General features: G+C 33.4%; 5 protein-coding genes and 1 long non-coding RNA gene across 17 annotated transcripts; 4 read left to right on the forward strand and 2 right to left on the reverse strand.

The window, feature by feature from the left end:
• Positions 1 to 4,672: 4,672 nt before the first annotated feature.
• Tao (Serine/threonine-protein kinase Tao) lies at positions 4,673 to 41,289 on the forward strand. Of its 7 annotated transcripts, none has more exons than XM_076508284.1 (20): positions 4,673 to 5,044; positions 14,539 to 14,662; positions 17,416 to 17,530; positions 19,113 to 19,184; positions 20,083 to 20,184; positions 20,923 to 20,968; positions 22,542 to 22,691; positions 23,189 to 23,341; positions 26,071 to 26,164; positions 26,625 to 26,706; positions 27,792 to 27,965; positions 28,690 to 28,884; positions 29,142 to 29,318; positions 31,325 to 31,459; positions 32,188 to 32,316; positions 32,675 to 32,872; positions 38,898 to 39,137; positions 39,703 to 39,915; positions 40,210 to 40,392; positions 40,693 to 41,289. In XM_076508284.1, the coding sequence occupies exons 2-20, from the start codon at positions 14,646 to 14,648 to the stop codon at positions 40,933 to 40,935; spliced, it is 2,718 nt and encodes a 905-aa protein (XP_076364399.1). In that variant the 5' UTR covers positions 4,673 to 5,044; positions 14,539 to 14,645; the 3' UTR covers positions 40,936 to 41,289. The 7 variants fall into 7 exon arrangements, with proteins under 7 accessions (XP_076364399.1, XP_076364401.1, XP_076364400.1 ...); XM_076508286.1 differs by having other exon boundaries at positions 4,826 to 5,205; XM_076508285.1 differs by having other exon boundaries at positions 4,826 to 5,044; positions 14,504 to 14,662.
• Positions 41,290 to 41,445: 156 nt separating this feature from the next.
• On the forward strand, positions 41,446 to 113,102 carry LOC143253847 (rifampicin phosphotransferase-like). Of its 5 annotated transcripts, XM_076508282.1 has the most exons (42): positions 41,446 to 41,934; positions 42,752 to 42,806; positions 44,196 to 44,265; positions 58,147 to 58,313; positions 67,060 to 67,322; positions 68,318 to 68,380; positions 70,420 to 70,518; positions 71,390 to 71,505; positions 73,315 to 73,370; positions 74,355 to 74,398; positions 75,824 to 75,936; positions 76,151 to 76,301; positions 76,650 to 76,708; positions 78,163 to 78,293; positions 78,595 to 78,701; positions 78,989 to 79,027; positions 79,824 to 79,951; positions 82,311 to 82,381; positions 84,440 to 84,504; positions 86,071 to 86,218; positions 86,854 to 86,971; positions 88,107 to 88,207; positions 88,577 to 88,648; positions 89,692 to 89,798; positions 90,827 to 90,899; positions 91,658 to 91,765; positions 92,804 to 92,974; positions 94,030 to 94,164; positions 96,017 to 96,101; positions 96,406 to 96,494; positions 97,533 to 97,595; positions 97,843 to 97,935; positions 98,834 to 98,893; positions 99,152 to 99,252; positions 99,455 to 99,518; positions 100,074 to 100,237; positions 100,851 to 100,929; positions 101,899 to 101,944; positions 102,907 to 102,983; positions 103,213 to 103,315; positions 103,859 to 103,933; positions 110,808 to 113,102. In XM_076508282.1, the coding sequence occupies exons 5-42, from the start codon at positions 67,123 to 67,125 to the stop codon at positions 110,858 to 110,860; spliced, it is 3,627 nt and encodes a 1,208-aa protein (XP_076364397.1). In that variant the 5' UTR covers positions 41,446 to 41,934; positions 42,752 to 42,806; positions 44,196 to 44,265; positions 58,147 to 58,313; positions 67,060 to 67,122; the 3' UTR covers positions 110,861 to 113,102. The 5 variants fall into 5 exon arrangements, with proteins under 5 accessions (XP_076364397.1, XP_076364395.1, XP_076364396.1 ...); XM_076508280.1 differs by having other exon boundaries at positions 41,446 to 42,806; XM_076508281.1 differs by having other exon boundaries at positions 41,446 to 42,794.
• Positions 112,602 to 133,757, reverse strand: LOC143253851 (uncharacterized). Its single transcript, XR_013029869.1, has 4 exons — positions 133,536 to 133,757; positions 121,079 to 121,208; positions 115,760 to 120,540; positions 112,602 to 112,744 (listed from the first exon to the last, which is right to left on the reverse strand). It is a non-coding gene; the product is annotated as an uncharacterized LOC143253851 (long non-coding RNA).
• A 94-nt stretch (positions 133,758 to 133,851) lies between these two features.
• Positions 133,852 to 153,190, forward strand: LOC143251748 (scoloptoxin SSD14-like). Its single transcript, XM_076502992.1, has 11 exons — positions 133,852 to 134,075; positions 140,724 to 140,939; positions 143,175 to 143,320; positions 143,649 to 143,741; positions 144,217 to 144,409; positions 144,664 to 144,827; positions 146,639 to 146,925; positions 148,601 to 148,788; positions 150,031 to 150,271; positions 150,773 to 150,886; positions 152,599 to 153,190. Exons 1-11 carry the CDS (start codon positions 133,981 to 133,983, stop codon positions 152,743 to 152,745), a joined length of 1,884 nt encoding a protein of 627 aa, XP_076359107.1. The 5' UTR covers positions 133,852 to 133,980; the 3' UTR covers positions 152,746 to 153,190.
• Positions 153,191 to 155,034: 1,844 nt separating this feature from the next.
• On the reverse strand, positions 155,035 to 199,094 carry LOC143253850 (uncharacterized). 2 transcript variants are annotated; one of them, XM_076508291.1, is made up of 5 exons: positions 199,005 to 199,094; positions 185,668 to 185,817; positions 169,939 to 170,802; positions 163,143 to 164,260; positions 155,035 to 156,189 (listed from the first exon to the last, which is right to left on the reverse strand). In XM_076508291.1, the coding sequence occupies exons 3-5, from the start codon at positions 170,037 to 170,039 to the stop codon at positions 155,186 to 155,188; spliced, it is 2,223 nt and encodes a 740-aa protein (XP_076364406.1). In that variant the 5' UTR covers positions 170,040 to 170,802; positions 185,668 to 185,817; positions 199,005 to 199,094; the 3' UTR covers positions 155,035 to 155,185. The 2 variants fall into 2 exon arrangements, with proteins under 2 accessions (XP_076364406.1, XP_076364408.1); XM_076508293.1 differs by lacking the exons at positions 169,939 to 170,802; positions 185,668 to 185,817; positions 199,005 to 199,094 and adding an exon at positions 165,868 to 166,001.
• A 26,113-nt stretch (positions 199,095 to 225,207) lies between these two features.
• On the forward strand, positions 225,208 to 251,851 carry LOC143253852 (uncharacterized). Its single transcript, XM_076508294.1, has 5 exons — positions 225,208 to 225,368; positions 243,105 to 243,999; positions 247,555 to 247,735; positions 249,239 to 249,381; positions 250,123 to 251,851. The coding sequence occupies exons 2-5, from the start codon at positions 243,123 to 243,125 to the stop codon at positions 250,386 to 250,388; spliced, it is 1,467 nt and encodes a 488-aa protein (XP_076364409.1). The 5' UTR covers positions 225,208 to 225,368; positions 243,105 to 243,122; the 3' UTR covers positions 250,389 to 251,851.
• The last annotated feature ends 19,658 nt before the right edge of the window (positions 251,852 to 271,509 follow it).

Consider the following 271,509-nt stretch of genomic DNA (forward strand, 5'->3'; position numbering starts at 1 on the left):
TTCACGCAAAGCTAAACGAGGACTATTTGCGCTAGCCGTTCCTGATTTAGCAGTGTAAGATTAGAGGAAACGCAACAAGTCATCACCATCCACCGCCAACTCTTGGGGCACTCTTACCAACGAATAGTGGGACTAACCGTTACATTATAGCGTCCATACGGCTGAGAGGGGCGAGTATGTTTAGTGTGACGGGGATTAGAACCCTTAGATTACGAATCTAGTGCCCTAACCATCTGGAGATGCTGGACTGCAAGTTATTTGAAATGCTAAATAAGAGAATTAAGAATTATATCTCAAAACGCCTGGTACAGGTATTAAAACTTTGTTTAGATTGTTTCGAACCTCAAGCAATGTCAGAACTTTACTCATCACTCACGTTTGGAAACCAGTCTCATTATTATTCAAAAACGGAAACCAGAGTTACCAACATCTTTATCTCGGTATATATTTATCATACCAAACATTGTGAAAAAGGTAATTAAGGACTTATCTAGTATTCTGATCATGAAGAAAACATTAACATATACTCTCTTTCTGACCATAAATAACTGCCTAAAAGCGTGGTTTAGCATAACTTAGAATTGAGTACATCCTGTTCACTAGAATGTCTAAGTATGTGCAATCTGTATTAAAATATATATACTAAAAACCACTTTCCGTTCATAACGCCCGACACTGTTGGTAACACTCAAATTGATACAGTTGTTTCTCTCAAGCAAAAGTCTGGAGTTAAATTCCCAGTCAACTGGGATTTTTATAACTTTTTAAATTATTAAGTCATCATATTTAGAGTAAAATATTGCAATAATCAGAAAAGACAGTAATAATCTGACATCTTACATTAGGCAGTCACCACCCCACAACTGTTAGTAGGCAGTGAAGGGTGATAGAGATGTGAGACATTGTGGGTTTGAGCACCCACATCTCGCTCTCCTAATTTTATTTCTATTCCTTTTATTATTACTTAATTAGTCTTGATGTGCAACTGGCGAACAGAGAGTAAGACTAATAAATGGTGTATCCCTACCACAAAGTTGGTCCTACTTCTAAAGTTACCTCCAAACTTAGGTTACATTTTACATCCCACATTATAGCTTGTATCCTGGGGATCCTTTCGATTAGTGAAGCGTTTTTGATTTTTGTTTGGGCTTGTTTACAAAAATATTATATTTGCAAGAAGCGTTTTACTATTCGGGAAATATAGGTATACAATCGTACATTGAATCAGAGATAATATCATATTACATTATAAACTAGTAATTATATATGTTAGACTAACTGAAATATCTTTTCAATCCAAGAAATGATGGTATAATACTTGCTTATTGATGTTTTTTACCATGAGTAGGAAATTTTTCAAAATTTATCCAAAACAATTGTCAGAAATTTTCAACCAAATATTTATACCTTTATGCATTTGTCATCCACCGTAAAATTTATTGCCTTTGCCATAACAATAAATAAATCGTAGAATCAGACATTCGACCACACAGGAATATTTCTTCGCGAATCAGTTTCTTTCATGTTCAGTCAATAAGATTTTTTATTAAGAATAATATTTGAACATAACATAAAAATATAAATAAGCCATAATTCTAATTAAAGTCAACTTATGGAAATGACCATTTATACACATTAAATATTGTTTTCATGGTATAGTATAAAAAAGATGAATATTCTTTATACATACATTATTACTATAAAATTTGAAGAAAACACATTTAAATTTAATATTGAGAAAACAAATAATCAGCAGTTACTGTTATATGACGGGAACTCAGAATAAAACTGATTGATATACACTGTTGGCCAAAATCTTAAGGCCAATGAACATAAAGAAAAAATATGCATTTTGCGTTGTCAGATTCAACCACTTCTTTGAGTAGAGCTTCAAAAGGTGAAAATAAGAACAGGGAAAATAAAAATAAAAAACTTTTTTAGCATTTAATAGAGAAAAATGTGAACTCTATGAAATTAGCCTAAATACTAGCTGGTCAAAAGTTTAAGACCATACTGAAATGAAGCGTTAATTGGTAAACACGTAACGAAATTTAGTCATTTGTGTTCAAGTATTAGCGTTGTCAACAAATCCCCCGGACATCTCCTGTGTTACATTGAGTAAAAACATGGCAAAGGCTAAAAAGTTGACAGAGTTTGAACGTGGCAGAATTGTCGAGCTGCAAAAGCAAGGTCTCTCTCAAAGTGCCATCGCTGGTGAGATTGGGCGTAGTAAAATTGCTGTTGCAAAAATTTTAAAATACCCTGAGAGATACGGAACGAGAATTTCAAGTGGTCGGCCAAGAAAATTTCACCGGCGTTGAGTAGGAGTATTCGACGGGTTGTCCGTCAAGACACCAGTTGATCGTCGAACCAGATTAAGGCCCTTACGGACGCAGAATCCAGTACAAGAACAATAAGACGGCATCTACGAGAGAAAGGCTTTAAAAACCGTAAACGTCTTTAAAGGCCACGCCTCCTTCCACACCACAAAACAGCTCGGTTAAACTTTGCTGAGAAGCACCAAACATGGAACGTAGAAAAGTGGACAAAGGTTTTGTTCTCTGATGAGAAAACATTTAACCTCGATGGTCCAGATGGCTTCCAACGTTACTGGCACGATAAGAATATCCCACCGAAGATATTTTCTACACGATGCAGTGGAGGAGGTTCCATCATGATCTGGGGTGCTTTCTCATTCCATGAAACAATGGAGCTTTAGGTTATACAGGGGCGTCAAACAGCAGCTGGCTACATTGGCACGTTGTGTGGAAATGACTGGGTCTTTCAGCAGGACAACGCTGCAATCCACAATGCCCGCAGGACAAAGGAATTTTTCATGGCGAATAACGAGATTCTTTTGGACCATCCAGCGTGTTCGCCCGAACTTAACTCCACTGAAAATGTTTGGGGGTGGATGGCAAGGGAAGCTTATAAAAATGGACGTCAATTACAAACAGTGCATGATCTTCGTGAAGCCATCTTCACCACTTGGAATAATATTCCAGCTAACCTTCTGCAAATGCTCATATCGACCATGCCAAAGCGAATGTTTGCAGTTATTCGCAATGAGACTTCTTTATGGGTATTTCCTACTCTGTTTAGGACTTCTTTTTGGTATGGTCTTAAACTTTTGATCAGCTAGTATTTAGGCTAATTTCATAATGTTCACATTTTCCCTATTAAATGCTAAAAACGTTTTTTATTTTTATTTTCCCTTTTCTTATTTTCATCTTTCGAAGCTCTACTTAAATAAGTGATTGAGTCTAACAACACAAAATGCATATATTTTCTTTGTGTTCATTGGCCAGCAGTGTATTTTCATTTTATAAATTATACACTTTTTGTTGTTTTGTTGTATCTTAAGACGGCTGGTTTGGGTATTAAAACTTTATTTGAATACAAGTTTAACCTAAAGATGACCTAAGAAGGTCGAAACGTTGTTCTGTACTTTATTTTAATAAAAGTTTTAATACCCATACTAGCCATCTTGAGATATTTTTTTGTTATCATTAAGAAGTCAGGTCCGGCATGGCCAGGTGGTTATGGCACTCGACTCGTAATCCGAGTGTCCCGGGTTCCACCTCCCATCACAACAGATGTGCTCACCCTTTCAGTCGTGGGGGCGTTATAATGTGACAGTCAATTCCACTATTCGTTAGTAAAAAAGTAGCCCAAAAGTTGGCGGTGGATGGTGATGACTAGCTGCTTTTCCTCTAGTCTCACCCTTCTAAATTAGGGACGTCTAGCGCAGATAGCCCTCGAGTAGTTTTGCGTGAAATTTTAACTGAAAACATAGGTTTTACTCTAAATTTTCTTGGGCATGTAAAGAACGTATTTATTTATTGTATTTATATGTAAAACTAGATTGTATAATTTTTGTTTTTATTTTTGTAAGTGTTTGTATGATTTTGAAAACTAAGGTATCATTACGGATCACTCCAAAATGATTATAAAAGCTCAAAACTTATTCCTTAAAAGCTCCAACGACTTCGAAGTGTGACTTCATTTTCTCTAGAATATAAAAACATTAAAGTGTCAGAGATTTTGGGACGTTTTTGGATGTAGTTGTTGTTATTGTTGTGTTGCTTTACGCTATCTGGACTACCTGTGCTTTGTTCTCTATTGTGAACTAAACATCAAATTTTTAGCATTGTAAGTTTGGAAACTTTTGGAAGGGGCAAGATTTTGTTATTTTTTTTTTAATCAAGAGAATGAAATTTGGTTAAAAGAAAATTCTGTTGCTCTGATCGTAAGATTTGCTTAAAGCAAGCTACCCATAGATTAGAAATAGTAATTAATCCAGTGATAAATATATATAAGTTAACCTACCATTCTCACTGTGATTTTGGAAAGCTATAAAATATACTAACCTATAGGTGAAAGGTGTTGATTTATCGTTTAAATATCTTTGCTGTTAAAGTTATTTTCGGTTGTAATACATGTACTATCTGTGGTATTTAGACTGCTTATGGCATAAGATGCATGAAAAGTGAAATATGTTATTTATACTTTTTTAGTCATAATTGTGTGTTCTTAGATAAAATTACGCTTACTAAGCAGTAATTCGTATTGTACAATAAAACTTAATTTTACTACAGCAATTTAAAAAAATTAAAACGTTATACAAATCGTACCTCATAAAATACTTAATACAGTGATTGTTCACCACCTAGTGGAGGAATGTGTTGGTTTTGAAAAGAAAAGTATAGGACTTCAACTTATGTAATGGTATATTTTTAATGGACATTGATTATTCTAATATGTAAATATACCTTAGCATTTATGCATTATACTCACATACATAATAAACACCACTTATTTACTAATCATGGAACCGACAATATTTAAATGATTCAATTTTAATTCAAGTACGACCTCACGGTAACTGTCTATAAATCGGAAGTGCGCATGCTTATTGATACGCCATCTTGAAAACTACTAGTGCTAGACGAAAAGGGAGGGTTAAAAACTGTGTTTGTTAGTGTTAGCTACCAGTAGAAATTTATTTGATGTCCTGTTGGAATTTTACTATGAAATGAGAAATGTAAGTGTCCATTTTTGATTAGTTAATGTTTTTGTTTTTACGTATAATAAATTAATGGAAATATCAGTCTAATAAGATATAGGTTTAGGGAAGTTAAAAGTTGTACAATTTAAATTTTGCAATGAGGGTGAACTTGGCAATACTAGAAGTAGTAGAGCGAAGTAAGTAGTTTAAAAGTATAATATTTAATACTAATAGTATTAATGGGCGAAGGATAGTATCGTAGATTCTGTACCCCTTAAAGTTTCTGATATTGTAGGCTATGCTAATAAATGTAATAAGCTATTTATTTAAAATTTCTTTTATATTATACGACGTGAAGTATTATTACATATTAATACTATAAAATAGATGTGTTAGAACTTAGACGTAAGTTAATCATTTATGAAAGCATGATTACGGGTTAGGCTTATATTTTATATCAAATGCTCAACAGTAGCACTATGAATAATGAGAACTATAGTTTGTACTGTTTCAGTTTATATACGGTCATCTGTCAGTTGCTTCCAGTTCCAGCCAACCACAAGTTAGCACAAAATAAGACGTTCAATTGATAATCTATTTATTAGTGTTTTGTGATAGGGACTGAAAACGAAGAAAAGACTGTAACAGCATGCTCATAAGATCAAAATATACTATTTTTTTACATTTATTATATGTAATTTTGATTAATTTGTATGGAATGAATTCTGTTATTATAATTAGGAGTTTTAATGACACAAATGCTAGCTTAATAAAGTAACATGAAAGTCTGTAGCTCATATATCTGTTTAGTAAGTTATAAATCATGTTATATGAGATTTAAATGAGTAATTGTTTTAATATTAGTCTTTTAGTATATTTTCATGTTTAAAGATTCTTTAACCATGAAAAGTAGCAGTAGTGGAAAATTCTGGATTAAATGCCAGAAGTTTGTGAGATATAAAATATTCATTTTCAAATTCAGAGTTCAAAAGTGTCAGGATTCACAGAGGCCCCCTGTATTGACCAAGCTTCACTAATACCCCACTTACTTTTGTAGCCACATTAGTTAGGGCAATCTTTATAAGAAAACAAACTGCATTAGAACACCAGTCCATGGTTCCTAAGCACATTTCACCCATTAACTTGTGAGAAGGGGTGTGCAGTGATTTATCCTGATGTGCAAGTAAAAGCATAACAGGTGGATTTTATATATATAAAACAATAAATGTATAGAATGGCTAATGAAGGTATAATTAATTACTTGGTTATTAATCATATGTAAAATTAAGTACTTCCATTTAAAAGATAAGACATATGTGGCTACTTACTTTATTTATATGTTAATTCCATTTTAAAATGTCAATTCATTTTCATCTTTTCATTGGGCATTTGCACATTTATTTTATATTGGCTGTTTAGTTGGAATTCAATCTATGAATTTCCAAATCTAACTAGGCCTAGAGTTGAAAATATAGGACTGGAGGAATTTTTATGTCTCTTAATTGCTTTAGGCATAGTATTTAAACAGTCAACTCTGCTTGAGTTCCATGCCCCAAATTCACTGTTAAGTAATAAACATGGTCAGCAGATTTTGCGAGTTATGACAAGCAGTTAACCAAGATATCCTATCATATTGGTTTACATTGAATTTTTGAATGTGCTGCTTTGTTCTTCCAGTCAGGCTTAGAACTGGCATCAGTATACCATTTCTGATGATGCTTTCTTTATCATTAAACCTCTTTATACCAAACTTGTTCACTAATAAACTTTCAATAATACATTTGCAATTTTCCCTAATATATTCTGAATCCATATGTTTTAAATATTACACCCTGTGGATAGTGAGGGGGAGATCTGAGGTCAACAACTAAGAAAACCTTTCTAGACCCACATGATTTCTTTGTGTCCTCATTTTTACAGATAGCATTGTTTAAGGTTTCAAGATATTGGTACTTGCTGTTGCTTTCTACAAGTACTGTTAACCCTTCTACTACAGGTGGGTGTATTCTACCCAGCCTGTATTTCGGAAAGTAACCATAAAGTTATTATGTTACTTTATATTCATCAAATTTTATAGGTTATTAACAAATGTTAAAAGGTGTTCATACACAAAATACCAGACTTTCAAATTAAGTTTTAACATTTTTTAAATTAATTGATTGTATTATTTTTTAATATTACTATCTAACATGCAGAATAATTTTGACTTTAAGATTAATAGTACTTTTATGAATGAGAAAAGTGTTAAATTTCACATATGAAACCTTTGACACCTAATATACTCCAGATAATTATCAAACTTATTTCTTTAAAAAAATGTTATTTTCACTATTGTATCTTTTGTATGGGTTTGGTCAGTTTTAGTGACCTAATAGCCACCATGAAAAATATAGGACATTAAAATAAATTGTGCATTTTGTGTTCTAGAATTACTACAAAGTGTAACACCAAACCATCAATATTTAGTCTGATGGTTTAAATCTCATAACATTTAATATATGTGAACATATATTCTTTTTTATTGGACTTTCAGCAGTGTCTGACCAACATCATAGAAGTTGAATGACAAGGCATACATACACTGTTGTCACAGTATCCAGTGATATAAAACTGACCTTTACAAAGTGACCTGTCTTGACTGTGTTCTAGTGAACCAGTGTTTTGTAATATAGTCACATTTATAACACATCATATATGTATATACAGTATTACTATATACAAGCAAGTTCTTAACTTTCAGTTATTTTTCTTAAAATACAGAACAATAAATAAAGAAATATTGGAACCAATTATTTCTTCTAGTTATGAACTCTGTACTTGTTTGCTGCCTGTCATACTTTGTTACGAATTATCAAATTTCATATGTGGATGACATGAAACAGTTTTTTAAGGTTTTATATGTACATTTTAAATAACAAGAAATCATGGATAATTATATAATTACCACAGAATTCTACAATAATTTATCATTCTTAGTAGTTAACCTGTATTAAGGTAAAAAACATATGTTTTAAGCTCAATACTGTCTTATTTGAATTCTGCCATGAAAAGAAATGGTTTCTCCCATAAATACTTTGCAAGGGCTAAGACAACCATGTGTGGGACACATTGAACTTCCAATTGGTTATTCACACGTCATAGACAGAAGTATACATATTTCCAAAATTGGAAAGAGGTGGGCTGGGCCACTATGTTTGGTTCACTAAATCTATCAATATCTCAGTAAACAGAAAAGACAGGAGCTTCTAATTTTATATCCTAACTTGTTAATATCAGTAAATTGAGTATGCAGTTTGTACAAAAGTATCGACTTTGTATTTCATGATGACGAGAAATCAGCTTTAAGTAAAAATATGTTCTAAAGGTGGCTGGTATGGATATTAAAACTTTAATTGAAATAAAGTACAGAACAATATTTTGACCTTCTTAGATCATCTTCAGGTTAACCTTTAGAATACATTCAGACTGTAGTTGGACATCAGAAACACCTAATCTGAACCAATGCTGTATTCAGCATGCCTCATGACACAAAAATCTATATTTGGGTGTGTTTTTTTAACATTTAATTTAAGAAATAAATATATAATACTAAAATTTGAACTACAATTTACAATTTGATACCAAACTTATTGATATATATTTATTAAAATAAAAGTTCAATGAACTTTTTGAATATAAGCCTACAAACATGATGATACGACCTTGACTCATGACCATAGGAAGACCCATCTTTTGAAGGCTTAAACCTTGATGTTAATATTTAAACATCTTGTTTTGTTAGACAAGTAGATACCATTTTTAACTTTGTGAATTTGATTGTGTATCTGTTCTATTCATTTATATTTTTGTGTTATAATAATTTAACTGTGTATCTGTTGTTTTAAATAAGCAGATGTTAACTACACTTGGACACAAGTATTTATGACAACAATTGAATTACACATCTGCGTAATGAAAGAACTTTGTTTTTTGAAAAATTTTGTTGTCACTTGTTCAGTTGGACTTTAAATGTTGTTAAGTACTAGATTGTATGAGACTTGCATCTTGACCAATGTTTGTGTAGTAAAATATTAATGTTTTGTAGTTTAGATAGAAAATAAAGTTTATATTGCCATGTGTAAGGAATTTTTGTATTGCTAAAGGTTTCATAAATTATTATACGTTCACTCAGTGTTGAACTGTAATAATAAAAAATTGTTAAAATTGAAACTGAATGGTGGATATGAGAGAATAGTAGTAAATTACACACATCAGTTAATGTGTGGTGGCAATTTCTGTGACAAGAAACATATTGAATGTTTCTAAAATGTTTTATGTGGAACCAATAGAAATTAATATACAAAACTTAAAGCAGTTTATCTTTTTTTGAAGGTTTTCAGGTTTTAAGAAAATAAAACTTTACAATATACTTCTACATTGAAGGTAATTATTTACTTATAGCTTGCTATGTTCTTTTAAATATACTTTCAACAAGTTTTGGTAGTTTGAACTTGTGTTATTTTGGTCATGCATATGATTTTTTTTTTCATCAAAACTCCGGTCATGAGCTTGATGTTTTGATAGTTTCTTTTTGCTCATATCTGTACAAATGGTGGTTGTGGTAAGTAAATTAGGATTACATATTCTTGAATCATGAATGAGATATTGTGTATATGATTTGTTTTATCCACTCGTGATGTAATGAATGTTGTAGATATAATTAAGATCTCAGGTTAAGTGAATGAGCTGGTTTGGTCAAGTTAATCATAACGTTTCTGTTCTTGGTGATATACAGTAACAAACTCCTAGTGTTGGAATATCTTGTTAGATAAGAAGTAGATGTGTCTTAAATAGCAAAAATACTTTGATAGTGCATTGGATAATGTCAACAAATAAAGGTATGAATTTTGCATTGTAGTTCTTAGTAGACAAATCTAAATAATTCAGAGTAAAGATAAAAATGGCATGTTTACCAGTTAAGAGCAGTTCTGAACTATCAGAATGAGCAATCTTTAGGAGTTAAAAGCTAACTATTGGAATAGGAATTGTTGAACGTTACACACACTGTTGTCCTTTAATGTTTGTATTGTTGAACGATATGCACACATTATTTTTCTTTAATGTTGATGACATACACTGTGATTTTAAATGTTAATATTGTGAAACATTATGTGTACTGTGTGTTTCTAATTGTTAATATTGTTATGCATTACATAATCTGCATGTTTTTAAATGTTAATAATGGTACAGACTGTTTAACACAGCTGTCAGATGAATAAAAATGATAGTAAAAGAAGTGAGTGACGTAGTCCACTGAGATCGTTAATACAATACAAATAAGGGGTTGGATTTGTTTATAATCATAAGTTCAAAGTTATCCATTCCTTCTGATCATTGACAGAGTAAAATAATAATGGAGAATATTCATTATTTCAAGTTTTTTATAGAGTATAGTAATAAGTAAAATATTAGTTTTGTTAATTAATAAAATTCAAGAGAACTCATGGTCATTGGGTTTCTGAGGTCATTACTGCAATAATAATTAGTTTTCTTTATCATCATGAAGAAGAAAATGACCTAAGCCATTGAGGTCATCACTGTAAATCAGAAAGTGTCCTTATTTAATGTATTTTTAAGCCAAAGTTATTTATATTACTTTCTAAAAATATGATATTTTTGTTTATAAATTCACTTAAAATATTGTGGTATGTGAAATTTTAAAGTGGTATTTATTATATTCAGTAAGGAATAGACATTACTACTATTCTGTATCATAGAGATTAGAAAGAAGTGTTTATAATAGGTTGAAAAAATTTGTTCCATTGAGCCTTATGTGAGTGTAAGGAAAATGGGCACTTTTGTTAATTTCAGAATTTCAAAGGTTTTCATATTAACTGGAAATAAGTTTTTATTGGCATCTGGAGTTGTCTATATGGTGTCACAAGTTTTGAGGAATTGGAAAATCCAACTTTTGATTAAACTTGACAGATGAATTCAGGTACAACCCTTACAGATTGAATTTAAAAGTTTGATAAAGGATTGACCTTTGCAGGAATTTCAATTTACCTTCTTTATGAAGTGAATGAGGGCTAAATCAAAGATTGAGTTGGGTAGTAAAATATGTGGTGTCTTTAATGCCTTGCATAACACAAGCACCTTTACATCAGACAAATGGTTTAAAGATTATGGGTCAAAATATTAGAGGTAAAACTTAAGTAACTTTTGTGATACCCAATATTTCCAATCTTGTATCACAAAATGTTTCCAGTATCCCATAAGACCAAGCTGTGATTAATACACAACATTAGTTACCACACTCTTGGAGGTTTATTTACTTCTTTACTCTCTTTATAAAGTTTTAGCTGTCTAATCACTCCTTTCATGTTAGTTTCACTGAGTCATTGATGTTAATGACTATTGATAGTAGGTGGTAACATTCTTGTAACAAGATTATTTAGATTAACAAGATTCAGTATGCACACAATTTACAAACAGAGACAAATACTGCTAGAACATTATGTATTACTTGTGCTACTTCATTATTCTGTCTGAATTAATCACTTTAATGGAAACTAAACTTACATCAAACTTTCTTAGCTCTGCGAATTGTAGGAATTTACTAAAAACAGATAAACATGTTTAGAAGGCATTTTGTAAAGTATTAGTCTTAGGGGTTGCTATTGGTTGGAAGATTTGTTACTAGATAGTGAAAATTTTATGTGTGGGCTGCTACTGAGATTAAATTCAACCATCATTATATCTAAGATTTATTTCTCAATAATACAGTGCACTACAAGTATTTGTTATTTATATAAATTAAGTTTCACTGTCACCAAGATTTCAAGTTTTTGTAAATTTACATAACAGACTAGATGATGAAAATCATGTTTACACAAAAAATGGCCAATCAAACTCCAGAAAAAAATAAGCAGACAACAATTTTTTCAAATTCAGTAATTCACCATGTGCCTTTTTCAGGGTTTACATTATAACATGTGAAAAGAACACCTTCAGTAGTTAGTTTTTAACCTAAAAATGGTCGTGTCATATTGTGTGCATGTTAAAAAGGAAGACTTAAGCTGGAACATCAGGACTGATTTGTGTGTGTGTGATTCCTCTTTTTATAACACTTTGTCTTTAAATCTTAGATTACTGTGTTCTCTTATGTGTTTCTTTAATCTTGTTATGGTACAGACGTAAGAACACTTACATGTGGTACAAGAACTTTATATATCATTATTTAATCTTGTTATGGCACAGATGCAAGAACCCTTACGTGTTGTACGAGGAATTCATCAATCATTATTTAATCTTGCTATGGCACAGACACAAGAACCTTTACGTGTTGTACAAGGAATTCATAAATCACACAATTAATGATGGACTCTTAACTAATAAAAAACGTTCTGAATCTTAGTGGAAGAATTAAACACAGATTTTTAACTGAGTTTTTGGATAAAGTTAGTGACTTTGTAATTTCTTTTTGACTAGAGTGGACATTAAATAGAAGTCCAGAGATCTCTGGTTATTTTACCAAAGCTGAATAGATGTGTAGGTTCCTCACTGTTTGATTCCTTTCTATTTTTATTGAGTTCTGTTATCTCTTTCCCCACAAATCCAAGTAGTATTTTAATCATTATTAGTTTTGTTGTAAATTTATCTTGATGCTCTCTGTGAGATTTGTTTATGACCCCTAGTGGACAAATATTATTTTAAAGTATTTAAAGTATTGCCCAGTTGTGACATGACAGTGGTCCTCTCCCGTTAGAGTAACATAAGAGTGTTTCTCTCCCATTAGAGAAACAGTTGAGTGTGAGACTTAAAGAAATGAAAATTGGCAGCCACACTGTTTGCTAAACCTTTGATAAGAATGTTACAGCAGGTTATATTTTTGTTCAGCTTGGAGCACAGGGTATGTAAAACAAAATACAAGGCCTATCTACATAATGAATTAACATTTACTGTAAAATTACTATCAAAGATATAAATATAGCTGTCAGTTTGGACACCAATTTTGATTTTATTTGTTTAAGCTTTATTCTATACTTTTTTGGCTTGACCTTTTATTCAAACCTAAGGCAGGATTTTACAATTTTTTGTTTGCCAGGTTGCTATGGTGAATAGTATTTCTTTCCCATTTATTCTTGTGTAGAGCTATGCTAAATACAGGGTATTTGGAAAGTCACTGTGAACATATATTTATTAACAGACAAAACTGCACAGTGACTTTCCAAACACCCTGTAGAACAGTTCAGGATTCTTGGTAGTCCCGAACTATTTTCTAGTTCTTTGAGTTCTAAGTCAAACTCTGTTTTTCTAATATTTTAATGTTTTTATTCATGAATAAAGCACTGCATTTGTTCAACTAATTTCATGTAGTTTTGTTTTTCTTTCTCTCAATTCAATCGATCAGTGCATGTGTTTAGACTTGGACAGGACCAGAGGTAGTGTGTTCACACGATACTATGGAGTGGTTGTTAATATTGTGTGATTTTTTTTTTTTTAGCATGTGCTTACTACTGTGAGAGTAAATAAGTATACACTGGTGCTTTCATTGTCCATGCTGGTACAAAGAATGGTAAAAATTGTGGATAGCAGAAAAAGTGGATAAACGAGGCATCCTTTTATCTCATTAATTAATCCTGTACTTGTGAACTTTAATAAACTACAAGGTTTTGTGAGGAATGCTCAGAGCTAGTGTGTGTTTCTTTTTTACATAAATGTCCTTTCTCATTCAAAGTGATACAAAAGGTATTGGTCCATGATGAAAGGAGTAAAATAGAAAATTGTTTTATTAGAGAAGTTATACTTGATGTTTCATTTATGGAGAAGTGTTTAATTTGTATAAATCACTCACTGTTGTTGAGCTACATTTTTATTAATTCCTGGTTTTCAACATTACTTTTTCTTACAGAGATTCTAATATTGCTGTCAATGTCTTTGCCTAGTACTACCATTATAGGCCTAACTTCTTATACTATCATTAATTTTCTTTTTTTAATGTAATTTCTCATATCACTAAGCATGGCTTGGTTGTTGGTTTGTTGATCAGAAAGTCCAGGATTTAATTCCACATTTTGTCACTGAACACACTTTGCAGTTTTAGTTGTAGGCTTGGTTGAAAATAACCTAGTAGGAGACATGTTCTGACTGGTCACCTTTCTTCTGGTCAGTAACTCTAAATTATAGACTGCTGTGAACTCAGGTGTCTGTAACTGGGTTGTTTATTCCGTGTAATTTGCATGGCTTTACATGACATAAATACTAATTTTTTATATTCTTAAATCTTAGTGCTACTGTTTATTGCCTGATTTCTGATGTTATTAGAAATAGCCTTTTTTAAAAATATTACTGCTATATTTCAGGTTTTTAATATAAGTTATTGTTTCATAGTGTTTCTGTTATTTCTATGACTTCCAGTACTGTTTGTGATTGCATTGTTTCATACTACTTCTATTGATTTCTGACTTGTGAATGTTTTGTTTTATTTTAATAATTTTTATATCTCTGTTTCAGCTATTAACTTCAGAAATTCTCCTATTTTATATTAGGAGAATTGCTGTCTTCAGAGAGGACCATCTGACTGGATATCCCAACCAGCCATTCAACATTAGCTAAACTTTATTTATACTGTTTGCCAAAGACAGAACAGGCTACTATGCCTTCCATGCTGAGGTTTGTTCCTTAAGATGAAATGTGTCTTTATATCTGATTCTGGTTCATCTTGAAAGTACGTTTTTGTTTAGAAACAGTTTTTACTGGCTGAAAACAAGGCTTACTTGTTACTAATGCTTAATTATTTTTAAAATTATTTTGTACTTATTGAATGTGCCTAAGTTTGATGAAGTAGTTAGAGTTGTGGTATTGGAGAAGTTGTATACAAAACTTCCTTTGTAAAGAACATTTTCAATAATTGTACCTTCAGGGACATAAATTTTAATCTACTTAATAGCCGCATCCCTCGGGTAGAGCTATATAGAAGTTTCAACTGGAAAAAATTCTGTTAAGTGCAGCCCTGACAGGCAGACATTTTCTCAGATTCTATTATTATAAGTTTTCATATTGCTAGAAATTATACAAATTAGTAAACACAAGTATTTGTGTGCATGTGTGTGTTGGTAAGATTTGAAATATTTGTCTCTACAGTGTAAACCAAAGCTCTGTACATCAATAAATAAACTTGTAATGAAAGTGAAGCCCAAATGGTGGCACTGAAGGCTTATGTCACAAAGTACTTCTTATAACAGTGACTCAGTACTCCTAGCTACCTGCCTCATGTGGATCCAACCTCCTGGCAACCTTTCAAGGTTACAGGTGTTGTGATTGTTGACAGCAGACCTACTTTAATTCTTTTTCAAGACAATACATCTGTCGTACATATCGAGACATCTGTTTTTTCTATGAACATTAGTAGTTTTAAATTATAGGAAAAATGGAATAAGGTTATTTGGTTCAACTTTTTTGAGGTGTGATTATAACTTCAAGACTGTGTTAGTAGGTGTGTACTTGAATGGATGAAAACTGTTTTTTATATTTGTTTTGTTTTTCTAACTCTATTCAAATCAAAATTGTATAACTTAAGCAAACTCTAGGAACTACAGTTCACAACTTTTATATACAGATTTCAGCTGCTGTTGGTAGGTTTACCATTTCTGGATTAGAGGGGTGTTGGTGATATTCCTTGGATTTTTTTTTATATTCCTTTCCATGGTGTCTCAACAAAATCAGGTTAAATTTTTAAAAAATTGCAAAATTGTATGTAGTTTTTGCATAAGAAATGTGAATGTAAGTTCAGATGTTGTTGGTGGATGTAACTATGTGTAACGTTAGTTTTATTATGTGAAATTTTCCAAAGTTTTGTCAAGACAGATTTGTAAAAACAAACTAAAAATACTTCTTTTTTTCTCACATCTTCAAATTATTATTATTGATTAGAAAGTTCCATGTTATATATTTTGTTAGCTTTGATTCAATTGATATTAAATTCTTTGTTGATACTTTATTTTGTGGGTACAATCATCACTACTTCAGACTATAAATTGTAAAACATTGCACAATACTGAAACATGTATATTGGTGACCTAGGACCTGCCCTTTCAAAATATGAACAGGTTAGGCTAGTCTACAATTAGTTAACAAATGTTTTTGTTAACAGTATTTTTTACTGTGGACAGGTTTAACTGTTATGCATGTGAATGTAAGTTCAGATGTTGTTGGTGGATGTAATTGTGTGTTTGTTTAGTTTATGCCCACTTGAAAGGTGTGGTTAAATTTACTAGTGGCTCATTAGTTGATTATATTAAATTGATCAGTTATTCTTGCTTGAGCATAAGTTTTTTTGGTTTCTCTATTGGTTCTATTTTTAAGGATATTTTGGAGCTATCCTTTCTTTAATTTGTAAAACAAAACAAAAACAGTAGATCTGTAGTCAAGGTAAAAGAGGAATATAAGAAATAAAGCTATTGTTGTTTTTCTAGTTAAATAGTTTGTTTTCTATTCCTAAACTGTATGTTCTTGTTTTCTGAAATTAAAAATGACAAATATTATTTATCTTGAATATTACGTACATGTAGGAAAACCTCATTCATCAGTTTTGTCTACAATTTTGGTTCTACAGCCACGTGGAGTTTTCCAGAAATGTTCAAAATATTTAGCCCCACTGTCTCTTGTCTATCAGTAAAAGAATGTTAACTTTCTTTTACTTAGGGATAAAAGTGTGGAGAAGAGAGTTCATTGTGCCCACTTTTGCTGAGTTTATCAAAAATGTACAATTTACCATAAATTGGCTGTATTTTGACATTTGTTGGTGTTAAAGAAAAGCAACTCCAAAAATTAATAGATGCGTAAAGTCATGAGTGCATTAAGTATGGTAGTGATTATTGGATTGAGTGATTACAACACGAATACATAGTGACCATGGCCATCAGATTATTAATTATCTTTCACATTTTACACTATATACTAATCATAGCACTAGTGGCATGAAGCAGTGAATTCCTTCAGTATCTGTCAAGTTTTTTAATTGTAAATAAATGTTAGGTATATTTGTGAAAGTTGCTACATTGACAGTGAATGAAAAAGGAAATCGAGAAATAAAAACTGTCTTCCTTCACTTCATCTGGTCACTGCTGTTTCTGGCTTTATCCTTTACGTGATCCACACTTTCCAATCCTATGTAATCTAAGGAGATGTGTTTTAATGTATTGAGTTCAGTAATGCAGAGAGACTGTGGTAGTATTCTAAGACAATACTTGGTTTAATGTGTTGAGTTCAGTAACATTGAGAGACTGTGGTAGTATTCTCAGACAAGAACCTCGTTTAGCATATTGAGTTCAGTAACACAGAGAGAGACTGGTAGTATTCTCAGACAACACTTGGTTTAATGTGTTGAGTTCAGTAACACTGAGAGACCATGGTATTATTCTCAGGCCTGGAAGTTTGAAAGATCCTGAAATAGCTGAATTGTTTGATAAAGAAGACCCGGAAAAATTCTTCTGTGATTTAAGAGAAATAGGTCATGGAAGTTTTGGAGCTGTATATTATGTAAGTAGTTTTAGATTCATGTTATGCAGATAGTGGTATATTTGTTGTGTTTTACGTATGATTAAATGTCTAATGTAGTTTGTTTTAAATGGCACAGTTATACTAAAAGTTTATATTCAGAACTATTATCATAGAAAGGTTGTGTTAATATATTTTTTTGATAACTATACCTTGGCTGCTTCAGCTGTATGATAAACATGGTATAAGGCTTCATCCAGCTGTATTTAAACATATGAGAGAAGGAAACTGTAAGCGTTATTGCAGTAATTTTCTGCAGTAAACTGTCGCTAAACATCAAGCTTGTATCATGTGAACCATTATTTACAATACAAAAAGAAAGTATTACTTGGTTTGTAAAAGCTAACAAAGTTTGGGAAGAAAAAAATATATTGTTAGATTACCATTGAAGAGTAATTATATTAGTGGAGGCCTTGTGTGTTGGAAACAAATGTTAAACTAACTAAAACATAGTAATAGTTGATACATTTTGTGAAAAAGGAATAGTATTAACTTTGTGCACATGAAGTGGTTAGAGGGCACGTGTCACAAACTTATTTGCGAAGTTTCACTCAAACTTTTATTAAACAAACATGCCATTAAAATATTTTACAGTTCTAATTTTATGTGATAAAAGTTTTTAAATTACTTAATTTCAAAAGGAAATATTCAAATACATTTTCAGTCATGTGGTGTGTTTGCACTTGGTACTTCCTGTTTTAGGTTTTCTTCACACTTTCATATGATCTTCTAGTGTCTTACCAATGACAAACTTGTATATATATCAGCAAACCAAAATATAACTTTCTTGTCTCAGAAAGAAAATTTAAACACACATGTACCTCCTATCTCATTGTCTTTCAGAAATGTCAATAATTCTATGTGGACTATTTTATAACCAACAGAAATAGATCAGGTTGTTCCATATAGGATTCTTTAGGGATACTGGTACATTTAGATGAAGGCTGTTCTCTTTTACAATAAGAAGGATAATGACAATTATAATGAAGAACAATGTTTATTTATAACATAATGGGATGCAGGTAAGTGTTTCAGAATTCTGTGACTTCTATCTTGAGTAACTAAAGTAAAATAGTGAAACATGTTATTACTAAGTAAATAACTAAAATATGTTTCTACAATAACAGTAATTTAATCAAAACTACAATGTTGTAAAAACTAAATGAGTAACAAACAAAAATTACTGTACATGTTAAAAAAAATGTTTAATTTAAATGAAGACTGTATGCTGTTCAGTGTTGATGAAAGTTGTTTGAAATGGAGAGAATCTTTAATCAGTAATTCCAGATAACTATTGTCCTTGCAAGGGATATTGAAACATGTTTCAGTTTTGATTAAATTGTCACTGTGGCAATGTATTTTAATTACTTATTTAGAAATGATGTATTTCTGTTGTTCTGCTTTAGATACTGAAGATGGAATTTGTGGAGTTCTGAAATGTTTATCATCTGTTTTAAACTAATATTATTCTTTGTCTTATGTTCTCCTTCCATTGATATGAAAGTTGTCAAAATATTATCAGTAGAAGTATTTGTTTACAGGTTATTTATTTTGCTTTTCCCAGGCAAGAAATAATCTCACCTCGGAAGTGGTTGCAATAAAAAAGATGTCATTTACAGGAAAACAGTCAGCAGAGGTGAGTTAAATGCCAGTGAAACAGTCGACTGAGATGATTAGATGGAAAACGTTCTTTATCAGAATGGTATCTTGAAAAATTTAAGGTACCATTTTAAAACAGAATATCAAATTTCATTATCATTTTCAGTCATACATACTTAACATAACTGTTTGGTATCAACAAGGTGTGTAGTTTTCTTAATACCCTCCATAAAATAATTATACATTGCTTTTGTTGGTAAAAAGCAACTTTATTGTGAAAAACGCTACCTGTATGTGTTTCCTAAGTTTCTTATTTGTTTCTACAAACTCGTTACTATTTTAACAGTTTTGATGCACTTTCTTTTTAAACTTAAAGTATAATTATGGCATAACAGTAATGCTAGTTGCTTGCTAGTATAATTATATGGCAAAAAAGCAATGCTTTCAGTTATATTACTGTTTCTCTCATTCTTGTCAAGAGTTAGACCTTTTCTTTCTATCCCTGCTTCCTCTTTCATTAGTTATTGTTGATCATTTCTGATCTTTGATCTTACACACAGTTTTTTTCAATAAAGTTTGCTTGTACAATAACGGTTCTCTGGCAGTCATCATACAAATTACAATTATGGCACTGTAACTTGATCCATGATGTGAGATTTTTGTTTGGTCTTTATTGTTGTGAGATTGGTTTGTAATTTTGCTTCTAGACAAACTTCTAACTTTTTTCTTGCCATTTTATTAAAATATATTTGACTGTTTAATTGTGAATTCTTAATTTAGTTTAATGAGGGATAACTTAGGCATGTTAGTCCTGTTATGACCTATGTGTGTTTGAACTTATGGATGTTGTAACTTAGTCCTATTATAACCTATGTGTGTTTTGAACTTTGTTTATTTTACTAGTAAAGTGTTACTTTTTTCTTGTCATCATACAGAAATGGCAAGATATTATTAAAGAGGTGAAGTTTCTACGTCAAGTGAAGCACAAGAACACAATAGACTACAAGGGATGTTACTTGAAAGAACACACAGCATGGGTGAGAAAAAACTTGCACTTTTTTATAATACAGGGTCATTATACTGTTAGTTGTGTAATTATACACGCAAGTGTATATTGAACACTGATAACTATATTAATGAAATATTTCTGTCAAAATTAATGATTGTTGAAAAAATAGTGATTGCCCTCTTTCTGTATTGGTAATTTTTCAGTATATCTTTCTGAAATAATCTTTTGAAAACAATTGGAAAAAATTTATTTATATTGATGGGATCTTAATGTAAGTCTTGTACAACTGTTCCAGTTAAAATTGTCTTGAAAGAGGGTATTTTGCTGAGTTACAGAGACTTTCAGATATCACTGGTGTTTCATCAGTCTGACTTAAAGGTAATTGAAGACTTGCATTATTTGGTAACTGTTTCAGTTCAAATTGAATAATTATGTCACAGGCTTGTAAATAATTTTTTTAAAACTCTTCTGAAGTTTAAAACAAGTGTGAAATGTTTTAATTGGCAAAGGATGAGCAGGGTGTATTCTAGTTGTTATCATGCCTCAGACCATGGATCTCAGGTTCATCAGTTACAAAAACTTGCTTCAAACTTTGGGTGCCAACCAAATCTCCTTGTTTGGTTTGAGTAGCCCAAGAGTTGTTGTTAATGTAATGTTAGGGAGTACTGTTTGAAGATAGCTGTTTATGTTGCTATTGATGAGAATTGTAAAAATACTAAGTTTGCTTCTGTGTGTAATAAAATATTTTCTTTGTGATGGTTTTCAGCTTATCATGGAATATTGTTTAGGATCTGCATCAGACATTATTGAAGGTAAGTTACAATAAATGTATCCTGCTATATCAGAATAAATTTAGGGAAAGGCATTGAGTTTTAACAGTTTATAGGTGTGAAATATTCATATACATATTCTAAATTCATATCTAAAGGTGAAATTGTTTAAGGTTTAGAGGTGAAGTGGCTTTAGAAAAAATACTGCATAAGAAATGAACCTGAAGATAATCTAGAAAGGTCAAAACATTTTTCTCTGATTTAATAGTAAAAGTTTTAATACCCATACCAACTGTTCTGAGGTACATTTTTACTTCAAGTGGGTTTCTTGTCAACAAGTATAAGAAAGGAATTGTGATGATTATTGTATTATAAAGGAAAAAAATTAAGTTTATGTATTGTGTATTATGTAGTAAAGTGTGAGACATAACCGTTTCGATTGTGACATAACCGTTTTGATTGTGTCGTGTAGTTTCTCTGTGGTAAAGTGTGAGACATGACTGTAACCTGTAGTCTCTCCCATTTTCATGTAATACATAAAACTTATGGCTACTTTCAAAGTTTTGGGCTATTTATATTATGTAATTTTTTCTTTTTTTTTCTATTTTGTCTGAAGAGATACATGTATGTATTGTGTTCCCATAAAATATTTTTAGAACTTTTAGAGTTGTATAGATTTTATATTGAGATTAGGCCCTTGGGATTGTATATGAAATGACATAAAATGGTAAACATGTCTTACCAGTGGAGAAAAGCAAGATAACAAATACAGGTTTTTTTATGTACATTGTTTCTCTATTAAAGTTAACAAATGTGACATAAAATCTTCTTTTGATGTAGAAAATACAATGTAGGTATTTCTTGTTCTCAAATTATCAATGGATCAAGTAAGTAAAACCTAACCTGCCAAAATATGTTATTTTATTGTTGTCCAGTTTAAAGGAGTTTAGGATCAAATTTCTTCACAGTTCTACTTTGGAAACGTTAAATTAAATTTGGATCTCACATTCACCCACCTAAAAATACTTAGTTTCAGATCAGATTGTAATTTAGAATAATGTAAGTTGTGTTAAGTATGGGGTTAAAGGATGTACCAATTTTTGAGAATTCTGTTATGAGCTGAACATTTTATTTTCACTCTATTTGAGATCATATAATTCTTCCAATATGTACTTGTATCTATTACTCAAGATTTTTGAGCCTATTAACAGTTACTTATGACATGTTACTTAATTCAGTAACTTAGACAGTTTAAAAGTTACAATAAGTAGAAAATTCAGTGTTTAATGTAGTTTGTGTTTGGTGTTATTCCTGTTGGAATCTCTTCAGAATTATGTTAATTATAATAACACTTTTAATTATGAATGAGTGATATAATATTAAGTCTTATTTTAAGTATTTTTTATCCATTGTTTTATTCATTTCTTACTGGCACCTCTTATAGGGGTAAGTCATACAAAAATTTAACTGTTTAAAAATAATTGAAATAAGGCAAGGTTTAAAACTTACTTGATTTGTTATTTTATATAAAGCTTCTACAACTATGGACACAGATGTTGTTTGTCCTTCGAATATTACAGTGATGGTTTAACATTTGCTTTAAATCCTGGTTCAGTTCACAAGAAACCACTTAAAGAAGAAGAGATAGCTGCAATATGTCAAGATGCCCTTGAAGGCTTGGAATATCTGCATTCTATGGGGAGAATACATAGGGATGTGAAGGCAGGAAACATCTTACTGACTGAGGCAGGAACTGTAAAATTGGGTGAGATATTTTACTTGTATCTTTTGATAGAATCTCGTCTTACAGACAGAAATAAACAGGGCATTTTGAAACAAATGCAGCTAGTAAATGGTTAGAAAAGTGTACAGGTATGAATTTATTTATTATGTATGGTGTGTTATCCATCATACAACTGTTGACTGGTAAACTCGTTTTAGTATAAATCTTTATTGTTAATGTTAGTGTTAATCAGTATAGTGATTTAGTTGTATGTTAGTATTAACCAGTTCAGCCTCCTAGTATTTGAAATCAGGAATTAAGTATTTGTTAAAATGCATAGTATAGATATTTGAAAGAAAATGTTTTTGAAAACCTCTAGAACTTAAAAAAGAACTTCTTTATATCTTAAAGTTATTTAATTTTTATTTGTTCATTTTAATATTAAGTTTTCTAAAAAGGTTGCTCATAAAGCCAGTAAATTTCATTTACCCTAGAAATTGTTAACTTATACTGATAATAAAATAGTCAAATCCTTTCAGCTGATTTTGGTGCTGCTTCACTTGTGTGTCCAGCAAACTCTTTTGTGGGCACTCCTTACTGGATGGCACCAGAAGTTATCCTTGCTATGGACGAGGGGCAGTATGATGGGAAGGTGGACATCTGGTCACTTGGCATCACATGCATTGAACTTGGTAAGGAAACAGAATGTGTTGTAATATTACTTGTGTTAAATAATATTGTTCAGGTAAGAAATGCTGATGGTACATGTGTGAAAATGCTAAGTTTATCCAGTAATTCTTGTGTCTTGGCTTTATGAATCAGGGTGACAAAATCCAGGCACTAATCTCTTTCTTTTTTTTTTTTTTTTTTTTTTTTTCATACATGAAATATAAGCATTCTTCAGTAATAAGTAGAGCACAAATGCTTGAAGGTGTTTTTTTTTTCTTCTTCAAGCTGAACATGTGTTTATCATCACAGATTTAACTTGTACCACCCACTGACTATTGTACCAAATCTCTTCTTTGGGTTATTATTACCCTTTATAATTACTTTTCTAAGAGCATCTCATTGGCTACTCAAAATTATAATTCAATCACATAATGTACAAAACTAATGAACTGGTATTTTTTATTATTCTAACTACCCAGTAATCAAAGTACTGTTACTGTTAATTACAGTCATTATTGGTCATTTCAACTTGGTTCAGCTTAAATGACTAGTTTTATGACTCACAAAAATAATTAATGTTTATTACTTTTTATTTCTGTCCAAGTGATTAGAATAAGGTCTATGGTTAAAATATAAAATTAAATTTTGACTAATGGCCAGAATTAAAAAAACTGTTGTGGTAGCTTTGTACTACCATCCCATTGATGATAAGATAAAGCTATAAAAAATGTAACTTTTTTTTTTATATTTTGGCTGTTGTTTGAATACACTTTTTATTGAGTGTAATGTTCATTATATTTTTAATTTTAACATTTATTGTACAACTTGTCTTCATCCAGTCATCATTGTTAGTATGTTTATTTGGTATGCACAAAGCTACACTATTAGTTCTTGGTATTTTATGTATCGTGGATATTGAAACCTTACTTTGAGTGTTTCATATGTTTTGTTTTTAGTTATGTTGTGTAAATAATGGATAAGTGTGTTGTTCATTTGTTGTGATAATAATCAGTTATTTGAATATAATTTATAACGAGTCTGGTAATTGATCAATGAAATAATTTTCTCTCGTCCGTAACTCATAAACTCAAAGACACTTGTGTTGATACCTCTAAATGAGTAAAATTTTTTAAATATTTTATATAACATATTAGTTAATTTTGAACATGTTATTACCTTCCACGTGATCTACTCTAGAATTATATGTACCATTGTGTCTTTCTCTCATCAGTTAAAAAAGTGAATATATGTTGCCACTCTTCTTCACATATTAATAACAGGTACATTTTAAACAAGTCAAAAACAGTGAAACTAACAGATTAGAAAGTTAGATAACTTTATTAAATAAGAGAAACGTTGGATCACACTTTGTTGCCATTTTTGCCAGAAAACACATTCTTTATGATATGAATGTTAGCCTATTTTAAATATTTATGTATATTATCTTCAGTTGTTTTAGGTAAGTTGTAACGAATTAGGGAGTTGTGACACTTTATCTGTCTACTCAAAGATGTCAGTTTAGCAGAAAAAAAAACATTGTCACATCAGTGTTGTATTTTGAGTGTTAAGATAGATCTTTTTATAGCCCCATTTGTTTCTGTTTTCTGTAGAAATGTTGACTCTCATATTATTTCATATGAAAGTGTATAGGTTTTATTTTTAATGTAGAAACATTTACTCCTGAAAGTATTCAGTTTCCATTCATTACCATGTTACATAGAAATGTGGGTGTCCAGTTAACCCTTGTTAGTATTTTGAGTGGAAATGTAACCAGTGTTCAGTTTGTTAGTATTGTGTATAAACAGATGAGTCTATTTCCCTCCCCTTTACTCTTGTGTTTAGGTATACACAAGCACCAGTAATCTACCCCCTTGATATTATTTTGTGTGTTAACATGAGTACTCCTGGTTGCCCCCTTTCTCCTTCCCAGTGGTAAATTAAGAGTTTATAGGGAACACACCCAGTTTGTTCTCTGCAAAAAGACAGACACACTGGGATGTTATCTGTAGAACACAGACACACCAGGTCTATTCTCTGTGGAAACAAACTCTTCCTACAAATTGCTGGTGTGATGTTGAGTGAATCTTTAAGACAGTTATCCAAACACTTACAGGAGAATTACTCAAGAAGTAGACATTCAAAACATGTAGGTAAATTGTCCAGGTACCTTTCTGGTCAAGAAGTAGTCAACCATTTACTGTTTAGAATAACTTTTAACTACAATAAAACTGCTGTTATTTTGATAACACATTGAACAACCATACACACTGATATACATTTTCATCAAGTCATTTTTTCCTTGCTCCAGAAGGACAGAAATAATGAACCTGGTTTAGGAGAAAAAATAAGATCTGCGATATAATATAGCTCTGAAATACTGTACTAAATCCAGATATTCTTGAAAAGAAGTTGTGATTTTCACTGTTCCCCTGGTCAAATTTTGTTCATTGAAGACAAGTACTTTTTAAACTACAAACCATTTCAAGGAAGAGGTTTTCTGTGTAATCACTACATAGATCATTGAGCCTAAAATTAATTAATACGAGTCATCAACTTGGTTTTTTTTTACTGTATTTTTACTGCTGTGTTGATTTAGTATAAGCTATTGTGGATGGTCTTCAGAGAGTAATATTTTTAACATAACAGCTGAAAGAAAACCAGTGTGGCTTTTCATTTTTAGCAGACATATTGATTTAGTTTAAATTGTTGTAAGCTATCATCTTTACAGAGTTATGCTTTATTATGTTGATAGCTGAAAGAAAACCTCCTTATTTCAATATGAATGCCATGAGTGCCTTGTATCACATAGCACAGAATGATTCTCCTGTCCTCACTGGAGGTGACTGGTAAGTTTCGTCTTCACGTTTATAGAAACAACTATTGAGACCTCTCTCTAATCTGACTATGTAGTACTGATTTGTTTAACTCGAAGTCTTGTATTTGTACAGTCAAACAGGTGCATAAAATACGTTATAAATGTAGTCAAACAGGTGCATAAACTACATTTTTAAATGTAGTTGTACGTTTGGCCAATCAAAACACAATCACACTGATCTGTCATGTGAAGTCACAAATGTTTTCCTTCCAACAAATGATTAAACTGATAACAAGAAGGGATGTTCTGTTTTTTTTCTTAATAACATTTGATATTTAAGGACTGTGTACATTTGATAGTTATCTTGAAGTAGTGTACATTTCTACAAGTATGTTAATATTGAAGATTATTAAAAACTAAGTGTTTTAATGTGTATGAGTTATTGTATCGTTATACAGTTCCACTGACTTGATTGTACTTTCTTTTGAAAGGTCTGACATTTTTAGGCATTTTGTTGAACTTTGTCTGCAGAAGAACCCATCTGATAGGCTTGATGCTAGTGAACTACTACAGGTAAAAAGTGGTACTAGCAGTTTGTTTGTTAAGTTATTCTTAAGAATTAGAATAATTTATTACGTGTTAAAATTAACAAAATGAAACGTATTTGTATTTTTAACTCTTAATTTGTGGCCTCCAGTTTACTGATTGTAATATGTAACATTTTGGAAAGTTTTGATTTTACAGAAAAATATGTTAGAACTGCAGCTTTGGGTTAGAACTTCTGTCAGTTATGTGTTTTAACATTTTTGGACCATTCTTTTCAATTTTCTGGTCAAAAACTTGACAAACGTAGAACACTAATGAAACAGAGTACCAAAACTTGCAACTGTAGGTGTTTCTAGCACGATAAGTACAGTCAGTGTTGATGTGATGGGACATCTATTGAGAGAAGAGGAGGGCGAAGGAAGTTTCCATTAAAAAAAAATGAGTAGAAGTGAAAAGAAGAAAGCTGTGACCGTGTTAGACATCAAAGGTGTTGTTTTGTGTGTTTAACAAATCTCATTGAATGTTACCTGTACTAACTCGTTTTGTAAAGGTTTTCTTAACCACTGTCCATTACTGCTACTATTTAGTTACAGTAGTAATAGTTTACTGTTGATTTTTGACAAAGTCTACATACAAAATATTGGTCAACTCTCAGCAAAATAAGTCAACTTTAGTAGATAATTTGCAAGTTGTGTTGAGACCACTTTCAGTTTTTGTACTAGTTTTGGATTCTTTTGAACCCCAGTCTAAAGTGTGCAACAAATAACTGGAAGAATGTACTACTACTATGCCATATAGTGATGTGAATGTTATTCACCACACTTTAGGGACATCTGTGTAGTTTATTCCTGAATCCAGGTTTAATTGAACTTTGTAGAACAGAAGTTGGTTTTTAAATATTTTCTATTGGCACTCAACATTTTGTAATAGGTCAGTTGTTATTAAATATGTTTTTAAAATCAAATGACTGATAATCTGAACAAGATGGAAGTGTTAAGTAATTATATTTAAAGTAAAATCTAAATGAGAGTTTTTTGGCTTTAATTTCTGTAGTAATAATATTTTACATTATTTTATCAGGCAGATCTAATAGAACCATTTTGTTTCCACAGCATGTGTTTATAACTAGACCAAGAGCACACAGAGTTATACTTGACCTCATACAACGTACCAAAGCAGCAGTAAGAGAATTAGACAATCTAAATTATCGAAAAATGAAAAAGATTTTAATGGTGGATTCTCAAGAAAATGAAGTTTCAACAGTGGACGGAGAAGAAGATTCAACAGTAAGTCTACTTAACATGCTAATGTGGTAATACAAGTTACCCAGCAAGCATTCTAAACGTGCTAATGTGGTAATACAAGTTACCCAGCGAGCATTCTAAACGTGCTAATGTGGCAATACAAGTTACCCAGCGAGCATTCTAAACGTGCTAATGTGGCAATACAAGTTACATCAGTATCACAAAGTATAAATTAAGGAAAAGTACCACTATTTCAGATTTTTTTATTAATCATAAATTCAATTTATTTTCTTCTCTAGTCTTGTGCTACAAGTTACTTATTTTATACTTGTAACAGACCTGGTTGTTAGGGAGCTCAACTTGAATAAATATTAGGGATAGCAGTTTTTTTCAAGATAGTTTGTTTAAAATAAAGGTTAAACAAATATCATAAATGTTAAAATGGGTCAATAATTTAATGGAATGGGCATTGATACTGTGTTTTACTTATTTATATGACAAATAATTCGATTTTTAATTTTCTACTAGTAAATGGCAAATCTGAACAAGCAATTTGGAAATGGCAGAAATAAAACCATGTATAGACATTTAGTTAGGATTTATCAGCTTTCAACACCAGAAAAATGAATAACATTTTTAAAGTTTAGTGTATTAACTTGTAGAATCATATCTGTCAGTGTTTTGGCTTTATGTAAACTTTTCTATTGGTATTAAACTTTTCAAGGTATCTGTGTTTCCTTGGTAATAATGCTGATTGTTATTTCAGGATGATCAAGCTGGAGGAGACAGCAGTAAGAGTAACAGTATAGCTAGCACTCAGAGCCACCAGAGTGGTGGGGTTAGTGCTGGTAGTCAAGGTAGTAGCACCAGCAGTCTTCCACCAGTTTCTGATAATGATTCAGGCTACAACTATCCACCATCACTTCGAAGTCAGCGAGGGAATGTTCGGGTCAGTCCCTCGGTGAGAAGAACCTTATAAATAAAGCTAGTGATTTTATAGATAGTTATAGAGTTCTGAAAGTTTGCTATATTTTACTAAAATGATAACACTGTATTGTTGGTATTATGGCTATTACAAATTAAAGCATGATATTTTTGTTACAGTGTGAAGATTCCACACTGTGGTTATAGTTACTGTATTTTTGTTGCAATGTGGTTAAAGTTACTGTATTTTTGTTACAATGTGATGACTCTGTACTTCATGGTTCTGGTTTAAAGAATTCTTCCACAACAAGCCTGAATAGTACAGAAGTTGGAGCCAACAACTTTGCCACCATTAGAACAACTTCCATAGTCAGTCGTCAAATCAAAGAACATGAACAGGAGAACCAGATGCATGAGCAGATGTCTGGATATAAACGTATGAGAAGGTTACACCAGAAAGCTCTTATTCAGGTGTGGGTTTGTTGAAACTTTTAGAGTTGTAGTAATTTTACATGGAAAATGTATAAACTTTAAAATGTCTGTAATGTTGGAATTGTTTTAAACCATGCAACTTGAGTCCTTTTGACAGGTTTTTTTATCATTTTGTGTTAAGACCTCTGAAACCTCCATGTTCTTGTGACATCATGAGTGAACCTTTCTATTCAGTGTTTGTGGACACAAATAATTTTTTTATAACTTTATTTTATTTACTTTTTAGATGGAATTAAAATTCAGTGAGGTTGTAAGTGTATGCACTGTTTGTTTTATTTTACCCTATGACTACCAACTACTGTTTTTTTTATATATACAATGTTACTCATTATATTTTGTTAAGAAAATAGAACTAATGTGTGAAATTGCATGAAAATTGACAGGAACTTTCCTAAATGTATGTAGTTTCAGAAAAGTATTTACTATTGGTTTTTCTATTTTTGGTAATAAAAGTTCATTATTTAATACAGTTATTTGCACTTTGTCTCTGAATAACTAACCTGCAAAGTGTTTTTTTATTGTTAAGTATAAAAACACTGATTTTAACCTTTTATAGTTTTCATATTTTGTGCGCATAATCTTAACTTCCTAATGAATATTAAAAGCTTTTTTAAGGTAAATGTTTATACTTCATTTGCCACTTTCTCTACAATGTCACTAAATCTAGTTATAAATGTACAGTGCAATGAAATCTTTAAAATTAGGAAATAAAAATATGTACAAACCTTTTAATTTCTTTTCTGATATCTCTAATAACTTTGTGATTTAACATGTAGTTTCACATCTTTGTCTATTCACTTACTATTTATTTTTAACGTTCTTTACCTTTGATTTATTTATGTTGACACAAATCAAGAAGAGTCTTTTTGTAAGTTTAGCCCCTTCACAATAATATTTCTTGTACTCTTAGTTTCTCAAAGCTGTCTTAGCAATTCAAAGTATAGAATAATTTTGAAAATTATTAAACCTTTGAAATATAAATCTTTAAACACAGATAATAGATGATTAACTAAAGTATAAAACCTAAATGCAATCTCTCAAAATAATATGTACAAGGCGAGAGAAAATGTTAAAGTTCTGTGAACACTGCTGTTAGCAGTGAACTTAGCCTTATGTTAATTGTGTTGAAACCACATCTGTAGCATGTGATTTGTGTAAGGATAAATGACTTTGATAGGCAAAATCTGCTTTTATTGGATGCCATTGAACTTAAAAGATTGCTAACCACCTCAGCTTGAACTCGGGAAAGTCTGTAATGAGTGTCTTTTAAACTCAGTTTCAGGAAGTTGTATCATTGGTAAATGAACAATATGTAGATGTATTTTACTACCATTAAGAAATGTGTTTTTAACTGTTGTCGTGCCACCCTCTAGTCAGTGGTAAATCTACAGTTTTATAATGCTAAAATCAAGGGTTCAATTCCTCTCAGTGGGTTCAGCAGATAGACTGTCACTTTGCTGTAAGAAAACACAGAAACTGTTGTTGTTTCTTGGATAATAAATTCTAAAGTTCAGTTATTATTGTTGCTTTCACTTCAAGTTAAAACATGTTTTTAATTATTATTTTAGCAGTTCTCTTGACATAAAGGAATATAAACTTTGATTTATAATTAACATTATAACACTAATTAAAATGCATTGAAAGTAAAGTGGTTTAATTAAATTTTGAATATAATTCAGTAACTCTTTGTGACATATGCAGAACAGGATTTAAACAGGTACCAGGTTACATAGGGCTAATATACTTCAATACCAAAGTTTTGTTGAAATGGTCATTTTTAGCAGACATGACATTTGGTTAGAATACTTGTGTCAGTGAATGATAAAGCAGTTATTTAAATATTTTGTTGTTGCATCAAAGAGACTGGTGGTTACAACAAAACTGTGGTGTTAATGTGACCAGTAACTAAGTTTTGTCATTCACTAAGCTTCACGTTTTAGTGATGTTATTCTTTGTTGAGGGTAACAGTCTTGTGTTCTAATTAGCTTGAAGCTAAGTGCCGTCAGGAAATGGAAGAACACAAACAAAAACTAGATAAAGAATATGAAAACTTGCTTCAGCAGTTCAGTAAAGAATTAGAGAGAGTGCAAGTCAAACACCAACAAGAGTTGGAGCGAAAGGTCAGTCACTTGTAGCCATAAACCATAAGAGTAACATATCCTACATTTTTTTGAGGGTGAAAAATTCATTTTGAGCAAATAGAGTTATTGTATTTTTGGCTTTTTAGATGCTTTCCTTTTAAACCTCAGTTTCATTCCTTAATACATCTTCAACAAAGTTTTGTTACTGTTTATATTTCACAATTTTACTGTTTTCATAATGGAGATTTATAAAGCTCATTTAGGAGTAATTTTTATCTCATTGGAAAAATCTTTGTTTCATCTTCCATACAAGTAACTTGGTTATTGTAACAGAGCTTTGTTTTGATGTTTCTTTAAGTACTATCACAACTCATAAGTAAATTTACTTAACATATTTTTTCAGTTAATCTTTGGAATAGTTTGTTTCAGAAAAACTTTCTCTTACTAAAAACAATTGTAATAAAGTAATCTTAAGTGAATACAAGTTGACGCTCTACTTTTAACAATCACATGTAGGAGTGTTTTTTATCATTATTACTCATTTGAAATTTTCCAATTACAACTGGTTCTTAAAAAAAAAAGATGAAAGTCTTCAAGAGAAATGATATTCTTGTGTGTCAGGGGCACTGAGTGGCTGTTATATGTAGGTGACTTACTTCCCTCCCCAATTACTGTGATAAATATGGAGTAGTTATGTTAACTAGGATGATATTTATGATAATTTGCCTGTCTAAATTAGACCCCAACTTAAAAACGTAAACTTTCAGCTGAAACATAATCTTGCCAGCGAGAAAAGGCTTAGTCAAGCCATCACTAAACAACATGAAGATGAATTGAAACGGTACCAACAACAGCAGAAGAATGAATACAAGCAGCTGAAAGATAGAAAAAAGAAGGTAGGCTTGAGTAATGTATCAACATTACTATCTAACTGTCTTTTAGGGGAAAATGCAATTTGTATCATATTTCTCATTGTTTTGTACACCTAAAGATGTGTGTATTTTAATAACATCAACCTGGCTTCTGTTAATATAGCTGGAAACTACTGTTTTCAGCTGGCCATAACATGATGGTTTAATCTGGTAGAAGAAACTGTTTGTATTTTTTGTTTCATTTGGTCACATGATTATGCAACTGTTTTACTGTACCGAGTTGCGTATAAAAGTGAAATTATTAATTTAAAACATCCTCGCTTTAAGAAATATGTGCACTGTTCTTTGGCATGTTTAGTACTAAAATAAGACATGTCTGTAGGAGATGGGAGGGGAAACCCCGTCTAGACAACGAGATGATGCACTACGAAGTCAGAAAGAAGATGTGCTACATAGGCAGGCACTGGCAGTACAGAGACTACAAAGAGAACAAATGGAATACCATAAGTTGGAAATTCGAAAGTTTAGACGGAGGAAGCTCTTACAGTACCATCAATTAGAACAAAACCTGCTTCGAGAGGTAAGTTCAGTATCTGTACTTTCGTGCCAATGATTAATATATTTTTTTTTAATGCTGTTTTTGAAAGGGGTAAAACCTAGATATTCTTAAGTACTAAGGATCATTGTAAGATTAAAAGTTCAAGTCACTACGTATTTTGACATCTTTGCATATGATATTTTTACTACAATGTTGGGAGAAGATCAAAAATTAGGGGCTGGTCATAGGCTTTAACACTCCTACGAAAAGACGTTTCTAGTCCTGATTTCTCCAAGCCCATTCCCCTGGCTGTGGTTTTGCTAGATAGTAGATAGGGATAGTGGGAATCTCGTTAATCCATTCATTAATGGATTTAAATGGCAATTTCATTTAAATACAAAATTATTAGCCTAATATTAATAACCTTTCAAGTTGCTCTGGGGCATATTAGGCCCCACTTTTCATAGGAGTGTTAAGTATTGTAATATTTAGTAATGAAGGTGGTTCAGAAGTCTTATGTACTGTGTACCTAGCTCTCCAAAAGTAGGCTCAAGGTGTTTAGCACCAAATACTGTGATGTTTAAATAATTTTGAGAAACCTTTGGGTACTGTGCTTTGTTAAATATAAAGGTTTTAATGTAATCTTCTGAAATTAAAGGTATAGCATACATTTTATTGTGGAGGTGAGAATATGTTAAAGGTGTGTCATAAACTGTTGTATGTGATGCTATAGTAATGGTTTGAGAGCCATGTGCAGAGTGTCATAAACTGTCCAATGTGAGGCTGTACTAATGGTTTGAGAACCATGTGCAATCTATTTATGATTGCGTGTACACATTTTTAAAATGTTGTAACTTTAAAAGCAAGAATGTAAGAAATTTGGTTTTTAAAGTACATTTTGACCTCAGAATGCCACTGCATCCATTTATGAACAGATTGTGAAGTAAAACAGTTGTTTCCTTAGTGTTACAATCTCTGAAGTTAAGTACATTTAAAGATGGATGTTTGTAAAGATTAACCTTGTAGTGATAGGTTGGAAAGTGCATAACTTGGGATAAGAGTCCTATGTAGCCAGTCCATCAGTTTTTTAGGGCACTTTTCAGTGTGCCATGAAGCCAGTACTAGGAAACACTTGCATACAGTCAGCTCTCAAGTGAAAGAAGTTGTTCATGATATATTTTTTTAATAAATTGACAAACTATGGTTTATAAGTATAGTGAAGTTATTTGGGGGGGGATGCTTTACATTAACCCCTTTTAACTTTGTATTTGTGTATAAACCCTTTTATGCTGGGCTACAGGTAGTGCCCAAAGAAGACCAGACAAACGTTCTGTCAAACCATGTAGTATGTAACTCCCTCAAATGATTGCTTAATTATGTTTGTCAGTTGTTGGCCATCTTGTTATTGTATAACCTTAATGTCTTTTTGTAGTCAAGTATATCCTTGTTTCTCCAGTAGTGTTCTCCATTCTAGTTAGTGTAAGAACTTGAGAGATTAGAAAGTAAAATATAATAATATGTCAACCACACCATATCTGCTATATCTAAGTGTCTGAAAGGCTGTCTGTGTTGTTCGGTTTGATGATAACAGTTTATCCCTCCAGACGTGGATTCCTGTATGTGGTGAGACGACCTCCCAGGGAAGGTTCTGTTCTTTCATTTTACCGCCTCTGAAATGTAAACATCCACCCACATGTTTGACGTGTATGGTGATGCGTGAAGGGAAGGATATGATCCTGGTGGGTGGGTGGGATCAGTGGACACTGAAATTTCCCTCTCTTTATTATGGATACTCCAATTAAAAATCTTAATAAAATAGTGAAAAAACAGTCCATAGATAAACAACCATGCCTTGAAGATTCTGAGCAGTAATCTTCAACATCTGTAACACCTGTACCTTATTTTCGTATAATACATTCTCTTTCAGACAAACCTTTAGGGCAGATGTCTCCCTTTTTCATTCAGAAGGGACTAGAGGGACGTGCTGGCTCTCCAAAGTGAGTAAAGAAGCTTCACTCTGGTGACATATTGGTGGAAACATCCATATTTCAACACAGTGAACTCCTCTTGCATTTAAAGATGATTGGGGATATACATATTGAGGTTATGCCTCATACTACTTTGAATTCATCATGAGGAGTTATTGTTGAGAGAGATTTGAAGAATATCCAGGACTCGGAGATTCTTGTTGCCTTCTCCACCCAAGGAGTTTCTCCAGTGAGGCGCGCATCTCCACTCTCAAAGATGGAATTATGATGCTGACCTGTGTCCTCATTCTGACATTTACATCACCACGTCCACCTGCCATCATCAAGGCAGGTTATCTTAATTGCAGGGTACGGTCATATATTCCAAACCCTCTCGGATGTTTCCAGTGTCAGCAGTTCAGTCGCTCAAAGACATCATGTCGTGGTTCCTTGACGTGTGTTCGTCATGGTAGCAAGAACCATGATGCCTATGAGTATGAAACGGACCCTCATTGCATCAATTGCGATGGCTGTTACCCATCCTACTTTTGTTCTTGCCTTAAAGGGTTGGAAGAAGAAGGGGGTGCAGCATTTGAAAATGATTCAAAACATTACTTACCCTGAGGTTCGAAAGTTGCTGTCCACCACTTCATCTTGGACGTATGCTGCTGCACTTTGTTCCACTACTAATGTGGGAGTGCAGATAGACCTCTCTGTTCCTCCAAAAGAATTGTTCTCATACCAAATGAAAAGTCTTTTGACCTCCATGGTTAAAAAAGTTGATGAATCAACTTCAACACCCATCTCTGTCTCTAACATACATTCCAATAAACCCCAAGATTCACATCCTTTGGTACTGGGTATGAGCATTTCTTCAGGTACAGCTTCTTCTCCCACCCCAAGATGCAAAACTATCATTTGTTCACGTCCTCAGTCGCTGCAATCCTCTTCCAACAGCATAGACCAGCCCACTCAACCCAGGGCAGGATCCATGGAGGTTGACAGACTTCCCTCGAATAAAGACAATAAATAAAAAAGATGTGATCATAAACAGAAGGGCTCTTCACCCAATTTGCCTACACATAAATAAAAATGGCCACCTTGATACAATGCAACTGTTGAGGTTTACGTTCTAATCTGAATGACATTAAAGCACTAATTGCTTCCTACCATCTTGTATGTCTTTCTTTACAGGAAACATTTCTAAAACCTGCTGATACAGTCACCTTTTGGTGTTTTCCTTCTACAGAAATGACAGGCTGTGTGATGGATGAGTGCATGGAGGGGTGGCACTGTTGGTTGATTATCATGTGCCCACTCGATGCACCTTTAGAGGCTGTAGCCATCTGTGTTTCCTTGGGTCGTACCATCACTATTCGTTCTCTCTCCTTGTTGCCTGGAAAGACCTATGATCAATCAGACCTTGATGCTCTCATTGAACAGTTGCTGTCTCCCTTTTTAATCCTGGGGGACTTTAATGGACATCATCTTCTCTGGGGAAGTGCAGATATTGATAGGAGGGGTCGCTCTGTAGAACGTATGCTCTCTGATCACAACCTTTCTCTTTTCAATACTGGTTCTTCTACTTATTTTCATGCATCTAGTCTGTCCTTCACTATTCTCTCACTTTTTATAGAGGGTTAACAATAATCCACAAGGCAGTGATCATTTTCCTATAATTTTGAGAGAGACTGGCCATGGTTGATGCCACCTGACACACGTGCCCTGGTGGAAGCTAGATCAAGCAAACTGATCTTCTTTCACTGCTCTTGTAGAACTTGATCCTGCCATTACCAGACGACTGTGTGGCAGCAGTAACTGAATGTATTGTACAGGCGGCTGCTCAGTGTGTTTACTGAACAACTCCCTTTCACTGTTGCAAACAGGCTCTATGTCAACGACTTTTACGTCTCATGTCAGTCATCGAACATGAGGTATATTGAGTGGCAGCTACAGACTGCCCTCAATCATTTATTGAAGTGGACCACAGCAAATGGCTTTAACTTCTCTCTTTCTAAACCCATTTGCATGCACTTTTGCCACTAACTGGGTATTCATCCTGATCCTGAACTCCATATTGGTTAAGTTGTGTGCTGCCTGTGATCCCTGAAACAAAGTTCTTGGGGCTTATCTTTGACTTTAAGCTGACCTTTATACCACACATCAATCAGCTAGGGTCAAATGTAAAAGAGCACTGAACATCCTAAGTGTCCTCTCTTCCATTACTTGGGGAGTGGATCAATGTTCTGTACTAAAGATATATTGTGCTCTTCTTCAATCAAAACTAGACTATGGATCACTGGTCTATGGCTCCATCAGGACCTCGACCTTAAGGATACTGGACCTCGTTCATCATCAAAAACTTTGGCTCTGCACCTGGCCTTTCCACACTTCCCCAGTTCAGAATTTATAAACAGTCTCATGAACCTTCTTTCCTTCCTCAGTGGGCCATGCTCTTTCAGACCAGACGGTCTGCCATTGCTCCTTTTGGCCTTTGTATCCAGGTGCAGTTGGATGAATTGGGTCTGTCCTCGGATAACATTGCTGTATCCACTGGTTGGCCCATCCCACCATGGGTTCTTACAGTTTCCAGTTGTGACTTATCTTTTAGTCATCTGAGAAAAGTAGACACTCCTGATTGGAAATACTGTCTGCTATTTGCTGAACACCTTTCGAACCATCCTTGCATTCCTATTTATACAAATGGTTCGAAATCAGGTGACTGTGGGCTTTGCCATGGTTTGGTGGTTGTGCACAGAATCCCCTCTACAGCTTTTGTATTCACTGCTGAACTGTATGCCATTTTCATGCCATGGATCACATAGAAGCTAAGCAGTACTCAAACTGCACTATTTATACTGACTTGCTTAGTTCTTTACTGATCCTGGAATTACTTTACATTAGTTTACACCCTGTTCTCGCCGATGTTCAAAACCGACTGGCCCATCTCTCTTTAATATCTACTTCTATCCAGTTTTTTCGGATACCGGGCCACATTGATATTCACAGGAACGAGCTCGCCGACACCGCAGTTAAATCTTTCTGCTATGGTGCTATCACTGCTGTGTGCCTGTTCCATACATGGATTATGGTCCTGTATTCAAGGCTCGGCTCTGTGCCAGTTTGCAGTCGACTTGGAGTGAGCAACGTGAAAACAAGTTTTTCCAACTAAAATCCTCTGTCGGACTTTGGCCGTCTTGCTTCGTAAGGATCGGAAAGAGGAAGTTGTTCTAACTAGACTACACATTGGTCACAGATTTTTTAACTCATCATTTTCTTTTATCTGGGACTGATGTACCAATGTGTTGTCTGTGTGATACTCAGGTCACATTTACTGCCTTGCTATCATTATGACTCTCAATGAGGGCACCATTTTAAACATGTTTTGTTCCAAGGTTTATCCATAAAGTTGGACAGTGTCATTGACGATGGTGACACTGTTCACCATGGAAATGTTTTTAGATTTTTAAGGTCATTAATCTTATTAATGCTGTTTAAGGTTTTTAATTTATACATTATACCTTTTTTAATGATTTCCTTTTAAGAATTAAAGTACAACTAGTTCAGTATGAAATTAGAAAATAGCTGTAACATCAAATAACTTGAAACCAGGACTGGAAAGGCCAACTTCAGGTGACTAATGCTGATGTTAGTCATTCTGGTGAGTTATAATAATTAAAGTCCTTTACAGCTTGTATTACTGTAGTTTTTCTCTTACTGCTGTAAACTAGATATAACAATTTGATTTAACGATATTTATGTTTTTAATTCAAAAATTAAACTGGTTTGTTTTACCTTGATTTTCTTTTATGAATTTTAATAATTTTACTTTAATTTTAACTTTTTACCTGATATTTGGTGCATATAGCCTAGTTGCTTTGTGCCATAAAACACCAAACTAACCAACATTTTATCTCTTAAAACAAAATCATAGAGAGCTGCTTATTGCAGCTATAACTGATTTGACTGATCATTGTTAAAGTACATTCCAAATGGCTGAACAAGTTGTGACCAAGACTAAATTGTTTCTTTAAAACTGTCAAAGTAGGTTGTAATGTGCATGTATGTGTAAGTTTAAATGAACTGTTACTGTTGTTCAGGAGTTGAACAAACGGCAAAGTCAGTTGGAGCAGGCTCACACAATGCTTCTGTACCACCACGATGTGACCCAGGAATTAGCTTACAGACAACAACGTACTGTTCACCACCTTAAAGAAGAGCAAATCAGGAAGCAGCACCACACTGAATTAGCCAATCAGCAAGAATACAACAGTCGTAGAGAGCGAGAGCTGAGGAAGAAACATGCCATGGAAGTAAAGCAGCAACCAAAAAGTTTAAAGGTGTGGCTAAGTTAGTTACAAATACTTGTAAGGTGCTAAGTGTAGACTAAGATATGTAGGTTCCATATTGTAAGGTGCTAAGTGTAGACTGAGATATGTAGGTTCCATATTATGAACAAGTAAATAATGGATAGTGTGCTGATACTTTACCTATTAATAACTGATATCAAACCTTTGTTTAAAAAAAAAAAAAAAAAGGTGGTGGGGTGGTATTGTTAATGAAATCATCATGTTAAAGTTATTAGTGAAAGTTTCTTTCTTTAGAAACTCTTTGATTCCTGTGTTCAAACATATTTTCATCTTTGTTTTTTATGTTCAAAGTGTACTCATGTATGGTTTCTGTATTCAAATATACTTTTATCGTTGATTCTTGTGTTCACTTGTACACTTTATGTTCTAGTGATGAGTTTTAACTTGTGTATATTATATTTATAGTAAGGAGTTTCAAATTATGTACTTTGTTGAAATAAGATAATTCTAAACTTTTGAAGTTTCTTATTTTGTTAATAATCAGTGTTAAGTCATTAATGTTGTTGAAATTGGGTGCATGTAACCTTTTTAACAGCAAAAAGAGCTTCAGATTAGAAAACAGTTTCGTGAGACATGCAAGATACAGACCCGCCAGTACAAGGCATGGAAAAATCAAATACTGGCAACGACTCCTAAAGAGGAACAAAAGACGGTTATAAAGAAGTTGAAAGACGAACAGAGGAGAAAGTTGGCGATTCTGGGTGAACAGTATGAACAGAGTATTGCTGAAATGCTACAGAAGCAATCTGTAAGTTGTTATATACCTAAATAGTAAATAAACAAATGTATATATTGACAGGCTTTTCATAATGTATGGTTCTAGAAAGTATTTTCATAATGATTGGTTGAAACTGCAGTCTTTGAAATATCTGCATGGTAGGGGAAGTGTTTCTTATTTGTTTGAGTAAAACATGAGTGTGATAGTTTGTGTATTGGTACAGGATTAGCTACACAACTAAGGTTCATTAAAACTTCTATCAGCTCTAAAACAGACACATGTTTTAAATAGAGTGAAGTTCCAAAGTTTCTTTTTAAATTACAGATCCGTTTAGATGAGTCCCAAGAGATGGAGGCTCGACAGTTGAAGGAGCAATTAGAACAAGAAAGAGAGCTTCTTATTGCTTTCCAGAGTAAAATACGTATGCAAGCAGAGACTCAACGTAACCGGGAAAGACGAGAGTTAGAAGAAAGAGTGTCTATGAGGCGTGCTTTACTAGAACAAAAAGTAGGTGTTGATATTTGGATAGTAATTTGAATCATGTTATGCAGAGGTTAAGAACTTGTAGTGTGAATTGTGTTATACAGAGGTTGAGTAACTGTAGTTAAATGAATTTGGAACCTAACTACAATGTTGATGGTCCATGATGCCACATCCAGTCAGTCTGTCTGACAACTACAGTAGTTCTGCTACATAGTTTTAATTCCAGTATAGAAGGTTGTTGAGTACATTAGAAACTTCAGTAGCAAAGGTTATAGAGTAGGTTAGAAACAGTGAAGGAAAAATACTCAATGTTTTTTATTCCAGATGGAACAAGAAAAGCTTCAGTTCCAAGAGGAGCGGACAGAACGTCACCGTCTGCTACTGGAACGACAGGCACGTGAAATAGAAGCCTTCGATGAAGAGAGTGCCAAGTTAGGTTTCAATGCTCTGGAGATTGCCCGAGCATCACAAGAGCCGGTAGCAGATGATGAGTTGAGCATCAGTGGAAGTATGTTAAGTCTGGCCCACAGTAACAGTGCCAGTTCGTTTACTCACACCCAGCTCTGAGAGGTGGACGGAATGACCCCATTGACTACGCCATCCCTACACGATGTTGGTAGGGAGCCACATTTATTCTGCTTCCCAGACTTGTAAGAAAGCATCCACCAATGGCTGTCAGTGCCATGTTATCCCCTCCGTGAGAGAACCCCAAAGTCACAAGTTTACCAGCAGAAAGAAGCAAAGATGGCACCCTCTGTAAATTTGCCGTATTAGGTAGACTGTTGAAGACTTGTCACTTGGGGAAGACAGACAGTTATCATGTGTTCTTTGTGTGTAGCTCGATTGTACAATGATTTAAAGTATTGTATATCATGTACATCATGCCTGTTGTTGAATTTTTAATAAATCTCACCAGAACAAGCTCTGTGTATGTCTATACAAAATGTGCAACTTACTGGTGATTGTCTCTGCCGTCAGCTTGGAGGGGTCGGGTGATAAGCACCTGAGCATCTTGGGTAATAGGGATACAGCATTTCGTGGTTGTAGTTTAATTGTTACTCAGTTAAAGAACTGAACTTTCACCTTGAAGTTAATTATAATCACAGGTGTATTTAGATGTACTATTTAATTTATACCCTTACCAGCTCAGGACAAAAACAAAAAACTTTTACAGTTCTCTTTTTAATTAAACACAGAGTTTTTGTTCTGAAGACAGGTACAAAAATACTAAAGAAAGGAAGTGTTCAAACTTGTGAGTTTATTTTCTTGTTCCAAACAACAAATGTCACTCACTTAATGTTTTTGGTAATCTTATGTGTGTGTTTTTTTTAATTCCCCAAGTGACTTCAGTCCATTAGAATTGATTACCATGTATTTTAAGTGAAATGTTCTATTCAGTATAGAATGCCAACGAGTGGAATATTTTCCAGTTATTGTATATTTTGAAGAATTAAAAGGCAGATTGAGAAAACTGCTTACAAAACAAAAGATTTAGAAATTTTGCATAGAGTTGAATTTGTCTTTTTAGTGTTGCTGTGATAGTCGCAGGTCTTTGAAGCAGTCTTGGTACGTTATATGTAACGATTTATAACTTTCTTGGTGATACATCTTAGTTATAGAAAATGTTTTGTAGTATCTACCCCTTTCTCTCAAAGTTTTTGGTAAGATCAAAACTAGCCTTTAACTCAAGTTAATATTATTATTTTCTATGTTATTTTGTTTATAGAAGAAATTCATTCCCCAGAATATTTTCTCTAGTATTGAGACCTGGTCTTTGATACGTAGAATGCTTCAGTTTCAAATCAACCCTATCATCTCTTGTTGGCTCTCATATTTTATTTATCTCATAGACTGTAATCTGTATGCCCACCATTGAACCCAATTTTTCTTTTGTTCAAGTTTATAATTGCTACTCTGATTAGAGAGAACATGTGATTTAAATGGACTTATGGTGACATTGCATGTTTCTTAAGATAGCCTAACTTCTTTCCTCTGTTTTTATGTTGTTAGTGATTTTAAAAAAAGTTCTATTATAGATAATTTAATGACATTCAAACTTGAACAAAAACTAGGACTGTTGATGATAGATGTGTAAAAATGTTTAGTTTACTTCTAGACTCTTGCTGCCAAGTGGCAGATTTTAAATATAAAATGATTATTGATGAATTACAGTGAATATTAACAGCTAATAGCTTTTCTTAGTACTGATAAAATAGATGTGATTAGTGACTGTCTTGTATATGAACCAGGCAGAGAGAGAACCCTTACACCTATCTACAGACGTTTCTTAATGCCATTTCTTTTTAATAATAAATTAACTTTTCTGTTATTTCTAAACTATGAAACAAAAAGTGTTTAGAATATATTGTTTATTTTGGGCCAGATACCAGTGCTGGATTGAACATGGGCTGTTAGGTTCGAGTCAGGTACGTCTTAGTGTAAGTATATAATTCTTGTGATAGTGGTTTCATTCATCTCACCTTGCTGTCAGCAGATACCTGTGTTCATTCATTTGTGACTTACTGTTCCAGTACAGTGAACCCTTTTTTTATTTTTAATATATTTAATCAAATTCTCTTAACATTTCATTGTTTATCTTGCAGCTTTTTTGATGTCAAGTTCTTTTAATTCAGATACATATTCGATACTGCATACATAAGTATGTTGTATAGCAGCATTTATGTCAGTCTACATAGAGGCATAGTTATTTTGTTTTCTCGTAATTTTGTTTTTCAATTCCCACCAGAACAGTTTTAACATGTAAAGGTTTTAATCATTTGATTATATGGTGACGTTTTTGGGTATTTCTAAAGTGTTAGGATCATGTTCTTCACATTGTTTGATAAAAATAATAAGACGATGTGAAAACTGTTTTTAAGATCGGTGTAAAACTTTGTTTTTTGAAGATAAGTCTTGGTAGGAAGGTCATTAAATGACCCCCAATTTTTGTATGTGAACTGATATTATATTGAATAGTAATGGAGAAGAAATGGGGCTGCATTGTTGTTTATTTAAGTCTGTTGAACGGTAATGAACGTGTGTAAACTCTGGGGGTTCTTACAGATCAACGTACAAGACTTCGAAACAACCAGCCCACTAGGACAGTACTGTGCCTTAGTGTCATATAAAGTGTACTGTATTGTCATGGTTGAGATTTCAGGAAATAGATATATAGAAAGAGATACGTTGACCTCTGTGTATGTTTGTGCTGGAATTGAGACAGAACTTGTCTGTAAATAGCACCTTACATAGCCAAATTTTGGGTCTGTATAGCTCTGGTCACAAGCCGTAATTCAATAAAACACTAGATTCTAAAGAATTAAAAGTTGTGTTATTTCATAAACGACGTCAGTATTTGAACGTTACTGAAGTATTCATACGGTTCACTGGTTTAGGTAAACCCTCCATTTACCTTGGCTGTGCCAGTTTTTTAAGTACGCTAATATACGTAATGTTAGGGAACTACAAAGTTTCTAAGTAATTCACGCGTCGAAAAATCGCTCTACTGAATTACTAAGTAAAAACCAACTATTCAAAGCCTTGATTTTTATATATTATGTGGATATATACAAGTAATACGGTAAAAATGTTAACACATTTCTGGTATAACTATTCAAAAATGTTTAGCAACTTCTAACTATATTACCCGCCAATCTGGTCACATCAGCGAGGCTTGCCCAGAGATGGCTTGGAATGTCGTTACAAGATTTCTCTGGCTTACTTGACTATCTGCGTATCTCCTTTTGATATTTATATGAATATATATAAATTTCTTCTAAATGGTAAATATATCATGCATGTACTTAAATGTCTTTTCAACCCAACAGATGGTGCTAACTATTGATGGCTGAACAAATGAGAGACTAAAGATAAAGCGTGTGTAACAGAAGTAATGAAGCAAGTATTATTATTAACCACAGTCACAAATTTATAAACTTTAATCCCTACTTTGGCAGCTTTATATATTTATCTGTGTGCTAAAATTAATATTACATATTATAATTTGTAGTTTTAATTATTGTAAACGTTACGGCCATCGGGGCATCGCTATACTAAAAATTTATAAATGTGTCCATTTCATATACATAGGTCCGGCATGGCCAGGTGGTTAAGGCACTCGACTCGTAATCCGAGTGTCGTGGGTTCGAATCCCCGTCACAGAAATATGCTCGCCCTTTCAGCCGTCGGGGCATTATAATGTGACGGCGGGTGGTGATGACTAGCTGCCTTTCTTCTAGTCTTACACTACTAAATTAGGGATAGCTAGCGCAGATAACCCTCGTGTAGCATTGCGCGAAATTCAAAACCAAACCAATTCATGGACATACGAGAAAACTGAACAAAAATAGAAAACATATTTTAAGGGAAAGTAAGGAATTTAGTTTATTTGTAGAATTCGTTATAAAAAATATCCAAAACAAACTAGATGCTGCAATAATGTATACAATCTAGTGAAGTAATAATAATTAGATAGATTTTAAGATTTTCAATTCGCATTTTAGCTGGAAAATTAAAAGTTCTTCATTCAGCTAAACATAATTTAAGATTTATCCATCTAGAATACTTTTTAATTGCATCATTTATATTGTTTTGGGTATTTCTTATAGTAATTTTACAAAAATCGACAGTCCCTATTTGATATTAAAATTATAATATTTATTATAGATAGATTATTTTGTCCTGATACCTTCCTTCTACTACAGAGAACCAAGTTTTGTGTCGCTTGTAATACAGGAATAATTCCTTTGTTACGACAGTTTGCCACACCACTTTTCGATAAATGTACATCACCTGATTCCGGTGGGCAATTTGAAAACTGAAGAAAGATTGTATCTCTTTCACCAATAGTTTTACTATTGTTTGTAAAACTTTTTGTATTATGAAAACTTAAAGATAATTAAAACCCTCAATTACACCTTTTTTCTTTTTTCATTATTGGTTTTGCTATGTTTTTATGATTAAGGCTTAGAGAACTCGAATCCTCAGCTATAATTATTTTGCCGTTGATTGTTCTACCCACTGCAGTAACATAAACAGCAAAATCCAGTTCAAGCGAACAATAATATTGCTGTCAGTTCAGGTCTTGTCAGGCTCAAACTTCTTTCTCACCGTTTGATGTTTTAAAAGTCCATGGATACTAGCTTACCGATTCATGATGTATCCAACGGCCAGTACCATAAATTTGTTCAGTTATCAGAGAGCATCTCCATAATGTTCTAACAACATATTTAGATACACTGAAACGAGTTGTTATTCATCAGCCTCTTCTCCCCTCCAAACATTTCCACCGATCTGTCATTCCTCAGGGTCCTCAACAGCACCATAAATTGTTCGTCTACATTTGAGAATAATAACCAAAATCAGAGGCCGTCACCTGACAAGATGTACAGAAATATGGACGTACTGCTTTTGTGTGATGAAGAGAACGTAAAAACGAACGTTTGTTTTTGAATTTCGCACAAAGCTACTCGAGGGCTATCTGTGCTAGCTGTTCCTAATTTAGCAGTGTAAGACCAGAGGGAAGGCAGCTAGTAATCGCCACCCACCGCCAACTCATGAGCTACTCTTTCACCAACGAATAGTGGGATTGACCATCACATTATAATTCCCCCACGGCTGAAAGGACGAGCATGTTTGGCGCGACGGGGATGCGAACCCGCGACCCTCAGATTACGAGTCGCACGCCTTAACACGCTTGACCCTGCCAGGCCGAAAAATTTAATGTATAAAGCAGTATTACTGTGATCTTAATTGAAATGTTGTTTTGAATTGAGCACAAAGCTACACAATGGGCTATCTATGCTTTGCCCAACACGGGTATCGAAACCCGGTATTTAGCGTTGTAAGTCCCTAGACATGCCGGTGAGCCACTGGGGGGGGGCCAAAACGAACGAGCCACAGTTTAAACAGCAGAACAAGCTAATTCGCACTGTGGCATCTAATAGAGACCTCGATTTTGGAAACTACATTCAAATTCGTTAGAGAAAATAATAAACTTTCAACTCTACTTGTTTTAGTTTCCAAGTTTGTCGGTGAATATTTAGCTTTATAATCAAATGATAATCAGAACGAAAGTATTAAGTAGTGTATATAATGAAAAGAATAATTACTTAAATCCGTTGATAAAGAGAAAAGATTAGTTTTGCTTGAGCTAACTATAATCGTGATATCTTCTTAGGTTACTAAATCAAGTTTTACTCTCTTAATTTTATTGAACGGAAATAATTTATTTAAAAATATTGGCATAGCCTACGATATGATTAAGTTGTTTTCATACGATCTGACAAGGTATGGCCAGGGGATTAAGGCGCTTAACTCGAAATATGAGGGTCGCGGGTTCGAATCCCTGCAATACCAAACATTCTCGCCCTTTTCGCCGTGGGGGCGTTATAACGGACGGTCAATTTTCTCTATTCATTGGTAAACGAGTTGGCTGTTGGTGGAGATGACTAGCTGCCTTCCCTTTATTCTTACACTGTTAAATTAAGGACGGCTAGCACAGACAACCCTCCTGTAGCTTTGCACGAAATTCAAAAAAAAAAAAAAAGCATTGCACGACCTTTAGTAGCTCTTGTAAGAAATATGAATAATTTTAAAAGATTGAATTTGATTTTAACCACAGAAGGAAGATGGTTGTTTATCGATACTTTGTAACAGATGTAACGTGTATCTCAGCTATTGTATCATAGTTACTGGCTTGAACTTTAATTTGGAATTTCTATTAAAAGAACTTATCTCGCGGTTCGTCAACGATATTTGTTGAAGTTTGGAGATAGTGTTGAAGACTGAGTTTAATTTATAGATCAAACGAGGAAAGTTCTTAAATTATTAAATACAGTTCTTAATGTAAAGAATGTTTGTTTTAATATCTCGAAATAGATTCGATTTTTGGTTATTTTTGAATTTCCCACAAAACTACACGGGGGCTATCAGCGCCAGCAGTCCTTAATTTAGCATTGGAAGACTCAAGGGAAAGGCAGCTAGTCATCAACACCCATCGCCAACGCTTGGGCTATTATTGTACCAATGAACAGTTGAATTGATCGTAACATAATAACGCCCCCATGGCTGAAAGGGCGAGCATATTTGGTGTGACGGGGATTCGAATCCGCGATCCTCAGATTACAAGTCGAGCACCTTAACCACCGAGCAATAGAATCATAGTGTTCATCGAGACAGCTATAATGCCAGAAGTAAAAGGAAAGGTTGTTAATGTCCTAGCATGCGGTCATGACGTCTTTTATGACAACTGTAATGACCAGAACAAAAGTATTTACTGCTGTATATCGTATAAAATTGCTCTCTCTTTTTAGCGGTGATATTTAACGGTAATTTTATTTATTTAATTGATGGCGTGGCTCTATTTTATCAATTAATTATTCCTTTGGTTGTCCACCCCATGCGACTCAGCAGTAAGTGTGAGAATTTATGAAACTTAAAATCGATGATTGGAGTACAAATTGTCCACTGTCTAGCTTTGTACTTAAACAACAAACAATCTTTTTTTCCTCTCGGTTTCACACAAAATAATGATTTGATGAATGTTCACAGAGTTCCCAACCATTATATTATTAGAAGTGTATAGATGACACTTAGCCATCACATGAACTTTAAAGCATTTATTTACAAAGAATAACAGTATATTGTCATTTCACTGTCGAACATCAGCAAGATAAATTATATACTGAATACGTTTTAAAATGATAGTTTATTGAGTCGGAATTTCAAAACAACTGTAGAAATTGCTACAGAAACAGCAGTGCCGGAAATAAAACATCCGAGTTCCCTCAAAACGAGTTTCCACGATAAATGAGTCACGTTATACTACAGAAACTCTGTCGATGTTGAGCACTCGTAAATTATTGTCTGTTAATTGTAGTCCTATCGAAATGTTTGCAAAATATAATTTTTACAGGATCGTATAACCAGTAATTTGTTTTCCGAAAGGTAGGATGTTGCTTCTTATAAGTTTATGTTATTCATTTGTTTTAAGCAGATCTATAGAAAAAGTAAAGTTAACTTTAATCTACCTGGCCTAAGCCTCGTAGCTTTTTTTTATATAGTAATGATGCTATAAATACCAGCTACTAAATAATAGCCTAGCCTACTGCCCATTATTAAATTTTCGTTGATAACATATGTGTAATACGTAGCATAATATTTTAATCATAATTCTACACGTACGAATTATTTTACTTGACAATTCCCAATTAATGGCCACTGGCTTGTAAGTAATTTAATGCACAGAGTTGACGAAAAATGTATAACCCAACGAATGTTTAAAGTGAAATGTAAAGTGTAGAAATTTCCACAAGAGTAAACAATAACGTGTATGAATCCTCATATCACCCCCGGTTAAGTAAACCATTGGGGAACCTTCGCATAACTGCTTTAACTTTTTAACATTACTGTGGTTTCATTTGTAACAATTTCTAACGTAATAACAGGATAAATTGCTCCATAGTTCTGAATATTCGGTTTCCGTGGTGGTGATGATTTCTAATGTAAATTATTTAGAGAAATTGTTTCATAACGCTAGAAACCGAGTTTCGATACTTGTGGTGCGAAGAGCACAGTTAGCTCAAGCTTAAACTAACAAGCTGTTTGTTTGTTTGGGAATTTCGCACAAAGCTACTCGAGGGCTATCTGTGCTAGCCGTCCCTATTTTAGCAGTGTAAGACTAGAGGGAAGGCAGCTAGTTATCACCACCCACCGCCAACTCTTGGGCTACTCTTTTACCAACGAATAGTGGGATTGATTGTCATATTATAACGCCTCCAGAGCTGAAAGGGCGAGCATATTTGATGTGACGGGGGTTCGAACCCACGGATTGTAAGTCGAGTGCCCTAACTACCTGGCCATGACTAGAGAGAAAGCAGTTAGTCAACACTACCCACCGCCAATTTAACCACAAATAATGAGGTCGACCCTCACAACCGCTCCCACGTCTAAAGGGTCGACTATGTTCGGTGATAGAGATTCGAACTCATGATCATCCAATTGGGAGTCGAGTGCCTCAAATGGCAGGTATACCAGTTTTCCTTAAGACAAAACAAAAACAACTTAGTTAAGGTGTTTATAATAACTCGGACATTGTGAATTCTTCGATAAAATATTTGTTTGTTTCAGAGTAGTCATGCCCCCTAGTGGCGTGGCACAGCGGCATGTCTGCGGACTAGCACCTTTAGAAACCTGGTAACGATTCCTATGGGGAAGCAGAGCACAGATGGCCCATTGTATAGCTTTGTGCTTAATTCTAAACAGACTACTCACGTAAAACTACACTTGAGGCTATTCCAATTTGAATGGATAGACTAGAAAGAAGACAATCAACAGCACGTGGCCTGTTGTTTAACGTGTCAGAATCTAGCGTCATATCTCTCACCTAGTTACCACAAAAAAATAGCACTTTGATTTATTATATGCATTATAAGATTGGCAGTAAATTCTTACTGTTTGGTTATTCTACTAACTTCCTTCTCTCTTGTCAGTTGCTTCTAAAATAAGGTGTAGCCTAGAGAACACTCAAGTAGCCTCTGGTAAAGTTCAACAAAAAGCAACAACAGATTAACGCAACCCTAAATTAACCGAAAAGCGGGTTTGACTGTCGCATTTGTATAACGTCTTTAAATTGCAGGACGAGACTGGACACACCATTTGACTACGCGCGGACCTTTAAACATCACAAAACCACCAATGTATCCGTAAAGTTAAAAATGTACCGTTTCTATAACCACAGTATGTAACAGCTTTACATCTAACATTACATGGTTTGCTGACGTATAGAGAATACATGTATTTTAAACAAGAATTTAATGTGCTGTATATTTTCAGATATAAAGACTGACTTAAGTACGTTAGTAAATAGGAGCACGCGCTTGGGATGTGTCGTAATCATTTTAAGACCGACTAAAACTAATCGCAAACTGTACAGAATTTGGTGATCCTTAGGTAGACTTCACAGAGGATACAGTCTACCCAAGTTGGAAGATCAAATGATTATTTTTACGACAGGTGAACTATTAAACGTAAGACTGTCTTTCCAGACCACTGGATCGTCTGTGTGATCTGTACCCGTGATTGGTATCTGGTTGACCTATTGTAAAATTAAACTGTCTTTCCAGACCACTGGATCCTCTGTTGGATCTATACACGTGATTGGTGTCAGGTTGACCTGTTGTGAAAGTTAGACTGTCCTTCTAGACCACTGGATCCTCTGGTTGACCTGTTGTGAAAGTTAGACTGACCTTTCTGACCACTGGATCCTCTGTTGGATCTGTATTTGTGTAACGTGATTACCCGTACATTTCCTTCATATTATGAATTTAGTTACTTATACATTTGTTCTAGACTTGTATTCTAGACACGTGTTAGACAATAAGATGTTTATAACGAAGATAATGAAAAGAATGGAGCTATTCACTTACCAGATTAAATGATTAAGTGCACAGAAAAAGGGAAGAACATAAATTACGCTGATGTATTCTAACTTTTCCCATTTCTGATGTAATACAATATGGTAGAAAATAGTTCCATTGGCGACATCTGTGAGAGGATGGGGGTACCTGGCAATACCTTAAATATCACACTCCTGTTCATGCACCAGATACACTACATAGCCAAAAGTATGTGAATATGCAACCATCACACCCATATGTGGTTGTTGAACATCTCATTCCAAAACCATGGCCATTAATATGGAGTTGGTTCCCCCTTTGCTACTATAATAGCCTCCACTTTTGTGAGAAGGCTTTTCATTAGAATTTGGAACATGGCTGCGGGGATGCGCTCCTATTCAGCCACAAGAGCATTAGTGAGATCGGGCGAAAAGACCTGGCTTGCAGTCGGCGTTTTAATTCATCCCAAAGGTGTTTGATGAAGTTGAGGTGAGGGCTCTATGCAGGCCAGTGAAGTTCTTCCACACCAACCTCGGCAAACAATGTCTTTGTAGACTTTGTGCACAGGGGCATCGTCATGCTGAAACAAAAAAGGGCCTTCCCCAAACTGTTGCCACAAAGGTATAAGCACATAATTATCTAAAATATCACTGTATGCTGTAGCATTAAGATTTCCTTTCACTGGAACTAAACTAAACAAACTAGGTTTGGGAACCTAGCCCAAACCATGAAAAACAGCCCGAGATTATTATTCCTCCTCCACAAAACTTTACAGTTGACACTGTGTATTCAGGCAGGTAGCGTTCTCCTGGCATCCATCAAACTCTGTCAAACTGCCAGATAGTGAAGCATGATTCATCACTCTAGAGAACGCGTTTCCACTGTTCCATAGTCCAAAGGCAGTGTGCTTTACACTACTCCAGCCAACACTTGGCATTGCGCATGGCGATCTTAGGCTTGTGTGTGGCTGCTTGGCCATGGAAATCCATTTCACGAGGCTCCCGACGAACAGTTCTTGTACTGGCGTTGCTTGCAGAGGCAGTTTGGAACTGAGTAGTGAGTGTTGCAACTGTGGACAGACGATTTTTACGCGCTTCAGCACTCGGCGGTCCCGTTCTATGAGCTTATGCGGTCTACTGCTTCGTGGCTAAGCTGTTGTTGCTCCTAGACGTTTCCACTTCACAAGAACAGCACTTATAGTTGATCGGAGCAGCTCTAGCAGAGCGGAAGTTTGACGAACTGACTTGTTGGAAAGGTGGCATCCTATGACGGTGCCACGTTGAAAATCACTGAGCTCTTCAGTACGACCCATTCTACTGCCAATGTTTGTCTTTGGAGATTACAATACGCAAACGAAGTTGGCAGAGCTTAGTTTAGAAAGAGAGAAGTTTGAGGAATTCTCTTCCCAACAGGGGTAGTCAAGAACGTTATGGTTCCTCTTCATCTCCGCTCATGGAAGATTATTTACTTTTACGTGGAAATTTTCTTGTAATTTTATTTTACTTGTTTAAGGTGATGAAGTAGGATGGGGCATTGTAAAATGACAGGTGAGAAAGGGAGGCGAGACAAAGGCGGCACAAGAGAAGCAGGCCAGGCCTGAGCCCGTAGTCCAAAAAGCCAACGAGACATCAACTCAAACGGCACGATCCACAGGACAGGCGCCGAATGTTTTACCTGACCTGTGCCCGTGGAGATTGCATAGCTGTATGCTTGATTTTAGGCACCTGTTAACAATGGGTGTGGCTGAAATAGCCGAACCCACTAATGAGAAGGGGTGTCTAAATACTTTTGTCCATGTAGTGTAGCTGTTGACACGAAACTCACCTATTTTCTGTTTGGTCCTGTTACGTTTACAGCCAGTTAGAGTAATAAATTAGTACATTTGAAAGCTACCTATTGCTGGTCACCTTGATAATGTTTAGCTTGTTAAATCAAAATAAAAATTGAAAAAACTTTCTAAAATTATTCCTACTTCTGGTGCTTTCGAATTTATCTTCCTTGACCCCTTTCATTTAAAATAAAATGTTTCCCCTATCTGCTACCACCTCATAGAGCCCTAAAGTTGCCACTGTTTGTACCAGAAGATACTAGCTTTGTCCAAACTCTTCATCTGATTTTTCTTTTTTAATTTGGCTCGTCCTTTCATTTATCTTGAGTACTGGCTTGAGTGCAGCGTATGAATACAGCATACAAGTCAACGCTACTAAGCTATGTTACTATGTCTTGTTGAAATCTCTTTGTCTTACAAAAACTGGGTTAGTGAAACTGGATTGCATTTTTCTATATGTTGTTTCGTTTTCACACTCCCTTCTGAAACACTTGTATACCTCTCTCTCGCTTACGTCGTTTCTTTGTTTTTACAGACGTGACTCTGCGACTCATCAACAAAAGTTTAGTGCAGACATACTTGAACGAAAAATTTCAAAACGCCCAATTGTACAGGTGTACTTTTAAAACAATGACACTATATCTTCGTACACAAGAACGAAGCCAAAGTAATCAGTGTTGTATTTTGATGTCTTATCAGGGGTAGAAATAAGCATTAACCTAATATGTTATCACTATATATATATATATATATATATATATACATAGTCTACGTAGTGTGGTCATGACTTCTGAAGATTTTTGTCTTTTAATCTCTTCCAAATTGCATTTAACCCAGTTCAGTCCATTCTCATGCCACACCACATTTAAACCAAATAGTTTCCACTGCTACATTACGCAACATTTGAACCTTACCATGTTCGTTATCATATCATATTTAAACTATAACCATGTACATTCTCATACCACATTTAAGACAAATCATGTCCAATATCATTTCATATTGCCGTCAACACTGTTCATCTTCATGATATATCACATTACTTCATGTTGGAACTGTTCATCGTCATGTCACAATAAACCACATTACTTCGTGTTGGAACTGTTCATCGTCATGCCACAATAAACCACATTACTTCGTGTTGGAACTGTTCGTCATGCCACAATAAACCACATTACTTCGTGTTGGAACTGTTCGTCATGTCACAACAAACCACATTACTTCGTGTTGGAACTGTTCATCGTCATGCCACAATAAACCACATTACTTCGTGTTGGAACTGTTCGTCATGTCACAACAAACCACATTACTTCGTGTTGAAACTGTTCATCGTCATGTCACAACAAACCACATTACTTCGTGTTGAAACTGTTCATCGTCATGTCACAATAAACCACATTACTCCGCGTTGGAACTTTTCTTCGTCATGTCACAATAAACCACATTACTTCGCGTTGGAACTGTTCGTCGTCATGTCACAATAAACCACATTACTTCGTGTTGGAACTGTTCGTCGTCATGTCACAATAAACCACATTACTCCGTGTTGGAACTGTTCGTCGTCATGTCACAATAAACCACATTACTCCGCTTTGGAACTGTTCATCGTCATGTCACAATAAACCACATTACTCCGTGTTGGAACTGCTCATCGTCATGCCACAATAAACCACATTACTTCGCGTTGGAACTGTTCGTCGTCATGTCACAATAAACCACATTACTTCGCGTTGGAACTGTTCGTCGTCATGTTACAATAAACCACATTACTCCGTGTTGGAACTGTTCGTCGTCATGTCACAATAAACCACATTACTCCGCGTTGGAACTGTTCGTCGTCATGTCACAATAAACCACATTACTTCGCGTTGGAACTGTTCGTCGTCATGTCACAATAAACCACATTACTCCGCGTTGGAACTGTTCGTCGTCATGTCACAATAAACCACATTACTCCGTGTTGGAACTGTTCATCGTCATGTCACAATAAACCACATTACTCCGCGTTGGAACTGTTTGTCGTCATATATATTCTATAAAGACTGTTTATTAACGTGCAGTATTCTAGAAAGAAGTTTTAATATCGATGTATTACTAAGATGATATTTTATAATATTCAGGTCTTTATGGAAAGTTGTTACTCTGACAAAGAAGTTTTGAGTACTTGTGAATTATTTTCCCCGACTTGAGTGTGGAAATAATAATAAAACAAACACGTCCAATGGACACGTGTGGTACAAGCAATCAGCATGTTTCAAAGGTCATCATTCGTTTTGCATATAATGACCGTCACGAGTGTAGGTCTTTGACAATTGTTATAAACGTTTATCGATGCAGGACAAAAAGAGAAATTCACAGAAAACTGACCAGCGATACATAGGATCATGGTCAGTAGGTTGCTGCTTGTGTAGTTGTCTATATCCCTTCTTCGGATTTTTTACAGAACTTCTAAGAACAGAGATGATTGCCATTCTATCTATGCATATTATTCATTTATGTACGAATACTTTAATAACACCATACGCTATATATACATATATAGCGCGTGTGTGTATATATATATATATATCCGTCATGATCAACGCGCATGAGTACGAAACAGATAAACTGTTATAAATGTTAGAGGCTCTGGGAAGTGAGTTGTTGATCGGACTATCATGGCACTGTGGGTTGTAGCCTCGCTCTCTGGACTAGTGGCTTATGCTGTCAGCCATTTCTTGGTTCCTAGGGACGGAGGTATGTAAAATTTTATGTCTTCTGTTTTATACTGAACTCCACTCAGTACCAGTTTTATACAACATAGAGAATCAGTTTTAAACTAGACTCTACTCGCTATCGGTTTTATACTACACACAGAACCAGTTTTAAACTAGACTCTATTCGCTACCGGTTTTATACTACACACAGAACCAGTTTTAAACTAGACTCTATTCGCTACCGGTTTTATACTACACACAGAACCAGTTTTATACTAGACTATACACTACTAGTTTTATTATAAGACCTGTCATAACATTAGGTCCGTTCTTGATTTGTCTGAAACCAAAATTATACCTAATCTTACGTAAGAAGAACATTCGCAGCTTCCGTCTTACTTTAACTCTTCGGTTATGGAATTACATGATATACTGAGAAACTTCATAATTGCCAAACATCTGTGTAGGATTTTTTTCAGTTTGTACTCTTTGAGAGTTTTTTTTTTTTAGGTAAATTAAACGCATTACGCTTCGATCTTCATAACACATTAAAAAAATTCTTTTCGCTGATAATAATGCATACTTCTGTCACTTACAATCTGGGATCACGTAATAGTGTGTCGTACCGGTTAGGTAGTGCCCTCTAAAAAAACGTATTATTAAGTATTTCTCCTGATGGCGTAACAATCTTCAGATCGAACGAGAAAACTGTTGAAAGGATTAGCCCTGAAATAAGAAACCAAAATTCTGAGTGCTCAAAAGAGTACATGAAGAATGTGTAAGCATATCCCTACTGTTGACTTGAATCTATCAATTTGCAACATTATCTGGTGTTATACTGAAGACAATGAAAGAACAAAGGTGGTCATCGTGACGATCAGTTTCAGTTTTCAAGATATGAAACTGTGGCAGCGATGAAGTGCAAACTTTTAATCTTATCGTGCAAAGAACGTGATTTTTTTCGATTTCTTAGGGGGCGTTTCTGTCACTTGATGAACTTAGTACCTAGGACTAACGAGTCTGTTATTTTGTTAATCTGCAATTAAATTGAGAACGAAAATTATAATAACGCTTTCGTTTGTTGTTTTTTTACCTAATATAAGTTAATTACTTATTACAAATTTATGGAGCCCAGTTTGGTCGGAGAGTTAGGGGCACTGATCTCGCCGTTTGCGCGTTGTGAGTTAGAATCTCGCCACAGAACCTGGTTATATCATGACTGTGATTCCATTATTAGTTGATAAAGTGTAACCCAAGATTTGGCGGTGGGTGGTGTTCACTTCAAGATTAGGGATATCTAGCGTATATAACTTTTAATTAGCGTTGCGCGAAATTCAACAAATAAATAAAAATATCTAACTTCTTTAACTTTATGAACAGAATAAATTATTTTACTTGGGATGTTAGGTGTTTGTTTGTTTTAATATTGTTACGTAATTTTGTTTAGGATTCCATGAAGCGTCTACACTCTGCTAATTTGTTTGTTTTTTTAATCTCGCGCAAAACTACACGAGAACTATCACTACTCACTGTTAACTCTTGGGCTACTTTTTTACCAACGGAGTGGCCGTCACATTGTAACGTCCACATGGCTGAAAGGGCGAATATGTTTGGTGTGAGGTGGATTTGAACCCGCAACCCTCGGATTACGAAGCGAGCGCCTTAACGACCTGATCATGCCAGGCCTAAACTCTGTTAATTCAAAGATACAAAAACTAACTGTGCTGTTGTATTGTTGTTTTTACTGATGGTTTGATTGGTCAGATGAGATTCAAGTTTCTTCCCTCAGTCCAGAAGACAGATCGTATTCAACGTTTTATGCTTTCATTTAGTTTCTTCTCTTGTACCCCACCATCAGTAGTCAAACGTAACGCTGAATATCAGCTTGAGATGTCCGTAATGGGCTCAACACAGTTAACCTGTTGTAATTAAAGATAAAAAAACGAAACATTGTTTTTCGCTAATTAATATAGCAGAAATAAATTTCGTATCCGTAAGCAATCAACATTTGATTATTGTTTACGGTGGTCTTAATGATGTTTGCTTATGAAAATATTCAACCAATATTCTGTGTTATTAAAAGGCATAGTTTAAACCTAAAGTCGCTACTGTAGTTTTCAGGACTTTTGTCTCGCATGATGTTGGTTGATCCAACTCAGCTGATAAGTTCTGGTACTGAGCAAAAGGCGTTGTAGTTAGTAACTTGTGAGAGACAAAAGCTATATCTTTGGTCTTTAGCCATACTGGACGTATTCAAAATAACGTAGTAAAAAAAAATATATACTGTTGTTAACTTTGTCGTATACTAGTGGAACAGCCGTAAGTTTACGGACCTACAACGCTAAAGTCCGGGGTTTAATTCCCAGTTGAATATGGCTTTGCTCCGCAACAACCAATCGTGATGTTACAGTTTGTGCTTCACTAAAATTCAAATGTAACGAACACAAACACCAAGTATAAAACATCAACTAGTAAACAAACCATCATCAGACATCATGATATTTCTCAAGACGACAAACCTGTAACTATTCTATAGCTGAAATATTTCTGTTACAATGGGATGAAACTGATATTCATAGCTAGTCAGTCAGGAATAATTAATTTGCTGACTTGATATATAATTATTTCTACAATGAAAATATTTAGCGATTCTTACCCTCCACACAGCGACCACTGGTTTAGCGGTCTGATGTCTTAAAACTTAAAAAAAAAATCGTGTTCAGTACCCGTGGTGCACACAACACAGACAGCCAGTTGTTTAACTTTCTGCCTACCAACAGAATAAACTTGAAGTTCTATAGGTAAATATAAGCTTGAAATGTAATTAATATCCGATGTTTTTGGTGGGTTCCATTAGTTTTCCAGTGGTTAAAGGAACTTACGATCTACTACTGTCTCAAAGTTAAAGTCAGACGTCACCCTCTTCCACAACCTCCTGGTTACCATGAAACTTCCAACAGTGATATTCGAAAGTTAGGCATCTTGCCACTGCTTACAGATGAAGAACTTGAAAAACCAAGACAGGTGGGCTTTCTGTTATTAGGGTTAAGGTATTGTCTAAAAGTAACAACCATACGGAATTCTTTACCACCACCTGTTGGTTATCCTGAACTACCACTAAGTAATATTATAAAACAAATAATTCTATCAGTAATAACTTCCTAGAAAATCCAAGTCAGATGGGACTTGTGTTCGTTGTGTTTAGAGTTAAGTTATTATTTAAAGTAAGAGATATACATTGAAATAAAACTGAAAGATTGGATAATGAGTGATTAGACATCTGTACCTGATACTATAACTAATGAAATAGTTTTATTTTATCAACTCTCACAGTAGTTCGACCTATAAACGTTATACTTGTTGCCAGCCCGATATATTTAACTGTTAAGGGACAATAAATGTAACCTCACCATCATAATTGGTCATGGAGAAACATTTTTAGTTCACATATTGTATGATTGAGAGATTAATTTTTATTTGTGGCTAACAAATTTCAAACAAAAGATGGATGATCTAAGAAAGTCGAAACGTTGTTCTGTACTTCATGTTAAAGTGTTGATACACATACCAGCCGTCTTTAGAATACATTTTTATTTCGAGTTTCTCACCTCTGTTCTATTAACATAACACAACAAGGACCTATTGGACCCTCTCGACTATTGCATCATTCTTGACGTAGATTCTCTTAATATAATAAGGGACCCATCGTCTTTTACACAGGTTCTATTAACATAACACAACAAGGGACCTATTGGTCTATCTCTACTGTCTCATCGTTCTTGACATGGGTTCTTTTAACATAACAAGAGACCTATTGGTCCATAACTACTGACTTATCATCTTTGACACAGGTTTTCTTTACATAACACAACAAGGAATCTATTGGTCTGTATCTACTGGCTTATCGTCCTTGACACATGTTCTATTAACATAACATAACATAACATAACATAACATAACATAACATAACATAACATAACATAACATAACATAACATAACATAACATAACATAACATAACATAACATAACATAACATAACATAACATAACATAACATAACATAACATAACATAACAAGAGACCTATTGGTCCATTTCGATTGGCCAATCGTCGTTAATATAGGTTCTCTTTCTTCAATAATCTTCTCAGACTATTCTAATAATGTCCCCTCGGTGTGGATTCCTGTACGTGGTCAGTAGACCTCCCAGGGAAGGTTCTGTTCTTTCAGTTTACCTCCTCTGGGATCTAAACATCCACCAACGTGTTTGTCGTGCGTGATAACCCGTTCAGGGGAGGAGAGGATACTGGTGGTTGAGTGGTCTAACCCTAATGCACCACTTTGGCCTTGAATTCCTGTAGACGGGTGGCCTTAGGATGGCCTCCTTGGGTCAATCGGCTGGTCCACTCGGGCTAGGGTCAACCAAGTACCAGTGTTGGATGTTCTCAATAGGTGTTGTGGACATTATATCTGACGCTGGTGTTTGGGTATAGTGCTCACGAAACCATGGTGTTGCTGCAGTGCCCTTGTTTAACACTGTAGTGTGTCCCTTCGTAGGCTCCATGGTGGGTGGGATCAGTGGGAACCAAAATTTCCTTCTCTTTATTATGGATACTCCAATTAAAAATCATAATAAAATAGTGAAAAAACAGTCTGTAGGTAAACGACCATGTATTGAAGATTCTGAGCAGCAATCCTCACCACTTGTACCATCTGTTGTACCTCATTTTTTTATATTGCACTCACTTTCAGACAAACCTTTAGGGCAAATGTCTCCCTTTTTCATTCATAAGGGACTAGAGGGACTTGTTGGATCTCCAAAGTCAGTAAAAAAGCTTTACTCTGGTGACATATTGTTGGAAACATCCACATCTTAACACAGTGAACTCCTCTTGCATTCAAAGGCAATTGGGGATATACCTATTGAGGTTACACATCATGTTACTTTGAATTCATCACGAGGAGTTATTGTTGAGAGGGATTTGAAGAAAATTCCAGAGTCGGAGATTTTCGCTGGCTTCTCCACCCAAGGAGTGTCTGCAGTGAGGCGTATCTCCACTCGCAAAGATGGAATTATGGTGCCGACCAATACCCTCATTCTCACATGCACGTCACCACATCCGCCTGCCACCATCAAGGCAGGTTATCTTAATTGCAGAGTACGGCCATATATTCCAAACCCTCTCCAATGTTTCCAGTGTCAAAGATTCGGTCACTCGAAGACGTCGTGTTATGGTTCCTTGACGTGTGCTCGTTGCAGTGGCAAGATGACCATGAAGCCTACGAGTGTGAAATGGAATTTCATTGCATCAATTGCAATGGCTTTCACCCATCATACTTTCGTTCTTGCTCTTAGTGGTTGGAAGAAAAAGAGGTGCAGTGTTAGAAAACGATTCATAACATTACCCATCCTGAGGCTCGAAAATTGCTGTCACCACCTCATCTCGGACCTATGCTGCTGCACTTCATCTCACAACTACTGTCGGAGTGCAAACAGATATCTCTGTGCCTCCTAAGGAATCGTTCTCCATACAAATGAAAAGTATTTTGACCTCCATGGTTAAAAAAGTCGATGAATCAACTTCAACACCTATCTCTGTCCCTCATATACATTCCGCCAAATCCCAAGATCCACATTCTTTGGTTCCAGGTACAGATGCAAAACAATCCTTCGTTCACGTCCTCAGTCTCTGGAATTCCCTTCCAACATCAAAGACCTGCCCAAATAACCAAGGGCAGGATCCATGGAAGTCGATATACCTCCCTCGAATAAGGACAGCAATGGAAAACACGTGGTCGTAAACAGAAGGGTTCTCCACCCAGTTCGCCTACACGTAAATAAAAATGACCACCCTGATACAATGGAACTGTCGAGGTTTACGTTCTAAACTGGATGACATCAAAACACTGATTTCTTTCTACCATCCTGTTTGTTTTTCCTTACAGGAAACATTTCTGAAATCTGCCGATAAAGTTACTTTTTGGCGGTTTCATTTATATAGAAATAACAGGCTGTGTGATGGACGAGTGCATGGAGGGGTGGCACTGTTGGTTGATCAGCATGTGCCCACCCTGTCTTTGCCACTCGAAACACCCTTGGAGGCCATAGCTATCCATGTTTCCTTGGGTCATATCATCACTGTTTGTTCTCTCTACCTGTCACCTGGAAAGACATGTGATCAATCAGACCTGGATGCTTTCATTGAACAGTTGCCATCTCCCTTTTTCATCCTAGGTGACTTTAATGACATCATCCTCTTTGCAGAAGTGCTTATATTGATAGGAGTGGTCGCTCTGTAGAGCGTATGCTCTCTGATTACAACCTTTCTCTCTTCAGTACTAGTTCTTCTACTTATTTTCATATGCCTAGTCAGTCCTTTACTACCATTGATCTCTCAATTTGCTCCCCTTCATTATTTTCCAGTTTTTCATGGAGTGTTGACAATAATATACGAAGCAGTGATTATTTTTCTATAATCTTGAGAGAGACTGGCCGTGGTCGATGCCACCCTACCCGCGTGCCCAACAATCCTGGGCACAATCCTGTAGCTTTACTGGATCATGCAAAATGGCCCTCTTTCACTGCTTTTGCAGAACTTGATCCTGCCATTGTCTGTAAACCATCTGTGTGGCAGCAGTAACTGACTGTATTATACAGGCAGCTGCTCAATGTATTCCGAAAACCTTGAAATATTTTCCACTATATCCTCGTCCTTGATGGAATCCTGCCTGCCACGTGGCACGGAAGGCTCGAAAACGAGCCTGGGATTTTTTCTGTGGGTATCCCACACTCTCGAACCGCATTGCTTTCCAGCAGGCCCGTGCACATGCTCGATGAGTAAGACGTTAAAGACAAAAGGAATCCTGCTTTAAGTTCACAACCAGCATATCTTCTACCACCAGTTCCAAAGTCATATGGGACAAGATTCGAAAGATCATTGGGAATATAACTTTCTCCCCCTCTCGATCTTGTTCTCTGATGGCCAGGAAGTGGCAGATACCCAGAGCATTGCCGATACTCTAGGTGAAAGCTGTTGCCGGGTATCTAGCACTTCTGTTTTTATTTCCACCTTCTTAGCCATCAAGACTCGAGCAGAGCAATTACCACTTTTATTTCGAGCTGATTGTCTCTATGACTATAATTGTCCCTTTACACTGGTGGAACTCAAACTGGCCCTTCATCTGTCTGGCAGTACATCAGTTGGACCTGATGATATACACTGTGAGATGCTGCGCTATCTATCTTTTGCTTTTCTTGCTATTTTTCTGATTGTTTTTAACCGGATCTGGCAGGAGAATGTTTTTCCCTATGCCTGGTGCCAGGCTATTGTCCTATCTTTCTCTAAGCCTGGGAAGGATCCCAAGATTTCTTCAAACTACCGTCCAATTGCTTTGACGAGCAGTCTCTGTAAGACCTGAGAGAGGATGGTTAATGCTCGTCTTGTTTGGTTCCTCGAATCAAACAATCTCCTCTCGCCCACCAAGTGTGGGTTCAGACGACATTGCTCCACCGTGGACCACCTGATTCGACTTGAAACGTCAATCAGAGAAGCCTTTCTCAAATGACAACATCTTGTATCAATATTCTTTGACATTGAGAAGGCTTATGATACAACATGGTGGTATGGCATTTTGCGAGACCTCCATATATATTGGTTACATGGCCATTTGCCCATTTTTATTAAAAATGTTTAATGCACAGGAGATTCTGAGTTCGTGTAGGTTCGACACTTTCCCATTCTTTTCTACAGAAACTTGGAGTCCTTCAGGGCTGTGTTCTGAGTGTCACACTTTTCAGTATAAAAATTAATACCATCACTGAACAACTTCCTCTCACTGTTGCAAACGGGCTCTATGTCGACGACTTTCAGATCTCATGTCAGTCGTCGAACATGAGGTATATTTTGCGGCAGCTGCAGACTGCCCTCAATTGTTTACTGAAGAAGGCCACAGGAAACGGCTTTACCTTCTCTCTCTTTAAAACCATTTGCATGCACATTTGCCGCCAACGGGGTATTCACCGTGATACTGAACTTCGTATTGGTGAAGTTGTGCTGCCTGTGGTCTATGAGACTAAGTTCTTGGGGCTTATCTTTGACCATAAGCTGACCTTTATACCACACATCAAGCAGCTACGAGTCAAATGTACAAGAGCACTGAAGATCCTCCATGTCCTCTCTTCTACCACTTGGGGAGCGGATTGACGTTCTATGCTAAAGATATATTGTGCTTTTATTCGATCGAAACTCGACTATGGATCACTGGTCAATAACTCTGCCAGACCATCGGCCTTAAAGATGCTAGACTCTGTTTATCATCAAGGACTTTGGCTCTGCACTGGAGCCCTCTACACTTCCCCAGTTCAGAGCTTATACATAGAGTCTCACGAACCTTCTTTGCACCTCTGCCATTAGCAACTGTCTTTACTATATGCTTCGAAACTTCGTTCCTTGCCCAAGCATCCCACCTGGGGTTGTGTTTTCCTTCCTCAATGGGCCATGCTTTTTCAGACCAGACGGTCTGCCATTGCTCCTTTTGGCCTTCGTATCCAGGTGCAGTTGGATGAATTGGGTCTGTCGTCAGATAACATTGCTGTATTCACTGGTTGGCCCATCCCACCATGGCTTCTTACAGTCCCCAGTTGTGACTTATCTTTTATTCATCTGAGAAAAGTAGACACTCCTGATTGGAAATACTGTCTGCTATTTGCTGAACATCTTTCGAACCATCCTTGCATTCCTATTTATAAAGATGGTTCAAAATTAGGTGACTGTGTGGGTTCTGACATGGTTTGTTGTGGTTTGATGGTTGCACGCAGAATCCCCTCTACAGCTTCTGTGTTCACTGCTGAACTGTATGCCATTTCTCTTGCCCTGTATCACATAGAAGCTAAGCAGTACTCAAATTGCACGATTTATCCTGACTCTCTTAGTTCTTTACTGGCCCTGGAATTGCTTCACGTTAGTTCACACCCTGTTCTCGCCGATATTCAAAACCGATTGGCCCATCTCTCTTTAACATCTACTTCTGTCCAGTTTACTGGATACCGGACCACGTTGGTATTCGCAGGAACGAGCTCACCGACACTGCAGCTAAGTCTATCTGCTCTGGCATTATCACCGCTGTGCGTGCCTGACCCATACATGGACTATGGTCTTGTATTCAAGGCTCGGCTCAGTGCCAGCTGGCAGTCGACTTGGAGTGAGCAACGCGAAAATAAAACCCTATATTGGACTTACACATTGGTCCCAGTTTTTAACTCGTTTTCTTTTATCTGGAACTGATGCACCAGTGTGTAGTTCGTGTAACACTCAGATCACAATAAGCCACATTTTACTTTCTTGTCATCGTTACGATTCACAACAACGGTACCATATTCTGTCCCAAGGTTTGTCCATAGCGTTAGACAGTGTTATTGGTGATGGTGACACTGTCCACCTAGGTAATGTTTTTAGTTTTTAAAGGCCATTAATCTTTTTAATACCATTTAAGTTTTTTTATTTATACATTACACCTTTTTAATGTGGCTCCATTTTAAAAATCACAGTTCATCTAGTTCGTTTGAAATTATAAACTGGCTGTAACGTTAAATAACTCGGAACCAGGACTGCATAGACCAACTTCAGGTGACTGACGGTGGTTTTTGAACTTACCTGTTAGTCTTCCTGGCGGGTTATGATTATTACAGTTACGCTACAGAAAGTCCTTTACAAATTGAATTACTGTAGTTTTTCTCTTGACGTTGTAGACTAGATGTAAACATTGGTTTTATGCTATTTATGTTTTTTTTAAACTTTGTTTTGTTTTATATTAATTTTTTTTATGAGTTTTACTAAATTTAATTTTAACTTTTTACCGGACATTTGGCGCAGATAGCTTGGCTGCTTTGTGCCATAAAACATTAAATCAACCAATCAACCAACTAATCTAATAATGTTTTTGATCTTATCCTAAACATCGATAGGAATGAATTGGACTTGCTAACAACCTGTTTTTGAGTTTTAATGAAGATGAACGCGGTTGACAAAACACAAAATGTTTTATTTACAAGGTTCGAATGTTTCGTAATACACTTGCTCTATGTTTGACGAAATCTAAAGATCGTATCACAAAATATATCTATTGTTATATAAGTGATGCTTGAATGTTTGTGTAATTACAGAAATAAAAAAAACAAGACAGTTGCACGTTGCACAAATGCATCACTTATTTATGACCATCGTTTAGTCTGATGGTATCTTTATTGGCGTAATCAGAGTCGTGAATAATCGATGTACTTGTGAAACGTACAACTGTGTTGTTTTCTTCAGTTCTGTAATTATTACTAACTAAAACTATATTAACCAGTGGCTTACTAAGTAATTAAAAAAGTGGTAAACGGAAGGATAAAGCAATAAATTATTTACATTTAAAATAATTTTAGGTCTAAAGAGCTTTGTAAGTCGTTTAAAGTTAAACCGTCTTTAGCTATGAATAAATTTTAACGTAGAGTTCAAGGTCTGAAGGTCCTGTAGTAATGACAGAGAAATCGTTAAATGAGATATTGTGACCTATGGTTTCAGCATGTTAACAAATGGGTGAGTGACTGGGTTTAAGCAGTGGATGGTTGGTTCTGTTAGATATTGGTGAATGTTCACAGACTCTAGGCTTAAGTAGTGGTTTGTTTTGCCTTGAACGCAGTTTAGATGGTTGATCTATCTATATTGAAATAAGTTTTAAACGCGAGGCTTGGTCTGTATAATTGTCTGAACTGAATTTTAAGATATAAGTTTTTTTTTTAATTTGTAGGGGTTGTGAACCTATAAAAGGAAGGGTTTCTCTGTTTTGAATTTCGTGCAAAGCTACACGAGGGCTAGTTGCACTAGCTGTCCCTAATTTAGCAGTGTAAGACTAGAGGGAAGGCGGCTAGTCATCACTACCCACCGCCAACTCTTGGGCTACTCTTTTACTAACGAATAGTGGGATTGACCGTCACGTTATAATGCCCTCATGGCTGAAAGAGAGAGCATGTGTGGTGTGACGAGGATTCGAATTTGTGACCCTCGGATTATGAGTCGAGTGCCTTTACCATCTGGCCGTGCTTGGCCGTTTAAGTTAAACACAAATCAACAGAGTTAGCTGTCTGTGTTCTGCTCAACAAGGGTATCTAAGCTCGGATTGGAGCGTTGTAAGTCAATAGACATAACGCTATGCCTCGGGGGAGACATTAAAATTGGTGCACAGGCCAGTAAAGACTTTTATGATAAACAGAGGTAGAAAGATTTTTACCATCATTGGTAATCCTGATTTCTAAGAACAGTAGGTGAACTTGATATTGAGGTGTTTGGAATTAAGGTTAGAAAGGCTTGTTTGTTTTGAATTTTGCGCAAAAATACACTAGAGCTATCTGCGCTAGCCGTCCCTAATTTACCAGCGTAACACTAGAGGGGAGGCAGCTATCCTTCACCACCCACTGCCAACTCTTAGGCTACTATTGTACCAGTGAATAATGGGATTGATTGTTACATAATAATGCCCACATGTCTAAAAGGGCGTGGATGTTTGGTGTGACGGGGATTTGAATTTGAGATCCTCAAATTACAAGCCAAGTGCCCTGACAACCTGGCCATGCCGGACCGGTAAGAATGGAACATTGTCGAAACAGCGAGAATTATTGTATTTCGAAACGTTCAAGGCTTGTAAATAAATGTATTGAGTTTGTCAACCGTTTGCATCTTTAATATAAGAGTTTTCCATCTTAAATCTATTGCGAATTTGATTTCTTATCAATAGATAAGACCTGACGAGGTCTTCTTTGGAGCAGTTGACATAGAGAATCATAAACTGATCCTTAAGATGGCGTGTCACAAAAACCATCTGGCCGAAGTTTGGCTGATCCTTCATTTGCCAAACGGAGAAGTTCTGACTATTCCCAACTACCCAGACTGTCGAGTCCTCACTGTTCATCAGGGAAGTTACACAGCATCTGGACTTAAGATGACTTGCTTGTCTGCAATGAGAAAATGGAGAATAACCTTTAATGGATTATTGAGAAAGTAATGGTTGGAACTTTTTTTTTATCTAAATGGATGAAGATTTAACTATATCTGTATGTTTTAAATGGCTGAAACCAATTCCTTAACATTTTTGTTACCATTTTCTTATTTATTTCTTTTCTTACTTTAATATTTTACACCACAAGGATCTGAATATTGGACCATTTTTATTGTTGTTTAGTGTGACTGGCTTTCAGTTATTTCTGAAAATATTATACATGACATCAGTAAGTGGTTTGTGAGAGGCGGATCATATTAACTTATTATTCATACCTTACTTTACATGACTTCGTAATTATTTATGGAAGAATTTAGCTTTTGTGTCCAAACTTTATTTCACTGTATGGCTTTAAGCACGAAAATCAGGCGTTTTTATCTTTCAAACTATGTTATAGTTATGGACGCATCATTGTAAATTATAGGATTATAATAATCTAAAGAACTAAATATACGATATACGAGTTAAAGAATACAGGGGGTTTGAGGATAAACATTGACACTTTAATCAGTATTATTCAAACAGAAGTAATTAATGAAAAACTAAATGAAGTTTTAACACTTTACTCACATTAATTGAAAGAGAAAGGATAAAAATATTGTATAAGTAACTGAATAATTCATATTCCGTCAAAATCCACAAAAACATTTCTTTATTTCTTTTTGCCTATAAAATGAATTATATTCTAAATTGATGTTTATAAAATAACCTGAGCATTGGGATGTGGACCGTTTCTTTCCACTGTTTTGGGGCATAGCTCATGACCCATTCTCTTGGTGCGAAGGTACCTTTAACGTTCCTTCACCAGTTAACATCAGATTTGTTTCGACCAGTTTCGGACAAATATAGGGCAATTTCCTCTATTTATAAAAATATGTGGAGATATCCTATTCACACGTCATTTTATTATAATACATTATATATATTATGCTATACACTAAAGATGTTTTCGTGTGGTTATAGTGATTTCGGGAAACAGTTTATTTTTCATAAACAGGATGAATACATCACCACCAGAAGACGGAGATCACGACCTGGTTCATGTTAAGTTTTCCTTCATGTAAGTATGTAATGTATCAAACTAAACACGTTGCACTTACAACCAAGTCTGTTCTATAGTTGTAATGATACAGCCAACCAAGTCTGATCTGTGTATTGCGTATTGGTTTGGTTTTTGTTTAAAGTATTATTTTGGTCTATGTTTAAGGTATCGTTTTACCCTGTATTCAAAGTATTGTTTTGGTGTACGTTTAAGGTATTGTTTTACCCTGTATTCAAAGTATTGTTTTGGTGTATGTTTAAGGTATTGTTTTACCCTGTATTTAAAGTATTGTTTTGGTCTACGTTTAATGTATTGTTTTACCCTGTATTTAAAGTATTGTTTTGTTCTGTGCTTAAGGTATTGGTTTTTCTGTGTTTAATATATTATTTTGCTGGATGTTTAAAGTGGCAAGAAAAACTGCAGTATATGTACAACTTCTAACACTGTAAGTTAGGGTTAAGTAGACATACGTACTTCGCAGGTCTTCAAATAAAATCGCAGGTAGACAGAAATAATTAATTTTAGTTAACACTGTTGTCAATTAATTTGATATTTAAACGTACAACTTGAAGAAAGAAAGTTTCTTTGTCGAGAATTTATTTCCAAGTGGCACAGTGGCATGTCTGCAGACTTACAACGCTAAAAAACTGGTTCAGATAGCTGTGGTGGGCAGAGCACAGATAGCTCATTGTGTAGCTTTGTGCTTAATTCAAAACAACAGCAATATATTGTCGAATTTTTTGAAATGGCATTAAAAGCATGATTTTTTTGTAGTCATTAAAAGACCAGATTAAGGGAAGTACAGGCATTTTGCTTGAGTACAATAATTACGTAAACTGTGTTCTGGGAGGTCTCTAAAGTTATTTAACCTGTTCAGTGCTGTAGACGAGATAACTCGTCCAAGCCGATCGGTAACACAGTGCCATGGACGAGTTAATTCGTTCTCAATAATACCGAACTTCAACGCTAGATGTCAGCACCATACATGAATTTGACCTACTTACAAATTGTTTCACTTTCGACCCGAAATGGCGTCACAAAAAAAGTTACAAATGAAGAAGCATTAAAGTTGTATTTTGAACTTGGTTCGGAGTTTGAAGATAGCAGTGGCGATTCAGAAGATTCTTTGAAAAATACGGAAATACAAGGCTCAGATGTTAGTGAAGATAATGATAACTGGCCATCAACCAGCACTAGTAAACGGGCGATAACACCATGGAGTAAACGTAAAATTGCAAGTCGTGGTAAGAACAGTTCCAAGAAAAAGTGCCCTAATGACAATGATTGGAATGCTGAATCCTTTGCTGCTCCAGTTATAAACCACTTCTCACATATTTCTTCATTTTGTGTAGTACTATAAGTTTGGCATAGAGAAAAAAATAGTATTTGTTGCTTATTTCCTTTGTTTTAAAAATTACTCAATTTTGCTGAAAATACCCGGCATAGGAGCTGTCGTAGCAGCTGAAATACTTGGCAGTCAATAGGTTAATCTTTTTTTTTAAAGTTCACACACTTGTCATGAATCCTACAGTACACTAATGTATATTTTAAAACTTAATTTACTACGAATTGTTGAATCACAATAAATCCTTTGTACTGGTACGGGTGATATAGAGTTTGATTATAATTTACAACTACAAATGTAACTTGTATTATGATCTGCACCAGTTTTCACATAACACATGTGGATCAACATCTGTAACGAATCATTGAGACAGCTATTTCTCTCTGTCTATCTATATGTGTGTTTAAAAAAAAACATTTTGAAATATTAATCTATATTTAAACATGGAGTTATTTTGTATTTTTGGTCTATGTTTAAGGTATTGTTTAAATCTATGTTCAAGATGTTGTTTTGGGGTTATGTTTAAGGTATCGTCTTGCTCTATGTTTAAGATATTGTCCTGTTCAATGTTCAAGGTGTTGTTTTGGCCTATGTTTTAAGGTATTATTTTGCTCTATGTTTAAGGTATTGTTTTGCTCAGTATTTTAAGGTGTTGTTTTGTTCAGTGTTTTAAGATGTTGTTTCCTAACACAGAGAATGTTTCTACTTTTAGATGGACGAATATGTACGGAGTTTACGATTTTAGGCAAGAACTGCGATCACGTTTACTAGTTAGAAAGAAAAGCCTAAATCTATTATCAGCTGTACAAAGGTAACTGACAAGGAAGCTAGTGGTATTAGACTAGTAGTTCTAAAATTTACTAAATGTACGTGATTGATTGAGTATAATTTTAATGTGAAATATATTTTCATAATTATTGTGTAAAGTTATTTCTCTTCCTCTCCCCTTTCTCTATAGACACGTACGCGAGTGTGGGTTAGAGAATCAAACCTAACAGTCTAATTATTAAATGTAAGTTTAACACTCGTCAGGGAAATTTCAGTATCTATATACAACTCCTAACACTATAAGTTAGGGTTAACTAGACATACTAATTAGCTGATCTTCAAATAAAATGAAAGACTGAAATAGTCAATTTTAGTTAACTGTCATTAGTTAACTTGGTATTTAAACTTACAATTTGAAGTAAATTTCTTTGTTGAGAGAGAATTTTGAAAAAGGTGCTAAAATGAGATGTTTTTGTAGGCATTAAAAGACTACATCAAGGGTAGTACAGCCATTTCACGGGAGCGCAGTTATTAAATAAACTTTGTTCTGGGTGGTCTGTAAGGTTATCTGATCATTTTTTACACACTTGCCTTGAATCTCACAGTAAACTAATCTATACATTCAAAACTCGTCTTACTGTTTATTGTTGAAACACAAAGCATGCTTGGCACTGGTAGGGGTGATGCAGTGTTTGAATACAATTTATGACTACATATGTGACTTGTATTATAATCATGCACATGGTTTCATAAATCAGCTTTCACATATGTGGAACAGCTTTTTTCTATCCGTTTATCTAAATTGAGTTTACTTAATTAAATTACAAATCTCATAATAACCACTTCTCTCTTTGTAGGTATGTACACACCCTTATTCTTTGACACGTTTACTGTGTTATTTTTCGTTTTTCTAGTATTAACCAGTGTTTACAGTTTTATGAGCAGTGGGGTTATATGACTGGGACTCTGCACATTGAAGGTCAAGATGAAAAAGAAATGAATTTGTGGGGGTTCAAGTCAAAAAATATTGGTAAGATGATCACTTATATAATTCAAAGGTATTTTTTTATTTATTTTTATCAGTCATATATCAAATAAGAAATTCTACTTTCAGTTTCTTGCTTAACATTCATATTACACTAAATGTTCCCATTTTATGGTCATGAGTGCTGTATAGATCTGTGTTTAATGAGGTTCGTGCAAAATTCTTAAAATAATACGTAAGTGTTGCACATAAAGGAATTAAAAGACTCTATAGGGGATTTATTAATGCCATGAAAGTAATCTCAGAAAATATAAAAGAAAAGTGAACAAGTTGAACAATCATCAATAGTTTGTATGTTTTTCTGCTGCCATGCAGTTTATCAATTTACAATTATTGAGTATTATTCCAAATATCCTGGATCATTTCCCACAATTAAACCAAGTTGTTATTCACCTGTTGTTTCTCAGTCTTATGCAATTCATACAGCCTCAAGAATGTTCATGTCAGATCTTTGTGCAGACCAAGCCATAGTTATAAGTATTTTATCAGCTTCCTTCTTTTAAAATATGTTCTTACCACATTTCTTGTATCCTTGGGATTATTTCTTTCAGCAAGATAAATCCATGCCTGATGAATAGTTGTATTCCAGAATCTACCTGTACTTGTCAGCACTCGGGGTGCCATCAATTTGTATAAGTTATTGCATTTTGACTAAGATTCTGTTTCAGATTTGTACTGACCCCTTACCATCCTCCACTGTATATGTTGTACATTGACAATTATACTTTTATTTTCTTTAATAGCTGTCAAACAAAATGTCTTTAATTCTTGTTAAACAATTCAAAGTAGGTTTCATCTTTAAGGAGTACACATATCTATCTTTGGTAATTCTGCTGTTTGTTGTCTTATGTTCACTTCAACATATTAATTTGGTCACATCTTCTCAGCAGTGGGTTTTCAAACATTTACAGTTCCACTGAGATAACTTTGTGGTAATATATCTTACTGTTCTTGATTTAATATTGTTGGCCAAGTCTATAATGAGCCGTTGGATAGGAAACTTAACAACACTGCTGTTGAAGTTTCATTTTTCTTCCAAACCTATTTTCATTTTTAATATTGCAGTTTCAAGTATCTTCATCAAAGCCTTGCATACAACTCTCACTGAGACATGGAGTATCTTTAGAGTATCTTTGACAGGCCAGAAACTTTTGATTTATACATGGGAACTAGTATTGGATCCACACTATTACTGTTAATTGGCATTATATGCAACCTATACTTTCATAGGTAATCAATCACTGTGTAAGCTATCATCATATGACTGTACTCTGTAGCAATAAATATACATATGGTAAAGGTGTAGCATTCCTATAATATCTGCCTTTTATATCTTTTTGTCATCATTTCCATAATTATAGAATATGTATTTTCCAGTACAACTGCATTAGTTGTATAAATCTGTGTTTGATGAACTATGTACCTAATGCAAGCAGTACTTGAACATGTATGTAAACCTTTTTGATAGAGATATAATTTCTTATAGAAGAGTTTGTATGTATATAAAAATGTGTAAAAGAGAAATTTTCTTATCTGTAGTTATTTTACTACTAAATAATCTAATATTTTTTGTCGGGTAGATGTTCAATATGAGCAAAATGAAACATTTTCATATAATACTGAGAACCAAACATCTATTATATAGAAATATATTATATGCCACCCAAGTTATATGATTGAGGAAATGCATTCTGATACAATGGAGTTTTCATTTAATTTTTATCATGATTTTTAAATAAGGTAAAGATTGAAATAACAGTAATATCTTCTCTAAGTTTGTTAAGTTTGTTTCAGATAATAAAATTCCAAGTGACCTAGTTGAATATCTACAGATATATGGCTACTTGAAGGTAGGAAATAGAATATATTAAATCACTTAAAAATTTTGTTTAAAAATGTAAGAGATAAAAAAACTTGATATAGCTGGAGAGGACAGTTAATCCATGTTAAATAAATTAAATGTACTATTGCCTTTCCCCCTATTAGCAAACAAAGTATGGGGGACATTTCCTCCTGGCTGTCATGTATAAATGATACCTGTACATGGTAATGTCAACTTAAATTATATCAGATTTTGATGATGGATCTCAGAAAATTGTACAGTAATTATAATAAAGTAATTGTTATTAATTATAAATAAAATTTATTCTAACATTAATAGTTTCTGTTTACAAACACTAGATGGCTTGAGAGAAAAATAAACATAAAAAAAACCTTGATAAATTTTAGTAATATAGGTGAAAAAATCCCTGTAAATTTAGAGATTTACAGTTTCTCAATGACGAGATGGGTGTCAATGAATATATTTCACACAGTAACTCCTTGTTTCTAATGTTTTGCAATTAATTTATTTAAATGTAACAGAGTTTATAGTTTCTGAGAGCTACTGTACTGTGTACTTGTTTGTTACATTTAGTTATTATACATTAAAAATTAATTAAATTAATGTAATTTCTAATACATTTAGTGAGGATTTATTGTGAATTAATTAGTAAACACATAAAAGTAATTGAGGATTCAGAACAATGTAATTGCTCTGGAGAAAATTGAAAAGCTTGGTATCTTGTAGATTATTTTATTTCACTAACTATCATTTAATATACGTTATAAAATGTATTATTTTTCATGATATTAAAATTGTTCTATCTTATAATCTTTTTGTTTTTGAAGATTTTTATTTCATATATTTGATAAGTTTTACTGTTTCTGTTTGTGGGAAAGAATGATTAGAATAGCACAACAATGGTTAGAATATTTTACATCTTTTGGCCAATTGTCTGTAGTTTTGCAGTAAATTAAAAATATTACATGTTCAAATACTTACATTCTTCCAGGAAGGCTCATCATTCCATCTGGGTAAAAACGTGTTTGCCTCAAGGTTAGTGTTATAAAACAGGAGTACTATTTTGTGATTTCTAGAAATGATTTATTTGCATTATGAACCCTTGTTTCTTGTAGTAATCACAATTTGAGGACTTACATTTTCTGATATTTATTTTGATAAAATAAGAAGGACCAACCAAATCACAAATTGTTTGAGGCCTATTTTATGCTTGAATAATTAAACTTAGAGATATTTCAATATCAAAAGAAACCTGACCTGATTATCAACTGTGGTTAAACTGGGTGTGTGGTTTTTTGTTAACACTGTTGATCATAAACCATGGTTAAACAAGGTATGTGGTTCTGTGTTAACACTGTTGATCATAAACCGTGGTTAAACTAGGTGCGTGGTTTTGTGTTAACACTGTTGATCATAAACCGTGGTTAAACTAGGAGCGTGGTTTTGTGTTAACACTGTTGATCGTAAACCGTGGTTAAACTAGGAGCGTGGTTTTGTGTTAACACTGTTGATCGTAAACCGTGGTTAAACTAGGTGCGTGGTTTTGTGTTAACACTGTTGATCATAAACTGTGGTTAAACTAGGTGCGTGGTTTTGTGTTAACACTGTTGATCATAAACTGTGGTTAAACTAGGAGCGTGGTTTGTGTTAACACTGTTGATCGTAAACTGTGGTTAAACTAGGAGCGTGGTTTTGTGTTAACACTGTTGATCGTAAACTGTGGTTAAACTAGGTGCGTGGTTTTGTGTTAACACTGTTGATCATAAACTGTGGTTAAACTAGGAGCGTGGTTTTGTGTTAACACTGTTGATCGTAAACTGTGGTTAAACTAGGAGCGTGGTTTTGTGTTAACACTGTTGATCGTAAACTGTGGTTAAACTAGGAGCGTGGTTTTGTGTTAACACTGTTGATCGTAAACTGTGGTTAAACTAGGAGCGTGGTTTTGTGTTAACACTGTTGATCGTAAACTGTGGTTAAACTAGGTGCGTGGTTTTGTGTTAACACTGTTGATCATGAACCGTGGTTAAACTGGGTGCGTGGTTTTGTGTTAGAGCTGATCATAAACATTGGTGACTTTATGATTCATTATTTTTACTGATTCTTAAGTTGATAAAACGTATGATTCACTTTATATCTGATGCTCTAATGCATGATAATTCCAAAAATATGTCTTTTGATTTTCATTTTTTTCTATTGAGTTTTTTCATATTTCAGTTGCTTGAAAAAAGTTTTTGAAAGTGAAAAGGAAGCAAAGTGAACATTATCAGAGAAGTAGAATGAAATGTTCTACACTGAGAATAACTTAGTATCCTTCAATACTAAAGTCCAAAAAGATTCAGTTCCAAAATTAAGATTTGAAAATAAGTCTTGTATGCCTTGATATAATTGTGCTTATGTGAAAATGTACTTGATGTTTACGCCTCAAATATTTGTGTTTGTACAACAGTTTTCTTCTAACAGTTTCTCAACTCATGGGTACATAATGACATCTGCTGAACATTTGTTACCTGCTGATGCTAGCGCCCTCTCCAATTTTTCATTAGAAAACAACAAGACAATTGCCTTCACTGGTGGTAAGCTTCAAATGATACTCTAAACATACGTAAAGTATAACCACATAAACAATAGGTTCAATATCTTAGGGTGTACAAATCTTAAGAACTAAAGTTCATAGTGGTTTTGGAGTTACAAGCAATTCCATTTAGAATTTTAGATGCTTTGTGTTGTAAATTCCCAAATCTTTAATACATCAGGTTTTAGAAGCTAATATATTTTTGGGATTTCCAGGTAAGAAAGAGTACAAACTGAAGATCAGAAACTCTAATCAAAAGTTCGACATCTTTAACGGAGTAGAAGGAAGGTGGGCAGTTACTATCCACCTCATAAACTTAGAAATTAATGGAGAACCAGGCTGGGGTTTTGTTCTTCTCCATAACAAGTATGTTTTATATAAATTTAAGAATAAATTGTTTTAACATTAAAAAGACATAGAAAAATGTTATTTCTTTTAGATGCGGAGGATATTTAAACATGGACTTTACTTGCAGATATTGAAAGAGGTTCAATTTAATCAAGGGCAGATTCATTGTTTTCTATTTTTAAAACAAGTTCCATCATTTTAGATTAGTCAATATGATTTCCGCTGTTTAATCAGTTTTATGTCTTTTGTAATAGGAGTTTGAAGGTTTTATTCAGCATAAGAATTTTTATATTTATTATCTGTACATAAAAGTTTTAGTCCATTCTTAAATTAATATTAAATTGCTTTGTGGTTGTTTGTAAACAGGTTAAAAAGAACATTAAAACAAGTGGACATCCCACCTGAATTTCCTCTTGTAGACCAAGGTATAGAATGTTTTTATTGTATGTAGTAATGACATAAGTCATCAATAGCCATATTTATTGAAAGTTGTTTAATACTGAGAGCTGTTGGAGTGACATGTCAGTGCAAAGAGGAGTCATGACATAACAGAAGAAATGTTTAATATTTATTTGTTTAACAGCACATTCCAAACTATTTGGTATCCACTGTCATGATGAGTGTACTTCTATATGGTGGGCTATGTCACAATTTTTTCTGAATAAGAATCTACATACAGAGAGAAAACATGCAGTCACAGAACACAACATTTCAAAACGTGAAATATTCAATGTTCACCATGGCAATAGATAAAGTAAGACATCAGGGTATTTAGAAAAACAGTGGCTTTAAAAGCATCAGAACATTTGCAAAATGAAGGGTATGGTTATAAAAGAGAACCCTCTGACCCATTTTAATGAATGCATTTGTCTTATGCTACATTTTGCCTTGTACTAAAAAAGGATTTGAAGTTTAAAAAGGCACACAAACCAAAAGTCCACAAACTTCCAGCCACACTTTAAAACCAATGAATGTTTTCAAGAGAAATATACTCGAACAATTGCAATCACAGGAATCTCAACTAAATATATGCCCAACAAGTCCCCTTCTCCCATACCAGTGGCCTTTTTTGCCTTTAGTCAGCAAATGTTTGATTTTGGGAAGTTATGTTTGTATACAGTGAAGGGTGTATAAAGCAATTATAACAAAATATATAACCTGATTCCACTTTATTACACATAAATTTATTACAATGAAAATTATGATGTTCCGTAATCATAGACACCAGAGTGAGTAAAATAAATGATGTATGATATTGGATAATGGTCCACAATTGTGGACACCAGACTGAGCAAAATAGATGATTCATTTTGTATTATGATTAGTAATAGTCCGTAATCATAGATATGAGACTGAGTAAAATAGATGATGTATTATGATTAGTAATAGTTCATAATTGTATACACCAGACTGAGTTAAATAGATGATGGAAGGGGAGCCTGAAACATCATTTTTGTGATTGACAGTTGTGTAACATTTTTCAGAAGTTAAATATTTAAGTTTGAGTTGATGTGGCTAGCAATAACTTTGCTTGTCATGAGACAATGGTGATTTGTAGGACTTTGGTTGTACTGCTACTAAATGTTTTGGTATTGAAAAAATAAATTGCCCTAAATGGTGCCCCTGTGGGTCAGTAGTAAGTTCAAACAGGGTTTGATTCCCTGTAATGGACACAACAAATAGTTCAGTGTGGCATTACCCTAAATCAAACCAACAGATACCCTTATTTATTTGGGTTTGGAAAGAAAAACATTCACTAAGAAATTATAATATTTGTACTAATCTGATGTAGCAGTTTTTTCTTTAACTTTTTGAACAAGTTTCTCATTTCTTAGTTGAATGTTCCAGTAAACCTGATTTTTTTTGTTTTTAAATAAAGAGAGTGAAATTAGCATCCACAGCCCTCTGGTGGTGAGCTTAGAAAACCATCTATGTTGTAATTCTAAACTGGTTGGAGGAAAAGGAATGTCTTTAGCTCTGCTGACAAAATTAAGCAAGAAATCTCCAAAGGTTAGTTGCTTACCATTGAAATTAGTTAACAGTTGTATGTGTATATTCTGACTTACTCAAACTAAAATATTGTTATACTTGGAATTTAAGCATGGTCAAAGAATGTAGAGATACAGTTTCATTGATTCTACTGATTACTAACAAATGAAAACATTTATAAGTTTTATTGAAAGTAACAAGTAAAGAAATCTCCCAACATAATCATTGATACAAATGCATGGGGTGGATATACTACTAGATTTTAGTTACATACTATGCCTACTGTCATACACAAGTGTTCTTTCATTTTTATTACCTTCAGTTCAGTGTTCCCCTGGGCATAGTTGTTACCGTTGCTGCTTACCAGAGTCATCTTGCAGGACATGTTGAACTGCAGAAGGCTATTGAGAACCTCTTGATGATAAATAGGTAGTGCCTCGAGTCTGTATTCTTTCTTGTAAGAACCATTAATTCACTAACTACCACTAATTGTTGAGTGTTTAAAGTCGGTCTTCTTTCTTGGTATGAACCATTCTTTCACTAAGTGTAAGAAGTCTTGTTATACAAATATTATTTATATAAATAATTCATTATTTAATGAAGTTATGTGGTTAAAGTGATTTTTTTTTCTCATAGTCCCAGTTTATATGAAGTAATAACAACAGCAAACCTGTTTTCATCAGCTACTTTCTATTACTTGTTTTTTTTTTCTTCAGTGGAAAGGCAGAAGGAAGTTTAGAAAATGAATGTGTAAGGTAAGTGTGCAGAAGTAATAAACATCAAAGCAGTCAAACATATATATATATCACATTATATGTTAGTGCTTATGTTTTAATCATATAATGTATTACCCGTTTCAACTTTTGCTGTTGATTTTATTATAACATATCAATTTTTCATCAAGTGTTAATTTTTTCACTCTGAAACTGTTTATTAAACTTGTGTCTTACATAGCTGTGAAGAAGGTTAACAGTATCAGTTTCAGTCAGTTTACTTAGCCATGAAGGAGGTTAACAGTATCAGTTTCAGTCAGTTTACATAGTCGTGAAGGAGGTTAACAGTATCAGTTTCAGTCAGTTTACATAGCTCTGAAGGTGGTTAACAGTTTCAGTCAGTATACGTAGCTGTGAAGGAGGGTAACAGTATCAGTTTCAGTCAGTTTACATAGCTCTGAAGGTGGTTAACAGTTTCAGTCAGTATACGCAGCTGTGAAGGAGGGTAACAGTATCAGTTTCAGTCAGTTTACATAGCTCTGAAGGTGGTTAACAGTTTCAGTCAGTATACTCAGCTGTGAAGGAGGTTAACAGTAGCAGCTTCAGTCAATTTTCGTAGCTGTGAAGGAGGTTAACAGCATCAGTTTCAGTCAGTGTACATAGCTGTGAAGGAGGTTAACAGTAGCAGTTTCAGTCAGTTCATGTAGTTGTGAAGGAGGTTAATAACAGTTTCAGTCAGTTTACATAGCTGTGAAGGAGGTTAATAACAACAGTTTTTTCAGTTTACATAAAAATAACCATGTTTGATTATATATATATATATATATATATTATGTAGAGTTGCAGAGTTGGTTAAAAGTAGCAGTTTGAGTCAGATTCTAAGGGATACTGTCAAGGAGGAAATGTTGACAACTTTTGGTGATCAACTTGAGTCGTTAAAGTTTGCTATTCGTTCTTCAGCTGTTGGTAAGTTGTAGTTCACTCATACAGAAAGAGTTGGTACCATAATAAACTTATGATAAATTTAGTGCAAGTTTTCAAGCAGCTGTGACATTTATTACATGTAAATGAGTGTAGAATAAATGTGAATTAGCATTTAGCACAAAATGTATACTAATATGTTTACAATGTTTTAAAGTCATAATGTGGGTAAAAACACCATATAGGAATTACTCATGTTTGAAATATTTTCTCAGGTAAACAGTAAAATTTAGATTGTTTGGTTTCTTTTAAATTTCACACAAAGGTACTCAAGAGCTACATGCACTAACCATCCATTATTCTGTAGTGATAGACTAGAGGGAAGACAGCCACTTAAAACCATCCACTGTCAACTCTTGGGCTACTCTTTCAGCAATGAATAGTTAGATTGTCTATCACAGTATAATGTTCCCATGGCTAAGAGAGCAACTATGTTTGGTGTCACAGGGATTTGAGTGTGTGACATGCAGATTGCAAGCCAAGCACCCCAGGATTTAATTGTAAACCATAACTGCCAGGCCTAGTCAGACCTAGGGTTTAGTTGTAAACCATAACTGCCAGGCCTAGTCAGACTTAGGGTTTTGCTGTAAACCATAACTGTTAGGCCTAGCCAGACCTAGAGTTTAATTGTAAACTATAACTGCCAGCAGTGGTGGCGCCAAGGGGGGCTTGAGCCCCCCAATGAGCCAAGCTTCCCTCAGCCCCCAATATTGTTACTTACATATATTCCTAAAATTTGAAAAACACAATTGTCATTGTTGCTTAACAATTAACATCAAAGAGACATAGATCTGTAGAACTCAACGTCTTCATTAAGACGGAAGTATGTGTCATGCGTCCCGTAGCAACATACTGAATGCACTGAAACTCGTGCACTGTCAGACCTAGGTTTTTATTTGTAAACCATATTTTAAATTGGAAATCTCACTTTATCAAGAACAGTAGATAACAGTCTTGCATTTAGTTGTGATGTAAAGGAAATGGGAGGCATGTATAAAATTTGTTTGTTGAATTTCATTCCCTGAAGTGCAATAAAAAAATGAATCAGGTTGAATCACAAGTAGTGTTTCACGAAATCACTGACATCATTAAGTTTTCCAGACACTGGAATGAATGAATTTTGGAAACACCATGACACCCGTTTAGTTGGTCTTTATATAAATGTCATGTGTACAGACAATATCTGTACACCTTGTAGATTGTATACACTCCTGCTTAATTAATGTTTCCATAAATTTATCTAAAACTTTGTAATGTTAGGGTTAACTAGAGTTTCTCTTTAACACTAATTAATTTAAACATTTAAAAGTATTGTTGAATACATTGTAGCATTAGGGTTATCCAGAATTTCTCCTAATACTATTACATTTAAAAGTATTGTTAAATACATTGTAGCATTAGGGTTATCCAGAATTTCTCCTAATACTATTACATTTAAAAGTATTGTTAAATACATTGTAGCATTAGGGTTATCCAGAATTTCTCTTAACACTATTACATTTAAGAAGTATTGCTGAATACATTGTAATATTAGGGTTATTTAGAGTTACTCTTAATACTATTTTGGTTAAAACTACTGTTGAAGCATTGTAAGATTAGGGTTAACTGGGGTTTCTTTTAATACTGATGTGTTTAAAAGCATTTTTAATTGTCCATTTGGTTTTACCAACAATGTGTTTGTGATACAAGTTTTGATCTAAATAGTCTTTTCTCAACCAACTCCATTAACTGGTCTGTGTTTTTATGGTGGATGCATCGTTTGTTTAATAAATGTACTCGTAATCTTCTGATAATAGTTGCTGCAATGCAGATGAAAGTATTTGGAATTAAAAACAGTTTTTATTATAAAAAAATTCTGGTGTAATGTGTTTAACTCTATCTCAGTCTTTTTTCTGAAAATTAATTCTTCTTTCAGGAATGTTTGGTTAGTGTTCATGTACAAGCCGACATTTTGTTTAGTGTCTTATTACTTCTATTATTAGTGGAATAAATTGTTTAGAATTGTAACTTTTCTGTTTAATGAAACTAGTCTTTACATTATTAATTTTAGAGAAGAAAGTTTGGGGAAATAATGAAGTAGATATTATTTTCTTAACACTTGTATATAATGTTAAAATAATAAATACACAACATACAATATTAAAATTAATACACAATTAAAAACATTTCTAAAACGTGGACTGTACATGTTTTGATGTTTACCACATCGTCACCACAAGTGAATGTCAAACATGTATAATCCACATTTTAGAAATGTTTTCTTGTATTGATTTTAAAGTTGAGTTGCTTATTTGTTAATGAAATAATGAACTTTTAAAGAAGTAATAATACTAAACTGTTTCAGGGGAAGACAGTGAAGAAATGTCTGCTGCTGGGCAAATGGAAACTATATTAGGAGTGCAAGGTTTAAATCAGGTTTGTTCTTATTACTGAAGCATCAATAGTACATTTATAAATCTCATAGTAAAAGGTTCTTAATGAAGACGTTAGGGATAAGGTTTTGAATATAAAGTATACTTTAAATTAACAGTCTTTGTCAGTGTTATATTTACGAAATATTATGTTTCTTTTCAAATATTTTAAGTATTTCTATTGATATTGGAAAAGTTAGTTAGTTTGTTTAATTTTGTGCAAAGCTTCTAGCTATTTCTAAATTTGAAGTAGTAAATTAGAGGAATGGCAGATAGTAAACATTGCTTATCATCAACTTTTGGGATACTTTTTACTGACAAATAGTGTGAATGACTGTCACATTATAACACAACTACAGTTGAAACATCGACTGTTTTCAGTGATAAGGATTCAAACCCACAATCCTCAAATTGCAAGTCAAGTGTCCTAACTATGAGGACTTACAGAACTATTAGAAAAGATAGTAGTCAATTCTTAAAATTATTTGAGTATATATGTAAAAATATTGACTTGTATATCCACAAAACTAATGATTAACTTTTAACTTAAACAAACAGTAGGTATTTTCCTTGTATAAAAGCACATATATATTTATAAGTTGGTATAAAACCAATAGAAATGTTAAAAGTGAGAAAAGTAAAATATTTCGTAACTTCAAAAACTTGTGTGAAGACTTGGGCAGTGTGCAGGCGAGTTGCTTGGAGTTTGACTTAATCTGACTCACAGGTCACAGTTGCTAATGGAGCACACAAGTCACTAACTTGAGGAATTTATTTTTAGACTAAATAATAAAATCTGAGACTGTGGTTTAAACACAAACAACAATATATCAAAATACTTGACTACATCAAAATTTACTAAAGATATCTTAAATAGTTTCACTGTTTAAACTTTTAAATGTATCAATCTCAAGATGCAGGTAACTGTTCTTTAATTAGCTACTTACATGAAGCTTGAACAGGAAATATTGGACATCTTCAGTGTTGTTTTGTGCTTGGGATCAGACACCATATTCATAGAGCACTAGTTGTTTGGCTTCTTACTGTGAGACTGACTTGTAGCCACAAAACTTGGGACCTTGTATGGATTTCTGTAGTTTTCTTGCACTTTTCCAAATAGGGTACACATCCAAGTCGCAAGTAGATATGATTTTTTTTTTATTCCACGTAACTCTCATAATTAATACCAAAGCTAAACCATCAGCTGCTTATAATCAAAGACAGTAAATTGGTAGCCTCTCTGGAACTATTTCTCTTTGTCTTCTATTAATCGAAGTTCCATCCAGAATCTCTGATTTTCATACAATTTCTTTTATGGAAGTTGTATCTGGTCACTAATATTTTGTATAAACATTCTTATAATGTTCTCTCTGTTGCAGCAGTTTTGGTCTAAAGATAATGTAACCAGTTGGCTCTCCATACCACCTGAAATACATCTTAGTCTATACTTAACATATACATATCATTTCTTGTTCAAATATCATTGCATAACTTCTCATCTGCATTCATTAGAAGTGTCCAATTTTCTTCATATTACATGCATGTGTGTGTGTGTGTGTGTAGCATACATATAAAATATACTTTTCTCTTGCTCCTTTCTTGAAGACAGTGTAACTGTCTTCATAGTTCTTTAAATGTATATTACTTTTAACATATGTATATATTTGTATTAGGAAATAAATATTTTTCCTTTTTGTTTTCAGTATTATCATGGTGTCTCCTTGTGTCTTATTGGTTAATCTGAAGGCTTATTACACACAAAAAAATTGATTTTGAGACCTGCTGTGAACATAGTGCAGATAGCTCATTGTGTAGCTAGCTGTGTTGCTTGTTGAATATCATAGTGTTAAAGCTTTTTAAGTAATAAATATTTAATCACTTCTACCAGAAAATGACTGAAAAATTGCTCTAGTGTTTTACCATAAAATCAGTTCCTTAGTAACTTACTGTTAAAAATTGAGTAATTCCTTCAATAGTTTATGAGAAGAAGACTGAACAGTTTTCTAAAACTTAAAAGGGTGAATTAATGTTTTCATGTAATACAGTACTCTGAATGTTGTAGGTGTTTGAAGCTTTGACTCAGTGTTGGGCTTCACAGTTCACCTTCCAGGCTGTTCAATACAAAAGGTAGGTTTGTTCTTCTAAGATCGTAATTACTGGACTCAAGTGCTTACATTTCAACCTGGCCATTTAGATTCAAACTTTGATTAATTCTTACTGTGATCTGAAATTACGACAGGATTAACTAATGGGTTTTACTTATGTCTAATAAGTTCCACAGTACTATTGACTGGTTGTTATGAATTTCTGCAGTACAGAAAGTTATGGAAATGTTATGAAGAGAATCAGTTGAACATGAACACTAGGTTGCTCAAGTACGGGGGCTTTTCATGTATATTTGTGCAGAACAAGGACAAGAGTAAATGATGAAATATTTCAAGTCAATCAAAAGGGTCCCATATAAATGAATGTTCCAAATAATACATACAACAGAGATAAACTCCAAGTCATATGAACTTTTACATGTATCTGTGTCACCCTATCAATTGGCACAAACTTCTATGAAATAAATGTTTTAAAATTTATTACCTAAACAAAATAATCAATGCATTTTAATATAAGTATGAAGATTTAGTTTACTGTAAATATTATCCCAGTATTTCTTACTAAACATATATTCTAAATTAGTTATAGAATGGTGAAATTAGCAGTTATTTTAACTGTGAAATATGTAAACACTGTTTTTGTATGGGTGGCCTGGAGACAGGTGTTTGTGTCAGTGGCCTGATTATAGAAATAATTCTTCTTTATGCAGTTCAATGGTCGACTTATAGATAGGCTTAGCTTCTACATAGAAACAACACTTTGGATACAGTAATATAAGAAGGATGTCTTTATGTTAACTAAAACAGAGGTACTCATGACTTGTATGAACAGGTACCTTACATAGAAGTACTTACAACTTCTGTATACACACAGCCCACATTAAAACTCTTAAATCTGTCTTAAAGTGTTTTTCTTTCCTAGTTTTACTTAGTTAGAAGTGTTTTGAGTTAAATAAGTTGCTTTAATTATCCATAAAATTATTATTTTTTCACTTACTGTTTCAGCGTGTTGATCATTATGTGAGTATGAATGTTTTGTTAAATTCTATCAAAGCTTTGTATCATGTAAATGCATTAAAGCACATAGATAACAGTTACTAAAGTATCCATAACAATAAACACATAATATACATCAGAAAAAGACGAACATGTTAAAATCTATTAAGTTAAATGTTCATGTGTATATAGAAATATTGTTCATAGAAGATTAACTATTTGATGTTGATTAAACCATACATAAACACTGACAATATTATTATATCCTACTTTTTCAAGTAAGAAACACAATGACATTATGTTTAGATATTCTATTTTTTGAGTAGGAAATGTAATGAGGGTTTGTACTTTTATACAGATTACATTGCATTTAGATATCCTACCTGTTGAGTGAGAAATGTGATTAGGGTTTATATTCTCATAAAGATTACATTACATTTAGATATCATACATGTTCAGCAAGAAATGTGGTGAGCATTCATGAACCTAGACTAAAATTTAAAGTATTTATGAATGTTCTACTGTTTGAACAGAAAATTTTTATAGGTGTTAGAACAGTACAATAATCACTTATAAATGTATTGTTTTACAGACAGAATGGACAACCAGTAGACACAGAGATGGGAGTTGTAATCCAGGAAATGGTTCCTTCCAAAGCTGCAGGTGTTATGTTTACACATGACCCTGTCACTGGTAATCCAGCCCTCATCTGTATTACAGGAAATTATGGCCTGGGTGAGGTAGGCATAAGTGGTAGTTTGAAGATGAAAGAATCTTGGTTTTTAAAGTGTGTTCTGTAGCTCGTACAAACCAGTAAAAATTGGTTGAATTTATATAAAATATTATCTTAGTTTTTATTATATTTGAAACATTAAAAAGACGTTATGAAGGTTTTGTTGAAAAATAATTCAACAACTTTTACTGAGTTCACAAATATAGTTAATTGTTAAATTGTTCTACAGGTCTTACTTCAGAGGCTACCAGGTGAGTTTTATAAATGTATTAAAAACCACACAATAGCAACTATACTTACTGAGCCAATAATAATAGTGATATATTAATGAAAATAAATACCTTTATTAAATTATTTATTTAGATGTATTTTCTTATGTCAACATCAGTTGAAACCTATACTTCACTACATTATCTAAACTTCTCAACATGGTTACAGTCTGTAGTTGATACTTTACTAGATTATTTAAACTTCTCTATCTAGTTACAATCTGTAGTTTGTACTTCAATACATTATCTAAAATTCTCTACCTGGTTACAGTTTGTAGTTGATAGTTCAGAACATTATCTAAAATTCTCTACCTGGTTACAATCTGTAGTTTATACTTCAATACATTATCTAAAATTCTCTACCTTGTTTCAGTCTGTAGTTTCTGCAGCAGCCGAACCTGATACTTTTGTTGTGTTTCGAAGCTGCAACAAAGAGTTGAGCATACTCAAGAATGAGATTGGGGAGAAAAAACTTCAGATCCAAATGAAAGGTTAGCTTATTTCTCTGCAAGATTTCTTATTTCTGTAGTAAATTGTACTACTTACAAATATTTGTCAACTGAGTTTCGTCAATTTGTAGACATAAACAGAAAGTGTTAAAAATGTATTTATTAAAAGTTTAATTTGGTGATTTAAATATCTTATAAATGATTTGGTATACAAATGAGGATTTATCAATGGAAAATATTTTTCTTCATAGTATCTTTCAGCCACTCATTAGGTATTAGTAGTTAAACTGTGAATTAAGTAGAAAGAAACCTGGCCGATTCTTAATGGTACGTTAGGCTTAGAAACAAAATATAAAAAATTTATTTTCGTAAACACTCAGCGAAGATATATATATGTTTATGAGTAAATGAGTCTTTATATAAAATCAATTTTATATTTTTCATTTCTGATTCTTACGTCTGTTGCTCTCTACTTTGTGTTATATTATTTTTGCTTTCAGTTTTTTTTATTTGATTTTAAAACTGTTTTATTTTTTTACCTTTCATGTGTGACAGTTATAACTTTGGAAATTTCTTTTCTTTAATATCATATTTTATGTACCTGTCATGTTGGACTTTATTATATGTTAAGGTTTAATAATAATTTCACCTGTTCTTCTTGGATTAATGTGGATCAGTGCTCAGCACACAGGATCAAGCATCCATGGCATTATATATCATGCCCCTATTCTGCAAGAAAAATTAAAAATTCTACTCTGTACTTTGGGTGCATTACAAGAGAGAATAACAGTCACTTTTCACTATGTGGTTAGAGAAGTCCTGAAGTTAGAAATAATTGGTTTTCACTAATTGTTTTCCTCTAATCTGTCACTTACACATACATTTATAGTCTGTTGCTTAGTGAGTACAAACACAATAAAAAAAAATATTGTAAAGAATAATTTCAGCTTGCTAAGAGAGAGGCACCTGGTAGTAAAAGAAAGAATAACATCTTAGATTTCAGTTATATAGTACTTGTACATGTGTATTATTTTATTTTTTTATTTATATTCTGGAAGCTTCTCCTCACTGTACTTTGAAAAGTAGAATAAATAAATTGTGTTAAAAACTTCTTTAATCATCACTGATATAAGGAGTGCCATGTAGTTTTATGTTTTCTTCAACAATGCCCACACAGTTGGTGGTGGAACAGAAGAAAAAATTGTTCCACAGGATGAAGCTAATAAATGCTGTCTGTCAGAAAGTGAAGTTTTACAGTTAGGATACATTGGGGTCTTGGTAAGTACTAATATATTAGTTTTACAATATAATTTGTGCTACTTGAAAAGTAATCAGAACATCTGAGCTGCATGAAAACGTAATAGTTAACATATTTAGTGTCATAAGACAAATCAAAACATGAATCTATTCTTGATCATGAAAGAAGGAAAGCCATTTGTTTATTTTGAACCACAACTGTAATATCTTGATTAAACCATTAAATAAATAAATTAATTAATTTACTTTGGTGTAGCTACTCATGTTTCTTATATGAGAAAAGTAATAGTGTTATTTTAATTTGGTCTAGATGTTTAAAATATTTATTATTATTCACCATAGTTATTTATGTTTAATATTAGTGAATTTACATGTATTATTGTGAATCAGGTAGAAGAAGCATCAGGTGGACCTCGAGACATCGAATGGGCAACGAGCAACGGAAAATTTTACTTGTTACAGGTAGAAAACACTTTACTTACTTTATTACACAAGCTATGTAATTAATTATATCTGTAAAGTGCTTTATATAGTATTAAACCTATAAGTTATTACCTTTCAGAGTACTTTTATATTAATCTAGTAAGAAATCAGACTAAATGATCAAACATTCAACCTACTTAGATCAAAACTAAGAATCAACCCAGTAATGAGTGTAGATATAACTGTCTCTACTTATAAAGTTTAAAATCTAGTATTTGATCAGCTGAACCTGCAGAAGGCTTTACATAGAGATAAAATTTTCAAGTGAATAATTCTATAAGTAATATCAAGTTTACATGCTTATGGGGTGTTCGTTTTCCTACCACATCAAGATAACATGGAGGATCAAAAGTACTTCGTTATCAGTTTCTGAACTTCAATGAAAACATGTTCCAGTACTCAAATTATCCTTTGTTAACTGATTGCAGGGTATTACACTATTAAAACCAATATTATTGTAATGTCATTCATTAACTTGTTTTCCAAAGTTCTGAGTGAAGACAACAAAGCTGTATTTTATAATTAGTAATGGAACTTTTATTGTCTGTATGACTTGATGAATGTTTTGTTGAAGAGAGTTTTAAATAGCATGGTATCTAACTAATATTGTTATAAAACTAACAGTGTACATTATCTGGTTAACTGTATGTGTTACATATGTTGTTATAAGATCAACAATATGTAAAGTTAACTAACATTGTTATCAAACTAACAGTGTACCTTATCTGATTAACTTTAAGTATAATAGATAGACATTGTTTCGTAGGTTCTTTGATTATGTTGACCTATAATTAAATGTGTTGACATATAATTAAACATGTAATTTTCTAAACGATTTTCATGAGAATTTAGATAGTTCCTAATATATATATGAATTTTGTTTATGGGTAAGTAGTAAGACTAGATGAGAATTGTTAAAAATAAGTGTTGTACTAAAGTCAGTTTTATGTACATTTTTATTAGATGTGGTCTGTCATCAGAAATGTTGTACTAAATACAACTATCATGTGTATCTTTATTAGGCTCGACCAATAACTTCCTTTGACACAGAAACAGAATTTGAACTTACTCATGAGTTTGACACTGCTGTTTACTCTGTTTATGATTACTATACAACAGCCAACACTGGGTAAGTTAACAATGTAGAACTTGTAGTGTTTGTTTGTAAATTGATATTTTAACTATCTTGGGTTATATGGTATTGGATTCTGTATATCTAAGTACTTTTAAAAGGTATTAACCTTTCTTCCTAACTGGAAACTTGTATCTAGTTTGAAAATATGTATTTCTGAAGCTTAACAACTTCTGATCATGTATCTGTTCAAAGTTCTGAGCTAAACTCAGCTTGTAAGGTAAGGCTGTTATAAACAATAACAAAAGCTGATTAATTTATTTGAATATTTAAAGTGTCAATGTTGGTGTTCTTGACCAGATAATTCAACTTATAACTTATAATACTGTTTACTTGAAAATATTAAACATGTCTGTAAAAACAAACAGTGTGTAACCCAGAGTCTAGGAGATATTACAGGCATAAATTAAAGAAAGAAAAATTTATTTGTTACAGAATGAAATAATATGTATTATTTTATGTGAAATAAAATATTATTTAGATGTTTTTTTCTGATCAGAGAGTGCTTTATTAACATGTTCTGAATGTTAAGCAGATGTATTACAGATGTATTAATTTCCAGTCTAGATGTAATTTATGATAATTTTGAATTTTTTCTTTAATAGTTGGTGAATATTTGTGTTTTCATGATCTAAGAAAATAACTGTTTTTAATATATAAATTTTCTTTTTGAAACTTCGCTATTTTTCTGATGTTTGTTAGTTCAACTTTTATGTATAATGATACTTTGTTTTCTTTAGTATTTTTCTTTGGCACTAACATATATAAGTTGCAATTGGGTAAGGGCTATAGCTTCATTGTACTTGTTATGAAATAATGATTTTAGTATTTGATGGATTAATGTAGCACTTTATGCTTGTCTTTGTGATGGTTAATAATCCACAAAAACACATAAAACTTCTATTAACGAAGCATCTTAAGATATTTCCCACAACATCTCAAATGAAAACTGTATCTCTTAGTCTGCACTCTTCAACCAAGTAGTTTAACTTATATAAGAAAACAATCATCTTTGTTGTTTTCAGTGAAGTTTGCCCTGGTCCACTGACACCCCTGTCCATTTCTATTGTTACAACAATTTTGGACATCAGCATACAAGTAAGTCAAAGGTTGTTGTGGTCAGCAGATGTTTATAAAACTTTTAAAGTCCTCACACACTTAAGTAATAGTTTAACAAGCCACAACCAATGTTGGTTTGATAACTGTGAGAAAGTTTTCTCTAAAAATTCTGTTTTAAGAATGATGAGATTTAAAGGGCATCTTTCAAGACAATTAAAAACCATATCCATGTCCCTTAATGAGCCCAAAAGGATCCCATCTTTCCAATACATTCTATTTTGATCTTTAGGGTTCTTTTGGACAGTGTCACGTGACTTCATTGAAAAAATAAATGTATCATTTGGGATGATTACATGGACTTAACCTTAAAAAAAAAAAAAAGCTGATGTGATAATAGTTCCTTAAATATATAATTTACTCTGTATCTTGTGTATAGTTATCTAAAATACAATTTATGCATTGCTGATGACACATAAATAAACCCAAGTTAAAGTCATTTGTTATATTATTTCAAGAAGTGATTGTTGTGTTTTCTCAACAGTATTTTTTTGTTTATCTATTTAAATAATATTCAACATTTTCTTCTTTCTTTGTGTTCTATCTTAAATTTATAATTGTCCAAGAACATCCAGGCTAACCTATCTGTAAGCTCAAAAAGCCACCATAATACCAAAGTAGGTTTAATATATTTGAGCTTCTTGTATAGTATGGAAAGCACTCAGTAATTTTTAATTTCTTTTAGTTGTTTACAGTTTGAGTCAAATGTGTTGATTTTATTTTTTGTAAACTTCTTTCAGATGAACTTCTTAGCAAGAGAAACAGAAAAGAAGGAAGACCAGTACAATCCATTGAGAAAAATGGTTTTAGCCTTGTCACATCAATGTCTCATGATGAACATGATGAACGTGTGTCATATTAATTGTTAATCTACAGTTTTTAACAACAGATAAAATGGTTTTAGTCTTGTCACATAAATGTGTCATGATGAACATGAGTCATGTTAATTGTTAATCTACAATTTTTAACAACAGGTAAAATGGTTTTAGTCTTGTCACATCAATGTGTCATGATGAACGTGAGTCATGGTAATTGTTAATCTACAATTCTTAACAACAGATAAAACGGTTTTAGTCTTGTCACATCAATGTGTCATGATGAACATGAGTCATGTTAATTGTTAATCTACAATTTTTAACAACAGATAAAATGGTTTTAGTCTTGTCACATCAATGTGTCATGATGAACGTGAGTCATATTAATTGTTAATCTACAGTTTTTAACAACAGATAAAATGGTTTTAGTCTTGTCACATAAATGTGTCATGATGAACATGAGTCATGTTAATTGTTAATCTACACTTTAATCTACACTTTTTAACAACAGATATGTTTGATTTATAAAAGCACTTTTGTGGAATACATGTTTGAATTAAATACCATGGTTGTACTGAATCGTTCTTCATATTATTGATATATCTATCATATGAAAACTAGGGACACACTGAATGTTCATCTATATTCTCAATACATATGTCATATAAAAACTAAGGACATTGAATGTTCATCTATATTCTCAGTACATCTGTCATGTGAACACTGGGGACACACTGAATGTTCATCTATATTCTCAATACATGTGTCATATGAAAACTAAAGACACTAAATGTTAATCTATACTCTTAATGCATATGTCAATAGAAGACTGACTCATGGAGTGTAATCTGCCTATGACATAACAGCTATATATTGTTTACAATATTTATCTTGGTTACTTCAGGTATTTTTTTAAGTGCCATTATTAAGTTAGGAAGGTAAATTAACACATACAGTGGTAATGGAAAAGTTTATAAATACTCTTTATGTGTTAATAATTTTCTCTTCTTGACAGGTTTTATTTTTTCTAACTATAAGATAACTTTGTTGTTCATTGTTTTATTTTTTCAGTGTTTCCTCCGTAACAATGATGAAAAAGTTTCAGAAGTAACATCCTGTGCATTAGAAATTGGTGTATTTGGTCATGTTATAATTGATGAAAACATGCATCAACGGGGAATCCAAAGGTTTGGTGTGTGCTCAAGATGGTTTCGATTAAAGCGGTTGCTCTATGTTATGGTTGTAAGTGACACTTTCCTTCTATTGTCCACATGTTTTTATCAAGAACAAAATTATACTGTTCCATAAAGATCAAATTGTGGATTCAAATTGAATAAAACTTAAGAGTTAAGAACAGAAGATATAGTCAAAACTTGTCTACAAAGTTTAAGTGTTTCATTAAACAAACTTAATTGTATTTTCTATCTGAGAATGTTAATCCTTTAGGCACATATTGTTTCTCAGTTTTATCATTAGATATATCATGATCATTGCCACTTTTCATAAGTGCATCCATCTCTTCAAATCTGAAAACACTGAAATGATTTGTAGCCACTTTAGGTTCTTTTGCTCATAGGAAATTAAAGAATTTTCAACTGCAAATATTACATATGTTTTGAATGTACAGACATGGTGGAGATGAATCAATTGCTGAGATTGTCTTCTGTATAGATTACACTTTGTCTCTTAGTTTTGAGTGCTTGTTTTGCATTTCTAGCAGGACGTTGAAACCACATTACGTAGTCACAAGCAGTAATGACAATGCCTAAAGGGTTAATGAGATATTTATAATTGTGAGTAAAAACATTAAAATATGTAATGTATGTATAATACACTCACATGTAATTAAGATAGTGTTAAATATTGATAGATGAGATATTTATGAGTGAGCTAAAACTGCCTGTGTATATAACTAAGTAATTTCATAGTTTAGCTAGATGTTTGGATTGTGTTCCATAAGTTAACTTCTATTTCCTGGTTATTTTCCACAAATATTGATAGAATAAGTGGTTTTCTTAAATTAGCTTCTTTTCAATATCAGATTTATCTTTCCTCTCAAAATCGTGTAATTGCACTTGTTAGATACCATATTGTATAACTGTTTATTTCAAATGTATAAGTTATGTTTCTTTTCAACTATTTTTATTTATTAGTAAAGTATCAACTAAAAACAAAATAAGTGCCTCTCACTGTGAGTACCTTTATGACACATATAAACAGCTGCATTTGCAGTAGAAATTTTTTTTTTTTTTGCTGTAGCAAATGTTCTGTTTTAATCAGATAAGTTTATCTTACAGGATACACCAAAAGTAAGAAGAAAAATAACTATATTAGAAGAACACTTTTCAAAATATTCACTTAAGCCAGAAACGTTCTTTGATGCCAAAGAATTGTACCAGTATATTCTGTCCAGGGTTCCTGATATTGTAGAAGTAAGTATGAAATTGTATCAGCTTTATCTGTAGGATTCCCAATATTCTAGAAATAAGTATTAAATTGTACCAGTATATTCTGTCCAGGACTTCCAATATTCTTGAAGTATATATTCAATTGTACCAGTATATTCTGTTCAGGGCTTTCAATATTCTTGAAGTATATATTAAATTGTACCAGTATATTCTGTCCAGGGATTCCAATATTCTTGAAGTATATATTCAATTGTACCAGTATATTCTGTTCAGGGCTTTCAATATTCTTGAAGTATATATTCAATTGTACCAGTATATTCTGTTCAGGGCTTTCAATATTCTTGAAGTATATATTCAATTGTACCAGTATATTCTGTCCAGGGTTTCCAATATTCTTGAAGTATATATTCAATTGCACCAGTATATTCTGTCCAGGGTTTCCAATATTCTTGAAGTATATATTCAATTGCACCAGTATATTCTGTCCAGCATTCCTGATATTGTAGAAGTAAGTATGAAATTGTACCAGTATATTCTGTCCAGGGTTCCTGATATTGTAGAAGTAAGTATGAAATTGTATCAGCTTTATCTGTAGGATTCCCAATATTCTAGAAATAAGTATTAAATTGTACCAGTATATTCTGTCCAGGACTTCCAATATTCTTGAAGTATATATTAAATTGTACCAGTATATTCTGTTCAGGGCTTTCAATATTCTTGAAGTATATATTAAATTGTACCAGTATATTCTGTCCAGGGATTCCAATATTCTTGAAGTATATATTCAATTGTACCAGTATATTCTGTTCAGGGCTTTCAATATTCTTGAAGTATATATTCAATTGTACCAGTATATTCTGTTCAGGGCTTTCAATATTCTTGAAGTATATATTAAATTGTACCAGTATATTCTGTCCAGGGCTTCCAATATTCTTGAAGTATATATTCAATTGTACCAGTATATTCTGTCCAGGGTTTCCAATATTCTTGAAGTATATATTCAATTGTACCAGTATATTCTGTTCAGGGCTTTCAATATTCTTGAAGTATATATTAAATTGTACCAGTATATTCTGTCCAGGGCTTCCAATATTCTTGAAGTATATATTCAATTGTACCAGTATATTCTGTCCAGGGTTTCCAATATTCTTGAAGTATATATTCAATTGCACCAGTATATTCTGTCCAGGGTTTCCAATATTCTTGAAGTATATATTCAATTGCACCAGTATATTCTGTCCAGCATTCCTGATATTGTAGAAGTAAGTATGAAATTGTACCAGTATATTCTGTCCAGGGCTTCCAATATTCTTGAAGTATATATTCAATTGTACCAGTATATTCTGTCCAGGGTTCCTGATATTCTAGAAGTATTTATTATCATTTGGATACATTGGCTGAAAATAAAACTTTTTCGAAATCTATGATTAAATGCTCGACTGTTAAACAAACATCTGTACTCATTGCTACTAATATTGTTAATTATAATGTGTTGATGTTAATGTTCTAATTGAAATACTTGATAAGTTCATGTAATAAATCATATTTGACAAATCATAAATGGCAAGTGGGGGCGAGCATGATTAACAGGGGAGACTTATTTACTGTGTTAATCATAACCACTAAATTTATAACTAAAACAGCAGTCTCCTATAATAATTACACAAAAGTCTGTTCTACATTCACAGAGGTACTCTGGTGGTGGGTCAAAGGTAGGGAAGAATATGCCCCCCTATGTTTCACTACCTATCTAAGAAATCTATAAACTTCTTACAGTTAATAAGTGAGATAATATGAAAGGTTCTCTCTATTTGTGGTGGAGGTTTTTTTTTAGATAAGGTGCCTAAAGGTTCTTTTTTGAACAACTCTTTTTCAGCCGGCAAATTTGCACATGCAGACGACCACGTTGAACAGTTTTTACAATGTTACTTTGTTGATTGTTCTCCTTAGTAAACAGAAAGGTGAGTTGATTTTCATGTGGACAGAATAACCACATCAATATATTTTACAATTAACTGAGATTAATATTATTATATAAACATTAATGTGTACAATAAATCTCTGTACAAACAATATTGCACGTTATCAAAAATAATATTATACAACCACTACTGGGTAATATGAAACATATTACTTCATAACTATTTAGTTTCTATGTAGTTCATTCTATATTTTCAGATAAAATTCAGGTAGATGTCAAATAATCTCTTTAACTTATAACTTGTACCAGAAGACAAAAGTTAACCAAGTATTTTTGTTGGATAGGAATGACACCTGATACTTATGCAGACATAGCAATGCTACTGGGATCGTGTGGAGAGCTGGAGAGTGCTGATGTTCCAGCAGCTTTGCAGGTATATATCTTTGTCTATGATATCCTCTCAAAAAACGTTTTAGCAACAGTTTGTAATGTTGGATTGTATAATACGTGCAAAATGTTTAGAAATGTGATTCAGTTTGTAATGTTGGATTGTATAATACGTGCAAAATGTTTAGAAATGTGATTCAGTTTGTTTAACTTTTTTTGTTAGAGATTCTTGCTATGGATGATTTAGTTTCATAAGTGGTATTTTCAGTATCTTATGATACTTTAGATAAAATTATACTTACTTCTGATGATAACTTCAATATCTTATGATACTTCAGATAAAATTAATGCTTACTTTTAGTGGTCACACAAAACCTGTTTGCCCTTTCAGCCATAGGGGTGTTATGTGATGGTCAACTCCACTATTCGTTGATAAAAGAGTAGCCCAAGAATTGGTGCTGAGTAGTGATGAACAGCTGCCTTACCTCTAGTCTTATACTGCTAAATTAGGAATGGCTAGAGCAGATAGCCCTTGTGTAACTTTGTGCAAACTTCAAACCAGACAAACTTCTAGTGATACCTTTAGTGTCTAATGATACTTCAGATAAAAATAATACTTACTTCAAATGATACATGTAGTATCTTATGATACTTCAGATAAAATTAATACTTACTTCAAATGATACATGTAGTATCTTATGATACTTTAGATAAAATTAATACTTACTTCAAATGATACATGTAGTATCTTATGATACTTTAGATAAAATTAATACTTACTTCAAATGATACCTGTAGTATCTTATGATACTTCAGATAAAATTAATACTTACTTCTAGTGGTATCTTTAGTATCTTATGATACTTCAGATAAAATTAATACTTACTTCAAATGATACCTGTAGTATCTTATGATACTTCAGATAAAATTAATACTTTCTTTAAATTTTATTAGGTGGTGACCCTCATGTAACATTTGTACTATTGATACAACAAATATGACTAATTTTAATCACATTTTTGTTTCTTCGTGTCTTACTATATATATATATATATATTATAGCTGTGTAATTATTTTTGAACAGGACCTTACACACAGTATTATGGGAACCACAAATTGGGAGGAATTTTGTAAGATGACACCACAGGTAAGTCTAGCATGAAAACTTTAATTGCCCAGGTAAGAAAAATATGTATAAATTAATACAATAATATATACCTCATAATCCAATAATACATATCAATTAATCCAATGATATTTGTTCCTTAAAACAATGATATAAATTGCTCAATTGAGTAATATATAACCTAATCTAATGATATATATGTACATATCGCTTAATCCAATGATATGCATCACATGCTACTGAAGACTCTTCTGTCCTTTGTTCCCAGGATGCAGTCAAGTGGCTTACCTTTAACACTGGTACTGCTGGTAAAAAATTCCAAGAGTTTATCCAGAAACATGGTCATCGGTGTGTTAAAGAGGTGAGGTCTTGGAGTTCATACAGGTATGTGGGAAATGGGTTTTTAAACATATACAAATGTAAGAGGTTTGTACAGAAATCTGGGCTTCAGCATGTTAAACGTGTGTTGTCCAGACAAAAGAAGTTTCAAGATTTAAAACATCAGTGTGTTAGTGAAGCAAGAAATTCCAACATTATGTGTAGATAGAGTAATTCACCCCAACAGTTTGTGTTTCTAGTAGATTTGAATGAAAGAGTAGTTATTGAGATTTAGCATTCACCAACTTTGTAGCTAAATTTCAGCTATTAATTATCTTCTGGTACAGTTTGTGTACTTTCAGCTGCTCTTTTGTGAAGGTACAGTGTGTCAGGTTTGTATCATACAGTTGTATTTTATGGAAGTACAGTGTGTCACAGGTTTGAATCGCACAGTTGTATTTTGTGGAAGCACAATATGTCAAAGGTTTAATCAGTGATGTCGAGAAAACCCACTTGTAGAGAAATATATATATGCAAAAATGGCTTGTTTGGGTTGAGAAAATATTTTCCATAGAAGAGCTCTTCTACGTAAAATATTTTCTCAACCCAAACGAGCCATTTTTGCATATATGTGTCACAGGTTTGTATCGCACAGTTATATTTTGTGAAAGTACAATGTGTCAGGTTTGAATTTCACAGTTGTATTTTGTGGAAGTACAGTGTATCACAGGTTTGTATTGCACAGTTGTATTTCGTGGAAGTACAGTGTGTCACAAGTTTGGATTGTACAGTTGTTTTTTGTGGAAGTGTGTCATATTTTTGTATATCCTACAGTTACATATAGTTGCAATAGTGTTTGTGTGAGACAGTTGTTGTTTTTTCAGTTTAATCACATTATTTAAATGTTTTGTTCAGAGATGTGTGTATTTTCTTTCTTTTAGTTTGAGTTGTTTATGGAAACTTGGGGAATGAAACCAGAGAATATCATCAACATCCTACAGGTATTTACTTAATCTTAGAATACCAGATATTGATTCCGTATGTGTAGGTTAAATTATACTTAATTACTCTAATAATCTGTGGTCTGTTTGTTCAGTGATTAATAAAAATAGGAACTGTATAGTATTGAATAGCTCCAAAATCTATTATGTTGTGTTATTAGAAAGAGCTTCTAAAACCTAACATTTTCTCATCTTCATCTTTACACTGTAACTTTCACCAAGATTCACGTGCTTGTATTCAAACTGCTTTTATTTCAGTCCATGAAAGAAGAGTCACCTAGCAACCAACCACTGAAACAGAACTTGACAACTGAGGAAACTGTGGGTCGTTTAAAAATGCCACTTGGTAGATCACAAAGGTACATTCACCATATAGTCTGTACCACCTACTCTTAACTAACATTTGAAAGTTATGGTTCAACTTTGTACTTGATAGTACTAAGCTTATGTGACACATAGTGACAAAGTTCTGTGGCTTATATAAAAAAAATTAAAATAAAGTATTTATTAGTTTTCATTATTTGGAGTCAAACCTGCTTTTTTTTTCCCTACAATTCTTAGATGGTTCTTGAAATATCTTCTACCTAAATGCCATGAGGCTGTTGCTAATAGAGAGAAGAGCAAGGTATATAATGAATTTACCTGAAAATTGTTTAGACAGTAAGAAATGATTTATAACCTTCACTTTATCCTGGTATAATGAAGCTTAGCTGTAATGGGTAACACGTCTTCACTTTAACCTGGTACAATGGAAGCTTAGCTGTAATGGGTAACATGTCTTCACTTTAACCTGATATAATGAAAGCTTGGCTGTAATGGGTAACGTCTTCACTTTAACCTGGTATAATGGAAGCTTAGCTGTAATGGGTAACATGTCTTCATTTTAACCCAGTCTGATGGAAGTTTAGTTATAGTGGGTAACTTGTCTTGACTTTAATCTGGTCTAATTAAAGTTTAGCTATAATGGGTGACATGTCTTGACTTTAACCTAGTCTAATGGAAGCTTAGTTGTATGAAAACATTAGTATAGTCAGCTTATTCTGGAAGTGTTTTGTTATTTAAAGTGAACAGTCAGTTTAATAATTTGTTATTCTAAGTCTGTAAGATATTATATAACCAAGTTTACTAGTTGTATTTCATAAAGTGATAATCTACCTTAATATCTTTTTTTTTTTTTAAGTCTCTATTAATTCGGACCCTTCATGCCTTCCGTCTGGCATTTTGCCAACTTGGATCTCTAATGCTTCGTGAAGGAAGATTGCCTGAAGAAGACCTCATATTTTTTCTGACGTTAGAAGAAATAGGTACACTGCTTTATACTCGGTCAGCTCGTCTCTTGGCCAAGTAAGAATCCATTTCTGTTATTAAAGATTTCAGAAAGCAGGTTACTTAGTTTCTTATGGATATACAATATTGATTAATAACTTCCTGTAGCAGTTTGGAAGTGACCTTTGAACTGATAGTACAAATAAAGAGAAAGATAGATAGATAGACAGACAAAGAGGCTGATAAATTGTGGTTGAAAATCTGTTGTTTTTAGCTGTTTAGAGATGACCTTTGAACTTCAAGTACAGATATACAGAGATAGATAGAAAAACGAAAAAGAGAGAGAAATATACAGAAAGATAGACAACTAAATATATAGATAGAGACAGTTGTACATATTGTGTGAAAAGAAAGACATAAATAAAATAGACATACAGATAGAATAGAAGTCATCTAGACATAGAAACAGTTACTGTGTGTTTATAAAATCACTTATTTTCTTTTTTTCCCACATTTGAACAGTTTCGCTCTTTAAATAAGTTTATTTACACAACAGTGATTTTGTAGTTAAGGTCTAATTATATTTATCTATTCATTATGTAATCATCCATTTTTCTACATCGTGACTTTTTACAGAATGTTTAATTTCTTGTGATTGGCTGATAACAGACCTTATTTTATTTACTTCTAGGGCAATTAGACGTAAGCGGTTATTTCCAAAGTTACAAAAACTGGAACTTCCAGAAATAATGAATGGAATTCCAAGGCCTGTAAGTATGTTTTCTTAAACTTCAAACTTGATAAGGCTCAATGATTAGGGAGCTTCACTCACAACCTTGAATTCCTGTTGCCAAACATATTCACCTTTTCAGCCATTGTGTTGTTATAAAGTGATGGTCAATCCCACTATTAATTAGTAAAAGAGTAGCCCAACAGTTGGTGGTATTGACTAGCTGCTACCTCTACATAATTTGTAATGGTTAGTACAGATTATCTTTGAGTATTTTTTGTTTTGTGAGATTCAAAACAAACCAAGCCTAACTCAGTTTAAAAATTGGAAACAGTTTTTATGATTCTTGTTTTTAAGTTTTTAGTGATTAAAGCTTCCACTTTGTGTATTTTAGTTTTTTCTTGAATATCATCTTTCAGTCGGTAAATATAAAAGTTGGAATTGCGTAACCTGAAAGACACCTCATATGCACATAAGCTAAGGTTTAGCCAGATCAAAGACTTCTTGAGTTTGTGTTTAACTAGTTCTAGCTTTGAGCTTGTAGAAATTCAGTGGTACCTACCACCACAACAGCTCTTGTGATCGACTGTCACTTTTATTACATGTTTGCACATGAAAGGATGGAACATGTTTAGAAACTTGACGTCTTAAGCCTTGGGTTTGTTGATCCAAAACCTGGTTGCTACAGATTTAAATGAACTTTACAATGAAAGAAGCTTTGGGTGTTTTGCTTTAAAGGTTTTTTACCATCAGATAATTATTTTAAAACTCAACACATTTGCTTTCTTCCTGTGAATGTTCTTTCTGTAATGTGTCATTGATATTAGTAGCTTGTAAAATAGTTTTACCTGTACACTAACATTATAGTCTGAAAACTCTTTCAGTAAATAGTGTGTATAAAAAAAGAAATGGACCAGTTTATAAAAAGTTCTATAAGGCTATTTACATTAAAGTTTTCTGGTTATGTAAAATGTATAATTTTTAAATAACTACTTATATGTTTATACAGGTGACAGAAGAGTATGAGGAGGTTCAGGGTTCAGTTGTTATTAAAGGTAGGACTGGCATTCAAATATAATCAAGACTTCATGACTAATTATTTTGCTCTTTTGCCATTTCTAGATGTGGTAGTACACAATGCTCATTAAACTTCTTAAATACAGGCTGAAAGATGAAGTCCTTCTATGTTAGGTAGGATGTAGTACTTTGTGTCAGGTAGGGTGTAAGACTATAGGGTGAAGCCCTTCTGTGTCAGGTAGGGTGTAAGACTGTAGGGTGAAGTCCTCCTGTGTCAGGTAGGGTTAAAGAGTGTAGGGTGAAGTCCTTCTGTGTCAGGTAGGGTGGAATACTGTTGGATGAACTCCTTCTGTGTTAGGTAGGGTGGAATACTGTTGGATGAACTCCTTCTGTGTTAGGTAGGGTGAAATCCTTCTTTGCTAGGTAGGGTAGAAGACTATAGGATGAAGTCCTTCTGTGTCAGGTAGGGTGGAAGACTGTAGGTTGAGATCCTGTGTCAGGTAGGGTGTAAGACTATAGGATGAAGTCCTTCTTTATCAGGTTGGGTATAGTCCTTTTGTGTTTGGTAGGGTGAAAGACTATAGGGTAAAGTTGAAAAATCCTAAATTATCTTTTGTTAAGCCTAATAAGTTTGCACTCAGGTTAATCCCAAGTGCAATGACCGTAGTGAAATAGATCAAAATGAGTTATCTTTCATTTATGTTTAACCATGTTTAGGTATAATCACCAAACAGATGTTTGTAATGTTTTTATAATTTAACATATCAAGTAGTAAGTGAAGTTTAGATTCTTTATTTGTTTTGTATTGTTTCTATGGAAGATGTTGTTTATGGTTTTATACAGTTTGACTTCTAAGTTTATAAGATGTCAAATCTTTTAAATCCCTTTAGATCAATCTATCATGCAGAAAGTAGTTAGTTTTTTTTATCTTTATCACAGTGAATTTATAAAAAGTGAGTTTGAACACATAACAAACTGCTATTTCTGATTAATTTTCCAGGAACTCCAGTAAGCCAAGGAATAATTAAAAGTACTGCAAGGGTCATTATACAGCTTGAAGATGCTATAACAATCAAGGTAAAATTCACAATCCTTTACAGAGAAAGTTTTCAGTGTTGCTCTCATATACCCGACTTTTATTTGGATTTAGAGAGAATCTCATGAATATTATGTACAAAAACCTCAGCTTACTGTAGCCACGCATAAATAACACATCAATAATCTATTATATGTACTTTTATGTAATTTAAAAGTAATATCAAACAGTCATATAGTTGAACCTCATAAAATGATTTTTTTTATTTAGCCTGGTGATATTTTAATAACTCGTTCTACGGATATTGGTTGGAGTCCCTATTTCCCTCTTCTGGCTGGTATAGTCACTGAGTTAGGAGGTCTTATATCTCATGGTAAGTTAACAAGCTATGGGGTTTGATATACAATAGTGAACCAGTGAACTGTAACATCCCATATCTTATGGTATGTTAGTAAGCTATGAGATTTTGAAATTTAAATATGACTCCGTGATCTGTGACTTCTGATATGACAAGTCATATTTCACAGTAGTGTAGTGTGCTCAGATAAAGGATTGTGAGGACTGCCATTGTAAGAAAACTGAGTTATGAAGTGTGATGTAAAACACACAAGTAATAGGTTTACAAAGAGTTCTACAGTCTTGAGATGCACTGCCAAGTTCTAAAAGTAATCAACTCTTTGATATAAACATGAAAAATGGTCATATTCTTTGGTAGCATGAAGAAATTGTGTTATTTTCATTAACATGTGAAATTAAATATAATATTATAAACACTTGTAGGATTTAGTAAAAACGTCATAGAAACGATTCCTTGTTTATTTACAAACAGCTTATTACAAAAATATCTGCACAATGATTTAAAAGATCTTAAACTGACTGTAATCACATAACATGAAACTTAAAAATCTCTCACTAGGTGCTGTTGTAGCAAGAGAATATGGACTACCATGTTTAGTGGGAGTAAAGAGAGCCACAAGTCTGTTAAAATCTGGTAAGTTATTCTCATTATATTCTGTTGAAACAAAGTCTTTCTGTAAATGTCCATCTAGATATAAATGTCATTACTGTTGAAGCTGGCTGGCTGTTAACTTGTACTCATTAACTCCTCCTGTGGTTCAGTGAACTGTTTTATTTATGCTGTTAAAATCTGACAAGTGCACTGTGTAGGATATGCATTTACGTCTAATGAGCATTTCTTATCATATCTGTAACATGTGAACCTTGAATGATAATATGTATAAACAAAACAAATCTGTCGTGGTAATGAGTAACAATATTTGTACAATGGTACATTAATGAATCAGTTGTGGTGATGATAATGTCTGTACAATTGGTACATTAATGAATCAGTTGTGGTGATGATAATGTCTGTACAATTGGTACATTAATGAATCAGTTGTGGTGATAATAATGTCTGTACAATTGGTACATTAATGAATCAGTTGTGGTGATAATAATGTCTGTACAATTGGTACATTAATGAATCAGTTGTGGTGATAATAATGTCTGTACTATGGTACATTAATGAATCAGTTGTGGTGATGATAATGTCTGTACAATTGGTACATTAATGAATCAGTTGTGGTGATAATAATGTCTGTACAATTGGTACATTAATGAATCAGTTGTGGTGATAATAATGTCTGTACAATTGGTACATTAATGAATCAGTTGTGGTGATAATAATGTCTGTACAATTGGTACATTAATGAATCAGTTGTGGTGATAATAATGTCTGTACAATTGGTACATTAATGAATCAGTTGTGGTGATAATAATGTCTGTACAGTTGGTACATTAATGAATCAGTTGTGGTGATAATAATGTCTGTACAATTGGTACATTAATGAATCAGTTGTGGTGATAATAATGTCTGTACAGTTGGTACATTAATGAATCAGTTGTGGTGATAATGTCTGTACAATTGGTACATTAATGAATCAGTTGTGGTGATAATAATGTCTGTACAGTTGGTACATTAATGAATCAGTTGTGGTGATAATAATGTCTGTACAATTGGTACATTAATGAATCAGTTGTGGTGATAATAATGTCTGTACAATTGGTACATTAATGAATCAGTTGTGGTGATAATAATGTCTGTACAATTGGTACATTAATGAATCAGTTGTGGTGATGATAATGTCTGTACAATTGGTACATTAATGAATCAGTTGTGGTGATAATAATGTCTGTACAATTGGTACATTAATGAATCAGTTGTGGTGATAATAATGTCTGTACAATTGGTACATTAATGAATCAGTTGTGGTGATAATAATGTCTGTACAATTGGTACATTAATGAATCAGTTGTGGTGATAATAATGTCTGTACAATTGGTACATTAATGAATCAGTTGTGGTGATAATAATGTCTGTACAATTGGTACATTAATGAATCAGTTGTGGTGATAATAATGTCTGTACAGTTGGTACATTAATGAATCAGTTGTGGTGATAATAATGTCTGTACAGTTGGTACATTAATGAATCAGTTGTGGTGATAATAATGTCTGTACAATTGGTACATTAATGAATCAGTTGTGGTGATAATAATGTCTGTACAATTGGTACATTAATGAATCAGTTGTGGTGATAATAATGTCTGTACAATTGGTACATTAATGAATCAGTTGTGGTGATAATAATGTCTGTACAATTGGTACATTAATGAATCAGTTGTGGTGATAATAATGTCTGTACAATTGGTACATTAATGAATCAGTTGTGGTGATGATAATGTCTGTACAATTGGTACATTAATGAATCAGTTGTGGTGATAATGTCTGTACAATTGGTACATTAATGAATCATTTGTGATGATTATAATGTCTGTACAATTGGTACATTAATGAATCAGTTGTGGTGATAATAATGTCTGTACAATTGGTACATTAATGAATCAGTTGTGGTGATAATAATGTCTGTACAATTGGTACATTAATGAATCAGTTGTGGTGATGATAATGTCTGTACAATTGGTACATTAATGAATCAGTTGTGGTGATAATGTCTGTACAATTGGTACATTAATGAATCATTTGTGATGATTATAATGTCTGTACAATTGGTACATTAATGAATCAGTTGTGGTGATAATAATGTCTGTACAATTGGTACATTAATGAATCAGTTGTGGTGATAATAATGTCTGTACAATTGGTACATTAATGAATCAGTTGTGGTGATGATAATGTCTGTACAATTGGTACATTAATGAATCAGTTGTGGTGATAATGTCTGTACAATTGGTACATTAATGAATCATTTGTGATGATTATAATGTCTGTACAATTGGTACATTAATGAATCAGTTGTGGTGATAATAATGTCTGTACAATTGGTACATTAATGAATCAGTTGTGGTGATAATAATGTCTGTACAATTGGTACATTAATGAATCAGTTGTGGTGATAATGTCTGTACAATTGGTACATTAATGAATCAGTTGTGGTGATAATAATGTCTGTACAATTGGTACATTAATGAATCATTTGTGATGATTATAATGTCTGTACAATTGGTACATTAATGAATCAGTTGTGGTGATAATAATATCTGTACAGTTGGTACATTAATGAATCAGTTGTGGTGATAATAATGTCTGTACAATTGGTACATTAATGAATCAGTTGTGGTGATAATAATGTCTGTACAATTGGTACATTAATGAATCAGTTGTGGTGATGATAATGTCTGTACAATTGGTACATTAATGAATCAGTTGTGGTGATAATGTCTGTACAATTGGTACATTAATGAATCATTTGTGATGATTATAATGTCTGTACAATTGGTACATTAATGAATCAGTTGTGGTGATAATAATGTCTGTACAATTGGTACATTAATGAATCAGTTGTGGTGATAATAATGTCTGTACAATTGGTACATTAATGAATCAGTTGTGGTGATAATAATGTCTGTACAATTGGTACATTAATGAATCAGTTGTGGTGATAATAATGTCTGTACAATTGGTACATTAATGAATCAGTTGTGGTGATAATAATGTCTGTACAATTGGTACATTAATGAATCAGTTGTGGTGATGATAATGTCTGTACAATTGGTACATTAATGAATCAGTTGTGGTGATAATGTCTGTACAATTGGTACATTAATGAATCATTTGTGATGATTATAATGTCTGTACAATTGGTACATTAATGAATCAGTTGTGGTGATAATAATGTCTGTACAATTGGTACATTAATGAATCAGTTGTGGTGATAATAATGTCTGTACAATTGGTACATTAATGAATCAGTTGTGGTGATAATAATGTCTGTACAATTGGTACATTAATGAATCAGTTGTGGTGATGATAATGTCTGTACAATTGGTACATTAATGAATCAGTTGTGGTGATAATAATGTCTGTACAATTGGTACATTAATGAATCAGTTGTGGTGATAATAATGTCTGTACAATTGGTACATTAATGAATCAGTTGTGGTGATAATAATGTCTGTACAATTGGTACATTAATGAATCAGTTGTGGTGATAATAATGTCTGTACAATTGGTACATTAATGAATCAGTTGTGGTGATAATAATGTCTGTACAATTGGTACATTAATGAATCAGTTGTGGTGATAATAATGTCTGTACAATTGGTACATTAATGAATCAGTTGTGGTGATAATAATGTCTGTACAATTGGTACATTAATGAATCAGTTGTGGTGATGATAATGTCTGTACAATTGGTACATTAATGAATCAGTTGTGGTGATAATGTCTGTACAATTGGTACATTAATGAATCATTTGTGGTGATTATAATGTCTGTACAATTGGTACATTAATGAATCAGTTGTGGTGATAATAATGTCTGTACAATTGGTACATTAATGAATCAGTTGTGGTGATAATAAGTTGTGGTGAATCAGTTGTGGTGATAATGTCTGTACAATTGGTACATTAATGAATCAGTTGTGGTGATAATGTCTGTACAGTTGGTACATTAATGAATCATTTGTGATGATAATAATGTCTGTACAATTGGTACATTAATGAATCAGTTGTGGTGATAATAATGTCTGTACAATTGGTACATTAATGAATCAGTTGTGGTGATGATAATGTCTGTACAATTGGTACATTAATGAATCAGTTGTGGTGATAATGTCTGTACAATTGGTACATTAATGAATCAGTTGTGGTGATAATAATGTCTGTACAATTGGTACATTAATGAATCAGTTGTGGTGATAATAATGTCTGTACAATTGGTACATTAATGAATCAGTTGTGGTGATAATAATGTCTGTACAATTGGTACATTGTGTACATTAATGAATCATTTGTCTGTACAATTGGTACATTAATGAATCAGTTGTGGTGATAATAATGTCTGTACAATTGGTACATTAATGAATCAGTTGTTGTGGTGATACATAATGTCTGTACTGTACATTGGTACATTAATGAATCAGTTGTGGTGATAATAATGTCTGTACAATTGGTACATTAATGAATCAGTTGTGGTGATAATAATGTCTGTACAATTGGTACATTAATGAATCAGTTGTGGTGATAATAATGTCTGTACAATTGGTACATTAATGAATCAGTTGTGGTGATAATAATGTCTGTACAATTGGTACATTAATGAATCAGTTGTGGTGATAATAATGTCTGTACAATTGGTACATTAATGAATCAGTTGTGGTGATAATAATGTCTGTACAATTGGTACATTAATGAATCAGTTGTGGTGATAATAATGTCTGTACAATTGGTACATTAATGAATCAGTTGTGGTGATAATAATGTCTGTACAATTGGTACATTAATGAATCAGTTGTGGTGATAATAATGTCTGTACAATTGGTACATTAATGAATCAGTTGTGGTGATAATAATGTCTGTACAATTGGTACATTAATGAATCAGTTGTGGTGATAATAATGTCTGTACAGTTGGTACATTAATGAATCAGTTGTGGTGATAATAATGTCTGTACAGTTGGTACATTAATGAATCAGTTGTGGTGATAATAATGTCTGTACAATTGGTACATTAATGAATCAGTTGTGGTGATAATGTCTGTACAATTGGTACATTAATGAATCAGTTGTGGTGATAATGTCTGTACAATTGGTACATTAATGAATCAGTTGTGGTGATAATAATGTCTGTACAATTGGTACATTAATGAATCAGTTGTGGTGATAATAATGTCTGTACAATTGGTACATTAATGAATCAGTTGTGGTGATAATAATGTCTGTACAATTGGTACATTAATGAATCAGTTGTGGTGATAATAATGTCTGTACAGTTGGTACATTAATGAATCAGTTGTGGTGATAATAATGTCTGTACAATTGGTACATTAATGAATCATTTGTGATGATTATAATGTCTGTACAATTGGTACATTAATGAATCAGTTGTGGTGATAATAATATCTGTACAATTGGTACATTAATGAATCAGTTGTGGTGATAATAATGTCTGTACAATTGGTACATTAATGAATCAGTTGTGGTGATAATGTCTGTACAATTGGTACATTAATGAATCAGTTGTGGTGATAATAATGTCTGTACAATTGGTACATTAATGAATCATTTGTGATGATTATAATGTCTGTACAATTGGTACATTAATGAATCAGTTGTGGTGATAATAATATCTGTACAATTGGTACATTAATGAATCAGTTGTGGTGATAATAATGTCTGTACAATTGGTACATTAATGAATCAGTTGTGGTGATAATAATGTCTGTACAATTGGCACATTAATGAATCAGTTGTGGTGATAATAATGTCTGTACAATTGGTACATTAATGAATCAGTTGTGGTGATAATAATGTCTGTACAATTGGCTCATTAATGAATCAGTTGTGGTGATAATAATGTCTGTACAATTGGTACATTAATGAATCAGTTGTGGTGATAATAATGTTTGTACAATTGGTACATTAATGAATCAGTTGTGGTGATAATAATGTTTGTACAATTGGTACATTAATGAATCATTTGTAGTGATAGCAATGTCTGTACAGTTGGTACATTAATGAATCACTTGTGGTGATAGCAATGTCTGTACAGTTGGTACATTAATGAATCACTTGTGGTGATAGCAATGTCTGTACAGTTGGTACATTAATGAATCACTTGTGGTGATAGCAATGTCTGTACAGTTGGTACTTTAATGAATCATTTGTGGTGATAGCAATGTCTGTACAGTTGGTACGTTAATGAATCATTTGTGGTGATAGCAATGTCTGTACAGTTGGTACGTTAATGAATCATTTGTGGTGATAGCAATGTCTGTACAGTTGGTACGTTAATGAATCATTTGTGGTGATAGCAATGTCTGTACAGTTGGTACGTCAATGAATCATTTGTGGTGATAGCAATGTCTGTACAGTTGGTACGTCAATGAATCATTTGTGGTGATAGCAATGTCTGTACAGTTGGTACGTTAATGAATCATTTGTGGTGATAGCAATGTCTGTACAGTTGGTACGTTAATGAATCATTTGTGGTGGTAGCAATGTCTGTACAGTTGGTACGTTAATGAATCATTTGTGGTGGTAGCAATGTCTGTACAGTTGGTACGTTAATGAATCATTTGTGGTGGTAGCAATGTCTGTACAGTTGGTACGTTAATGAATCAGGTGTGGTGATAGCAATGTCTGTACAGTTGGTACGTTAATGAATCAGTTGTGGTGATAGCAATGTCTGTACAGTTGGTACATTAATGAATCAGTTGTGGTGATAGCAATGTCTGTACAGTTGGTACATTAATGAATCAGTTGTGGTGATAGCAATGTCTGTACAGTTGGTACATTAATGAATCAGTTGTGGTGATAACAATATCTGGTTTCACACCTCTTACAGGAGACACTGTTATCCTTGATGGCTCCAAAGGATTTCTGAAGAAAGTAGACTGAATGATTAGAATTTGAGGCTTCCTATAATTCACAAAGAACGTGGACTGGCTGTGATTAGACTGAGACTTTTCCCATTAGACTAACAAATTAGAATTTGAGTTTTTCCATGATTTTTGATGGATGTTTGTTTGTTTGTTATGAAATTTGTCAACAGTCAAGAAATAGTGAACCGTTTTACCTTTCAGGTATTTCAAATCAGTTTAATGTTGTTGTACATCGTATGCAAGTACATCACTCAGGCATACATACTGGTTACCAGATGCAAACTGTTACAAAATCCTAAAAGTTAGAAAATTAAGAAATCCATTAGGCAATAATAAAAGTCCATGTTTATCTTTCACCCAGAAGTCATAATTTTAGTTTCAGTTTTAATCTGTATTCATTTGCTAGAGATTTATTTTTTAAAATTGCTGAAGAAATAAGACACTTTTTTTCGCTTTTAGAAGGATATTAAATATTTCCAAGTTTTAAGTAGAATTTTACTTAAAACATGAAAAATAAAAATGACTGAAACTGGCTTTATACTAAAAATCCATCTTGGTTCAGTTTCTACATCTATCACACATAAATACGATATGAAATCAGAACAAATATTATTAAACAAACATGTCAAGTGTATAAAATAAACTGAGACTGACTTAGTTCTGGTCTTTCATGTTTTTAAGAGTTTTATGTAAAATGAAAAGTAATAATTCTAAGTTTAATATTTGTTTAAAAGTGAGAATACATATCTTACTTATCAGATGTAAAAAAACAAAATGAAATTGTCCATGGTTGAAGAAAATAGACCAAAACTGGGACAGAGAGACTGTTATTTGGGTGGAGGACTTGAAGTAAGAACTGTTACCGAGATGGGCTTTTACTGTTACAGTGTTTATAAAGTATGTCAAATATTTATTGTGTCTAGTTCTTTAAGTTGTCATCATCCATTGTGTTAATAATGTAGATCTTTATGTTGGAAGAGAATTATAGGGTTTCAATCCTTGTTTTCCTAGAAATAAAGAAGTGTTGCAATATTTGTTTAATTTTAATTTGGTTTTTCTTCTTATAACCATTTAGTCCTATGATGTAGTTGAATATGTTTTAATATTTTATTAACGATTTTAGTATGTTATGTACTATAATTTATCTCGGACAAGACTCCGAGTTATTATGTTATGCATTATGATTTTAAATAACCAGAAATTATAATTTTAATTTAGATGTCAATTCAATGTTGATATGTATCAACTTTGTTATTTGCCAACAAGATTGATAAACACAATTTTCTTTCTTAACACAAATATATTTTAATATACAAAAAACAATATAATCTATAATAACAGTTATTACAAATAATGGTTTAGATACAAGAGTGACAAACAATACTGAGTCTTCTGTTTGGTCTGTAACTGAATCTTGTATCAAAATTCACAGAATGAGAATTAACTCTGTTGATACACAGGTTCACTTCTCTTGACAGCTAGTGAGCTTGAAGCACATGTAAGTTTACACTGACAACAATATCTAATGTCCTTGTAGAAATGCTAAAGCCCAAGGTTAATTCACTGAAGTTTGTAATGTTTGAATTCTATAAACATTTCCTGGTCAAATATCTGAAGTTTTCTAATCAATAAGTGTTAATCACAGTTATAGCTTCCAAGGTTTACAGTATACTGACTGTAGTGGCCAACAACATTCTTAAACTGTCTTTCAGTGTGTTGATTTATAAACTTTAAGGCAACATTCTCAAAAGTCCACTTGGCAACAATATTCAAAGGTACTCTAGTGCTTTTGTAAAACATACATATTGTTGATTCTTACTCTTGAGAATCTTCTACAAATTTAGAGAATAGGCAGGACTTGTGCAGTACAAGTTAGACACATTTCTAAATATGTATTAAACTGAAACAAACACAGATATTAAAATATTATTAAATCTGTTACAATGTAAAAATGCATGATGTTAGATAACAGTAATGAATTTTAGTGAAAGCCTTGTAGTATACGAGTGATTAATGTTAGGTATAATAAACAAAGTTATATTCCACATTCCTTATAGACATCAAAAGCACATAATAGAAAACATAATAGTTACATGTCATACCATCAAATGTAGTTTAAACATACTTTATTAGCTGGAAATTTTAATCATTTTTAATATTATAAATAATACACAGAAAATAAGGTTATTTTACTGCATTGATAAAACATAATCATAAAACTGTTATTGTTAATAAACACAGTTTAATATGTTTTTAAAAGTTTACTTTCATATAAATATGAAAACAACTATTTTGTATTACACATATTTTATGTTTTCGTTATTTTGAATTTCATACATTCTTTTTCTAATCTTATTTGCTGCTTTATTTAACAAACAAGTGAAAATGTCAGACCATGTAAATAAAATAGATATAAAATTATTGTTGTGAAACTCCAATGTTTAAAAGCAGATGAAGTTATTTGATAATTTATTATCAAACTTTGTTTGTATGTCACACATTGAGTTTAAAATGTTTTGAAATTACACTTCTGAAGATTTGAGAAACTTCCAAATTTAACTGTATTTTTAATTGTTTAGAATGTATTAATTAAAATACATCATTTTATCAGTATATAGTTTTGCTTTTCTTCTAATCTATGATACTATAGAGTTTCATTATCATATAATATTTAATATTTAGCAGTTCTTTAAAAGATATCTCCATTTCAAACAGTTAAGAACAAAATTTTTTAAGAATAAATAAGTTAAGATTTTTACCGTATTTGTAGTTCATTTTTCAGAAGAAATCAAAGTCAATAAAGCATGAACTAACTTATACATAAACATTAGATTTGCACAAGGTGAAGAATTAATAATATTCAATGACATGTCTTAAACATGTGAACATATTCAGAGGTAATAACCCAACATGTAGCATAAACCAACATTGTTCATAGGTAACATCCCACTTTATAGCACAATAATGTTCAGAAGTAATAACCTGCCATGTAGTGTAAACTGATATTGTGATAAACCTGGCTACCTGATAGCATCCATTTTTTTAAATATTTGGAACGCTTATCAATATACTTTACCTTGGTAGTAATGAGCAGACATCTGATGCCATTTGTTTCTAACAGTAACGACTTGAATGTGTTAGCACATATATTACATGTATGTAACAATGATGACATGAGCATATTACTTTATTTCTACTTGTGGGTAATAATGGCAGTGGTAACTAAAGGGTAGAATGAACCCAAAATATCAACCTTCTGATCACAGAACTATTTATTTTCAATACCAGAATCATCATCAAATTCAACTGAACTTGAAATGGGTATGACAAAATTAATATTTCAGCACCAGTAACAACAAATATGTTCGTTCTTTCAGCCATGAAGGTGTTATAATGTGATGTTCAATTCCACTATTCATTGGTAAAAAAGCAGCCCAAGAGTTGGCGGTGGGTGGTGATGAGTAGTTGCCTTCCCTCTAGTGTTACTCTACTAAATTAGGGACGGTTAGCACAGATAACCCTCATGTAGTTTTGTACGGAGTTCAAAACAAAGAAACTTGAAGACCAAAAATAAATCACGCCCACAGAAAGTATCCTAAATACTTCCATCTTGCCATGGTTATCATGATGTCAGTAAACATTACTAATCTTTCCTCTTTACAGTTAATGCATTAAACTGGAAGGTCTACCTTCCAAAAGTGTTCAATTTATCTTTTATTATATGAGTTTCTAAAACAGACTCAGAATTACTCTTCTTGTATTTTGGCTGTCTGCATCATTCATCCAAATCTAACTGTAGGGTGTAGACCTTGTGATGAATGGTATTATATAATTTAAATTAAACATGATGCATCTGCACTGAAAAGCTAATTCTTCTGCTTAAGGTTTCAGTAAACTGGTAGTAAGAAACTGTTGGCTCAGAACTGCAACACTTGAGGTTGTTTCTTATTTCATTCACAGACCAGTTAAACTACATCCAGTATACATGAGGAACACCTAATTAATTATTTTCATAAGACATTGTTCTGATAACCTATGACAATCAGTTAGAGATTTTCATTAACTTAAAGAATATTTCAATTAAGAGATGTTCTTGTAGCCAGCAATAATGATTAAATCATTTTTTCTGACGTGGATCACTGAACATTGTACATCAGTGTTTCTTTTAGTTTATTTATCCAAGAAAAAAAAACTCTCACATAATAAGATTGTAGTAAAATAACTTATAAAAATAAGCTAGAGACGTGCACAGGGGGAAATAGCTGGTTGGGATTCATTCCATACGTTTTTGGTTTTATTTCCCAAGAAGTGCATTTTTCACAATCATGAAAATTTGTTTAAAACTACTAAAAGACACCCCTGATTCCATAGATTGGTTCCTTAGAATCAGAAGGGGGGGGAGTTTTGGAGAATTAAACACAGGAACTTGTTTGTCATTACAGCAAAAATAGAGAGAGATAAAACATAAAGTAATATGCAATTAAATGTTAGTATATAAGGATTTACACTTTAGTTTTAATATATATATATTATTACTTACAAACTTGGGCTGGTCGTTGTTTGGTATCATTGTTTGTGAGACTTACAAATTTATCAAATAACAAAGGTTGTAAATTAAGGGTTATTGGTTTAAAATTCAGCCGGTGTATACAAAGTTCGCCCAAGCTGTAATGAAAGTGAAACTTCATTTAACATTTGTATTTTATTTAGAAACTTTTTAACATATACTTCAATTGTTGTCATTTCGGGATAAATCCTATGTTTTGTTTCTTAAAATAATTAAAATTCTAATTACGTCTTTTCCACATTTTTGCTAATTTTGATAATGAAATAGTCACGTATTAAGTCCAACAACGTTTTTATTAGTGTTTTTGTCATTGTGCTCCATGTTAAACGTGCCTAATTAGAATCTTACCTTTTAACGATTATTTTCGAGCCTATTCCATCATAACTCGGTCCTAACCGCCTGAAGACGGTCGTCTACTCAAAATGTCTCAGAAAATAACGGAGAAAATTTTCATTTAAACATGTCAAATTAATTTATATCCAGGTTTCCTTCTCATAACTTGCGGAACAACATTCATTCAACAAGTTTAATGTGAACAATAATATCTGGTGTAAACAGTAATCTCTTATGTAAACTCTAGTTTTTAATATTAGCAGTAGTTTCCAATGTAAACGGCAATATATTACGTAAATACTAGACTCAAACGCAGTGGTTCTTAACCTGGGTTCAATCGAACCCCAGGGGTTCGGTGAGTCAGTCTCAGAGGTTCGGCGGAGGTCAAGACACACACACAGTGTGTGTGTCTGTCCGTTCTGTTCACCCCACGCGTATGATTCGTGACGTCATGCTCCACTTGGCCATCATTGGCTGTGGCTGATCACGCCACATCACTTTGCCGTAATATCTGTGCTGCAGGGAACTTCGTGCGCTTAGCAGTCGACTTGTGACTGTAGTAATCGTGTGTCATTTGTGATTTTTTTCCTAATCGTTCAATCCCTTCATACTAACTATGTCGAGCTAAAACAGAAAGTGGTCGGATGAATACGTACAATCCTATTCATGTGTATAACGAAACATGATGGGAGTCAGCGTCCTCAATGCATGAACTGAAATGCCAAGCTGAGCAATTCTAGTTTAGCACTGGCAAAACTAAGAGAACACTCCCTAAAGCTGCATAGAGATGGGAAATACAAAAACACAACGCTTGCTGAATTCAAGGTAAAGAGAGCCAGGTTCGATGAAAAGGCTACTTTGCCTCTTCTCTGCTAAGTTGCATACTTGATCGCAAAGCAGAGCAAACCACACACCATTGGTGAAGCACTCGTAAAACCAGCTGCGTTGAAGATGGCAAATATCATGCTGGGAAAAGCTGCTAAAAATAAGTTATCCCAAATTCCTCTTTCAAATGACACCATCAGCAGCAGAATAGATGACATGAGCGATGACATCTTGGCTCAAGTAGTTGCAGATCTGATTTCAAGCCAAGCAGAATTCAGCCTTCAACTCGACAAAATCACCAACTTTTCCAATCTAAGCTAGTTTGTTGTATTCATGCGCTATGTGAAGAAGGAGATAAAAGAACATTTTTTATTTTGTAAGCCTCTTACAACAACAACAACTAAGGCAGCCGACGTGAAAGAACTTGTGGATGACTTGTTCAGAGACAACGATCTTTCGTGGGATATGGTTTCTGCAGTTTGTTCAGACGGAGCTCCAGTCATGCTGGGACGAAACTCTGGTTTTGGTGCGCTGGTGAAAACCGATGCACCACACATCATTGTAACGCACTGTGTTCTGCACAGGCATGCATTGGCAACAAAAACCTTGCCTTCAAAACTGGAAGAAGTATTAAAAATTGTAGTGGAATGTGTGAACTTTGTGCGAAATAGTGCCCTGAAGCACCGCATCTTCAAAGAGCTGTGTAATGAAATGGGCTTTGAATTCGAGGTACTTCTGTACCATTCTAACGTTAGATGGTTATCCCGGGGAACGATGCTGAATCGTATTTTTGCCATGCGTGTGGAACTAGCCCTGTTTTTGCGAGAGCACCAACATTGTCATGCAGATTGCTTCAAAAAATCTGAGTTCATTCTAATTTTGGCGTACATGGCCAATATCTTCAACGCTCTCAATCATCACAATCAACAGATGCAAGTCGGTGGAGTCAACATCATCGAAGCAGAAGAAAATCTGAAGGCTTTTCAAAAAAGCTACCGTTATGGAAACGACGAACAGAGAATAATAACTTCGCGAACTTTCCCCTGCTAAACGACTGTGTAAGTAAGATCGAAGACCGATGACATCATTGAACTTCAACAGAGCCAGGTTCAACAGCAACTTTTCAGAACAAAGCTCTCAACGTTTCGGTGTCACCAAATCGTAGCGTACCCTCTTATTGCTAAGAAAGCCCTGGAGATACTCATACCGTTTGTTACAACGTATCTTTGCGAGCAATCCTTTTCGAGGATGGTAGACATGAAAACGAAGAAAAGGAACAGACTTTGTTGCGAAAATGATATGAGAGTGGCACTTGCCAAGGTAAAGCCGCGCATTTCTGAACTTGTTTCTGAAAGGCAACAGCAAAAGTCGCAATGATTTGCAGTAAACATTCATTGAGTTATGTTTTTGTTTTTCATGTTTTGTTGGTTTTGTTCTTTGAACACAGTGATGTTGTGTGCAACTGATGCATGGTTCATTTTGTGCACTAATAAAATATCTACTTATGTTTTGAATTTGAAAAAATCATATTTTATTTTTCCAATTACGAAGGGTTCAGTGAATGCAAATACGAAACTTCCGGGGTTCAATACCTCCAACAAGGTTAAGAACCACTGCTCTAACGTAAACGCTGTCTGTTATGTGACTTACAATTTGGTAATTATCGTATGCACCACAAAACTACCATAACTTGCTTTTCAAACTGTAGTTGACACACAAAGAGAATCGTTTCGATAAACCTTCGTTTCAATTAGCTTACGAATGAGAAACCGATAAAGTACCAACCAGTGGAGAAGTGATTTTATGCATCAAGTTTAAGAAATAAATACTTTACTCGAATTCTAAACTATTTTCGCTTTAAAATATTTGTTAGTGTAGAACTTTGGTTTATTTTATTTTTTCTGTTTCAATTATATAACAGTTTTGAATTTTAAGCCACTTTCAACTGTAAATAAGATAGCACTGTATGGAATTTAGGGCAGAATAACGTTCATTTTGTAGCTTTTATTCACATGTAAGTGCAAACTGGATTTTCAATTTAAAACAAGAAAGTCAAAACTGATAAAACATATTTCAACAAATTAAAATTGTAAATATTTTTCTTTACCATATATCAATATTAGGTCTGACATGGTTAGGTGGTTAAAGCATTCGACTCGTAATCTGAGGGTTGCGGGTTCGAATCCCTGTAACACCAAACATGTTCACCCTTTCAGCCGTGGGGGCGTCATAATGTCACGGCCAATCCAATTATTCGTTTATCAAAGAGTAGCCTAAGAGCTGGCGGTGGGTGGTGATAACTAACTGCCTTTCCTCTAGTCTTACATTGCTAAATTAGGGACAGCTAGCGCAGATAACCCTCGAGTAGCTTTGCGCGAAATTCAAAACATACCAAACCATTAAATTCAAATTATTTTAGTAAGGAGCACTTATAAACTATTTATTCATGTGTTTTTGCTTACTAGACAACCCAAAAGTTCAAATGGACCTAAATGAATCCATGTAACATCTTTATCCGTTTAGATGTATTTTCGCACTTCTATTAACAGAGAATAGTATGGACGCATTAAATATTGTTACTCAAAACAACAAAAGTGGAAAATATTTGATTAACAGTTAGGCGAGTATACTATCTATATGGTCTTATAGGAAAATTTTAATATAGCATACTAAAAATAAATTCGAAACTAAGCCTATCACTCGATTCACTATTAGTCAGCGAGTATACCAATTTCAAAAAGTTTTACCTCTCATCGTAATCAGTGGTGAGTAAAAGATAACTTTTAACAGAAGTTTCACAACTATAAGAAGCCTAGTTTTTTAGTCTCATTGTCTAGGGTTTCTGATAACGCTCTTCTTTAGTCGTTTGGAGCTAAAAACATCTTCAATAGGGTGATTACCCAACTGATTACCTACAATGGAGTGGTCATAAAAATTTTGTAGGTTGCCAATTACTCATAATTAAGACTTATTTTATAATTAATATTAATGTTATTGTACATTTTTAGCAACTTTCCTCGTATAAGTTATAAAAAGTGACGAATTGTTTAATAGATTGGATTTATTTTTAGTACGTTAAACAACTTATCAGCTGAAATATTATCAGTAATGTTTACAGCGGGGTTTCCCAAGTGACAATAACAATGCATTCTAATTTACACAATTTTTAATTTAGACGTTTGACAGTTGAAGTTTGTTGTTTAAATGACGTCAAAAATCTAGAAATTTCGGCAGTACCTGGAAGCATACACGTGTTTATGCATAAAAGTATCCAGCAATTAAGTAATGGGTAATGAACGAGAAATTAATTGAGAAGTTAAAGTGTACTCATTGAGTAATTCATACCACTTTTAGTAGTTATAGTTATCGTATATTTTCAGTAACTCGATTTATGTGTGTCAGGTATACAGTTAGCAAGACATTTTCCGTTCAAATTTTATAATTTATATCTATATCTTGTGTCAAAGTGAACAAAACCTCTAGAAACTTTGTATAAGAAAGAAATTAATTCATTATCGTTACGTGGACTTAACTTAGTATTATTTTCCAAAAAATCCAAAAGGACGTGTTCAAAGAAAGACCACATTACAACAATAATTTCACTCTCACAAGTGAAAGACAACTAAAAACACCATAGAAAATTAAATACATTTTTGTTACATTTTTCTCTAGAATTTACGCCATCTAGTAGCAACATTTTATTATCCCAAATTTGACTGTATATGCATGTGTACTTAGTGCTTATTTCATGTAATTATTACAGTGAAATAAAAAGCTACTTGCGCTGATTTAACATTTATTTCAATAGTGTAGTTTAATCTTCTAACAGTGTTACTCGCCTGTTTTGGAAGTTATTAAAACGATTTCTACAAAATGGCTGATCGTAGAGGTTCTTATACCCCCTTACCTGTTGTAGAGAATCTCCGCTTCAACTTCAGGTTGAAAAGAAGATGGTGTAGAAGGTATGGTTTCTGCGTCATTAGAAACGTGAATCAGCATAAATAAATTATTAATACTGAGACTAAGTTGTGAAGATTGCCATTTTTCACCATTAATTTTAAATATATTTGTTAACCATCAGTGTATTTTTTGGTTGTTACAATACCATAATAGGTGTGTTTTAAAATGTATTTTATCCGCACAGAAATCTGTATTTATATATAATTATATTGGAACTTAAAAATATGCAGCATTGATCTACTAATTTATTTTTGTGAATTATCATCACTATACAATAACTGTATGAGTAAAATACACCTCAGAACGACATGCATACAATATTACTGAAATATACATTCAACCACTATATGATACCTAATCTTAATCTTTCAATTTATCCATATCCAGGTTTAACAATGAGGGCTGGATTTTTTGTGGGGGGTGTAGGTTACTTTTTAAAAAGTTATATAATTATCCAGTTAACTTCTCCATATACATGGAAGGTAAAGTTGACATTAACAACAGTATCATGTCTTCTTAAAACTGTACATTAAAAAAGTTTATTCTTACCTCATATCAACCTTTTTGATATATCACTTCAAGCCTCTAGTCCTTTTATAATCTAAACCTTTAGGGCTTTAATAAAACTTCCATAATTCATAAACAAATTGATGTTCATAGCAGGTAAAGGCATCAGTCTCTTGAATGTTGGCAAAAAGGAAGAAGAGAAAAAAGTGAGAGGTGACACTTAAATATTTCACTGTATGTGTGATACTTGTGAGAATTCACTTCTAGTTTTGCATCTAACTTTTATGAGGTCAGAAATCTTTACTGTTTCTCCATTGTGTGAATCAGTAGATGTAAAAAAATATTAAAATAAATATTATTTTAAAAAACATTCAGATAGAAGCACGAGTGACATATACTACAGTAACATTTCTGTGAATAAATTTCAACATCTGAATATTTGTAGTATGGAAACCTTTAATCTTGAAAATAATTGTATCAAAAATCCATTTCTTTATGAGCAACGTTAAGAAGTTTTAAATCCACATTGGAAGCTCCATCCTTTATTCTTATGTTCAAAGTTTGTGATTTCAGCCTTAAAATGTATTCTTTACAACAAACAGCTGTTCACTTTATATATTAAAATAAAACTATCAGAATAAAACTTATGACTAAAGTAATAAAACTAATCATTTTCAAGAGTAGCAGTTTGTCTTATGTTTCAAAAGTCCTTTAGGAATAGTACAAATGTCATGGTTTGAGTTACATAAGGACAAGTTATAGTTAAGTTTTAAAAATGCCTAGCTAGAGACCTGAATAACATAGATAACAATAAAATATTTAAAATAAAAAACTCTTGAAACTAAAAGATTTCAGGGAAAATTTTGGAAGTTTTTAAAACAAAGTTCAAGGCAGTTCAACATACATACATACAGACAGACAGACAAATGTAGAGTGGGCATATATTTGCAACCTTAAAGTGTGAGGTGTCTGCTTCAAACTAGTGCAAAAATGTGTTTTTCATTCATGTTAAGTAACCTGTTTCTCCAAATTCTATAAAATATCTGTCTTATATTGTAAGCTACACACTGGTGAATCCATTGTTAATTGACTCGTCAGTTGCATTCTTTCAAATAAACTTACAAACCTGGGAGTATAGACTGACCAAGTTAATAACCTTAGGTTAACACACATCTTATGAACTTTGTGGCACACAGAAAGGTTGAGCTGTCAAGGTTTGCTGTGGAAATTATATTTTGACATGCACATGTAATACAATAATATACTGGAGTATGCTGAACACAATACTGGGTATGTTTAGCTGTTTTATATAAAGACAAACATAAAAATGTGTACAGAGATTGTAGTGAATATTTGTATTATCATTTTTACGTGTAGATTAGATGAACATGAATTAGGGAAACAGAATAAGCTATTAGGTATGTAGTAGAATTTAATAAGAAAGAACAAAAACATTCTAATGGATTTAGGAGTTTAATCTTCTCTGTTAGGAAATTTTCTCAAATAATTGATATATATATTAATCCAGTTAATATTTAACAAGCTGTGATATTATATAGGTAGCTTGTAAGTCTTCTGTTTAATTTAGTATTTATGGTGTAATTGTTTCTGTGTATTACGTGATATTATACAAGCAGTTTCTAGTTTTTATGGTAAAATTGTTTCTAAGCATTAAAAAACTTGAATATGGTAACATAGCTTTTCATACACAAGTCTACAGAATTGTTGTTTTATGATGTCTTAGTTTAATTGAACAGTCTGTAAGTTCAGTGAACTATTTTTTCTGATACTCATAACAGGTAAGGTATTATACTTTTGTTAAAATGAAATCACTTTGTTGGGAGACTAAAAGAAACTTGTATGTTGGAAGTTTTGTGATTTTCTGTGCTGATGCTCCCATACCAATAGTTTTCCTTACAACATTGTGTGAACATGGTAATTTTGGAAAATTAACAGAAAACAGTATTGTCTTACCATATAAAAACGTTTAACTGACTTGTGGTTATTATCGTATGACAAGAGATTACAACCTTGCCATGTTTTGGAAACACACAACTGATTCATGAAGTGGGTTGTTGATTAATAATGCTATACAAAAACAGACGTCTTAATTTTGGAATTGAAATAATGTCTTAAAGCCCCACGTTAACTTTGGGAATAGTGTTTACTTTAGTAAGTAGTGAGCTAGGCCTCATTTGTATATGCGTCTCACGAAGGGAATGTTTAAAAAAAAAAAAAAATCAAACATGTCCACCAGCATGAAATAATTAACTGTGGACGTTAATGCCATCTATTCTTTTTTAATTTATATTACTTATCGTAATTAAAGAATACTAAACTCATATAGAGAAACAGAACTTTTAAATATTACAGTAAATTGTTGTATTGAAAATCACGGATTTTACGTAGATTTTTGTAGTTTTAAAACTTTTTTTGTATAATATTCTCTTTCAATTAGAATTTAATACATTCGAACTTCAAAAGTTTCACATTCATCGTTTCACATTTTTAATAGACATGTTTATTTGAAATTTAGTTGTTTGTAAAGCGTAAGTGAACTTTTATCAAAATCTTGACACAAACGACAGAGTGATTTGCCGACAGAAAAACGTTTTCATTTGAAAACTAGTAAATATACACTGTGAGAGTGGTTAAACGTCATGTTTAGTTTATTGTCAGTTGAAGTACAACTCTGAAAGGTGTGGTATTTGCATGGAATGCAAACTTTGTGGGAACAATTGCACTAACCAAATCAAAATGGGACAACAAACTTTGAAGTATTAGGAATTAAAAAATAAGATATTTTGTTAATCGCTTCGCTCAGTAATTGACATGTATATTGATTGTTCAGGTCTCACTCAACGTAAGTTAAAAGGTGTGACCATTTATTGATGTTTTTACTAAGTGTGCGGTGCCGTAAATGTGAAGGTAGCCATTTTTTAAATACAAATCAAGGTCTAAACAGAATGGCCCTGAGTGAAAGGGCCCGACATGGCCAGGTGGTTAAGGCACTCGACTCGTAATCTGAGGGTTGCGGTTTTGAATCCCCGTCGCACCAAACACACTCGCCTTTTCAGCCGTGGGGGCATTATAATGTTACGATCAATCCCACTATTCGTTGGTAAAAGAGTAGTCCAACAGTTGGCGGTGGGTGGTGATAACTAGCTGCCTTCCCTCTAGTCTTACACTGCTAAATTAGGGACGGCTTTGCATGAAATGTGTAGCTTTGCTTGAAATTCAAAACAAACCAAACCTAAGTGAAAGTAGCCTTGTTTTGGAGACTCATCGAGCTTTTAAAAGGAAGAGATCGAACCAGGGGCGTAGATTTTTTACACCCGATGGGGGGGGGGATGATTTTTGCAACCAGTTATGTGAACTGTTCAATTTGGAAATTGGTAATCTCTGATTACATGAACCTGAAAGCTGTAAACATGCAGTCACAGAGTAATCTTGTTGCCACGATACTTCAAGGTTTCCATGCAGGTTTGTATAAGTGAGGTGTTTTGAACAGTTTTCAAAATGTTAATAGAATAAAGACAAATGTGTCACAAATTAACTGCCACATGAATTTATTCCTGCACGTTGTACAGTATAAAAGATGACCATTATACTTGACAAGGTTACTGACGATGACCGAAGAAGGTCGAAACGTTGTTCGCTCTTCTACGTAAAATATTTTCTCAACCAAAAGGAGCCGTTTTTGCATATAAGGTTACTGATAACTTTCATTGCATGAATTACGTTTTCAAATATTAATACAATTAGTAATTACCCTTGATAAGTTTATATCTACTGAAAAACTGTTGATGTTGTTTGATAAAAATAATTAAAATGTCTTTGCAAACTCTTGAAAATTACACATCAATACAATGTAGCACATAATTATTCATGCTTTTCATTGAAGTAAGATTCATTTAGTCCTCTAGTCTACATGTTCCCAAACGTAGACCTCCTTTGTGATGATCTGTGTATGAATTATTTCATAAGCTCTTCTCTATTTATTTTGTCGACCTCATCTTTGTGAGTGTAACAAACTGCCACATGGTTGAGGCGGCACTGAGACATAGTTGACATTCACATTCGCAGCTTGATACTGGACGTCCATACAAGCAAAAATTTCATGAGAAGAAACACTTCACTAAACATCTGCTGGCTTGTTTCATGCATTTTACAGTAAGCATCCTTCGCATCTTTCAGAGATACTGCTTTTGTCGTTCCTTTGAACATTGGCAACTGAAACTCGAGCCGTTGTGCAGAGATTTCTGGATAGAAGTTTATAACCGAGTTGTCAATCTTGCCAGATGTGATCATATTCTCAAGTGCCAGATATTGCCTCAAGTCATTGTTGTCTGCATTGAATCTAGTGGTCAGATGTTCTGTGACTGTGTCCACAAATTCAAAATATTGGTTTCTGTAGTAATCTCTAGCTGTTGCAGAATGGTGTACTGAGCCATCACCTATGATCCTTCTGAGGGATCTGCAAATGTGTGGTAGTTCAATAGGCACCAGATCTGGGGAAGTTACCTTTTTCTCAGCTTCATCAAACATCTTGTTGTAATTTTCCTCTGTTCACAATACCCGCAATTGCTCAACTGTCATTGCAGATGCTTCAATCATGCCAGATATGGTTGCTGATTTTGCTTGGAATGCATGGTTTAGTTCCTCTAATGCAACTAATGGATGCTGAGCCATCAACAATCCTAAAGCTGTCTTTCCTTTGTCAAATCTGTCCAGCAGACCTCTGCTTTCACTGCTACATCTGATTTTTCATTTGCTAATTCAGACAAAGAATCAACAATGTCGCTGTAATGATCATTAGCACATGTAATTGCAGATAGGTAGCACAACCAGCGTGTTGGACACAGTGGGCGAATGTATTTAACTGGACCATTGTGGCTGTCTGACGATACAATATTTTCAAAGATTGTTTTGTATTTGCCTGACCTCTGAAGCAAGACACCAAGTTCATGTACCCACTGGATAGAATCTCGAACACATTCACAAGCTTCAACTGCATGCTGCATTATTAAATTAGCCTTGTGTGCTCCGCAGTGAAAAAAACAAAGCTGACGGTTGCTTCTCTTTTATTTTTGCCTGGCATCCACCATACGCACCACTCATGTTAGCGGCTCCATCATAAGTTTGTGCTCTTAATCCTGACAGTGGTAAATTGAGTCCAGTCAGTACATTAAGTATAGTCGAGGATATTGTTTCACCAGTTGTATTGGAAACACCGTACAAGCCAAGAAATGTCTCATGTACGTTAAGGCTCTCATCTACGTATCGTACACATATTGCTTCCTGTTCGGCACCTGTAACATCTTGAATACCATCAACCATTAATGCAAAGATTTTACTTTGCTGCACTTCGTGTGCAATGTTCCTCAGTATTAGATAGCTGAACATCTCCATTATTTCATTCTGAGCCTGGGGTGATGTGAATGAGGCCGTCAACTCAGGATCTTCCTCTTCCAGGAGCTTCATTAACTGCAGGAAGTTCTCCTCCGTATCAGTATATCCACGTAATGCTAAACCTTGACGCAGTAACAAACGTAAACTTCTGAATATTTTGGCTAGACTTCTTTTGATTTCTTTCTGCTGCTTCTTTTTCCATCATGTAGCTGGACAGTCACTGGAGTTACATCAAGTGAACCTTTTGGAAATATAGCGAGTCTGTGCTGAGAGGAGGATTGGTGTTCGTTGAATTTCTGTTTTGCCTTTTTCCAGTTGCAAAAACCGGTGGCTATAAAGGTATACTCCACTGGCCTCTCCAATTTCTCTGTAAAAAGGCCTTTATTTTACGTCTTGGCACCATGAAAGCATATGACTTTTTGAGTCTGATTGTCGAAGTGCAGCCATGGGAACTCATCAAACCACTTGCCCTGGAAGTTGATATTTTGAGATTTTGCTTTCTGTCGTGGTATTAGTTGTGCGTCTGGATGATATGGCTTTCCACACCGTATCTGTGGAGTGTCAGATTTTTCATTACTGCACAAACTTGTTTCATAACTATTTGATGGTTCATGATGTGCAATAGTTGCACAAGCATTTTCAGACTCGTCCTCTGATGAACATGGTATTTCCTTTGTATGGCAAGTTTCTATTCCTTTGCTTGAGGTTGTTGGATTATCTGCATTGTCACTTGTAGTACTTGTAACTGGCTTGCAGAATGTCTAGTATCGGAAAGTTTAAGACGCTTGCTTGTCGCAATTGGAATCTGTTTCCCAGATGACTCAACAGGCTAAAATACAATCTTTATTGAAAAACTCTAACGTACAACGAACGAAGATAGAAAAGAATTGAAGTAGGAAAGCTAGGAAAATACTGGATAGGTATTTACGTTAATTTATAATTTCGTTTCCCAAACGTGAACAAAAAATAACCAGGGGCAGTCAGAAACTACTGCTTCTTTTCACCCCCACACGCGAAGAGAGAAACTTTTTTAACGGATTACGAGATTGGTGAACTGAACTAGATATTTATTAATTTGGAATGGTGGTCACAGATGACCCTGAAACAACATACTTGTGTGACTGTTTGAGGAGCGTCGGAGGCCCACGAGTCGGAGAGAGATTGAAAACTGCGGCGAGAGGCTCAGCACCTAATTCACGTCCACTTGAAGGTTTCTTGGACGTAAATGTGGTCGAAGAAAGACGAAACGAGCAGAGAGATGCAAACAGTACGTCAGCCTAGTTAAAACTCATGATCTAAATCAGGGGTGTGCAACAGGCGGCCCGCGGGCCACAACCCGGCCCGCCAAGCCATTTAGTGTGGCCCTAGTTGTTGTAATCTAACCATGTGGCCTGATCTGTAATCCAACGCAAATGGAATATTTTTAAAAGCATCGATCCTACGGGATTCCCAGGCTTCGACTCGACAAACTTCTAAAATTATCTTTGCTAGAGAGGAGCAGGCCGAATTCGATTGGTCGGCCTCCTTAGGGCATGAATAGGTGACGTCCACTAGCACTATTGTCTACGACTCAACGTCATGTCCTGAACCTCGCCTTCGCCCGCTGGCGACAATTTTCCCTAACCTCTGCTGTCCGTCATTCATTATTGGTGAAAATTTTATTACCTTTTACAGTTACTACAAGAGATTGAAGGTAAATTGATTATTATTTAGCATATTGTTGTGACTTTACTGAATTTATTAAAATTTTTGCTTTCAGATGCATCTGATTCTATGTACAGTGTGACCTCGTTATTCGCGGGGTTACGTTCTTTACCCTCCGCGAATAGCGAAAACCGCGAATATTGGACGCAGTTTTAAAACGTATATGTATGCGATTATATACTATATGAAATGCTTCCCAAACACTAATGATACTTATACTCATTGATGCAGTAATAATGTAGCAATATTGCATACTGTTATGTATTTCACTAAATTGTACCGTGCGTTACCGGGCTGTGCTTTGCCGTTTGCGTTGTTGAGGCAGTCAGCCAATAGCAGTCCAATCTTGTTTGGTGAAGACGACAATTGATAAAACGGCTTGATTGAGTAAATACAACAGAAATCTCCTCGAAAAGCCCTTTCAGTCTCTGTGACCTACAAAACGCAGTTCGCGCATAACCCGCGAATATGCGGGGCCGCGAATGGCGAACCGCGAATAGGCGAGGTCACACTGTATTTTGCTATTCTCAATTAATTTAAGTACCGGAAGGTTATGATCGGGATGCCAATTTAGAAACATGTGTTTCTGTCCATAAGAGGTTCCATGTGTAAATAAATTCTATGTTTTTTCTACTTTGCTATTTTCGTGAGAATAATTTTTGTTTTGATTTCAGGGCTAGTAAAATGTCAGCAGTTAAGAAACGAAAAATTGATGATGAGGGAAGGTTATTCAACAGTGAATGGTGCACAAAATATCTTGTTGTCCCACATAATCAAGGTGTTGTCTGCCTCGTCTGTCAAACTACAATTGCAGTCATGAAAGAGTACAATATTAAGCGACATTACGCAACTAAGCACTCGTCCCAGTTTGATGAAATTGTTGGTCAGGCACGAAAGGACAAAATTGAACATTTAAAACATCCATTGAAAAGCAACAAGGTGTTTTACCACTTTCAAGAAAAATTCAGAACTGGTGACAGAACTGAGTTTTAAGCTTTGTGAATGTATGGCAGAAAAGGGAAAGCCTTTCAGTAATGGAGAATTTATTAAAATTGTTTAACAATATTCACAGAATATGCATGTCCAGAGAAAAATATTTGGTGGAGCAAACTAGCCTTTCCCGCTTTACTGTCTCACGCAGGACAAAAGATCTTTCAGAGGACATCAAAGAAACTTTGAAAGAGAGATTGAATTCGTGTGAAGCTTTCAGTCTGGCTTTGGATGAAAGCACTGATATCAATGACACATCCCAACTTGTCATTTTCATCAGAGCTGTTACTGCAGGCTTTGATGTTTTCGAAGAGTTTTAGATATGGCAAGCCTTTCCTCCACAACCACAGGACAGGATATTTGTGAACAAGTGCTTAAGGTTGTAGAAAAGTTTGAACTGAATCCTTATAAATTATGTGGTGTTACAACAGATGGTGCTCCTTCCATGACAGGTAGGACAAATGGATTCACCAAGAAATTTCTAACTGCAATTGGAGCACAAGACGTAGTTGTAAGCCATTGCATTATTCACCAAGAGAGCTTGTGCACCAAAGTTCTGGATTTTGCAGAAGTCATGAAAAATGTCGTCCAATGCGTAAATTATATTCGAACACGAGGATTAAATCATCGACAATTTAAAACTTTTTAGATGAGCTGGACAGTGAGTATTCAGATGTTTTGTACTTCTCTGCTGTACGTTGGCTTAGTAGAGCTGCTACTTTGAAGAGATTCTGGAATCTGCGAGAGGAGATTAAGTTCTTCATGGAGAGCAAACGTCAGAATGTGGACTTCTTGAGCAATGAGAACTGGCTGAATGACTTAGCATTCCTCACAGACATTACACAGCATCTGTCTGATTTAAACTTAAAACTACAAGGGAAAAGTCAACTTGTGAATAAGTTGTTTGAGCATATTTGTGCTTTTGAGAAGAAATTGGAACTTTTCCAGGTTCAGTTGAGAAGAGCCATATTGACCCATTTTACATGTCTTGCAACCAGGAAACTGGAATTTCCTAATCTGGATTGCACCAAATATGGAACCAGTGTACAAAAGCTGCGTGATGAGTTTGCAAACAGATTTCCAGATTTCAGACAAACTGAAATTAGATTGAAATTGTTCGCTCAACCTTTTGATTTGGCAGTGGAAGACAGTCCTGATGATTGCCAAATGGAACTCATTGAACTGCAGGCTGACATGGACACTAAAAGGAAATTCTCTGAAAACAGTTTGCTAGACTTTTACAAACTCTGTGTACGTGAAAAGTTTCCCAATTTGTCCCGTCATGCACAAAGAATTGCCTCCCTTTTTTGGTAGCACCTACTGCTGTGAGCAATTTTTCTCCAAAATGAAGCTCATCAAAACCAAATGTAGAAGTCAGCTGACTGATGAACATTTGACCAGTCAGTTAAGAGTGGCAACCACTTCTGTCAAAGCTGATATTGACAAGCTCTGCAAGGACTCTAAATTTCAAGTGTCGCACTAAAATGATCACTCATGCAAAAATATAAAATATTATTGCTTGCATTTTGAGAATTTTTTTAAATTTATTGTGCATGTATACGAATAAGCTTGTTTTTTAAGTGGCCCCGCTTGATTGATGAAGTTGGTTATATGGCCCACCGACGAAAAATGTTGCACACCCCCTGATCTAAATTAACCGGAATTTTGATACTAAAATTTGGTGATGATTAAGATGCGTTCTCACTGGCCTCTTTTCAGGGCTGGGATCTATAAATCCTAAGAGAAAAGAATTTTGATGTGGGGGGAAACGGGAGTACCCCGAGAAAACCCACTTTCACTGGTGGGGCGCCGAAAGAAAACAATCCCACCAGTGCCCAACACTGAAAGTATGAGGGCATATATGGTTAGACATTCGAGTTTACATTCAGCGCATGTATGTAATTATATGGTGAGAGGTATTGCTGCCAAGTTCGTGGGGTGACTGCTAGTTGTGGAAATTGTCTACTTAATTGTATGCGTTGCTTGCTTTTCTATAGTATTTAGCTGCTAGATAGGTCTTTTCTTGAGAGGCGGGATGGTGCTTGCTTTATCAAGGTAAGTTATCGGTGTGTACCTGGGGAGTCGAATGGCAAGATTCTGGGCCTGTTGTAATTTCTTGAGATGGAAGAGGGGATCATGTTGGCATATTCAATGATTGGCCGAATGTAAATTCTGTATATGGTGAGAATCGTTCTACAGCCCTTGACAGTTATACTGATTTTTCTGAGGTGGTAGGTTCGTTTATAGACTTTTGAGAGAATGGTTTTAAAGTAATTAGTCCAAGTTAGCTTCTTGTTGAACGTAATGCCAAGAAATTTATAGTTGAATAAAATTTAAGTTCAGTGTCCACCATTTTAAGTTTAACTTTAGGAATAGATTTGTTTTTCCTCGAGATTTTGCGTTTGAAGATTATAGTATGTGTTTTTGTATCATTAAGCGCGACCCGCCAGGTGTTGCACCAGGTGGTAATGCTGTTTTGTGTGGATTGGACTTTAGCGACAGCCATAAAGGGTTTACGTGACATGCTTCATACTGCTATGTCGTCAGCATATTGCGACACATAGGTGTACTTGAGCTTGGGAAAGGTGAAAGGTGAAAGACCCAAAGTATGTTCAATAACGCACTGGACAAAGCTACATGTAACAAAGACATAATGTTGTTGTTAGCTATGTTTGATTTCAACTTTTTTTTTTATCACGAGACAAGAATTAATTCATTACTAAGTTAGCGAGATTGTGTGTCTGTTCAGCTTTGTGAAAGTGAGATTATCAATTGGTATAGTATATAACGTCTTATTTCGGTAAAACATCATTTTTGGTCGGTTGCTTGTGACATTACAATCCAATAAGATTGGTATTTGTTTCACAAATCTTTATTGTTTTTTAAAGATAAAATAAACATAAATCTCATCTGCACGCCACTTCCGACGAAGCCTTGCGCTTAATAACAGAAAAGAGATTACGAGAAAATTAGCAAATGACTGTTAATAAGTGAAATTTGTTCAACTGGTAGTTGAATAAATAAAACATCTTCGTTATCATGAAATGGAAAAGAACCCGCCGACAAGAGAAACCGATACAGAGCTGTTATACAGTGCCCTGAAAATATCTGAAAGTTAGTTTTGGGAGACGTAAATTATAAACATGTATAATATTAACAAATATGTCTCCTTTCTTTATTTCTAATTCATTGAAGGAAGGTCGTTTTGTTTATTATCTTCACTTTCAAACACTTGAAGTCCAGCAAGTAATTCATTGGAAGTGTGTGCAGGTTCAACTTTTGAGGCTAAGGCTATATAGGAATGATACGACCGTGAACACATGTGGGAAAATAAATATTTTTATATTATAACGTTATTGGATAAGAAGACAGTTGTTGTTGTTTGGTCGTAACTTTTAATGTTAAACTGTATCCTTTCCTCTCTGTGTTTCTTCCTAGAGGTACAAAATTCCAAACACAGTTCTCAAACTTTTCCATCCCTGTGTAGCCAAGCAATTGTGTTGGTTACATGCTTTCCGGAGAGGGGGATATTGATATTTTATATATTTCAGTATGGTTTGCTGCTGTGGTTTTATGTTTGATTTTGTTTGTTCGAAACGTTTTTGGGTTATTACTTTATAAATAATTTTTAATAAAATTCATGTCTTGTTTAGCGAACCGCCGCTGGTCTAGATGTTTGTCCGTAACAGTTTTAAATGTTTTCTGCATGTCATAGCTGAATATTATCAAATTATAAAGCAATATCAAACATAGAATGAACTTGAAACGCAGTGATTTATACTGTCATAACTGTATGATATTCGAGACGTAATTTAGAAATCTAGTATTTGTGATTTACACTGTCATAACTGTACGATATTCGAGACGTAATTTAGAAATCTGGTATTTGTGATTTACACTGTCATAACTGTACGATATTCGAGACGTAATTTAGAAATCTGGTATTTCATAAGTAGTTAAGAACTTCGTCCATACTATTCGGGCCCTAAATTAAAACGACAACTATACAGCTTATTTACTTAGGATAGTTTTAAAGTAATAGTGACTTACAATGTTGCTTATTAACTATTACTCTATTTTTCTTTACACTTATTTTAGAAAGTGCCTCGGGCGTAATGATTGTGATAAACATAGTGACTTCACAATTGAGAATCGTAACAATCGACTGTGAATGACAATCATGCTATAGTAGTAAATTGAACTACAACGGTTTATAAGAATAATCAAAATTATTTTTTGTGTGGAACATACTATCAGAAGAATACAGACAAATGATCTGTTGAAATATATAGTATTTACTCTAGATAATTTTCGTTGTGCTTATAAATCGTTGTTTGTCAATTTAATATTATATTAGCACAACGTGTTTTCATACACAAACAAGTGTACTTACCACTTCATGACTTGTTTATATTTCCAACACAACCGACATTCTAGTAGTTGTGAATTTTATGAAACAATTCTAGAATTTCTGAAGATACAGACTTTGGTTGTATTACTTCTTTGGTCATTGTTTGACCACTTTTACAACAACAGTAGCACTAAACATTCAGTGACGAAGTACAATCCGGACAAATGCTGGTAATTTCTTCTTTATACACGTCGACATTCTAAAAGGGCATCTCACAATCATGGTCTAAATTTTTATCAGAACAGAGATAATGAAGTAGTGGTGAGCTTTGTACTTAATTTTGCCTTTGGGAAAGACGCCCCCTTCCGAGCTCTATGACTTCCAAAGCGTTCATACATACACATTGCACGTGTGAGACTGTGCGTGTTTTAAGCTGTCTTTCTTCGTGTATTCATTAGCTATTAATATTAATTAGCAGTCACTGAATATGAGTGAAAAATCGAAGTTATTAGATCACCAGGATAGCGATGAACAGAAATATGGCAGTATTAAATACGAGAAAGCAGAAGAACATTACCCTAGGTAAGCAGTTTCTAAAGTCGCTCTCTTTGTAACCATTTTATTCTTTTTGAATACCCTGATAATGTAGTAAGGTTTGTCATAAGGAGTTAATAATTTAAACCTTCGATTTGGATTTTACCAAAAGAAATCTGTCATTTCATTATTTTTGTTACATCAAGGAACGAGGTTTAACGACTAAATTATTATTAGTGTATAGAATATATTATTAGTATATAGCAAATTAACATTCCATTCTATAGAATAAAATTCATCTCGCTGTTTCACTAAATTATTACCTGAAAAACGATTTTAAGTTCAAGAGTGACATTTCTTAATATAAAATTTTTTTCGTGACACTAAACTGTTACGGGCCAGTAACAGTAATAACTATCATACGGCCTTGTTAAATAACCTTTAACTGTACCTTGTGAAGTTGTCTTAAAACTTGTAATTTTCGTGCTGATTAATTCAACATTATTGCATGATTAAGCGTTAAAGTTTATCAGCTGTTTACTGGTTATTTATTCTCGGCTTTATTTTAAGAACTAGAACCATCTTCTCTCGTAACATAGTTAAGTTGTAAGTTAATGTTAATCTTACTTCTTAAATTTGCAAGAGATGGCGCGCACACATTTCTGAATGATGGTGATTAAGGCACTCGGCTCGCAATCCGAGGATCGCGGGTTCGAAGCCCGTCACTGAACATGTTATTATGGGACGATCAATCCAATTTCGTTGGTAAAAAGAGCAGTCCAGAAGATGACGGTGAATTGAATACGTTGACTAGTTGCCTTCCTTCTAGTCTGTTGTTAAAGTAGGGACGGCTAGCATAGATAGTGCTTGTGTAGCTTTACGATAAATTCAAACCAAACCTACTGATGGGATAAAAAAATACTTTATGCACGCGACCATGCAGGACAAAAACAATTCTGAAACGTGTGTTCTAAAGACGGCTGGTATGGGTATTAGCACTTTAAATAAAATAAAGTACAGAACAACGTTTTGACCTTCTTATGTCATCTTCAGGCTAACAATTCTGAAAAGTATTGAGACTGGGAGGGGGGGAGCCACTCTTACCACTTTATACAAGTATCTGAACCCCCATTTGATTCGCTCCTTATCGAGGGGAGGGGACTTTGGCCACGGGACTATAGTGATACCACTTTCTTTTCGGGTTAAAATGACCAGCGAATGTTCACGACCTTTAAACTTAGAAATAATCTTCACTAAACTTTAAGTGAATTCTAAACACGTTTGTGGAAGAGTGAAATTCATGATTATTTCAGTCACTACAAGCGATCATTTAGACCATGTTACACTGTGTGATCATACTGAATTTTAATTTGAGGAAACAAGCACGTGGTAGCAATATTTTTATTATTAAACAGCGGACTTTCATAAAGTAAAATGTTGGCGTTGTTTCACTCTGAGTTATCAATTAAAAAGTTTTAAAGAAACGAGGTTTGAAAATTGTGTTTGAATCCAGTCGAGTAAAATGTTTGTTTAATAAAAAAGTTATTAAAATGTTATTGGTTTCATTATGAAGAGAAACCCCCAAGAAATAAAATGTATCTCAGAACGGCCGGCATGGGTATTAGCACTTTTAATAATAAAGCAGAGAACAACGTTTCTTTGTTAACCTTAAGATGATTTAGGAAAGTCGAAACGTGTGACAGCTTGTTTACGTTTCAAATATTTTGAATCTGAAAAAGGACAACCATCAAGGGTTACTTTTCCCATTTTCAGTGATTTTTCAAAAAACAAAATTCCAACCAGTCGAGTCATTAAGAATTATGGTAACTACAATCCACCGTAGATCTTTAGGCTATACACGTTGTTCTACCACTTTTATCACATTTTTAATGTTGTAGTCTGTTTTTGACAAGGCGTAATTTTCTAACTTGCAAATAAATAAATAAAATGGGAGCATGAAGTCTGATCAGTCATTACAAATCTGTGAATAATTGAACAATCTGAGACAACGAAAGATGAACAAAGTATCATTTTTTATTACTATTTCTTCTGCTTGACAGTTTTTCTATCCTTTTGACTGGATCCTAACCTTTCAAGACAACCATATTTCTTATTGTTTTAAATGTAACGGGAAACTATTTTAGGCCACATCAATGTTTATAGGAAATACAAACATCTCACCCTTACACTTGCAGTCAGTACAAAAGTTCTAACACAATTTTAGGGTATTGGGACTCATTCATAAATAACGTTTTCTCTAACATACAAGACGTGTTCGAAATTTTTGATTTTTAAATTATTGTCGAAAGGTTGTTTTAATGCATTTTAATCGTGTGATGGATGTTATTATCACCCGAAAAACAATTTCTGTACAATCGATTCGAAATTTTAGGGTTAAACGCATTACTACAGCTAAGTAAGATACTGTTGGTAAAATATTGACATTATACTAAACGTTTAATAACATCAAACTAATTCTAGGGTGACTTTCACAAATATAGACTTGGAACGTTAAGTTGTATACTTATAGTACGATTGAACTAAATTACTACAGTATAGTTCAAGTAATAGGCAGTATATTTGAGAGCCAACCCACTGGTTTCCTGAAATTGTTTTGCAAAATGACAATTTTGAAAAAAATATTTTTCTTTTCACCATTTCTCCTACCGTGAACGTTTTAATATTTACAGTTATTTTGGAAGGAGGGGAATTTCAAAATGTTTTTTAGGTGTAATTTAAGGATCCTTATTTGTAGCGCCACTGTTGAATTGTATCGGTAAAAATCACGCCGATTTTATCTACTGGATTGTTTTCTTGTTTGTGCATTTGTTATCAAAATCCTTGAACAAACAATTCTCAAGTGATAAATGTACAGCAGTTACATTGAAATCTGAAATATTTTGAGTGATAGTGGTTTCGTATAACCAGCAAGCTATAATGTGACCTAAATGTTCAGTTTTGTCAGCTAAATGTTGAAATGCATTTTATTGCTACATTGAGACCAGCGGAAGGATACACTTAAAAACTGCTCGTTGGTGTGATTAGGCATAACAATTCGAACTTCAGATTTTTATCTCGAAATATCCAATAACTGTATTGGTATTGAAGACATGGGCACCGTGGGTGTGTAAAAAAAAAAAAAAAATAATGATAATTTAATTGTATGACACGGTTCGAACTAAACTGTGTATTTTATAATGACGTATATATGCAAAATATAGTATTTGTATTACTACAAAATGTTTTGTACATAGACAAGACAGCTGAAAAACATAACAAAAACAAGACATGTATATGACCCCCAGTGGCACAGCGGAATGTCTGCGGACTTATAGCAGATAACCCATTGTGTAACTTTGTGCTTAATTCTAAACAAACAAAAGCATATATATATTACACCATATCTTCATATACTACAAATAATAATTTTCATTGACACTTAGGCCCGGCATGGCCAAATGGTTAGAGCACTGAGGATCGCGGGTTCGAATCCCCGTCACGCCAAGCATACTCTCCCTTTCAGCCACGGGGGTTTTATTACGGTTCTGTCAGTCCCACTATTCACTGATAAAAGAGTAGCCTCAGAGTTAGCAATGGGTGGTGATGATCAGCAGCCTTCCCTCTAGTCTTACACTGTTAAATTAGGGACGGTTAACCCTCGTGTAGCTTTGCGCGAAATTCACAACAAACAATCACTATCATTTTAAACGTAGGAGGAATAAGTCAAAGAGTATCTGACCCTCCATGGTACATACATATCATACCCAAAACCCAAGAGAGAGCGAACGATGATTTTAAACAATATGGTATTATGATGTGAAATTTTAGCAAATGAATTAAAAAAAAATTCTTACAGTGAGTTTATTTGTTTTTTCGAGCATAGATGAGGAAAACACATCATCAATCAGCTTTGATTTTTTGAGACGAGGAGATAGATGTTAGAACTTTGTTGGCTGTGGGCATTTTAACCCTAACTCTATAAAATAAGTTTATTTAATTAATGAATAGGTTTTTCTTGTAATCTACTCTCTAGAAAATGTTCATACTTTTGAATTAATTTTTTTTTTATATATGTAGCAAAGTCCTACCTTTGTTAGGTTCTTAATAGTATGAAACTCCAAATTATGTCCGTATAGTAGTAGTATACTCAAATATACAATTGAAACATGGCTCAGAGTTCTAGAATGCTATGTTCATCCAATCCTTCTTTATGGTTCTTAATGTTGGACAGTATCACCAGCAATAAAGAAATGCATTGATACAATATAAATATGGTTCCTAGGATAAGTGCTTAATATATCTTGGAACACATATAAAAATAATGAAGTCATTCTAAAGAAGGCCATGACAAAATGAATGTTGTGGGAAAATTTAAGAAGAAAATGGAGTTTTATAGAATATTGTGAGAAAAGGAGAAATTTAAAACAGGAAAAATCTCAGGAAAGAAAAGGAAGACAGTCAGATGCTGGTATTAACAACTGCCAAGATTAGTGCTGTAGAAATGTTAAGAGCAATGGAAGATAGAGATCAGTGGACAACCAACACCATAGGTGGGTGTGGTACCCAGAGAGAAAGACAGTAGCATAACGTACAAGAAATTCTTTTAAAAAATGTCTGCAGTAATGTAAGTTACAAAATTATTGTCACCATTCCAACTGTCCTCACACACAAAGAAAAGATAGAAAAAAGTGTAAAGGTATTATTATTTTTCATATAAGTCAAATAAAATACTTCTCACTTTGTAGTACTTCTGATGTATTTTATGATTAGTTTTGGAATCTGTATTACCAGTGATACAATGACACATAATAACCATAATTTGATAAAGGGTTTTTCATACTGAAAGATCAATTTGTTTCATTTTCTAAAAAGAATGTTTTCAAAGATTACTGATTTTCACATATTTTTCTTTTATGATAAAATTTCCAAATTAAGGAAGTCACTAACTATTTTCAGATAAATGACCTTATGATTAGAATGATAGTTTAGTCTAACTACCTAATGCTTAAGTCAAAGAATTACTAAACTTGTTGTTTCTGTATCTACACAACATCTTGTGTAACTAACCAAACTTGTAAAGTGAGTAATACATCTGTTAAAAACTTTTTAATGTTTTTTTTTAGCTTCTGATGAAATAGGTTTACGCGCCACAATATTTTTGCTATTAATATAATATTCCTGCGGGTTATTCAGTTCACTTGTTATTCAGCATTCAAATAATTTCACTATTTTTCACATTATTTGATATGAAATTAAGTCTACAATTTAATAAAATGAAAGCATTACTCCAAACCTGTTAAAACATATTTATTTCAGGTCAGATATTCTTACCCTGGGAATAATTCCATCTTCTTTGGGTTGAAAAAAATTTTTATGTAGAGGAGCAAACAACGTTTCGACCTTCAGTCATCGTCAGGTTCACAAAAAAAGAAAGAGATAACTGACCGATAGTTGATCACATGTTTGAAGGGGGTTGTGTAATTGAGTGTAGGAATGTAAAAGGTATGCTTAGATGTTTGATTATATTTATTAATACAGGTATGAAGGTGTTCCTTTATATTGGTTTATGTTGGGCTTGAGTTGTTGTATATGTAAGGCTTCTTTAATTTTGCATTTGTTTATGTTTGTTTCTTTATTTAGCATTTGAGTGTTTTCTATAGTTATGTTGTGTTTATTTGATTTGCAGTGTTCGAAAACATGTGGTGACTTTTGTGTTCTTTGAATCTGGTTTCCATTTTTCTACTTTTTTATCCTATATAGAAGTCGTGGCAATTATCACATTGTATTTTATAAATAATGTTGGTGTGGTGTTTGTTAGTGTAGTTTTCACATAGTATAGACCTTAGTTTTGTGCCACAACTTCTATATTGGAGAAACAAGTAGAAAAATGAAAACCAAATTCAAAGTGTATAAAAAGTCACCTTCACACGTTTTCGAACACTCCATGTCAAATAAACACAACATAACTATAGAAAACACCCAAATACTAAATAAAGAAACAAACATAAACACAAAATTAAAGAAGCCTTACTTATCCAACAATTCAAGCCCAAAATAAACCAATACAAAGGAACACCTTTATACCTATATTAATAAATATATCTAACATCTAAACACACCTCCTACATTCCTACACTGAATCACATGACCGCCTTCAAACATGAGGTCAGCTATTGGTCAGTTACCTCTTTCTTTCTTTATGAACCTGACGATGACCGAAGAAGGTTGAAACGTTGTTTGCTTCTTTACATAGAATTCATCTACCAATACCAGCCATTTTTACATATATAATTTTCTCTACAAGTGTTTTCGTCATCACTGAATTCCATCTTCATCAGTAAGACAGTACTGAAGGTTTAGTAATAGTTGTAATGTACATTAAATAGAGTTAATTTTTCATCAGTTTGTTCAGATGATTTTTCAGCTTAAACTGCAACATTTAGAATATTATTTAGGATTCTTTGTATTCCAGAAATAACTTATCACAATAACTGAAGTGTTTACTACCTAGCTATTCAAATATTAGCTGTGTTTCATGAGGTGTCAGTGTGTTTTCTCGATAGATACTTTGTAATTTTTTGTCATGCTTGTGTTAAGTCATCATAATCCAGTTACTTAAACATATCTTGAGTGTATATGATATTTTACAGAACTCGTGCACGATGTTTTACAGAAATTGTGTATGATACTTTGCAGAACTTATTTCACACGTCGTGACTGCATCATTGTAACCGTGGTGCTGTTGATAGCTATCATTGCTATAACCATCACACTCTCTCTAGGCCTACCAAAGATACGAGAGAAGAAACTGAAGTACTTGGATACATCATTCCCAGTGTCGTTCTCTATTCTTGGAACGTTTGAGAAAGCTGTTGTTTTGGTAGATGCTCAACCATGTGCTTCTATAGGAAAGTAAGGGATAAATATAATAAAACTAGTCATTTTTGTCTTAGAAACACAAAGTTTTTGTCAAAATATATTTTCATAGTTTGTTTACACAATTTCATTTTGAAGTTTCTTGTTTGAATAGTTTTGTTTACAATATATCATTGTCTAAGTTTACTTTTACAATTTTGTCTCAGTTTTTGATCAAAAAATATATTTTCTAAGTGATATTGATAGTTTTGTGAATGTTTCCTTGTTATTAATATGCATGTGTAAATATATTTATACAGTTTACTTTCTATAACATTTACTCACTTATAAGTTACTATTTATTAGTACTTACTCAGTTATGTAACTTTATCATTAAAACTTTAGACTACTATCACATTAAATCTTAATTATATTACATGAATAACAGATAATGTATATAGTGTATAACTGGAAATACAAGTAGTAACAGTACAAAACCCAAATAACAAGTAGTAGTGTGTAACCAGAATTACAAGCAGCAATACTGTACAATCCAAATAACAAGTAGTAGTGTGTAACCAGAATTACAAGCAGCAATACTGTACAATCCAAATAACAAGTAGTAGTGTGTAACCAGAATTACAAGCAGCAATACTGTACAATCCAAATAACAGGTAATAGTGTATAACTGGAATTACACCCTTGTGCAAATTAATTGAAACAAATGGTCATTTTACAATATTTTCAGCATGGCAGCAGGTGTAGGCTTGCTGGACTTGCTGATTTCCTTTAATGGTAATTTTTTCACATGGATGGCATCATTAGCTGTGTTTTGCAGTAGAGTTGATCTATTTTTGGGATATATGAGGAAATTTTGAGGAATATTATGTCATTCGAAATTGTGTTAGAAGGGCAAGGAGACCAGTTAGAAAACAACTTCTTACCAACTCAATGAAGAAAAACGGTATCAGTGGGGTCTGAACTGGATGCAAGAACAATGGAGGAAGGTGTTATTCAGTGAAGAGACTCATTTCTTCGTACAGGGTCAAAGAAGTCTGCATGTTTGCAGATCTCCAGGTGAGAAACTTTGAGAATTTCACATCAGTCAGTTCATAAGACATCCCTTGAAGAAGATGTTTTGGGGCTTTTACAGCTACTATGGCATCGCAGGCTTACATATCGTAGAAGGTGTGATGCGAGGACCACAGTACATGAAGTTTTGCAGAGAAGAGTCGTTCCAGAATTGAAAAAGAGATTTCTAGATAGATCTGGCATTTTTCAGCAAGATCTGGCTCTGTGCCACACATCGAAACTTGTGAAAGATTTTATGACTGCAACGCAAATAAAGGTGCTGGACTGGTCTGGAAACTCTCTGGACTTAATACTACTGAAAATCTTTGGGCAATTTGTAAAGAAAGACTTAAAAAAAAAGACTGTACTACGAAAGATAAGCTAATTGAGGCCATAATTTAGGTGTGGTACCGCAATCCAAAAATTGGTAAAGATTGCAGTCAATATGTAGACTCGATGCTAAAGTGGATTAATGATCTTCTGAAAAATGAAGGCGGTTATATCATGTATTAATTTGTGAGTAATTTTGGATTCTCAGAAATAAAACGCAAAAAATTGAAAAAATCATAATTTTCCGTCTTGTTTCAATTAATTTGTTACAAGTAGTAACAGTATACAGCCCAAATAACAGGTAATAGTGTATAACTGGAATTACAAGTAGTAACGGTATACAACTCAAATAACAGGTAATAGTGTATAACCAGAATTTCAAGTTGCAATAGTATACGACCCAAATAATAGTGTATAACCAGAATTACAAGTTGTAACAGTATACAACCGAAATAACAGGTAGTAGTGTATAACAAGAATTACAAGTAGTAGTAGTATACAATCTAACCAACAGGTAGTGACAGAATATACAATTTAGCAACAGTACATGGGTTTGATGTTGTGAAATATTGATGTGATTTGTGGTTATGTATTTCATATACAGATGGTAGTACACTGTAATATTCACTGTTATATCATAATGCTCAGATAGAGATGGTAGTATACTAATATTTACTGTTACATCATGCTGTTGATATACAGATTGTAGTACACTCTAATATTTACTGTTATATAATAATGTTCATATATACAGATGGTAGTACACTGTAATATTCACTGTTATATCATAATGCTCATATAGAGATGGTAGTATACTAATATTTACTGTTACATCATGCTGTTGATATACAGATGGTAGTTCCATGTGTAATATTTATTGTTACATTGCAGTGATATTCTTCAAAAGGGAGGCTCAGCCGTTGATGGAGCTATTGCTGTGTTGTTTTGTGATGGAGTCGTGAATCCACATAGTATGGGACTTGGTGGTGGTCTGTTCATGACAGTTTATATCAGGTTAGTTCTAGCACAAATAACTTGTGATACATGACTTAATTGTACTAAATATACTTTTTACATTGAGAGCTCATGTGTGTTTCATGGTTTTAATACATAATTCTTAATGTTGCTCTAAAAATTGAGGTCTGTTTATGAGCTAAACAACTGTTAAACACATAGTTGTTAAATTTGCTCTTCAAAAATGACTTCTGTCTGTCTGTGTTTCAATTCATAATGTCTAAAGCTGCATTAAAAACACCAAACTTTATTTTTGTGTCACTATTTGATCTCTCTGTTCTTCTGTAGTCTTTGTGTGTGTGGTTCTTGGCCATTGTTTAGTAAATAGCATTACTTGTTTTATATAGTAAAACAAAAAAACTGAGGTTATAGATGGCAGGGAAACTGCTCCTGGAAATGCAACGATTGGAATGTTTGAAGGCAACAATACCTTATCTACTGTAGGTAAGAGAACTATGTCATAAGGTATCAGTTTGTTATCTGTATAGATGACATAATTTAATTTTTTTATTTCTGGTATTACCATATTGTACTTTCATTGAGTTCAGTTACCAATACTCTTTAACCATTAAGTAAAAATTATTTTATTGGGTTTTTCTTTTATTTTAACATTTTCAATAACGAGACTTCATTATTATTTGTGACCATAAGAGATTTTGTTATGAAAAGTTTATTGATCTATAAAAACAAAATCATAGATGTAATTGGTTAATCTTTGTCTTAAATGTATAGATGTGATTGGCTAAGGCTTATCACATAAGATTAAAGCATAAATGTGTTTGGCTAAGATTGGTCATTTAAGATTAAAGTAGAGACATGATTGGCTGATGTTTATTGTATAAGGTTATCTTTAAATCTGTTTTGATGAAACTAAGTGTAATTAGCTTATAACATTTTGGTATTATTGTTCTATTGATAGGAGGCTTAGCAGTGGCTGTTCCAGGGGAACTGAAAGCTTATTGGCTAGCACATCAGAGATATGGGAAGCTTAATTGGTCAGACCTTGTGTTACCATCTGTGAAGTTGAGCCGCAATGGTATCAAGGTTGGAAAACATTTAGGGAAAATGATTATGAGGTTTAAAGACACGATCATGTCAGAACCATCTTTGAGGTAAGCCAATTCTATGGTTTCAGAGTTCTTGGTAAAATATTGTTTGTAAATTTAAAGTTTCAGAATTCTATTAACTGTGTGTATGTTAAAGTACCTTTAGTTTTTATCTAACTGGTTGAGAATCTCTCTGTCTATGTCTTTACTTTAATGTAAAGTGGTGATTGGTTTATTATTTTAAAATGTTTGTTTAGGTAGATAACTTTTCAAAATATTGATTTATAAAGTTGTATCTAAAATTAACAATTGATTTTCAGGGAAGTGTTTTTTAACAATGCAACTGGAGATGTATATAAAGAGGGTGAAATATTAAAGAGGCCCATGCTGGCAGTAACATTGCAGAAGATAGCCAAGAATGGGGCTGATGAGTTATACAGTGGAGAAACTGGAAGAAACCTTATAGAGGATATTCAAGGATTTGGTGAGTGAATGTTATTTGTTCATGGTATGGAGTTCTTTGTTATTTCAGAAATGTATTTTAATGGAGAGATTTAGTCACCTGACTCTTGGTTGTATGTATCGTATGTGTGGTTACAAGTAATGCATTTACATTTAAAAACTAGAATTTATGTGTGTTTATATGACAGCAAGTCAAACCAGTTAAACATTAGTAAATATTTGTTTATAATCTTTGAGTCAGTTATTTACATTGAAAAATATCATACAACATAAATGAACATTAAGGGATAACATGGGACTTATTGGTTCATCTTGGCTGTCCAGTCATCTAAACTGAACTAAAACTATTAATAAATAAATTTTAAAAATAGTGACTTAAGGTCAGCCCTTATAATTCATATACTTGTCAAATCCTTTCTTAAACTCATTTAAATTTACTTCCTGTACAATATCTTGACACATTCCAAAGGCCAACCACCCTGTTAAAGAAATAAAACTGCCTTATCTGAAGATGACTTCTACCTTGCCAAAATTTATATTTGTGTCATCTAGTCCTACTAGTTAAATGTGAAAAATATGATACACCAACACACTCACTTTCTTTTGCACTTTTACAATCTTAAATACTTTAATTAATCAGACCCACTCTAACTTTCCTTCTTTTATCTGCACACAATTTCAGAGATTTCAGTCTCTCTTCATATGACAACCCCTTCACCCCAGCACAATTCTGGTAATTCTTCTCTGAATCATTTCTAACAATTTGATGTCTTTCATAAGGCAAGGAACCCAAGACTGAACACAGTATTACAAACATAGCCTAACTAGTGACATGTGCAATGTAATTTTAACTTCTTTAGACTTGTATTCAGTATTTCTGTAGATACAAACCAGAGTACTATTTACTCCATCACTAGCAGTAGTACACTGCTTGGATGGTTTTCAGAGTATGATCATTTATTGCACCAAGATTCCTTTCCTTCATGACACTGTTATTCCATCCAAATGATACTTGTATTTCAAATAATAATACCCGACATGCACTAACTTACATGTGTTGTAATTAAAACTCATATGCATTTATTTGTTTAACCTTCTAAATGATATAAATCCTTTAATAAATCAGTAGCATCCTCTTCAAACCTAGTAACACTCAATATCTTAATATTATCAACAAATTTAAGTAACTTATTGACCATTCCTTCATCTACGTCATTGGTGTAAATCAAAACTAGAAAAGGTACTAAGACTTAAGCCCTGAGGTACTTCACTTGTAACATTAATCCAGTCTGATTGAAGTCCATTTGCAACAACCCACTGCTTTCTTCCATCCAGCTGCTCTTCTATACAATTAGTTAACTCAAACCCCACACCCATAGAGATGGTTTCTTTACAAGGTTTTATGTGGCACCTTGTCAAATGCCTTCTGAAAATCTAAGTGCACCAAATCTACACTCTTACCTTCATCTACATAAGCAGTAACTTCTTTAAAAATTGTTAAAACTAGAAAATGATTTTGTGTATATTCTTTGAGTCTGGTATTTACATTTAAACTAACAAATATTTTTGTTCATAAGTTTTAAGTAAGGTTTTTATTGTTAAAAACTTGAAAATGTTTTTGCATATAAGTTGTGAGGCAGGTATTTACCATAAGAAATGAGAAAACCTTTGGCACAACCTACATTTAATCACAGCTATGATACTAAAGAATCCCATGTATAGCTCATAAAGTTCTGTCTCATAATTAAGATGTTGTTTTTTTCTGCCATAGGTTCCTAGTTATATTCACTTTCAGATGTGAGATTGATCTAAAAAATATAAATATGATTTCAGGAGGTATCATAACAATGGAAGATTTGAAGAATTATGAAGCAAAAGTCAAAGATGCAATTCCCATTCAGCTAAGAGATGGAGAGACTTTGTATACAGTTCCTCCACCAGGGTGTGGCACATTGGTTGGGTTTATTCTCAACATCCTAGCTGGGTTCAACATCACTTACAACGACGTGAAGGACGTGAAGAGCAGTGTTCTCACCTATCATAGAATGGTAGAAGCATTTAAATATGCATATGCAGAAAGAACATATCTAGGGGATGAAGATTTTGTCAACGTTACAAAGGTATAACTTGGTGGATGAAAACTTACTTTATGAAACACTACAACATTACTGGACTTTTAAAATCTTTCTTGTTAATGTTACAAGGGTATAACTTGGTGGATGAAAACTTACTTTATGAAACACTACAACATTACTGGACTTTTAAAATCTTTCTTGTTAATGTTACAAGGGTATAACTTGGTGGATGAAAACTACTTTATCCACACCACAACATTACTGGACTTTTAAAATCTTTCTTGTTAATGTTACAAGGGTATAACTTGGTGGATGAAAATTACTTTATCCACACCACAACATGTACTGGACTTTTAAAATCTTTCTTGTTAATGTTACAAGGGTATAACTTGGTGGATGAAAACTACTTTATCCACACCACAACATGTACTGGACTTTTAAAATCTTTATTGTTAATGTTACAAAGGTATAACTTGGTGGATGAAAACTTACTTTATGAAACACTACAACATTACTGGACTTTTAAAATCTTTATTGTTAATGTTACAAGGGTATAACTTGGTGGATGAAAACTACTTTATCCACACACATTACATCTTTATTGTTAATGTTACAAGGGTATAATTTGGTGGATGTACTGGACTTTAAAATCTTTATTGTTAATGTTACAAGGGTATAACTTGGTGGATGAAAACTACTTTATCCACACCACAACATGTACTGGACTTTTAAAATCTTTATTGTTAATGTTACAAAGGTATAACTTGGTGGATGAAAACTTACTTTATGAAACACTACAACATTACTGGACTTTTAAATTAAAATCTTTATTGTTAATGTTACAAAGGTATAACTTGGTGGATGAAAACTACTTTATCCACACCATAACATTACTGGACTTTTAAAATCTTTCTTGTTAATGTTACAAGGGTATAACTTGGTGGATGAAAACTACTTTATCCACACCATAACATATACTAGACTTTTAAAATCTTTCTTGTTAATGTTACAAAGGTATAACTTGGTGGATGAAAACTACTTTATCCACACCACAACATGTACTGGACTTTTAAAATCTTTATTGTTAATGTTACAAAGGTATAACTTGGTGGATGAAAGCTTATTTTATCAAAGAGTACAACATGTACTGGACTTTTAAAATAATGATACCAGAATGAATTAATGTATTATATAAAGCACTAAAATTAGTAACGTTTAGAGTATTTACAGTTTGAGATGTTATCACCTATCCTCTTCTTTCATCCCATTTATGTATAAACTAAAGAATTTAAAGTAGGAAACATAAAAGGTGTGGAGAATAGAGACATCTGCTCATAACTGCAACAAAACAAGTGATTTATGATATATGTAGTTCACTGTTTATGTTTTGGTATGTATGTTTAACCCTTAAATGGTGGTCATCATCAGTTGATGCTGCTACCTACAACATTCTTACTGTTTAAGGGTTAAGAGAATGAGTTGATTTGATGGGACAAAGGGAATTGGGTTTGCAGATCCATATATAATCAGATTAACAACAGTTACAGCAGTCAGAGATTTCACTTAAAACCTTTAAAGAATGATTCTCTTGTTTGTAGACAAAATTATTAGAGTGACATTTTTCCTGAAGGTTGGTTGGGTGGTTTGACCTTTAATTTTACTAAGAGGTTTACATCCACAGAGAATAGAGTTCTCACTTTAGTAATGGATACAATTTCAGGTTCTTTCAGATATTACTTCCGTTAAGTATGCAGAAAACATTCGAAAGAAAATTTCTGATGTAGAAACATTTCCTCCAGAAAGCTATGGTGGGGATTTTTATGGGGTGGAAGATCATGGAACAGCTCAAGTAACTGTGGTGGACAGTGAAGGAAATGCTGTGTCTGCCTCCAGCACTATCAATACTCAGTAAGCTGTGCTTAAATGATAGATTTTAAATTACTTTTTTATGTGTATTAATGTTAGTACATTTATCAGTTTAGTTCTTACATTTACTGATCGTGATAACATTTAATAATTGTGTATTATAGTTTTTTGTGTGTTAGCATTTGTCACTTTTCAACTAATGTTTCAAGGTAAAGACTTTATGGTAAAGAGCTAATAGCTATGTAAGTACTAAGAACCAATAAGCAGTCAGATTAAATTGTGGCAAAAATGTGTGAAACCAAAGATGGATAAAAATTGTAATTACTACTTTGTTTTTAGGATTAAAAGTTTTTGATAAACATTTAAGAAATTCATGTAGACATGCTAAAGGAAACGTGCAGTAATTGTGAAATAGATTCTTTAACTCTAAATCATCGAAAAAGAAAGATCCAGTAATAACATCAAAATTTTATCAGTGGAAGACATGGTTGGATGTTTTGTTTCATAATGTCCTGTGAAACGGAGTTGAAAATTTTCTAAACAATTAATTGACATAAGTCCATGTTTATGTCTGCCTAAAATTGGTGAACTAATTGTCACCAAACATGACATATGAGTGGAGATAAGTTAGATCAACAACTATTTAATCAGAATACCTTTAAATAGTAAACATGCAGAACTGTCTAATATTCATTTATAAAGTAAACTTCTTTTATAATGTTTGTAAAACTGCTGAAAATATCTTATGTAAAGTACTTCTAATGCAACATACCAGATGTTAAACATTTTAAAGAACTTCTAATGCTACATTACAACACGTTAAACATTGTAAAGAAGTTCTAATACAACATACAACATGTTAAACATTTTCTAATAGTACATTACAAGATGTTAAACATTTTAAAGAAGTTCTAATACAACATACAACATGTTAAACATTTTAAAGAAGTTCTACAACATGTTAAACATTTTAAAGAACTTCTAAACATTAAACAATGTAAAGATGTTTCTAATGCTACATTACAACATATTAAAATAATGCTTATACAACATGTTAAACATTATAAAAGATGTTTGTATATACAAAGTATTAAATAATTTATAAAACTTCTATGTTTTAATCTGTTTTTGTTAATCCAAATCTTTAGCTTCAAATGACTGTTTTGTTTCCATAGATTGCATGTTAGGTATTTACTAATTTTGTTTATTTAGTTTATACCTTTGAATGTCACATATCTGAATATTGTTAAATGCTTTAGTTCTTTTTTCTGATATATGTTTTAGTTTTGGGTGTAAAAGAAGATCTCCGTCTACAGGAATTATTCTGAACAATGAAATGGACGACTTCTCTTCACCAAACGTGATTAATTATTTTGGACTTCCTCCATCTCCAGCTAATTTTATAAAACCAGGAAAACGTCCCTTGTCATCTATGAGTCCATCAGTCATTTTAGATAAAGCTCGTGGACTTAAAACTGTTATTGGAGGTTCTGGTGGCTCTCGCATAATCACAGCCATAACTCAGGTTAGCTATGTTGTGGCTTGTTTTGAATGTATGTTGAAAGGTTATATGTTCAAATCTGTCATTGAAGAGTCATTAACTTCTGTTTATGAAATACTGTTTGTTTTGGTATTAATTATTCTGGAATCCCTTGTTATAACTTAGATCTTTTTGTTTGTCCATCTTTTTTTTTTTATTCAGAAATTAATATGTTTCAGTTGAAGAAGAAAATTGTCTCTCTGTTTTTTCCTTTTCAGTTTCTAAATTGTAACTCATCAAATTCAAAGTTTTCTTTAAACACAAATCAGCTGTTTTTTAGCATTTGGAAAACGATGTATGTATTGAAATATAATTTGTGAGTCAATTTAATATCAGTTCTAACACATGTTCTAGTATTTATTTACTGTGGCACGCACGCACGCACACATTTAACTAAATGTTTGTAATTTTTCACAACTGCGTGATGAGTTTTGTGAGGTTTTGGTGCAATTAAAACTTTCAAAACTAGTGTTTTGTTTACAACAGGTGCTGATTAGGTCAATGTGGCTGGGTAACAGTATTAAAGAAGCTATAGATGCATTGAGGATACATCACCAACTTTATCCTAACACTGTATTCTACGAGAAACACTTCCCTCAAGTAAGTGGTTGTCGTCATCTCTCTTTAGTTCAATTAAACGTTGCTTAGTTTCTTTCTCTACATTGTACTTTTATTACATCTTACAATTTTTTTTTTTCTTCCAAAGCATTTAAAACAGATTGTTTCGCATTCTAACAAGATTATTTTAGAAGCTCTGAATGAAACTGATAGCAGTTGTATGTTGTGTTTTAGGTTCTTTGATTTTTTTAATTTCTCAGCAGGTGTGTGTGTTCCTGCAGTGTCTGTGCTGTGTAACTTTTTGTTTCTTTTTAACATATTTTTCATTTAAAACCTGATATTTTTCTATACTTAAAAGATTTTGATAATGGAGTTAGAAACAAAATTGAGAAGTGTTTCTTATTAGAGATTCTCTTGATATAACAATGATTTAATACTTCTTATGAATTCTGTCTTATTTAACATATGGATAGATTGTCTGTTGACGTCACATATTCACTTTTGAAGCTGTAAAAGTTCTGCTATCAGTAATTGTCTAGAACTGATTGTTTTTACTACAACAGAAGGAACACTTAAATTATTTTCCTTGGTTTTAGCTAGTCTTGGGAAATCTCCTGGAATGGTATTAAAAGAAGTAATCCTAAATGTCCAGGAGATCTAAGGACAATTCTTGAGGAATAGTTATTCATTTAACTTTAGTTGGTCTTATGAAACTTTGAAGAGAGAAACCCCATAGCAATATGGTGTTGAACATTTTAAAGATGGTGATAGAAAGTGATGTAATTCACAATTACTGAATGTCTATTATTTCAAACACAAAAGGGAATAGGAAAACATCTTTAAAAAAACCACCAGAAGTTGACAGTTGCAAAATTGTCTCTTATATAAGATTAGTCAAATATCATTGATCATGAGTCTTAAGTTAGCTGAGTAAAAACCCTTCTTACTGCCCAGTCTATGCCTTACTAAAATTATGTTTTAGTCAGTCAAATTATTCATAAAGCATTCATCAATATCTTGAAACTTTCAAATTACTCTCTGGCAACAGTGCAGTATGTACCTGCTTTTTTCAACTTTACACAAATTTGTTTAACTAGTTTTTTTATTCAAGTGAGGGCCGGGTGGCTAGTGTGCTCAACTCAGTCTGAGGGACGTGGGTTTGAATCCTCTCGAAACCAAACATGCTCACCCTTTCTGCTGTGGGGGCATAAAATGTGACTGTCAATCCCACTATTTGTTGATAACAGTAGCCCAAGAATTGGCAGTGGGTGGTGATGACCAGCTGCCTTCCCTGTAGTCTTACACTGCTGAATTAGGGACAGCTAGTGCAGATAACCCTTTGTACAAAATTAAAAATCAAGAAACAAAACATACAATTTAGTATGGAATGTTTGCCATTTCTTTTATGTATATAGATCAGTGGTTTATGTGCATTAATTTTCTATATTTCAGTTGTGTGTAATTTATATACCAGAAATGTTTGTTAAAGAAATATCTTTCATGAATGGTACGATATCTGAAACATTATAAGTTTGAAAGAATACAACCACTCTCTAAATAAACACAATTTATACTTTTAACTTTTCTATTTTATAAAGATCAAACATTTAGAGTTCTGGGTGGTAGTATTTGTGTGCCAAGTTTTTCTGGCTGGTGTAGTAATTAGTTTTAACAATATTTTGAATTATTCTAGTTTTTGTTTTAGTTGAAAATGTATATTTTATCAGTTATTAACTGTTTTTCGTTTTTTATAGATTTACTTGGATGGATTGACTAGACTTGGACATAAGACTGCTTTGGACAGTAAAGCAACTCAAATCCAACAAATTGTTAAACAGTCAGATGGTAAACTCTCTGCCAATGTTGATTACAGAAAAGATGGATCAATGATAGGGTTTTAATGTGTGTGTTTTAATCACTGATAGAAGGTACAAACCTTCTCATTTTTATATTTTATTATGTTTGTGAACTATTTCATGTTGGTACAATAGATACACGTGTCAGAAGAACTTATGTGACAAGTTTTATCTAATCAGAAATACTAAGTATCCTCAGGGGGGAGCAGTGTTATTATACAGGTCTATGTTCTTAGTTTTGAATAGCAGCATGTAGAAATACTTCATAAAACAGTAATGTTGATTGGTTGTGGTTTAACAGTTTGATCTTATGGATTTCCTTGTATTTTCTGTATATATTATTAAGAAAATATTTTAAATGTATTTTGGGAAAGATATTTTGTTTCATAATTCTATTAGATCAGTGATGTTATAAAGATTGGAATTTATTTATAATAAAATGTCAGTTTCCATATCAATGAATAAAACTAATGTGGTGTAACAGTTTAAAGAAGTTTTAGTAGTTGTTCTTATGGTTTTAGTCATAGTGTAGTCACTGTAAGTTGGGTATAGTGTATAAATATTGGGTTACAATAAGACTGCTCAGTAGTTTTATTTGTGCTAACAAATAATCAATGAAGAATAATTGTGTTTATTCCTAGAATATGGATATTCTAGGAATACTGTAATAACTACCAAATTAAATATTGTATCAGTTTGACAGCCAGACTTGTATCGTATAAAGGATATGTAAACCTTTTGTAAATACTATTTTATGATATATATGTAATATTTTGTTAATTTAGGGATCAAACACTATTAACTCATGAAATGTGATATAAGAAAACTGTAGGAAAATTTATTTGATCTGTTTAATGAGGTCAGAGAATGGATGAAGAATTAATATAAACAGCTTTAATGTTCATTTCTTGCTTTGTAACCTTTAAGAAGAGCTTCGGTCAACCTGAGCAATTCCACTTGACTTTCAATTTCCGTCCACGTTTAGGTGATAGTATAGATGTCTTGCATCATGTTCTTTGAAATAAAAGGAAAAGGAAGAATTACCGTTTTGTGTTTTCAAGACAAATATCGTGATCAGGTGTCCTGGTTTCTTTTAAGGGAAGGTACTAATATATTTATATCCTGCAGCGACCTTCTTTACATTTATTATTTTGTAGTAACTAGAAGTGATTGTATTAAAATCATTTATTTACACCAGATACTTGGTGTTAGAGAAGTGCTGATCCACAATAATACAAGGAGTTGCTTACCAAGACCTGGTGGTTTGGAGTTAGGGACAGAGCCATGCTACCTGAATTACATACAAGTAAGCTAGGGACCTATTCTATGGTCAGTACTAAATTCCCCTAACATGTATGTAACATCACATTATTAAGATAACATTTTCTTATAATTTGCGACATATTTTCTACCAACATTTTTCTTTGTTTTAGGAAGGTAACTTCTTGCCCTGATCTATTAGAGAGTTACCACTAAGCATAGAAACTCTTATTTTATATGAAAACACAAAAATAGTGTTATTAATGTATTAAAATCAAAATTATGACATCAAGTTGATAGTAATAACTGGTCACCTACTTAAACCATTATAGTCTTTGTGAATGACATGTATGTAAGATAACATTTTCTTATAATTTGCGACATATTTTCTACCAACATTTTTCTTTGTGTTAGGAAGGTAACTTCTTGCCCTGATCTATTAGAGTTACCACTAAGCATAGAAACTCTTATTTTATGAGAACTAGCTTGTTGCCTTTTTAATTAATTTCACTGTCATTCAGAATTAATGTAAAACTGATTAATATAAATATGAAAACACAAAGACTAGTGTTATTAATGTATTAAAATCAAAATTATGACATCAAGTTGATAGTAATAACTAGTCACCTACTTAAACCATAATAGTCTTTGTGAATGAAATATATGTATAAATAGTTCCTAGACTGATACAAAACTTGTCATATCCAAGCAAGCCTAGTGAACCCTGGTTTTGAATGAAAAGCTTCATTGGCAGTGGATATGTCAGACAAGGGCATGGTTGATGGAGTATTACATATCTTTCTTGTTAAATTTGACTCAGATTTTTATAACAAAACACATGCTTGATTCTGTAAAATTAAACCAAGAGACACTATAATAAAAAAAAAAAACAAATTTAGTACCATATGTTTACTTGCATTTCTTGACATCAGTGAAAATATATACTACATTCTTTGCTCAACTGAGTTGAATGTAAAAATAAATTAACTGTATAATCTAGTTTATTTGGTTAATAATTAGATTATATAGTTTAGTGTTTATTTACTAAACCTTAAGAAACTTTAATGGAATATAAATCATTACAATAAATGTGGGTCTTTCTTTACATATATAAATCTATTAGATGTGATTAACATACTTGTTGAATGTAGAAACAGTCAGTTTTACCTGCATTCTTCTAAACACAACATAACATATTTACAAATGACATCATTTGACTGTACTGTCAAAGTTTCGTATAATCAGTAAATCCAAGGTTTTGAAATCCAATGGCTGAATCGTTTCTTGTGGAGGTATTTGTGTTACTAGTAGATAGAGTGGTATTGCTTTGGGATGTAGTCTTCCAGTCTTCAGTGTGGTCATTTTCGTGTGAGCTATGCTGGTCTGTGTCACATACTGGTGGGTACTCAGCCCTAGGCTGTGTACAACAGCTGCTGGAAGCAAATGAAGCATTGCTGAATGAAGATGGTTGGCAGCCTGGTGGTAAATTTTCTGGCACACTTAGGTATGAGTTGGTGCTAACAGAGTCTCTGAAACTATCTGCTAAGCCCAAATTGGTGGTGCTGTGAGGCAGTTTCAAACCATTGATTTCTACTCTGCTTACAGATTGTTCAATCATTTTTCGCAATAAGTATCCCAAACCCAAAGACAAGACAATGACTACAATGGAAATGATTATGAAATAGTGTTTGTGTTTTTTTGCGATGAATGTTTCATTTTCGGGCTTCAGATTCGTGGTCTTCGTCTCACACTTAATTACATTTTCACTTGTCGATAGACAAACATCATAATTTGTGAACTCTTTCAAGTTTGAGATCTTGGTGTTTCCCGATTCGCTACTAACTAGTTTTGCTATTTTGTTGCCTTGACACGTGTCACAACAATTAATCTGGATTGTTGAAATACTTCGTCGTCTCATTTCACTAAAATATTTTGGGTTCCATTTGACGAGTAACTCTCGATCTGAAACACTTTCTACCGAGAGGTCAAGACTTATTGGTTTCTGGGTGGTTCCTCCAGAAGTAACCAGGTTACCAGTCGGGGTGGGTAACCAAATCTCTTCCGTACTTTTTGTAATATTGTCTAGAGTTGTGTTTCTCAGACAGAATTCAATTTCAGAAAACTGCATGTTGTTGTAGTTGGTGCAATGGCCGGTGTCATTAAGTTGGTAGATTTGAATCAAGTACTGTTTGATCCAGTCGAGGGAACACGTGCATTTAAACGGGTTGTCTGAAGTAAAGAAATAGATAAAGGTAAATTGTCATAAACTATTTCACACTGACTCAGGTTTAACATGTACTGGTTTGTACATTCTGTTTCAGATTCAATAACCAGTAATTAATAATGTTATCAGAATATATGACAGAGTTTGTAACTTGAATGGCGATACATTTTATTTATATTTCATTTGCATTGTATAAAGGTTTAAGTGGTCATAAAACAATCATGGTTATTTGAAAAAGGTAAACGTACAAATATTGACTAAGTCTTTGAAAAAAATATCTTCCTTCTCGTGTTACACTGCTAAATTAGGGATGGTTAGTGCAAGAAATTCAACAAAACCAAAGAGCAGGTATCAAAACCTGCCTTTTACCGTTATATGCATTACAGGTGGGGATTTGTTATTAACAGTGGTTTAAAATTAGTATACCACTTGTTGCACCCATTTAACCCCTCTACTCTCTAAATTGACTTAAAGACGACTAGGCTTTATTTTATGTGAAGGTTGTAAGTATACTGTTGTTTTATTAGTACTGCAAGTGCTCAACGGGAAAAACCAATAACGGCACACGCATGAACAACAAAGTTAATTTGTTTACATAACTAGTTAGGTATGCGTTTTAAAAGTTAGTGTAAGAGACAGTTATAAAGTGTAAAATTAACATTTTTATTTACTACGTTTTAAATCCTTATAAATACAACAATAATATACTTCCAGAAGTTAGAACTACACTGAGGTTACAAACTAAGAGTAGGTTTGTCCTTCCCTTCAGGGAACGTGCTTGCCAGTTTGTGGTAGAATTAAATTTGTCAACTCAAGATGAATTTTGTCCGTTCCATGGTTGGAGGTGGTTTCTCAGTTCGACGCTAGAATTATATATACGTAATATACACAGTAATTTCTAGATCACTATCAACTACAAGGAAACTAATTGCATATATAGGTATTTATGGAGGTTGAGTATATCATATTAGAACGATTTTTAAATCTGGTCATGCCAGATATGATGGTTTCTTGGTATTCATTTCCAAAGTGTGACAGCACAGGCATACCTAGCCAACTGGTATGTCTTTGTTTCGTTCTCCAACTGCATGAGATAGGCTATGGTTGAACAGAAAGGTAAGATTTGTTTATCTCGCCCTCGCTTTCAAATGGATTTTGAAGTTAGGGTTTCTGAATTCTGGGCTACTACAAGACGCAACACTGGTAAACCACGGCTCCTATCCAATTTGTAACAGGTTCCTTTCTGGATGGTCCTGGTTTCCCAAATTGATCTATATTCTTTTGTTTTTTAATACAATTAAATATAATCACAACACATCTTTACGATTTGATTGTACAAACAGTTTTTGATGACATCAAACCATCGATGAAACGCCAGAAAATAGAAAAATGGAGTTTTTATATATTCCATTCAACCACAACCAGCCATGCTTTTGACGCGCATACTCAAAATCTTTTCAATCCACTGATTAATCTTTAAATAGTGGGAATGTAGGTAGCATCATCAACTGGTGACGGCTGCCGTTTAAGGGTTAATTATTTGCCGATTTGTTGGCAGTTGAATTTGAGTGTGTTATATACGGTGTACGGCTCACAGAAGTTCCATGCGCGCTTAAAGCAGCCGCAGTCAAAGGGTTTAATATACACAGATCCTTGTGTTACACGATGCATAAACGTTTAATTTACATTATATATTGAATATAACTGAGTACTGCTTGTTGACACGGATGGTTAACAAAGATCTCTATTTAACACGTTAACTTGATGTTTCTAACTAGCTTCTTGGTAATCCAACTTATAGACGGCTACAAGCTCCATATCGTTTCTGATCCGGCCATTAAATAGTCTGTAGCATGAAAATTCAAATATATTTCTCATACTTCGCTGGTTTGAAAATAGTATTTACATTAGATAGAGCTGAAACGACTTTGAACAATATATACACACACTGGCATAGTGACACGGAACTTTATGGACGACTTTAATATCACTGCAAGTCTGTGAAGATTTGTTTTTATTGTTATTAGGCTTACTGTTAAATAAGATCTATTATTCTAGTAAGGCTTGGGAGGTAAAAAACCACGTAACAACAGTACTAATCGTTTCATGATTTTTTAAATGCATTTTTGGACCATTTTGAAGTGTATTCCATTATGTAGCTAACAATCCTATAACGTTCTCGGACATTCCGTAAATTGTAACCTAACCCTACTGCTACAAGAAAACACATCATAGCGATACCTACACAGTAATTAATATGCTTTACTGCCAGGAGTGTTCTGTTTTCCATTTTTAGGGGCGTACTTTTTATCACACAGTTTCTTTCGGCAGAAAAACTAGGCACACAAACACAATCTTCGTCCCATTGTCCGTCTGTTAAAACACAGACGTAATAATCTGTATTTTCCTCAAGGTTACGAATCGTTGAATTGCAAGATTTCACATCTTCGGTTTGGAAATACACGTCGTTTGTTTTAGTGTTTCCGTAGTATATTTTAACAGTTGGTTTTTTTATTTCTTTCATTTGATTACGACCTACTCTAAAGTATTCTGGGTTCCACTTAACCAGTAATTCATCATCAGAAATACTTTCTACCAACAAATTAAGGCTCACCTGGTCCTGGGTGCTTTCTGAAGGATCCTGTTCTGTTGTTACATGGGTGCTAGTTGACAGATCCAACTGGGTGGTTCCTCCAGAAGTAACCAGGTTAGCAGTTGTGGTGGGTAACTGCATCTCTTCCGTACTTTTTGTAATATCGTCTAAAGTTGTGTTTCTTGGACAGAATTCAATCTCAGAAAACTGCATGTTGTTGTAGTTGGTGCAGTGGCCGGTGTCGTTAAGTTGATCAATTTGAATTAGGTACTGTTTGATCCAGTCGAGGGAACATGTGCATTCAAACGGGTTGTCTGGAGTGGAGAAACAACATAATTCCTTTCAGAGAGTTGATACATTTTACAGAAAACATTAAATGAAATAGTTTTAATAGATATGTTCCAAATGCCTCTCTTTCATTATATTCAAGTTATCAAATACAACAAAAAGTAGTAAGACCCGGTATATTATTATTGTGTTAAATAACGAATTCTCATATCTGTTTGAACCTACGCAAGAGATATGACCACAAGCCTTAATCAGCTAATGTTTAAGTACCTTGTCCTTTTAGTGGCACAGCGGTATGTCTACGTATTTACAACGCTAGATACCGGATATCGATACTCCTGGTGGTCAAAGCACAGATAGCTCTTTGTGTTTAACTACAACCAAACAAATCTTTCTCCCAAGGTTTATTTGTTCCTGTTGAGGTATGTGGTGCTTTTTACATAAAAACGGCTAACACGTTAAAGTAATCGTGTTGATACATTAAGTATTGCACAATTTCCTCACGTTAACATTCACCAGAACGTTCATAAGTATTAACAGATGTGTCTGAAAGGATTTGGACTATACCTTTATTCGTCACAGCTTATTTTAGGACAATCAAACAAACTGTTGTCGAACAATGCTCTTTGTCCATGAAGAACAAAGACAAACAAACACCTTGCTATCCAGTTCATCCTTTCGTTTTCTTCTAGTAGTAATCCTTAGGGTTATTTGTCATTGGAAACGACGACAAAAATCGTCATTAAGGTTCTCATCTTAGCGGACGGACACGGATATCTTTAGTGAACTTATCAAGTATTTAAAAACTGGGAATGGTAAATAAATTTAGTTTCTTTTAAGAAGTTCACTACACTTTAAAAGAAACGATAGAAACCTGTGAAGACAACATATTATTACTCTTGCTTTACGACCGAGAGAAATCCATGATGTAAACCATTGGAAAGATACTTGACAAATCTATTATTAATAAATAAGCTAAATACATTTACGTTAAAAGGATTTTGAATGTACAGATCACGTGACAACCATAGTCGAAATAAAAATGTGGTTTAATGGTGCGTTTCATATTTTTACATTGACGTTTGATAGGTAAAGCGTTGTAACCGAAAGCTGGATGCTGTTGCGATGGGTATTTAACAGTCATTTCAGACGTAAAGTGTTCATATACTCAGAGACATTATCGGAGATTATCTGATACACTTAATGAAACTAGAAAATGAAGGATTACGAACTGTTTTGAACTACCCAGGAACAAGTCGGACACCAGCCGTGTTTTGTATAAGGCGAGATTTCAAATATTAGCAACAAGAGCGGGCATCATGCGTTACGAAATAGTAGGGAACGTACTGAGGACTGGTCTTTGTGTGAAACAGTGGTACAAATCATATATACACAACGTACTGAGGACTGGTCTTTGTGTGAAACAGTGGTACAAATCATATATACACAACGTACTGAGGACTGGTCTTTGTGTGAAACAGTAGTACAAATCATATATACACAACGTTCTTCCACAGTATATTTGTTCAACTGCAATTTTTTTTTCTTTTTCAAATTGAAAGTGAAATAGGTATTTGCTGCTACTCAATACCAGGACAGTTTGGGCAAATCTGTGGATTTTTGTCTGTTTGAAGTGTTGTAACCGACACTGGAAAATGGAGAAGGGTTATACTTTAAACATGCGAGCATTTGCAATGGAAATTATGTATCATGGCTAGTGTCAGGATATACAGTTGTTAGATGAAACATTTCTGGACGTGAGGACCAGGGGGGCTTGAGCCTTACCCCAAATATTGTTACCTACATATATTCATAAAATATGTAAAACACAATCGTCGTTGTTGCTTAACAAGTAACATTAAAGAGACATAGATCTGTAGAACTCAACGTCTTCATTAAGACGGAAGTATATGTCATGCGTCCAATAGTAACGTATTGTATTGCCGCTCCCTGTGTAATACCATTCTGTCTTGAACTTTGACGAAGAGTAGACAACCACGTTGACTTCAAGTTACAACAGAACAGGCGCATTGTTTTGAAGTAATATTGACTATAAACACAACATGATGAAAGATAGTTAGCCTGATAGTGACCTTTCTTTTCCTCAGAGTGTATTAACTTTACATGGGATAATTCGTTTCTGCTATGTAAACTATGTCTTTATGTTATATTTCTTTTGATTTGTAGCTTTACTCTTAATGGTATATTAAATGTTCAATCTAAGCTAATATTGATTTTCTTTAATTTTTTGTATTACCTTGGGTGGAATTTAGGTGAGCTACCTCTTTTACATATATACATATTTTCATAAACAGATTATTTCTAATTTGTAATAATGAATTATTAATCAGAGTATGAGTTTCCAATGAAAACTGCATTGAAAACACAGTTCAAAATAGCACACCTTTCTGAAATGTACCTTGGTATTTACATTATTATAAGTTACCATCCATACTTCATATAGATGGCATTTTGGGAAGCCCCTCCACAGTTTACCTCAGACCTCCCCTCAGCCGCCCAACGAAAATATCCTGGCGCCGCCACTGGTGAGGACATGTACTGTTACGAAGTGGTGAGGCTCCAGACTAATTTTAATATATCTTACTTAAACTGTGTATAAATATATATAACTAATACGCATAAATAACTAGTATCTGTACACACACACACACACAACAGAAGTTTGTTTTAATTTCTTCAACAATGCCTGAATCCCTTTGAGATTTTTTTTATGAGACTTAACCATTAAATTTTCTTATAAAACTGACACGTTTATAGCAAAAACCAAAACAAAATGTTCCTGCTACGAAACCGCATGGCGTGCCTAACTTTTTGCTACCTCTAATATAAGGTTGTATTACACCAACTTTGATCCTGGAATTTTAAGGAAGACAAAACAGTATCATAAACCTTCTTGCTACAAAACGGATTGAGAATTTTCTCCAAAATCAAACCTTCATAATATCAGAAAAACGTCTTTGTAAATAACTTAAAAGTCAAGGCTTAGCTAATCGAATCACACTCGCACCAAACATGCTCGCCCTTTCACCCGTGAAGGCGTTATAATGTTACAGTCAATCCCACTATTCGTTGGTAAAAGAGTAGCCCAAGAGTTGGCGGTGGGTGGTGATGACTAACATTAGTCTGATAAATTATGGATGGCTAACGCTGATAGCCTTCATGTAGCTTTGGGCGAAATTAAAAAAACAAAAAACCAATGGTATGATGAAACAACTTCTCACAGTTCTCAAAGTGCGTCTACTGTAGAACTTGTAACACACACAAGTTTACGTAAACGTCTAACAAACTGAATAAACCTAGTTTATGTGAACAATATCCTTGGTTTTAACTTTATTGCAACTTCCCACCAGTTAACAGATTCTTCATTATTTTAATGACGTCATTACGACCAGTCCCTAGAAATTTGTTATTGTGTTATGCATCGTTAAGCTGTTAGAAATTGAAACTGTTATCACAGATAAAACCATGATTACAACATATATTTTTCAAATTAGGTAGCAGATAACCTGTAAATATAGGTATGTGTCAGAAATAAATAGATCTTAATAAATTATCTGTACAAGCTACAAGATTAAACATGATAAAACAACTTTATTGTTGTGAGAGACTTCCTACATTTTGTCACTTTAAAAACCCTTATAGTGTACTTAACCTGTTATTATAACCAAAGATACTGTATCTTGAAACACAGGGTTGACCCAAGAAAACCCTATAGTATGATTTTAGGTATGGGGTTAATCAAGAAACCATTTAAAGAAGGCGATCTGAACTAACCGTTCATAATTTTGAAGTTATAATCTAGAGGATAGCAGTTAAAAAATGCCACCTATCGTCAACATTTGGACTACAGTGAGACTTCATCTTATAACAATCCCACGGATTATTAACCACCTACCATCAACCCGTGGACTACATTGACACTTTGTCTTATAACGATCCTACTGGTTATTAATATTCACAGGAAGACACTGTCTAGATCTTTTTCACAAAATAAATATTTTAGTGAGAGTGAAAATAGATGTATCATAAATAGACAAAGGGAAGTGAGAGACTTACTTGTAATTGTCAAGTTTATATTATTCCATAGTTTCTCTGGAAAGCTTTCTCTAGGAATAGAAGTGATTTCATTGTTCTGCAACTCCAAAGTGATGAGCTTGGAACAGTCAGAGAAAAGTCTTCTTTTAATACTGCTTATGGAATTGTGTCCCAGCTTTAGTGTATTTAAGGTTTCGCATGGAAGTGTTGATGTTTCCAGTTCTGGTAAAAAGTTTTCAGAGACATCCAGGATTTTTAGGTTTGAGCAACTTTTAGAAAATGTTGACGTGATGTTAGTTATAGCGTTATTCTGACAGTAAAGGTTTTCTAACGTTTCGGTACAGAAGGTAGAAGAAAGTGTTTCTATTTTATTGTTATTTAAATATATAGTCTTTAGTTGACTAGTATTCGATAACACACTTTTTTCGACGTAGACGATTTTGTTAAGGTCAAGGTACAAATTTTCAAGTTTTTCAAAATTACCCAAAGAGTGTATTTCCGACATCTTGTTATTAGTCAGTATCAACTGTTTCAAGTTTGGCAAAGTCACGTTGGAATGAAGTTCGAGTATCTCGTTATTTTTTAGCGAAATGATTTGTACTTTGTTGAGGTTATTCACAGCTTCCGGAATTCCTTTTAACGCGTTTCCTTCTAAACTCAGAGTTATCAACGAATTCCTCAGCATCCGAAAAGCGTCGTCTTTTATAGAGACAATTTTGTCATCTAGAAGGTCCAGGTTTTTCAATTTTTTCATGTTTTGAAATAAATCACCAGTTATCACGTGTAGGCTACTGTTCCTTATATGTAAATAGTTGAGATTTGACAAGTTTAACAGTTTGATACCTCTTTTGATCTTCCCTGCATCTCCATTAACCAGATACAACTTTGTTATGTGAGGCACGACTTCTTCAAACTTCTCAAGTGATATAGGACCTTTCAGTGTGAGTTCTGTGAGTTTACAGGAGGTATGCTCGCGAACACACTGTAGAACATTCTCGACCATTTCTTCTGAAGCTTCTTCACATATTAAGGAGCAATCATTATTTTTTTCATTGATTGTGCACGGGTTTTTCAGAAGTTCTTCACACATGTCACTCTTACTAGGAAGCGAGAACGTGAAGTTTAAACGTAGACAGAACCTGGAATAAACAAAGATAATCCCTGTGAATTAACTCTAAACATCGAAGACAGAATTACAAGTTAGGAATTTTCTTTTGATTATAGAAAGTTCAATCACGCTTTGTCACAAGAGGCAACATGTTTAACATCAAAATATTTGGTTCAAGGCAAATATTTGATCATTTGAAGGTTGTAGAAGTTTCTACAGTGACAAATATTTTTGTATAAAAATAATTAAATGATGTGGAATACTTGAATGTTTCAATAAAATTTTAAAAAATCTCAGAGATTGCGAAACTGCAACTTAAGCCAATTCGGAGCAAACTTCTCACAGGCCTAGTTAAAACTGTTGTTACGAAGGGCCACCTTTCGATCGATAATTTAAAGTTATCATTACTAAGATGATAAACAATTCGTATCTGACTAAAACTTACAAATTTAAAAGTAATATATCGAAACAAACGCTTCTGTTCATGGAAAGCAGGCCATGTAAACACGTCTGTTTGTGCAAAGCAAGTCATAAACCTATCAAGTGTTTGAGACACGATCTCTGGGGAGCCAGTATGTATGTAGTTTGTGGAAAGTTTGTAAAGACGCACTGTGAAGAATCGAACCTCCTACTTTAATCCGTAGACTTATCACTAGATTTAAGATTTATACTACTGTTATTTGCAGCATATCGTATTTTTACCACTATAGGAAGTACGATAGAAGATGGAGAACAGCTTTCACAAATGAAACTTAGAATAATGCTATTTTAAAACGTGATTAACCACCCTATAAATAAAAAACAGCTTATGGATACGGATTTACAATGCAAAAATCAGAGGTTTGATTCCCCTCGGTGGACTCAGCAGATAGCTTGATGTGTCTTTACTATAAGAAAACACACACAGTTTATGGAAAAAAGTTATTATTTATTTTATGGTCCCTCCTGTTTAAACTGAAACGTGTATATTAAATTCAACCGGCTTACTACAAGACTAAGATAGAGAAAATAAATGAAAAGGTTTGATTAGTGATTGTTCACACACAACATATTTATTACTTACGACTCTAATACAAAACTAACAGAACTTAACAGTACCCGCGGCTTTGATTCGTTAAAATCTACTTTATTCTTGATTTCAGTGCAACAAAAGCATTTATCGTCGTTAATCAAGTTTCTTGCTACTGTTATAGGTTTTAAAACTAAGAAAAAGTCAATTACTGTCTAGCTAGAAATATTAAGGAAGATTTACAAACTTTAATGATAATATTAGTAACGAATATACATAAAAATTACACAAGAGTGTCACGCCAAAAGCATATGACTGCTTCCTGCGGACTTTCCATAAGTCATCTAGATTACAAGGATATGGTTTCATAGCTCCTGTAGTGTTCTTTTGAGACAAAGATGTATCAATATTGAGCACGATTTTAACAGTTTCATTCTCAGTAGGACTAACATGTTCAACACCAGAATGGTTCTTAATGGAGTCAAAACAACAAAAATATTTTCAGACAAGTCAGTTTTTATAGTTTTCGCTTACTACCTTTTCATTTACTACTTTCGTTAGAAAAAGTTTACATATGAAAACAAAGGTTTAGACTTTCCCTGCCACTAACATTAAGGATGTCGACATACTCTACACCTAATCCACTGACAGCAAGTATGTAGACGTTATCTGCTTCTTCTTCAATATACTTAAATGTGCCGATGTTCTACTGTTTGTCAATTAAAATTAAGAACGTTCACTCATGAACTTCATTCCTACAAGCTAGTCTTACTCACACCAGTCTCTTTTGTAAGAAAACAGCGTTAGTTGTTTAAATACATTTTGTATTAATGTACAGGGTGGTGTGACTGTTGTCTCATTTTTTCATTGTAAACTATCAGTTTTAAATTGGCTGAAAGGCAGATAACTTGGACACACACTAGATAATCTCTACTGATGATAAATTAATTAGATTGAATAATGTACATTAAATTGAAAATTGAAACTAATGCTGGGTGAATTAGATTGAATATAGATTAATGTATATTGATTGCTGGATAACTTAACTGAATAACTCAAAATACTACTGAATTATTTAAACTGAATGATGATAATTTATCCAATGATAAATGTTTAACACTAAATGTCACTGGATTTGCCCACATCGCTTTTCAAAGACAAAGCCTATAAAAATCTTATTATCTGATTAATTTTTGAACTTTACAATCGTATCAAAAGTGAATGTAATATTTGATAGTTTTATCTTTCGCCGAAATACTTACCATATGTGATAAACTGTGATTAATGGTGGACCATAGTTCAAGTAGATGACCCTGAGCATTGAAATTAGTGCTGATAATACAATAGAGTTGCGTGTCAGAAAACAATCTTCAGAATATCTATATTTAAATACAAATACTGTTCATAATATAATGTGTTCCTGATACTGTTCTTGGAAGCACGTTGAGGTCTCTTCTCAGACCATCCAGACTCATGAATTCATGTTTATATGTAGCAGAGATAACTTATTAGAGCGCTTTTCTATTAATGTAGTGTTTAAAACGATTCAGCTCGGTCCGCCGAATTTTGGTTTATATTAGTGGTTAGTCTCTGTTAGATTGACTCTCAAAACTACGTGGTTAATTTTATAACTCAACTAACACCAAATACCAGAAAAAAAAGGATTCCGAACATTGGTGAAGAGATTAGCTGAACACGATTTTCTTGTAAAATAATTTATATTTTTGACGTTGTTTGTTTATCGTTTTGATATCATGATATTGATGTGATCAGTCTGAAAGTAGTACCGGTTGTGTGCTCCAGTTTGTCACGTGACACTAATTTGAATGTTTAGGATGATATTAATGGAGATAAGGAAATGTTAAAAGTAGCTAAAATCACTGACTATTAATGTATATGCTTAACACAATTGTATCTGGTTTTAAAAGTAGTGAATAGTGTAAAAGTCACACCGTGATAAAATTTTGTTATACTTATATTTGCATTGACACGAGGGAATACAATATTTTTAAATCGTTGTTCGTCCAAAGGGCAACTCAATTAATACATCAGGACCCATTGAGGGCATTGGATACCATAGAGACAGAGATAGATTACTTTATGCATGATTTGTCGAATGTAATTTGTAATTGTTCCATGTATGAAAAACTTTAGGCTTAAACCAAACTTATAAATAGTTGACATCAATATAACAAGAATAGTGAATTGGCCACTGAAGATAGAGAATAATCACAATTTGTTGGGGTGGGAGGTTTAGCTCATAATTTGTGCACCGACAGGATTTCTTTTTGTAGAAGTATCATGATTACTTGTCGAAAAGGTTTAGAGTCCATGTTCTTTGCATCGATTCTAAACAGAACTTTAGGTCTCTTAATATTAAGTAGAACCATCACGAACCGTTTGGGAACTTACGCCAGGTTCCGAGTTCCTTGTTAAATGAGTACAGTTTGTCTACGGCTAAGGCCCATGGTTACTAAACACTCTTTGCTTATGGCTAAGGCTCGTAGTTTCAGAAAGGGATCAGCTAAAAGAAACAGGTTATTTTAAAAATAGTCCTCCCGTTTTAGTTCTTCTAGTATTTCTTCCACAGTATAGACGTTACCAGAGGACTTGATAATTCATACGTAAAAATTTCCACGTTAGGTTTATCCAGGATAATCTTATAATTTGAAAACTGGGGGATTTCTCTCCAATATTTTGTAGACCGTAAAGATTTCGTCTGTTCATTTCGTCTAACCACTCAATTTTAACTGAAATTTTACTTTACTTAGAATAATGAAGGTACACTAGTCTCACGTTGGTTATAGGTACAGACCAGTTGTCTGAACACACCGGTGTATTTGCAAGATTCACATTGAATAACGTACCCTGAACACACCGGTGTATTTGTAAGATTCACATTGAATAACGTGTCCTGAACACACCGGTGTATTTGTAAGATTCACATTGAATAACGTGCCCTGAACACACCGGTGTATTTGCAAGATTCACATTGAATAACGTGCCCTGAACACACCGGTGTATTTGTAAGATTCACATTGAATAACGTACCCTGAACACACCGGTGTATTTGTAAGATTCACATTGAATAACGTACCCTGAACACACCGGTGTATTTGTAAGATTCACATTGAATAACGTTCCGCCACATTCTAGTTTTAAAGGTGAAATTAAATCTTTTTATTACACACTTTATTTCATAGTGTGTAGTTAGAGGTGAACATATTGCTTCTTGAAGTACTTAAATTGATTGTTACATAATTTAGGGAGATCCATCCCAAACTGACCCGAGGCAAAATTGTGGCCCTTTCGAACTTCTTATTCGGCGTCCCTGTCCATAGAAAGTTGACCGAAATTACTATTTGTGATGTAGATTTCGGCACTTTTTAAGGTAGGTTCCCAATTTTGGGGACATCCGTTGCCTGCCCCACTAAATCATCTTGGCTTTTTTTTCATCAGTCCCACAAATAATCACCCATTTTGAGAGTCTGGCACGACAGGACCGCGAGGAAACTAGAAGTTTTTTTTTTGTTTTTTTTTAGCGACAGGGTACATATACTCTACACAAACCAAACAGATAGAATCAGTAAGAATATATTTAGTGAATTGTGAAACATCCAAAGCTCATTATCAGCCTTGCGCACTTCTTGTGGAGTTTGAGACTCCATGCTTATGAACAAGTAACAAAACTATCCATATTTAGAAGCTTCGAAATATTTTACACAGGTTGAAAAGATTCGTCTCATTGAACACGATAATATAGTGTACATTTAATGTTATATTACATTTCTCTACCCTGATGAAGTATATTCTGCACAATAAAAACCGATATCCAAATAAACTTTCAGAAGTAAAAGAGTTAAGACACGCGTTTTTCCCCTCTTTCACATGTCCCCGCAGGGAACTTACAATACGAAAATCAGGGGTTCGATTCTCCTCGGTGGATACGAAAGATAGCCGGATGTGGCTTTGATAATTTAATGAGTGAAAGAGGTGTGTGTTCTTATAACAGTGATAGAAATATTTCGCTAAGCAGACTGTAGAGTAGTCATGAAAATATACAAAAGGTCCTTCGATAAGTTTAGTTTTAAGAATATTTTACATTTACTTAACAGAGGGCGCAATTCACCGTGAAATACACAGTAGTGTTTGGGAATAGGACAAAGAGCGTTTGAATGAAAGGGCAAAACTTTCCTTTCAACTGAGTTACAAACTCTTTGTTAACCTGAAGATGACCTAAGAAGGTCAAAGCGTTGTTCTGAACTTTATTTTTTTAATACCTACACAGTCGTTCTGAGAATACAACTAACTTTAATACATATTGCTAGACATGGCAGTTTGTAAGAGACTAGTTTCTTATGAGAAATAAACTGAAATCTTTAATACAGGTACTAAATTATCACATTCTACTGAACAGGCAAACAAAACGGAATTCCACCTATTAAAACACAAACGTTGTCAGCTGATCTATGAGAAGTCGTAAACCATAAGATTGTACTCACAATTAAGATGTTAAGTATAGCATTACTTTGACAGTGTTCGGTTTACTCAAACAGCTAATAACGCTAATCTTGCTTTGGTTCTACTCATAAATAAAACTTGTACCACTAATCTTCTTTCTATAAACATTTTCTTTCTCAAAGTATGTAATTAAAAGACGCAGGTAGCCTAGTGTGCACACAAAGTGAATCAACGCTTACCATAGTACACAGCAAATTTTGTTATTTCTGTTTCTCCACGCCATGAGTGAAGTGAAAAACACAACAACAGCTGTTATTCCTCGGAACATAATGAGTTTCATAATTTATTAACCCTGTTTCAAAATCACAAGATAATTCGACAGAGACGAGATAAACTGTCACTTTCAAAGCAATGCCATTGGTAGACTCTAAAGTTTACGTAGATAACCTGTAATCTTCGAACAGCTAAAAAGATCTAAATACATGCTTCCCACAAGCACTTGCGGCTACAAAACGTAGGTTAAGGTTTTTTGATAACACAACTGAAATATTTGAAGAAAAAACCCAAACACATAAATAGATATGTACATAACGAGCTGACTGGTAAGAAACACTGACAACACTAAATGAATAATATCAAATTATATAAGACATCCCAATAGATACGTCAGCGACACCCTAAGTTTAATATATCAATACTAATGGTGTAATATACTTTTCATTTTATCTACATTCCTACTATAATAGACACGCCTACATAAGTTTATGTACAGATGAATCACCAATCATTTTTTCTGACTATTGAAATCATTTTACAACTATATCAGATTCCATTGCACCAGAAGGCTCGTTCCAGTTTATGTAACAAGTCTATTTGATCTCTCCTTGCTGTACATACGTAACAAAGTTTGTTTTTACACCTAAGGACAATAGTTTCTCGCCAATACTGACCGCTACTCCTGAGTTAGCTATGCCAATAGTTTCTCTCAGTTGACCCTCCATTAACAGTTCCAGTAATATGGAACTCCATCCAGCTTCTGTAACAATACTTCTTTCTCCATAACCTGTTGTCATAAACTCCATTTGGAACAACTCTTTCCATTCCTAAATCAGGAAAAATAAAATAACTGGTTAATTTGGTATGTGTATAAAATCAGTTAGCGAGCGAGAATGCATATCAAATATTTAAAGTTATTCACAAGGGTAAAATAAAAACTTGTATTGTGGAACAGACTTTATGAAATCTACATGGAAATTACACTGGCTTACAGGTAAATAAAGAAGTTATAAATACTGAAATATAATTTTTATTGTTTGACATACTGTATATAACTTTATTAAATTCCAATGAAATACAGGCACATTCATACATGCTAAATATTTACCTTGTCAACTTTTTTGCTTGTAAGCAGTGTACAAAGTCAGGAACAAGTGACCACTGTGTTGCCTGGATTACTATTATATTAGTTACTAACAAGCATTCTCCATTCCATGAATGAGGTTCACAATAAGTTAAGCGGAAATAAATGAGGTAAAACAACATCTCTTAAAAAATAATGCTCTAAATGTTAATTATATTTTATCATACATAATATGATGGCGGAATATTTGAAAAAGAGGGTAAATGTCTTAACTTTGATTTAAATAAATGTCTTTAGAACTTTGTAGAAAGCAACCATGATGGAGGTGAATAGCCTCAAGGTAAAGGGACAGCCAATGGTTAGAATATAAGAAGGAAGAAGTAATACAATAGCACAAGCATAGTTGAGAGGTAGTCTTAACAAAGTGACAGGTGAAACTTGTTATATAAAGATGCCATCAAACGATAAATGGTGATTGTCATATTTATTATACATTTTGTTGTCACGTGAGATATTAAAGAAAGTTGTGTTGTCACATCAGATATTAGTTTTGACTAAAAGATTGGTCTTGGGTTTTCCTGCTATCACCAACAAATAACCCTGATTTTATATTCTTTAACTAACGTTCAGTCATTGTTTACTATCCCTCACTTATGTCCCCCAGTGGCATATCGGTATGTATGCGGACAAGAAACTAGGTTTTGATACCCGTGATGGGAAGAGGACAGACAGCTCATCACATAGCTTTCTGATTAACTACAAATAAGCTATCAGTATGTACGTATAATTATGCACCAGATAATCAACGCAGGAATTTTATTTCAAAAAATTATTAAAAAAACCTATTAGACAGAACCGCCTCTCATTGATCTAACATGTCATAATAAACACATACTAAAATATTTGAAACACTTTAAGTTAAATGTTAATTTATACTTGTAATGATATTAGAGGGAAGTGTCGATCTGCGTGTTAGATCAGACCCGATCAATGCAGCAGACGACAAAGTTTAAGGTTCGATTGTGCTGCCATCTATGAGGTTTTATGCATTTTGTAAAGCGAATTATTTTAGTTCATCTTTGTTACAAAAAATGTATTATTTGAAGATATATTATAATTGTAAATATAATAAACATACTTTAAGTGGTTAATGTTGTATACAAGAATTTACTTACAATTGGTTTTATTTTACGAAATCTTAAAATTATAACAAAAGTATGTTTAATAAAAAACATTAACAAATATTACGTTGTAAAATCAAAATCAACTAAAATTAACCACTGAAATATAATGACGAGTAACTAACTGCACAGAATAGACCGAACACTTTAACCACAATTTTTATACAGTAACTAAGTTTGTTAAAAAAGTGACTTTAAACTTCATTATAACTATTAAGTGTGATTTACTTCTTTAAAAAGTATACAGCTTCTGAAAGTTTACTTTATTGATATATGGATGTTTTGCTTACGATGTTAAAATCAAATCCTATTATTGAATTTAATTCTCTTTTCTAGGGAAAGATGGCGAGATACACATGAAATTTTTATCACCATAAAAGGAAGTTTGATATTTATTGAGATAGATTATGGATCGTTTGAAGATACGTAACAAATTAAATTTCTGTAATACGAGTTTGTTCGACTTTTTGGGGCCAATCATAAATACAAAAAAAAATAAAAATTTATTCAGTTGTTTGAGGTTATTTATGTTCATTATTTTTTTTTGGGTGACGAAAGAAGTTTCTCATTCGCAAATTTGTGCTACGAATAAAGATTAATATGTTAGGCATAATAAAAAAACGTTAATGCTCCGAGACATCGTGTGAATGGACCATAAACGACTATATATCGAAGAGTAAGGAAGTTAAATATCTTAGAAAAGAGATAAAAACAAAATTGAAGGAATATTTTCCAATGAAGTGTAATAACACATACTTAAAGCAGATGTTTTAAAACCAGTTTCATACTAAATTTATTGCTTACACGTAGTTTGACATTTTTCTTCAGCAACAAATAGCTGTTTCAAAGTCCTATAGTGCTGCCCTCTCTTATGAATATCTGAATTATGATGTAAAACATTCATTTTTTTTGTTTCTTTCTCTCTCTCTCTCTCTCTCTCTCTCTCTCTCTCTATGGCATAACTAATGGAATTAGAAATTCAGGTTAGTTGTAGAACCCCTCTGGTAATCACCCCACCGTGCAAACCGTAAATGGCTAGCGATGTATTTTCTTTAGAATTTAAAATCTGTGAAATTTTATCCAAAAACGAGGAAAACAAACCATCGGAAAAAATATATGGATTAAACAGTTTTACAACACAGATTACGTCTTCAATAAAACCTTTCTTCTAAGTTCGTTTCAACCTGTATAACTTCGTAAAAAACTATTTTGTATGCAACTCCACCAGCATAAAAGTGAAGTTTTTGGTTTTACCAGTTGTTACAACCATTTCACCACAAAATAATTTAGTTTAGCCTTCTTCTAAAGTCACAAAACTAACGGACAGTGACTGATGAAAGGTTACATTAGATGAAACCGTAGTTCTGGGATATGTTTGGTGTTTGAGAAATATTTGATTAAAATAATAATTATTAATAAAGATCATGTTGCATTGTCTTTAAATCACTGGAGTCAGAACTACAACCTGTACAGGGTTTACGGCTAACTAAGTATTATCAGTTTCCTTACTTATCTTTAGCATCATTAATACATGAGAATAATACTGTATAAACTTCGTTCAATTCCTTTCAATCTCAGAAGTGCTACACATACAGTATGTCATTAGATGTAAGGTCTGAGACAAGCCATGACATACTGTACATCACGGTCTGTCTCAGACCAACATGTCATTTGATGCAAGGTCTGAGACAAACCATGACATGCTGTACATCACAGTCTGTCTCAGACCAACATGTCATTTGATGTAAGGTCTGACACGAGCCATGACATGCTGTACATCACGGTCTGTCTCAAACCAACATGTCATTTGATGTAAGGTCCGAGACATTCAAACCTCGAGCTGCTAGTGCGATGCACAAATCAGAGAAATGTTACACGGGTCATTAGAACTGGGAAAAGAAAGCTCTCGTTTTCTTTCCATTACACAGTAAATGAAGCTTCATTCTATGATGGGGTTTGCTCAGTAGTAAACCATATACATAGCCGGGGACTGGTGGAGTAGAAATAGTTAGCTAATACCCGGTTCGAGTAACACAAATTCATTGTTGGACTCATGACGTTAGAAAACAATTTCTGTCACTGTATCGGCCTCAGAGAAATGCTGTCTCCACGAGCTAGCATCGACATATCATAAACCAAGTTTAATGAAGTCAAATCTATAAAGCTTAACGTACCAAATCTAAAATGATTTTTTTACTCTACTTATTTGGTTTTTTTATAAATCAATGTTAGTACCTAAAGTCTAGTAGGTTTTGAAGTTCGAACGTGAGATTTATTTAGGTGTAAATCTCCGATTCATCATTTAATACTTCGAATTTGGTTGATTTAGAAGCGATTACTTCAACTGTGGCATTTATAACTAATTTATCATAGAAGTTAGAAATTTATGAGTGCGACTGTTATCATTAAAGAAAGAAAATAACAAACATGTCCGGCTATTTTTCGATAATAGAACGTTTTTCGTGATTGCACGAGCTACGAGTTAAAGCTTAAGGAATTTTAATCAACCAAACATCGCTTTGAAAAAGTTGACGTTAAAAAAAAACTAGGCTAGTTTAAAACATCGATCTATAAAAAACCTGGGGTTATGTACGTAGCAAACTCTCAACTCGTTACCAGTTGAGAGCAAAAATTCTTTTCGTCAGGGATAATGACCGTCTTAGTATTACCCCACGTGCATCTCTCCGTCGAGTAACTCATTAGCATAACGTGCTGAGCTCGTATGCTTGAGACGTCGAAGGAATTGATTTCAAAGTTAATTAGGAAACTTGTATTTGTTTTAAAATCTTCCACACACTTTCACTGTCACGAACCTTCGCTATTATTTAACTTTTTGTTTATTCTATTTCATAATAGAATCAGCCAATCCAATACACTCCCTCCCAGTGGTATTATGTAAATAAATACAGGTCACTGCTACCCGTGGTCGGATATTTTGTTTCTTTAGCTTGATGCCACCGCTACCCGTGGTCGGATAGTTTGTTTCTTTAGCTTGATGCAACCGCTACCCGTGGTCGGATAGTTTGTTTCTTTAGCTTGATGCCACCGCTACCCGTGGTCGGATAGTTTCTTTCTTTAGCTTGATGCCACCGCTACCCGTGGTCGGATAGTTTCTTTCTTTAGCTTGATGCCACCGCTACCCGTGGTCGGATAGTTTCTTTCTTTAGCTTGATGCCACCGCTACCCGTGGTCGGATAGTTTCTTTCTTTAGCTTGATGCCACCGCTACCCGTGGTCGGATAGTTTGTTTCTTTAGCTTGATGCCACCGCTACCCGTGGTCGGATAGTTTGTTTCTTTAGCTTGATGCCACCGCTACCCGTGGTCGGATAGTTTGTTTCTTTAGCTTGATGCCACCGCTACCCGTGGTCGGATAGTTTGTTTCTTTAGCTTGATGCCACCGCTACCCGTGGTCGGATAGTTTGTTTCTTTAGCTTGATGCCACTGCTACCCGTGGTCGGATAGTTTGTTTCTTTAGCTTGATGCCACCGCTACCCGTGGTCAGATAGTTTCTTTCTTTAGCTTGATGCCACCGCTACCCGTGGTCGGATAGTTTCTTTCTTTAGCTTGATGCCACCGCTACCCGTGGTCGGATAGTTTCTTTCTTTAGTTTGATGCCACCGCTACCCGTGGTCGGATAGTTTCTTTCTTTAGCTTGATGCCACCGCTACCCGTGGTCGGATAGTTTCTTTCTTTAGCTTGATGCCACCGCTACCCGTGGTCGGATAGTTTCTTTCTTTAGCTTGATGCCACCGCTACCCGTGGTCGGATAGTTTCTTTCTTTAGCTTGATGCCACCGCTACCCGTGGTCGGATAGTTTCTTTCTTTAGCTTGATGCCACCGCTACCCGTGGTCGGATAGTTTCTTTCTTTAGCTTGATGCCACCGCTACCCGTGGTCGGATAGTTTGTTTCTTTAGCTTGATGCCACCGCTACCCGTGGTCGGATAGTTTGTTTCTTTAGCTTGATGCCACCGCTACCCGTGGTCGGATAGTTTCTTTCTTTAGCTTGATGCCACTGCTACCCGTGGTCGGATAGTTTCTTTCTTTAGCTTGATGCCACTGCTACCCGTGGTCGGATAGTTTGTTTCTTTAGCTTGATGCCACTGCTACCCGTGGTCGGATAGTTTGTTTCTTTAGCTTGATGCCACTGCTACCCGTGGTCGGATAGTTTGTTTCTTTAGCTTGATGCCACTGCTACCCGTGGTCGGATATTTTGTTTCTTTAGCTTGATGCCACCGCTACCCGTGGTCGGATAGTTTCTTTCTTTAGCTTGATGCCACCGCTACCCGTGGTCGGATAGTTTCTTTCTTTAGCTTGATGCCACTGCTACCCGTGGTCGGATATTTTGTTTCTTTAGCTTGATGCCACCGCTACCCGTGGTCGGATATTTTGTTTCTTTAGCTTAATGTTACTGACTACCAAGTATTGGAGAACGTGACCGTTAAATAATTTTATTCTTATTACTTTAGTAGAGATTGGCGTTTTTATGGCGGAAAGCAACTAAGCTATCTACACCTTTAGTAGAGGCAAGGCTTAGTGGTTAGGGCGCTTGAGTCGCAATCTGAGGGTTCGAATCTTATTTCCCTTTATGCAAAATGGCATTAGGATGTAACAGTAAATCTCACTATTTGGTGGGAAAGAGTTCGTTATCGACCATAAACCAACACAACGAGCTATTTGTACACTTTACATCGTGGGTATCGAAATTCGAATTTTAGCATTGTAAGCTGTGAAACTTATCGTTAAGCCATCGGTAACTTGTAGTGGCCCAAGAGGTGGCGGTGGGTTGTATTGGCTAGCTTCCTTCCCTCTAATCTATTACATATATAGGGACGGTTAGAGCAGATAGCTCTCGAGTGGTTGTGTGCGAAATTAAACAAAAAAGTTCGGACGACTTGGCATTAAACATGTACAAGTCGAGGTTGAGAGTTAATTTAAAAAATAAAACTATAAATATAATTGGTATTTTCAATAGCTGTAAACATGGCTACCATAAAAAAAACATCGCACATTCACACAGACCGATTCGCAATCAGAGTCACGTGACACGAAACACGTCGGCTCGCGAATGCCATTAGTAATAATGGGGTCTTCACGTTCTAGTCGGTAATAATACCCGATCCACACTGGAATCTCATCATTTGATCTATTATTATGGGCTTGCTTGATACGCCCGGGAAAACTGATGATTGCCCTCCATTTTCGAATTAAGTTTCATTTTTAATGTACGTTATTTCTCACACAAGTTTAGGTAATATTTCGTTACACAATGTTTTTATTACGTCATACAGAGTTGCATTCCTTTCGTCGTCTATATTGAAGACATTTCTCTATCTTTTACTTTTCTCTCACTTCAACCTTAGAGAAATAATTTTCTTTATATTTCTTCACATCTTTTCTATTGTGCTTGATTGACATTTCAGTTTTAATTACAGTATCTGCGAGATTTATATATAACAGAGTAAAAAAGTTTTATAATGAGTAAATTACAGTTTAAAACAGTAATTTTAATGTTTGTTTTATAAAAGCAATGTTAATGGATATAAACTATATTCATATTAGCTAGTTTACAGTTTGTTTTTTATCATGGACGTAGATAGTTTTGTTTTCCACTCAAAGACTCGAACCCCCTTAGAAAATCGTTTTCTTTAAGACCTGACTCTGTCTTCTCTGAATTGGAAAGACCGTTTTCTAAAGATAAATCTCCACTCTCATTAGAATATGAAGATTCAAACTAGTCAAATAAAATAGACATCATTAAAACCAATAACTTCTGTTAGAAACTTCGTTTATTATCATTTAGTTTTGTGTTACAAGTATTACTGAAAAAAGTTCATATGTTTGGATAGTTAGAGGTCGTTGAGAAACGATATGAAGGAACGAATATGAACAATCTAGTAGCCGATTTGAATAATTCATGGAGGTTAAATTAGGATTTTTCTGGAAGGTTCTGATTGTCTTGTTATAACGTTCATCTTTAATGAGAAATGTCGTGAATTATTTAACGTATTAAATACATATAATGAGTCTATCGATATTAGAACAGATGTTCAAGTTATGATTGACAACCAAGACAGCTCATGTAAAGGGAAGTGGCAACTCAGCTTTGAATTACTGATGTATTGGAAGCAGATTACTTGATGTGCTTCACGTGACAAAATAGGTGATAACACTGGCCTTCAATACCAGTAACCAGGGTAACGAACAAACCAGTCGGCTGATATAAATACTACGTGATTTTCTTTCTGTAGGTTATTCCAGTATTCGTTATGGAAGTGTCAGTTGTTGCTAAGCGCAAAGTTATACAACGGACTGTGTGTACAGTGTCCACCACGGGTATCGAATTTTGTAGTCTCGTTTTAGAACATAAAAGTCTGGTGTTGATGCTCTGTCGAGATAGAGGAAGTATACACATACACGATATGGGTTTTAGTTCTGATAAAACGTTTAACAAAATGTGTTTGATTCGCCTTGGAAAGGAGAATCATATTTTTCAGACTAATGTTATGTGTAGCTTGCACTTAGATACCCCCAGATAAACATGGTACTTCGCACTTTGGCGAGTTATAAGAGTGACAGCCAAAACCCACTGTTCAATTAGAGTAACTCAGTTAGCTGACGGATGGTGTTCACTAGATGCCTACCATCTAGTCTAGTAGATAACCCTCGAGTAGCTTTACGCGAAATACAAGAAATAACGATTAACATGTAAATACATCTGACCGACATGTTCGACTGGCATATTTAGAAGAAATATGTTTTAAATGGCATTTCTGAACATACTAGAAAAGATGTTGCTTATAGTTAAGTATATCATTGTGTCCACCGCAGGTAATCGAACTCTTGATTGTAGCATTGCAAACCCGAAGACTTGTCATTGTACCACTAGGGAGGTGGGGGGTGCGCCAAAAAGGAAGAATGTAGATTTCTACCAAAGTAAAATATGAAAGTTTAAATTCGTGTTATTATTAGCTAATTTTTATTGTTTGTTTTTAAAAACTCCATCTGCTATCTGCAGTTAAAGTAATATTGTAGTTTGTTTGTGTGTTGCTAAGATCAACGTTATCTAATGAAATCAATTTTTAACATTATAAGCCTTATCGCTTACTTGTACAAAAAAATGTTCGAATCATTCTCCTGTCTCATAACTCTCTATTAAGAGAAAACCATTACATATCTTTGGTATAAATAAAATAAATGAAGAGACTGTCTCCAAAAGGCAAGCCGGAAGTATCGACTAAAGTTTCATTACATATTTTATATAACGAAAATTCTAGAGTCTCGTTAAGGAAAAACAAGTAGAACAAACAGAATAATGAAGTGCGTCTCTTGTGAATTAAAGATTAATAAAACAAGTATTCTAAATTTATCCAAGAACCACTCTTGTTTCTTTTGAAAGCAAAAAGTTTACAGACACACACTGAAAAACTTATTTTAGGGGTATTTGTGCCCATCTTTATCAACAAACCGTCGTCAAATAAAGGTTTCAGTATCTTAGTATTGCTTTTATTTATTTATTTCTATTTAAAGTATCAGTACAGCATTTTATCCTCCAGGCGGCGTTTATAGTTCTTAGAAATCATAACTCACTTTCAGTTATAAGAACAATTAATTTGAATCTCTCAATTCTGTCATAAAATACCGACTAAAAGATGATAAAACGATTTAAAGTTTCATAAAATTCTAGAAAAACTAAATTCAAGACATTTATTTTTTTTTAGTATTTCGTAGTATAAAATAATTGACAATTAGAGTATGTATTGATCTCAAACAAAAAACTATAAAAGTTGAACAGACCGACATACTGCAGAAGGTAGAACGGCTGTTTTATTTCACAATCTAAAGTCAATATAAATATGAAATTAAGGTTTTCTCTTATCGAATAATTTAGTTTTAACAGCAAGATATTCCTCTGTTTCCAGGAAACACGCGATAATACGTTACGTGTTAGTTTTAATGAATATTAAAGTGCTGTGAGAAGTGGTACTTTAATTTGTAAGAAAACAAATTAAAGTACTTTTTGCAAAATCTTAGAATCTTTTCTTATTTCCCCTAAAACTGAAAACGTTAAATAAATAAAGGCAGACGACAGTAATTATCTGTCATCCGTATTGTCAATCTCATTTTATCTTGTGTCTGGACCATTTAGAAGTCTGTTGTCTGAAACTGGGCGATAAATGAAGACAAGGAATGTTTTACCGAGATGTTTTAAACGAAATAAATATTTAGTTCACCAACAGTATTTCAAAAACACTACCGTTACTCTCCGTTCTTATTTCATTGTTTTTTTGTTCTATATAAATATAATGGAAGTAGATCTCATCCCAGTTATATTGGCGAATATAAAACTGTAGTGTTCTGGCGTAGAATATTGTGGTAGTCTATGTAGACGTTGTTTGCAGTATAGAGAATGTCCCCCCCCTAGGAAAGCGGGCAAGTCTTCAGATTTACGACGCTAAAATCAGGGGTTCAATTCCCCTCGTTGGACATAGCAGATAGCCCAATGTATCTTTGCTATAAGAAACACACAGTACGAAGTGTACGCTTGAAATCTCTTCGACTACGTAATTCAAGATGACGAGAAACGTTGTTCTATATATTAATTTAATTAAAGTTTTAATATCCATACCAGCAGTCTGGAGAATACATCTGTGCCTAGGTATTAATGTATGTTGTGATCTGGAGAGTTTCTCCCTAAATCATGGGATGCCCTTGTCTAACCGGAAACAAAAGGCGGTTACATCATGCTGTGTAGTGAAAGATTCAACTGACAAGTTTTTTGTTCCACCAAGAAATGTAAAAACATTTATACTTAGTAGCAGGACAACAAGTTCACGTCATGACGGAAACAGTTAAGTGAAGAAGGACCAAGGGTTATTACCTAATGTAGGTGTTGAAGGAGGGTGTAAGCAAGTAGAAGTAAATACATAACGAAACAAATAATGAAATTAAAGTGTGGTGTATATTAACTGATAAGACAGTTGAATACACATCAAATAAAGTTGATTAGTTCAGAAATACCGTACAGCAGATAAAAAGTGAAGGAGTTAAAAACAGAGAAAATCTGAAAGTGAAGAGTAATAAGTTATAAAAGGGATGAACTACATTAAACAAAGAAGTTTATGAATTAAGATAAATATTTGGAAATAATTAGAGTAGCAGAAAAACAAAAATGTACCTGAAATTGTTAATGAAATTCATGTAATCTCACAAGCAGCTTTAACTGTTACATGAGAGAGCGAAACCTTAACAGTAAAAATTTAAATCGAAGGCACTAAGATGGCTGGAAGACAGCAAATACAGATGAAAACTGAAGTGATAAAGGTAAAACTAAAAGAAGATAAAAGTTACTTTAACGAATATTAACATCTATATTAAAACTGTTGCTATACAGAAAAAAGTTTAAAGACATGAAAATTTTAAGTTAGTTTAAGTAAAAAAAGGAAAGCCTTTACGAGAAAGTCAAGACCAAAATATGGAGAATAAACATCTTAGAAAATTTAAATGAATGAGAGAACCAAATGTAGAATCAATTAATTTGAGTATGTTTAATGAGCAACGTATTTCAAACACAAATTTGTTCAAATGAAATAAACTAGATTTTTTGTAGTAGAAATAAAAGTATTACACGTAAACAAGTATGAGGGATAACTCTGAGCAGACTGAATTAATGATGGCTGGTTGTTTTTAGTGTAAAACAGCACAACGGGAATTTAAGCGTTGCAAGTATTAATATGTAATTTGAAAAATATGTCCGAGAAATCAAGTGAATTGATATCAGTTTAAAAGGGATACAAGTTATTTTATAACTGCAGGCAGTATAATAGAATAATGGTTTATGTTAAGACAATAATAAAAGTTAATAATTCTTAATTAAAAATTTGTTTAACACCAGATATGTTTAGTTCATTCTCTGAAGAAAAGTAACATTCACAATAATTATTTATGAATAACACAACTTTACAATTCACGAGTTCTTAAATTAATTAGAAACTATTAAAATGTAGCAAGATTATAAATGGAATTTATGTTTATGATATAAATACTGATTCGTTAAACAGAAAAGAAAAATTATCTTAATGAGTATATAGATTTAACGATCGTGTTTGGTTTTGAATCATATATAAGTGAAGAAAGAGAAAAACCAATAATTTTCATTGTAAGTATTAAAAGATTATTGACGAGAAACTAGGTTATACAAGTTAAAGCAGTTTGTGAAAAATAAAATTGTAAGTTGATTTTGAAGAAAATGAATACTAGTTCAGATAAAAATGACAAAAGTATTTATAGAAATATTAAAAGAAACAAAACAAGTCATAACTGTATAAAAATGTATAAAAACAAATTTAGGAAATCATGGTTCACTAATGAAATAACAGAACTGACAAATTAGAAAAAAAATGTACAAAACGTATTAAGAATATCTCTAACAAATGTAATGAAGAAATTTTAAAATATTAGGAAAATGAAATTATTCCAAAGCTACGACTAGGACAAAAAGTGAATCATAAAACATTAATTTTCAAAAGTTGAAATATATATAAAAACAATGAAATTTAGTGAAAGATATATAAATTACGTCATATTACTATTTATAGTTCACCTATCACTACAGGAGCTTTTACAGTGATTCCAATATGCAAGAGTTTGTTTGTTTGTTTTTGAATTTCGCGCAAAGCTACTCGAGGGTTGTCTGCGCTAGCCGTCCCTAATTTAGCAGTGTAAGACTAGAGGGAAGGCAGCTAGTCATCACCACCCGCCGCCAACTCTTGAGCTACTCTTACCAAGGAATAGTGAGACTAACCATCACATTATAACGCCCCCACGGCTGAAAGGGCAAGCAGGTTTGGTGCGACTGGGATTCGAACCCGCGACCCTCGGATTACGAGTGGAACGCCTTAACACACTTGGCCATGCCGGGCCCCCAATATGCACGAGAGTTGATAATTAGATAAATTTTAGAATTTAACATTATAAAAAGAAGGTTGAAAATATTTTAGAATAAATGCAGTCAGTTTCTTTAAAGTTAATTTGGATTTACAGAAGGAATAATTACTGAAGATAAAATATTGAATTTTAATGCGAGTCCTTATATAATTATAGAAAAGAACAAGTGTATTTTGATTTATACAAAAGGGTTTCTTACAGAAAACAAAATGAGATAAAATGAAACTTCTAGAGATAGGAGACATTCTATTGAAATTAAGTATTATTTGCATGAAATGAAAAAGATTAAAAATTAAACAAATTTAATAATGTAAATAAGTGTGGTAATCCACAGAATTGGTTCTGTACTTGAATCTAATTTTATTAATGCACATAAATGATTTATGTAATCTAAGTTTAAATTGTAAAATTAAGAATGGTTTTATAACAAATAAGTTTGTTTGCAAGCCAATTTCCTATTTTTATTTTTACAATTAAAGCAAAATATACAATTTGAACTAATAATAAAATTATTATAAATGAAAATTTTAAATTATACATTCGTAAGTAATAATAATGAGTGCAAATTAAAATGGTGGATATAAAATATTTAGGCATACAAATAGAAGAATTTAAGTTGAAAACCGAGTTAAGGATTATGTTTGTTTTTAAATTTCGCACAAAGCTACTCGAGGGATATCTGTGCTAGCCGTCCCTAATTTAGCAGTGTAAGACTAGAGGGAAGGCAGCTAGTCATCACCACCCACCGCCAACTCTTGGGCTACTCTTTTACCAACGAATAGTGGGATTGACCGTCACATTATAACGCCCCCACGGCTGGGAGGGCGAGCATGTATGGCGCGACTCGGGCGCGAACCCGCGACCCTCAGATTACGAAGCGCACGCCTTAACGCGTTAGGCCATGCCAGGCCCTAGATTAAAAGCAATCGGTTTATTATACAATAATATAAGGAGAAATATAACATCATATAATGATAAAAATGAAAGTTTACAATAGGTATATTTTACTAGAAATATCTCCTGGGACATGTACATTTTAAAAAAATAGAATATCATTTATTAAATATAAAATGTATTATTTACAAAAATATATAATGTTTGTCTCAATATAAAAATTCGATAGTTAAAGATTTATAAATAGTTTCGTTGTTTAAACATTTAGTAATTTACCTTCAGTGAGAGAAAAAAAAAATGATTAGTGCGATAAAAGAGGCACGCTTATAATGAATTTTTTGGCAACGAGATACGAACCATAAAGTCTTTGGATTCGTGATCCATACACAAGCCATTGTTCATCCCTTATAAGTGTATTCTGTTAAGATTAAATTCCTCTTTTTTATTAATTAAAATCGATTAATAAAATTCATGTTTCACGATTATTCATCCAGATAAATAATTACGTTGCAGATATACGAAATATAGTTCCCCAAATTGAGTTTGAGAACATCTAATGAAAAATTTAATACGCATGCGCACACTCGGTTAAAATCCCAATTTACCCACGCACGTTGAACATCCAGTTGCAAGCTTTGCAAGGAAAATTCATTTATCTTCGTTTACTTTTACCTTTCAAGAGGGATGTTGACATTTTCAACTGGTGATTAATTTTATTTTAGAGAACCAAACGTTTCTTATTGCAGCATTAAAACATTAAAAAAAATCTTTAGCTGCCTTTCCTATACATTGAACGACGTTTTTCATTAAACCACGGAACCATAATTGATTTGAAAATTTACTTCGTTTTGCCCTTAACATACACACTTGAAATATTAGTAATTGCATCTCTGAGGAGACACTTAATAACTATTCATTAAATAAAAAAGTAGCTTATAATCCTGTTGTAAGAACAACTTAAGACTACCAGCTAAAGTAAGGCTTAACTTGCAAGAAATTAATATCAATGATAAAAGGAAGATAAAATATAAAGGGTTATCTCCGACTAACTTGGTGTTAAGTTCACAAAACAAAAGAACCATATTTATACGTTCTGCCACCTAGTAACTAGAATAAGTTAGTCCATGCAAATAAATGGTACTTTGATTGCGTTTATGAGAAATACACGAAGAAAAACTTTAATGGAGAGAAATTAAGGTTAATGTTCAGTTTGTATGTACTTTGTCATTGTTACAAACAAACGTCCACACATCATAATCAGCCATTTGACTAAATAAGTTAATGTTTGTCAGAAAACTGCCATTATTAATAATAAATACTTTACTTCTGATTATCAATATTTGGCCAGTGATGAACGTAACCACTAATAGCTGATTTACCCATGGTCTCTCACGAGAGATTACCAAAATCAAATTTTTAGTAATTATTACAACATGAATTAACTAAATATTGTGAAAACCAAAACCGCCCACTGTTAGGTCACCTGATAACTTTGAATGAAACACTTCATTTATTTACTACAATTCGTTCCATCGTAAGACTCAGACTTATATGAAAGATCTCTACCTCCATCTATTGCTGCACTTACGTTCTTGAATATTATCACACGGTGACGTCCTTTTGTAATTTCGTTTCCAAGGAAACGGTGGTAGATGTTTAATATCCTGAAAGGTCTTATAGTTCCTGTAAATTCTTCTGCTAAGTCGAAGAAAATGACTGATATAGTTCTTTATTACAGCTGTGGATGATAAAAACAAATCGTGCCATCATTTTACGAATATTGGTCTTTTGTTTTCACTACTTAACAGATAACTTAGACCTATTACATAAAATTAATAAGTAAAACGAAGATTAGAAATAATCAATCTTTGTAAATATTCTGAGGACCTTCGGAGAATATTTTAAAAGTTAAAATGGAGCATTATAAAAGTGACCTCTGGAGGCTATTGCTGCAAGTGGAGTTTTCCATTTATGATAACAGCGGTTTTTTTTTTAACATTTTAAACAGAAGAGATGGGAATACAGTGGTGAAAGGTCCCCTACAAACATGCCTTCCATCAACAGAACCATACTTTCCATCAACTAACCTTTCGTAGGTAGTACCATATCTTCCACCAACAAAATGAAGGTAGCTTCTTTAAAACAGAATAACGACGTGCCCTATGAAGGATTCTAAGAAACCTGTAAGTTGTCATAGGAACAACTTACATTTTAAAATGTCTGTCAGGTTTTGTTTGTTGTTAACCACAAAATGAAATAATTGACTACTATGCAATACCGTTCGTAGATATCTAAACCCCATTTTTAGATGGATAAGAAAGATTTAACGGGGAAAGTTTTTCTTTACTTAAGAATGTAGTCAATTTCAGATAAATATACTTTTTTAAGCCTAACACAATGACCCTCACCTATAAAGAATATACTGTTCCTTGGTAATTGATAAATTAAAACACAAACATTATAAAGGATTATTTCCATTAAATAGCTGGTGCTTGTCCAGGGAAGACGAGCAAAGCTTGACCTCTAAAAGTACCGGCACTTACTTTCTACAATGTGCCGGGTTTTAAACTGATCAATAATGTACTGTTACAAATGTAACATTCCTTTAAGGAGTTGAAGGAAAACAAACAGTTTTAAATATTGTTTCATCTCCTTTCAAATTGTGATGTTCATCTAGTGAACCATAGTTTACAAGTAGGGAAATATTCTTTTATCATATATTACAATCAAAGACTGGCTTTTAAGAGGTTCCATTCACTTTATGATAGTAAGTTCGTGCATGTTGTAACTGATTGGATACACATTAATGGACAAATTTAATTGGTTTAACATCACTGCTGAGCGAGCCAGCAGTACAAATATAACAAGAACAACCATGTTAAACAATATTAGATTTTAAAATAAAAGTTAGTTCTCTTTCTTCAATAAAGTGTTTTTAAAGAAAGACAAAATATTCGAAATTATATTTCAATTTAAAAGCTGTTGGTGAATTCCTAGCATTAATGTTAGTTCATAGAGTTTATTATTGTAAAGTGACGACAAATGTTAGTTCATACAGTTGGTTAACGTAATGTAACGAATAACTTACTTCTTACACCGACTTAAACAGAGGTTTACTGTAGTTTAAACTGGCGTTATTATATTCAATTGATGTTGAAAAGACTTATGTACACATCCGTGGTAATAAACTCATCGACCGGACTATCGAACGGATACATCAAGAAATTATTGCATTGCTTGCATGGGAAAAGACATTTTGAAACAACATTACGTTATGAGAGCTTCTTAATTAATCTTGTCAGCCGACACTTTCTTCACGCCACAATTATAATTGTTTTGTTAGCCTAACTTTCCTGTTTAATATTTAATTTGACAAGAATGTTAACTTCAGTAATGTGTTTTATACGTTTTGTCTAACACTCTTTATTTTCATATTCCTTTATATCCTGAGATCTCAGACTGATGGTTTTGTTTTATTTGTTTTCAATCTACTAGAATCTTCATTTCTGTGAATTTTTCTCTTCGCCAAATATCATGGTTATCAATCGATCATATACTACTGTTCAGGGTTAACCTTGCTACCAGTCACATTCGTAATATTTTAATGTTACAATATTTCCATACTTATACACTTGTTTGACATATTTTTCGATTTCCGTGTTTGTTACATTTTTACTCGTACAACTGTAATATTTTCAAATTTATGTTTTCACGTGTCTGTATCACACTTTGTAATCTCACCTGCTCCTGACACGAGTTTCTTAAGTTAGACTTGAAAGGGGTCAGATAAAGGGTTGTTTAATTTTGCGAAAAGCTACATGAGAGCTATCTGCGCTAGCCGTCCCTAATTTAGCAGGGTAAAGACTAGAGGGAAGGCAGCTAGTCATCACCAACCACCACCAATTATTTTACTGACGAATTGAATGCATCATTATGACGCCCCCACAGTTGAAAGGACGAGCATATTTTGTGTGACGGAGATTCAAACCCACGACCCTTGGATTACGAATCGAAGGCCCTAACCACCTGGCCATGCTGGGCCAGATAAAGTGGTATAAACTTTAGTTATACAAGGTTGAAAGCATAATAAAGTTATTCAGTATGGAAGTTCACCTGTCCTGTATTAATGAAACGTAGCTTGACACATTTCCAAGTGTTAAAATTTGTAGCTTTTGTCACGTTTTAGGAGATATATACGATATAACAAGTTATTATTCCTAATACTATTACGTAGTAACTTCCGTAGAAGATTTCTCGTCGCGTAACACACCCGTGCACCACATCCATCTAATCTGTAATGGAATTGTTTTACCAATTTGTCAAAGATAATGAAATATTTTCACAACATTAGGCTTACGTGTGATAGAAATTAGTCTAATGATGGAATGTGTTTTATCAAGTCTAGACTCATTTCTGACTTTATCCGCAAGGAGGCTCCTAGTAACCATTCCACGTCCATTCAGGACCTACCTTTGAAACATCAAATTCGAAATGGATTTACCGTGAGATGTGGTGATGCATTTTATTATTGTTGGATTCAACTATACATAGATGTAAAAATACAAATAGAAGTAAAACATAAATAACATACAATACTTGGTTGAATGAAGTAATCACGAACGACACTAATAATGGAAGATACTGGCCACACCTGAGAAAATAGGTTGGCTTCTCGTTTCTTTACGTAAGACAGCAAAACGACCTCTCGTGTGCAGTAGTGGAATTTCTACTTTTATCCAACAGATCGTCATTTGAACCATTTCCATTTTATAAACAATAAGCTGATTTAAGTTACCCCACACCCAGTTTTGAAAGTTTTTATTTGTTTATTTGTACTGGTAATTAGGACATTTTATTAATTGTCGTTAATTACTACTATCAGAAAGGTATCCACACTACTCGGTAGCTTAAACATCGATTATCTGACGAATATTTAGTATATTGAAACTATAGTGAATTGTACGGCTAACGCAGATGGGAAGTTAAATTTTAAGTTCTGAAAGATCTAGTTCGATAATGGTTAGAGAGTACATGTTGAACTGTAAGACAGATAGAAACTTACTAAAATACTTTAAAATCTATATTAGCTTTCAATCTCTGGAGAAGAGAGTGAAAGATTAAAAATTACTTTTACGTAAACAATGACTAAAACACTAAAAAAACAAACTATTGTACTTAAACCCGTGACATTACAAGTGCTAAGTTACTTTCTGGTTGTTTTATGCGTTCTTTACAGTTGTTAATTTCTATGTGTAGGTGATGCCGTAATATCGAGTTTAAGTATCTGTCCTTTATTTCTCTGGAGTATGTTAGTTCTTTTTTGTAAACTTTAAAACCTTTTATAGTTGTAGTTAGTGTTTATGTAAGACTATCTTAATGTTTTTTCATTAAGGTTTTAGGCCTAGTATCGATCCGCAATTTGCAAGTAACAGGTTAGAATCCCGTCGTCAAATACGCTCGGCTTTTTCAATTATGAAGTGAGGAATGGTTATAAAGTTATGGTCAATCCAATTTTTAAGGACAAATAATTTGTTCATTTCACATTAAGCTACACAATAGGATATGCGTGTTTTTCATACAGAAGGTATCGAAACCCGTATTATGGTAACGTAAGCTGTGTCACCTACTGCTGACCCAACAAAGGGCTGGTAAATATTAGTCCAAATTTTGTTTGTAGGTTTCATTGACTAGTTTTTTCTTTAGTCCATCACTCCAAAATTAGGGGCAGATAACGGGTATGCCTCGAGTTGCTGTGTGTGCGTGTGTGTGTAATTAAAAACAAACCTGATTACTCATTCTCCCAATGAAACATTTTCCTTGATACCGCAGGGGATTATGGTTAAGATAAAGGACTAATAAGAAAGCTTCTAAGAGACAAAATACATTCACGTGTGGGCTCACGTTCTCAATAGCGCGTGCTCAACGAGAGAGCAAATCCTTTATCCGTTTGGAAACTATTGAAGCACCATCTTGTTATAAAACTGTCATCAATACTGCTTTTCGGCAATGTTCTAACAGTCCTTAAGGAGTTGGAATGTCCACACAAATCACGTACAGCTACACAAGAGTTGGGGGGTCCTCCTCTTGACTTCCTCTGTCATCGATACCCTTACTTCGTTCCAAACTGATCAGAGAGAATTACAAGGATACTTTAACTAGAGAAACTTTCATGAAGAAAAATAAAATGGGGAACCCTTAAGTGGCTGGTTGTCAAGTAATTACCTTCTTGGTCAAATTAGATGAACATTTAAATTGAAGTTTTTAAAACTGTCCTACAACAATTAACGTGGAAAGAATTTCACGCTGTCCCAGAACAATTAACGCACGAGGTTCTTTCCACGTTAATTGTTAAATGTTTTTCTCTACTTTTTCTGAACGAGTAATTTCCCTCTTTGATTCGTCAGCTTACAACAGAATAAAAAAGGTGGAGTAATTCCAATACCACGACTTCGGTAAAATGAAAAGAATGTAATTATTACACACCTAAAACTGGCGTGATAAGTTTTAAATACAAATGGAATGCCGATAAAATAACCAGAGATCTATAAAATACAATAATAAAAGGAAAGAAATTCGTGTATTAGAAACTGCAGTGGAACTATCGAGTTCTAATCAGAACCCCGTTTCTCAAAACTCATTGCTACGACGTTCTTTTCATTCGAGGGCTTCAAAATTATGTGTATAAAACTTGTATAATTATTAGAAAGTAATAATGTGAGGAGATACAAGTAACGATACGTTCAGAAAGTGTCACAGTATTGTTACAACTTGGATAGGTTAGTCAGTTTAGTGTTAATAGCTATACAACGAAATACAAATGTTCGTTTTGGTGGATAGTGGAAGACTAGAAACTTTGATTATGGTGAAAACATTTTATATAGCAAGTCTTACCAAACAAACTTGCTCCACTCAAACCCAAGTGTAGTGAAAGGGTATAACGAATGTTTATGGCAAGGATATTTACATATGATCTACTACAAGAGAAAGTTACGTACGGAATTGTAGAAACAGCAATAAATTACCATAAAAATGTACCAGTGTATAGTGAAAGTTTGAGAAACTAAGGGATAATGTTCTCTCATAAATCACCAGATGGAGCTCTTGTACCTTTACATGTACAGGAGAAAAAAAAGAGACCCGCAGTTAAAGCTAAAGGTACCTTTAAAAGATATTTCAGCCGATTACAAATCGTCCTTTGAAAAAATGAATTTTTCGTGTTATTCATCATCTCTCTTATCGTCAACATCCTATGTTTTAGAGAAGATGCATCAGTGGAGTTTATCATTTCGAAACAGAAGACAAACATCTTCCGATATATCTTGATGTCAAACTCGAAATAGCATTGGGCAGATTCTAAAGACAAGAAAACATACAAACTTTCCTTAGTGGGACTTCCTTTATCTCTACTATCAGCTCCGACCAAGCAGTCGGTCTTCAATGTTCTGCCCTCAAGAGTCACGTGATTGAGAGTAAATAATTATTAAAAAAGTTAACGAATATCGACTTACCAAAGAAATAAAGTAAATATTTAGGCCGAACCACATCAGATACTAATTAGTCGACCACCAAACACGACCATTAACAACTGGCATTCTAAGGTAGTTCTTGCGCATATGCACTAAAAGATGCCAGTTCTATTGTCGTTTGTTTTTCAAATTACAATATTAACTTAGGTTTAGAAAGTACTTTACTTCTATTAAATTACTGACCTAATAATGAATTATTTATTTATCTTGCATGAATATTTATGTATTTTCCATTTATAAGTTTGAAATGATCCTTCACTAAAGTTGGTATTTCTAACAGTTTCACATCGTTTTATCTGATTTACCAAAACTAACAATACAATGTTGGTCAGTTTAAATAGTGTCGCACAAGATGCCCGAGAGGCAACTGACACCTACCGGATAATTTAGATGTAAATCTTGTAGAGATTACGAATCCATTACGTCATCCATGTTGTTCTACAATAAGTTTTTGTTCTGACTGTTTTTGAATTTCGCGCAAAGTTACACGAGGGCTATCTGCGCTAGCTGTCCCTAATTTAGCAGTGTAAGACTATAGGGAAAGCAGCTAGTCATCACCACCCACTGCCAACTCTTGGGTTACTTTTATCAACGAATAGTGGGATTGACCGTCACATTATAACGCCCCCACGTCTAAAAGAGCGAGCATATTTGATGTGGTGGGTATCTCTGCAATAAGTAGTCATTTGATTTTTAGGGTTAGGATATTTAATGACAAAATAACATTCGAAAAAAATTTGTCGCTATATACCTATTTGTACGAAAAACTCAGCTTCCTAAAAAGTTTTGTTCAGATTACAAAGATATCCTCGTCACAAAAGGAACCATCTCTTACTGTGTTGTTCAAAAAGTCGAACACTGGTAACACGTGCCTCAGAACAGTTTGAAGGAAATGCGCTGAAGATGACATCCATGTCATTAAATAGATTAAAGGCATGAACACAGCTGAGTCGCAAGATTATTTAACAGAGAGCTAGACACAATCAGCTTAAGACGTGCGAGAAAGTCCGAACTGAAGAGAGACAGCAGCGTACATACATAAATCAGTATTTCTGGTGTTTCATCTTTTACAACGTACAAACATCACGAACGGTTAATTTTTGAAGACTCACGAAAATTTATTTATTGAAATTTTCCATGATAAAAATAACGATTTGTTCAATTCGCAATCAGTTTGCACGATAATGGATCTTATTAACATATCTATACGTGTTGACCATCATATGGCTATGTCCCGGAGAACATTCAGAAATAAAGTTTATTTTGATATGTTTTGTTGAACTATTTTTAATAAATCAACGTAGTTTTCATTTTAAACCTGCACGCCCTCGGTGATGCTATTTTCAAACAAGATTTAATCAAAAGTAATATACATTAAACTGTTTATTTTTATTTTATATTCTTCTCCTAATAACAAAATGTTAAAGTTCTCAAGTCGCTGGACATCGTCACTAGTGTTCTCTCCAGTATTTTCCATTCTCACATGTCAAACTAGTATATGGCTGTCCTTTCTCATAAACTTAATTCATAAATCAAGGAGCACTTTCCTCCCGCGGGAAACAGGGCATTCTTTGATAGAATCTGACAGGCTCCCTGCCGGAGGTAATAAAAACTGCTAGGAAAGAGAGTCCAAGAAGCCTTCTGATTAGGATAAAAAATAGAAAGACAAAATCTTACGCTTAAAACTTCACATTTAGAGTTATTTAATCAAACGCGTTACTTAATCGACTTGAAGTTTCCACGATAAAAATTAATGGTTGTGAAAACCTTGTTTTTTAGGTTTAAGTAGAAAACCACTTTGATTTGAAAGGGCCTCGCATGGCCAAGCGCGTAAGGCGTGCGACTCGTAATCCGAGGGTCGTGGGTTCGCGCCCGCGTCGCGCTAAACATGCTCGCCCTCCCAACTGTGGGGGCGTATAATGTGACGTTCAATCTCCACTATTCGTTGGTAAAAGAGTAGCCCAAGAATTGGCGGTGGGTGGTGATGACTAGCTGCCTTCCCTCTAGTCTTAAACTGCTAAATTAGGGACGGCTAGCACAGATAGTATTCGTGTAGCTTTGTGCGAAATTCAAAGAAAAAAAAAGATTTGAAAGACGACTAACTATGAAATAACGTAAAACCACTTTAGTTGTAATCGTGAATTCTTTAAAAATATTCAAACATTGCTGAAAGTGTTGTTACTAACACAATCGGCACTATTTAATCACTCGTGTTAATACTATAAAAGAGTAAAACAACAATATTACATTCTATAAATATCGAAAATAACTACTAGGCCTAGTTGTTATCGGACAATATCAAAGTGATGATTTAAAAAGCAAGACAAGAATTGTATGAATATTGTACGAGAATAACGACTAGTTTGTTTGTGAAACACAAGTAGTTTTGTACATCTTTGTAGAATTAATTTTTTCTAATTTCGCGCAAAGCTACACGAATACTATCTGCGTTAGCCGTCCCTAATTTATCAGTGTAATACCAGAGGACTAGAGTAATGACCCACCGCCAATTCTTGGGCTACTCTTTTACTAACGAATTGTGGGATTTATCGTCACATTATAACGCCCCCACGGCTGAAAGGGCGAGCATGTTTGGTGCGACGAAGATTCGAAATCGCGACCCTCAAATTACGAGTCGAGCGCCTTAACCACCTGGCCATGCTGTGCCTGAAATTAAAGTTGTATGTAATAGTAGTGTTGTGATAGAGAATATATTGATCGTACATAGAACCAATATATAAAAAATTTCTTAAAGAAATAATAGCTCAATATTAAATTGTGTGTATCTAAAGCTAGCTAAAACAGTTTATTGTTCTACTTTCAAAATGTAACCGTTTTACCAGTTCAGCCAAATATTGAACAGGTACGGTGGTGATCTGGGACTAGCATGAAATATCTCTTACAACAAAAAACCTACACTTTCTGTTCCTCAACGTGAGGTGTAAGTAAGTACATATCCATGTTTACGTGAAAGGAATTGATCAATTGAATCTTAAACTAGATTAGGAAATCTATTACCTGAGGGATATTCAACTGAATCCCTCCTGTCCCAAGACCACGTGCAACGTTTTAGAAAATTGGTATTGATTGACAGTCTGGTTTTCCACCAACTTGGAAAAAAAAAACTCTGGCGTCAAGAATGTTTTAAATGAATGAAATCGATATTTCATTTTGTTTGAGACTGTATTACTAGACCACAAAGTTCTCACAAAGAGCTAGCACATCACGTATCTAGACACTACCTGCACAGTGTCAGTAGAGAGACGGTTACAAAGATAACAATGGAAACAAACACACGCGACCAAGAAAGGTAACACTGCGTAGACAGATGGTTAAACAGTTATTTTCCCTAGCTCAACTTGCACCTCCAAGAAGTTCGATAAAAAACCAGCTCTGCCCGAGAGAAGATAAAAATGTTTAATTGGCACTTATCGCTAATGAAGCGAAGCTGCTATCTCTAATTATTACTTCTACTCGCTAAACCCGCACATCTTCAAGAGAGGCTGAGGCAGCTCCACTTCTGTTTATTATTTTTATATTCATTATTACAAAGGCAATTACTTTAATTACTACCAGCCAAACATTCAGTCCATGTGGAGCGTTTAATAAACTTCTTTAAAAGGTAACTTAAAAAGCAGAACGTATGCACAAAATTATATTCTAACAAAACTTTTCTATCATTGGTTAACTCAAATATTGAGATTCGATAAATAAACAAGTTCTACACCAGTAACGTAGGATTTTTTTTTTACGGATGTCAGTTTAATTGTTGTTAACTTCACCGACTTCTTGGTATCTAACTAGATATCTTCAAGAACACTGCGTGAAACACGTAAAAAAAAGAGTCGTGATTAAAATAGAAATATTTGTTTCCGATACCAGTATTTAAAATGAAATAAACGAAGAACAGTTGAAACTAGTGTAACTATAGAAATAACATTAACCAGAGAAAGAAACGATAGAAACCTGCATGTCATAATACGTGGATTTTACCTTAAGTTTTTAAAAAGTTCCGGACAAAACCACTCGCCTGTATATTTATACAGAATTTACCCCAATGAACACTGTTCTAGTTTTTATTTTTTTCTAGGCCCAGCTAACTGGAAAATCTTTTGGTTAACTAATATTTTTCAATAAATTAATATATATTGTTAATTATATCTATATTTAAATCAGGGAGAGGGGTAAATGGTTATTCATATCCACACCATTACATAAATAACAGCACGAGTATATATTATGACATGTATGAACCACCTTTAATCGTAGTTTTCTTATTCTAAATTCCTTCATGATTAAATTTATTAAACGCACGCAAATAAATTGGCTGTCACGCAAACATAAGAAACTTATTCTTTACTGAAATCAAAACAAGATTAATTTTTCAATTAATCTAACTGAAAGAGTCTAGTTTCCGTCGTATAGTTAAGTGCAGCTTGTTTGGCAAGACGAAGATACAATTAAAACCACACACATTTACACAAAAGAGTTCATCCGCGAGAACATATAGGGCTGTTGACAGAAGGCCATTTTAAACAGAGTCGAGTTTCTGATAGTATTGACGCAAGGTTTTACTTTCAGGCGCAAAGAAGTCGATAAACCAAACGTATGTAACTCATTACTTCTTTTTTGATCGGCCTACATGCATGGATAAAGTTGTTTTTGAGTACTACTTTAAAATATCGGAATAAAGGTAAGTTTTTACTTCTCCTTTATCACTCCACAGATGAAAGACATATGAACTCATCGCTGGGATAAGTACGAGGTCTGTTCAAAAAATACGCGGACTGACGTCATAAAACAAAATGTACTTTATTTAGAAGTTACAGGTCTGGGACCCCTTCAAGGTACTCTCCTTCCCAACGCACACACTTATCCCAACGGTGTTTCCACTTGTTGAAACAGTCCTGGTACGCTTCTTTTGTAATGTCCTCCAGCTCCTTCGTCGCATTTGCCTTAATCTCGGGAATCGTCTCAAATCTTCTTCCTTTCAAGGGTCTTTTGAGTTTGGGGAACAAGAAAAAATCGCAAGGAGCAAGGTCAGGTGAGTAGTGGGGGTGGGGAAGAACAGTGATCGAGTGTTTGGCCAAAAACTCACGAGTTCTGAGGGCTGAATGGGCTGGAGCGTTGTCGTGATGGAAAAACCAGTCGCCACTCCTCCACATTTCTGGCCTTTTGCGACGGATGGCGTCCCTCAGACGTTTCAGAACGTCAATGTAGTAAGTCGGGTTCACTGTGGAGCCTTCGGGGAGGTACTCGTGGTGAACAACACCCTTAGCATCGAAGAAAACTGTCAGCATCATCTTGACCTTGGATCGAACTTGGCGAGCTTTTTTGAGTCTGGGGGATGTTTCACCCATCCACTGGGACGATTGGACCTTCGTTTCAATGTCATAACCATTAACCCATGATTCATCACCTGTTATGATCCTTGACAAAAGTTTTCATCTTCTGAACGAGCAAGCAGTTCCTGACAAACCTGGACGCGATGGGCTTTTTGTTCGTCCGTCATCAGGCGTGGCACAAATTTCGCAGCAACGCGGTGCATCTTCAATTTTTCGGTCAAAATCTCGTAACAAAATCCAACTGATATCCCACACTCTTCAGCAAGTTTCCTGACAGTCAGACGTCGATTTGCCCGCACCAGGGTGTTGATTTTGTCGACGTGTGGGTCGTCAGTTGACGTGGAAGGACGTCCAGGACGCTCATCATCTTCAATGTACTGTCGACCATCCTTAAAACGTTCATGCCACTTGAAACATGCCGTACGCTTCATAGCAACATCACCATAAGCCGTGTTAAGCATAGCAAAAGTTTCAGTCGCAGATTTTCCAAGTTTAACACAAAATTTCACAGCACGTCGTTGCTCCTTCAGGTCATTCATTCTGAAATCCGCCAAACGAAAAAAATCGCACTTCACTTAAAACCGCGTAGCTAATACACAAATGAAGATATCTGCAATCGGCAAATGGCGTCGTAATCAGCTGATCTGTACAAACCTAGCGACACCAAGCGGATTCCCCTGGAACCAACTGGAGCCGCGCAATTCAAACAGTCCGCGTATATTTTGAACAGACCTCGTACTCTAGAACTAAACAAGTGTATTTACCCAAGTAAATTATTCAAACAGTTTTCTATTTAAAATGTACCTAATTATTTCGAAACTAATAGATTTTTCAAATATTAAATGATTAAGAGTTTGGAATTTTATCAATATCATAAAAGAAATAAACATTTTTGTAAGTAGTTCCAAATATGCATAAACCTTCATATTAGCATCGCAATTATATAGGCAGAAGTTGCCCTACAGGTTAATGTGCTGGGAAGTCACATTAGACGTTAGCGTCCCGTTACCAGCGATAAATACACCGTCCTCCGTGTGTGGTACCGTGAAGATGTTATAATAATGACAGCCAAATGCCACTATTCGTTTTGGGTAGCCCATGAGTAGGCGGCGAGTAGTGTTAGCTAGCCGACTCCTCTTTAGTTTAGTTGATTCCAGTGGGACCACGGCAGATATACAGACTTACCAAGCTAAAATCCATGGTTCAATTCCCCGCAGTTAACACAAATAGCCCAATGTGGCTTCACTCAAAATAACAATAACAAATAAACCCTTTAATTTATCACTTCAAAAAAGACAGTAGCACAGATAGCCCTCAAGTAACTACACACGAAATTCAACAAATTAAAAAGAAACAATTACTCAGTTTTCTGACTGATGCAACCAGCAAAATCAATAACTAGACGGGGAAGGTTTTCTAAGCCATAATCACGAGATAGATAAAGCTCTGTTAAAAATATATTTAAAAAAAATTTGTTCTTGTTTATTTTTATTTTTTGTTGTTAAGCGTAAAACTACACAATGGGCTATCTGTCCTCTGCCAATCAAAACCCAATATCCTCAGGCTTATAACTAAATCACCTGGAGGCAAAAAACTATTTTATTACAAAATTCGAGACATTTTTACATCTAACCCAATACAGTTTAGTAATTTTAATAGCACAAAAATAAAAAAAATAAAATATTTATTCATTCTCTATTTTACTTTCTTAATATTTTACGAGAAGGTTGAGAATGAATAAGAACAGTATATAAGGTAGAACACCAAAGTACCTATCGTACCGAATTCCTTTCAATTATCACTTTTAATAGATAACGGGTTTATTTTCTATCGTTGCGTTACTCTAAAACCACAACTATGGCATTAACGAAACAATCAGATTTTAGACAATTTCCACTTAATACGCTAAACATAATAAAAATATCCTACACTTCCACACCCTCCCCTGTAAAAAAGGACAACTTTAAGTAACAGAAAAATGACACCAAACACGTTTTCAAAAAAATAATAATAAGGTATTACTACTTAAGGGTAAGTAGGTTCAATAAACTTACCTGCTGACGTAGGTATTCCAGCCCCCATTGTGGTGTTAAGACAGCAGTTAGTAACCCAGTTAACAAATTAAATTAGTTATCGAAATTAACTCCCAACCACCACCTATTAAATACACTGTAACTAAAAATATCAAGCCTCTAAACAGGCTTTTATGTGCGATAAGGTGTTCATCCGCATAAAGTAGTACCAAGACTTTATTAACAACTAAAAATAGTTACAGAAACTTTCAGTAAAAGTTCCTTAATTTTTACTTGTTTATATTTATTTAATACATTCTTATATTTATCAGAGAATATTTTAAAATTTTTATTTCCTTTTATTTTATTAAATCCGTTAAATATTAATTTTTGTATCGATGTTTCAACATTAATTATAAAATATTGTAATTGATTACAAATTTTACAAACTATAAATAACTGTGAACAAGAGAGTATGGTACATTACTATTATAAAAAGAGTAAACCATATACTGGAATATCATTGTCAATTATTTTAATATCTAAATCTACATGATGTAACTTTAAAAATTGATTAGAAATTGAAAATACTTCAATTTCTCATGTGGAGGCACAGTGGCTTTTGAATTAAAACTTAAAATGTTGCATTTTCTTTATTTATGTCAATAATTACAATTACAGATGAAGTTAGGCTTAAGTGTATTATTGACTTTTTTCGTTACTTTATTTTAATAAATGTTATTTATTGAATTAATTTAATACTTGAGTTGATATTATTCAGAAGAAATTAACAATTTCGTATTTTATAAATTAAATGTGTTTTATCTACTTCAAGTATTAAAACAATTTGCTTAATTAACGGAATAAAAATAAAAACCAAAAAGTGTGATTACAACGTCGAGTCTTTTTGAGAATTAATCCACTTAGAAGAAATGTTTATTAAAGAAAAAATATTAGGAAACAAGAGGGAATCCTCAATAAAAAACGGTATTTTATTACTCAATAGGATATCCTGAAATTCTTTAAGGTAGAATTAAAATAAATTATTCTACGGGACATTTAGCAGGGTCAAACATATCAGTCAAAAGTGTTTGACCTCCTGAGTTTAAAACTGTAATTAGATCTCAAATCGACCAAGAGATGATGGAGCTATAAGCTAAATGTTTAATGGTTGAAAAAAACAAAAATTTAGAGCCGTTATGCCGCGGCTAAAATTTATCACGTGACGGAATGCAGTCTTTTGTAATGTCATGATACATATAGACAGAAATAGGTAATATACCGAGCGTTTACATCCAAACACGAACCCAGAAGGTAATATTGTACTACATGCGAACTGTAAGAAACTTACAAAAAAAAAAAAACAACTATTTTCATATATGCTCACATGTTCCTCGAAATTTTTGGGTTTCAAAGGTACTAGATATTTATTGAAAATTCGCTTGACATAAACGAGCATTTTCATTTCACGATGTATTTTAATAACATTAATATACAGCTGCATCAAGAAATTCATTTACACCATGACGTTTTGAAATGTGCTATACTTGGTCCAGATGAAGGAAGAGATGTATCGTACAAGTGCAAAGACAAACAGACAAGGACAAACGGATAGACATATAGACAGAAGCAAAAAAAAAGACATAATTTAATCAGTGATAACTTTGTTTCATAATGATGGATGTTTCTGTATTAACACAAATGCTAATTAAACAAGACACTCAATCCCTGGAATGTTTCCAATCCTAAATTTCTTTGTTTTCAGAATTTCTCCCAAAGCTATTCGAGGGCTGCCGGCTCTAATTTTGAAGAGATAGACAGACTAGAAGGAAATCAACTGGTCATACTGTCCACTACTAACTCTTGATCTATCCTTTCACCATTATGGCCATAAAATCATAACATCCACAACGGCTGAGAGGACGAATCTTTTTTGATCAGAAAGTTCAAACTCATGACTCTAGCTCCCTCACAACCAAGCCATGCCAGGAAATCAACTTTTGCAATAACCAAACAAATGTGTACATCAAATAGTTCTTAACTATCTCCATCCTCGATTTGCTCTCGAGTTGTTTCTAGAAAATCCCATTTCGCTACAAATATAGCGGAAGTGTTTGACCTTCATTGTGACCTTGAACTTTGAGCTAAATTCGCTAGGCTTTAATCAATAGGTTTCTTGGAGAACACCGAACCTTTGAAGGATATTTGACTAAAATAATGTGAAACCTTTTAGGGTTATATGGTTGACTTTAATGTGGCATTGACTTTTGATCTAAGTTAACCAAAGATTAGTAGGTCGACCCTTATGGGACACACAACCGTTGTACCAAATTTGACCAACATGAAAGGGATACTTTACTTCAGATATAAAGTACAGAACAACTGTTCGACCTTCTTAGGTTAACAAAGAGAGTTTCATACTTAATATCCATACCAGCAGTCTTTAGAATACATTTTACTTCAAGCGAGTTTCTTGTCGTCACGAATGAAATGAAAACCTTTGAAGTTACAGTGTTCACACAAACACACAGCAATGAGAATGATGCGAGATTTATTACACTTTGAACAAACAGCTCGATATATGACGTCAGTCTTAGAACTAAAATTAAAATAGACAGTTCAGAATTTTAAATAAGTTATAATACAATTTATTAGAAACTGGAGCTACACAAAGTCCCAGCTTACAGCTTTTCCTGCATACTTCCGAGATTGAAACGGCGGGGCCTTTGATATTTTCCGGAAAGTAAATAACCAGTAAGATCAACTAATTTATTATGATGACAACTGCAATATTTCCTTGCATACAAATTAGGCTTGACGTATGAGCCGGTAGAGGTCATACATTTAGCTTTTATACAGACTGGCACATTTCTCAAACTATCCATTCTCTTTCAAATACCGATTTAATTTTTATTTTTTCTCTGTATCATTGCAACACATATACCCACAATGATCACACAGTTGCTAAAATCTGGTTACTTAAAGAGTGTTCGATGTTCTTACATAATTTAATCAGAAAGTCAGCTCTGACCTTCAACATCTAACGAATGTAACCAACACGTTCGGAATTACAAACAATATATTCTTAAGCGACTCCCATATAAAATGAGCTGGGAGTGGCCTAATAGGAGGATCCGTAATTCCCAGAGAAAATCTGTGTTATAAAAATAACGAGCAAATTCTTCTATCTCTTTATTCTATCATTTTCAGTAGTTAACGTGTCAGACTGTAACCTGAGAACCAATGGTTCACGTACCGTTGTCACAAAACAAACAAACCAAAATCACGCTTCTCGCATTGGAGCCGTGCGTGTGTTATAAGAGCGATGGTCAAATTCCTCTGTTCAATTAGTAAACCAAGGAGGTGGTAGCGTGTGCTTTTAAGTGGCTGTCTTCCCTCAAGTATAATCTACCAGTTCAAACTTGGAAACACGTGACTTCATACTTTCATACACAACAACTAATTTCAAATATTATATGCCTATACAGTAGCCAAGAAATATTTTATAACTATATTTCATTGCCAGAGATACTAGCTGCAGAGTCCTAGTATAAAAGAGTTGAGAGGCCGTAAAAGATGTCACAAAAAGGCACCAATAACGTACTTCAGAGAAACCTTTGAGAAGTTTATGTCTGGCTAACATGACTGAACAGCATGGACAACATCAAATGAGAAAGAAACAGCGAAAATTCAGGTTCCACAAGAAACCTTGCCAACTGGTGCACAGTTACTAACCTTGAAGAAGTCCTTAAAACTAATCATTTCGTTTAAGAGATTTGGTATAATTGCAAAACAGTTCTAGAACCGCCACAAAGTTAAGTATTTCACGTCAAATAATTAGGCAAGAACTTGTTACAGTCTACAGCGATAATCTTACCCTCGCCTACATCCTCCTAGTAAGAAACACGCAACTGAAATATTATTTTCAAGTATTTGAACATCGTTGTTTAAATGACAGCATAGCCTTTCATTCTGAAGGTTTATGACTGTATAAACCGGGTTGCGATACAGGCTCTAAGGACAACAAATTTTGTTGCTTTACGCTTAATAAAAAACAATAATTAAAAGTATGAAGTGATTACAAAGCAAAACATATTTAATTAACTGAAACTTTTAAATATATCTATAAACGTAGATAGAACAGTTCTTTTTAATTATAGTAAAAACACACTAGATATGTTAGGCCTAAAATAAAGAAACTACTTAGGGAACAATATAAATGTCACTAAAATGACTAACTTAACGCTAAGCACTCGCTCTGAGTAGAAACTCAGTGGGAAAACTAATCTCATCAGCAAAACTTTCTCGCCTTCCCTACCCATCCAAATGCCATCTCTCATAAATAATGGATTAGTCCTAATGGAGGCAACTCATTTAACTCGCTCGTTTAACCTATACACGTCGATCGTGTTGTTGTTTTTACGCACGTACAGCTGTTGTCAACGTTCAACACGAGATTTACAGGGCGACACCTGCGTTGACAAACACTCACTTGACGAAAAATACACATAAAACAAAGACAGTTCTTGTCTTCTTATACAAGATAAATGGAAAATTTGAAGTCTATAGTAATAATAATAATAATAAACACCATCATGATATTAGACGTTAGTGACATTAGATCGTACCATTTCAAACGTAGCAGTTACTGTTAGTGATATAGTATGAAACTGTGTAAGGAATTACTCAAAGCGGCTGTTGAAAAAGACGAAAGAAAAATGTGGTAGATCAAACCACCAAAAAGTTAAATACAGATATATACATATTATAACCATATGGTTATAATATAATTAATCAGAGGTTGGGATTTACTGTTTTCAATGCAGTCCTTCCTCATGATTTTGTTTATTCATTTAACTTCATCTAGATATAATTATTTAATTTCACTAATATTTTAATATATATATACTGTTGGGGATACAACGTTTCGGGGAGTGTCCCTTCTTCATGTATCACTAACTGAACAGTAAATCCATAAACCAAAACATTCTAAACCGAAGGTCACGTGACAATGTAACAAAATGAACATTGTTTAAAAACACTTGAAACAGTGTTATATATAAACATAAATAAATATACATCTAGATATATACACACATACAAACAGACGTGTTACAAGCTAGTGACAATTGACTACAGCTTATACAAAACGAATCAATTATTTATAAGTTAAAGGACATGCTGCATAACAGAAATCACAGATCTGAGCATGTTAACAACTTAAAGTTGTAGGAAGTGTTCATTCCGCGCTTAGAATAATCAGCACGTTAACACCAAGGTTCTTAAGAAAACAGGGCATTTATTATAATTTTAAAAGTTAAATAGTACATGAAAAATGGACGACCTTTATGAAGGACATAACTATACATCAAACTTTTAAATCAATGATAAATTGTCTACCCAAGAAGTTAGGTAAAAGAACCAGAAAGAAAAACAAAATTTAACTTCGTAAGTTACCACAAAGGTATGTAATATTTACAAACGGAATAGTTATATTATTTGCTACATTATGACAAGATTACAAGTCAAGTTTTCCCCTCGGTAGACTCAGCAGATTGCCTGATATGGCTTTGCTATAAGAAAACACATATATACACACATTTCAAGTTAGGACGATTTTTGGCTATCGACAAAATATCTCATCAGCTTATTTATATGGAGTGACGTCCTCCGCTGGTACAGCAGTAAGTTTTTGGATATACAATGCTAAAATCAGGAGTTCGATTCCCCTTGGTAGACCCAGCAGATAGCCCAACGCCGCTATGCTATATGAAAACACACACATATTGAGCGATAGAATGGTCCAAAAACCTAAGCGCCACCTAGTGACAGTTATTTTTCTGACTATGAAAATAATATTATAATGAACTCTAATAGGGGAGTCAGCTGAAATCACGTGTAAGTAAACTTAAAAGGCAACCTATTTAACAGGTAAATTATAGATATAAAAATAATTAGCAAAAAGGAAGGAACACCATCTCAAAGAATAAGTTTGTTTCCTGAAATACTACCTTTAAGCTTGGTGACGTCTTGGATGTCTAAAACAGAAGTAATAGCTTTGTACATAATTTATTGATGTTACACATCACGTGCCATCTTTAAAGAAACATTCTATTTCTTACAGGCAACGTGCCATTCCGTACAAATGACGTTTCATCCTCTACAGACAAGGTTCCATCAACTACTAATTGTCCCGCAGGTGGAACAACGATAAATTTATGGACTTACATCACTAAAATCCAAGGTTTTATTTCTTATGGTGGACATAAAAAATAGTTCCATGTGGCGTTACTGTAAAGCAAATCAAAACCTTACTGGTTAGATAGGAAAGAAATACAAATATATTATTAATAATGACGAATTGGCCTGGCATGGCCAGGTGGTTGAGGCATTCAACTCGTAATCCAGGGGTCAGGGCTCGTATCCCCGTCACACCAAACATGCTTGCCCTTTCAGCTGTGCGGACGTTATAATGTGACGGTCAATCTCACTATTCGTTGGTAAAAGAGTGGCCCAAGAGTTCGCGGTGAGTGGTGATGACTAGCTGCCTTCCCTCTAGTCTTACACTGCTAAATTAGGGACAGCTAGCGCAGATAGTCCTCGTGTAGCTTCGCGCGAAATTTAAAACAAACCAAACCACACCAATGACGAATCATTAAAATATTATAACTAATAGTTGGTATTACAACAGAGAAGTAATCTTTTGTAGCAATTATTAGCACAATTATTTATTTGTTGATCTAGAGATGTTTTGTCTTAGCTCTCATCACTTGTTGATCTAGAGATGTGTTTGAATTGGTCCAGGTCACCTTACTGATCAAGATACAGAAACATTTGATCTGTAGACGTGTTACTTTGACCCTCATATCATTTAACAAACTTTAAAATTTTGTTTAATAGTCAACGTAGTTTTATTATCAGAAAGTTATATTAATATTTTAAAGATATTACTGTACATGTAGATGAGGGTAAGAATGCATTTTTGGTGCATCTAGATTTTCAAAAAGCATTTTACACGTTGTCACGTTCTGTAGGAGTGAATGATAGGGTGGTTAATTGGACAGAAAGGAGTCTGGATGGAAAAAAACCAGAGGCTTATTACAAATGTGGTTCAGTCAAATTGGATTTATGTCAATAGTGGGGCACATCAGGGCTCAGTGTTAGAACATTTGTGTTTTTATTGATTTGCATATAGATAAAGCAATTGTCAATAGATGATTAAAATTGTTCACGACATTAAAGTTTGAGTGTTGGTTGCTGTAAGAAAGATGATGATGTATTACAAAAGGACTTGTATTATTTGGTGAGTTGGACGAATAGATGGCAGGTGTCTATCAATTATAATAAATCCAAGGTAATGGATGTGGGTTATCACAATTTGAATTATGAGTTAATAGTGATGGGAATAACCATAACAATGTCACGAAAGAAAAGAATCTTGGAATAACAGTTGATCAGTCTCTTAAGCCATCCAAGCAGTGTGCTGTTGTTAGTGGTAGAGCAAATAGAATCGTAGCTTTTATCTACAGAAATACAGTGGAGCGCCGCTAAGCCGCGGTATTTGGGGGGTCAACCTGCTTTACCGCGGTTTAAGTGGTCCGCGGCTTAAACCTTTGTGACTGAAAAGCCGAAGTCGCCAACAGCTCCGCCGAGGAGCCTCATCCGGGCCATTGCGTGATCACTATATCGGATTATCGAATTAAAAATAATACTTTAATTATTGATCACTTTTTTCACGAATTTACCGCGGATTAACTTTAATGTATGGAGAGGTGTGATTCGGTAACAATGGCGGCCTCCATAAAGCTGACATAGAGAGCGGATAAGGTAGATTAACGGTCGATTTCTATTGTAATATATTTTATGTATTTCCCAAATTAAAGCAAATCTTTTTAAATATCCCCTTGAAGTTATAAAGCCAGGATTAAATTCGTAAGCCGCGTTTTTACACGTTCTTAAATTAGCGGTGAGCCGCAATAATCCTCGCTCACATCGCTCACAAGACTTGCTACAGCGGCTTAAGCGATTTCGTGGTTTGCTGGTCCGTGGCTTAATGGCGCTCCACTGTACTGAACACAAGTCTAAATATGTTATAATGTCATTATTTAACTCATTGTTTAGATAAAATTTGAAGAACTGTGTTTAATTTTGGAATCTTTACTGTAGAAAGGAAATTGAATTATCGTAAAAAGTACAGGGAGGGATACTAGGACAATACCTGGGATGAAACGGTTGTCTTAAGAAGACAGATTTAGACATCACAATCTATTTTATTTTGAACAATGAAGAGTTAGAAGGGAGCTGGTTGAGGTGCAAAATTAATTAATAATCCTGATGCAGCATTTTTTTCGTACTTAATAGTAAGACTAAGGGATACAGAATATGAGGCACCTTTAGTTAAGACGGTCTCATTTTCTAACATAGTAGTAGCTCACGTTTGGGATGAGTTGCTTTCAGATATGGCGAAGGAAGATAAGTGGAGGAGTTTAAGGGAAGGCTTGATAATTGTTTGAAAGATAAGGACTGGTTCTCAAAGTTTTACTTTTATTTGATTGTGGGATGGTTTAGAGGAGCCAGCACGTTCTTTGTTGTTCTTAAATTATACATACATAGATATAAAATAAATAATTCTAATGGTATTAAGTTCACTAATTTCTCATAAAGGATTAAAATAACCAATATAAAATAGTAATGAACTTATGTAAAACAATGAGACCACAATGATAATCTTTAATGGAAAAATAATTTGGAATTTTGGTCTCATTATAATATTGTTTTTGTTTTGTATGTATGTGTGTAATAAGCTACGAGTTTGACTTTGATATCCCTGTTGATTAAAAGACGAGTTTGACTTTGATATCCCTGTTGATTAAAAGACGAGTTTGACTTTGATATCCCTGTTGATTAAAAGACGAGTTTGACCCATACTCGCCTCGTTAATCATTACCTGATGAAAGACACGTGTACAGTATAGGCTGATAAAAATCACCACTGTAGGTCACGTGTACGACATTGACTAATAAACGTCATTAGTGTAGGTCACGTGTACAATACTGACAGATAAACGTCATCAGTGTAGGTCACGTGCACAATATTGACTGATAGACGCTATTAGTAAAGTCACATGTACAGTATTGACCAATAAATATCAATACAATGAATTATCTTTGGTAGGCTATTTTATTTTTTTGTTAGAAATAATCGATCTATTTTTAAAGTTTGAAGAACTCTAGAAATTTGTTGAAATTTTTGCCAGTTTTTACTTCTGGAGTGAATATTATGAGATAATTACTCAGATAAGTATTTGAAACAGGAATATACCATAAAACTTCAAATTCCTGATCACGTATTCAGGGTCACACTGTAAAACAACCTGTGTGTTTTCGCATGCGCAACAACTTATCTCTCACGTGCTACGTTCATGTAAAGAAAAATAAAGGACAAAACGGATGTTTGTTCAGCCCAAATAACATCTCCCTCTAACTAGGTTCATCTAAGTTCTTAGAGTCGATTGTACCATCTTATATATAGAGTTTCTTATTTCACGAGCGAGTTCTGGATGTATTTGCTCTCGTGTGTATTTCTTCACATCTTCGTGAAGACGTCCAACAAACCGTGAAAATGTAACTCTTCAGTGATCAAGTTCACTGCAGATTCCGCCATAAAAATGATTAAAGTATTTTATTTTAGTGAAGAGTAGAAATAATGGAATACAACACCAAACATAAACCATGAAAATATTTAACTCTTACAGCTAATATGTGGACTTTAGGAAGGTTGGTAAAAATTCCAAGCTTATTGGAAGCACCCTATATTCACTCTTTTCTTTGAAATTACCATAAATTTATTTCGTTCAATCTTTCTAATTTTAAAACTTTACTGCTATCAATACAAAAGGATTTCTTGAGTCATTTACAAACTAAATATTAATAAAATTTCAAAATAAAAGATAGGAAAGAAAGTAAATTATATTTTACTGAAATTTGCATTTGTGGAAATTTTGTGGTGAACTTATGATGTTAAATTCTTGTTTCAAACTCTGCGTTGAGCACAGAGCAAATAGCATATCGTTCATTGCTAATGTAAAAATTACAGATTTTCTATTATTACACAAAGTCTGTTCAGCAATTATTACAACCAGTTGGTTCTTATATGTCGAGCAAGGAATGGATGGAACTTTGCACAGAGGAGAAGCGTTTTGGTTTGTCGATTTGTGGAGCAAATCCACATTGGGCTATCTGCTGTATCCACCTCGGGAAGTCGAACTCCGGAGGTTTTAGCATTTCAAGTTCCTAAACTTCTTGCTGTCTCACCAGGGGATAACTTACGTATAGAATTAATAATTTTTTGTGAAAAAAAAGAAAAAAAGATTTGAATGTTAAAATCGATGTTAAGCAATAAAATGTGAAATTGCCTACCAGTAAACTTTAACAAAATGTTGTTTTAATTTATTTTCTTTAATAAGAAAGTTACAAATATTTTATCATTAAGGTTAGCTAATAACTTTAGTATACTAAGACGTTATCATGAAGGTTAACAAGCAACTAGTTTACCATTAGAGGTATCGATTAACCCTAATTTATTACAGCTTTTACCATTAGGGCTATCGAGTAACTCTAGTTTTCTAAGACTTTACCATCAAGGTTAGCTAGTAACTCTAGTTTACTAAGACGTTATCATTACCGTTAACAAGTAACTAATTTAGTAAGGGCTATCGGGTAGCTCTTTACTCCTTTACGAAAGCTTTATTCTTAGGGCTAATAAGTTATTCTAATATGTTAACGTTTTACCACTAGGGTTAATAAGTAACTCTTTATTTTACAAAAGCTTTATCTTTAGGGCTAGCAAATACCATTAGGGCAAACCAGGGGCTGTCTTAATCATTCTGGAGCCCCGGGCAGAATTTAGTAAATGAGGACCTATAATGATAAGAAAACTCAGAAGAAGCAGATTAAATAGCATAGCATCGGGAGGCCCTTCCATGTGTGGTGCCCAAGATAATAACACATTTTGCCTATAAGGCTATGGAGTAACTATTTATTTTATAAAAGCTTTATCATTAGGTCTAACGAGTAACTTTTTACTTTATGAAGGCTTTATCGTTAGACCTAACCATTAAAGTATAATTGTTTACTTTGGAAAGATTTTGTTATTAAATCTAACTGCTCACTTATTATTCTTTCCACACCCACTCTACGTAAGTAATATTTCAAATTCTTTAAATAAAGAAAACTATTTATATTGATTTACTTCACCTCTCCTGTGTTAGAACTTCAATATAACTTGTTTGCCTTCTTCAACAAAACTACGATACCACATGTTTTCTAACGAGATTTTCAAATCTCCCTAACATTGTTCTGATCCCCACAATAAGTCAGCGAAGATGTATGGCTTACAAGTTTCTTCAACCTGTATGTGACACCGCAAGTTATTATATCCACAACTCGAGATCAAAGCCATCCATCAAACTCGTACACGCGCAGCAGGAGGCCTGTGCACGTGATAAAGAATAGGAATGAAATACAACAAACAGCTATTTTCTTCTTTCTTATTACCGTTTCCCGAGAAAAGTGGAATACTTTACAGATTCATCAGTTGTCTTAAACTGAAACATGCCACAGTTATTCAGTGTCTGAAACATTAGTCCTAGATTTAAACTTCAATGATTTTCATGTTTTCATTTCTTATATTATTATTATTTTGTTACAATAATTATAAAACACAATGAGCTCAATGTACATATAACAGTCTACCTATATTTGGTTTGAACGGTAAAATTGTGTGGAAAATGTTTCAGATTTTTTTCTGGTTCATTATGCGTAATGAAATATTTTATAACAGTCTCATTTATGTTGTTAGGAAAACACGTAGGTTCATGAAAACAATCTCACGCCAAAATATGATACTTTATAACCCGAACACTTTCGAAAGAGGGACTTTTCTTCTTCAGAGGCAAATAACAGATTCTCATCTCTCATCCTTCCACCCTTCATATTGATCATCAGCATAATGTATATACTGGAGAGATTTAGATACGTGGGCAAAATGTTATAAAAAGAAACGCTCTTTACTCTCCAGGTAATAATTAAAAAAACACTTTATTCAGCCAACATTTCACTATATCGGCTTCATCAGGGCCTGTAAGAACGAAAATCGTAATGACGTAACGTTGACTTAAAATATTTTACATTATTACCTGTAGAGTGAAGAGTGTTTTTTTTGCAATTTTTTTGTTTCCCGTAACTCATTTTAGCACCAGGACATGTACTCTATTTGAATAACGTATACTGTCGACGTTCTCAACTTTCACGTCTCTTTCAAACATTGAGACAAGTGGTCGCATTCGATTTTTTGACATAATAACACATGTTTCTAACTTCCGTTTTTACCAATAAAATAATCGTTCGTTTCTCACATCGTCAGATGCAGGGTTTCATGATGAAGACTCCATAGTTGTTGCTGCAAGTGTAAATTCGAATTTCCAATTAATTTTACTTTGAAGCCTCGGTCATAAAAGTGGATTTTCTGCTGTTACTGAACTCCAAGTCCTCTGTGTAACAATTATATTAAAAAGAACTACAGTTCGATGAAATAAAAAAAACAAAAACAATTAAATCTTTTACATCTGTTGAGCCTTTCACAAAGAACTTTTTAATTAAACAACTACTTGTATCTTCTTACAACATTATAATATTGGCCTAATTATAGAGTATTATAATACAGGGTGTTCGGAAAGTCACTGTGCAGTTTTGTAATCATATTTTATTCACTCTATTTCAAGCCAGCAACTGATATCGGTGTTTAGAAACAAAATAAGAAGGATCCAGACCTGCATTGATGCTAACAGGGTCACTTTCAACAGTGTTTATAATTGTCATTCATATTTACCTCCTGTATTCTATACTGAAGCATGTCTGTTAATAAATATACAAGTGCACAGTGACTTTCCGAACACTCTGTATAAGCCTAATCATCGTGTCATAATATAGGCCTAACCATTAACTGTTACGATATAGGCCTAATCTTAGAGTATTATAATATAGACCTAATCATAGTGCTATAATATAAGCCTAAGCACAATGTTATAATAGAGACCTGAGTATATAGTACTATAATATAAGCCCAATCATAAAGCATTATAATATAGGTCTACAAGTTCGTGATAGATACTACCTACGCTACAGATGTTTTTTCATCAACATTTCTCTTAATTTGTTCAATTTCGGATTTAAAATCACAGGAAAGTAAAATCAGAATTTCAAATCTACATGTTTCCCACAAAGCTCTGCCAAAAATACATTTCGTTCCATACCAATGCTCGTTAGTTGAATTGAACAATGACAAGTGAAAGATTATCTGAAACGCTGTTTATATATATAGAGTATTATATTTCAAAAATACTTGTTTTGTTTGTTTTTTGAATTTCGCACAAAGCTACTCGAGGGCTATCTGTGCTAGCCGTCCCCAATTTAGTAGGGTAAGACTAGAGGGAAGGCAGCTAGTCATCACCACCCACCGCCAAATCTTAGGCTACTCTTTTACCAACGAATAGTTGGATTGACCGTCACATTATAACGCCCCCACGGCTGAAAGGACCAGCATGTTTGGCGTGACGGGGATGCGAACCCGCGACCCTCGAATTACGAGTTGAGTGCCTTAACCACCTGGCCACGCCGGGCCCTTCAAAAATACTGTTTCAACGTCAAAAGTTGGTGAAGCATTGTATGTATAGAATACATACCTAGAAAGGGATATTTAGTCAGTCATAGAAACAAACTATACTCAGGCAGGGGTAGCTAGCTATTCAGTTGTATGTACATAGTATGTACCTAGACAGGAATGTGTAGTCAGTTTTAGAAAGGTATGTTGAACGTTTAACGTCGTCAGACGCTACCTCCTAACTAGTTTTGTTTTAGCTCTTCTAAAGACATTTTTATTAATATTTTATCATCAGTTTATTTCTTTTACCTTCTCTACAAATGAGATCTATCCAACCTTGGAAAAGTTTTATGTTCTACTAACACGGTATTTCGTTTTCAATGCGAATAGCTTATATCTCTATTAGATTCCGCCTATTTTGGTATGTTTGTTTGTTTTTCAGAAGTGTTAAAGACAGGAATGTCTATTCTCATTGCCATATAATAAAAATTATCACCGAATAGAAGTTAGCTGTTGTGCATAGAATGACCACAACATTGTTATATAGAAAGAAAATTCAATTTTGTTGTTGTTTTCACACTGATCTGAAACGGGAAACACGATTCCGTGGAATGTGGTATCACTCTTCCTGAACCAGAGAACTCAGTGTTACTACGCTGACATAAAAGAGTGCTCATAATCCAAGACAACTTGTTTTATAGAGCTCCTTACACTAACACAGAGCACTCTGATTAAAAGACTGCAACAGGTTTACTGGAACAGCCAACTTTATTGCTCATTGGTATCATACATATAGAAAAACCAAAATACTCAGGCTTTTAGCAATTATATAAATCAAATATGGGATTAAAAACCCAAATTTTGACATAAAAAGTTCCCAACAGTGACCAGAGTGACACATATTCATGTTAAAACCTAGAAGAGTTACCATACATCTGATTATAATTCACGTTAAATCAGAAAGTGTTACTATACGCATGGTAATAATTTCGTCTTAAAATTAGGAATTAGAAACAAGAGGTTTCTCGTTATCTTGGCCTAGTCTATTACTAGAGGATACTGATTACACTATGTAACACAAATTTTGTTCCTGGAAAGTATGTGTTATTTCTTAATTGCTTGTGTTGTAAACTTTTGCGACCTGGATAATGAAATTTAGAAATTAACCTATTTTCTATGTAAAAACGAGCAAATTTGCACATTTACATTTACATAAGGTCTGAATAAAATAACATATGAATCAAGATTTACATGTATTTATACTAAAGTTACACAAAAATAAACAAAAATGTTTAGAAGTGGGTAGTTTTTCGAGATTTGCGACTGTAATGTAAATCACTTTCACGTATCAGTCCCCAAATATAGTCACGCATGATGTTTTTATTATACACCCCTTGGTAGCGGCGTTCAAAGTCCAGTATATCTTGGTGGAAACGCTCAGCTTGTTTCTCTGAGTATGCACCCATGTTCTCCTTGAATTTATCAAGACGAGCGTCAAGGATATGGACTTTCATGGACATTCTGCAGCCCATTTTGCCGTAGTTCTTCACCAGAGCCTCAACCAGTTCCACATTATTTTCGGCTTTGGGATTGCCCAAGAAGCCCCGAACCACTGCGACAAAGCTGTCCCAAGCTTTTTTTCCTTCCTACTGAACTTCTTGGGGAATTCTGTGCACTCCAGGATCTTCTTTATTTGTGGTCCAATGAAGACACCAGCTTTGACCTTTGCCTCAGACAGCTTAGGGAGGAAGTCTCGTATGTACTTGAAGGCTGCAGACTCCTTATCAAGAGCTGTGACAAATTGTTTCATAAGACCAAATTTTATGTGCAATGATGGGAACAACACCTTCTGGAGGTCCACTAGTGGCTCACAATTGACTTTGTGCCTTCCCACAGAAAACTCGGTCAGTTGTGGCCAGTACTTCCTATTGTAGAGCGCCGCGATGTTCCTGCTGTCCCAAAGGCAAAGATAACAGAGAAACTTGGTACAACCTCTTTGGAGACCCATCAGGAATGCCACCATCTTGAAGTCTTCGACAACCTCCCAGCCATACTCATCATACTTCAAGGCTTCAAGGAAGGTCCGCTGTTGTATTCCTCTTTCACAGAGTACTTTTTCCCTCTTGTATTGATAAATTGGCTACATACATAGCAGAATGCGTCTGGAGAATGCTTGCAGCTTTTTGATGCCATCTCTGATAAAATCAGATAGGTTTATGTGTTCACTTAGGCAGCTATAATTAAACTGAAGTGGTGATAATGAGCCCCTGTATGTATATTACTATGGAAAGTTCTTGAAAATTCTAGTAAGCTCTACAACATTCTAGAAAGGTCTTAAAGTTTCTTGTAAGTTCGAGAAAATTTTCTATCAGCTACTCAGCACTGAATCTACCTGGAATGTTCTGGAAGATGGGTAAATTTGAAAATTTCATTACCCAAGTCACAAAAGCAAAGTTTGAAGAGAAAAATGGGTCTTTTCCATTTACTTTAAGCATAAGCAATTGGGAAATAAAACTTTCTGCCCAGGAAAAAGAAAAAGTAAAAATTTTGTTACATAGTGTTATCTAGGTCTAGTATCTCGCTACAATTAGAGGATCATAATATCTAGCTATAGATTGTGTCGATACGACTAGAAGATACTTATTATATAGGCCTAGTCTGTCACTATAACTTGAGGATACTGATTATCTAGGCCCAGTCTGTCACTACAAATAGAAGATATTGGTTATATAGGTCTGTTCTGTCACTGTAACTAGAGAAAACTGATTATTTAGGCCTATTCTGTTGCTACGACTAGTGGATATTGGTTATCTAACTATAGATTGTGTCGGTACAACTAGAAGATACTGATTATCTAGGCCTAGTCTCTTCCTCGGAGTTGAGACTACTGATAATGGGTAGGAGTTATTTTTATTGGTGTTTTCTGGTGATGCCCACAGTACAAAAGCTATCTCCATTTAGTTACTTCATATTATTTTTAACATGGAAAGGCCTATGCTCTCAGAAATAGATCTAATAATATAAATAATACATGTAAGTGAATATATCCTTTTAAAATAATTTTATGCCTTTACTTTGAATTTCGTGAAAAGCTACACGAGGCCTATCTGCCCTAGCCATCTCTAATTTACCAGTGTAAGACTGGAAGGAAGGCAGATAGTCATCAACACTCACCGCCGACTTTTGGGCTACTCTTTTACAAACGAATAGTGGAATTGACCTTCACATTATAACGCTCCCACGGCTAAAAAGGGGCGCACATGTTTGGTGTAACGGGGATTCGAACCCGCGACCCTCAGATTACAAGTCGAGTTTCTTAACTACTTGGTCATGTCGGGCCCCTTTACTTTGGTAATAAATGTTAACATTACAAAGACTGATTTATTTCAAAGTGGGTGTTCCTACAACACGCAGATCAAAATAAATCGATTTATAAATTGGCACAGACATTGTGTTAACAACACCAACTGTGTTCTGATAAAACAAGCTTTGTAACAATTGTCGACTGTAGCGCGATAACAACAGAAATGACATGAAATTTTCAGTTCAGAATTGCTTCAAATAATAAAGTCTTGTTCCGTTTGTGTTGGTTTAACACAAACTGTTTTACAGTGTGGACACGAAACTTTAATGAGCAGTAAAACTTTAAGTTTCTATCCGCTATCAGTAATTCACAGGAAAAACAACATAAAGTGATAGAAACTATAATGGCATTTTTGTGGTTCGTAAAGCGATATTGATTCAGACCGTGGCTCTCTCAGTGGTTGTCATAATTTTCTGGTGTTATTTTAGATACAATAAAAACACACAGAAACCCTTAGCGTGAGGGAAATTTTAACGAAGTTATTTTTTGCCACCAACGGGTTTTATATTTTATACAATTACGTTCAATACATAAAGTTACAATATTTCTTTTCAGAAAAAGGTAAATTATATTACAAAATGAAAGTAAGACTTGGGATATAGACACCCCACAGAATGGGGGGAGTGGGTCATTTTCAAAAATAGCGAAGTCGTTTTTCCTACACAAAGAATTTGAATGAAGTGTGATTTGCATTAAGTTAAATGTTTATTTGATAAAATCAAAACATAATAAACTTTGTCGACTTTTTAGAATGTTGGAGTGGTCGTTCGAACCCCCCCTTCCCATCACCAGGTAGAGCAGACTATGTTTCTATTGTTTTATTTTAAAGACTTATATATTAACATGGTACTAAGTGGACTGCGCTTGGACAGGGTAAAGGAAGGTCATACCTCTGAAAGGCTCTAGATTTCTACGTGTTTTGCTTCATATTTTGTTAGTGTTTTTACTTTTCACTTCGAATTTTAGTTTTACGCCAGTAGACAGAAGACCTTATTTGAATTGGCCCAAGACAGGAAATACCCCTTCGCTAAACAACGAGGCGACATGCCGGTCGGGGAGTCGGAGACCAGGGAAAGCGATGTAGCGTCTGAGACTGAGGGAGCAAGCCCGTCTGTTTCAGGGACAAAAAGTAAGTCTAGTGACTGTGGCCAAACAGATAATGATAATTTAAAATTAAAATCTTTAATGTCCATAGCCGAAAAAGAACTAAAAGCTAAGTTAACGCCGGTTAAAGAAAATACTGTAAGGACTCGAAAAAAACGAAAACTAGTAAAAGATATTATGATTTCAGCATGTGAAGACAATGTACCTAAGACTACGGTTATAGACTTTAATATGCCAAAACTAGCAGTACTAGCAACCCAAACCCCACCCTGGATATTCAAAACAAACATGTTCAGACAAAGACGAAGTTCTTTCTGACGACGAAGGCTTCACGCTTGTGCAGACTCGAAGTCAGAAAAAACAAATTAAACAAAGAACAACCACCACAGACACACATACACAACTCGCACCAAAATCACCTAACCACGCAGTTATAATCCAAGGAGTTCCTGGTAGTTACAACCAACCACAATTGGCCAAAGAAATATACAGGTGCAAACCTAATACAAAGATTACTAATATTAAGCGTCTGCCCAGAGGCGGTGTTCTGGTTCAAGGACAGGAACCCGCTGACTTAAACAGTCTACTAAAAGCTTGGCCTGCAGACGCATTCAAAACAGGAAGCATTACAATACACCTACCAGGAACTAAACCAACACCGAAATCTTTTGTGATACGAGGTGTACATAATTCAATAGACATAGAAGACGTTAAGGAAGAGTTAAGTACACAAAACATAAAACACATTTCAGTTGAGCGTATAATTTCAAATATTACTAAAAGACCCACAAACCTAATCAAAGTAGTCACAGACAACAGCCAGGATATTACACAATTCATAAATAATGGTATCACTATGTGGTATCATAAGTACACAGTGGAACAAACAAAACACCAGCAGTGGTTGTCACACAGTGCTACCAATGCCAAAGGTTTGGACATGTAGCAGCAGCATGCCAAGCAAATGCGCGTTGTGTGGGCTGTGGGAGAATCACCACATTACACATTGTACAAAACAGAACCCCAAACCCAAATGCTGCAATTGTGGGGAAGAACACACGGCAAATTATAAAGGTTGCCAGAAATATAAATCCATAAAAACACACTTATACGAAATTAAAATCCCAACATGAACAAGCCGCCACCACCACGAACAATTAAGGAACCCACACCTACCACTCCAGCACCACAAAGTACAACTACACAAACAAACACATACGCTGCAGTGGTTAAAATTCATCATCCCGACAGGAAAACCATTACCAAGTGAAGAGGAAATACCAAAACCACCTAAAAATACACAACCAACAACAATTGAAACAACATTGACATCTGCCATAACTTCCACCTTCTCGGAAATAATGGCAGAATATACAAATCCCACAAACACCAACAGTCTCACAGACATAATTGTTAAAATCATATTGAAAAACATACACAAGTTCTTGCCGCAAATTTTAACCTCCATCATAAACTCTACTAGACATGGATAACTTCACAGTTCTACACATCAATATCCAGGGTGCTCTTGCTTCCAAGAAACATGAGATTGAAGATACAACAAGCTCCATAAAACCTGATGTAATCATAATTAGTGAAACTCTTCTGTATAACTACCATAGATTTAAATTAAACGGCTACTCTACTATTAGACATGACAGGAAGGATAATAGAGATCCAAACAGAGGTCTTTTATTATTGTATAAGACTGAACTTATAGTTCAGGAACTTACTATCCCTTCCAGTAATGAATCTATAGTTATTAATGTAAAACGCAAAATCAGACAGACGTTACTGTGGCGGGCATCTACTGCTCGCCTAGTACAGTTATAGATGTAAATCTATTGAATATATTGTATAATAGCAACTGTAATCTTATTATTATCGGCGACCTAAACAGTAAACATATAGCATTCAACTGTCGTTGCTCAAACGCAAATGGCAAATTACTTTATCAATTTCTGGACGAATCAAACATGACTTTATTAAACGATGCAACACCGACACATATCTCGTACGCACATGGCACCAGTGAAATACTGGACCTATGCCTGTGTTCGTCAAATATGAGTCGCAAATTCGTAATTTTCATGTTGGTCACGATATAGATAGTGATCACCTTCCAGTTTGGTGTATCTTCAATCTCACCCCCACTTAAATAAAATCATAGTGAGAGACCAACTGAACTACAAAAGCTAATTGGCCAGTTTTCCAAACTATATTAAATGAAACCTTACCTCCAGAAGTACTACATATTGCCGCGGACGCATCAGATATAGATGCATACTGTCATATCATCTCTGAGTGTCTAAAACATGCAGCCAACAGTTCGATACCGAAACAAAAACACTTCACAACAACTCATTCATGGCAACCACATAAAGATATAATACACTTAATTAAAACAGACGTATACTCCGCAGACAGTACATTCAAAATCGCAACCCCACACTTAAAACTCAGATAAACACAATAAGAAATAAAATACGAAACTTAATCAGACAACAGAAACAAGAAAACTGGGACACCTTCTGTTCCGATCTAAATCATAAAACTGATCCTAAACAATTCTGGACACATTTGAAAAGATTTACAAACACAGGAACAACAAACACAGTATACCCACCACTGGAACTGGATGGAGAAACAGCATACACTAACACAGAAAAAGCCGAGATATTTAAAAACACCTAGAAAACACGTTCAAAACACATCATGAACCAGACATGAACAGATACTTTTATAATACAGTCACAAACTTTATTGACCAAAACAGAAGCATTTTACACCTAAATTTCCAGTCAACAATATTACACACCAAGAAAAAACAAAAGACTGGAGCACTCATCAACTGGTAAAACATATCACTGTTACAGAAGTAGTAACTGCTATTAAAACACAAAAAACAAAGCTCCTGGAGAAGATGGTATTCAAGCTATCCTCCTAAAACAAGGCACTCAGAGATTATATGAACACCTAACAGCGTTATTTAATCTCTCACTATCAGCTGGATATATCCCCGTTTCTTGGAAGGAAGCAATAATATTAATGTTCCAGAAAGAAGGAAAGTCAGCGAATAAACCAAACAACTACCGCCCGATTAGCTTAACCAGTTGTATTGGCAAAGTATTAGAGAGGATAATTAGTAATCGTCTGTCAGTTTACTTAGAAGAAAATTCAAAATTACCAGAAATTCAAAACGGATTTCGAAAAACCCGCCAAACTACTGACCACCTGATTCGACTTACAGAATCAATTACCGACAGCTTCAACAAAAGAATGCACTGTAGCTTGCTTTCTCGACATTGAGAAAGCATTTGACACAGTGTGGCATAACGGCTTAAGACATAGATTGCTTGAAATGGCATTACCCCAGGAAACTATTCGCTGGCTGTCCAACTTCCTGGATAACAGAATGTGTAAAGTAAATGTAAATGGGGCCCACTCAGGGTCCTTTTCACCCGAAGCAGGAGTCCCGCAGGAGGGGTTGTTAGCCCTATATTATTTATCATGTACGTGAGTAATATGCCTCTGTCGGACCTAAATTTAGGTTATGCATCACAGTTCGCTGACGATGTAGCAGTCTGGAAAAGTGCCCCCACTCCGTCAATAGCAGCAACGAACCTACAACCAGTCCTAAATAACATCGAAGAATACTGCCAGAAATACAGAATCAAAATTAATATTCCAAAAACCCAAGTCATAGTATTCAGCAGACTGAATAAGCTGAAAAAAGATCCACCAAAACTCTATATGAATGGATCACTTTTACTGACTGCTACTTCTGCTAAATTTCTAGGTCTAACCTATGACTCAAAATTAACGTGGCTACCACATATTAAAAATGTACTGATACGAATCTGGAAAAGAGCAAACTATGCAAGAAGTCTTTCAGGTAAAATCCAAGGAACATCACCAGACAACATACTTAAAATCTACAAAACGTACATTAGACCAACAATAGAATATGCATCACCTGCCTGGATTAACATAGCACCCACACATGTACAGAAACTTCAACGTATACAAAATTCTGTACTAACTTCAGCATACAAAGTACCACGTAGCACCTCAACCACATTCATGCACAAGTATGCAAACATAGATACAATAGCTGAAAGACTCTTGCATAATTCTCTAAAATATTTCAATAAGAATTGGCACAAAATGACTTAATGTGTGATCTCGACAGATATCACGTACATGATGTAAATGGTACTAAATACCTCTCCCCTTTTAACATATATTTAAGAAATGTAACACAAGCTGGCCACAATGCACTAGACACTTAGTCCTTGTTTCTTTTTATTTTTATAATTATTATTTTCTTTTTTTAATCATTATTATTATTTTTATTTTCTTCTCTTTTTGAATTATTATTCAAGTATTGAATAATAATAATTATTATTACTTTCTTTTCTGTGTGAGTGTTTGTGTTACTACAAGTAGTAGTAGCATTCTCTCAATCGAGAAAAGGAGAAAAAAAATACAAAAAAAAATATATATATATGAAAATACAAAAAAAAAAAAATTAAATGGAAAAAAAAAAAAACTTCTTGTTCGTCCATGCATGGACTGAGCCCTGAAATGGACCTGAGTATGATGTTATACTTTTACTCTGGCCCAAAGCTTTAAAAAAAAAAAAAAAAAAAAAAAACCCTAAAGACAGACGCTATAATCGTTCGGGAGGGAGGAAGAGGTCAAATGTACCTGACCCTCCTGGGTATTTAACAACATCAATACCCAAATACCCACACAGTCAAACTTGGAAACTACTAAGTATAATAGATATTCCATTAGTATATGCTTTCGTTCACTAATATAAGATAAAATCTTAGTGTTGTAATATTACCAAAACTGTCTTATTTAACTATCACCTTATCATTAAACAGATTCACTAGGACGTGAAACAAACGTTCTGATTTGTTTAATATAATTTTTCAAGTCTCTTCGACCGTTAAACATTACTTTCTGTATCACAATCTCTGAGAATAAGCAGAAAGTATTATTACCAGGAAAGAACACGAGAAAGTAACACGTGAGAAGCACGTGTTGTAACAGCTGTTACTGAACGTTACTGTTCCTAGATAGGGATATTAGTTACCTCTTTCACGCAATTACTAATAAGTTTTTCTGACTCGACATTTTCCAAGCGTAATTAATGGTGGTTGAGTTTACCAGAGAATGTTCTTTAAATCAATGCAGCTTAATTTCGTGGCTGATTTAAATGGAACTCAATTATCTCTCGTCCAGTTTTGTGTTCTCAACTGGATTGCTTTGTAGCGTGTTTATACATCATTCTAATTAAATTTTAGAATTTTGTTTTCCTCTTTGTCAGAGACTGTGACGTTGTGAGTTTCTTCTGTTTAACAATTCAGACATCAGTTAACAAGTTAAAGCTTTGGATATTTCATTGTCGAGCGTAACAAGAGGTAAAAAATAAATGTCCTAAATCGTATAGGTAGTGAAAAATAATTTAACTTCCGTTATTATCAATCGTTGTTTTGTTGCATAGATTTGAGCAGAGATTTCAATACTAGTGTATACATTTTCAAATATTAGAGTTCAAATCCATGTCTCTAGGTAACTATATGAGACGTATATCTCTGTCCACGTCTGTCGTGACTAAATATAACATTTTTCCTTACGAATTCAAACAGAAAATGGATTCATGTTGACATATTTTGGACAACTTACAGCTTCATTCTTTATACATCTGTCCCTGCAGGTGGCGTTGTGTGTCCGTTTCAGAACACGAGATGGAAAACGGCATGTTGCATTTGTGGTTTCACATATAAGAGATCCAGTTTATTTAAGACGATTAATTAATATATTATCTTAATTTCCCAGCTTCGTTTCCTTGTTGTATTTGGATTATACAGTGTCAAAAACAGTTATTTATTACAAAGAATTTAGCTATAGGTTTTTGGTTAAGTTTAGTATGTAGAAACTGCATGACACTTGTCCAATTTCAAAGACATTCAATTCTATCTGATACGATATTTTGTCATTAGTTCTGATTCGTGTATTTTTCTCTTTCGTTTTCAACAGTTTTTATTCGTATTATCCATTGTTTGTATTCTTTTTTATATTACGCAGTGATATTTCTTACGTACAATACACACTATTCACTCTTTATTAAATAACATATAAATTTTCTAATCAGTATTATTTTCTTTAACATAGGTTTTGAAACGTAGACAAACATTTAAAGATTTTAAAGCATAACTTTCTCTGTTCGCCTTTATTTCGCCCCCTACTGGCACAACGGTAAACGGTATCTCTGCGGACTTACTAGTAACCGGGTTTTGAAACCCGTGGTGGGTAAAGCACAGATAGCCATAGCCAGTTGTGCAGCTTTTTGTTTAATTCCAAACAAACCAATCTGGCCACGCATGGCCAGGAGGTTAGGAGGCTTGACTCGTAATCTGAAGGTCGCGGTTTCGAATCTGCATCACACCAAAAACGCTCGCCCTTTCAGCTATGGGGGCCTTGACATTCAATCTCAATATTTGTTGGTAAAAAAGTAGCTCAAGAGTTGGCGGTGGGTGGTGATGACTACCTGCCTTCCTTCTAGTCTTACACTTGCTAAATTATTAATATAATGTTTTAACGAAGTTTTGATAATGTTGATTATTAATGTAATGCTTTAACAGTGTTTTGATCGTGTGTTATTGTGATGACTCTACGTTAATAGACATATTACGTGAAACGCTTATTTATAATATAGTTTGCCTATTTCTATATATGCAATTGTCGTGAAAAAACAAACAGTTATATAATACTTCAAGTTTCACTGTGTTTATTTCCTAACAAACACCGGTTATAGTTATGTTGAGTTCGGGTATTAACACTAACACTTTACTCTAGTCCATTACAACACTATGAATTGTTTACACTAACACTTTACTCTAGTACATTACAACACTATGAATTGTTTACACTAACACTTTACTCTAGTACATTACAACACTATGAATTGTTTACACTAACACCTTACTTTAGTACATTACAGCACTATGAGTTGTTTGCTCTAGCACCTTACTTTAGTACATTACAGCACTATGATTTATTAACACTAACACCTTACTTTAGTACATTACAACACTATGAATTGTTTACACTAACACTTTACTCTAGTACATTACAACACTATGAATTGTTTACATTAACACTTTACTCTAGTACATTACAACACTATGAATTGTTTACACTAACACCTTACTTTAGTACATTACAGCACTATGAGTTGTTTGCTCTAGCACCTTACTTTAGTAAATTACAGCACTATAAGTTATTAACACTAACACCTTACTTTAGTACATTACAGCACTATAAGTTGTTAACACTAACACCTTACTTTAGTACATTACAGCACTATGAGTTATTAACACCAACACCTTACTTTAGTACATTACAGCACTATGAGTTATTAACACTAACACCTTACTTTAGTACATTACAACACTATGAGTTATTCTTATGGAAAGGAAAGAGAGCGATTAACTTGCACTTCTCAGGAAAAAAAATCTTGATAAACTAATTACATTTTCGTTAGGTTTATTGCCAGTAGAGGGAGCTACATACTGAATCTTATGTAGTATTTGTTGTTAAGGGTAAAGTTCTTCCCATCGCGGGTATCGAATTAGATTTTTATTTTGTGATCTTAGAAAGTAAACAGTACTTATTGTTACATAAGTAAATTCGATTGTTACTGGTTGGAGATAAACGTTTAAAGGAAGTTAAGATAGTTTACGAGGCTTAATATTGAAGTCGAATGTCGAAGAAACACGGTGTGAAACTGATCTGGTATCTTATTATCTGCAATCATCCAAACATTAAGTACTAAACTTGACATTGCTTATTAGAAGTATTTTAATCCCTCAGACTGACGCCGGAAAGTTCTTGTAGCTGTGATGTTTTATATTTGTTTCCATATAAAACCATATGAAGCTTAGCGACACCCAAACGTGACTTGTAATCGCGCCAATAAAAGTATCAAACCAGTCACCGCAGCCAATCATCTCTCCGGCTTTTCGCGGAAAGCCTGGTTAGTGCACGAGAGCAGCAATGCTAAGTATGTTTAACAGCTAGAGAAGGACCAGCGAGTGGCGCAGTATTAGAGTCAGCGCTAGAGTTCGTGGTCGCTTGTCTTGTTTCGTTTCATCCAACACCAACTGATGCTACTGAGCCGAATTTTAAAGTTTGTCAATTTTCACTAACTTCTGATCTCGTAGGGACAGCAAAAACAAAAACTTAGTTACATCAGCTACGTACAGGTAGGTCAAAGGTTCGACACGAGAGGAAACGTTTTGTATTGTTACTTACTGTCGCTTGAGGACTTTCTGTTATTTTAGAATAACAAATTATGATTACTTTTTATAAATGGAAGTTCTTTTTTGATGGTTTAACATTTTGTTAACATTTATGGTGTTTTCATAAAAAATACTGCTTTACCAGATTCCTGCGTTAAGGTTACTATAACTTGTTATAACAATCTTGAAACCTTAAGTTAAACTGTAGTATCTTGATACCTTAAGTTAAGGTCTAGTATCTTGAAACCTTAAGCTAAGTTATAGTATCTTGATACCTTGAGTTAAGGCCTAGTATCTTGAAACCTTAAGCTAAGTTTTAGTATCTTGAAACCTTAAGTTAAGCTGTAGTATCTTGAAACCTTAAGTTAAGCTGTAGTATCTTGAAACTTTAAGTTAAGTTATAGTATCTTGAAACCCTAAGTTAAGGTCTAGTATCTTGAAACTTTAAGTTAAGTTATAGTATCTTGAAACCCTAAGTTAAGGTCTAGTATCTTGAAACTTTATGTGTGTCACAGTAACTTTAGACATTAAAGATACCATTTACCAAAATACAATGTTCAGTACATTTATTATCACTCATTCTCCCTAGTCCCGTGCTTTCACTACTAACGAGTGAGGTGAGTTGTGTTCTCTACAAATGAGTATAAACTGATCATTTTATTGAAGTGTGACCTGCTGTAAAAATGGTGTTTTTCCATGTGTTATATTTATTATTGGTCCACTGAACAACTGCTGTCTTGAGTCTGGCATACAAAAAGTCCGCCGTCATGAAATTTGTGTCTAGAAGTCTGTAAAATGACATGCATCCAGTTGTAACTGCGAACGTCTAATTCAGTATCAAAATAGGTATGCTCTAGTACGGCAGTGACATATAACCAACGAATAACAGCTAACTGTCTCAACTGCACGTCATAGTATAACAGTTGTTAAAATAACTGTACCTTAGCTTGTAACTCGCTACATGTTCTATTAAAGACTTCATGAATACCTGTTGGTAACTTGTAATTGTCTGTTCTGAATGGTTGTCTTCTAGTACTTTAATGACACTGTAAATAAGTGAAGTTTCTATGATGTCTAGCCACTTTCCATGAACACTTTGGGGCATTTTGAACATTGTGATTTACTTCAAAGTGATAGATGAGGCGAGATTGTAACAAACAGTTATGTAAAATATATTATTTGTACTTCAGACCACGTAATATAAACGTGTTACTTGCTAAAACTACGTATGAGTAAGTAGCAATTAAAATCCTGATATGACAGTAGATGAAAAAAATGACTCATTTTTTAAAATGTTAGAAACCTACTCGATCCAAATACGTAATGATATAAAACTTCATAATGTTAATTTTAGTTATAAAATAAAACTTCACACTCTCAGAGTTTATTGACAGAACTAACACTAAAGTATTAGGACATGTAAACACTACGTATGAACGGAAGACATGCTATTTAGAGCGTGCGACTCGATGTAAAGGATGACTGGTAGAGATTCCGATGAATACAATCTATGGACGAAGAAGAGAAGACACTTAGATGATGACATTATAAATGGACTGAAGATGAATTAAAATAGCTGATGGTGGCAGGGAAGAGTAAAGCACTTCTGTTGTCGACCCTCGTCCATGGGAAGAACACCGTGATTGATTGAATGATCAAAGAATACTCATTGATTTTAATTGCAAATGGTTTCCAAGAAGCTGTCCAACTACTTTCGAACGAATCAATTTTTTACGCGAAATCTGAAGTGTAAGCTAAGAGTCTGCTAGAACCATTAAAAATACTATATGGATAAAATTCAATATAAATGTGGATTTCTGAATTTCAAATACGGTGATGTACAATAAAATAAAAGCATTGCGTGTACATTTGAATGATTTCTACATCTTGAATGTCCATTACATATAATGATATGAAATGTCAGATTGAGAGAAGAGGGTAAAACACAAGTGTTTCTTTTATTTCTGGACCGGAAGAATATGAAATCTGTAAGTGTTGACGTCAGAACACGCCAAGCCTGCTTTGATTTATTTTAGTAATTATTTCAGAGAAGGTAAGGCACGTGCATCTGTGTGTATCGAGCTCTGATTGGTTGTGTGTTAACTGTATAGTGTCTTTATGACATCTTGAAATTGGATCACATTTGCAACTGAATCACAGCTTAATTCTCAAGGTTAAATTCGCAAACAGATGAATCATATGCACCAGTTTTTCGGGAGCCTGTAAAACTGTTTTTCCTGCAAAGTGAACCGTAATGTTGGAACAAGCTAAGCTCTCGTCTGAGATTCCAATGGAAAAAAAAATTAATGGTAGGGGGAAACTTAATCTTTTATAATACGAGATAAAAGCTATCAGGAAACGCACCTATAGCTTTTCTTTATTATTCTGCTAGTCTGGTTTAACAGTTGAAATGGAAGAGAAACTTAATAATATCTTGGAGATACATCCCATGTTTAACCCTGCACTGTGTATAGCTTCAGTTACTGATAGAACTAACAACTCTAGTGTACGACTTCAGTTTCTCGTAATGTAAATGAGCTATATATGTAAATGGTATACGATTATATCTTCTCTAATGCTAGGGATAAATCTTTGTTTTTGTATGACTCTAATTACAAATGGACTTTCTACAGTGTTGTAAGGATTTCGAGAGATGTACTTTGAAAAGGGATTGTAATTCTCAAATTTTATTTTATTTTTTTAATAAACGTTCCACTTTCTTATCAATCTTTAAATAACTCTGTTCTTTTCTACTTTCATAACATAGAGAAATAATCGTTATTTGTAATGACTAGATCATTTTTTTATTCAACACTTGTAACAAGTTTCGTTTAGAATCTCGTGGTTATATAGGCCATATGGCTCGGTTCCAGTGTCGTCTGTTTCATTGTAATTATGTATGTACACACACAAATGAAAGACGCTCTGAAGTTTAATGTGATTTAAGTCTCACATTGTTCAGAGAAAGTTTGAAAACACTAACTTTGTTGTGTTTTATATTCATATATGGAATGTCAGTGTTAACTTATGAAGTTTATTGATATTTTGTTGGTCAATAATCTTCGTGAAAAGTTGTTTAACAAAATCAATAACTCCAGTTTCTGTCATATCACGGATGTAGAGCAGAAAAATGTTCTTTCCAAATCACGAGAGTATAAAAAAGTAGGATCTTTCATAAAAATATTTCTTCTTTAAAGCATAACTTCAGTGTGAGTTCTTTCTATTATTAGCTGAAAGAAGTAACTATCAGACATTGAGCTGACAGTCAGGTCTCGTATAGAGTTTTCCCAGCCGTAATTTTTGTCTAAAGAAATATTTCATATAGTTTATATGTTAAGAGGTGAGGTCAAAGTCAGATCTGATTGGTTCAGTTTTGTTTTCTGTTAAATCGATGGAGATCGAAAGCAGATGGGGCATTGAAAATAGACAATTTTTTTTCGTTTCCAATCGATTTCCATAGCGTACGTTCTTAAGGTAACAGGAAATGAAAATGGTATTAGATTGAAATATGGCATGAATTCCCCAATAATAACGATACGTTTTAAAGGTAGCAACGACAAGGCTTGAAAACGATTTTAAAAGCACTAATATTTTCTTTTATTTTCATACAATCATATTTATCATCATGTTTGGATGCCTGAGGCTTGTACTACAGAATCTTTTGACATTCCTATCGAGACTAAATAAATACTTTAACTTTATTGATTTTATCAAAACTAAATTATACTCGTCTCCAAAGTGCACTTCTAAAGGGTTTTGCTATGTTGCACAAATACGTTACGTTTAACTACGTTACATGGATTCGTTTTAACCAGTATATTACATCTTCCTCCTTAACATACTTTATAACATTCTATTATTTATATTGGTACATTACATCTTCCTCCTTAACATACTATATTACATTCTATTATTTAGACTGGTACATTACATCTTCCTCCTTAACATACTATACAACATTCTATTATTTATACTGGTACATTACATCTTCCTCCTTAACATACTATATAACATTCTATTATTTAGACTGGTACATTACATCTTCCTCCTTAACATACTATATAACATTCTATTATTTATACTGGTACATTACATCTTCCTCTTTAACATACTATATAACATTCTATTATTTAGACTGGTACATTACACCTTCCTCCTTAACATACTATATAACATTCTATTATTTATACTGGTACATAACATCTTCCTCTTTAACATACTATATAACATTCTATTATTTAGACTGGTACATTACATCTTCCTCTTTAACATACTATATAACATTCTATTATTTAGACTGGTACATTACATCTTCCTCCTTAACATACTATATAACATTCTATTATTTATACTGGTACATTACATCTTCCTCCTTAACATACTATATAACATTCTATTATTTAAACTGGTACATTACATTTTTTTCCTTAACATACTATATAACATTCTATTATTTATACTGGTACATTACATCTTCCTCCTTAACAAACTATATAACATTCTATTATTTATACTGGTACATTACATCTTCCTCCTTAACATACTATATAACATTCTATTATTTATACTGGTACATTACATCTTCCTCCTTAACATACTATATTACGTTCTATTATTTGGACTGGTACATTACATCTTCCTCCTTAACATACTATACAACGTTCTATTATTTATGCTGGTACATTACATCTTCCTCCTTAACATACTATATAACGTTCTATTATTTATGCTGGTGCATTACATCTTCCTCCTTAACATACTATATAACGTTCTATAATTTATGCTGGCGCATTACGTCTTCCTCCTTAACATACTATATAACGTTCTATTATTTATGCTGGTGCATTACGTCTTCCTCCTTAACATACTATATAACGTTCTATAATTTATGCTGGCACATTACATCTTCCTTCTTAACATACTATATAACGTTCTATTATTTGGACTGGTTGCATTACATCTTCCTCCTTAACATACTATATAACGTTCTATTATTTATGCTGGTGGATTACATCTTCCTCCTTAACATACTATATAACGTTCTATTATTTATACTGGTGCATTACATCTTCCTCCTTAACATACTATATAACGTTCTATAATTTATGCTGGCACATTACATCTTCCTCTTAACATACTATATAACGTTCTATTATTTATGCTGGTACATTACATCTTCCTCCTTAACATGCTATATAACGTTCTATAATTTATGCTGGTACATTACATCTTCCTCCTTAACATACTATATAACGTTCTATTATTTATGCTGGTGCATTACGTCTTCCTCCTTAACATACTATATTACGTTCTATTATTTGGACTGGTACATTACATCTTCCTCCTTAACATACTATACAACGTTCTATTATTTATGACTGGTACATTACATCTTCCTCCTTAACATACTATATAACGTTCTATTATTTATGCTGGTGCATTACGTCTTCCTCCTTAACATACTATATAACGTTCTATAATTTATACTGGCACATTACATCTTCCTCCTTAACATACTATATAACATTCTATTATTTATACTGGTACATTACATCTTCCTCCTTAACATACTATATAACATTCTATAATTTATACTGGCACATTACATCTTCCTTCTTAACATACTATATAACATTCTATTATTTAGACTGGTACATTACATCTTCCTCCTTAACATACTATATAACATTCTATTATTTATACTGGTAGATTACATCTTCCTCCTTAACATACTATATAACATTCTATAATTTATACTGGTACATTACATCTTCCTCCTTAACATACTATATAACATTCTATAATTTATACTGGCACATTACATCTTACTTCTTAACATACTATATAACATTCTATTATTTATACTGGTACATTACATCTTCCTCCTTAACATGCTATATAACATTCTATAATTTATACTGGTACATTACATCTTCCTCCTTAACATACTATATAACATTCTATTATTTATGCTGGTACATTACATCTTCCTCCTTAACATGCTATATAACGTTCTATTATTTATACTGGTACATTACATCTTCCTCCTTAACATACTATATAACATTCTATAATTTATACTGGTACATTACATCTTCCTCCTTAACATACTATATAACATTCTATTATTTATACTGGTACATTACATCTTCCTCCTTAACATACTATATAACATTCTATTATTTATACTGGTACATTACATCTTCCTCCTTAACATACTATATAACATTCTATAATTTATACTGGCACATTACATCTTCCTTCTTAACATACTATATAACATTCTATTATTTAGACTGGTACATTACATCTTCCTCCTTAACATACTATATAACATTCTATTATTTATACTGGTACATTACATCTTCCTCCTTAACATACTATATAACGTTCTATTATTTATGCTGGTGCATTACATCTTCCTCCTTAACATACTATATAACGTTCTATAATTTATGCTGGTGCATTACATCTTCCTTCTTAACATACTATATAACGTTCTATTATTTATACTGGTACATTACATCTTCCTCCTTAACATACTATATAACATTCTATTATTTAGACTGGTACATTACATCTTCCTCCTTAACATACTATATAACATTCTATTATTTATACTGGTACATTTCATCTTCCTACTTAACATGCTATATAACATTCTATTATTAAGAGTGGTATATTACATCTTTCTACTAACCCGCTATATTACATTCTATTATTTAGACTGGTACATTACATCTTCCTACTTAACCCGCTATATTACATTCTATTATTTAGACTGGTACATTTCATCTTCCTACTTAACCCGCTATATTACATTCTATTATTTAGACTGGTACATTACATCTTCCTACTTAACATGCTATATAACATTCTATTATTTAGACTGGTACATTACATCTTCCTACTTAACATACTATATAACATTCTATTATTTAGACTGGTACATTTCATCTTCCTACTTAACCCGCTATATTACATTCTATTATTAAGAGTGGTATATTACATCTTTCTACTAACCTGCTATATTACATTCTATTATTTAGACTGGTACATTACATCTTCTTACTTAACCCGCTATATTACATTCTATTATTTAGACTGGTACATTACATCTTCCTACTTAACATGCTATATAACATTCTATTATTTAGACTGGTACATTTCATCTTCCTACTTAACCCGCTATATTACATTCTATTATTAAGAGTGGTATATTACATCTTTCTACTAACCTGCTATATTACATTATATTATTTAGACTGGTACATTACATCTTCCTACTTAACCCGCTATATTACATTCTATTATTTAGACTGGTACATTTCATCTTCCTAGTTAACCCGCTATATTACCTTCTATTATTTAGACTGGTACATTACATCTTCCTACTTAACATGCTATATAACATTCTGTTATTTAGACTGGTACATTACATCTTCCTACTTAACATACTATATAACATTATATTATTTAGACTGGTACATTTCATCTTTCTACTTAACCCGCTATATTACATTCTATTATTAAGAGTGGTATATTACATCTTTCTACTAACCTGCTATATTACATTCTATTATTTAGACTGGTACATTACATCTTCCTACTTAACCCGCTATATTACATTCTATTATTTAGACTGGTACATTTCATCTTCCTACTTAACCCGCTATATTACATTCTATTATTTAGACTGGTACATTACATCTTCCTACTTAACATGCTATATAACATTCTATTATTTAGACTGGTACATTACATCTTCCTACTTAACATACTATATAACATTATATTATTTAGACTGGTACATTTCATCTTCCTACTTAACCCGCTATATTACATTCTATTATTAAGAGTGGTATATTACATCTTTCTACTAACCTACTATATTACATTCTATTATTTAGACTGGAATATTATATCTTTCTATTTAACCTGCTATATTACATTCTGTTATTTAGACTGGAATATTATATCTTTCTATTTAACCTGCTATATTAAATTCTGTTATTTAGACTGAAATATTATATCTTTCTAGTTAATCAACTATATTACATTGTATTATTTAGACTGGTATATTACATCTTCCTACTTAATCTGCTATATTACATTCTGTTACTTAGACGGGTATATTAAATATTCAGTTTAGTTGACAATTATATAAAACTATTCTTTCTCATTTTTTTTTACTGAGCCATGTTAATAACTGTATAAAACTGTTGTTTCTGGTTCTTTTATTGAGCCTAGCTAATAACCACGACAAATTATCGTTTCTATCTCTTTTATTCAGCCTAGTTAATAATTATATAAAACTGTTGTTTCTTCTTATTTTATTTAGCCTAGTTAATAACTGTATAAAACTATTGTTTGTTGTTCTTTTATTAAGCGTAGTTAATAACTGTATAAAACTGTTGTTTCTTGTTATTTTATTCAGCGTAGTTAATAACTGTATAAAACTGTTGTTTCTTGTTATTTTATTCAGCCTACTTAATAACTGTATAAAACTGTTGTTTCTTGTTATTTTATTCAGCGTAGTTAATAACTGTATAAAACTGTTGTTTCTTGTTATTTTATTTTGTGAAGAATCTGGAGTTGAATTTATAATTTTTTTTACCATGAGAGGGCATCGCTACGGTGTACCTGATTCTCCTCAACCTCAAAAGTGATACAGCTTTCAAATTCCATTAAATCTAATAAACTCTACCCTGACTTTACCAAGGTAAATGTCGAATCTTATATCATGATTACCAGACATACAACAGGTATCTACTAAACGTTCTTTTAAGACATCGTATTTTACAACTGTGATGTTTGGAAGTTGTTTTGTATTTACTTACAGCCCTATAAAAATTTACTGTCCGAAAGTTGGTTCGTTGATATAAGGATTTTCTGTCAATAAATTAGTCACTACTTTCAAGGATTAACCCTCATGAAGTTGATTCGTTACTACAAGTATTTAATGTCAGGAAATTCGTTCTTCCCAAAAAGGATTAACTGTGATGAAGTCGGTTCATTCCTATAATAATTTTTTTGTCTGAAAATTAGTCATTTATCAAAGGTTTACTGTCAGGAGGTAGGCTTTCTTCCTACAAGGATTTACTGTCAGGAAGCTGGTTCGTTTCTAAATGGAATTACTGTCATGAAGTCGGTTCATTCCTATAATAATTTTTTTGTCTGAAAATTAGTCATTTATCAAAGGTTTACTGTCAGGAGTTAGGCTTTCTTCCTACAAGGATTTACTGTCAGGAAGCTGGTTCGTTTCTAAATGGAATTACTGTCATGAAGTTGGTTCATTCCTATAAGGAAGTTGACCAGTTTCAACAATGATTTACTCTGAAGAAGTTGGTTTGCTCATACAATGAGTTACTATGCATTTGATCAAACAGAGAGTGAACATCGATGTATCGTAAGTATATGTTTCTGTTCTGTGTATCGTCACACTCTCTAATCGGGTTTACGCATGTTTCAGATGGTAAGATAAAGATGTATCCTTACGATGTATTCTATTCCGTTAATAAGAGTAAGAAAGTTCTATATGAGTGTTAGACTTATCACTCGAACATCTGTAAAAAAAAAAAAATGCAATCAGAGTTGTAAGCCTGTCTCTATTCTGGACTTTGAAGAGACATGTAACAACGTCCCAGCTTAGCTCCATGGACCGAGAAGGATCAGAATTCTATAGATTTTGACTTTCGAAGCACGATTAAGCCTATATTGGGTGTGCTTTTCGTACGAGTTTAACTGCAAATTGATTCTCGTATAATACCTGTAAGATATCGATAAGAAAGACGGTCGATTAGGGAGTGTGACGATACACAGAATAGAGAGGTATACTTTCATTGTCATATTACATCATTTTGTAGAAAAAGTTACAGACAAACCTAGAAATATGTTCCCACCCCCTTATTCAAACTCAGCTTTCCTTATTATCTAAATGGTTTACCCTAAAAGGTTTGGTTTTGTTTGGGTAAAATTATATAAGAAAATTCAAGATATTGTAGTACTAGTTGATATTTTTGGGTGGGTTATTTTTGGTTACTTGATGAAAATAGTGTTACAAAGTTAACTGTTATTTTTTATCTAGTACACACAGCACTAATACTCCTAACAACATACTTAGAAAAAATACATTTGATCTGTATATAATAATTATAGAAGGTTTTATACAACAAAAATAACATTATATCAACAGTAATCAAATGTGTTCAAAATGCCATACTAACCTACAAAGATTTGTTTGTTTGTTTTTTTAATTTCGCGCAAAACTATACGAGGACCAACTGCACCTAATTTAACAGTGTAAGATTAGAGGAAAGGCAACTAATCATTATAACCCACTGCCAACTCTTGGGCTACTCTTTTACCAATGAATAGTGGGATTGTCTGTCACATTATAATGTCCCACAGCTAAAAGGGCGAGCATGTTTGATGTGACGGGTAAGTCCGCAAACATGCCGCTGTGCCACAAAGGGGTACGAACAACTGAATAACAGCTATGCCTAATTCGAGTTTTATTACATTCAGATCACTTCTTAAACATTCCAGACGTTGAGCTATGCGTTCATAATATGATACCAAAACTTCCTTTAGTGACAAAATAAAATAAAACAGAAATCTTCTTTGCTCTCTGCACGCTAGACAACCTGCACGTATCTATGCAGCTTCTAAAATACGTTCAACACACACTAACGTCGGTCTCTGCGTGACTTAAAGGTAAGTACCAGGGCCTAGAATGCTAAAAACTAGATTTCGAACCATACACAGTGAGTACATCTCGAACTTAGTTTATTTAATTTCGCGCAAAGCTACACAAGGGTTGTTAGCGCTCGCCGTTCCTAATTTAGCAGTGAATGACAAGATGGAAAGTAACTAGTCACAACAACCCACCGCCAACATTGATCGTCACATTATAAAGCCTCCACAACTGAAATGGCAAGCATGTTTGTTGCTAAGAGGATTCGAACCCATGACCCTCAGAGTACGAGTCGAGCGCCACATCACAAATAACTCATTATACAGTTTAATAACAAACGTTGAGTTTCGATGCAGAAGAGGAAATAATATTTATTTCTTGAAGATTTGTGTATTATATTATATACATTAGGACTAACTTCAGAAATAACCACAACAAAGGAAGATAAGACAGGACGAGCTGTAGAAAATATCACATTTTTCAATATTATCTTCACTCTGTTTCCAGTCACTACTGATTTGTTCTGACACAATCAAGTCCTAAACATAAAAACACATATATATAGATGCATCACGGATTTCTTTTAGAATACGTAAAACTTTACTAGTTCTCCTATGAATTATAGAGATTTGATAAATCTATGACTTACTGTAGTCAAAACTACTAACGTCTTGTGTAAGTGTATATTTCTAGATTGGTTCAAAGTAAACTGTTGTCATAACGATTTTCTTTATTGGACAAAGAGCTGATATAATTTTCTTTCAACAGTAATGTTTGTTGGATGTTTTATGAACGTAAGGTAAAAGACTGTAATATTTAACTTTCACTAATATTATTTATTGGACATTTTATGAACGTAAGGTAAAGAGTTGTTTTATTTTATTTCTCATCAATATTATTTATTGAACATTTCATGTACGTAAAATAAAAAAAGTTCTTATATTTTACTTTTAACAATATTCTTTATTGGACATTTTGAGTACGTAAGGTAAAGGGTTGTTCTATTCTACATTCAACAGTATTGTTCATTAGACGATTTATGTGCGTAAGGTAAAGGTTTGTTATGTTTTACTTTCAGCAATATTGTTGATTGGTCGTTTCGTAAATGTAAGGTAAATGGTTGTTATATTTTATTTTCAACAATATTATTTATTGGACATTTTATGAACGTAAGGTAAAGAGTTGTAGTAATTTACTTTTGAACGATATTGTTTGTTGGACTTTTCGTGTACGTAAGGTAAACGGTTGTTATATTTTACTTTTCAACAATATTATTTATTGGTCATTTTCTGTACGTAAGTTTAATGGTTGTAATATTTTACTTTTCAACGGTATTGTTCATTGGACATTTTATGTACGTAAGGTAAAGGGTTAATATATTTTACTTTTCAACGGAATTGTTCATTGGACATTGTATCTACGTAAGTTAAAGGGTTGTTTTATTTCACTTCTCATCAATGTTATTTATTGGACATTTTATGTACGTAAGGTAAAGGATTGTTATATTTTACTTTCAACAATATTGTTTATTGGACATTTCATGAAAGTAAGGTAAAGTGTTGTTATATTTTACTTTTCCACATTATTGTTTATCGGACATTTTATGAACGTAGGGTAAAGAGTTGTAGTATTTTACTTTTGAACGATATTGTTTGTTGGACTTTTTATGTACGTAAGGCAAAGGGTTGTTATATTTTATTTCACAACAATATTATTTATTGGATATTTTATTTACCGAAGGTATAGGATTGTTCTATTTTGCTTTTCAACTATATTATTTGTTGGACATTGTATGTACGAAAGTTAAAGGGATGCTATATTTTACTTTTCAACGGTATTGTTCATTGGACAATTTAATTACGTAAGATAAAAGTTTGTTAATTTTACATTTCTACAGTATTGTTTATTGTATTTTTTATTTACGTAGGGTAAAGGATTGTTACATTTTATTTCACAACAATATTATTTATTGGTCATTTTATGTACGGATGGTAAAGGGTTGTTATATTTTATTTTTCAACAATATTGTTTATTGGATATTTTATGTACGTATGGTAAAGGGTTGTCATATTTTAACTTTTCAATGCTATTGTTTGTTAGATCTTTATATACTTAAGGTAAAGGATTGTTATATTTTACTTTCAACGGTAATGTTCATTGGACATTTTATCTACGTATGGTAAAGGGTTGTTATATTTCACTTTTCAACAGTATTGTTCATTGGACATTTTATGTACGTAAGATAAAAGATTGTTATATTTTATTTCACAACAATATTATTTATTAGACATTTCATGTACGTAAGGTAAAAAGTTGTTGTATTTTATTTTCACCAATATTGTTTATTGGACATTTTGTACACGTAATGTAAAGAGTTCTTATATTTTACTTTCAACAGTATTGTTTGTTGGACATTTTATGTGCGTAAGGTAAAGGTTTGTTATATTTTACTTTCAGCAATATTGTTTAATGGTCGTTTTGTGAATGTAAGGTAAATGGTTGTTATATTTTACTCTCAACAATATTGTTTATTGGACATTTTATGTACGTAAGTTAAAGGGTTGTTATATTTTATTTCACAACAATATTATTTATTGGACATTCTATGTACTAAAGATAAACAGTTGTTATATTTTACTTTCCACAGTATTGTTTATTAGATATTTTATTTACGTAAGGTAAAGGATTGTTATATTTTACTTTCCACAATATTGTTCATTAGACGTTTTTGTACGTAAGTTAAAGAGTTGTTATATTTTACTTTGCAAAAATATTGTTTATTTGACATTGTATGTACGTAAGTTAAAGGTTTGTTTTATTTTATTTCTCATCAATATTATTTTTGAACATTTCATGTACGTAAAGTAAAAAGTTGTTATATTTTACTTCTCAACAATATTGTTTATTGGACATTTTGAGTACGTAAGGTAAAGGGTTGTTGTATTCTACATTCAACAGTATTGTTCATTAGACGATTTATGTGCGTAAGGTAAAGGTTTGTTATGTTTTACTTTCAGCAACATTGTATATTGGTCGTTTTGCAAATGTAAGGTAAATGGTTGTTATATTTTATTTTCAACAATATTGTTTATTGGGCATTTTATACACGTAATGTAAAGGTTTGTTATATTTTACTTTCAACAATATTATTTATTGGACATTTTATGTACCTGAGTTAAAGGGTTGTTATATTTTAATTTTCCACGGTATTGTTCATTGGACATTTTATGTACGTATGGTAGAGGGTTGTTATATTTTACTTTTCAATGCTATTGTTTGTTAGACCTTTATATACTTAAGGTAAAGGATTGTTATATTTTACTTTCAACGGTATTGTTTATTGGACATTTTATGTACGTACGGTATAGAGTTCTTATATTTTACTTTCAACGGTATTGTTTATTGGACATTGTATGTACGTAAGTTAAAGGGTTGTTTTATTTTACTTCTCATCAATATTATTTATTGAACATTTCATGTACGTAAGATAAAAAGTTGTTATATTTTACTTCTCAAGAATATTATTTATTTGACATTTTATGTACGTAAGGTAAAGGATTGTTATATTTTACTTTCAACAATATTGTTTGTTGGACATTATATGTACGTTATGTAAAGAGTTGTAATATTTTACTTTCAACGGTATTGTTTATTGACCATTTTATGTACGTAAGATATAGAGTTCTTATATTTTACTTCTCAACAATATTATTTATTGGACATTTTATGTACGTAAGGTAAAGGGTTCTTATATTTTACTTTCAGCAATATTGTTCATTGGTCGTTTCGTGAATGTAAGGTAAATGGTTGTTATATTTTACTTTCAACAATATTGGCAATTAGACGTTTTATGTACGTTAGGTAAAGTGTTGTTATACATCACTTCTCACCAATAATATTTATTGGACATTTTATGTACGTAAGTTAAAGTGTTGTTATATTTTACTTTTCAACGGTAATGTTCATTGGACATTTTATGTACGTGTGGTAATTGATTGTTATATTTCACTTTTCAACAATATTGTTCGTTATACATTTTATGTACGTAAGGTTAAGGGTTGTTTTATTTTACTTCTCAACGGTATTGTTTTTGGACATTTTATGTACGTAAGGTAAAGAGTTGTAATATGTTCCTTTTCAACGACATTGTATGTTGGACTTTTTATGTACGTAAGGTAAAGTATTGTTATATTTTACTTTCAATGCTACTGTTTATTGGACCATTTACGAACGTAAGGTAAAGGATTGTTATATTTTGCTTTTCAACTGTATTGTTTATTAGATATTTTATTTATTATAAGGTAAAGGATTGTTATATTCTACTTCGCAACAATATTATTTATTGGAGATTTTATGTATGTATGGTAAAGGGTTGGTATATTTTATTTTTCAACAGTCTTTTTTATTGGACGTTTTATGAACGTAAGGTAAAGAGTTGTAGTATGTTACTTTGCAACGATATTGTTTTTTGGACATTTCATGTGCGTAATGTTGTTATGTTTTACTTTTCAACGATATTGTTTGTTGGACATTTTATGTACGTAAGTAAAGGGTTGCTATATTTTGCTTTTCAACGGTATTATTCATTGGATTTTCATGTACGTAAGGTAAAAGTTGTTATATTTTACATCTCAACAATATTATTTATTTGACATTTTGTGTACGTAAGGTAAATTGTTGTTACATATTATTTCTCAACAGAATTGTTTACTGAGCATTTTATGTAGTAAGGTAAAGGGTTGTTATATTTTTCATTTCAACAGTATTCTTTGTTTGACATTTTATGTACGTGAGTTAAAGAGTTGTTATATTTTACTTTTCAACAATATTGTTTATAGGACATTGTATGTACGTAAGTTAAAGGGTTGTTTTATTTTATTTCTTATCAATATTATTTATTGAACATTTCATGTACGTAAGGTAAAGTATTGTTATATTTTACTTTCAATGGTACTGTTTATTGGACCTTTTATGAACGTAAGGTAAACGATTGTTATATTTTACTTTGAACGTATGTACGTTAAAGTTGGTTGCTCTTTGGACTTTTTATGTACGTAAGGTAAACGATTGTTATATTTTACTTTCAACAATATTATTTTTCAACATAAGTTAAAGGGTTGGTATTATTCATTGGATATTTTATGTACGTAAGGTAAAGGGTTTATATATTTTACTTTTCAACGGAATTGTTCATTGGACATTCTATCTACGTAAGTTCAAGGGTTGTTTTATTTTACTCTCATTAAAGTTATTTATTGGACATTTTATGTACGTAAGGTAAATGATTGATATATTTTACTTTTGAACGATATTGTTTGTTTGACTTTTTATGTACGTAAGTTAAAGGGTTGTTATATTTTATTTCACAACAATATTATTTTTTGGATATTTTATTTACCTAAGGTATAGAATTGTTATATTTTGCTTTTCAACTATGTTATTTGTTTTACATTGTATGTACGAAAGTTAAAGGTTTGTTTTATTTTACTTCTCTTCAATATTATTTATTGGAGATTTTATGTACGTAAGGTGTAGGGTTGTTATATTTTACTTCTCATTAATATTATTTATTCGACATTTTATGTACGTAAGTTAAAAGGTTGCTATATTTTACTTTTCAACGGTATTGTTCATTGGACATTTTAATTACGTAAGGTAAAAGTTTTTTGATTTTACATTTCTACAGTATTGTTTATTGGATTTTTTATTTACGTAGGGTAAAGGATTGTTACATTTTATTTCACAACAATATTATTTATATTGGTCATTTTCTGTACGTAAGTTAAAGGGTTATTATATTTTACTTCTCAACAATATTATTTATTCGACATTTTATGTACCTGAGTTAAAGGATGTTATATTTTACTTTTCAACGGTATTGTTCATTGGACATTTTATGTACGTAAAATAAAGTGTTGTTATATTTTATTTCTCAACGATATTGTTTGTTGGACTTTTTGTGTGAGTAAGGTATAGGATTGTTATATTTTACTTTCAACAATATTGGCAATTAGACGCTTTATGTACGTTTGGTAAAGTATTGTTATACATCACTTCTCACCAATAATATTTATTGGACATTTTATGTACGTTAGTTAAAGGGTTGTTATATTTCTCTTTTCAATGGTAGTGTTCATTGGACAATTTATGTACTTGAGGTAAAGGATTGTTATATATTTTTTTCATCAGTATTGTTCATTATACATTTTAATTACGTAAGGTTGAGGGTCGTTATATTTTACTTTTAACAATATTGTTTATTGGACGTTTTATGAATGTAAGATAAATGGTTGTTACATTTTACTTTCAACAATATTGTTTATTGGACGTTTTAGGAATGTAAGGTAAATGGTTGTTATATTTTACTTTTCAATGCTATTGTTTGTTAGACCTTTATATAGTTATGTAGTTAAAGTAAACGGTTCGTATGTTTTACTTTTCAACGATATTGTTTGTAGGACTTTTTGTGCACGCAATGTAAAGGATTGTTATATGTTTCTTTTCAATAGTATTATTTACTGGACATTTTATGTACGTATGTTATATTTTACTTCTCAACAATATTATTTATTGGAAATTGTATGTTCGTAAGGGAAAGGGCTGTTATAATTTGCTTTTAAACAATGTTGTTTATTGGACATTTTATGAACGTAATTTGAAGGGTTATATTTTACTTTTCAACGGTATTGTTCATTGGACATTTTATGTACGTAAGGTAAAGGGTTGTTATATTTTTCTTTTCAACAACATTATTGTTTATTTGATGTTATGTACTTAAGTGATTTTCTTATAACAAATCCACATCAGGTTATCTCTCCCAACGGGGACATGTACTTAAGGTAAATTGTTTTGAAGTTTCAGTTTGTTAATTAAAGCTTTATGTCTCTTATGGTTAAGTATAAGTTGATATTCGTACAATATGTTTAAGTAATTAACAAGGTTATGTTTCTGTGAGTGTGAACAAGTTGAGCTAGTCACTAACAATGGTGTTTGTGTGGAATGAGACTGTTGCAGGTTTGGTCATGCTCTCGATTAGAATCAGTGTCCAGTGTATTCATCTGGCTGTCATGGCTGTCGTGACGTTTACTCACTTACCTGTCAAAGGTCAACATGGCTGTCCAAATCGGGTGTTGATTCGTCCATGCATGTGTACTGAGAAACCCATGGGGCTAGATGTCACGTGCAAAAGGACGAACAGTCATGAGCTTCGTGAAGCTCTTGGTAACGTGCAACAAACACGTCAACCTGTGCGGTACCTAAAGTTAATAAATAACAAACTTCCAAAGCTGCCGGCGTTACTTCTAGCGGATTTGGACGTAAGAAACGTTCTGGTTTTAGACTGTAATACTTCCACTATCGATAAACTGGCATTCACAGGGCTAGGAGACAAACTACTAACGCTGGACCTGTCCAACAATTTATTACAACATGTTCCAAGCAGTGCACTGGGGACGTTAGGGTCACTGACCAGTCTCAGTTTGAACTACAATAGAATTGAGAATATTCACGCTTCTGCCTTCCGTGGGCTCATCTCTCTTCTGAGACTTTACTTGTATGGCAACAGGATTAAATTTATCGACAACCTGGCCTTTCTAGGAATTGGAGAGAACTTGACTCGGCTAAACTTGGGGAGTAACGGACTCACCTCCATCCCAAGCCAGTCTCTACAAAACCTTACATTTATTCGTCGTTTTCACATACCCCACAACCATATTACCGTTATCTTACCAGAGGATCTCAGGCCTGTGGGGGCACATCTTGACACCCTTGACATTTCCCAAAACCTCCTACAGGAGATCCCTAATGGAGCTTTCCAGTTCCTGCCAACCCTAAGTTCCCTGGACTTGGAAGGAAATCATATATCATACATTCATCACGGAGCATTCAGTGGCCTTGAAGGTAATTTTATAACATATACCTTTAAAACTTCAAGTTAACTTTATAACAAATGCTATATCCGTAAAACATGACCTTAACTTTACAACAAAAGTTAGAGAAAAACTTAATTGTCACAGTTATAACACCAACACAGTCATTGTCGTACCTGTAACACCTAACCACAGTTGTTGTAACTATAACACCTACAGCTTAATTGTCGTAGTCCTGCCACTTTTTATAACAAGCTTTGTCTATCAACATATTAAATAGTTGTTTTTTATTTTCATTGATAATTTCTGTACCATCTGAAACATTTCGCTTTTATCAAGGTCTTTATATAACAGTTTAATACTGTGTGTCTGTCTTTTGGTTTTATTTACCAAAGAATAGATAAGTAATTGTGAAGAATTTAGAACAACATTGTAATTAACTTCCCAACCTAAAGTTTGATGCAATAACATCGTAATTAGATCCTCAATCTAAAGTTTGATACCATAACATTGTAATTAGTTTCTCAATCTCAAGTTTGATACAATAACATTGTAATTAGTTCCTCAATCTAAAGTTTGATACAATAACATTGTTATTAGTTTCTCAATCTCAAGTTTGATACAATAACATTGTAATTAGTTCCTCAATCTAAAGTTTGATACAATAACATTGTAATTAGTTTCTCAATCTCAAGTTTGATACAATAACATTGTAATTAGTTTCTCAATCCTAAGTTTGATACAATAACATTGTAATTACTTTCTCAATCTCAAGTTTGATACAATAACATTGTAATTAGTTTCTCAATCTCAAGTTTGATACAATAACATTGTAATTAGTTTCTCAATCTCAAGTTTGATACAATAACATTGTAATTAGTTCCTCAGTCTAAAGTTTGATATTGTAATTAGTTTCTCAATCTCAAGTTTGATACAATAACATTGTAATTAGTTTCTCAATCTCAAGTTTGATACAATAACATTGTAATTAGTTTCTCAATCTCAAGTTTGATACAATAACATTGTAATTAGTTTCTCAATCTCAAGTTTGATACAATAACATTGTAATTAGTTTCTCAATCTCAAGTTTAATACAATAACATTGTAATTAGTTCCTCAGTCTAAAGTTTGATATTGTAATTAGTTTCTCAATCTCAAGTTTGATACAATAACATTGTAATTAGTTTCTCAATCTCAAGTTTGATACAATAACATTGTAATTAGTTCCTCAGTCTAAAGTTTGATATTGTAATTAGTTTCTCAATCTCAAGTTTGATACAATAACATTGTAATTAGTTTCTCAATCTCAAGTTTGATACAATAACATTGTAATTAGTTTCTCAATCTCAAGTTTGATACAATAACATTGTAATTAGTTTCTCAATCTCAAGTTTGATACAATAACATTGTAATTAGTTTCTCAATCTCAAGTTTGATACAATAACATTGTAATTAGTTTCTCAATCTCAAGTTTGATACAATAACATTGTAATTAGTTTCTCAATCTCAAGTTTGATACAATAACATTGTAATTAGTTTCTCAATCTCAAGTTTGATACAATAACATTGTAATTAGTTTCTCAATCTCAAGTTTAATACAATAACATTGTAATTAGTTCCTCAGTCTAAAGTTTGATATTGTAATTAGTTTCTCAATCTCAAGTTTGATACAATAACATTGTAATTAGTTTCTCAATCTCAAGTTTGATACAATAACATTGTAATTAGTTCCTCAGTCTAAAGTTTGATATTGTAATTAGTTTCTCAATCTCAAGTTTGATACAATAACATTGTAATTAGTTTCTCAATCTCAAGTTTGATACAATAACATTGTAATTAGTTTCTCAATCTCAAGTTTGATACAATAACATTGTAATTAGTTCCTCAGTCTAAAGTTTGATATTGTAATTAGTTTCTCAATCTCAAGTTTGATACAATAACATTGTAATTAGTTTCTCAATCTCAAGTTTGATACAATAACATTGTAATTAGTTTCTCAATCTCAAGTTTGATACAATAACATTGTAATTAGTTTCTCAATCTCAAGTTTGATACAATAACATTGTAATTAGTTTCTCAATCTCAAGTTTGATACAATAACATTGTAATTAGTTTCTCAATCTCAAGTTTAATACAATAACATTGTAATTAGTTCCTCAGTCTAAAGTTTGATATTGTAATTAGTTTCTCAATCTCAAGTTTGATACAATAACATTGTAATTAGTTTCTCAATCTCAAGTTTGATACAATAACATTGTAATTAGTTTCTCAATCTAAAGTTTGATACAATAACATTGTAATTAGTTTCTCAATCTCAAGTTTGATACAATAACATTGTAATTAGTTTCTCAATCTCAAGTTTGATACAATAACATTGTAATTAGTTTCTCAATCTCAAGTTTGATACAATAACATTGTAATTAGTTTCTCAATCTCAAGTTTGATACAATAACATTGTAATTAGTTCCTCAATCTAAAGTTTGATACAATAACATTGTTATTAGTTCCTCAATCTCAAGTTTGATACAATAACATTGTAATTAGTTCCTCAATCTAAAGTTTGATACAATAACATTGTAATTAGTGTCTCAATCTCAAGTTTGATACAATAACATTGTAATTAGTTTCTCAATCTCAAGTTTAATACAATAACATTGTAATTAGTTCCTCAGTCTAAAGTTTGATATTGTAATTAGTTTCTCAATCTCAAGTTTGATACAATAACATTATAATTAGTTTCTCAATCTCTAGTTTGATATAATAACATTGAAATTAGTTTCTCAATCTAAAGTTTGATACAATAACATTGTAATTAGTTTCTCAATCTCAAGTTTGATATAATAACATTGAAATTAGTTTCTCAATCTCTAGTTTGATACAATAACATTGTAATTAGTTTCTCAATCTCAAGTTTAATACAATAACATTGTAATTAGTTCCTCAGTCTAAAGTTTGATATTGTAATTAGTTTCTCAATCTCAAGTTTGATACAATAACATTATAATTAGTTTCTCAATCTCTAGTTTGATATAATAACATTGAAATTAGTTTCTCAATCTAAAGTTTGATACAATAACATTGAAATTAGTTTCTCAATCTCAAGTTTGATATAATAACATTGAAATTAGTTTCTCAATCTCTAGTTTGATATAATAACATTGAAATTAGTTTCTCAATCTCTAGTTTGATATAATAACATTGTAATTAGTTCCTCAATCTAAAGTTTGATACAATAACATTGTAATTAGTTTCTCAATCTCTAGTTTGATATAATAACATTGAAATTAGTTTCTCAATCTAAAGTTTGATACAATAACATTGTAATTAGTTTCTCAATCTCAAGTTTGATATAATAACATTGTAATTAGTTCCTCAATCTAAAGTTTGATACAATAACATTGTAATTACTTTCTCAATCTAAAGTTTGATATAATAACATTGTAATTAGTTCCTCAATCTAAAGTTTGATACAATAACATTGTAATTAGTTTCTCAATCTAAAGTTTAAATAGTGAATTTCTAACAATTATCTTGGTTTACATCATGCTTTCCTTCCAGAATTCACGGGTTATTTTGTACTTGGTAGATACACTGGAGTGGGTGAAGTTAGGTAAGAATAACCTTGACTCAATACCGATGATCGCATTCCAAAATCTATCTCTTCTTCGACAGCTAGATCTTCGTGGAAATAATATTTCTAGTGTAACAAAACACGCTTTCTGGCCTTATGGAGTGAGACTGAAGTACATATATCTCCAGGATAATCAGTATGTACTAAACAGTGTTTACAAGTTTGACACCAAAGAAACAGTTTTTACAAAAGAAAAATTATTGATTAATTATTCAATTATATTTAATCGTTATATCCCTATATACATAACAACTATAAATAACATTACATATTCATACGTGTTTAAAATAGAATTTTAAAATTGTTTAAAATAAAACAATGATATTCTTGAGCCCAGTTTGTTAAGTAATTCTTATATAGTCCACAATTTTAGCCTATTAATAACGAAATTCAATACCATTTACTGTAGACCCTTAAGCTATGAAATAACTGTATATCATACTCTTCTTAAAATATTAATATTGTTGCATACTTCAATTAATTTATAGCTATCTTTCTCACGCCGCTATAAATACCAATAACCATATGATACACACGGTTTACTTAAAATAGTTGAACACAATTTCAAAATTATGTGTATATGAGCTCATTTACAACACAATTAATATAAATATGTCAACTTAGGAATTTCAAACCAAACTAACTTATAAGGAATATGACCTAACGTCAATATTTTACAATGAATTAATAAACTACGAATACGATACAATTTAATAATTTTAAACTGAAATAAACAACCAGGAAATTTATCCAGTTGCAGAATTTTACAATAAATTAACGAATCAGGAACAGGATACAACTTAGGAATTTCAAACTAAATTAAACAATGAGAAATATGATCTAACTTCAGTATTTTACAATTATACAAATTTTCGAAACAAACTAGCCAAACAGAAATATGATCCAACATTTGAATTTCACGTAAAATTAATTAACCAATAATATGGTTCAACTTTAGAATTTTTTCACAAATTAATAAATTTGGGATACTGTCCTACTACAGAATTTTACAATTAACTAATTAATAATTAATATGATCCAAGTTGAGAACTTCAAAGCAAATTAACTCAAGTGAAATATAATCAAAATTTACAATTTATCAATATATTAATCGATCAAAAATATGTTGCAGATTCAGAAATGTGCGCTAAATTGCGAGTCGTATGGTCCAAGTTTTAGAAATTCATGACGAATTAACCAAAGCTGAGATCCGAATTTATAATTTCATGACGAATTATTCAATCAGAAATATGATCCGAATTTACATTTTCATGACGAATTATTCAATCAGGTATATTATCGAACTACAGAATATTTCAATGAATTTAATGAACCAGAAAACCGAAGCCCAATTTAATAAAGACGAAACACGACCCAAATTTAAAGTTGCACAGCAAATTAATCAACAAGAACTATGTAATCCAAATTTAGAAGTTGACGAATTACTTAACTGTGAATGTGATTCAAATTTAGAATTTCACCTCAGCCTAAAATAAACCAGAAATATAATGCAAACTCAGAATTCCAAAGCGACTTAATCAAACAGAAATATGATACCATTTTAAAATTCCACACTAAATTAAACTTTTAAATTTATATTTCAATGATACTTGTAACTCTAAAATCTTTTAACATCCAGAATTTCAGAAATCGAAAATAACGCTTTCTTTCCGATCAACAACTCGCTACGGTGGCTCTACCTTCAGGGAAATAGACTAACTACTCTTCATGAGGCTACATTTCAACATATACTCGGAAATTTAGTGATATTAGATGTTCACAGTAAGTATTTTTCTTATAGCTGTTTCTTATCAGAATTCTTTAACGAATCTATAGTGTTTCTTAAATTGAAATATCTTTTCAGAAAGTAATTTGTATAATAAAAAGAACCCTGCAATAGTTTCACCATTAAAAAGTAAAATGTGCTTCATGTGTCTTCGTGTTGTATATAGCATTTCTAGGAAGTGTATTGAATCACATTGGAAATTTAAGCCATTGACGAGAATTTCTAAAACGTCATGGAATATTACTCTGTCAGGAAAATGGTTAAAGGAAGAATTATTAGTTGTAAAAACATTGAAACCATACTGGACTGCTGTGTGTAAACGGGAGCCACTAGTAGTGCTAATCAATGTCTGTCATTCGTTCCTTTGTTTGGTTACTAGGTCCTTTGTTATGGTACAAAAGGTCAGAAATACGTTTCACGTCTGAGTTAGTACATCACATTTTAATGTATTCCTTTACAAATCAGTCACATAATCTCTTCCGTTAGCAAGTAAATTAATCAGAAAATTTAAAACTGAAAGGAGTTACTCATCAAAGTTGGTGTATTTAGTAGAAGTTGGGATTCCGTGTGCAAACCTCCCTTAAAATCTTTCTTAAACGATGCCACTCGATGTTATCCTTTCAGAAAACAAGAAATTACTCGTTCGAACTTTTGTAAATGTGTTGTTTGGCGAGCCATCAGTGCTCTGAATAGCAACGGCCAGCTATATCTAATGGTGAATTTTACGTGTTTTACAGATAATCCATTTCTCTGTGACTGCCACGTAACTTGGTTTCGAGAGTGGATGCAAAATAATGGCAGTATTGTAGTGAGCATGCCCAGAGAGACTTGTTGCCAGGGCCCACGTGACCTGAAGGGAATTCCAATGGTGGAAGTTCCCAACGACAGATTTGACACGTGCTTTACTTCCTCCTCTAGCCACATTCTCCCTTCAATATTGGTGTTAATCTACAACCAGTGTTTCATCAGGAACTTCCTTGCGTGGATAATAGGATATACTTGACAGACAAATTCAAAGGTTAAGTTGTGAAACAGGAAAAAAGACATCAAGAAACGATTCTGACGAGAGTTGTTTCCAAACTACAACTCTCGTAGAGACAGTAAAACAAGACAAAACTTGCTGTGACAACATACCTATGTCCCTGTGTGTGACAGTATTAAACCTGGTATGGACTTTAATTCACATATCAACAAAATAATAATTATATTAAAAAACTGTAAATAGAACCAAAGAACCATTAAACCAAAGAAGTTGCAACAGGCCTAATGTTTAACTCTTTCACAGAGTATAGTGTTATCCACCACAGTTGTATAATAGGACAACACCATATGCATGTTATAAGTACTGTGTTATCCATCACACTGGTTTACAAGAACAACACATTGTGCATGTTATAAATACGGTGTTATTCACCACAGGTGTTATGCATGTTATAAGTACGGTGTTATTATTGTAAATAGAATAACAATCAGTGAGTTACGTGGTGGGCAGAGCACAAATTATCCTTTGTGTATCTTTGGGTTGAATTCTGAACCATCAAATAAACAATTGATCGCAAGAAAACTATTGCTAGCAGTGGCTCGGTAGTGAGTTTGTAGGCTTACTTACGACTCTAAAAATCAGATTTTGATACCCATAATGAGCAGAACACTGATAGCCCATTGTGTATCTTTGCGTTTAGCAACAACAGAAACAAAAATATAGTTGACTTTTCCACCGAAATGAATAGAAAAGAACTTATTATATGGGAAAGTTTGTTTGTAAAGAAACACTCACCACTTATTTATATTCACTGAATATCCGGTGGACCACATGACAATATCCGGTGGACCACATGACAAACACATCTAGCTTGTATTTACATTTGATCTTTGTTGTTTCAAATCGTTATATTCCTTTAAACAGCAGTTATTTAAGATTTTCTTGTAAACCAGACATACTCAGTTAGTCTATATAAAGCCTAGGGACACAAAATTAAAGATTTCCACACAATTTATAGAGAAGGTAAAAACACGAAATTATAGCTATCCAGATAGTCTATAGAGAAAGTCAAACACAAAATCTCTCCACATAGATGAAACGTTCTTCATCGCCTGTAAACCATATATAACATGTCACGTGAAAAAAAAAAACAGTCATCAAGTCCGCTGTTTTCATTAACATTCAGTACGACTTCCTTTTGTTATCCGATAGATGGCTGTCAAATCAAACGAAAAATCGAATTCTTTTTTTGTTTATCGAGTTTCATACAATGCGACTTCAGGGTTATCTGCGCTAACCGTCTCTAATTTATCACTGATAGACTAGAGTGAAGGTAACTATTGTACATTACCAATAATTTTATTTAAACAATGAGCTCGAAAGGAAGATAATTAGCAAATAAATTATCAATCAACGAAAGTGTAGAAAATCTTCGTTTCTTTATCATCAGGTTTTATGTTTTTGGTGTCATGTTGTTGTTCTTCATTCTCTTCTACAATAAACATTCACGTTTTAAAAAGTTATTACTCTGATCTGTTCTAGATTACTATATCAGTGTGTTTATCCTGAACCTATTATAACATAAAAGCATAACCTGTATGTTTTTGTTGTGCCTTCACGTTATGTGACCTGTTTGTAAAGATTACCTTCCCTCTGACTTGTTATCCGATTTTAAACTTAAATAATAAAAAACAAACCTGTTTAATTAATAGAGCCTATAAATTACAAAACAAATAAAAAACTTTAAATTTTGTAGTTTATACATTTCATTTTATACTTTCTGCGCGTAGCTTCGTGAGAGCAATATTAGGTTATATTTTTATTGTGTTTTTTTTATAGATTATTTAGGCACAGTATTCATGATGAAATTTTGTAGAATAGACGACAACTGCCTGTTGTGGAAACGATAGGCGGAAGACTTTCGAAACTTCTTCGTCCTCTACACTTGTGTCTCCACAACAGACAGTTACCGTCCATTCTACAATGTTTCATCAGGTTATACTTTTGTTGCTAAGTAACATGATATAAAAATCATCGTTGGAACTCATTGTTACCAAAAATCATTGGCATTTCTACATATTGGAAGTTGTTTTATAAGGAACCATTTCTTTTCTATAGACTTCAACAATCTGAGACACAGAGTTCGAAACAGAACTAATGGGAATATCACAGGTCACTGTAATTCCACCTATGAATCCAAACAAAATATCAATGTATTATAACACCCTATAGACACAACTTCAACACTTCGCTCATATGGCTGTGCAGATGATTAAATCAACTTTATTAAACATTCCTTCATTCACACCATCTGTTGTCAAAAACGTTCCCTACAGACATGAGAACAAAAACCTCAAATTCAACTCTCAAACAAAATTGACACCAATTCACCAAACCACTATAGTTTACCATTTATCCCAAAAATCTGCTCAAAAGTAATGAACACCTGGAGTACACTTATCATCAAACATCAAATCCATGTTGACGCATGTTCTCTTTAAAGCCCGGCCCTAAACCACAGTCATCACTAAATAAAATTACATAGAGTCATACAATACCAAGGTGATTTATGAAATAACAAATAAAAACTGTCCAGAATTCTTCATCAAAGAAACCAGAAGATAATTTTAAACCAGATTCACCGAACATAATAATAGAAACTCTCTCACGTTTGCTCTAAATCAACACTTCAGGTACCAAGATACCTTGACTTAGCTATTAATCGTTTTTTGGTCACGTGACCTCTTTGTTTCATACGATATACGTATTCCTGTGTCTATGTTAACCATTTGTGGTAATAACATAATATTGTCAAAACGTTGTACATTCATAGAAAATTTTCTTCGTAACTCATTAAAGCCGTTTCTAAAGTTTTATTTTCCAAAAAATGGTGATGTCATGCTGTTCTACAACTGTTTCACGTCATTCGATTAACACTGTAAACAACGATGTTGTTTTTAACCGTCTTGTTTGGTAAGTTCAAAATGTTTCAAGGCTTTTTATTGATTTGTTAATTTTAAGATTTTTATTTTTCACGATATAAACATACTTATGACAATTTTTATGAAATAATTTATAGCAAGTATTATTTTTAAAGTGTCTTTTTTTTTTAATCACTTTTCTTCGCATAATTTGATGGCCGAGTTCGGTTTGTTCAGTAGTCTCGTAGAATCTTTATTGTAGAGCATTTGGAGTAAAACGAAAATAAACCTCGGGACTTCAGTTTCATTAAAAAAAGAAACGTGCTTCAAGTAGTGAAATCAAGTTTCAATCAAAGTTATGACAGACTGATAAGAAAGACTTTCACTGGTTACTTACTGACTTACCTGAAACTGTAAGCCAGCAACAGATCTGTAGTTTGTACGTTCTGCATGTTGCTAAAATGTTTGTGACCCTGTGTGAACTACATCAAGATATACACTTCAGATATTTTTATCGTAAATTACATAATATATTCATCGGTGAGAAAATAACTTAGTAAATAAATATACAGCCCCCGTTCGGTCACAGCTACGCCTAACTTCATCCAGTTCTTCTATAAGGCACTTTTAATTGATCGAAGGAAACTTCACTGTACTTGTCGCTATTTTATTTCAGATATTAGCTTGATAACAAATCCTGTTACAATTATTGGCAGTGGTTTTGACCAGAAAAAAAAATTATGTGTGTTTTAAAACGTCAACGACAGCTGAATGATGTTTTATTTAACTGAAACCATAACAGTTTGTTTGTTTGTTTTGAATTTCGCGCAAAGCAACTCGAGCGCTAGCCGTCCCAAATTTAGCAGTGCAAGACTAGAGGGAAGGCAACTAGTCATCACCACCCACCGGCAACTCTTGGGCTACTCTTTTACCAACGAGTAATGTGATTGACCGTCACATTATAACGCTCCCACGGCTGAAAGGGCGAGCATGTTTGGTGCGACCGGGATTCGAACCCGCGACCCTCGGATTAGGAGTCGAACGCCTTAACACGCTTGGCCATGCCAGGCTTACCATAACACTAAAATCCAACTAAAACAGTGAGTTTTTTTATAAAAAACAAATTACTAAAACTTCCACGTAACTATCCAAGTTCGAGATATTAAATATTAGTAAAACAAAGGATATAAATATCTGTAACTCACGTAGAGATATTCAACTAATGGGAAGGCTAAGGTTGCTGAGCTCAGCTTCATGAAGATAGAAAGTGTCTGATTTATTGCCAATAATCCAGAAATGAAAGTACGTTTTCAGAAGTTTAGAGAATTCGGCCCAAATATAAACATTAAAAGTTCTTTAATGCTCGCCCTCCCAGCCGTGGGGGCGTTATAATGTGACGGTCAATCCCACTATTCGTTGGTACAAGAGTAGCCCAAGAGTTGGCGGTGGGTGGTGATGACTAGCTGCCTTCCCTCTATTCTTACACTACTAAATGAGGGACGGCTCGGTACATTGGGCTAACAATCTACTCACTTAAATACCTGTTGACGAATCCGCAAGTGATTGCGGCCCTATGTTCCTTGATGGAATCTAATGGTGATAACTAACTAATTAATATAGAGATAAATACGTAATATAAACACAGGACACTTAATATAGAAATAAATACGTAATATAAACATAGGACACTTAGAAGATATAAATACTTAAGTAATATAAATAAAGGGCACTTAATATAGAGATAAATATTAACGTAATGTAAACAAAGTACACATAATATAGTAATAAATACTGACGTAATATAAACACAGAACACTTAATATAGGAGGTAAATACTGACGTAATATAAACACAGATATAAATATTATCGTAATACAAACACTGGACACTTAATATAGAGATAAATACATAATATAAAGACAGGATACTTAATATAGAGATAAATAATTACATAATATAAATACAGGAAACCATATATAGAGATAAATACAGGTGTCATACAAACACGGACACTTAATATAGAGATAAATACCTACGTATTATAAGCATAGGACACTTAATATAGCGATAAATACTTAACATTCTGATAAATACTGACGTAATATAAACACAGGACATTTAATACAGAGATAAATATTAACCTAATATAAATAAAGGACATTTGATGTGGAGATAAATGTTAACGTAATATAAGCACAGAACTTTCAGTATGGATACAATACTAACGTAATATAAACACGAAATGCCAAAAATAACGCAGGTAAGTAGGTGTGCAAGAGAAGGTAGTCAGTTGATAGACAAAGAAATGACGTAATGTTTATTGTTCAGTGTCATCACCATGAGACGTCATGTACATCTCGACAATAAGACTGAGACAGAAGAGTGTGGTATTGATTAAAGGAACAACGTTAATATCCAGTTTTCACAAAGAACTATTTAGTTAACACACACAATTATGTAGTTAAAATAAATAATTTTCTAGTTTACACTAACAATTTTTCAGTTAATATAAACAATTGTACTGTAAACACAAACAACTAACCAGTTAATATCAACCATTATCCAGTTAACACAAACATTTATAGGCTAATCAAACATAACGTACCTAATATACATACTACTGTTCATTATGCAATATTCATATCCAATAGACAAACAATGAACTCTGAAAGCCAAATCATAAAAGAACAGATATTAGGAACGTAGGAAATAGATTTTAATTAACGAAATACATAAAACTGATTAAAAATAGTTCAAGATAGTTTGAGGTTACGTGACTATGTGCTTTTATTTAATTATTTTAGTCCTAACTGACTCCTGGTTTTCGTGTTGGATATATTTATGATTCTGCGCAAATTCTACTCTTTATTTGGCTTAACATCTACGTTATTGTGACAGTAGTTCACTGGCATATTAAAAGGAGAATATTGCAGAGGGCGTGGTGCGAGTTCCGGGATATGACTTACCAAACGACGAGTAGGGAGTTGCTGCAGACGACAACCGTGTAGTTTTATGTGTTGAATAGTCTGTTCCATAACAACTACTACGAGTACTTGTGTAAACTGTCGCCCGTGAAGTGACGAATCATTTATTTTCCAGTCAGAAAAGACAGAATGTCTACTTTAAATTCTAGGTGAACAGAGAAAGGGGTTTCCTGTTCCCGTCGAAAAGATATACCTCGAATTGTTCAACGCTTCAAGTTTTTGTCAAAATAACTAATAAAAAATTGTTAATTTTATTCTTCTAGCTTCTGTTTGGATAAAGAAAAATATTAACTTTGACTTTTTGGTTTCTTTTCTCCCTTCCGTAAGTGTAACAGCGGTAAACCGGAAAGCTTAACACCAAGTTTCGTTACCCGTAGTAATCACATCAATTGTTTTGTTTGTTTTTAATTTCGCGCAAAGCTACTCAAGGGCTATCTGCGCTAGCCGTCCCTAATTTAGCAGTGTAAGACTAGAGGGAGGGCAGCTAGTCATTACCACCCACTGCCAATTCTTGGGATATTATTTTCCCAAATCTGAAAAAGAGAGCATGTTTCCTGCGACGGCGATTCGAACCCGCGATCCTCAGATTACGAGTCGAACGCCTTAACCCACCTGGCCATGGCGGGCAATCACGTCAAATACAGCCCATTTTGAAGCTCGAGGGTTAACAACAAACAAATAAAAATCAGGTTTCATTTGAGATAAAAGTGTATGTTTTCTTATAGCAAAGCCACATCAGGCTATCTGCTGAGTCCACCAAGGGAAATCGAACCGCTGATTTTAGCGTTGTAAATCCGAACATTTACCGTTGTACCAGCGGGAGCCGAGATAAAAGTCTTTCATGTTTTTCATGTCTTCTATGTTTATTTGAGAATGGAAGAGTTGAGTTTTCAAGTTCACGTGTCACAATAGACAACTTTTTATGTTAAAGTTATTATAGAAATATAATTTGATTGTTTAGTCTTCAATTTATAATCCTAATAAGACAGTGTGTTTATTTTTACTATTCAAAATCTAAAAAAAAGGAATTTCAAGTTTTAGGTTTTACTGGTTTTGAATTTATTCGTCTATGACTCTATGTTAAGGTTTGATACTAAAACAAGTTCGGTCATGAATTCGGAACTGTACACGTGAAATTGTTTTTATTTATAAGTCACTAAACAGAAACTTTAGTTACGAACAAGGCTAAAAAAGAAAACGTACTGCACATAAATATATATTTATTTTAAAATAAAATCACCTCAGATTATGTGCTGTGTCCACCCTGGATTCTGAAACTGGTAGTTCGTAAACTGAGGGACTTAAAGACACAGTAAACCGTTTTGCGTCACTTATTTAACAGTCTTTAATAAACAATGTGTGAGTGTGACATTTTGACAGTTTGGTTAAGAAGTAGTTTAATGCATTAGCGCAAATCCTTGGTAATAGATATAAAGGTAAATTTAATTTCCAAAGCCTAAATTATGCATGGTGCGGATTCTAATTAATGGCAAAGAAGCTATCTATAAATTAAGTTCACGTGAGCTTACGTCAACGAGGTAATTACTGATTAATAGTTTCTTAGAGGAAATTAAAAGAAAAAATTCATACGAATAGTGTTGTGGAGGAAAGAGAACCTGTAATAAATTCCTATGCTGCACAACACATTGTGGTGTTAAATCACTTAACTACAAAAAATATATATAACCAGCAATTGAGTAATAACATAAAGTAACCTACTATTGTTTGAACACTCGTGTTATCTACCGTACAAAAAACTTTACGTAAAATAATTTAACATAACCTAAGTAGGATGACTGGATACAGAAATCCTCAAACTTACGACCTAACGTGATGATAAATTTTTCAAACTTAACATGAATATAAAATCCTTAAACTTTCGGTTTAAGCATGAATATGAAATTCTAAAACTTCCTCTTTAGCGTTAATGTGAAATCACCAAACTTCCTATCTCGTGTCAATATAACAATCGTATCTTAGATCAACACTTGCTTGTTGATCTAATATTATCAGTCGTGTGAGTTTGTTTAATTAATTTCTCACTAGGTGGCTACACAGCTTACGGGAAGATTCACGGTCCAGTACTCAAGGGTTTTGTCTCATGTCAAGAAAAATGATTTATCTTTGCTTTAGTAACTTTTTTTCTGTGGTTGCTCCTAGAACATTGATTTTTTATTATCCAGTTCACCAAATCAAACACAAAAGAAAAGCAACATATGGGAGAAACTGAAACATTATATCTCTAGTGGTTAACACAAACGCTGTAGGGATTGTAGAACGTGTGGTCTTTAAAAATCATTGTGGACATATTACTTTACCCAAATAATTTAAGTTAATTTTGAAAAATGGCATTTATTTAAATAAAAACTAATTAAATCAGAAGACAATCAACTATTTACACTTTTCACAATATTTTGGTTGTCAATCGATTTTCGGCTACCCCTCTGATTAACTTATTTGCAAGATGTAAATTTAACCATCAAGATAACACATTACCCTGTCAGCCCCATACCCTTAATTTGACTTGCTTGCTAAATACAAAATTATCTGTTTATAAATATATGTCCCCAGTGGCACAGTGGAATGTCTGTGGACATACAACACTAGAAACCGGGTTTCGTGATAATTTTTACAAGCAGATATAAGACGTTTGTAACAGGAATGTGTCGCTCACATAATAAGAGGTTATGATGGGTTAAATCCATAGGAGATAAAGGAAGAAGGATTTTAAACGGATAGTACATAGAAGAAAATTACATATGTATGTGATAAAAAGACTTAACAGGCATCAATAACACGTACAGAAGGGTCTTAACAGGAATCGTGACATGTAATGAAATTTTAACGAATACCATGACACGTAAAGGAAAAAGGTTTCAACAAATTAAGGAATATTGTGACACATAAAGGAACAAAGGTTTTAACAAGTATCCATTAAGCAGCTAAAAAGAAAATTAATTCATATTTTGTGTGTCAGTAGCTAACAATAATCAACCAGGAGAACTCCATATAATAATAATAATCAAAAAGGGGAACTCCATATAATAATAATAATATAAAAGGGGAACTTCATATAATAATAATAATCAACAAGGGGAATTCCATATAATAATAATAGTCAACAAGGGGAATTCCATATAATAATAATAATCAAAAAGGGGAACTCCATATAATAATAATATTTAACAAGAGGAACTCCATATAATAATAATATTTAACAAAGGGAACTCCATATAATAAGAATAATCAACAAGGGAACTCCATATAATATTAATAATATTTAACAAGGGAAATTCCATATAATAATAATCTTTAACAAGGGTAATTCCATATAAAAATAATATTTAACACAGGAAACTTTATATAACAATAACATGTAACAAAGGGAACTCTATATAATATTAATATTTAAGAAAAGGAACTTCATATAATAATAATATTTAACAAGGGGAATTTTATATAACAATAATATTTAACAAGGGGGAACTCCATATAATAAGAGTAATATTTAACAAGAGAAACTTCATATAATAATATTTAACAAAGTAAACTCCATATGATGATAATATTTAACGGTAGGAACTCCACATAATAATAATATTTAGCAAGGGAAACTCTATATAATAAACCTGTATTATTATTAAAACTGTATCGTTAAATTTATTTATTTTTGAATTTCGCGCAAAGCCACTCGAGGGCTACCTGCGCTAGCCATCCCTAATTTAGCAGTGTAAGACTAGAGGGAAGGCAGCTAGTCACTACCACCCCACCGTCACTTCTTGGACTACTCTTTTACCAACAAAGAGTGGGATTGACCGTCACACTATAACGCCCCCACGGCTGAAAGGGCGATCATGTTTAGTACGACCGGGATTCGAACACGCGACCCTCGGATTACGAGTCGAACGCCTTAACACACTGGGCCATATATTGTTAAAACTGTATTATTACTAAAATTGTATTAATCCTAAATCTGTATTATTAAAACTCTATAATTATTAAAACTATATTGTTAAAGCTGTATTATGACTAAACTTGTATTATTATTAAAAATGTACTACTAAAACTGTATTATAATTACAACTGTATTGTTAAAACTGTATTATTAATAAAACTGTACTGTTAAACTAGTATTAAAACTGTATTATTACTAAAACTGTATTGTTAAAACTGTACTGTTAAACTAGTATTAAAACTGTATTATTACTAAAACTGTATTGTTAAAACTGTACTGTTAAACTAGTATTAAAACTGTATTATTACTAAAACTAATCTCGCTAAAAAATTAAAAGATGCAACTTTGACTAATGACCTCATAAGACGTTATATATTTGTATATTAGTATATTTTCACGTCCTTGTTTCTAGACTATATTATCGACATTTTTTGTCTTGTTATCGATTAGCTTAAAAGAGAGAAGAAAAAATTAGATGAACGGATTCTGCTACTAATAGTATGGACGAAATGCATACTGGGAAGACAAGAATTACCACGTGACTAGAAGGTGTGGTTTATGAGACATATAAAGATCACCAGGGCAGTAGAAACTATCCACGCGATACATAATTTTCAACCACGTGTATTTTCTTTCTTATCCCAACATTGCTTCTTTTATTTTATCGGTTTTCCTCTTTTCTTTTTCCAACATTTTTAATATCATATTTTCTGCCTTCTCGTAAAAAATATGACTTATAGTTCTGTCACTTAATGGTCGTCTTTTATTTATTAAAACCCACAAAAACTTATACCCTATACGTCACTAACTCAAACAGATGATTTATGGGCTATTGTATTTATTAACAAAGGAGGGCAAGGGAATTTATATAGTCAGTAAAAGACGTTACAGAATATGTGTTTGAATGATTTAGAGCAACGTTACACCTTGTCTTGGTTACCTTCTGTCAACTACTGAGAATCGAATCCCTCAATTTAGCATCATATGTCAACTGATCACTGACCTACTGGTGGACATTCATATTTAAAGATCTGTCGTTTTATAAAAAGGCGAACGACTCTTTTAATTTGATGTTCGTAATTGGAAATAATTTTGACCTTTCAATAATAGATAAATAACACACAACTACAACCACTGTAAATAGAAACACAAGTGTAGCTTGGTGTAAGTTGTTTTTCGCTTGTAACAGTGTCAGTGTGTACTTTACGACTCATAGGAACTGGCCTTTAAATGCTTATATATAAAACATAGGCTCAAAATTTAGAGAACAAAATAAGAAAAATTACTACTTTGCGTAAGGCTTAAGTACACGGGTGATTTGCTAAGGGACAGATAATAAAGAAATGGACCTTCTTTCCAAACTAAGATTCTCACTCCATTTTTCACGAAGACATTAAGTGATTCGATTAAGTTGAATAAATCACTCCACTTGTGCTTAATTTCTTCTGGAACAACGGGGAATCCTCAGTAGCCGCGGCTGTAATTACATCTCATAATGGTTAAGACACAACGGAGCTAAGAGCTAAAGATTTTACCTGAAGAAACCAAAACTAAACTAAACAAAACTCAGAGTCGTTTTATGAGCCGTTATACCGAGGCTAAACATTACATGATATATGTAGAAAGTATTTTTTTCTAAAAAAGCTAATAACTAACAGCGAAAAACTTTTTGTAAAGATAAAACTAACCCTTGTGTTTATAGTAGTTTCTATTGAAATTAATAGCTTATTCATTGGCAATTACAAGTAAATACATAACATAAAACAAGGGTATTCATAGTGAAAACTCACATGGGTGATAATAATCAGCTTGGAATAGCAATTGTTGATGGTGCCTTCACTGGTCCGGTGGTTAGGGCACTTGACTCGTAATAACAAATTTGAATTCAGAGCGTTATAATTTGAGGGTTAATCCTCTTTCCTTAACAAAAAATTAGTCCAAGAGTCGCCGGTGGTTGGTGTTGACTATCTGCCTTCCCTTTAGCATATAACTTCTAATTACGAACAGATGGTGCAAATAGGCCTCGAACTGTTTTGCGCAAAATTCAATAAACAAATAATAATAATAATAACATAACGGATAATGCTAAGGAAACCAGTTATGTAGTGTATGATAATCATGAACACACGTCATAATAATTACACAACAGGTATGGCTAGGAAAGTGAATAAATACTTTCGTAAGTATTATAAGAAGTGATTATTCTGATAAAACTTCATAGTATAGTGCTCTAGTACCACTTCTGTATACAAACTAAACCATAGACCACACCAAACTATATATATATATAGATATGTACACAAAGTAAACCATATGCTACACCACCCTATATATAAATTTTAAACGGTAGTTTAACGTTTAAGTAAATTTCATACAGTAGTTTTAACGTTTAAGTATATTTCATACAGTAGTTTTAACGTTTAAGTATATTTCATACAGTAGTTTTAACGTTTAAGTATATTTCGTCTGGCTTGTTTTGAATTTCGAGCAAAGCTACTCGAGGGCTATCTGTGTTAGCCGTTTCTAGTTTAGCAGTGTAAGACTAGATGGAAGGCAGCTAGTCATCACCACCCACAGTCAACTCTTGGGCTGCTCTTTTACCAACAAATAGCGGGATTAACCATCACAATTTTAACGCTCCCACCGCTGAAAGGGCGAGCATGTTTGATGTAACGGGAATTTGAACCCGTGACCTTCAGATTGCGAGTCAAGTACCTTAACCAACACTGGCCATGCTGGGCGATAAATTTCATACAGTAGTTTTAACGTTAAAGTAAATTTCATACAGTAGCTTTAACGTTTTGGTTAGGGAGATTTTATACAGTAGTTTATAGCTTTTTAATTAGGCAGATTTATTAACGCATAGTTTTTCCAAATCGACGAATAAAGAACAAGCATTAAATTTAGCTATTAGTATTTAATTAAAAATTTATTTATTTATTGTCGTATATATTCATTTAATTTAGTAAACCTACTGACAGAGGGCAGGATAGATTTCAGACAGTCAAAGGAGAAAGGCTGAACTAATCAGTTTTATTTTTGCTCAACAGACGATTTTTGTGCTTCTTACTTTACAAATGAAACTATGGACATAATATTTCTATTTAAAGGAAGTAAACATTACAAGTAGAATTGTAAAAAAAGGGGTGAAAGCGATTGTTACACTCAGGATAATAATAAAATACTTTTTTTTTCAACCAATGTTCCCCCTTTCGGTTTCATCTAACGTTTGACTGTTTTTGTGCCTGTGTTTAAATTTATAAATCGGAGGCCAACTAAACTCTCTCCGTAGTTTCACATTATTAGTACGTTTGGTTAAATACCTAAATATAGAGCTTATATTGTTATAAATTTTCACAACTTTTCTACTTGTATTTAGAAGAGTAAAACGGACACCCAACACTGTTTGTACCTCTGTTAAGAATTGACATGAAAAACTCTAAAATTTGGTTTATTTGTACAAAATAAGCAATAATTGAAATCAATTCCAATGTTTTTAACATTATTAAACAAAAATATCAATTTAATCATTGTTGTAAGCACGTCCCGACAGGATCGAAAAATAGAACATTAGGTGTGATTAAAAAAAACAACTAATGTACCGATTTATATCAACCACTTTCTGAACGATTCCTGATGAAACATAGGCCTAAAAATGTTTTTTTCTTCTTGAACTTTTCTGAAGAGTAAAAGTCGGGTTTTTTCAAATCTTATGACTGAAAATCTTATGTAATTAATTTCTTTACTTAATGTAATGATAAGTATTCATCAATTCGTTAATCTAAGTTGTGAATGAAAAGAAAGAAAAATAAGGCGTGCGTTAATTTCCCAAATCCCTCCATTACGTATCTAGATCAAGATTTCTTCAGTCACATAAACTGTTAATTTCCTCAAGGAATTAGTTCTACTGGTGATGTGTTACTGCGCCTTAATGGAATCATTATGCTGTAACGAACTCTGATCTGAAGAGAGATTAAGTTATCGAGTTAAGTTATATTTGCGAAGGCCAAGTGATAGTCCTTCTCTAGCGACAACCGTATTGTGGAATTAATGACGTGGTATATTGGAGAGAAGGTAGAACAAACCACATGTAATTAGTGTTGGCCGAAGTATGTTTGAAGTTTGTGTAAGTGAAATGTATCTTCTACGTCTAAACTGAGCATCTTGAGAGTGTGGTATTCTGTAACCAGATGATCTTGACCAGAAACAAACTAAAACACAAGAAACGTTCATTATACCCAGTGGCTCAGGGGTAAGTCTGAAGGCTTATAATACTTGGGTTCGATACCCGTGGTAGGCGTAACACAGATAGCCAATTGAGTAATCAGTGATGTCGAGAAACCCACTTGTTGAGAAATATATATACAAAAACGGCTCGTTTGGGTTGAGAAAATATTTTACATAGAAGAGCGAACAACGTTTCGACCTTCTATGTAAAATATTTTCTCAACCCAAACGAGCCGTTTTTGCATATATATTTCTCAATTGAGTAACTTTATGCTTAACCACAAACATGACAATATCAAGGTTGTGACACTGTCTAACACCCTCGTTACTTATAATAACCACACATCAAATCAAACACTAACAGAGTAAGACATGTATATATTACATATCGACTCGAATAATACACGTTGTTGTTGTTATCCAGATTGAAAAACTAAGATATTGCTGAGGTTCAAACAGTACACGAACCGACTGATTTCCAAGCGGAAGGGATTATAGCAAACATAGGAGAAAAGCCAATTTGTTTTGACGAACCCAGTGAAGACAAAATCTGTGTAACAAATCAGTTTAGAATACTCAAAGTAAATGTAATATATATATTATTGTTTTTCCTGAATGATATGAACGTTTTTAGAAAGTATTAAAAAAAAAGAGCGCTAATTGAAGGGGGCGCCACTATGTAAAGGTTCTTATATAGAATATTCATTAGCAAAACCGTCAGTAATATGTAGTACAATTGGAAACTGAAAACAGTAACACCCAACTGAAGGAATACACAAGTATTTCTCACGTGAAAAATTGATGTTTTACAGCTTTGAAGGGGTGGGGGGGGAGTTCTATAATAAATTGAACGCTTTATATTTTTTGCCAGGATTAACCATAGTTTACTCTAAAGTAAAGGCTTTAATTTGCATATTTATCAAAAACTACATCAAAGTTCCCCGAATGAACAGCTAAAACCATGGGTTCGACTCCTTTAACGTACACATCACATAGATGACCCGAAGCAGGTTATTATGAAACACATTCTTTACATTAATAATTCCCATGTCACTTTGTCAGATTTAACTTTGATTACCTATCAAGTTGATTTATTTTTGTAGTCAGCTAAATAAACAACAATAGATCGTTCTAACCTGCGATGTCTTAATTATTTCTTTACTTTCGCAAACACATTCGCTAATAATTAGGTCTTCTCTGCTGTGTTACGCGAAATGTTCGCTCACGTGACTCTGTTCAGTCAGCTGAACATTACACACACACTCACTTAGGGACAATTAGGATATTTCACACATAAAGCTTCACGAATGTGTGTTCAGCTTCGTTAAATGATATACTGCAGATACACAGAGCGCTTGCAAGTAACTAATGAAACAGACCATATATCACACAATCTCACCCATGTATTACCATTAAGTCCTATAATCTCTAGATAGTACTAACGTCCTTGTCTTCATACAATCCATCAATAAAATTACAAGTATATAAAAATTAATTTAGTGCGTTCTATATCACTATTTTATAACTATCTTTCTTAGCCAAAGTAATTTTATTAGTTCTTTATTAATGTAACATTTCGAATGTTTTTTGTGAGTATTTTTAACAGCAAAGCCACATCGTGCTAGCTGCTGAATCCACCGAATGGAATCGAACCGCAGATTTTAGCGTTATAAATCCGTATACTTACCACTATACCAGTGGAGGACAATCATTTTGAAACAGGTGTTTACATTCTTAAACATTATAAAACACACTTTTTATTACGTAACAATACACAACAGGATGTTTACTACGTGACATTACGCAACGGGATATTTATATGTAAAGTCACCTAACATGACGTTTATTACGTAACATTACTCAACAATGTGTTTATTATGTAACATTCACAACATGAGGTTTATATAACATTACACAACATAAGGTTTATTATGTGACATTACTCAACATTATGTTTCTTATGTAACATCACACAACATGAGGTTTATTAGGTAACATTACACAACAGGGTGTTTATTATGTTACATCACAGAACAGGATGTTTATTATGTAATTATACCTGAATTTCAATGATAGCAGTTACATACACATGGGGTAAAACACTAAATACACTGCTGGCCAAAATCTTAAGGCCAATGGACATAAAGAAAAAAATATTTTCTCTACTAAATGCTGAAAAAGTTTATTTTTATTTTCCATTTTCATCTTTCGAAGCTCTACTCAAATAAGTGGCTGAGTTTAACAACGTAAAATTCATATTTTGTCTTTATGTTTATTGGCCTTTAGATTTTGGCCAGAAGTATTTATATGTATACACAACTTGAATGTTCTACTACGTCCGCGTCAACTGTGTCTCCATCTGGTAATGAACTTTTCCTCTTGTGCTTTTTTTCATGACTCACTTCACCTCATCTTTAGTAACTGCTTAATCAGCTTCTTGGTGTGAAAGAACAGGGTCATAAATATTTCTTGAGGTAAGAGCCACAAATATGAACCATTCAGAGCAACAACAATCAACTATTAGTTGAGGAACTGCAAGTATTTTTTACAGAATACAACTCATTATATTTCTTCCATTTTGTGGAGAACAGCAATCAAATTAGTTTTTTCTAATTTTCAGTGAAATTTTAATGTTCATATGTGTTGTTTTATCCCCTCCGTTTCAATAATGTGGTTGGTACTTGAGTATGAGCTTACATTTCTATTCATTGAAAACATTTCGAAATTTCTTATGGGAAAGAGACCCACCTTTACCAAACTTATTACTAAAGTCACTCAGTTTATAATATGTACAAAAAATATGAAATCATCTATAAACATTTGTTTGAAGAATAAGTGACTTAGCAGCTGTAATTCAATCGTCCTACACTGCATAAAGTTGTCAAGTATATTCCGGTACTTTTCACATGGCATTCAAAACATTTATATAGTCAACAGACAATAACCTAATAATAAGCACATTACACTACTATCAGTATTTGACAGCACAAAATATAAGTTACAAAATCAATGAAACTAATGTTCTGAGGAATGATTACACTGGTCAACAAAATTTTTGTTGCATTTATATCAAACAATTGGTATTACATAATTTCTTGCCCTGATTTCAGATCTGAAGTTAGTTTTTTCCTCAGTGCTCTACTTTTTTTGCAATCAAGGTATTTGAAAATCTCAAAATTTCGTCATCATCACATTGACGTCGTAGTCTATCATGAAAATATGTGATAAAATATGTTATAAAACTCTTTAATATAGCTGGGCAATAAAAAAGAAAATGCAAGATAGTATAAATGTATTCAAGTTATTTATATTAATTCAATTTATTTATATAAAACTGATTAGTAGATAAGACATTTGCTACTATGAGGAGGGAAAGCTCAATTGCAGTCTACTCAGGCATGAATTTCCGCTTGTAGCTCTTGCGTTTGTGGACTGTCTCAGGGCATTCTCGTTTAATGCTCCAGCAGTAATCTGCCATCATATGTTTGTCCCATCTCCCTTGGTAACGCTCTTCCATGGTCTTGAGGTCCTGATGGAACCGCTTGCCTTGCTCGTCACTTATAGCTCCTGGGTTCTCAGGGAATCTATCAAGATGACTGTACAGGTAATGGAGTTTGACACTCATGTTACATCCAAGGTCGCGAAAAGCTGACAACATATTCGTTACAAGGGTTTCATAGTTGTCAGCTTTTTTTATTACCGAGAAAGTTTGCCATCACCGCCACAAATGAAAGCCATGCAGTCCTTTCCTTGTCGTTCATCTTTCTGGCAAATTCTTGATCACGCACAAGTGCACGAATCTGTGGTCCATCAAAAACACCTGTCTTGATCTTCTCGAAGGACAAACCAGGGAGCACAGAAAATATGTGTTGGAAGCATTCACCGTCAGTATTCAACGCCTTCATAAACTTTATATGCAAAAACGGCTCGTTTGGGTTGAGAAAATATTTTACACAAACTGTTTCATCAAGCCCAGCATGATATGGAGAGGAGGAAATATGATCTTTTCCTCAAATGACAGACAATTGGATCGTTGACAATATTTGGCATACCTGCCTTCAGAGTCTCACGTATGGGCCACTCCTTCTGGTTCCAGTGCTTTTCTCGAGCTCGGCTGTCCCACATGCAAAGATAGCAGGGGTACTTTGTAAATCCTCTTTGTTGACCTAGGAGGAAAGTAACCATTTTGAGGTCCACACAAATTGTCCAGTTGTGCTCGTGGTATTTTAGTAGGTCAGTCACAGTCTTAATGACATTATATTCCTCTCGTAAATACACAGAGTGTCCAATTGGAACAGCTGCATAGACATTGTCATTATGAAGTAGAACGCACTTCAAACTTTGCTTAGAACAATCTAGAAATAATCGCCAGTCATTTGGATGGTATACTGGCATCCCTAATTCCTGGAGAAGACCTGAGATATTATGACAATAAACAAACATATTCTCCTCTGTAAAATATGGCACAAAAGCCTGCTCCCGATTTCGGAAGTATGACACTTTAGTTGTATGGCTCAGCTGATTCTTTTCTTGCATCCTGGAAGCTAACACTTCAGCTGCATTTTTGGAGAGACCCAAATCACGCACAAGGTCATTCAACTCTGGCTGGCTAAACTGTTGAGGAGTTAATGACTGTGGGGTCTCATAAGAAGGATCGCCAGATTCTGAAAGTATTTCTTGAGTTTCATCAGCAGTCTCTTGCTCTTGGTCACTACCCACATCTTCAGATGGAAGAAATCCTTTAAAAACTGGGATTGGGAGCTCATCAGAGTGCAGAGTAGGTCGGATTGCTGAGGGGATACTAGGATATGAGATTTTGTGTCTGTTTTTCTTGCCAATGCCCTTTGTATTGACCAGACAAAATAGCAGTCAGTTGTGTGGTCCATCGGTTCTCGCCAGGTCATGGGAATTCCGAAAGGTAAACCCTTACGTTTCCCTTTTGTCCAGTCACGCAGCATTTCCTCGCAGTTATGACACACAATATGTGGGGCCCATTTCTTGTCTTGGTCACCAAGAGCAAGTCCAAAGTACGCTTTATAAGCACGCCTCAGAAATGATGTTATATTACGCCTTTGACGAATAAGCGTGAAGCATCCACAAATATAACAGAAAGCGTCCGGCTTGTTCTCACATTGACGTCTCCTTGTAGCCATGATCAGATCTGAAACAAAAATCTAAACAATTTTAATATCTCTGTTGATAACATAAACGTGTAAGTAATTAACACGTTTCCTGCGATGGGACCCACCGGTGTCCCACTATTGTCTTACCTTTAACTAAGTTGCAGGCAAGAGACAAGTGTAACGACAACCTCACGTTATCATAGCTCATGCAGCACTGAAGCTGACAGATGTACAAGAGCATCGCAGCAGTTGCCGGTTTGCCAATATAGGCATCGCAGGAAACGTGTTAATTTGACCACAAACGGCTAGAATGAAAAACTTAAAATTGCATTAAAACTAGAGCATGTAGAGCTGAACCGTTTTCATATTTGAATTTAGCAGGTCACAAAGGGTAAGAATAAGTAAAAAAATCTTATGCAACTGAGATTTCGAAAAAATTTGTTGACCTGTGTTATCCATGAGATACTGTTTACAACTGATCAGTAAAACCTATATGTATATATACATATAACAGATAACAAACATTGTTACTATAACTGTTGTGTACGACTGATGTAGGTACATAGCAACAACAATTAATTGTTCTTATTGATAACAAACATTGTTACTGTAACTGCTGTGCAAGACTGATTTATGCACATAGTAACAAAAATTAAAACTGTTCTTATTGTTCACAAATACTGTCACTATAACTGTTGTGTATATACATAGTAACAACAATTAGAACAGTTCTTATTGATAACAAGCATTGTTACTGTAACTGTTGTGTATGACTTGTGTATGTACATAGTAACAACAATTAGAACAGTTCTTATTGATAACAAACATTGTTACTGTAACTGCTGTATGACTTGTGTATGTACATAGTAACAACAATTAGAACAGTTCTTATTGATAACAAACATTGTTACTGTAACTGTTGTGTATGACTTGTGTATGTACATAGTAACAACAATTAGAACAGTTCTTATTGATAACAAACATTGTTACTGTAACTGCTGTGTATGACTGATGTATGTACATAGTAACAATTAAAATTGTTCTTATTGTTCACAAATATTGTCACTATAACTGATGTGTATGTACATAGAAGCAACAATTAAAACAGTTCTTATTGATAACAAACATTGTTACTGTAACTGTTGTGTATGACTTGTGTATGTACATAGTAACAACAATTAGAACAGTTCTTATTGATAACAAACATTGTTACTGTAACTGCTGTGTATGACTGATGTATGTACATAGTAACAATTAAAATTGTTCTTATTGTTCACAAATATTGTCACTATAACTGATGTGTATCTACATAGAAGCAACAATTAAAACAGTTCTTATTGATAACAAACATTGTTACTGTAACTGTTGTGTATGACTTGTGTATGTACATAGTAACAACAATTAGAACAGTTCTTATTGATAACAAACATTGTTACTGTAACTGTTGTATGACTTGTGTATGTACATAGTAACAACAATTAAAACAGTTCTTATTGATAACAAACATTGTTACTGTAACTGTTGTGTATGACTTGTGTATGTACATACTAACAACAATTAGAACAGTTCTTATTGATAACAAACATTGTTACTGTAACTGTTGTGTATGACTTGTGTATGTACATAGTAACAACAATTAGAACAGTTCTTATTGATAACAAACATTGTTACTGTAACTGCTGTGTATGACTGATGTATGTACATAGTAACAATTAAAATTGTTCTTATTGTTCACAAATATTGTCACTATAACTGATGTGTATCTACATAGAAGCAACAATTAAAACTGTTTTTATTGATAACAAACATTGTTACTATAACTGTTGTGTATGATTTGTGTATGTACATAGTAACAACAATTAGAACAGTTCTTATTGATAACAAACATTGTTACTGTAACTGTTGTATGACTTGTGTATGTACATAGTAACA

This window comes from Tachypleus tridentatus, chromosome 6 (genome assembly GCF_004210375.1).
Source record: "Tachypleus tridentatus isolate NWPU-2018 chromosome 6, ASM421037v1, whole genome shotgun sequence".
In the NCBI taxonomy this organism is placed as follows: Eukaryota; Metazoa; Arthropoda; class Merostomata; order Xiphosura; family Limulidae; genus Tachypleus; species Tachypleus tridentatus.

Excerpts from the sequence above, each read along its gene's own strand:
- LOC143253852 (XM_076508294.1), top strand. The coding sequence starts at position 243,123 with ATGCTCTCGATTAGAATCAGTGTCCAGTGTATTCATCTGGCTGTCATG. Across the intron at positions 247,736-249,238 it reads ATATATCTCCAGGATAATCA|AATTTCAGAAATCGAAAATA; the intron begins GTATGTACTAAA and ends TTTAACATCCAG. Across the intron at positions 249,382-250,122 it reads AGTGATATTAGATGTTCACA|ATAATCCATTTCTCTGTGAC; the intron begins GTAAGTATTTTT and ends CGTGTTTTACAG.
- LOC143253847 (XM_076508279.1), top strand. The coding sequence starts at position 55,251 with ATGGCACTGTGGGTTGTAGCCTCGCTCTCTGGACTAGTGGCTTATGCT. Across the intron at positions 67,323-68,317 it reads TTTAATGGATTATTGAGAAA|GATGAATACATCACCACCAG; the intron begins GTAATGGTTGGA and ends TTTCATAAACAG. Across the intron at positions 79,028-79,823 it reads TTAGAAAATGAATGTGTAAG|AGTTGCAGAGTTGGTTAAAA; the intron begins GTAAGTGTGCAG and ends TATATTATGTAG.
- LOC143251748 (XM_076502992.1), top strand. The coding sequence starts at position 133,981 with ATGAGTGAAAAATCGAAGTTATTAGATCACCAGGATAGCGATGAACAG. Across the intron at positions 144,828-146,638 it reads AGAGGATATTCAAGGATTTG|GAGGTATCATAACAATGGAA; the intron begins GTGAGTGAATGT and ends ATATGATTTCAG. Across the intron at positions 146,926-148,600 it reads ATTTTGTCAACGTTACAAAG|GTTCTTTCAGATATTACTTC; the intron begins GTATAACTTGGT and ends ATACAATTTCAG.
- Tao (XM_076508284.1), top strand. Across the intron at positions 23,342-26,070 it reads CATCACATGCATTGAACTTG|CTGAAAGAAAACCTCCTTAT; the intron begins GTAAGGAAACAG and ends TTATGTTGATAG. Across the intron at positions 40,393-40,692 it reads GTGCTTTACTAGAACAAAAA|ATGGAACAAGAAAAGCTTCA; the intron begins GTAGGTGTTGAT and ends TTTTTATTCCAG.
- LOC143253850 (XM_076508291.1), bottom strand. The coding sequence starts at position 170,039 with ATGAAACTCATTATGTTCCGAGGAATAACAGCTGTTGTTGTGTTTTTC. Across the intron at positions 164,261-169,938 it reads AAAATTTGCTGTGTACTATG|GTTCTGTCTACGTTTAAACT; the intron begins GTAAGCGTTGAT and ends TGTTTATTCCAG. Across the intron at positions 156,190-163,142 it reads TATAAACTTGACAATTACAA|ACAACCCGTTTAAATGCACG; the intron begins GTAAGTCTCTCA and ends TCTTTACTTCAG.